The sequence below is a fragment of the Pyrgilauda ruficollis genome, unplaced genomic scaffold, assembly GCF_017590135.1.
Source record: "Pyrgilauda ruficollis isolate IOZ18807 unplaced genomic scaffold, ASM1759013v1 scaffold23, whole genome shotgun sequence".
In the NCBI taxonomy this organism is placed as follows: Eukaryota; Metazoa; Chordata; class Aves; order Passeriformes; family Passeridae; genus Pyrgilauda; species Pyrgilauda ruficollis.
Window position 1 is genome coordinate 9,755,945 of NW_024522539.1, and position 232,572 is coordinate 9,988,516.

Consider the following 232,572-nt stretch of genomic DNA (forward strand, 5'->3'; position numbering starts at 1 on the left):
ACGGCGGGGCAGGAGCTGCAGCGCAGGGATGCTCTTCGCCTCTGGGGCAGCGGCGGTGGAAGTGCAGAGAGCCGGGCACCTTACGGGGTTCATGCCGGTCTGAAAATACGTTTGGGCTTGTAGCTGTCTTGCTCTGCTTTGTGTGGAATATGCTTGAGCTTTCGCTGCAGCCAGGACTCTGCAATTATTGATGCTACAGCTGTGAATCTTCAGAGCTAGGTGGGATTTAGTGCCTGGCTTGAGGCAGCAATGAAGGCAGGTTTGGATAGTGGCTCTTCATCTTTCCTGTATGCTGCTTTTATTTCTGCTTACAAAATGCCAGATGTCCATGCAGTTTTAAGCCTTGATCTTTGAGGAAAATAAACCATTCAAGAGGGAGTCAGCAAAAATATCCAGTAGGTTTCTGTTTTGAAAATTGACTTGCTTGATTTCCATATAATTTATCTACAAGAGCTAATTTATGCAAGAATATCCAGTTACAGACCTGCCAAGGCTATGAGAGAACGCAGCCAGCAGAGCCTCGGTGGACACGTCCTGTATGTAGGGTTATTCAGACATCCAGGAATGCTGCACAGGTCTAAGTACAGCCGGTTCAGGAATGATTCCATAACCTCCCTAGATGAAGGTACACAAAATACGTCTTTAAATATCAAAGGTTCTTCCTCCTCTTCCCATTCTTCAACACCCACTTTACTGACAGAAGATGTCTCCTTGGGGCCACAGGACACCTGCACCACGCTGTGCACGCTGATCCCCCGGATGGCCAACATTAAACTTGCCAACCCGTCAAATCTGCCGGGCCTGAAAAGCTTCTGCCTGGGAACCAAAGAGGTGCCACGAATTAAACTCACGGAGTGCGTTACCATCCCGAGCAGCCCAGCCTCGCCTGAGATCAGCTGCCTGTCGGCCTCGTACCCCCAGCCCGAGCTGGACAAACTGTTCCCAGTGCCAAAGGCAGCGGGGGACTGCGCTGAGGAGGCCGCTGCTGTGGGCAGGCAGGACAGGGGCCTGGCCCAGAGCAGTGACAGCACGTACAGCCAGGAGCCAGGAACCACCTACAGCGTGCGGGTGAGTACTTCTCCATGGGCTTCCATTCTCTGACAAAGCAAACTGCTCAGCTGGCTGCTGGGTGACCTCCATTTTCCTGCCTCTAGAGTCCATGCCCCAAACCAATGAGTTCTCCCATGTATTTCCTATCTTCTGGTGTACATAGGGCTGTGGCATTGCGCTGAGGGAGCTAAAAGCACCCCAGCTGCTTCCAGAGGTAACACAACATCCAATTCCAAAGGACTGTCTGTAGACTCTCTGAGGAGTGCTGCTGAGCTGCAGCTAAAACGGGTTACTCTGCATGTTGGAGGGAAAAGGAGGCCCATGAAAGGGCCTCCCATCCCTCGCAGAGAGCGGCTCCAGGCATTAGGTGCGTTCTGGCCCATGCTGCTGACATATTTGTCAGGGAGGCTGTGGGGCAGGTGTTGCCCATGTTGTATTTCTAGTACGGTTTTCTGCTGGTCTTCCTTTTGTGGGCAATATCTCAGAAGGGGTTCACTGGCAGGAGTACCACAATGCAACAAGGAGATGTTTTTTCCCTTCATCTTCCTGGATATGTTTCTCCTATGGCTGTGGGCCTGCAGGAACCAGCCCAAGGAGAGCTGCAAGAACATTGTGGACATGTCCCAGCCAAAATCTTGGTGGTTTTTTCAACTAGCCCTTTCAATAGCAGCAGCAAATTGGTAAATAAGTAACATGGGGGTCCGGGTGTTTCAGCATCAGAGGATGTGCAAGGTGAGAGCAGGAGCCAGGTACTCATTTCCCCAGAGACCAACAGGCTTCTTCAGGATTTGGTGATGAAGCCTCAGAAGGGCTGGGAAGTGGCCAGGGCTGCAGCATGGCAGGATCACGGTGCAGAGGGATGGTCTCACCTGAAGGCAAAGCGGGGCCAAGAGACCAAGGGCTGGGCGAGCTGCTTCCAATCCTTACCCTCTAGCCCTGGCCCTTGCCCTCCCTCCTGTGTGTCTGGAGGCACTCACTCTCCCCATGCAGCTTCTTGTGCCCTGTTGGGGTATGGGATTACTGGGATCTCCACAGAGACCCTATTAGGAGGCAGGTCAGGTCTACGTTATTGGGACTGCTGCTGCCAGAGATCTTTGGCCTTAGCAGCTTAATCAGAGTATGAGGAGGATTCAGCAATTACATGGAGAGGATCTACAGTAATGAGGTGAATCAAAGAAATGTCGTAGGGCAGAAGCTGTCCCCTGCAGACTGGACTGAGGCAGGAAATTTCTTGGTGTTATTTTAAAAAGGGGCCATGCTGGGCCCATTGCATCCCCTGGGGAGGCAGCTGTGGCTGGGCTTGACTGGTGGTGGCAGGGCACCTGTGTCACAGCCACGTGTCACCCGGGCCTGCTGAGGAAGCTGAGACCCATAATAGCACCTGGTCCCCCAAAATGCTCCCAAAGGGCAAGTAACAAAGAGCCCAAATACTAATATTTTAAGAGAAGCCTGGACAACTCATGCTGTTGTGTTTCAAAACATACTTTGTATGCAGATTGCTGCAGCCTTTACAAGGTGGATATTTACCATGTCCTTGTTCTACCCGTTAAAAACCTTCTACCCATTAAAAACATTCTCCCTGTTAAAAACCTTCCCACAATGCTGCCCATCTGGAGCTGAGCTTGTCTCTGAATAGTACCCATAGTGGTCATGGCACTTATCTTTCCTGCTGGTGTTTGTTATGGCTGTGATGAGCCTGAGGAATATTCCAAGAGGCACTTGCTATCCTCTCTTGCTTGTTGGGGAGTGCCAGGGAAGTGGCTGCTGCTGAGAAGGAGGATAAGATCTGTCTCTCAGCACTGTCCTGCATCAGTGGTTTCTCTGAGAACAGCAAGGATGATGTTTACTGGATCTAACATGGAGTAAGGCTCTGTACCTGAGCTTAAATCAAAGCATGAGTCTTTGAAAGATGATTGGTTTTAAAAAAATATTTAACTAAAATATGAAAAGGAAATACTATTGCCAGATACTTTAAAATAATATGGTAAGGGTTGTTTGCAGCATCCTGTGTCTTAAAGGGCTTTTAGCAATGTACAGGTTGATCCTCTGCTACTGGTTTGACGGTTGAATGCATACAGATATGAATGATATGCCATTCATATATGTCTAAAATCAGTCACATGTCTCTAGATTAAAAGGACCCTGACCATTTCCAGCATGGTAGTTCAGAGTTACGTGAACTGCACCCTGAAAGCACACGTGGGCACCAGTGCCCTGCACAGTGTCCCTGGAGGATGTGACAGGTCAGCCCGGAGCAGTTGCTCCTTGCCTCTGTGCGGGGAAGGGGGTCCAGCACAGCCCTTTCCTGGTCCTAGGTTGCCACCAGCGGCTCTTCCATGTTCAGGGCAGGGAAATATTGTGGTATTTCAGCTGCAGCCACTTCCGTGGCGCGCAGCACCCTGCCCCTGCCCCCGGAGAGCTGCTGTGCATGGCCGTGGTGGATAAATGACTACACGCGTGTGCAGGGCCGGGCTCTCGCAGGAAGGAGACGGGCTCCGGTGATTCACGGCTTCGGAGCCGCAGCTGTGAATCATGAGCCGGGGGTGCCGGGGCGGTGCTGCCTGTGCCGGGCTCGGGTTTGGGGTTTGGGGTTTGGGGAGCCCTGAATCCTCGTCCCACGGGAATGCGGCCCGGCACCGCCTGCGGGGCACTCGCCTCTCCGGGAATCGATCCCTCAGGAACCTGCGTGTGTTCAGGCTGTTTGCTTTATCACAGCCGGAGAACAGGGACAGGGTGGGTTGGAACGATTCTGTTAGAGACCTGGCTTCAGTGCAGTGCTGCAGAAAGTGTTTTTTTCAGAAAACAAAACTAAAATATTTCTATATGTCTGTATTTATGATTTTTCCCTGGGGCTTCCCCCCCCATCCCCGGATATATTTAAAAATTGAAAACCTGTGAATGAAAGGGTCAGACTTTCCCAGAAAAATTTTCATTTATCAAAAGCTGTTCTTCACAAAAAGCCCTGGCTTGCTGCCCTCAGGGAAGAGGCTGTGCTGCGTGGGCATGAGGAGCGGAACAGACCAAGGGCCTGTCTGTCTGTCTGTCTGCCTGCACCGCTGCTGCTGCGGGGGGGAGATGAGAGCAGGGCAAGAACATGAGGAGAGTTAGGCTAGCACTGACAAACTACTGGGAGGGTGTGGGTTTGTGCTTAATGGTCTTTAATGGGCTCTCTTAATCCTTGAAGGTAGCTAGTTGTTTTCCAGCTGGTTCTGCCTGGATTTTGTGCTGTCTCACAGGTGCCCTGGGGCTACCACCCACATCTGCAGTGGTGTGCACTGCTGCTGTGGGCTGCCTTGGCCTCTCTGCTTCCTGTGCTGGGGATGGCAGAGGTTCTGCTGGCTTTGCTTTAGGGTCTGGATGGGGTTGGTGTTTGCTGGAGGAAACCAGTGTGGTTCAGGCTGAGGAATGAGCCAATTGAATGTCTGGCAGGGCGCAAACCTGGGCCAAAGATCTTCATTAGCTGCCTGACTAGTGGCTGCTTACAGAGTTACAGAGCACTCACCCCAGCCCAGTAAGCCCTGCTGTGTGAGGCAGGATGAGCAGCTGAGCTGACTGGCACAGTGCAGTCTGTGTGCTGGCAGGAGCAGTGCCACTGCCAGGGGAGCTCTGGTGGTCCCTACTTTCCAGTGGACACAGCGACTTTCTCAGCCCAAGGCTACCACAGGCAGCATCTAAGGAAGGGCTGAGAAAACTTCCCTACAAAAACTACAGCAATCATGCTTTGCTACTTCCCCACATCCCTGGCTGGCTTCTGGTGTTGTGCATGGAGGGAAGACAGCACTTTACCTTCCTGCTAGTGTGAAAGCAGAGAAATCTCACAACAGGTTCCTGAGCCTGGCACTTTGCATTGTCCTGCCATGTGCTGCTTATTCACACGGACCCTGCCTGGTGCCTTCTCATCTCCTCCCCTCATCCTGTTTGCAGTCACTTTCTGTCATCTCACATAAATAGATGTGAAAAGGTGTGTGCATCTTCAATAACTGCTGTTCTCTCCTGGTGGTGTGGGGAAACGCAAGCCAGCCCCAGATCACCCTGTGTGCTCAAACACCAAGGGACAAAGCAGTCCCAGGTGCCAGTGCTCTCACAGCCCTTTGCAGGCAGATGGGATATCTCTGCACATTTTGCCATTAGTGGGGCCGTTCCCTTTCCAGCAGGGGCCAGTGAGTATTTCCTTTCCTTCCCTTCCTAAGAGCTGCTGCTTGTCTTGGCAAGAGCTCTCCATCCTGCTGCTGACAGAACAGTGGGTTCAGCATCCTCTTTCATTAGTGATGTCAGGTCTTCAGCACTTGGCTTGTTTCACTGTTGCTGTTCTATTTTTCTATAGGTAGCTGAATTCTGCAGTTACATCTGTGCTTGTTGCCCCAGGCTGGTTAGTGCACCCTTGGGCCTGTGTCCAGCTTCCCCCAGCTTGCCTAGCAGCTCAGTGAACTGGGTCTTGCCCCTCTCTGTGGGCTTCAGAAGATGAACACCCCTCCCTGTACACCACCTTTGGACCCGGTTTTCACAAAAGCACCTGGTGAATAGCTTGCACTGGAGCAAGAGCTGTGGGCTGCTGTGGCTTCCACTCCCAGGCACCTGTGGTTGCTGCCCTGCTCATGTTTTCTTTAACCTTCCCTGCAGCAGGAAAGATGGAGCTGGCCTTGACCCTGCATCACCAGAGAAGCCCATTTATGTTTTCCTGGCATGTGCTGTTCGGGGTGGACAGGGTGGGGAGTGGGGGCATCACCTGAACTGGAGTTTGGGTGCAGAAGTCTCTGAGACAAACATTATTCTTCTCTTATGCCTTCCCCTTCCTGTCATGCGTTGGTTGTGCTGCTTTTCATATTTTGCTATGGAAGGGTTAATATTTTTGTTTATTGTTAATTTTTTTCCTCCTTGGAGAGCATCTTTTGTTTTCTTGAATAGGCTTCTGGTATCCCATTGTCCTTTTGTGTGCTCCATAAGCTTCTCCCCGGCTCTGTGACCCTGACTTGCTCTGCCCCAGCCCCACATTGTCCCCCTGCCCAAGGCTCTGCTGGTTCTCTGTGCCCTCGTACTGCGATGTGAAGGTTCAGCCATTTCCAGCTGTGCCAGTTCAGATAACCAATGACAGCTAAAATAAATGAGAGATGCAGTGAGGTGCCATGTTAATGCACTTCCCTACTCAGGCTTTTATAAGGAAAAAAAAAAAAAAGGTCTTTTGTGAATCATTGATAAGTTCAGCTTCACTCAGGGTCACTTATGCAAAAACCTAATATTGATTTTTCATCTTTGCTTAGAGTAGCTTCCCACGCATCTGTTCAGGATGCAATGGGGACTCACTTGTCAGCATATGACTCACCTACTTCTCTAAATTTTTCTTTTTTCAAGGATAGAGGAGCAGCCAACCAGCTTACAGGATGCTTGACCTTATACTGTAGGATCAGAGGTCGTTGCTGTGCTACAAGCTGGGGCTCTAGACATATTTTCCACATTTGTTTTGTTCCTGTTAAGCAGGAATATCTTTAACAAGGCAGCTAGCTCTCAAAGTCATTAAATGTTCATTAGGGAAGCAGTTCTGCCAACCTTTCAGATTCTTATTGATGTCCTTCCAGGTCTCTGACCTAATTCTGGAGTTCTCCCAAGGGTTACATTGCTATCTGTAAAAAAAGCAAAATAGGGATAATACAACAATTGTTGTGGAATCCCTGACTGCACATATAACATTCTCTTTTTCACACACTTATTTCTGAAAGTCTCCAAAGCTGAAACAGATACCTAAATCCAACCCTCTCTGAATGGCCCAGCAGAAAAATTGATTTACAGGCAAAGTGAGGCAGAGGAACTAAATATGGTACCTCTCTCTGACACAGAATGCCTCCTCCATCCATTCAGATAAGGGACAGGGTATGCCTGACCCTGCCTGGGTTTTCCAAGTTGTCTCTGTGTCCCAGAGGCTTTGACTTCCTGCAGGAGAGGTCTGCACAGGCATGCTGTGACTGCAGCCCTTGGGCACTGTGTGAGCACTGCAGGATGGTCCCAAGAGGAAAAATGAGAGAGCCAGACCTGTGCCAGCCTGTTGAAATGAAGAGATCAGACTGCTTCAACAACAGAGAGATTGACATCCATAGAAATGCTGAAGGATTAGTAAGATATGGTTGAGGATATTCCATCACATCCTTGATATTTCTGAGAATTAGTATTATACAAATCCCAAATGAGTATAGAAAAAGCCTCAGCTCTGTCCCATACAACAGAAGTGTGGCAGTCAGCCTTTAATTTAAAGCAGGTCAGTTTATAGTGTAGGCTCTTAAGGGCTGTTGCTATGAGCTGGAATTGCAACTTCACATCCTTCATCTTCTGCAGAGGTTATTTGTCATCAGACATGGAGCAGTGTGGAGCCAGTGGTTTTCCTTGTGGCCTGTAATGCCTCCTACTCTCTGAAGGGACACTCAGCTCTTCTGCATGGGGGCTCTGAGTGCATTGGTCTCGAGGGGCTTCCAGAGCCTCTCTGTTCCTGAGGACTCTGTTCTCTCCAGTATTTCCTCATGTATTCCTCCCAGCTCAGTGTCACAGGCTAATAAGTGAGAGTAAGCAGAAATGGAAAAAAAAAAGGAATAATTGGATTTTGTATTCCCAGAGTGCTTTGCCTTTTTTTTTTTTTTTTATTTTTTATTTTTTTTTTGTGCTATGGTGTTTAAGCCATTGGTATCTTTATTGCTCTTCTCTACACTTTTAGTAAAACAAGATCTATTTAGGAAGCAGCTTTAGGATGGCTGATTTGATTTTCCATTTAGACTGTGGTTCTGCATAAACTTAGTGGACAATAATCACATTTGCTTCCTCCTGTGATCCTCCTCTTACTTGTGTACCAGATATTAACAGTCCTCCCTTTTCTCTTTCTGTTTTCCATAGTACATGGGCTGTATTGAAGTGCTGCAGTCAATGAGATCTCTGGACTTTGGCACACGAACACAAGTCACCAGGTAGGTGGTGTAAAACTGAGATTCAGACCAAGAATGAAAAGCCCAAGTGCTAATTTTTGTATAAAGCTGAGGGTGCGTGCCAAGCTCTGAGACAATTCTGAATAGGAGTTTGCATGTTTTGTTTTGTCTTTTCCTAAGTGATGATTTGAATTATTTGATCATTACAATAGGCTATTTGCATTGGAAAATGAATTGTTTCAGGCACAGACGTAATTTCTCTCCCAGTGCTTGCTCAGAGAGCCTCCCCCTGCAGTGGCAGCACAGAGCAGACATCCCCAGCCAGCTGGGGACCAGCAGCAGCTGGGCTGTGCACGTGGCTCAGCGCTGCCTGCACGGCTCTCCCAGGGCACGGGGGAAATCCACTGGTGCTGCTGGGCCAGGCTGGAGAGTCAGGACCCTCATGGGTCTCTCTGTCATGCCTCTTCCCACCTGATGCAGAAAGTGCCATCAGTCCCTCAATCCAGCAAGGTCATCAAGGTCATCAGATGTATGACATCGCTTGACCCCATCTGCACCAAGACCAGCCTCAGCTGGAAGTGGAATCACAAGGAAAACATGTTGAAATACAGCTGTTTCCATCTGTACTGCAAGCCTAAGTTTTTAGGCTGCAAATCAGAAAAAGATTAATGTTTCATTCTCAGATACAGCTGGGGATGTGGTTAAAACGTGAAATATTTTGTGGTCTTTTGAGAACTTTGCAACTTCTGTTGCAGGTTATTGCCAGTTTCTGGGTGTAGATTGTTAATACTCCTGTGCCTGTGGGGTGGCTGAAATGTCCTGTCAGAAATAGAAAAGCACAATTTTCTTTTTTCATTTATTCTTGTAAGTCTGGCAGTGCGGGAGTGTTTGAATTTTCAAAACAATCACCTTCTCTCCAGCTCTGAGTGCTCATGGTCCACCAGTCAGGACAAGTGTCAGGCAGCCCCAGCAGCCACTCAACAGCTTTTTGGAGAGGTGGGTGGCTGCAGGTTGTCTTCACCTGGCCTTAGACATGTTCCCTTGTCCTCTCAGCTGCTTTTCTAGCATAGTTCGTGTTGAGGATGCCAGGAGTGTGGTTGAGGCTTTCTGTGCCTGCCCAGCTCCTTCTTCCTGCTGGAGGGAGATTTTCAGATGCTGTTTTGCTTCCTCAAATTTGTATCCAAAAATTCATGGAGAAAGGAAACCAAGGTGAAGGGATTAGTGTTACATCTATACCTGCTGGCTCTCAGACTTACCAGCTGAAAGGAACAGAAAAACATGAATCCTTCAATGCCTATAGACTTCACTTGAAAGCTGTCCTGTTTGTTTTATATTCAAAACCAGCAGTTATTGACATGTACAACTGGTATAAGCACACACCCAGTTCCTGCATGTGTGTATGAAGAAGTGCCTGAGATACCAATATACTTCCCTCAGGCAGGTCCTTCACACACCAAGAAGAGCCATGTAGTACACCCAGCCCAGGCCACTGTGTTCTTCACAGCTCAGCCAGAGGGCAAGGTTATCTCCTGTTTGCAAGAGGTGTGTGTGCTGCTGTGCTAACAGAACAAAGCTTTGGCTGGTTTGTCAGGAAAATAATGAATATGAATTACTGCGTGACAAGAGCTTGCCAACTTAAATTTGGGCTAGATAGTAAGGTTTTGTTAAGCAGAACTGTGTCAAAACTTAACAATGGAAATGTTTCCATCACCTAAAAAAAATGCCACTGCTGACCTTAACGGGCTCTTTTGTGCATGAGAAATTCAAAACTTAAACTGTTTGCAAACCAAATGCTGAAGTGCTGAGCTCACACATGCAGACTTTAAAGTTCAATCGATGACAAGCTGACTGGAGCAAAGATAACATTGATTATTCCCCTATTGTTCTCTCGGGGGAGTAAGTTTATAGACACATGCACAATGCACCAACCAAGGAGCTGCTGGAAATTACCCCATTTTAACCATGCCTGTTATTTGAATTGGGGTAAAAAATATTTTTACTTTGATGGCATTTCATTAAACAAAGAGGCATCTTCTGTTTTAAAGTGATGTAGAAAGGGTCTCTAGTTATGTCTGCATCCTGCCTTGCTTTATGTGTATGTACATGCTTAGTTACCTCATGGTATCTAAAACTGAAGATACCATGATATTATTACACTGATATTATTACCTTTCTCATGAATGTTGGAAAGATCAACAAACTCTTGTTTGCCAAAGTGCAGTGAGGAGTCCAAAGGAGTTTACATGGAGAATTTACTTTCTGTTTGCTTGCTGGACTTGCATTTTCAGTTGCTTGGCAGGCACATGGTCAGGGAAGGCAGAAAGTGGCCTCTCTGGTGCTGACCATGGGATGCAGAGGTGCTGTGTGGCCAAATGACCACAGCACAGCAGGAGAAGGGCTGGGCACTGAGGTGCTTTTACCCTCGGTGGTGGGGAGAGGAGGTTGGCAGAGGAGATTCCACTGCAAGTTTTCCAGCTCTGCTGTTGCCTGCCCTTGACCTGACTTTTCTTAGGGACATCTCTCCCATTTTGCAGAAATCTGAGATCTCAAACTCCATGTAGATGACCAAAGTAACACCAAAAAATAACAGTAAGTCTAACAGGTTCTTCTGCTTGAGGGTCTTTGTATTTTTATTTTTATTTTTGTAATGGTTAACCTAATGCTTGCTGCTCTGGACACAAGACATGTTTGGGTTGTCACCCTTGTGCTGTGGCAGGTCCTGCCTTTGCTGGACCCTAATGTGCACTTCTCTTGTCCAGCCATTCAGCTCTTTTCCTCTTACACATTTCCCACTTCTGTTAAATCAAGCTGGTTATTAGTCATCAAATTTGGGCATTTCTGGGAAAAGAGATTCTGTATCTTGGATTGGGGCATTAACTTGCAAACTCAAAAATGGTCAGGCAGTGAGGGGTGAAGGGTGTCTGAAATGTGCAGCCAGGGAGGGCTGCTGGAAGAAGGCTGACTTTGTTTGGAAGATTAATTTCAACTTTGTTGAGCCACATAATCCCTTTCTGTTACATGGTGTAGGCAGGGCCCTAGATGCTTAAAAGCAAATCCTCAACAGCATGCTTGCTTGCTTACATCAGCCCATCTTTCGTCTTTTATTCTTGTTTTGGGGGAACAATAAACAAAGTGGCTCAGTGTTCCTGCCCACAGACACCCTCCCTCAGGGGCACGCTCTGGGAGCTGCAGGAGCTGTGTCTGCCACAGGTCTCACTCCAGGCTGCGGATCCAGGGAAAACCTGTGGACTGTACTTCTGAGTGGGCCTGAAAAAAATCCCAAAAAGCTGGTTTAAAGGCTTATGGATGCCAAAAATGGGTCACTCATTTTGGTTTATCATGTGTGCATCCGGAGTTTCTTTTCTTCCTAGTGTGTGGTGCAGTTTCTAGTTTGTGGAAATGACTGCATGTAAAAAGTGTTCAGTTTTAGCAGCGAGTGTTACCAAACTCCTGCTTTTCACACCTTTCAAATAATATTTGTAAAGTTTTGTTATATCACTTAGAAAATCACCCAGGAAGAATTGTCTGTACAACTATTTCCCCTACCAAAGACAGGTAATAGAAACTATTAAGTGGAAATGGTTTGCTACTTTTTGGTTTCTTTTTACTGGACAGTTGCTTCAGAGCATGGTGAAGTGGGCAGCCACCACACTGGCTTGTACAAGGACAGGCTCTGTGATTGGCAACTCTGCCTACAACTCTTGATTTCACATGGGCTGCCTGACGTGCAATAACTCATTTGTCACCAAAAGAGACAACTTCCCTGTTTTCCCGATTTGTTCTGTATCTGGTTTTCTTTCTAGGTAAGGCTAGACTTGAAGGCTCCAAGTAGCCTTAATGTCTTGGCTCTGATTTTAATTTCCTTTAATATTGAATGAGAAGATGAGTTCTCATTTTCCAAGCTGATTATTGGAATCTGCAAGATCATCCTGCAGGATGTCTTCCTCTTTTTTTTTTTTTTTTTTTGGTCATGTTTGGCCTTCCTTCTGGTAACAGCTAAATAAAACAGGAGCTAACCAAGAAGGGTATCAGAAATTTGCTTAATAAAATATATTTTCAGTTGTGTAGGGGAAGTACTTTGCTTTTAAATGCTAAGAGGGTCAGTGTTTAAAAGGCTGGGTTTCTGATCTTGTGTAACCCACAATGAGGCCCCTTTTCTTCCCTGCTGTTTTCACTCAGAAAATATCAATTATATGTTGCTGTGGGTGAGGTCTCCATTCATTTGACAGCATCCAGGTTGAATTTCTCAGTGTGTTCCCTCAGTGTGTATCACAATCTTCAGTGCTTCCAGCACGCAGCCACTGGCGTGGCAGCTGAGGGGCACTGGGCAGTGACTCTGGGGTTCACCCGCGCTGGCTGGCTTTGCTTCCTCTCTCATCTGCAGGGTCCTGGGGACCACACTCCTCACTGAGCACTCCTTCATGGGACATACCTGGCTGGAGCCTCTTGTCATTGTGTGGTCTCCTGACACTTTTCAGCCCTTCTGGACTAAATACTTCTCAGGAGGTGAAGGCCAGTGGTGTTTTCCTCCCACACACACGCTGGGATCTGGAAACAGACAAGATTTCCCGACCAGCTTGTTTCCTAATTACCTCTTTGGATAATAATTCAATAATACAAACAAACAATTAAACAAACTCCCTTCCCCTTTGGAACCAAATAAAATCCCATCTTTGGAAGGTAAATCTGAATTCAGCCACAAGAGAGAGGCTGAGAACACTACAGTCCCTGTGGGACAGGGCCAGGGCATCTGGAGACGCCAGGGCTGCGGCTCCAACCGGGATGTCCAGGCAAGGCTATGGAAACTTGCTGAGCACACCCCAGCCCATTTTCCTGTTGGCTTCAAAGCAGTAGCTATCAGTGAGGGAAAGGCTGTAGCTGCCAGCAGAAAGGTTTTGTCCCAGCAGCTGTGCTGACCTTGACCAGGGCCATCAGTGCTGTGCTGTGTGTCCAAACCAGTCACTTGCCTGAGCAAAGGCCAGAATGTGCCTTGTTCAAGTGTGGAAAACAGGCACAGCGCAGCACTCTGTTATCCTGTGTGGATTTATCTTTCATCTAGAAATGGGCACTGTGTGTGCTTTATGCCTCACCCTTCTGCTGCCTGAACTGAGAGGAACCTGCAGAGGAGAATGGGTGGCTAGAGAGAAGGTCTAGTTTGGGAAGTTCCTACCAGAGATGGAAAGATATGGATTGATAGTTCTGAAATGGAACTGGAGAAGCTGATTTTACATCCCAACCCCTCCACTGTTGTTTGGGTTATTGTGTTTTTTTGGGTTTTTTTTTGAGAAAGGGTATTGTTTTGGGTTTTCTTCTGTTGGTTTTTTTGGGGTTTTTTTTTTTGGTTTTTTTTGTTGAAAAGAAATCCCAAGCCCCAGAAAGTCAATCAGAGAACTCAGCTGGGCTCACTCAGCATGCACCTGCTGTGCTAAATAGGAAGGATTAAGCAGGGAGAAGCCCCTCCTGCCATGCAAGGGACCTATCAACCATTCTGAACAAAAGGCTTTGAAAGTATTAGGTTGCTTGTCTTCTGGTTGAAGTTTTTTTATTAAATAAATTTTCAGAAGATGAAATGGGTGGGTGTGATAAAGAAAAAAATCCAAACCAGGCTGCTGAATCACTGTATTTTGTTAAATAGTTCTTTTGCTTGTTTTTTTTCTGGGGTTGTTTTTTTGTTTTTTTTTTTTTTTTTTTTTTTTTTGTTTTTTTTAACAGTGGGAGGATCTAGGAAGGAAAAACAGCTGTGAGAGACCTTCCAGAAGATTTAAGAGTTTATAAGTGGGCCGATAACAATAAATTGCAGAGTTGCTGGCTCTGTTACAGATGGTGCATGTGAAATGATCCAATGGTTTGTGCTGTATTTTTTATTTGCAGGGAAGCAATAAGCCGACTGTGTGAAGCTGTGTCGGGTACAAATGGAGCTATAAAAAAGCGGAAGGTAAATCCTGTTTTAGCTCAGCAATTATTTTTCTATATCTGCTTTTGATAAGCTGGATACATGATTCTCTAACAGGCTTCAGTCCATGCTGGAATTAGTGCATTTTAATCCATCTGAACTCAGCCTGGATAACATGGAAGTGCTGGTAGCAGGGTGTTTAGCCTGTTTGGTCTGGGGCTGAGGCTCTGCCCTACTTTATTTTTCTCAGGATTAATGCTTTGCCCAGAGTTCCTGCTTCTACCAGCCCTTGCAGTACATGGTGCTTATAGAAGTTTTAGGCTTTGACTGCTAAACTATTGGAATTGGGTTGTTTTTTTTTTTTGGTTTGCAAGAGGGAGCTAATTCAGCATGGTGCTTTATAAGTTTTAGGCTTTGGCTGCTAAACTATTGGAATTGGGTTGGTTTTTTTTTTTGGTTTGCAAGAGGGAGCTAATTCACTGGAAGATTATCTGCTGCTTATTTATATATACAAAAAAAAATTAAACACATTAAACTAAAATGGCAGTGTGCAATGGATTTTATTAAGTGACTGGGATGCAGTGAGGGGCAACATCAGTGGTTGCTGTTGGGTTATGTCCAGCAGAACTTACAGATTTCCTTCTGTAGCTGTGGAGCTCAAGAAGAATGAACTTGCTCCTGAAAGAGGAATACATGAGAGAATTTCTTGCTTTACTCAGAAACACTTCATCCTCTGGAAACAAAGAAGAGTTCAGAAAGAAAACTGCACATTCTGAACTACTGAGCCAGCTATAACATTTAGCTCACTGGGATTTTTTTCCCCATTATTGACATAAAACCTATTCCTACCAGTATTGCATTCAGAGCTGATGTTTGTTAGAAGATCTATTTGCATTTGATCAAGCCATTATCCTTGCTCCATTGAAAGTCTCAACAAGATACCATAAAACCTCCTTGACTTTCTTATGTTTCTGCCCCTCACAGACTGGGCTGACAGCCTCTTTCTTTTCTTTCTTTGTTCAAAGCCTCCAGTGAAGTTTCTGTCTTCTGTACTTGGCAAAAGTAACCTTCAGTTTTCTGGCATGAACATAAAGCTGACCATTTCAACAAGCAGCCTCACTTTGATTAATGCTGACACGCAGCAGGTAGGATACATGTAATCAGTGTCCTTCTGTCCATGCTACAGTTTTGTCCTCATTTGTGGCTTCTGAGGAAAGGCTGTGCCTGTCAAAGGGAATGCAGCACCCTTCAGCAGACCTGTGCATGCCTGGTGAAGCTGAATTTAAAAAACACTTTGGAGGAATTGACATACAGCACAGGTCCTTTTTGTTCATGATGGTGTGTTCCATGGGGAGGGATCCTTGAGCACTTGGCAAACTGTTTCTCTGGATGTGTTTGCCTGTAAAGTGCCTAATAAACAAGGCACTAGTCCTGACTGTGGTTTCTGACAAGTCCTAGGAGGAAAAAAAAATTGATATAGGTATTAAGTCAGAGCTTGGCTTTGGTGTCATTCAAAGCTATTTTACAGCTGGATAGTACATGTGTACAATCAATTATACTGTGTAAAGACTTTAGGCTCCATTGAGGTGTGTTCCTGAGAGCCTGGGTTTGCTTGGAACTGGGCTGTGCTCCCTTCCTTCTTGGCAGATATGATAAGGATCTTTGTCTTGCCCACCTAATTCCTCCCTCAGCTGTTGGTATCACTTCCTGAGTGATCTCATCCCGGGCCAGCAGCAGGTTTGGCTCCAAGCTGGAGCAGGGGAACATCAGGGAGGTTATTTTGGCTCACTGGCTCTGAGGAATGCTGCACTGAGCTGGTGCCATGCTGAGCATCAAGGGGCTCTTAGGGGTTTGTCTGTAGTGCAGAGGTCTCCTGTCCATTGCACATCTGTTCCAGGAGGGGATTAGGATACCAGGTTTTCCTTCCTTTTGGGTACAAGAAGTCGGTGGTTGAATTAATTCTGAAGACCCTTTAAGGAAGATTACTCAGGGATCTAGACATTGCTAAACATGAATAGGTAGTGTAAAAAATATTCCTATTTTTATCTCTTTCCTTCCTAAACGATACATGCATAAATTAATAAATGGGATTGTTATGAATTTACTTGCTTGTTCTGTGTTCTGATCTCTTCTAACGTGTGGCCCAAGAGCATGTTTAATTAGCCTGTTATGCTTTTCAGATTATTGCCAACCATCATATGCAGTCCATCTCATTTGCTTCTGGAGGTGACCCAGTAAGTATTGATTTATAAAATATACTTCTGCAGGTGTAGTAAACTCATGTAATAATTGTTACCTGCAAATGCTTTGCTTCATCCTCTCCTTCCACAAGCACTAGCAGAGTACACTGCACTTCTGGATCATGAGCAATAATACAAGAAAACTGGGGGCCTGACATTGAAAAGGAAACATGGAATAGTGATTCAGTGCTTATTTAATAGATACATAGTTAACTTTCCTATTGCCCATCAGTGAGTGTCAGTCCATTCAAAAGCCCTCTGACTTGGGGATCTGAAAATAAGAATGTGAACATAGGAACTGATCAGTTCAGTGGTCCCTGTGATCCAATTCCAATACCTGTCATAAAAGCTGTCAGCACTGGCACCTCTAAATTTTTAGATTAATTTTGACTCAAGCAAACAGCTCCTATGAGACAGATGTAGCATAACCACCTTCTTCCTGCAGATAGGGCTGTTCTTCCTAGTTTCACTGCCATGCACTCATGGATGTTTTAGAGTCAGAGGGTTTTTATTCTGTTCCAGACTCTTCACTGTAATGATTGTAAGCAGCAACCCAGATTGCATCTATCTGGATTGGATAAGTAATTCCTTGGGGCTTGTTTACCTTTTTAGTGTTTTTTATATTATTATCCTGCACTGGTCTTGCACAGTGACTTCAAATTTCAGAGGCTACACAGGGCTGGGTTTGGTCAGTGCTTAATGGCAGGGTCAGCGAGAGAGGTGTGTGCACACAGATATGCTGCAGGAAATGGGCTCGGTGGAGCAGCTGCTGACACTTCCTACTGGGAGGATAATGTAAAATAGAGGCCTTGCTCATCAGTGGTAACTATAAATCTAATGGCCCTTCACAGAAGGGGCAATTTTGTTGTTTTGTTCAGGTAATTTTTTCAAAATTCCCCTTTCATTTAAAATGGGACACAGTTTCCACAGGACCTGTCTTTCCACCTGCCCCACATTCAGGGTCTAAGTGAAGTTCAGTGTTGTTCTGGGCTGTAAAGGAGTAGCAGTATTCTGCCTGATAATTAAGCCTATTCTGGCTTTATTTTAAAGCAAAATCATCCAGGCATCTACATAAATATAAAAAGACAAAAAATAGCAGGTGCCGCTCCAGTTACTTGAGTTTCTAGTCACTCCCTAGATCTGATTTATTTTAAAAAATATCTATCCTGAAATATTTATGAACTTTAAGAAAAACTTGAAAGGAAAAGGAAGGAAATTGAGTTCACTAGACACATAAGAAATATTTAGCTTGCTTTGCTTTACTGATATTAACTTTAGAGATTAAAAAAAAAAAAAAAATCTAGGCCAAGTTCTGCTGGCCATAAGACCTGCCTCTTGTGTCATTCATTGTGAATTATTAAATGATTGTTTTTGTGCATATTGCAAATGGGGCCTTGTTTCCTGCCAGCTGATTGCATCTTCTCTCAAGAGAACCATGCCTTTAAGCTGTGAATTGCATTTTCCCTGTCCCACCTTAAAGATCCAAAATAACAAAATGCATCTTTAATAATTAAAATAATGTTATTCATTACCTCACCAATTTGACTGTAACACTGAATTATCAAACCACTCTTTGCTTTTGTGGTATCATTAGAAATGTTAATTTTTCTATTCCAGTTCCCTTTTCAATTTGACTAGAAAAAGAGGATTATTTCAGTGCTGGCTAGAAAGAGAATCAGAAACAGAAAACTGATTATACTGAGGTTGTCTGATCTCAGCAGCAGCTTTGAGATCCAGAGTAATTTAACCTGATTGTAGCTAGACTAAAATTGGGCAGGAGCAATTGAGATCAGATACCCATTTTATTCTGCGTAATTTTAAAGTTTAACTTTTCTCTAAGATGCCTTCAAAACTCAGTCATATTGCTACCAATTGGGAGCACTGGAAACTCGTCCTTTGCAGTATGCTAGCACTATTTTATCTTCCAGTGATTCTGGTAGGGACTGTCCCAGCCAAAAGCTGTGAGCAGCAGTCACACAGCCCTGATGTGTTACATGGGAAAGGCTGTGAGCTCCATGGGAGCAGTGGAAGGAGCAGCACTGCCTGCTGATGAGGCAGTTGTGTTTCTACTCCTGTTGCAGAGCTGGAATTGAATACATGGTTTTCAAGACCCAAAGAATGACAAATTGTCTAGTGCATTTTTTAGAAGAAAAAGAATATGGGACAATTGCTGTGTTGATAGCCACTAGTGTGTCATTGATATTTTCCTTGGCTTACTTTGCTTGTACCTCTGGTTGTTTTTCCCTGAAAGAAATGTGCATTTTAAAGCTAAAAATGTATCTATCTGTATGCAATTGCTGTGCTGTGGTGGTAGGATTGTTCATAATTACAATATTCAAGACATTTGTTGTCTTCTTTCCTGTAGGATACAACAGACTACGTGGCATATGTAGCAAAAGACCCTGTTAATCAGAGAGGTATTGAAACAAGCTTCCAATTGTTATACGTGTTTATATGATTGCTTTATTTGTATGTAACAAAGAATTGTTTGAGTTGCAAAATAAGGAAGCTACTGAACTCAGCTCAATGCTCTGTACAATTTCTGCCTTTGCTGTATGTATAGGGGTAATAATATGCAGGCTGTGGCTTTAAATGTCATGTTCTTTGTGCAATGAAGTGGGAATCTGCAGGTCAGACTAAAGCTGTACCAGCTGCTGCCTCCATGGAGGGGTAGGAGCCTTGCTATAAGCAATATAGCTTGAGTTTCTACTTTCTGGTATAAACTGCATTTACTTAATTAAAGTAAGGTGTTTCTTTTCAGCATGCCACATCCTGGAATGTCCCAATGGGATGGCACAGGAGGTGATCAACACCATAGGGCAGGCTTTTGAGCTGCGGTTCAGACAGTACCTGAAGAACCCATCTAGCCTGGTTACATCTAATGAAAGGTCAGCACATTCTCAGTCACTTAACTGGCAGTTTCCTCCTCTTTAGTACTTTTCAGGAAAACAGTACACTACAAAGAGTGAACCATAAGTAAGATGCTTTGAATATGCTTTCTGGACATAGGATAATTCAAATGTATGCCTGTATGTGCAGTGTATAAGACACTAAAATTAGCTTACTCCAGTGAACTCCATTGATTTTTGTGACATTTGTACAGGTGCAGAACATAGAATTAAGCTGTATTGTTCCTTAGAGAAAGCAGCCTTATTTTAAGTCATGCAAGTTGAACAAATTTTCAAATTACTCTGCCCAGGTAAGTTCAGCTCTATAAATAGCAGACACACACACACACATACAGAGACTGAGCTCAGTCCTGACCTGTGCCAAGTTTAAGCTTGCTGCAGCTCTGGAAAGTGTGTGGTGGGGAAAAAAGCCATTTTGATTCACCTTTCTGCTATTCTGCTCATGTTCTGGCAGCAGCCTCAGTTTTCACCTGGCATAACTTACATCAGCCTCATGAACTGAAATAAACACAGCCACCACCTGGCATTTTAAAGTGGGAAGCCCTGTCCTCTGCACATTGCCTGAAATACAAGGCCTAGATTAGTTTCTGGACCACAATTCCCCATTTCAATTACCCTTCTTCCATTGCACTGGGGACACAATTCTTGCTCTAATTTGTGGCTCTCCTCACAGATTAGCCATGCCTATTTTTCTCAGGCTTCTTTTTACTGTAACACCAAATTTGATTGCCTGCTACTTCGCATGAGTAGGTAAAGCTGTGGCACTGCTTACCTGCACCCTGAGCACAGGAGTCCTGAGCAGGCAGTGTCACTGGAACAGGGCCTAATGCATCACAGCAGAGCTGGTTTTATTGCATAAATGCAACTTCAGTTTATATTTATTTCAATGTATATGGTGGTTCTTGCCATTCCACGGCTAAAACTGGGCTGTTTTTCCTGGGGAAAATAACCAGAGGAAAAGCCTTTTATTCCTAAGAAATCCTGCTAGGTTATGCCACAAGCAGCATAGGAGCAGGGAGAAATGGAACAGGGTAATTAGATTTCCTCCTTGAGCATAACCCACAGCCAGCCTCTGGAATGGTCCTTGGGCAGAGGAGTCGGATATTGCTGTGTGAATGAGTCACTCCCTTCCAAACAACTATGAATCACATAATCAAATACTTGCACTGCATATCACATAATCAACTACTTGAACTTTATCTCTTTCCTGCTCATGGCCTTTTATCCAATTATACTCTTGTTAATCAGAGAAGTAAGATTTGAGATGAGTTTTTTTTTATTTTGGGACCGGAGACAGTACAGGAAGCACCTAGTTGTTTTGCAGTGTATCAGCTGTACATTTAAACTATCATTATTCTGGTTTAGCTCAAAAAAAAACATTGTGTGCTCTTCTTCATGTCATTCAGTGTTCCCTTCAAGCTGAGCCAGAATATTGATTGTGGCTATTAAAATCAGGGTAAATGTCTCTGAGGACAGCTACCTTTTGGGTTTTTTTTGGGTTTTTTTGGTAGTAATATTTGATTTTCTAGAATAGTTGCAGGCTTGTCTGACTAAATGCCATGATGTTTTAATTTTTCTCTTGAAGTCTGGCCACCCCCCAGCAATCTCTAGATTTACAGAGTTCAGTCAAGAAGCCATAAGGATTAGTTTTATGGTCAGCATTTTGATACCTTAATGAACAATGTGTTGGAATTCCTAAAGTTTCAGTAGATTCCTCTTACCTTTTCTTTGACTTGAAAATATATCTGGACTGCCTGGTGCTAATGAAATGGTTGTACCTCCCTTTATCCCAAATGGCCATAACTATTTTTAATTCAGGAAGAAGTAACTGGAAGAATAAACAGCTCTGAAAGTTCCAGCCCAAAGCCCTTTACAGCCTCCATATGGTGGATTTGTGTACCGTGTGTTGTGCAGACACTGCGGATGTTTGCCTACACTAGAAAGCAATTGATTACATCAGGAGCTTCTTTTTTTTTCTCTCCATATTTTTTTCAGTGAGGCAGCAAATGCTAATGGATCAGCTGGGAATTCACAGGAGAGGGAGGATCATCATGAATATTACAACGAAATTCCAGGGAAGGAGCCTCCCACCGGTGGAGTGTTAGACATGCGGATGAAAACGCAGACAGACCCCAGGGCTAAGTGTCCTGTCCAGTGCAAAAAGCAGTATTGCTCAGTAAGTACAGCATCTGCTGGGATAAATATTCACTGCCTATTATGGGAATGAATAATAAAATGTTTCTCTGGTGTTAAAGCATGGCATTAACATCAGAACCAGGTCCTGATTATCCTGGGAAAAGGTTTTTTTAGGCTAGATTTAATGATGCTTAGTACATAATTGAATCCCAAAGCACTTTCTGAATATTAACTGGTTTGTCCTCAGAGTACTTTCAGGAGACCAAGTAATATTCCCTTGTTCACTCATTAGCTCTGAGAAGAAAATAGATACCAATTTAAATGGCTTGTTGGAGAGAACATCTGCAAAATCTGGGACCTCCTGGCTCCCTATTCTGAGATCTAATAAATATTTCATCCTGTCCATTATGCTCTACAACTTATACATACAACGTTGACTGATTGCAATATATATGCAATATTCATTACTCTTGGATTGTTTCAAGAAACTCTGTTAAATCAGCGAAAGATATCTGTGGCTCTTGTCTGGCATAGTGGGAAATAAAAACCAATCAGGGAGTAAAACAAGCCAAGCTCAGACTGGCTGCACAGATTTCAGTCTGCTGTGTGAGGCCTTGGGAGCACCATCATTTCCTCACACAGGAAAGAAGGCACCACCACTTTGCTCAGAGGGAGCACACTCAGATGTGCCTGCTGGAATCCAGTTGGCTTTGTCTAAAAACTTGCTGCTCCCAGGTGTTAGTTGTGTCTGGTGGCAACTGCTCCTGGGCTCTGTGTTCCTGTGCTACCGCTCCATCCATTTTTTGCTGACATGAACCATACTCTGCATATCAGGTCCCCACGTCCCCAACAGTTCTCCAATTCCAAAAATGTTTTACTGTGTCCAGAGTTTGCACCTGATGCTCACCAGTGTTGATGCACGGAGTTACCCTGCATGTAAATGCCAATGCCCTTTTCCCATGAGGTGTTACTTTTTGGTTTTCCTTTCTCTCTCAGTGCTGCTCAAACAATTTAGTAACCATTTCACTTTCAAACCATAATACCTGTAGTTGATTTTATGATGAGGGACACTTATTAGAAAATCTGAGCTTTCTTACCTAGGAGTTATACTGCATATATACTAAACATTAGATACATAACTGGGCAGTTATGACACTCAGGTTGGAGTCCAGATGTGACATCTAAAGAAAGAAGATTATCAGTGTGAAATGTTATTTGAGGAGATGGGAATTTTTTGGTGAAGAACATGTTTAGTTACCTGTATGTCTATTAACTAATGCATGGATGTTTTGAAGTTACCTGAGTTTTTCTAGGGTACTGCTTTATGTGACTGATTTTAAAATTTTTATACAGACAGGCAGTCCAACCTTCATCAATATATATGAAAATTGTCCAGAAGAAAACAAAACTGTGGGTATGTACTCTCTTTTCCTTCTCATGCATATGCAGAATTAACCAGGGCAGGCTGCCTGGAAGAGCTGTCCCTTGGCTTTCAATACAATGGTGAAAAGTGTTCTACTTAGTGGGTCATTTTTAGTTTCCTAGATGGAGGGCAGACAAAAAAGCCTTACAGCTTTTCTAAAGGCCACTAATCTATCTTCATGTCTGCTGGCAGACTTACTCATTTTACTTCTCATGATACTGTACAGTAGCTCTTTGTTTTTTTAATTCTCTTTCATACTCTTTGTTGTTTTATTCCCTTTCTTCATACCATTTGAAAAAGGAAGATACTTCATTACTTATCTGTCTCTGAATATATCCCTTCTCCTACAAATGCTCAATGAGATCCAAAGTATCAGCATCGGTTTTTTCCAACAGAACCTGGCCCCTTGGTTCCAGCATCCCTGGCTTCTCAGTGGGACTGTGCCCTTCCCCTGCCTTAGGCAGCTTTGTACCCAGAATCAATTTGCCTTTAGCAAAGTCTGCTCTCAGGGACCCCAGGAGATCATCAGCCTCCGTCCCTTTCTGGACTTCCTTTGCCACAGCTGATGCCCTGAGCACATTTCCTCAGCTCCTCTCTTTCACTGCACAATGAGGTCCTTTCTGAATTCCCACCTGCACGGCTCTGAAGTGATCCATTACACTGTCTGTAGGGGATGCTTCAGTTTCTTGTGTTATTTCCAATTCAAGGAAAGGAGAATCAAATGGTTTCTACAAAGAAAGGGTGAACAAATAAAAGAATGAATGAATAGATCTATGAATAAAACGTTTGTTGAAGAGCAAAAATATGCCTACTATTTGGCTAGCTGAAGTGCTATTATTTTCATACCCTGCAGGGGATATTCTGTTATCCTGTTCCTAGGCTTGGATCCTAACCTGACAGATGTGGCTTGGGCTCTCCAGGCACAGAGCCTCAAAGCACCAATCTCCTCCATCTCTCCCTTCTCCACCAGAATAGCAAGAGAGAGAATTGCTCAGCTTCCCACAAGCTCTTTTTGTGGTGTAGAGGGGAAGGAAAAGGTTTTGAAATAAATAACATGTATGGTTGGTGTTTCTGTAGAGGCATATGTATTAATTTCTTTCCAGTCTGTGGGGGGTGCACTGCTGACATTGAAGCAGAACTGGACCAGTGCAGAACATTTCTGAAAACTTCATTCTAATTACTTTTGGACCTGGTACCTTCTAGACATATGGAAAAATAAGTTCATTTGCATTTTTATTTTCCTTCTGAATTACTTTAGTGGGCTATAAAAAAGAACATCATTCCTATTTCAACATTTACAGTTACTTAAAGCTGAGTTAAAAAAAAAAAAAAAGAAATCTGTGCATACTTGCATACTATATACTAATTACAGGTAATTGTGATGAGAGATCACAGAAGACAATAAAAGAGGCAACCTCATTGAAACCTGCCTACAAAGCAGATCTCTTTGATGATCCATGTTACATCAACACCCAGTCCCTGCATTCTGCAGCCTGTGCAGCCCGAGGTCCAGCAGCAGCACAGATCCCTGGGAGCCCTCTGTGCCAGGCCAGTAGGTTCCCTTTGCCATGCCATACCTGTCTAAGCACTGCTAGGAGGGGGGCTTCTCATTTCTCTGCATGCAGAAAGATGAGGGTTTTCCATAAGAAATATAGAAAAGATGGGGGGAAGAAATCTATCCTGGTTGTTCTTTTTCCTTGTTAGATTCAAGAGAAAAGGGATTAAAGAGCAGAAACAGTGATGGTAAAAATGCAGAGTAACCTTTCATCTTCTGTAGTTCATTGATGACAATGAAGGGAGTGCCACAGGTATTGAAAAGCAAGTCTTTAGGATGATGGGAGCTTGGGACTGCACATTGCCTCAAGGAAGAGGCTTCTCCTGTATGTTCAAGGTTTTAACCACTCTAAGGTGGAAATGACCTCAGATGCCTTTGCTTCACAGGCAGTAGCATCCAAGGCTAAAGTGGGATTATTGTGACTGTCTTTTCTCATCTCTTCCATAAGTGACCATTGAATTTCATCCAATAATTTCTAAATCAAACAGTTTGACCTGTGGTATCAATTAAATGTATGTCCAAACTTGATTTATGGACTTAAAGTGGTGGATATCCGTTAAATGATTATATAGTTGCTACTGATTGTCCTCATTATTGAATATACTTTATTAGCTTTGCCTTTTATGGTTTCCCACTCAGTGTTTTCTCTGTCAGAGTTGGCTCCACACAAGAAAGTGGAAAAAGGACTGGACAATAAAGGAAACACAATAAAGAAATCTGTGACCATTGAGACATTTCCAACTTGGGACTGCCTCATGCTCTAAAAGGAACTGCCTATATCCTGAGGAGTCTTAGGTTGCACAATTCCATTGAAGAAGTGGTATCCCCTCATATTTTCCTTAGAAGAATCCTGCCTGTGAATCATTTGCAGTCTGACTGGCTATATCCCAAACCACCCAGTTTTTTTAGTACATTTGGTAATTGTTTGTTTTTTAACAGCAAATGCATCATGCTGTAATCCTTCCCTTCTGGCTACATTGGCTATGTTGTCTTACATTCCTGCACATAGCTGGAGCCACTCAACATGACTCTCCCAATGATCTGTGACAATCTCTTCAGAGCTTGTTAAGGAAGAAGGAAAAACAAGATCTTGAGGGGGAAAAAAAAAAAAAGCGCTAAAAAGCCAACAAAAATCTTGTCATTACAGGGAAGATTTGACTTTTTCATACAAAGAAATGTAACCCCAAACTAGTACAGCATCAGAAAAATTCCTCTTTCTAATCCCTGTTGCCTAGCGACCAAAGGCTTTCCCATCTAAGGTAGGGGAAGAGGTGGTGTGATAATTTTGCCTAATGCACTGGAGGGTCATGAGCATTCATGTGTGCATATTCTTACAGTCTGTAAGGTTGGTTTGCTTCAAGACTGAATTGTTTGAATTTTTTAAAAGCTATTAAAGATATTGGCTTGCATCCTTTTAGGATGAAGTTTTAGGTGAAGTGTCCAATACATTCCCTTTCATTTAATTTTAGAGTTACCGGAACCTGTTCAGCAGAGTGCCACAAGCAACACAGCTGGTCTCTGTGTTCTGCCACAAATAAAGCAACAGCTAAAGAATGAAGATTGTTACCATGGCAAATTGAACAGGAAAGCAGCAGAGAGCCTCTTAGTCAATGATGGGGATTTTCTGGTACGAGAAAGCACAACGTCACCTGGTCAGTATGTCCTCAGTGGACTTCAGGGAGGGCAGGCAAAGCATCTACTCTTGGTGGATCCTGAGGGCAAGGTATGAATATTTCATATAATGAAATTTCAGTGCTGCTCAGATATTTCAATCAAAATGCATGGGTGCATTCCATGAAGTGAAAGTGATTTGATTCTATCCAGGTTAATTTAAATATAGCCAGTGGCTACAGTAGGTTTGAAAGTTCAAAAACTCGTAAACACTGAAGTACTGTGGAAGTAGCAGTGAGGAACTTAAATACTGTTAGTCCAGGTGCTGATAATTAGTGTATACACTTAACACATCCTGAGAACAGTTAGTGTTAGAAAAAAATAACCCTATCTTTAATTATGAATTTCTGGATACAAAAAAGGTTTGTTGTTACTTCAATTCTACTTTCTTCTTCTCAGAAGAGCAGTCTTGAGTGACATTTCTGAGGAGAGAGTAAATCAAAAAAGTAATCCTCGATGGGATTTAGGGAAAAATATCTCTTTTCTGTGGAGAAAAATAAAAGGTTATTTCTTTCCCCTGTGCATAATCAGCCCTGTTTGACATACAATCTTTTTACTTTACCACTACTTTTCTTGTGAGCTAATGGTGGGCCAAAGGATAGATCTGAATTGCTGTCTACAGCCTAATGATCCTGCTCAAGTGAGTTCAGTGGTTTAAGCTTCTTTTGATTTTAATGTGTTAGCCTCTTGTCCAGCTGGTTATAAGAACAATCTAACTTTAAATATATTCTTTTGCTCCTTCCACTAGGTGAGAACCAAAGATCATATATTTGATAGTGTGGGTCATCTTATTCAGTATCACATGGAAAATAATTTGCCAATCATCTCTTCTGGAAGTGAAGTGAGCTTGAAGCAGCCTGTAAGGAAAGAGAGTAATACGGGACATATGCAGTATCACAAATAATCACTTGGATCTCACAAATCCCAAGACAATTCATACCTGAACTATCTATTATGAAGACAAGTCAAAAAAGTATAGACTGCACTTTCTGCTGCTGTTCCAGAAGAAGCTCTTTTGTGTGTGTATGTATGAATATATGTATATGTGTATATCTATGTAGATCTATAGAGATCAACAAGCATAGTTATATAGATACATATAATCTTAATCTTAACAAAATTACACCTTCAGAGTGTGAGATTCATTTGTGAGAAGGTATTTTAGACATGCACAAATGTCACTTTCAAGGTCATACTGAATCAGTAACTATTTAAAAGCACAATTAAAACTCTAGATACAAAAGCTCACTTGAAAGAACTGCTGGAACATTAGTATGTGCCTTTTAGCATAGAATTATTGAAACCAATATTATTTATACTGAATTAGTTTTGGGTGGTTAAACAAACATGTCTATGCTTTTAACTATTTGCCAAAAACAAGTACAATTTGAATATTACTAAAATGTCATCTTCTTTCAATAGACACTAACAATTTCATTTTGCTTGTAACAGCACTTTACTAGCAAGTAATGTTTGAAATGAATGGCATTCACAATACAGAAAGGTTGTCCGGTTTCTTAATAATTTTTTGTCACTGTCTGACTACTCAGATTTGAGATTATGAACATTTACAAAGTTGAAATTAATATATGTAATATAATTTTGGAATAGAACTTGTTAAGGGACAAGCATGTTAGATCTTAATATTTTTGTCTTGCATATGATTTTACTATTATCACTTAATACTGGAAACATCTTTTTAAAGGTAGGCTGAATATATTTTCATTGATTACATAGTTGTTTACAAACTAGAAAAGCTGAACAAAACTAATGATACATTTTGGGAGAAAACTATTTAAAAGATGTTTGAACTTTGCATGTGTCCTTAGTCAGTGTTCTTTCCAAAACAAGATAGTTTTCCCCTCTTCACATAGAGTCCATTTGTTCCTAAACATGGAAAAATCTTTTAAAAGAAATCTATTAATTGTTTTGCCACAATAAATACTCTAAACATGAACAATCTTATATTCAGAGTGAACAGTGATTTATTTGGCTTCCTGCTGAAGAAACAGTGACTTAATAAGTGACTGAAGAAAGGCAGGGGAGATTTGGGGAATGAACTGGTAGTCCAGGTGATGGCCTGAGGGAAATGGTGCATTTAAGACAAGCAATGTCCTCTGGCATGAACAGACATAATTCTCTGTCTCCCAGCCCACCGGCTCAGTTCCTAAGGCAGACAATTGTTGTGGAGTTCAGCAGTTGCTGGAAATCTTCAACATAAAAGAATACATTCTGTTTGTTTGCCAGTGTTCATGGTAAATGGAACACTGTAGTATGAGCTCTTTCCTCTAGAAAACACGAGGAGAGAGGTCTTATAAAAGTACGGAAGACAAACTTCCTTGGAGGGGAAAATGTCATGTAAAGAGCCACGCTTAGAACCTACTAGAAAACACTTTTATTTTTATCCTCAGCTAATAGCCACAAAAATACATTTCATTCTTTGACAATAATATGATTAAACTATTCAATTACATATACTGAAGCAGTGAGAAGGTTTAAAACATTAGTAGTTGATTTCCTTGCTAATAGTCTGGCATTTTTGATACCCTGAGCCTTCAGGGCTAGCAGCCCAAACTCATGCCCATTCTATCCTAAGCAAGGTGCTCACCTGTGAAGGCCTCCAGCAAGAGCTCATGCTGGAGCTTTGTGCCACAGCAAGAAGCAGTAACTGGGATATCAACCCCCTGCAGAATATCCTTTCTGTTCTCACATCTTGTCCAACTTCAGAATGTGTTTGATATGACCATGGAGCAAGCAAGGAAGCAAGCCCAGCTACTTCTGTGGCATGTCAAGAGAGAAAGACCTGCTGTTTTGATTTTTGCATCAAAGCTGAGTTTTGTGATAGGTCATAGAAGGAAAATGTGCAGAACTCCACCTCTATTTTTAGTACAAATCAAAGTTACTCAGGACTTAAATAAAAGCATTTGAAGCTGTGATAGTATGAGATCAAAGTTTCTTGACTTTGCCAGTCAAGATGCTGACTCGGGGACTTTTTTCACTTCATCAGTTTTCACTTAAGCAGTGAATAAGATCAGCCAGAGCCAGTGTGTGATATATATCACAGTATAATGCAGTGTCTCTCTCTTTGAATATTACCAATGTAAAACGTTTAAAAGACCTGGATCTTTGTTCTGATGCTCCTGCATATTTTTTATGTGTCTGAAGCAGAACTGTGAAGTAAAAAGGAAGGAAAGGGAGCTAACTGTGTGCTAGAGCAATAGAAAAAGTATATCAAAATCTTTTGATGTGGGAGAAAGCAGATAATCCAACTAATTACAGATAAAAATCAAACACAACACATCCATGCATTTTCCTAGAATAAACTACATTCATTCTCAGTTTTTGGTTTCTAGCATTTACATGCCTTCATTTAAGCTATTAATGCTGCTTTGTGGCCCAGCTGTCTCACGTAAAATACACTGTCAGCTCCTCCGTGGAAATCTTAGGAATAATCATGCTAAAAAGAAAAATAGTTGTTTGAATTTTGGAAAGTTTCCTAAATATTGTTCTTGAGAAACTCCGTATGAATTGTCAGACACATTTAAACCCTTTTTGTTCTTGTTTGAATAATTTAATTCCTGTAATTATTATGAGAATTGATTAACCTCTGTTCGATGGTTACTCTGGGAAAACTGGCTGATTTTGCCTATTATGTCACGCATTTACTAGACACAGCTTGTTCGTTCCTTTTCAAACTTGTATAAATTTCACTGAAACACATGAACTGTTTGCTCCCATCAATAAAAATCCTCTAACAATGACCCAAACGTCTGTGCCCCGCGGTCCTTTCCCGCTGTCGGGGCTGAGGGCGAGGCACCAGGTGGGGGTGTTACAAACGGATCCAACTCTCCGTCAAAATTGCTTCCTGCCCACGACTCCGCGCAATCAATCTGCTCCTTCTGAGGAGGTTTTAATTTTTTTAAGAGAATGAGGTCGGGAAGCAGAGCGGATCCCGAGCAGCCAAGCGAAGGCTGCCTGGGGAAGGGCTCGGGCAGGAGCGGTGACCGCGCATGCCCTCAGCGCCATCGTGACACTGCCGCGAGGCGCGGCTCGCGGCCCCGTGACGTCACCCCGCGGCCGCGCGTTGCCAGGTGACCGCCACGTCCCGCTGCGAGATGGCGCCGCTGCCCGCCCGCGGAGACCCCGCCCCTCCACGAAACTCTCGTTGCCATTAGTGGCCAGCTCAGCCAATCAGCTCGCCAGGCACGTTCCCGCGACCATGCGCGCCTGCTTTCAAACAATCAGTGGGGGAGGGCCTGCCCTCCCGCGCTGCTGGGCGGGCCCTGGCCGCTGATTGGTGACCAGGGCTGTCAGTCAGGGTGGCTCTGGGCGGTTCTGGCCGCGGGTTGGTTCCCGGGGCTGTCAATCAGCGCGGCGGGCGCGGGCCGGCTGTGATGCGGAAGAGCGGCGGGCCCGTCCCGGTGGTGGCTGTGAGGGCGGGTGGCCAGGGCGCCTCAGGTGGGTTTCGCTGCTCGGGCCGCGCTTTGCCGCCGTCTGCGGCCCTGGGGGCCCCGCGGGAGGTGCGCTGAATAACGGCAGCATCGCCCCGCGCCGCCGTCGGAGCGGACTGAGGTGGCGGCGCCGAGCTCGCCCCGTGCCCCTGGAGCTGCCCCCGGCCCGTCCAGGTCCGGCTCCCGGGGCCGGTCGCGGCTCTGGCGGCTGCGCACTCTCCAGCGGCTGCCTTCGCTGCCGGGGCTGCGGAGGGCTCTAAGGAAGGGGGACAGGGCCGGTGGTCGTGTTCAGCCGGTGCGGTGTGGGGGAAGCGGGAGCCTCGTGTGAGAGGGGTCACGGGGGGTGCGCAGAGACAGCGGCTGCGTTGTGGGGCCTCCTGCCAGCCCTGTTAGAGCGTCCTTGAACAGCAGTGTGAAAGAGGGTCCTTTAAACGTGACGAAGTGACTTTAAACTTGGAATTAATGCTCTTGTAGTGTTACGTTATACCAAGTGAGGACTTCAGTACGTGCTACACCTGTGTGCCAACAAGTTTCCCTTCAACAGGGAGTAACTTATCTTGTAACCAAACCTGGACCAGCACTCACAAACAGCAGCTTTCTGTGAGCACACTGCTCAGTGTACACAGTTCCTTGGGAGTCAAGACTCTGTTAAGCTGTGAAATCTGCAACTCATGTGATCCTTTTCAGATTTTTGGGATACTTTTCCTATTTTTCGTTTTGGGGCTGTTATACAGCATACTTTCAGTTTTTAATACAAAATGTAATTATTCCCTAGAAGACTACCAAGCAAGATGCAAAAGTGGACATAACTATCATGTATCACATCATGTGTACACTGTACATTACTGGAACTTGCAGAAAATAATGTCTGGTTGTAAGTGAACTTCAGAAGTTATATTATGTCAGCCTATGAAAAACCCAAATACTTGTTTTAAGTGCTAAATTTTTGCAAGTGAGTAGGCTTGGATATATGAGAAACAAATACTGTGCAATGACTGTTTCAAGAATTGTATTTTCATGCTAAGTAATTCAGGTGATGAGGGTGGTGCTTTTTGATTCCTCATGTATTTTACTCAGGTGTGATGTTTTCCTGTCCTGTGGTAGGTTTTGCTGGATACGCAAAATCAATATTAGAAAACAATGTCCCTTGACTTTGATAGTGGAGCTCTACAAACTCAACATGAAGATGAAGACTATGACCAAGAAGATTATGCAAGAGAACAAGAGGTGAAAAATAATTAAGTAATTTAATCTGAAGGCTTGTGAGTTTAGCTTCTTCCTGTCTTTTAAGCACATAAAAAAAAAGAAAAAGGTTTATGTAGTCTGGTAGGAGCAAAGAGGGTGCAGACTGTGCCGCTCTTGAAAAGCATAAGAAGTGAAGTTGGGGTGGGTTTTAGTTGTTTGTTTGTGTCCAGTTGCTTGGTCCAGAGCAGAGCACTAATCATTGCAGTGATGACTTCTTGAAGGTAGTGATACTGGCTGGCAAGTTCTTAAGTGGATTTCTATCCAGGCTTCTCAGAAAGAGCAGGTTTTGAATGCCTACTGCCTCTCTAGCCTGGAGTTCAGAGAGGAGAAATTCTGGCATCATCAATTTGCAGATGATTCTTTGAAATTAGTCTGTCCTGGGACATGTCTGCTAGATGGCATTTCCCTTACCTCTTTCTGGTGCAGCTCTTCTCTTAACAAGAATTTCGCAGAAAAATGCTTTGGTTGGTAGTCTAGTCTAGTAAGCATTCTGTGGTACAAGTCTCTTTGTGAATTCCAGTGTTGTGAATTCTTCCTTGGAGGAAGAAAACCAGGATTTTGTGCAAGTGGCCTACTTTGCCAGTGGTTTTGGGCTGAACTTGTATTAATTTTCCTGAAGAGCATATAATGAATGTTGTTTGTTCTATTTCAGTTGCAACAATTGTTGACAGACCTTCCCCATGATATGCTGGAGGACAGTGGAGACCAGCTCTCCAGTTACTCAGACTGTAGCATTCAGGAGACTGAGGAGCAGTAAGGCATTTGGCAACATCTTTTTATTATTTATGTTGTGCTTTCAAGAATAAAGCAAAGTCTGAGTTGATGAGGTGTGTAAAAGTAATCCAAGTAAAAGGGGAGCTGTAGTGCAATTTGCAGTAAACTAGATATGCCTTAATTTAAAAAAAAAGGTTTGTTTTTTCCTTGAAGTTATTAGTGCATAGTTAAGCTGCTTGTGTCTCTCTAGGTCACGTGAGCCTGGGAAGCTTGATGGAAGGTGGAATGATCATCCATTGATCAGTGATCCTCCAAATGTAAGCTTGTATGAGCAGGAATGTAATTGCTGCTTGTTCATAATAACATGCTAAATACTGTTTAAATTAATTAGAGAAATCCGTGTAGGTGATGTGTTTTGGTATTCATTTGAAGTATTTCTAATTTGAGGGCTGGTAACCTCAGGAAAAAAGAGGGTGGGGTGAAATCTGAGTTTTGAGAGAGCAATTCTAAACCTCATATCCATTCATAGGGCTATGAACAAGGACAAAATCTGTACCCTGAACAATTCTTGTGTGACCAGCAAACTGATCATGTTGAAAAACATGGGAAGAATTGGAATGGCCTACATAATGATGAAGAGAAGAAACATTTATATGATGTTAAAGAAGATTACTGTGGCCAGGATGGCCAAGATGGTCACGTTGATGTGTATCTTGGTAGAGATGGGTTTAACTCTCCAAGCTGCTACCAAGAGAACAATATGTATCATCTTCCTGAAAACTTCAGGCCTTATCCAAATGGCCATAAACCAGAATTTAACAATCAGCAAAATAAAATACTAAATTTTTCAGATGATCCAAAGGAACATCTTAAGGTATTTTAGAAGCTGACACATTTTTCTGTCTCTTGGAAAATTTTCACAAGACTTGAGCTATTGATAGTAATATTTCTAAATGTCTTGAGTCTCTTCCAAACATTTGAAACAGTGATGGGAGGCTTCTGTAGCCTATTTTAAAAAATGAAACATTAGTAAGTAAATTTTCATATTTTCAGGTTATGATTTTTGTTCTTTCTCCTGTTGCCTTGGTAGAATTCCATGAGGCAGAATGAATGTGATTCAATTAATTGTGTGCTTATTCTATTTAAGTTAATACTTCACTGCTTTTCTAAGGTGGAACTTTTCATGAAGAATTCTATCATGCTTAAATGGTGTGCTGGATTGGAGCCTGAAAATGAAGAGCTACTAGAACTCTTCGTAATGTCAACCTGTAAAATGAAAGATATTTTCACTGAGCAAGAGTATAGTCGTAGTTTTAATGTATTTCTTCTTATGTGTATGTTGTCACAACAGCAGTTTGTTGCATCTGATGTTGTCAATGGCCAGTCACCAGAATCTTACAAAGTGACTTATAAACCATACCAAAATGGCATTCATCAAAATATTCCAGGAATCCAAGAAGGAAACAGAAGAAATGAAGTGTTTGAAGGTTTGCAACATGAATTCTTGGGCAATGATGAAAGTAAGTGTTTGGCGCTTAGAATTAAAATAAACTGGTGTAAAAAGTTCACTGGAAATCAGTGAACATGTTGATTTCAGTAATTTTTCAGTAAGAGGACAACTAAAAGTATGTTGAAGTACAGAATCTTTTATATCTAGAAATGATCTCTTTTTGCTGAGGCTATATGAGTTTTGGGCATTGAAAATGTAGTTTTGATTGATGAAACTGAAAAAATGTATCTGATGGCTTGATGTCAAACCTTGTTGACACTTTGTGTCCTTTCATAATATTGAAAATAATGACCCACTGTACCTTAGGAAGTGCACTCTGAGTGATGCCACATTGGGCTTTTCTGTTAGGTACACTTCAAATGACAGAACTACTTTGTTAGACTTGTTGTAAACTTGTAGTGGCCACAAGTTTGTGAGTTCACAGCAGGAAACTTTTATCTGAGCTTGCTGTAAGGTTGGAATTGTACTTTGCACACAATCCTTCAGCCATTGCTGCCAGAGCAATTTGTGTGATGCAAATCAAATGTGGATAAAAAATAGATTTTGTGCACCAGCAATGAACTTAGCACTATAAAAAAATATTTTGGAGCAGGGATTACAGTGATGACTTTCTTGGTATCTGTGCTGACTTCTCTGCATGCTGTTTGAAATTTGGCAGATTCTTCAGAAAACATGCAGATTCTTCAACTTCAAGTTCTAAATAAAGCAAGGGAAAGACAACTGGAAGAACTTAATGAAAAGCTAGAGAAGAGTGCACAGCAGATTAGGTATTTGAATCATCAGCTTTCAATGGTCAAAGGTAAAATATTTTGTGCTAATTCTTAGATTTTATTCATATCTAGCAACTTTTAAATTCTGAGATTGATTTAGAAAAGTGTCTTTGAAGGTATTTATCATAATTATAAACTTGATTTGGGACAATATGTGCCTAAACTTCTTCCCCCAAACATTGTTCTAAGTGAAAATCTCTGGATTGGTGCCTGACTGCATAACTGTCTTAACTTTTACTGCATTTTCAAGACTACTGTTGTTTCCAGAGTCCAAATGTGTCAGGCATCACAAATGTACAGAAAAGTGAGAAGTCTGCCAAAGTAGTCTTTTCAAAGCCGGGGGGAGGGGGGGAAAAAAAGTCAACACCAAAACACTCAAACCCCAATAGAAGTGGACATCTATGAAAAATATTTTTTTTTGGTGGTGTCTAGTTTAACAGGCCATTTCATAGACTGTATGTAGAGAAAATCTCTTTCAAAAATTACAAAACCTGATTGTCTTAGTTTCCCATTTCTTATAGGAACAGACAAAAAAAAATACTAAACTTAGAGAAATAAGACTATGGTTTTTGAAATGCAAAGGATAGAGAAAAGTTGAACTGTCAACCATTTGGCTGTGTCTTGGCTGTTCCTCCAGAGGACTCTCCCTTTAAAGGGTGTAAGGGAGGATGTCAGGTCCTCCTGCTGCCAGGATGGGGCTTGTACTTTCAGGACCCTCCTGGAAACAGTGTATTGGAGTGCTCCCTGCTGCCAGGAGCACACAGTGGTTGCTGGATGGAGACTGAATGGTTTTGTTCAGTCTTCTGTTGTTTTCCACAGTACAACCAGAGTGAATGTTTCTGTAGAGCAGGTAGTGAACAGTTGTGTTTCATGAAGCTCTTGGGTGGCTGGCCACGGTTCTCACACAATGATGTCTCTTTCTTCAGATGAAAAGGATGGTTTGGCTCTTAGTCTTCATGAGTCTCAGAAACTGTATCAGAATGGAAGGGAACGGGAAATGCATCTTGAAGCCCAAATCAAGGCCCTTGAAACTCAAATTCAGACTCTTACTACCAATGAGGAGCAGGTACTGTAAATATTTTTAGACTGTTTATTGTGGAAGACCTCTACAGTTCAATGTGTGGTGCATTTGCATTAAACAGAAGTGCTAGTCTCTTGAAATGCTGGTCATGATTATTACAAAAACTAAATACATGATGGATGGATAGGATTCATTGGTTGAAAATACTGTGTGTAAATATACAGGCATCATCTGAGGACTTGTGGCAACTTTTGCACAAAAGAAATACAGAATCTTGGAGCAACAGTGAAATGTATGTAACTAGGAGCTACTGTCATACTGTTCCTACAGATTCTGAAGCAATCCAAAGTGGCAGAGGTGGCCATGGAAAGCATGCAAAAGCAGCTGTTAGAACTTCAGAGATCAGATGCCCTCCAGCGAGCCAGAGAGCAACACGAGGCCATTATTTCTGCACTCAAGCAGAAGTATGAACAGCAAGTATTGTCATTAGAGCAGAAACTTGATACTACACAATCTGCACTCCGAGAGCAGGTGAGAAATTATTTTGGGATGCTGAGTACTGTACTGGAGACACTGTAGGGCTCCCCATGTTTCCCAGACTGCGTTTCTTGACCTACAATTCTAATAACTCCTTCTGGAAGCTGCTTAGAAAATGGAAAGTCTCAACATTATGAGGCCTATGTGGTATGTTTTCATAAACATCTACAGGCAGTTGTAAGTTCAAATTGTGAGTTTGTACACAGCAGATGCAGAGGAGGCAGGAATTCATTGTCTTAGTTGCTCTCCTGAGCTTTCCTTCTGTGCACTGTCTTTTTGAAGGAGTCTGCAAATAACTCTGGGAAAGAAAAGGACTAATTAAGAAATAATGTGATGTTCTTGCAAGAAAAAAACAGGAGAAAGTTTTATTGAACAGTCTGTTGCCAAGATTTGTTCTCAAAATGCTAAAGGATGACTAACCACTCAACAGTGACCTTATTTTAGAAGTAAGGATTTAGGAGTAGAGGAGGTGTAAAAGGCTGTCTTTAAGATGGAGTTTGATATAGATTGTATTACATGGTTGTAGAGCTTACTGAAATTATTCCACTTGCTATATCATCAGAATCCATTCCACTATTAGAAATATTCAAGCAGTGTATTCCAGGCAGGTCTTAATAAATTTTCCTCTTATTTCACATAAAGAAAATAAATTTCTCTTAAGTCTTGTCTCAACATATAGAAATAGGTGGGTTGTATACTTGGAAAGATAACTGGTACTTGCTTCTAAACAAAATGCACTGCTGAATTTTTGTCTGTTAGTACCACAACAAAGCTTTTACAAGTTTGTCTCTACTGTAAAATATATGGTAGCATTTTTGGGGTATTGAAAGAGGGAGATCTGTTTTTTGAGAGAAGATAGAAAAGTCAAAAGATGTAGATACAAAGCACTGTGCCTCCCAGGTCTGTGTAGGTAACTTAAGTAATGCCTTATAAATGTCTACTTTGTATATCCTGTGAAAAAGAAACTACAGTTCCTCTTTTACAGGGTATTGGCACTTGCTGGCTTGGCTTAAGTCTAGTTAAAATAAACTGACTGGCTTGATATGATGTGAAGGCTTGATTTTTTTCTGCAATAGACTAAGTGTATGTGATTAATTACAGGAGATAATCTGATGTGCTGAAAAGTAACTGCTCTAGGAAATATGAAATGATTCTCATCCATGTATGTTTATGTATGAGTACAATTACTGCCTCCCAGTGAAAACTGAACTTTGATGCTGTGGGAGGTCACTTGTCAGCCAAGGACAGTGTTTGATCTGTGATTGATTTAACTCTCCTCTACCCCTCTAGGTATCTGATTGATTATTTTTCTCTTTTATCCTGTATATATTGAATTTTTCTGTATCTGAAACAGTTCTAGATGTAAAACGAGTAAAAATACTCTCTTCCTAGAAAGAGCTTTGCAAAAATCTAGGAGAGCACGTTAAGCAACTTGAAAAAATGCTGGAAGAAACCAAATGTGAAAAAACTGAAATAATTAATCGACTGACAAGAAGCCTAGAAGAAAGCCAAAAGCAATGTGCAAATTTACTGCAAACAGGTCAGCCTTTTACTCATACTATTACCTTTCCTTGCAGAAATATCTTCATTTTTTCTAAATATGAAATTGCATATTGATGTTTCTGTGGAAGTGGAATCAATGTCAAGCTGATTGTGTTCTAGACTGTTTCCTATGCAGTGGATTAGTCAGACTGAAAGTTCATTCTAGACTAAGATGTAAAAACCAAATAGAAATAAACATCATCTCCAATCCTCAAACAACAGTGATTAAAGTGTTTTCATATGTATTTTGTGCTGCATATGTGTAAACCTTGTTGCATACTAAACAACAGGATTTGGATGCAAGTTATTTAATTTTGTATTAAGGTGCTTGACTTGAATTGCCATTCTAAATTCAAGTCCTAGTGAGAATTGTTTTAGGAGCTGGAGGCTGATTCTTAGAAACCTGTATCATAGAAATAGATTGTGAAATGTTTTGCAGTTTGTGTGTTTGACTTTTGCCTACCTTCACACGTTGAAGTCCTTTGATAGTAATGTATTTAGTAGCTGTTAGTGAGCTCAAGGAAATAGAAACAGTAATGCCTATTGCCAGAATCAACACTATTTTTAACAGAGATTTTTTTCTTCAGATTGCATAGACTTTCTTGCATATTTATCACTTGCTCTTTTTCTCCCTTTTCTTTCCTACAATAGGCTCAATGCAGGAGACAAATCAGTTACGGTTTCAGTTGCAACAAGCTCAGTCTGCACAGATTATAAGCAACAACATGAACAAGGCTTTGCAGGTTCATTTTATTGAATATTTTGTTTGAATAAAATGTTTTCATTTGATGGGTGTGGGGAGAGGCATTGTAACTAAGAAGTTTGTGGTTGAAACACTTTAAATTTTTGGAGGAAACAAGTACATAATCTTTGACTACTTCCTCTCCCAGTGTTGCATGTTGGACTTCCTCCCTCCCCTCCAATTAAAACACAGTGGGGCAATTGTATTGGCACAAATCTGATCTCATACTTCTGTCCAACCTGCTTTTGGAAAAAATTTGAATGTAAATTCTGTGTGCTTGGAGTCTTGTAATTTAATGAGGAGATACCATGTTCTGAATTTTATCTTTTGTCAGCAAAAGGGAATGCTACAAAGTTCTCTGTAAAGCATCAGTGGAAGTCTGTGTTTCCAATTCATATATTTGATTTAAATCTGTTGTCTTGGAAACTGTGAATCCTACTAAGTACTAGAGTAATAGCTGTTTCTCCAGGTATGTGCTTTTCTGTTGTCATCCATTTTGCTATACAAGGACAGCAGGAATGCAGAAGAGCAAAAGAAATAATACTTCATGGATGGACTAATGAGAACAATAAGGAATATTGCTTGTATATTTAAACAAATTTTTAGTTTTAATATATGCTTTGCTAGAGGTATCAGAAATAAAAAATTTAAGTAAGTTAATGCTAGACAATTCAACTAAATGTGGCTAAATATGACTATATTTAGAAGGAAGAGCTCCATGTGTTTATTTTCTTTGGTAGAGTTATCATGGGCCTGATATGTTGGCTTGGAGTCTCTCTGGTCAGTGTAATTTTTTTTTTCTGTTTCCTCCTTTCAGGAAGAGTTAATGGAACTGAAAGAAGAAATAGCTTTGTATGAATCTGCTGCCAAACTTGGAGTGTTTTTGAATGATGCAGGTGGAGAGCAACCTATGAGCCTGGGTGATTCCTATGTAGAACTGGGAATTAAAAAAATGACAGGGAAGAAGCCAAAATTCTGCAGGTATTGAGTAATTCTTGTTGAAAGAAAAATTCTAAATCCTTAAGAAATTATGCAAGTTATTTGTAAAAAGTGGGCTCTACTGGATCTACACATAAGTTTTTGATAGATATTTGAAATACTGCTTGTATTGGCAGGTAATCTGAGAAACAGAAACTGTACTAATACCATAAATTGGTTGCCTAATTAATAAATCTTGGTTGCTATTTAATAAGTCTTCAGATTTTGTAGGGACTATATTGCTGTTCCTTTAACTGTTGAATTATATTCATGGATACTTTTCTTGCTCAAAGCTCCACATAGTTGCTTAAAGCTAAAGCTGTCTTTTACATCAACTAGTTGAGTTACTTCAAAACTCTCCACATAGGGTGAGGATGAATCTTTTGAGGAAACAGCTGAATTAACAAGTTTTCTGTAAGTTAATTGCAACTTGATGGAAAAGCTTTGATATTCATATCCTCTTAGGGTTTTTACTATTACATCTTAGACATCCCGGTATTTCTGGTAGCATTAGTTACTCTTCTCTTTGCTACCACAGACTTTGAGCTACATGATTTTTGTCTTTTAAATACTGAATGGTTATGTCTTTCCTGATAGTGCAATACAGAACAGAGACGTGGATAAAGAACTCTCTAAAGATGAAATTATAGTAGAATTAAAAGCTGAGCTGGAACGTTTATTGAGCAGTAATAAAATGAAGAGAAACCAGATTACTCAACTACAAAATAGTCTTAAGGATTGCCAGAAGACACTAGAGGAATACAAGCAGTTGAAAGCAGAAAAAGCATCAAGAGATTCAGAGGTTTGTCCTTTTACACTTCTTTAAAAGTCGAGTATTCTGGTTTTTGGTGAAGAAAACCAAAACTTCTTATGAGAAGAGATAAAAAAATTATGCATAGTTGAGTATTCATAGCAACTCTGGTTTGGTATCTTGGTTTGAAAAGAAAACAAGTGAAGCAGAGCCTGGGCAGCCTATGCATTATTAAGTGAGTCCTAAAATGATGACTTAGATGCTTGAGAGTGCCTAGTGTCTGACCTACTTATGTTAGAAGTAAATTTAATTGGAAAAAGATGGTTTTCTTTAGCCAAAAGGACCTTGTAATTTCTGCAAGAGAGCTGATAGTACCGTTAGATTATACAATCAGAGCATTTAACAGATTGCCTTCAGAGGGCCTTGACAGGTAATTTGATCAATAAGGAATCTCCTTGATATTGCATCTCTCTTCACCCCATTATTGCCTTCCCTCTGTGGATTGATCAGACTTGCAGTATCTGTGCACGGAGACCTGGATGGGGGATAGAATACAATGTATGTGGGAAGTGTGCTCTCTGTTGGATGACTGTTGTCATTCAGCTTGCAAACAGAGCACTGAGTGTGTGCTTCTGCAAAGCTTCATGATACTGAGTTTTAAGAATTCATCTAGAATAGCATTAATTCTGTGATCTTGCAGTGCAATCATTTCCTGTGTTTTTTATTTTTTAAGTACAATTTTTATTTGACAACTCTGAATTTTTTTTAAGCATTAACTGCTAAATCATTTATGTATTGAAAGATATAGTCTTAATTTTATTTATTTTTAGCCTGTCACAAATTTGAAGGATGCTTCTGATAATCTAAAGGAAGAAGTTCTGAGACTCAAAAAGGCTAATGAAGCTTTGCTGCAGGAAGTTGAGGTAAGACAGAGATGCTGCTTACCACTACAGGAAAGAAAAAAGTCACAAAAAACCCCCACCCCATGCTAAAAATCTGTGATTAGAAAAGGTTCTTACAACCCCATATTACTTGACCCTTGTTTGTCCAGGCCCATGCTTCAACTATTGAAGAACTGAAGAAAAATGAGGAAAAACTGAAAAGCTTAAATCAAGACCTCTGTTGTCAGATGAGAAAGATGGTTCAGGAGTTTGATCATGATAAGCAAGAAGCCATTGACAGGTAAGCGTGTTAATTTAGTTTAGTTTAATTTGTGGATTTTCATCCTGCACACATAATCTCGTTCCACCTATCAGGTACAAGAGGAGGTCAATTTTAAAAGGTATTTTCTTACAGAAAACTTAAACCTAGGTAGCTGAAAACAGGTAGTTATTTTTCCTTTCTTGGAATTGTAGGTGTGAAAGAACTTATCAGCAACATCATGAGGACACCAAAGCACATTTTGAGAAGGAGCTGATGGAGAGGTTTGCTATGGAAAAGCAGCTGCTTCTTCAAACTTCTGAAGATACAATCTCACAGTTAAAGTAAGACTTAGCATTATTTTCATTCCTACTGAAACTTTCATGTTTCTTGTCTGACCTTCACTGCTAGTTACACTTATTTTAAAGCTGCTTGCTGTCCTCTGAGGCCAATTGATAATAAGTCATCTGTCCTTTGAAGGGATAACATAGAGGAGCTGAACAAAGAGATTACGGCAGTGAAGGAGTGTTACATTGGAGTTTGTCGGGAGAAGGATGCCTTGGAAACTACTTTAAGACAGAAATTTCAACAAGAGCAGCAGCTGAAGGAAGAGAAGGTACAAATGGAATTGCCTATAAACCACATAATTCCACTCTGTTTTCAAGATGTAACATTAAGAAGTGTAATTAATTTCGTACATGTTTGCGGAACCTACTTGGGAGAGATGCAGCTGAATCAGAAAGCTCATACACAGGACTTAGTGGTTTTTAAATTAAGCTGGTCTTGTGTTCTGGGCTTTGAAATACTGTACAAGTAACTCTTTCCAATAACTGTTTTCATGTAGTGAACTTCCATAAATCTGATTTCTGAGGATGCTTAGTCAGCAGTATGAGCTTTTACATTCATAAGACACTTTCAGAAACCCTGAATGATGATACAAGTTTACTTCTCCCTGTATAAAACTGATCTAAAAATGCTGTGTTTTTTTAAAGTAGTAATGAATTCAGATTGATTTGATTAAAAACTTTGCTTTTCTGAAGATATTAGTGTGCAATGACTGTAGCAGATCAATTGTCTGGGTAAGCAAGAGGTGCAGCTCAAAGTATGATGGGAGTAAAGATACTTGATACAAAAACTTACTTGACAGCAATAGCCTATAATAACCTCTGATATAATATCTTAAAACACCTTTTTTGTGAGTTAAATTTCTCGTCTAGGTGTTATCTAGAAGGTCAGTGCACAGCCTCTACAGGGTTTATAACGTGTCTCATACATTCTCATAGTTTTGTACCAGAGCAGTTGTGCCTAAGAGAATACTTCATTTATTTATTTTTGGTCTAGCTCAAGAAACAGCTACTAGAAGAAAAGGAACTCTCCCTTAAACTTCTGAGGACTGAGCTTGAAGAGGAACACATCAGGTCCATGATAGCAGCAAAGAAGCAGTGGCTGGAAGAGAAAAACCAGCAAGTTCAAGAAGAAGTTGCATTAGCCAAAGTTCACTGGGAAAAGGAAGAAAAGGAGGTGTGAAACTTAGATCAGGGAATTTCAATTTCTTGTTGTTGTTTTGCTGTTTATTTTCAGAAACAGATCTTTAGATTTGTGTGCTGTTATTCTGTCATTGGAAGTGGCTGTTAAGGATTTGTCATTTTAAAAGCCTCTGAAGAAGTCATTAGGTATTACACGTTTCATATTTTTAAAGAAACCCAAAACCTATATGTTGCAAAGTATCGAACAGAACACCCTGGATGTCACAGCTGGTAACATGCTGGAGTTTTCCACCCTGGTGCTAGAGTGAGGGTTATGCTTTCTGTTGTTTCACTTGGGTGTCATGTAGAAATCCTTTGTGTATCCTATCCCATAGGGGAAAGCTCTGATGAGTCACCCAACTCTCTCTTCTATACATGGTTTTGTTCTCCTCCTGTTAAGGAGGATCATTGATGTAAACAGTGTTTCATTTGCTAAACACCAGTGAAATCTGTTTATTTAGACACTGAGGAGATTTTCTTTAAAAATATTTTTTTTCTTAGAATAACGAACAAGTCTTTGCCAAATTAGAAAGAGAATGGCAAAGTAGGCTGGAAGAAGTGAGAAGAACTGTAGCTGAATGTAATGACTGCAGCTGCCAAACTGACCAAGTTGTGGATGAAGCTTCAGCAAAAGAATTAGAAGGGGCTGTTCAAGACCAGAGGCTGCAGATCCAGAAGTCTCTGAAAGAAAATGCAGCCTCTGAAGAGGCCTTAAAAGAATTTGAATTAGAAATGGAAAATAAATACTGTAAAAATCTTTCCAGCCAGGTAACAAATAATTGTTCTGTCTGCCTGGAGTCTGTGAAACTGCTGTGTCCACTTAAGTCACCTTAAAAAAAAAAAGAAAGTGGACTCCTTCACTAACTTCCTATTAAGTTTAGTATTGATATTTGCTATATTAGAAATAAAGTTCTTAAAGTTCTGAAAAAACTGTAGCATATGATTTGTTTTTCACACTGTTAAACAAGTTTTGCAGGAGTTTTGAACAGAACTGAGCAACACTGACTTAGATTTTATATAATTTTGTTAAAAATAAATTTAGTATTTTTAATTTTGGCATAATTTTTGCAGGAAATGCTGCTGGTCTGATTCTTTTAATTTCTGTAAACATAGGCAATCCAAACTGAAATCTGTTCTTGCACTGTTACATGAAAGTAATAATAAAAATGTATTCAGTGTACCTACCTACCTACTGAAGCAGGTTTTTTATCTGTTTAAAGGTAGATGCAGCTTTAGCCCAAGCTCGTGCCAAGTGGCTGCAAGAGTACAAACTAAATCTAAAGACAGAACAAGAAAAATGGGAAAAGGAACATCAAAAGACTACAGCAGAGCAGGTAGCCCAAAATATATGTGCTATATAGCTATATGTGTGTTGATAAACAGTGAAGTCTTCCAAATCCCATCTGTTACTGAGGAATGATTGTAGACACAGGCACAGGGAGTCACTAAGGAAAGATGTTTGTTGGGTACTCTGCTCCACACCCTTTTTTTTTTGCCTATATAGGTTTAATTTTTATTAAATAAATTGAAAATATCTCCAAAAGATTTTTAATGTTTCAGAGTTACATTTTGTGTATCTGTGAATGTGTGTATATATTTCTAATGACTATGTTGTTTATTTGCCAGTTAGCCCTGGTTCTCTCAGCTGCTGAGGAGAAATGGAAGAAAGAATATGAAAGTACAGAGACACCTGGACTAAGAGTTAAAGAACTTGAAGAAAAGATAATTTCTCTGAGGAGGGAACTGGAGCTAAAGAACGAGGAAATCCCTGCAGCTGTCAAAGCAGAACTAGCAAAAGCCCGTGTGCAGTGGAACAAAGAAAAGCAAGAAGAAATTCTGCAGATACAAGAACAAAATGAGAGAGACTACCAATCATTCTTAGATGATCACAGAAACAGAATTAAAGAGGTCCTTGCAACAGCAAAGGAGGACTTTGCAAAGCAGAAGAATGATCTCTCCATTCAGAAAGAGGCAGAAATCAAGATGTTACTAAACCAAAAGCAGCGAGAATGGGAGGCTCAGGAAGCCAAGAGACTGCAGGATGAAATGAAGCGGCATGAGGAGAAGACTCTGGTTGAGCTGGAGTATTTGTTGAGTGAAATTCATGAAGAACTGGTCAAGTGCACCCAGAGTAAACATTCTTGGAAGGACAACTGTTTTGACTCTCATGTTCAATTAACCAGTCAAGACAAAGACAAACTGAAGGCTTGTTTACAAAAGGCCTATAGAAACACGGTGTGCACAATTCTGGAAAAGAAAGAGAGAGAATGGAAAGAGGTAATATTTCTGTACGTTGAAACTGCCAATCAGAAAAAGTATTTGAGAAGTCAGTCAGGCCTGTTTTTTCCCATGAAATATCCATGTAATAGTAAAAAAATAGGAAATTGAACATTTGTGTTCATTGATAAGTGTACTCTAAAACTAAAAGGAGGCTAAATCTACCATTAACAAGTGAGAAGGAAAAGGATGTAGCTTTGACATCTTCAGTCCTTAAAGAAGAGAAGGTCAGGTTAGGAATGTCATTTGTGCAAAGACTTGTAAATTAAGGAGATGAATCCACCTGCTTGAGGTTGGGAGTCTGTTAAAGGCTCCTTGTAATCTCTTTGAGGGGCTGTAATGAGAGAACCCACCTCAGATTTTTGCGTAGCTGCAAAATCCAGTTTGCAGTGGTGGTTGGACAGTGATTATGGATCATGTTACGCTTTTTTTCCCTCCTCTTTATACAAATAAAGATGAAAACCTTGCAGAATTAAAAATCCTTTTTACAAATGGCCTGCAGTAGGTCAGTTTGTCAGTCAGCTCTGTTTTGGGAATAAGAGTCTTGCCTATTTTATTGTGCCTCGAGGAAATCTTTTTCAGTGTGCCTGCCCAAATGAGGAAAGATGTCTTACCCTCTTCTAGAGGAGTTTGGGGCTGAGTCAAATTGTGTCCCAAAGCCCTTGTTTCTGTTGTTTTAGCAGATTCCTCTTCTTGCAGTGCTTATGCTTGTAATTCTTTTTTTATTGTGGGGAGCATCCCACCGGAAATGCCATTGTTACCCAGCAGTTAGTAGCTGGGGAATTATCTGAGAATAGGACAGAGAAAATTCTTGTTTTTCAAGAGAAGATGGCATGTTACCATTTCTTTAATGTTAATGTATTTCTGTTCAGTAAGTGAGTCTTAAAGGTTTTCATGTCACAAGTCATATCCACGATGATAAAGAGAATAATTTTTTCCTGTGCCTTATGCACCTTCTGTAGTGGAAATGAAATGTCTCTTGGTAAACTGCTTAATATGCCTTTGAATCTCAAAACATTGGTTGGCTTGGACCACCTTATCTAGTGAAGTCTTTTTAATTTCCTAGTAATGTCTTTTCTCTTTAAAAAGCAAGTTATCCTCAACAGTTCAAAGACAGGGTATAGTTCTGCAATGTTAAGGGCTACTGACATTTCCAAATAATACTCAAGATATTCAGGCACTGCTGTTGCAATGATTTATGCTAAATACAACTTCTATATCATAGAATAGATGTTTTCTTCTCTATTTGACTTGTAATCTGTGGTTCTACTGCAAGTTTAAAGTACCTGTGTTAAAATTACTAAAGCTACTTGGTGACCAGGATTGGTTGTGGTGTGGAACACTTTTTGCTGTGTTGTGTTTTCAGGAAGTGTGTTTCAATTGCAGAAATATGAAGAGCTAGTGAGTAATGCAAATAAAGAATCATACCCTTACCCACAACGTGGTGCAGGAAACACTGGGGACGTGGCAAGACCCCCTGTGTGCAATGTTGGACACCAAGCAGAAGCACAAAGGAGGCTGAGAAGACAGACACCCTTGCAGGAAGCTGGAACAGACAAAGGTATTGAGTTGGATCTTAATCTGGCAGATTGAATATTAAAGACTGCTACTAACAAGCTCAATTTGATAATATACAATGTCCTATTGATGACCCCAATGCAAAGTTAGTTAATTAGTAAATATTTGGGTGATAGAGGAAGATACAGTTCTTCTGTCTGTAAGGTTGTTTAATACTGCATAAGCTAAGTTAAAGTCACAAACTGCAACAAATGGTACTGGTCTCCAGTTTACTGATTTAATGCTGGGCTTTGAGGTTTCATTTTATCAAATGCTAGTAGCTTGCTGCTTTTTATAGCCATTCTTCAGGAGGAAAGAAATAGCTGTCTCATCTGCTAGAGGTGTGTGCATTCTTTGGGAGTTGGTAGCAGCAAAACCTTTGGAGTATATAGCAGTTCACATGCAAGGCAGTGTTGGCCATGATATGCAGGGTATGGTCTAAACTGTGTTTGTAAATGGGTAACACTAGATTGGAGCTTTGAAGATTGAATTGTACTGCTTGCTCTTGGCATTACACAAGACAAGGAATTCTGCATTCATGTAAAAGATACTATTGTGTCGAGAACTTGCTTGACCTGGCATGGTAATCTTCTCTGGTTCTTTTGGTCAAGAATGTAGCTGAAAAAAGTGTGAATCCCTGGGTGGTGTTTCTCTCTCTTTTTGTTTTTCCCCTTCTTCCCTTTCCCCCCACTCCCTGTGCCTAGTATGTACTTTGGCATTGTAGCTCTTCCCAAGGCTGTCACGTGTACTATGGCAAAACTGGAGACAGTGTAGATGGGAAAAGCTTCATGGGAGGGACACATGTCCCTGGGGCTTGTGTTTAGTTTGAGTTCTTGTGCAACTGAAAAACATAAAGCACCAAAACCCAAGAGAGTTTTTGGCTCTGTGCCTGTAGTGTGGCTTGAATTCCTTCAACACCAGCATGAGGAGGTCTATTAAGACAGAACAATACCAGCACTGCAGTGCTCCTGTCTCTAGAGCGCCCTGGCCTGGCTGTGGGGAGCAGCCAGCGCTGGCCTGGAAGGAGCCCAGTCTTTGTGTATCCCTTAACCAGGCTCAGACATGTGTGAGGCTTTCCAGCTGGGACAGTTTCCTTCAGCTGACTTCAAAAGACCCTGCTTGGATGTTGTTATTTAAAAAAAAAAATACTAAAAACATTTAAAAGCATTTAACCTGCAAGTCTTTTTGCTGACTGAAGAACTCAGATCATCAGTGACGGAAGTGCATTGAGGCTGTGAGGGCTGTATGAGTTGAGAGGTGCTGCTGCACCTTCTGGAACAGGGTACCAGCCTCTTGTGGTTAGTTTAATTGGGCTAAAATATTACACACTTTCCAGTGAGAAGAGGACTAAGTAGAACATTGAAAATAGGTTGGGCTTGATTGTTTTTTTTTTTGGTCCCATGTTGATGTATAACTTTTAGCAATTACTGTTGCAAGTCAGAAATGTACAAAAAGGAACTTTGGGTCTCAGGAAGATTTGTGCTGCAAATGCTGCTGCCAGGAGCTTGAAAAAAGAGAGGCTGTGTGCCAGGACTTGAAAAGAGAGCTGGAGATGGCCCACAAACATCTTCAGCTTGCTGTGAAGGAATATGAAGCTAAGTCAGAGCAAATCCAAGGCTAGGATTGTTTGTCTCCTAAAGACAACTTTGATTCTCTCATCTGTAGGATCTTCCAATTTTCATTGAAAGATACTGGATACTGGGGTTTCAGTTATCAATCTCAAAACAAACAAAAAACCCTCACCACAATAAACCTACAAAACCTACCAAGTTTTGTCTTGTATCTTTATATCTTGAAGGCACAGTTGCTAACCCACAAATTAATAATTCTTTTTCCGTGTTTGTCAAAACCACCCTTGTTATTTTTTTATCCTGTCCTTTCTTTCCAAGTACACTTGATATTTCAGTTTAGTGTTAGTAATGGCGTATGAAGGCTTTAAACTTATTTAATTACTGTGTGAGATGATTCCTATATTCAGACTTCACTGAAGTGTGTTGGGATTGATTCCTGTCTGCTTATTACTGCAACAGCTGTACTGCAACTAATGATGCTTTGTGACATTGTCTTGTACCAGAAGCAGCAGTTATTACATAAGCATCTCTTGAACTTGAATTTAGAGAAATGCAGTGAATTATGGTTCAGCTTTTTTTTTTTCTTTTTAATAGAAAATGAGATGGTTCCAGGAGCTCTAATTGCACAAAATTCCGACATGAAGACTAAACTGAAAGACCAGGGATCACCACCAAGGTATTTACAAAACTAAACAAGATGATTTCTTATTTTGGGAATACATAAGTTGCTTTTTTTGTGCAGTGTGATGTGTATGCATTTCAGGTCATTGTCAAGGGAAGGCATCTCAGAACCTTGTGCATCCTCTGACTCTGTGAAAGGTCTGGAAGAAATGCGTGCTCACTACATCAAAGCTTTGAGCAAGATTAAGTGTAAGTACTAAAGTCTTAGTTAAAGATTTAGTGGAGGAAAATAAATTACTTTGCTTCTTCCTTCAGCCAGCTTGGACAGGAATCTGACAACCAAATCACATGAGAAATAAATTTTCCATCTTACTAGAGTGACTGTGAGAAATGGAATTGTCACCCTAAATTCAACATGCAATTGTGATGAGCAAAGCCTTGTTTTACCTTCCTTCCTTTGTTGTACTGTAGTATGTCTTTTAAAGTGGTAAAGTGTATTTTGAGAACTGATCTTGTTTCTCCAGAAAAAAAAATCTACCTAGCCTGCAGCTTGTGCTGAGAGAAAATGTGCTTTTCTCTTATGCTGTATCCTGCCTTCTGGCCTAGTCAGCAACCTTCTGTTTGAGGAGAAAGGATTAAGTGTAGCACCGGGTCTTACCTGACTGCAGCAGGTCCCCAAATTTCTGCATGGCCATTGAAAAGTTTCTAGACCATATTTTTACCAGCCAACATTCCTCCCAAATCCCTGTGCCTGCTTAAGATGCAGAATCAGACAACTGAATTCCTTTCTGATGCTTCATACTGACCTGCTGTGATTTGCCCTGGCATTCATCCAGTAGGCAACAGCTGGCACGAGGATTTGGTGGAATGTTGGCAGGTGAATCCATGTCTTTGCTGACTTGTTCCAGGTCTGCTAGACAATCCCAGTTTGTGGTGTTGGCTTCTTCCCCACTCTGGGGGAAAACTGGTACTAATGAAGTGTGTTTGTAGGTGATATGCTTTGTTATATCCGCGAAAGTAAGGAGAGAGCTGCTGAGATGATTAAAGTAGAGGTTTTAAGAGAGCGCCAAGAGACAGCACGGAAAATGCGCAAATACTACTTGACATGCCTTCAACAGCTGCTCACTGATAATGGCAAACATGAAGGGTAAGTTCAAGTATGTTTGGAAATCACTGTTGGCTGTGCAATAGGTGTGTAGATTTCAGTCTGGTGTTTGTCCACCTTGGAGCAAACAGTGCCTGGCCTGAAGTCTTGCCAGGGTGTGCGTGTTGGCACCAGGTCACTGCTGAGCTGCCTGGCACACTGTCCTGTCAGTATTCTCTGACTCTCAGTAACATTGCCTTGAAGTAAAATGTAGAGTTGAATTACCCTTAAACTTATTTTTGGTTCTGGTTTTTTTCCCCCCCATGTTCTGCAATTCTTGACAGAGCTGAAAAGAAAATAATGGATGCTGCCAGTAAACTTGCTATGATGGCTAAAGGACTGGAAACGCCTCTTCGGCACATTCCCCAGCACAAATCTGCCTGCCCAGGTGAGCTGGATTCTGTGGTCCTGCTCTTCTTGAGCATACTGATTTAATGCATGTAGTAATGAAAATGCTTTTCTTCCAGTATTAACATTCTCTTTAATTATCTATCTCTTTCCCTTCTCTCCTAGCTCTGCGTTTAAATTCTGATCCTGGAGGTGAGTGCTCCAAGAGAGATTGTGTGCTTCGGACTAGGTCACACCATATGGAAAGCAAATCATGTAGTGAAAGCAGTACTGAAAAAGCCACTGATAAAGTTGTCCAGAAGCGTGTTCCACGTGATTTGAGACAGCAGTTTGATGGAATGCAGACCAAAACTCAACATCTGCTTTGTGAAACAGTGACTTCAAATATTCAGAGCAGGAATAATTCTCAAAATCTGGATGGTGCATCTAGAGGTGTTCTACCAGAATGTTACCCAAATGAAGATGGAAGATATGGCCCCATTGCAAATATAGACAAAGGACCGTTGTGTGCTGTGAGCAATGGTGATGCTCCTCCCTCTGCTGGTCAGGGAGCACTACAAAATAGGCAAATACCCAGGGTTACAAATGGCCACAGCAGCTCTGGGCCAACTCATCATATGCTTAAGAGCAAGAATGGAAGAACAGGCTTGAAGGAGGATAAATGTATCAAATCATGTGGAAAATGGAAAACTAAGTCTAAGAGAAGTCAAGAATTTGATTTTAAAGACCCTCCAGAAAGAGATGAAGGAAGCAGTAGTGAATGGAGTTCTGGGGATGGAAGCATGTATTTGGATTGTGGTGAAATGCCTCTCTTGTATCCTCAACAAAAAGCCAATACTAATGTTCAAGCACAGACTGTGTACTGTGAAGAGTTTCTTCACATCAGGTCATTTTCTCCTGCAGATGAAAATGTTACTTCTCAGAGAGACATTTCTAGTGGCAGTGGCAAGACTCTCAGTACAAAAAGCAACACAAAAGTTTACAGTAGAGGCCAGCAGATAACAAACCCAGAGCATACTTCATTCCTCAACTCTTGACAAATCGAATTGAGCTGTCCCACAACTCAATGCAACATCAGATTCAAATGTAGGAAAATGCTGCAACAAATGCTTGGAGAATAATGGTGTGGGATACCCAGTCTCAGCAAGATAGTGTTTTTTAATTAGCCCACTCTAACTTGAACCAATACCAGCAGTCCTCTTTTGAAGGAAAAAATTAACTTGATGTTTAAATAAAGTGTGATGATTCAGGAAAATCCTTTCTACTGTGTCCATTTCGTGATCAATGTTACACGAACAAATTTTATCAAGTTACTTGAAATATTACTGCAGACTTTTCTTTAACCTTGTAATAACACTTTCATAAATGTTTATAGTGCACTAGAAATAAATTTATTAAATAGAACCTATTTTTATATTCAATTTAGCATGCAGTGTTTATCTAAAACCAAGCTACTGTAACTTGTGGTCATTTTTAAATGGTTTTCAAAATTCCTTCGGAGCGTAATGAGAGATGTTTGAAGTTAGTATTTTAATTGACTTTTCCATTTTGAAGGACCTCCTGTAACCTTCTGTTTGTGTTCCCACAACAAAAGCAAATATGCTTGCATGGTTTCATTAAATTACCATAACAAATCATGTTTCAATTATTCTTCCCTTTGATACAGCCAAAAATAGCTCATACTGGGCGTAAGTAAGGTATCTTAAGTTAGAATGACCCTATTCTCTAGGTGTTTCTTAATTACTGTGTTATCAGGGTAAACTGAAGGTGTGGTATTTTGCCCTCCTGATGCTTAGAAATCTCCTATTTTAAATGCCTGCTCACATTTTATAGAGAATTGCAAAATGTATCTTTTTTCCTGGACTTTTTCCTTTCCTTGGGGTGGCATTTCATTTCCAATGATCCTATGATGAGCAGAGGCTTTTGCTGCTGGTTATGCAGAGGGTGATTAAATCACACTTGTTGCAATTAATAGTTATGGGCCAGCAATTCATAGCCACAGTAATATGGGAGTTCTAAGCAAAAAGGTTTTGCTTGCTATTGTTGTGTGACATTTGAAGAAGAAAGCCTGACTGTTCTCTCAAGGATGTTCTGTATGCCTTTCATGTGTAACATTTAACTGCTTATTTGTGAAGGTTGCTTATTTGGTCTTTTGGAGTTGAATATCACAGTTCAGTTTGACAATCTTTTGTTTAAGAAGAAAATAGTACAGAATCTGAAGAAAAATGTGCTTAACTTCCTTTACAAAAGTGTCCTGCCTGTTTATATATCAGGACAACTGGCCAGGCAGAAGGCATTTCAGCTCTTGGTACACAGGCCTGGGTTGTGCCTTGGGACTTTCACAGGCACTTCTGAATTTCTTGGTGGCTTTCATGTTGCCCATAAATCCAACCCCACTTCCTCTTTAGTGAGGTGGGGTTTGTCATCATCAGTGGGAGCAAACTGAGGCCATGAGAGACCACTGGTGCCTAAACAAACATGGCCAGTGGTTAAGTTCAAGGGCCAAATTCCGAGCTCTTAGCTGAGGAAATAGCTGTGGCCTTGTCTGCAAAGGAAAGTTTTTACTAGTTGTCCTCTAAGCCCCAAGTGGAGGCTTTTTTCCTTTTTTTTTTTTTTTTTCCCAATGAGTGGCTGTTTCTGGTTAGCTTAAACATTTTCCCAAGTTCCACAAGGTAAAAAAGAAGCATATTTAGTCCTGTGCAAGATGTTTGAGTGTTTAAACCAATACATCAGATTGATTCAATCATTGGGCAAGTTCAGAAGCCGACCCAGCTTACAGATTTGATCTGTACAAGTAAACATCCAGCAATCCAGGACATCCCTGGCCATTCAGACAGCAGCTGAGGGCCCATCACCTCTTTGCTGTGGACCAAATGGAACTTTTCCACATATTCCATCTGAGGTGGGTTCAAAAGCTTCTCTGTAGTTGCTCCCACAAATGCCACAGTTAGTGACGATGTGCAAACTGCTTTTAAAATTCTAAGATGTAACTTTTTGTAACACATTTCTGTTGCTTTGTTCAGTGTTGTGTACATAAGTCTTACTGTGAATTTCCACAGCTTTTAACAAATTCCCTGTGTTTAAAAGCTCAGTGGTTTCAATCCAGAGTGAAGTATTTACTGATCCTACATATTAAATTTAGAAGCTGGGCCCACACTGATGAGGAGGGACCTTCTACTTGACTGACTGCTCTTGTCTTGCTGTTTCAGTTGCGTCATACTGAACAACTTCAGGGACCAAAACTGAAATGTGTGTGACAATGTGAAGGTAGGTAAAGGTTCAGTTAAATCCTTGCTCACCTAATATTTACTGTGTGTCTTGTTGCAGTGACAACTCCAGAGAGCTCCAGAGCTACCAAGGAGATTTTAAGTTATGCTTAATGAAGATCAGCAGTAGAGGCCAAGAGGGAAGATTTACCTCAAAATAGCAGCAATTATTCCCTGGTGAGTAAAGTTTAAGGTGCAAGATGATCCTTAGCCCAAGAATCAACAGCTCCTAGTCAAAAGTGTTCCTCAGCCCTCCTCCTTCCAGTGTCAGTAGGAAAGACTGAAGCAATTAACAGAGTAGCATAGGGGGTGGCAACTCCTGAAATTGGACAGCTGACACCAGTCAGCAAGGGGGATGTAATGTTGCAATATGTGTGCTTGGACTTGGATAGCTGAGCCAAGATTGTAATTGAGTCACTAAATGAATCTCTTAAAATAAGCCTGTCACATATTCTTACCCACTAGTTCATATGGCTGAAAGAACTTACCTGCTTTATTCAAGAACTGCTTACCTGCTGTTACATGTTTTTGATTCAGATGATTCCTTTTTCAACACTGTATTTATGCTGTAGGAGCCAGGTCAAGTTTTATTCTAGTAACGTTGCAGTTTGGCACTATTTATCTTAAACTTTCTTTAACAACATCCCCAGAGTAGCAGAATGCAGTAGTATTCTTCTCTTTGTTGTATTTTTGTTCCCTATATTTTCTTTGGCTGATTTATCTTGCAAATGATAAATAGAAAAAAATTGGACCCAACAGTCTTGGTCCTACCATGCTTGATAGTTTTCAGTCTGGTTCAGTCAGTTGACCATTCTGCAGAATTACTGCAATCTTTGCAAAATACTCTATCAGATGGTGAAAGCCTTTCAAGACTGCTATGATTAAATTCAAGTTCCCTAAGTATAACCTGTGGACATGCAACTAATGAGATCTCTGGCTTACCTGCATTCCCAGGTTCTACTTAACACCTTTGCAATTTCATATTTCATTTGCCCCCTACCTCTTACTTTACTTTATAGGTGGAACTTTCCTCTGAGGTTTGAAGATCTATTTACTGCTGTATCATGTCCCCTTTCCCATAAAATCTCAAGCTGGGTGCACTTCTCAGAAGTATTGAGATACCCAGTCACATATATATATATTTCAGTCATTCATCCTTAAAATTTGCTGTCAAAGCTATTCTTCTGCTGTTGGAACTCTGTTCTCATGTTTCCCTTTGTTCTGTGGGAGTTGTTAAGATTTCCCATTGAAATTTATTTTTCTCTTTTGTGCAGATTCACTGTGCAGTCCTGTCTCCCACAGTGTGGATGGCTTACAATGGAGACGATGGCAACCTGGCAGCGATACAGGAGCACATTACTTGCAGCTGTAGTGAGATTTCACCCAGCATTCTGATGCAGAGTACTTTGCACTTCCAAATTAATCATGCTCCTCTCTGTTCTTGTTGCTTGGGTAAATATTTCACTCTTGTGTAGACTTTGATAGTGATCTGTGTGAGAACCAAGGTTCTTCATTTCGTTCCTGTACATGCTTACCTACTAAGCAAGCTTTTGAGCCCAATGCCTTTTTCACACTTGGTAAAATGAGTCTGTTTCCATCATGCAGCATTGCTTCTTTGTAAATCTGAATACAAGCAAAGAAATACATGTCTATTGCCAAATGTTCTGGCTGAATGCCATCCCTGGTGTTCTGGCTTCATCCAGATGACGAATGTTCCCTGTCAGCCTGCAGCCTAGTGAGAGGGGACAATGGTACAGAAATACTGTAATTATCTAATCAACTTTGCTTAGAATGTTAAGCAAATGCAATTCTTTAATACTCTGGCTTTACTATAGCTGTTAATTACCATGTGCAAATGCAATTTGTACAGCAAAACTGAGTAGAGGAAACATTCACTTGTAAGTTACTTTACTCCCCTCTAGCGGTCTCACACTACACGTACATTTATGTAACACTTCATCACCATACGTTTAAGGACAGTGTTAGTATTCTGTTAAAACCAAAAGTCTCCTGTAACCTCTCCTCCCTTCTGCTCCTCTTCTCTTTCTATAGAGAAACCTCTTCAGGGACTGGAGTTCTTGCCAGTGAAGCTCTCTAAGTGAAATTTTCTTTATATGTTGACTTTAATTGAAGGCCAAACTGTACCCCCAGCTTTAAAATCCGTACATGCAGAAAAATCTCAAAGCTATGTAGTAAACATTTCTTTTCTGTGCCCCCAAAGGTCTTCACAGGGGGTGTTGGTGTCAATGTCATAGTGACTTAAACTGCAGCCAGGGCTGTAGAAACACCAGCAGAACCCCAGTCCTAACTGCAGTGCTCCTCTGTGTGTTCTGTGGCACATGCCAGGTTTTGGTGCATGTCTAACAGTGTTTGGGCCTGTGGAAGCTGTGGGACACAAGGAGCCTGTCAGATGACTGGGTTCCTCCTTTAAACTTGCCAGTTGGCCATTTTGTGTACTATACAGCTTTCACGAGGTGGAAAACAGGCAAGAACCTACAGGATCAGAATGGAAACTTTATTTTCCTCTTATTTCCCCAGTTCATTGCTCAAGTTACTGATGTGGTAATTCAGGTGTGCAGCACAAGCTACTTTTAGCAATGATGGTAATGGGTAAGTTCTTGTCTTTGTCTTTGCTTCTTGGAATCTGTATTTTAAACTTCCTAATGTCCTTGGAGAAGATAGGGTAACTAATAAGAGACTTATCATCTGTTTCTGCTTAGGCAGAGGGTTTAAAAAAAAAAACGTAGATAGAGGATTTACTTTTCAGAAGTTAGTTGCTCTTTTCAATCTTTCCACTAGAAACATTTCCATTTTCTTCTAGAATGCTTTGGAGTAATATTTTGAAGAGAGCAAAGGGGAATAAGGAGTATAGAGTAGAGGGTCAATAAAGAAAATGTTGACAATTTTCCATTTGAAAAAATACAGTTATTCTAAAATACTTCACAGAATTGTGTTTGTCTTCATATTTAGTTATGGGAGAAAAATGGAAACATTCCAAGAATGAAAACATTTTAACACTCTTTGACTGGAACCTTTTGTTTTAAAATGAGTCTTGGTTTGTAAACTTCTGCAGCTCTAAAAAGTCAAAATTGAAACTAAACAGTTTAGGAGATCCAAATCCGGCCTTTTTTTCCCACGTGATTTTTCTTTTGTGGAAAACTTAAGTATCTCAGTTTCCTTCCAAACTGGAAGGAAACCAAACGTGAAAAGTAAAATCCTTCATAAAACGTAACTCCTGTCTTCCTGCAGTGCTCTTACAAGAGATTATTTGCCTGTGTCAGCGATGCATGCTACAATAACCAATAGCTGGGGAAACTATTTCCTACACTTCTCAAGATTGTTCCCTTTAGGTCATTAGCAGATAGTTCTAATAAACATGAGCTGAGCCAGCAGAGGCTTTGACTCTATTTATCACTGCGGATGTCTGAGCAGTCCCTGTGGGAAGCTGTGACCAATTCATCAGCCAGGGAGTTTAACTTGTTCTTAACTCTTCTCTTGAACAGCACTGTCAGCAGTCAAACTAAATCAAAATCATCCCCATGTACACATGTAGGAAGCAGGTAAGACATGCAATGTTGAAACAAAATCATCTGTATATCTGTAAAAAGCACACAGGCTGCAGCTGGTGCAGAAGTTGCTTTACTCAATGAGCTGGCAGGCCCTGCCTTGGTGGTGTGTGGGCCTGAGCAGGGCAGGGTCTGCTGCTTGGGACCCTGTGTGGCACCTGGCAGTTCTGCAGGTGGGCCCAACCTGGCACTGCTGCTCCAGCACTGCGGAGCAGGCACTGAGCTGAGCTGACACGCGTTTCCCTACCTCCTTTGTGGTATTGCTGTTCTTTGTGGGTTCCATTTGTTGGCTCTCTGCATCCAGTCAGTGTAGTAGTCCCATAACCTTGCAATTCCAGGCATATGCTCCAGCACCTTCCTCCAAGGAACAGATGTAGTTATTTAAGAGCTTAACACAGCTTAACATGTGAGTCAAAGTAGGACTGCAGGGTTCTTGTGCTTAGGAGAACAGGGCAATTGGCCAGTATGAATTCAAACTCAGTGATTGTGGGTTTCTGAAACAGAAAATCTATTGAAACACTGTGCCCCATAGAAGTATCAGAGAGGAGTGATTGAATAGATTCCAGTGGAATCACCTAGAGCTAGGTGCTCAGGATTCGGAATATTTCCAATGATGGAGACTCCACAACTCCTGTGGCACAACCTGTTCCAGTGCTCAGTCACCTCCACAAATCTCTGAGTTTAACCGATCAATACTTGCTAAAATCCCTAATAATGAGACACGTTCTGCCATCCTTATAATTATTCTCTTTGCTTTTTTGTAGTTTGAGAAGAATGAGGCTGTTGGCAAGGAAAACAGGTCATACAATGACTGTGTAAGAGACCTTGTAGAAAACTGTTACGGCAAATGAATTTCTGGAGTAAGCCAAGAGATAGGCTACTTGCTGCACGTGTTTCTGCCTTGCTGTCCAAATGTCTTTCGAATGCTGCTGCACCTTGCCTAGCCCTGGTGTCAAAGGCAGTGGCCAGTTGTCTGGAACTTGCTTTTTGTCCTGTTCATACACTGCAATAGGCCAGTTTTCCTTGGCCTTTCTGAGAGCTCCTGGAGTATGAACAACCTCATGAATTAAATCACCACACTGTCTGCTGAATGCTTTCTTGCAGAAGTACTGGTAACTGTGGAACATATTTTGCTGATCATCTGAAGAACGGCAGCTTCTACACCTGGCAGCTGCCAGATGTTGTTCTTGATACAGCTGGCTGCTGGTAGCTCAGGAGCAGGACTGAACAGTGCAGATTCCAATGGGTTTATAGCTGGGATTTGCAGATTAACACTCTGTTGTACTCTGCAGCATCTTCCTGGGCTACATCCCACCTGCATTCTTCGTGAATAGAAGAAATTCCTCAGGTTTCCTTTCTGCTCTGGCCCTTCAATCACAGTAAACAGGATTTAGTTCCAAATGTGTTAGAAGAGCTCCCTTATCCAGCACGGCACTTGGATAAGTACAGGACTAACATTTCCCATATTGTGAGTGTAGCCAATGGCATAAATGGTAATACTCAATTTAAAATATTTAAACTTTATTCTTTCCTTATTTTTTTACTTGCAAATGGTATTACATAGTTTTTGACTGCAGGAAGGGAAACGACAGCTTGTGAAACAAGCAGGATAAGTTGCTACCAGGGTTGTCTAAGTCAACTGCCTTTAAAATGGAGTTTGTGATGGAGGAAAGGTGGAAATCAAACAAAAAGAAATAACACGGAAAATAATAGTTAGATTTCAAATGCTGAGCTCCTGAGAAGAAACAACTTTTTCAGCGTTCCATGGGGAATGACTGTTGTTGGCACATACATATCAGTGATCTGCTGAACCGATGCAATGGTACAGTTGTTTTTAGAAGACCTTTAGCTCTGAATTTGACACTCTTGAACATGATACATAGGTGAATTCTGAAGACTTATTTTTTACAAGTTTGAGTAAATTCAAAAAGCAGTTATTTCTTGGTTTAGAGAACACTTCTGGAATTTCACTTTGTATTTTCCCTGTGCAAGACTCTGAATATTTAGTCAGCAAGACTGCACAGGCTTTTTGTTGTTAGGTCATTGTTTGTGACAAAACCCCAAGTAGGTAAAGAGCCTCATGTACAGACCAGTGAATGCAGAGGATTGCATACTTTGAACAGAGGAAAGACTTTATAGCAAACCGTATGGAAGGAGTTGTTTCCAGCTCTCCATAAAGCTTTTAAATCCATGTGATAGGCTCTTCAGAAATTTCACTGCTCTAGCTTAGCTTAACTGATGGAATACCATTCACCACACTGAAATCAGGGCATGTGCTGAACTCCACTGAAATAAGTGGAGAAAAGAAAAAGTATCTTGGGCTTGGATTAGGCTTGGAGTGCCAAGGGAAGCTTCTCCAGATCATTGCAGTGCAGGGAAACTCTATTTTCCCAATAGTTTATTATAAAATGTGTCCAGACTGGAGCCTCTGAAGATTTCCTTATCTTGAAAAGGCACCATGAATCTCCTTATTGACATCATCCACTTTTCAGCCATAAAATTGCACTTCCTTCCTTTTACTGATGAACAGGAGTTGGAAAAGCCAGCCTTAATATATATCCATATATCCACAGATAGATAGATATAGATGTCCTTTTTCCCAAGCATCTCCTGTCAAGTATTTTTCCTTGGCTCTCCCTCATGTGTTTCAAGTGACATTTCCTCTGCTGACTGCCTTTTTGACCTTCATTCTTATTTGTCTGAAGTTATGTGGTATTTTTTTTGGTATTGAAAGGAGTTCATGAAGCTAGAAAAAGTATTCAACATCTTTGTTTCAAATTTGTAAAGTGTCAAAACCTGACTCTTTAAAAAAGAAATGTAGCAGCTCAGTCTCTTCTGAACTCCACCCCATTCATCACAGTAAAAGCAATTTTGGGTGGACCTGGTGTTGGTAATTTGTAAACCATTAGGGACGTTCTAGAGGCAGTAATTCTGTGTTTTAAAAAAAGCTGAAAAGATTTTTTTTTTATTGTTGGAATTTCTTCCCTCATTTAAACATAATCTGAATAATTTGTACTAGAAACTAGTAAAAGTTACTCTCATTTCAAGTGTTCTTGAATAGATTTTAACTCTATCCCTGTATCTTAATTTTCTGTTGGAGAGTAAAAAAGGTTTTCAATCTCCAAAAAGTGTACAGAGTTTTCTTCCTGTCCCTTCTCATTCCCACTTTGAGCCAAAGTATGTAGAATCTATTGCAACTTCCTCCTCAAATAGCTTCTTTTACTTAGTTTGTCTACTGGTAGAATAAATATATTATTTAATTGACTGAAATTTTTATTTCCCTTTTCCTTATAAGTAAAGGCAACCTGATTTTATCCTAAAAAATAGTTACAGAGCATCTATATACTGCAAATCAACCAGTTTGCCATGAGTTGAGCCAATGCATAAACGAGAAGGGGCTAAAAATAAAACAGAATACTCAGTTAATAGGAAGTTTCCTGTTGATGTCTGTGGGCTGAATTTATCCAAATAACTACTGCAAGTGTACAATGCAATATATGAAAGATGTATGTAATAATAAATGGATCATGTTCTATCCAGTGTGGTGTATAAAGACTTTGCATCTGATGGACATTTTGAGGCAATGAAGGCTGGCTGCTGAAACTTGTGAACCTGATAAAATAACACCCAGTGATCCTCAGTAAGTAAATTTTAATACTTTCAACAGACAAAGTGGGAGGGAAATCCCCAAATGATTTGATACCCAGTAAGAAATCACAGACTCTAGATGAGGTTGTCTCAGTTTACTGGTATCTAGAAAACCTGAGGAAATGAAGTCAGCCTTTTGAAAGTTACTGAATAAAGGAAAGTGCAGATCAGAGCTGTTCTGAACTCTTTACTGGCCAGAGACTCATCCCTGTCCTCCGTGAGTCAGCGGCGCTCTCGCAGCGGCCGTGGCCAACTGCACATGGGCTGTGCTGTGGGACTGCAGGGAAGGGATTCTGTACCTCTCAGTGCTTGAGAAACTGTGCCTGCAGTGCTGTATCCAGCTCTGGGCACCTTGGCACAGAAAAAACACTCACCCCTAAACCCAAAAGCCACTGACACCTGGAGCAAGCCTGGCAGTGGACACCAATGTGGTGAGGGGCTAAAGCAATGCTGTCTGAGCAGAGGGTTCATCCAAACTTTAGAAGCACAGGTTAAAGAGGAGATAAACACCCTGCTGTCTTCAGGATATAGAGGAGATAGAGCCTGGCTCTGGTGGGTGGTGAGAAGTGGTAGGATGAAGAGCAGGCACAAATTCTAGGGAAGGGAAATTCCTACTGTGTTAAGAAAAATTTGTCACAGCAAGGGTTGTGAAACAATGGAGTAGGTTACTCCAGAAAAGTGGGGTGTCCATCCTTGGAGATATTCAGAACTCATGTTGGACAGAGCCTGAGCAGCCCATTCTTAAGTTGGTCCTGCTCTGAACAGAGAACTGGACTAAAGGACTTTAACAAATCCCTTCCTATTTAAACTCATCATTGGTTCTATCAGAGCTGTGTGCAATGCTCTCATAGTGTTATTTCTCTAAGGAAGGGCCTTGCAAATGGAATGTGGTGGGTTCAGTGTCTAATCCCTGGTCTCCTATTACCTATTTTATTATTTTAACTGCATCATGGGGCAACTCCCTATCAACTGAGACATCACATAGCCAGAGGAACACTAGGATGGAAAACAGAGGCAGAGACACCCAATCCCTTGCTGACAGTGTTTGAAGGAATGTAGGGCCTGATTCAGCTGTCTTTGTTGGAGTCAGTAGGGAGTTCTGCATAAATCAGAGTTTAAAGAAGAGGCTCTTCGTTACTGATTTCCACCCACTTGGAATGTATTAATTTGGATAAAAAGCTATATCCATTTTGCTCAGTGTTTTAGCCTGAAAATTCACCCAACAGTTGGCATTTTGTGCTAAGCCATGAAAGCTGTTTCACTTTGCTTTTGAGTTTACAGGTGGGATTTAAGAGGTCATTGGGGATAAATGTAAGACTGAGGAAGCTTGGCTGTATTACTGTTACTGTGGCAAAATTCCCATTAAATTTGACAGGGTTATTAGCTGACAGAAAGTAGTCGTATATATATTTCTTTTTCTTGCGCTAAGGGTGGATTAAAATTCTTATTTTTGAATCAAAGAAGGAATTGCTATTGTTAAGATAGGTTTTCTAGCAGTATACATAGAATTAAATACATCACTGTATGTATATTAGATTTGAATTAAAAATAAAATTCCACTGTATTTTATTTATATTTTTATTCAACACTAGTCTTACAAAAATAGGTTGTGCTTCCCCTGCCTGGAAGATAGAATGAAAGTTTGGATTTCTTCTGGTTTAATTCTTTTCTTTAGGACCTCCTAAAGAATAACTCTGATAATGGATTTGCCTTCAGCAAATGGAGACATAGGATATGTTTCACCCTTTCTGGGTAAGGGTTGATTTAAAATGAGATCTCGCTTTAGAAATGAAACCAACTATGAATGGGGTAGAGAACATTCCTTAAAAAAATGCTGAGAAGGGAATGTCTGAATTAGGGTCTCTCTTGAGTTTCCTTGTACTTTCTTTGTCACTGATACTGAGGAATCCAGGTGCCTTGGATCAGAAAGAGCATCTGTTTCATTCAGATCTTAGTAAAGAGAAATGTATGGGTTTTGGTGGGGTGATGCAAAAATTTGACTTCTTGTAAATTAAAGATGTTAATTTTGTTTGGGACACATAAGATCTGTGTCAAACTGTTCCATAGAGGCATAAATAGGAGAGATGTGTTTTGAATGTAATAAAATGTAATAGGTTTATGCTCACTTAGGTTACAACTGAGATAAAACATTGTAATTTCTGTAGGAGCCTAATGTCTAAGCCAAGAAAGAACTTATTTTATTTCCTCTCATATTTCTTGTATTACAGAAATATTACAGCAACACTTTGCACTGTATCGCAAATTATGGAATTATATGTTAATGTAGGTTGGATTTCCTTCTCCATCACTGTAAACTCTGCTGACAGATGAAAACTTCAATTAAGCCATTTGTAAAAATGAAGTAAAAGTCTGGAGTGAAATATGTCCCCAAATCTATTAATAATGGATTCCACAGCTACTTATCACAGCTTGTCTGACCAAACAGCATTTAAGAAATTGATGTGTTTTATTTTGAGGTACCTATTTTTTTTATTTTATTTTTTTAGATTTAAACCAGTTAATTGGTTGTCTGGATTTAATTACTGTTTGTGCTTCTAATGTACTTAAAAAAATACACACACTAAAACTTTCCCACACTATTTGTTTTCATTGGCATAATAAAGGCCCTCTTAATAAAGAAATATGTAAGATGGACATACTTTTTTTGCTCACTTGGGTTAGAGTAAATTTACAGATAAAAAAAATGCAATTATTGCAAAAGTTCATACAAATTGAAATAAAGAAAAACTTTTTGAAATGAGCTCCCAACTTATCATCGTACTTCTAGTGATAAGATTTTTTAATTTGCAACAGTTCAAAACAGTTTGCCTGAAAGATGACTATTCTGCTAACCATCCTTCAGGAGGAGAGGAAGGAGTAAAATGAAGAGAACTGGCCAGGCAAAGACCAGCAAGGAGCATGACCAGTACTTTGCAACTCTGCTGCTGAGCATGAAGATCACCAGCACTGAAAATTTCAGTTCAGTGTTTTTTATGTACACCTAACAGCAGGACAAGTAAGTATGTCTCTGAGGATGAGTTACATGTGAATAATTTGGGCACTGTGTAAAAGGATTCATGTACATGATGGTGATAAGCACAGGCAGGTGCACTAAGGCATGGTTAGCAAGGAGGATGTCTTACTAGAAAAATATACGGGACTTGATTTAAAAAGTGTGTATAAAGTTATGTAAATATTTAGGGTCACTGTTTCCCAGGTAAAGTGTAAAGTGTGTTTTTTACCAGCTGCAAAGTGTGGTTTTTGTCTTTTCTATCATTCCTACTTATAATGAACCTACATGTAATTATCCTGCCTATTTGGGGCCCTGCCAACACAATCCATGCCATCTACATCCTTCAAAATACACCTGTAAGATCCTCAAAATCACCTGGAAGGATGAGCATTCAGTGGAAAAAGAGTTGCTTAAATGTTATGGAAAATTCTGCTGTGTATGTAGCAATGATGTTATATGTCTTGTTCTTGGTATCTTTTATTTTTGTGTTTGATTCCATGGTTTGACCAAGGAACTCAAATATCACTGAGTTTGTGGATCTTGGTTACTTGGTTAATCTGAGAGTTTATCTTTCTGTTGGTCACAGGAAATGGTGATCAACGGGATCATCAGAATTGCTTCTTAGTTGCCTTGGTTTTTTTCCCCTTAAGTGAAGCTTCAAGTGGCTGACAAGTGTTTTGGAGGCCATATAGAAATCTGTTTGTCTAGATGTTCTTCAGAGTCCAAATGTTTGCAGAAACTCAAGTGGCTGTGGGAAAGAGTGTGGATGACCCTTATTAGTAGGGTCTGCTCTGTTCAGCAGCAGAGAGCAGTTGTTGTTTTAAGTCTTTGGCTTGTGACAGTGTATTTTTCTAGTGGTTTGAGAACCCAGGTGTGCTCCATTTTAAAGTTGTCAACAATGTAAATACTTCTAATGTATAAGCATATTCTTTAAAATGACACACTAGAAGTTGATGATGTGCTGCATGTTTCACTAGATTAATGAACTTCCAGCCCACATATCATGTAGCATTACTTCATATAGTGTAATCCGCATTTCTGCAACCATTCAAGATACCAAAAAATACATCATAAAATGTGCTAGAAGATATGAGAGAGTCACCCCATTAGCCTGTGACACAGACTAGATATTTTTCTAGTAGCTCATGCACAAAATTAAAGTGGTTGAAACAGAAAATGTTGAAACCAAAAGAATGTTTGAGTAAATAGCAACCAAGAATTCCTTTCATAACTCACTTTTGTTTACTGGTAAATTCTATTTTCACATAATGAACAGAATTAGTAAATATCTAGGGACATTTTTGCAGGTTCAGTTTAACTTCTCTATAAAATAAGTAAATGCTTAGATTTTGCTGTATGCATAGATGATAGTGAAGGAACTGTATATCAATGTAATTCTTGTCCTGAATGTCTTAATACAAGGGATAATTACTACCCCTTTATCCTCATCTCTTTTTGGTTTTGAGCAAATTTTAATTTGACACTGCAAAAGAAATACAAAATCCTTTAGGCAATGCTATATTGTCTCTTCAACCAGCATAGCCATAAAAAAATCTTAATCTTTGTATGCTTACGTGTCAGACAAACAAAAACTATGAAAAATCAAATTCCTATTCATGCAACTAGATTGTAACAGAAAAATCAACATTTCTCATGAATCACAACCCCTGACTTCTACTTCTGTGGTGCAAACTGCAAATCAGTAATACTTTGCTTGCAGAATTGAAGTTAATTAGTTCATTTTGTACAAGTTACAAAATAGTGGTGTAAAGTGTGGGCTGCTACTGTCTTGAGCCTCGTTCAGACACACTGAGGTGGCATACTCTGTACCCCATTACTTCTTTCTTGGGCCAGTATCTCATGGTATTTCACATCAACATTTTACCTTATACCTTCTATCTGAAAGTCTTAACACTACACTGTTAAACAGTGACATTGAAATGGTCAATATCAAATGACTGTTTTGTAATTTGCAGAATCTAGCACTTGATGATAAAAATCAGCGAAAATTATTAGCAAGCTGCTATTGTGATTAGTATATAGTTTAAATAGTTCTATGTATGATTAGAACAATGCATATTTATATATGTACTATATAAACTACTGTCAACTGATTCAAACTGTATATTTCAACTAGCATCTGTCATATCTTGTGTCACCATTACAATTCAGCTGTAAACAGATTGGTACTAGGAAATCTCACACACTACTTCCTTTTTTTCTGATACTGTTTCAGTGGCAGAATACACCATGCATTTATCTTTGGGCAGGGTGGTTTGGCAGCTGCTGTGCCTGGTCAGCTGCTTGCCTATGAAATTGTGCAGCTGAGCATTTGCAACATCAATGCAATAATACAGAACCACTGACCATCAGTACCTACCTGAAACTAACAAAAAGGAAAAATACCTGAAAATTAGGAAATCCAACATTTCTGCTAAAGTATTTATATGTGAGCAGCAGCAGACTGCATAAATATAATTTACTTTCAGTCTATTTTTTTGTTTGTTTTGTTTTTGTGTTTCCTGTCTGTGTTGAAATGGGATAATCCTGGTACAGAGTTACTTGACAGGAATTTATAGAATCTGGGCTTGTACTCTGTTAACTGTGTTGTGTTAACTGTGTTGTGTTGTGTACCTTGCTCAATTATTTCAATATAAAGCCTTTCTACCTTTCAGGTTTTGGTAGTGGTTTGCTATTTTTTATTTAAACCATAAATAAAAACTGCAGGGCTTTCTTTCCTTGAGAAGGATGAGGCAGGCATTTGTTCTGGAACTGGCTGTGGAGATTTAGGAGTAGGTACTGAAGAGTTTGGTGCCTTGGTGTCTGTGCCATGTTATTTGCTAGAAAGCGCATTATTCATTCTGCAGCAGCCTCTCCGGTGGAGCCACCATCGATGCTATTTTTCCTTATAAGGGAAACAGATACCTTTATGCTATTTTTCGTAAGCTACAGATGCAAAATGCTGCACCTCGAGGAAGTAGATACCTCTACATACACATATCTATAGGCATTTAGATGGAGGCAGAGGCGTGCGTTACCTTCGGTTCCCCCCACTCCCGTCTGACACACTTGGCTCAGCATTAAGGCTGCCCCAGGCGCTGATGCCTCTGCCGTGTGAGCCGGGGACCCGCGGGGTAACCCGAGCTGGCAGCGCTGCCTGGCCGCCGCTGCCTCCGGAGCGGAGGGAGCGGCAGCGCCGCGTCCTCCCGGGCAGCACCGCAGGCTTCCCGCGGCTCCCGGGGAGCCTCTCGGGGCCGAGCATCCCGCCAGCCCCGGGCCGGCCGCAGGTGACCCGCGGCGTGGCTGGCCAGGAGGCGGCCGGGCACCGCCGGGAGCCCCCGGGTTGGCGGCTCGGGGGTGGGGGGAACATTTTTATTCCCTTCTCTCTCGCGAGAAAGAGTTGGGCGGGCGATACTTGAAGAGGAGGGAGGGGGGGAGAGGAGGGGAAAAAGGAGGAGGAGGAGGGAGGGGGCAGCTGGAACCGCAGCTGGATTAGCGGCGGGTGCAGCGGCCGCAGCTGGAACAGCAGCGGGAACGGCAGCCGGCGGCGGCGGCTCCAGCGGGTGCGCGCCCCTTGCAGCGGCTTCTCCCGGGGCGGGCGGGCTGGGCGCGGGGCTCCTGCCCGCGGCGCTCCGGCCGCTGCGGCTCTAGCGGTGCCCGGCTCGGGAGCCGGGAGGGTTCGTGCCCGGGAGACGCCTCCAGCCCCGGAGCGGCTTCGGGAGCGGTGGCGGCGGCCGTGGTCTGTCCGCGGCGGGTGCGGGAGCCCCCGCGGATGCTGCTGAAGGGGAGGCACAGCCCGCGCGGCCCCGGGCAGCCCCTCGTCGTCCCCCGCGGCCGCCGCCTCTGGCGGGCGCGATAGCGCCGGGCTGGCCGGGGGCCGACGGCGCCGGGGCGCGGGGGCAGGCGGCGGGGGGCGCGGGGTGGCCGCGGCCGCTTTTCCTCGGTCCCTAACTCCCCTTCCTCCTCATTTCTCCCCCCGCAGCTCGCATTGGAGAGGCCGGTCGGAGACAGGGCGGCGGGGACCGGCAGTCTTCGGCGGCGGAGAGGAGGCAGCGGCCGCTCGCAGCCCGGGGGCTCGGGGGACGCGATGTGGCGGGGGCGGCTGCTGGGGATCGCCCTGGGAGTTGCCGTGCTGTGGGCGTCCCAGGCTGGTGCCGCCGCCGCCGGGCACACCGAGGGGGTGAGCGCCAAGGAGAGCCGGTCCAGCCGGGCCAAGAGGCGAGGGCACGGCGGCGGGCACGACGCGCTCAAAGGGTAGGTGCGGGGCCGGCCCCGGCCCCTCCCGGGGTGCCGCGGCGCGGGCCGGGCAGCCGGCGCACATCTGCCTCTGTGTGTGTGTGTGTGTGTGTGTGTGTGTGTGTCCATAGCCAGAACCCCTTGACGGTGGGAGCTCCGGGGGTGCGAGAGCTCCCCGAGCCCCCTTGGGGCTGCCTATACGGAGGAGCGGGTTGGGCTGGGGGGCGCCGGACGCCGCCTGCAGCACCGCAGGGCAGCGCCAGGGCTCGGGGCGCGGAGCCCCGCCACCCTCCCAGCCCCCCGCCGGACAGGGTGCGGGGTCCTCTGCGACCTGCAGCCGTGCTTCACCTCTGGGCGGGCGATGCTTCGTGGGGATGAGCCGCAGCAGCGCGGAGGTTGCTAATTTATCTTCTAGGAAGGCCTTAGATAAAGGCACGCTGCGGGCTTGTGCATTCCTCCCGCATCCCGCGCTTCTGCTTTGCATAAAAGCAGAATAACGGTGATGCCTGGAGCCCACAGCAAGCCCTTTCCATCAGCTGTCCTCTCTCATCTCCACCTTGAGCCCTTTATGATATCCATCTTGCTCTCTTATAGACTAACTATCTAGTACTAGTATGGGTGAGCCCAAGCATACTAGAGTTAAAAAACATTACAAAATACAAAACATTAAGAAATGTTTTTGTACATGCCTAGCAGAGAGGTTTTTTTAAAGGCTAAATCTCTGTCAGGCAAACTTTTCCCCATTCTAATGGAACACCTTTCCAATGCAAAAATAGTTGTGAAGTCAGCTGAAAGGCATTGCATGCATGTGCAGTTGAAAATCTAGTTCACTAAAGGTGAAAAGTTTTTAATAAAATAATAAAGAAGTTTCCTTTCTCAGGTGATCTAATGTGCCTTTTCAGCACATAGCCAATTTTTTTTCTGTTGTCAGGCAGAAGAGAAATGTAACAAAAATTGTATTAAAATAGCTAGGCTTCTGTAAGGGATGCAAGCTATTGCTTATTTTGCCCCCATTTTCTCAAAAAGAAGCTGTTACAACTTTATTGTTGGAGGCCTTGATGAATGTGCTTTAATTTCTTACCAACTTCCTCTATAGTTCTATAGTACTTTTTACCTATATTTGGATTCACAATCTTGGCTTTTTTAATGCTTGCCTGATTGAAAAGGGTTTATGTTTTTAGATCTGCATGCTGCAAAAATGGATGCAAGCTGTCAGCATTATTTTTCATGGATCTGATTTTGCAGGATCAGACTCTCTTATTTAATTTCCTTATACCTTGTCACAAAAGAAATAGTTGGACAAAGCAGATCTAAAGTAGATGTGACAAAATCTAGGAGGTGAGAAGGATGTACGGTAAAGTTTGAGGGACTAATTGCAAGCAATACAAGATTATAATAAAGAACATTTATTAGAAAGTGCCTGTATTCTTTAGGGTGTTTTAATAACCTCTGTTGTTATAGAATTCTGAGATAATATCAAACTGATAAACAGAATTTTTTTGCTCAGTGGCACAGAATATGCCATCTAGCACACTGTGCTGACTTGGTGGAAGTTAGAGGCATGTTCACTGAGGATAAAATTTCTTTGGTGTGTGTAACTGTCACTCTAAACTGCTGTTTAGACATAGTGCATCCAGAGATGATATTTAATGTGTTAATTACTTCTGGAATCTAAAATGGGTTAGGGTAAGTATTTAATCTTATGAATTGATTCTTATCCTTAACAGAAGCCTGTCATCTTTTATGTCCTTTGCAATAATTCGTCCTTTTATCGTATGTTATCTATGAGTTATATATCTGCTTAGTAATCTGCAAATCTAGAGATAGTGTCAACATAGATTTTAGTTATCCTGTATCTTGGTCAGTTTTTTGAAATTTTACCAACATGAATGAGTGTCCCTGAGAAGCAGATTCTTAGCAAGGATGTAATAATTTGCCAGATGAACTGAGAAAAAGAGAAAACAAATTATTAGTTTGGTTTCTTGTTCAACCTTCTTTTGTAACCCTGATTTGAGGCTGAATATAGAGTTTCCTAATTGCTTGGAGGACAGTAATTTTGATCATTGTTGGGTGAATCCTGCTGGATATTTACAGTTCTGAAGTTGTGAGCACTTTCTTAGGTGTGGTACTGCACTGTACAATTTGAATAAAAAGAATTGTCATTCTAACAGACAAGGGTGGAACAAATTTGAAAGGACAGATGGAAAACATATTTTGAATGTATAGGAACTGTATATACTGGATTATACATTGTAATTGGAGGACTAAAGCACTAAAAATATGATTTTACAAGAAGACATAGTATTTTTTTAACTTGTTCATCAGTACAAATACATTTGGGAATCTGTTAATTGTAATACAAGTCATAACAGATGCCGGAAAACTTTATTTCCATGTTATTACAGTTGACTAAGATTTTCTTTTCATTTTGAAATGAACTTCTGCTCTTATTGTAAGGCACATGGGGGTACATTTTTAAAGAAAACCCTTTTACACTTCAGTCATTTTGTGTGTTTGATTATAATGACTATTGGAAGTCTTTTTAGCATTTGAAAGTAGTCTGTGTGTGAATACTGGTCTTGTATGTTAAAATGAAGAAGCTTAAGATCTGTTTCAGTTTCTCACGATTTTTCCTACTAAACATTTTTTACTGCAAGCTGTTGACTGCAGGAGATGTTTGCTTTCATCTGTGTGACCTCTGCCTCGTTGTTTATGGCAATGAGCTGTCCAAATGCACAATGTGATTCTAGAAACATATTTTAATTTTAATAATTATAAATGACTTAGAAGTGCCTCTTAGGTTTTCATTTTAAGACATTACATTTGCTGCTCATATAGTTTGAATCAATCTTGCTTTGGAGGCATTAAAGTCCTTTTAATGCTATCTGTGTTTGGCCTAATTCAATGTATATTTATGTGCTGGTGCCTGATGCCTCTAAGTAATCAGAATAAAGGCAGTAATTATTAAAAAATATAACTAGACTCTCTGGTCATGGAAATCTTGCTGGAATCCATTATGATTCGGGAAGTTAAAATAATAAGTGAGACATTTCTTCTCCAGATCTCCAGAATGTTATTGTATTGAGCTATAAGGTATCAAGCCATTATCTTGCTACCCCTTAAGCACCCAAGAATGTAGTGTCCACCTCTGTAAGAAATAAACCCTACAAAAGTGGCCATGAACAGAAAGCTCTTTCTAAACAATATATACTTGAAGACAACCATTCCTATGTGTTTCAAACATTTGAATATAAAGCAAAACATAATTTACTGGTGATTTGATTAGTATTTGTCTGAATACAAGAAGTATTGTACCCAAAGTCTTAGAATTAATTAGGATTTCTCATTTTCTGATGATGCTAGAAGAATTCAAACACTAATGAGTATCAGCCAGTTCTTAATATCATTTTAAGCAATGTTTGTCTTGTTTATCAGTCTCTTCTCAGTATAATGACCAAAGAAAGCAATGATTTTCTTAACAAATAGCAGAAATTTTGAAAGAACTGAAATTTCTTTAAGATAGCTGACTTCTCACGTGCTTCTAATTAGGAGACTAATTAAATGTATTTGTGCAAGAATTGTTTAATTTCTTTGTTTTTATTAAGTTGAAATGATAGTGAATATTGCAGAACAGAATAGTTGGCTCCAAAAGGATTCATAAAAGTCTTGGATTAAAGGTATTCAACAGGAGATTGAGCTTTTTGGACCAATTTCTTTTGGGTACCTCAAATGAAGACCACAGCTTTACTGACCCACTTCCCTAAGTAAACTTGGTTGGATTTGACCCTTTTTATGCATCAGTGCTCCCTGAAACGGAATAATCTTATTAATCTATAACTTAATTCTAGTGTTCAGCTATATAATTAGGGCTTCTGGTTTTCGTTTTAAACCAATCTTTACCACTAAAAGCCTGCTGAAGAAAAGCAGACTTTCTGTACTGGTAAATATTTGTTTATACTGAAAAACCTCAAGGATTTTTCTTGCCACTTGTGGCCTGCACACCTCTGGGCAGCTGCTGGTGCCACACCTTGTCAATGCCCCTCTGCAAGCGGGAGGCAGCCTGAATACTTGGAAATAAAAAACTTAATTAAAAATACATGCAGGTTGCTGTAATACCCCATGTGCTGGAGCACTCACCTGGCTTCCAGGTGGCATGGCTGGCCTCCTTCCAGTCCTCTGTGCCTGTGGGGTAAAGCTTGCATGGAGAATGAAGAACTTCTATTCCAGCATATCCTAATGTGGAAACTGAAGTCTTTGGCAACTACATGTAGTGTTAATATTTTGCACTTCTCTGAATATATTTGCCAATGGTTGTGGTACTGTTCTTTTGTTATTACATGATCCTTGCAAATCTAGTTCTGGAGTGAAGCAAGTTCATAGATATTGGCATTGTGCCTTGTATATGTGTTTCCTCTCTTTTGGTATGATGTGATTTGATGTAGGTGTGACTTTGTGGAGCAGGAGAAAAACAATAAAAAGTAAATAATCATCAGGGCTTTGTAGTCCTTGTAGTCTCCATTTAGATATCCAAATGGTGTCATTTGGATACCGTTGCTTTAGAAGGCCTTAATCCAAATTCTGATTTATCAGTTTTGGGGGGAGACGGCCTGTGTAGTTTGTAGGGAAGAATTAGGAATTTATTAGTTTTGGGCATGCCAGTGCAACCTGTGGTTAAAACTCTTGGTGAATACTGTTGTAGTCTCCCTTTCAGGGGGAGGCTCTGAGATTCTGTTTCTGACAATTTAGCCATTCTCCTTCTCTGTGATCTTTCTCATATTATATTGTAGCAGGACACAAATGGGTTTGAAGTGCCTCTCCTAAAATACATTAGATAATTACTTTCTTGCCATTTGATGGTAGTGGGTCATAAATAGAGCAAGCAGAGGAAAAAGGCTACAATCAACAGTGTAGCAGCATTCTTGATGTACTGTATGAAACAAGATTGTTTTGGAAATGTTGTAAAATCAGCCTGGGAGACTAAGATGAAGTAGGTTTCTTATGACCCAGCACCACTGTGCCAAGTTGACATGTTGAACATCAAGAAGGCAAGACTGGATGTAATTATTTTCCTTTCTTCCCCTCAATTATCTATTTGTTCATTTTTGTGTGCTTAGCTCTTGGCTGTATCAGGCTGGCCTGATACACTGCCCCAGATGCTGCAGGAGCAGTCACAGCTGGCCTGTGGTGGGCTTCATGGATTTCACATCAGGGTTGTCGCTTTGTGTCCCATTGCAGGCAGGTACATCCTGAGGGGTCCTTTAAGGCTGATTGTTGCTATGACATAATTGCTTGGCAGGTTAGAAACAGATTAATCCCATAGCCCTTACTCAGACACAAGAGATGTCATGGATAGTACTTTGTTTCTCTCTTTGTGTTCCAGATAATAATTTTCTTCTTTGGATTTGGTACGCAGTTATCTCATCTTATGTGTGATGGTGACTTTGTGGAGACTTTCTCTCAGTTTGTTAGTGTTTAATTGAACTTTGATTGACAGGGGTGTACTGTGTTTAGAAACTGGAGGCATAAAGAGTTGGGGGAAGAACAGCACCTGCAGAAAGTGTGTCTTGTTGGAGCAGGGTGCAGTAATTTGCAGTTTGCAGTGCAGGTTTCCTGAGAGAATTGCTTTGAGGAGACAGAAGAAACTCTGGCTAAGCATAGCTGCACTTTCCTCAGTCAAGAGCCTACTTAAGTTTTATAAAAGCAGATTTCTCCCCTGTTGTGAGGCAGCACAGGATACATTTTGTGTTCAGTGGTGGTTCCATAAGTTGTTCATCAGATTCTGTATCGCCTGGGTCTGTTTCCCTTGGTCACTGGATAAATTCTGCTCTATGTGCAGCTTCACACCGGTGTCAGAACCTTTGGGGCTGTGTTGGGCTCGAGGATGCAGACTTGAAGTAAGCATAGGGCTGCTCTCAGTTGATATGGGAGCAAAGGGAGGATCTCTGGGTCAGAGCTTGGCAGGAGCAGTCCATCCGTCAGCTTCACTTATAGTCGTCCTTATCAAATAAGATTACAGCTTCTGTTTCCCTGTATGTTTATTTTCCTTTCCTGTGGTGTGTTGCTCAGTATTGCTGCTCACTTAGGACAGTCTTTGTCATTCCTCTTCCATCCTGCAAACTTGAATGTTTAGTGTACGAACTTCAATGCAGTTTTTGACAAGGGTCACTTTAAATATGTTCATGGACTGAGCAACCTGTGATTGTTAGAATAGTATTACCCAAAACGAAAGACCCAAAATATTTAGCTGTATGGATCACAGGAGAATTTTCTCTTGGTAGAAATGTGGTAGACACTGGGTAACAGGAGACCATCTCTACTTAAATAAGATTTTAGGACCTTTAGATCTTTGAATGCGCACATATGAAAATAGTAAGAAATTAATCAATAACTTTTTTGTTTTGCAATGAGAATAACTCCCATCTCATTCTTCTTCTTCATCTCCCTGCTGAACCCTAAAGATGAAGAGGATATAGAGGCATGTCTGTCACTTTGGTCTTGCTCCCCAGACTCAGTAAATATTTTTGTAGAATGGAGCAATTGTGGCCTGGAGTGTTTCTGATTAACCATTGCACTGTGCTGGGAAATGTATTTGTAGCTTTTCAATCTTACATTTATCCTTTGGCTGTTTTCTCATCCATTCTGACTTTCCCACCTAGTTTTATTTGTTTTATCTTTTAAAAAAGATTTCAGACCTACTGAACAGCCTCATTCATGCTAAGGCTGGTGCGCAGATAGAGGCATGAGGACAATCATTTGGTTTTTTGTGACAGTTCAGTAAAGTCAGGCTCTTCTTTGGACGGTACATTGGGATGTAAAATATAGCCTGTTAAATTAAAATCTCTGCCTTCTGGTTTTGCTTATAGATCTTCACTGAAGTATGAAGGAGGTCTAGCTTTTATCTGGAAAAATATTTTCAATGTTGACTTGCTGGAGAATCTGTTGTTTTCCTTTCTACTTCTCATTTTGTGAAATGATTCATGACCATTATAGCCTCAGAAATACCAAATGAAAGCCACAGTTCTTTTGTCTACAGTCTTAATCATTTTCATCCTCTTTTTCAAGCTTCCCTCTCTCATATTTTGCTGGAGGACATCAGAATATCCAGTGATGTTCTGCTGAGGTTTCAAACTAAAATTTGTTTCCTTTCAGGAACATTATTTTCCTGTTTCGTTTCTTCTTTGTTTTTCCCTTTAATATTCCATCTTCTTCTCTTCCCCATGTACAGAGTAAATTACCAGTTCTGCTAGGGACAAGTTGAACTAAAACAGGGTTTTCCTATTTCCTTATGGCAGATGTGCAGGTGATTAGCCTTTTGAAAATGTGATGACACTGTCCCAGCAAGGAGAGAGACAAAGGGTAGAATATTGTGTAGTGAAGGGAGGAGAAATACTGATAACTTACCTAAAATAAATCTTCAGTAGCATAAGGGAGAGCACTTAATACACAAATTAATAGCATTGATTAACACCTAAGGGCGTTCTCTGACAGTATTGATGCAAGTGTCAAGTATAGGAGACTCCCTAAAGGATTGAGTGTCCTCCATGGAGGGGATGGTGGGTGGTACCAGCACAACCTGCAGTCCTCGGTGAAGCCTCAACAAGGGGCTGGCTGCCCTTGGGTTTGTCTGGCCGGTGTGCCCCACGCCAGCCCTTGTGCTGCTGCTCAGCTTGGGCACGGGCTGGTGGAAATCCTGAGCTCCCTGGGTGCTTTCCCTCGAGACACTGTTAGAGGTTTGCCTCCTCAGTGACCATTAGTGGGTACATGGTGAGTGTGGGGAGTAGATCTGGAGGTGTGAAATGTTCTCTTCCTGTTCCCCTCTTGGAAGTGACATCTGGACAGCTAAACATTGACTTAGCCCGCAGTTATATCCATTTCCCATGGGATGTTTTTAGTGCTACCAGATAGAAAAGACTTCTTGTCCTCTGAATATATATTTTTAGTTTGTTTTTTTTTGGTGTGTGTTTTAAGAAAGTACCTGAGGGATCCTTCCTGTTTACCTGCTCACTTGTCCACCTAGCAGGTAGTTTCTTTTGGTGATGTACTTGTACTTTCCGTGTCCTATACAGCCATGTAGATGGGTTTTGAACTGGACCCGTTGACATTCTCAAGTGGAACAATGAAGGAATACATGCCAGAAACGCGTCTGTCCCTGGCTATGAATGAGAACAATGCCTGGCTGTCAGGTTAGATGAGCGTGTCCCTGCAAAAGACAGGGCTGGATTTTCAGAGCAATTGCCGAAGAATTCTCTTAATGTCAATGCTGTTGTTGGATTGCTGTATTTAGCTGTCACACTGTGATGGAGGTTAGGGTTAGAAAAGTGTTCAGTGTTGCTGCAGGAAACTTGCATGTCATTTTGAACTTTTGGCCAGAGCCAAAGATACCCGTAGAGCTGCTCAGCGTGCTATTTTTTTAGTTGAACTGAGCCAGGATTCTGGGACAGCGGTATCCTTTCTGTCAGAGTGAGAAATAGTTATCATATTAGGCTCTCTGCATGGCACAGGCTTGCTTATTGCAGTGTAAAAATGAGTACATCAGATGCAGTCCTTTCTATGTAAAAATACATATTTTGCTTAAAAGTGCATGCTTATTCTTTATAGTGTAATAGAAGCTAAATTTTATGTTTGTTCCAGAGTATAGCATAGTTTCGTAGGGTTTCCTGTTATATGATTTAAATAAATAGCTTCAGGAACCAGATCTTCCCTTCTGAGTTCTGCTTTGCTCACTGCTCCTTGGAGGAGGGGGTAGGTGCCAGCACAGCTAAAGGAGGTGCTTTAGATACAGACCTCTAATTTATGCATACTTGGCTTGTGTCATTTAAGTGAGGAGGGATCTTGGGAGGCCATGTGGTCCAACCCCCACTCAGAGCAGGGTGAACTTAAATCAGGTTGTTCATTGCTGTGTCCACTAAAGTTTGGACTGTATCTGGTGATGGAAGTTCTTGATTCTGTGGGAAAGCTGAGTAAAACTCCAGTGGTGTCAGCAGAGCTGCTCCAGTCTGTGCATTTAATATTTATTCTGAGACACTGAGAAGTTTAGGTAGGTACATAAAGCTGACTTACAGCAAAAAGTATAGATCTGATTTTGTGTCTCTTGAAACCTACTATTAAAAGCTATTCATCATCACATTCTGGAGCCTTAACAAGCACATTTTCAAGACCAGCCTCCCATTTTTTCAGGTGCAGTTTGTCGTTCTTTTTAACTGCCCAGTGCAAGCATGGAAACATCACTCCAATTTTATGTGGAAATGATCAGCAAATAGTTCTGGGTACAGTTTTAGCAGCTACCAGAGTTACCCACATAAGAAGGAAAATAGGCAAAACTTTCTCTAAAAACAACTGCTGGATGATGATATTGCTTTAAATTGCATTTTTCTGCCAGAAAACTGGGTCATATGCTAACCACTGCAGCCAAATAGTTAATAGAAGTTGCTCATGAAACGTTCTCTTGCAAGGAAGAATCCTCGTGCATTTTCCTAGGGAGAGGAAAAAGGAGTTGAGGGAGCGATGAGAAACCCTTCCCAGTATCCCTGCATTCCAGCTCTCTAAGTGGTGGTCAGCTGTTTCTCCTGCTCTCTCAGCTGCTCTCTGCCCTCTCTGTCTGGTCTCTGTGTAATTTATTTGAGACCCGTGCTTTGGGTTTGATTCAGCGCGGATTACGCCAGCGTTGGCCGGTGCATGGCAGTGCTGCTGACAAAATTTCTGCCTGAAGCCTCGCTCACAGCAGTGCCAGAAACTCTTCCTCCCATGGGAGTTGCAGATGGGCAATGCTTTCTTCCGGAGAGGGTTGTAATTTCCTCGAGGGTCACAGGCAGGGCAGAGTGGGGATGTAGAGAATTAGCCCTTCCCCCTGGCAGGCTGCAGCGCGGGGCTCCGACGGTGCCTCTGCCGGGACCCCGGGGAGGACAGCCCCAATGCCACAGGTGTCCCTGCCACTCCCGGGCTGGGTGTTTGCTCCTGCCGGCTTCACACAGGGCTTTTGAAAGTCTCCCTCACTTCTCTGGCTGTCTAGTTATATCTGATAAGAAGGCTGCCAAGCTTAGCATGGTTTGCTTCTCATTGTTTTACATCTGTGTGCGCACTCAGCAATCCACCCGCAGTGCCTGGGTACCGGCTGCAGGTCGGGGGAGCCGGGCAGCCTCACATCCCTGCTGAGCCAGGGCTCTGGAAGCACGGGAGGGACAGCCCCAGTCTGTCCTTTCTGTGGGTGACATCAGTATTGCCCTGTGGAGAAAGGAGACCTTTTATTTGAGAGGCTGTGCCAGCTGGAGGCGGTGATGCATCTCCAGGAGCCGATGCTGCAGCTCAGCCCGGCTCATTCCCCACGAGCCGGGAAGGGACCCACATGGCTTTACTTGGGAATGGGCTGTAGGGCCCCTGTGGCTGTTTCTGCAAAGAATATCTTCTAGTTTGATGCATGCAGGTGCTGTCAATATCTATGCAAACCTATCACTCTCAAGTGTTAGTTATCAGAATTTCCAGATGAACCTTTTTCTCTCTGCTGTTCCAAGATTTTTTTAGCTGATGACTCATGTCTAATGTCTTTTGATAATTCAACTCACTTTGCTACTGAATTTCTACTTGAGTATCATTAATCAAAGACATAATATCTTGTTTAAATTGGACATCTTTGATGAAACTCTGGGCATCAGCCATCCTGTCTCTCAGCACCATACCATTAGAGAAATCCTTTTATACTTTACAAGTTCATTAAGTGTCTCTAAAATAAAACATAAGACTTTTTTTTTTTTTTTTTAAATTTCAATGGTAACAACTCTGTTCTCTGAACAGAGATTCTCTGTTCCTTCTCTGGGCTTTGGAGTGAAAGGAAGGTGCTGTAGGTAGTTTCAGGGTGTATAGGTATGTTTTTGCTTATTTTATCATTACAAATATCAGATCAGATTTTACAACTGAATTTTTTATCATAACAGATTTTATAACTGCATTCTGTTTCTGGTGCTCTTCAGGAAAACAGTTTTACAATAATATAAAGCACTTCTTTAGTATTCATAGCTTATAATATCAGCAGGAAAATATGCTCTATGCAACACACAGTGGGTAACTGTTCAAAGTAAGTGCCATGATAGAGCCTTTACAATTTGATTGATGGATTCCATGATTTTACATGAGGTAAATTATTTAGTATTGCCTTGGATACTTTATTTATGGGGATTTATTGCTATAGTGTCTGATCACCTCATAAATATCAATTAATTTAACCTTCAAAATTAATTATTTTCAAAGTCATTTTACAAATATGCACGAATTAAGAACACTCCCTCTGTCTCAAAGAAGCAACATTCAGACTTTAATATAGGTTTCTTTTATAAGCTAGACAGCAGCTTTCTGACGAAAAAGTGTTCCACTGGAAAATGCACTTGTCAGGCTCAAACTGTTCCATGGAAGTACAGTTTGATGACTTTATTTTTTTTTTTCTTTCAAAACTAAGCACACTGCACTGGAGTTGGAGGCTCCTGGTTGTATGGCTTAGCCTATCCTGTGGACAGCTTCAAGGCTCCCAGGGTCTCTGACTTCATGGTTGCTGGCACATCTAGGTTTTCCAGAGTCCCATTTTGGAAAAAGATTTTTAAAACCAGGTTTCTCTGTGACACAGAAATCTACTTCTGACTCTTAACGTGGACCAGATGGTCCCCAAAGCCACACACTTGCTGAGACTGAAATTTGGCAGAGTACATAAACATCACTTTATGGTCAGCCTTCTATAGATCCTCACCAACTGGAAGTAGAAATGGGTGGTTTATGCCCATAGGTTGTAACAGGTAGCAACAAACCCATTCTATCTGCCTTAATAAGTTCCATTATTTCTTCTGACTGGAGGTGAAAAGCAATCTCACTTGTCTGCTTGCCAGTCTTACTTGGCAGATGAATGTGGAGCAACATTTGGCATTGATGAGCAGGGAACTCTAGGAAAGTTACATGGTTATAGCCCTGCTGGGAAGTAGCTGACATTACTAAAACTGAATACATTGGAATTAAATGAGTAAGACTTTGAGTCTGTAACACCAGTTGCAGGAAGGGAAAAGGACCTGGCAACAAGTCCAGTTGTGTTGCTCACATTCACCTCCATTACTACTTTGTAATTATCCAGAACCAGTGGAAGGTAATGGTAGTGCTTGCTTTGACTTAAGTGGTTTCTGGCCATGGTTGGAAAGAATAGGTGTCCCTGAAATTGGTGTAATCAGAATACTTGAAATTGCATTAGTACTGCATATCTCTAAATAAATAAGAGTATATAACTTTTCTTAGTTAGAAAATGTGCATAAAGAAATGTTTGTATATATTGAGATTGTTTGTCTTAAGTGGCCTCACCATATGAAGTAACTATTGTTTACTTAAACATTGCAATACTAACAATGAAGAACTTTCTGAAAGACCAAGGACAAAATAATAATAGGGAACCCTTCTTAAAACAGTAAACATTTCAATCTGTCTCTAATCTGTATACAATATTTTAATATAGCAGTTCCTAGGAAGTTTCTAGCTGGTTCTAGCTGCATTAATCTATTGAGTAATTGCTCACAATATTAACAGAGGTTGTAACATTTTCCTCTGCTAAGATTATTAAGCGTAAAACAAAAGAAGGCACATGTTACCATTTTTGAAAGTATTCTTACTAACTTTATTTGCATGATAGATGCATCAAATAAATAGGACAAGATAGAATAAAAAAAAAAAAGTCTATTGTCCCTCTGTGTATGAGGGACATAGAATAATTTCCACTTTTCTCTTTTTATCAATAAAATCATGATAGAAATAGTGTCATGTCCTGTCAGCTTTCAGTTGTCATAAACTCTAGTAATAAAGTTATTTGACAGGGTAAATGTGGATGAGAGGAATGGGCTGGAAAGAAAAATTCCAGTGGATACATCACTTAAGGAGGGCAGTAGGCCCCTCAAACTCATTTCATAGGACCTTATCACTACATACACCGACATCCTTGATTAGTTTTGGTAGTAAGTAATTTTTCCTAATGAATAATTAACATATTTTGACTCATTTACTTGGCTGATGTTCTTGTTGGCAGGTTTCACTCACACATACATAGTTTTGTTCATGGACAAAACAGGGAACAGTAATAGTGCTTTAGAGTAAAGAAAAGAAAGCAACAGGAAGCTTAAAAATTCCCACTCAAAGAGCACTAGATTTAATTTGTGGTTATTAACGATGCTGGATGCTAATTTTTTACTTAAGTGTGAGTTTTGCTCAAAAAACCTGGATGGTTACTTCCTCAGATATGGAGTCTTGTGAGACAAGGTTTCCCCATTCTATTCCTGTTCAAATGTTACTGATTCGATTTTGTGCTTGTAATGTAATCTTTAATTTATAAAAGTGTATGTTACCAAAAAACCCCAACAACTACAGGCCAAAAACATACAACACTTCTAAATTTAATTATTGAAATGTATATTGCAGTGATTTACCTTTTCCATTTTATGTCTCTACTTCTAAAACATATTTCTGAGTAAAAATAAAAATTCATCCTTATCCTTTTTATTTTTTTCCAGACCAAATGTGTGTGGATCACGTTACAATGCCTACTGCTGCCCTGGATGGAAAACGTTACCTGGTGGAAACCAATGCATAGTCCGTAAGTTAATCTAGTTATGTGTTATGATTGATGTTTATCTTTGTCCTTCTATGTCTCAGGGTGGTTTTAATTGTATACCAGAACTGAAATGTGTTTCTGTACGTTTTCAACAGCAGCTGTACATGACTGCTTTACCATTTAAAATATATTAAGCTAATATACAAAGTTTCATGGGCTACAACACAGTGATGTGATACCAATATACAAAGTTTCATGGGCTACAACACAATATTTAACCAAAATATTAATATACCAATATTTAACAAAAGATTAATCTCATCCACATGTTCTGTTTAAGTCTCTAGTAAAGGGTTCCAAGGGGTGTGTGAACTCTTGGGAATGAGTAGAATATATTAATCTATTTAGGTTAATAGAAGGACACAACAGCATCAGGCCAGCAAATGCATTTTCTCCACTTCTTTGGACCATATCCCTGAAATGTATATGTAGGGATATAAATATGTGCTTACATCATAGTGCTATACGCATATTCATGTGTAGTAGAACAGTGTACCAGAAAAAAATCCTAAAGGCACTTTGCCCATTGCTGATAAGACTCTCTCCAGAGATCCTGCAGCGGTGTGCTGTCAGATGGGAATTACTGCTCTTGTCTGTGTGTGGTGCAGAAATAAAGGAAGCATTATGTTGCTGTCTCAGTGCCATCCTTCCTTCGAGAAGGTCTGGTAAAATGGACAGCAGTTTCACTTTTCCAAGGAAATCTCCCCATATCTAGTGTGGCCTGTGGCATGTTCCCAGGCTTTTCATAGCAGATGGTGAAGGTCTAGGTCTTAGCTGCCCTCTATAAAGATGTAGATGAACAGGAGGAACTGTTTTGGGATCTGTTGTATGTGGTTTAATGAGTTTGTGGGTATTTATGTTATGGTACTGAATTTTCTGTCAGGTGTTTTTTTATGTGTTTGAGGTTTTTGAGACATATTTTAAAGGCATTTTTGTTTTCCTAATAGCAATCTGCAGACATTCCTGTGGGGATGGATTTTGCTCTAGACCAAACATGTGCACATGCCCAAATGGTCAGATAGCCCCCTCCTGTGGTTCAAAATCAAGTAAGTATTTCTTCTGTGTCTCTGATATTGCTCTTTTGAGTCTTGAAGCTATTAAGGTATGTAAAATGGTTCAGTGGTCAGTATTTAAGACAAATAACCTCTGAGTCACCAGACGTACTTTTTACCACAGGAAGGAAAGTGTAGCTTTCTATGATGAAACTGAAGAATGACTCAGAGATGGGCTTTTGGAGACACTTCTTTTTTTTGCCAAATCAAACCCAAATCAGTCTTATTGGAAGCTATTTTCATTTGCCACTTTGTAACACTAATTCCAGTCCTCCTTGTTTTCTGGAAAATACCTTATTTCTGTTCACTGGCAGACATGAGCATGTATATGACAAAAGTTGTAATGATAGAGAGACAACTCTTGACAATTGGCTGATCTTGACATGCTTTGGAATTTCCTTCAGATTTCAAGGGTTATAAACCAGACACTATGTATGCTGTATGCTAATACCAAAGCCTACAAGCTTTAGAGCATTTCCTTGCCAGGCTCAGTACATATCTTCTGAATCTAATACTGCTGACTTTCATCAGGTGACAGTTCTGTAGGTACTAGAGTTACAGAGTTGCTCAAGGTTTTAAGTGGAACAGCTTTTCATCAGAAAAACAAAGATTCTTTGAATATGAAGCTTTTCAGAGAGATGACTTTTCCTAGAAATGTTTGTATTTCAAGTTTTCAAGGAAGGTTCCCCAGAGCCAGGGAAAAATAAGTAAAATTAAATTAATTCAATGAACAGAGAACTCAATGGCTAAACATGAGTTGAGTGTTTGATATAGAGTAGGATTCATATCTGAAATGCCAGCTGTAAAGTACTCTGTATTCTTGTTTGAATGTGGTTCTTTTCTCTCAGAATGTAGAAGATTTAGATTTTTTTATGACATGTGAAGTTTCTGGAAAGAATTTTGGGGGGTCCTTGTTCCCACAAATGCCTCTAACTATCTGAACATATTAACAGAAGTCAGTGGGGGATGCACTCAGCTGAGGTCTCTAATATTATGCAAAGTGGTTATCCTTTTAGTTCTGAATATCTTTTGAGACTCAGTGTGTGGTCTGCTTTGCTTCTGTATTTTTTACTTTGCCATTTTTTTGCTTTCCTGGTTGATAAGAATTTTCTCACATAACTGACTATTTCAGTTTGTGGTTTTAGCATCCTTTTCATGCAATAACAATGGAAAAACATTAACAACTGCAGAATGTAATGGAATGGCATGTACTAAAATGGTAAATATTGTTCTTTGTAGTTCAACCCATCTCATGCTCCTGTGATGTATGTTAGAGAAAGGACAGCATGAGGAAGATGTGGAGCTGTGGAGTTCCCAGAGGGTATTGGAGGGAGGGAAGGGTGCAAAATGCTGCACAAGTGTGTGTAGTGGTGTGCTTGTGCCTGGGCTTGCAGCTGCTGTTTTACCAGCTGCTTATGCCTTAGTCCTGTAAGCCTGTACAGGAAGGTATGACCTTCTCCCCATACCCTTCGGGGCACAGAAGGAGAGATACATCCCTGTATCTGTTACATGTTTTGGCACCTTTGGTGGGAACAAGTGGGTCTAACCTCATGTTTTTCTTTGGCCCCACTGAAGTCTTTTATGAGTCAAGACTCAGAAGAAAAATAGGGTAAAGTTTTTGGTTCTCCTTGTAGCTCTTCTTCTGAAATACTCTACCATTGTTGTCCACAGTTTTAGCCTTCATTGGAGTTGTTCAATTTCTGCAGTAACGTAAGATACATTTTGTGCATGTGGTTACATCCCCTTTATTTATTAAAACATACCAATTCTAAAAGCAAAAGTGTCTGGTAAGTTGTAGAAAAAAGAGACTCCACTGCTTCTGTGCACTCATGTGTAATATTTTTTATGATTTAGCACATCATTAGTACTTACAGAACATACTTTATGTAAATCATTTGTACTGTTGTCACTGTAGACAAAACCCATGAATATGTATTTACACAATAGACCACAATGAATTAGATCTGCAATTAGAAAACAAAGTAAACATAAAAAGTACTGTTTGACATCAAATGGTTACTGTCAACTACCTTTGGTAACAGTTAATATTTTGTCAGAATATGCATTCATTAAACCTTATTTTAATTTTATGTTTTTAAAATAAGAAAAACTCTAGTTAAATAATTAAAAATAAAATGTAAATGATACATGTTTGTCACATGCAAAATAAAAATAGCAAATATGAGTGAAAATGCCATGATTTCTCAGAATTGTATAGTTTCTGTTACATGAGATGTGTCTGAGATGTCCTTTGGATATTTTAAGCTATGGGTGTCTTTAGTACTTGGACAATCAGTAATGGGCATGGATTTTCTAGCAGGTACATCCATAGATAGAAACTGAATTGGTAGTGGCTCTTATATTCTGGTTGTCTGTCAAAATAAAAGATCTAATGTGGGTTGGAAAGCATGTGGATTCAAGAGCAAAACAAAGCCCCCAAGTTTGGTTCTCATGCAGGTCAGTTGCTGGGACTTTTCTGGTTAAGAGTCAGCTTTAGGAATCTGATTTGTGGTTGAAAAGATCAACTGGTGGTTTTCTCAGCAGGGATTTTAGTGACATCAGTAAACTTACTGGCTGAGTAGTGGTTATTTCTGTGTAATTAGTGAATTTTTGGGTGTGCTTACAGCAGGCTTGGAGATAAGAGCGCCAAGTGAGGAGGCCTCCCTGCCGGCTGTGGTGTGTGGGTGCTCTGGCGCTGCAGGTGCAGCTGTGTGGATGTGCAGCACTCCGTGCTGTGGGAGATATCCCGTGCTCCGTGCTCTGCCAGCTCTGCGATGGCAGCGGCTTCACTGCCGCCCCGACAGCACCCGGGCTGTGCCTGCTGCGGCCGTGTCTGTCGCTGCTGCAGCCCGGCCCTTCTCAGTGCTCCATTCATGCTCCGTGATCCTGACACGACTTAGAGCTGCTGCTCTGCCCCGATGCGAGCAGGGGACAAACAAGGAGGAGGGTGTCAGGCTGCCCCCAGGGTTGTGGCTCAGGTCTGGCTCTGAGCTGAGCCCCTGGTTTTGCTTCTGTAGTCAGAATGGTTTTGGCTGGCTGAAACAGGGAAGGCATTTGCTGCTGGGGCTGTCCCTGAAGGAAGGGAGCTGTGGCAGAAGCAGCTGTGGTGGGTGCTTGGGGTGATGGCTGTGGAGACAAGTGTCCAGAGCAGGGTCTGCTCTGCTCCCCTGCCAGCAGCGTCAAAGGCACAGCCGAGGACTGAGCTCCTCCTCAGAGACTTCCCGCCCGGGGTCTTCCTCAAGAGACCGCCCGTGGTGTGGGGCTGAGCCTGGGCCTCGCCTCAGTGCCCTGGGACCCACTCCTCGGGTGCTGTGGGAGGCGTCTGCTCAATGGCAGTAAAACCTGGAGCTCAGCCCCTGTGTCTTATGCTACTGTCAGAGGTGGGGTAAGGTCTTGAATTTGGAATGTTCCCAGAGTTTTTGAGGGTACTGCGGATTTTGTCTATGCCTTGTGCAGGGCTGTGGGGCAGCAGGCTCGTGTCACGCCTTGGCGCTAGCTGCCATCTCTCTCCTGAGTCAGTCACTCGACAGAGAAAGCACGCTGAGCATCTGGGATGCGATGCGGCCGTCATTCCTTGTTTACAGCTCCTGGCAGGCAAAGCCCTGCGTCATCCCAGGGCTGGAAGCGTTTCCTCGGCAGTGGCACAGAGGCGAGAGCCGGCCTCTCCTGCGGTGCCCGCTGGCTGCGCTGCCGCCCTCAGCCCGAGGTGCCGGGCCAGGGCTCCGCCGGTTCTCCCACCTGGGGGCTGCAGACCCTCCCACCTCACGTTTCTTAGTTTGGGATCGCAGAGTAGACAGCACGTGTGCTACCTTTCGTCTGCTTGGTGAGCTGTTTCATGAGTGGTTGTGCTTGTGGCAGTGCTCTGGGTATGATGAAGTCTTTACTCAGTTTTACTGGGTGTTTATTTAAAAAGTCAGGAATTGTTATGCTTAAGAGGGCAGCACTTTGATAAAAAACACAACTTTCGCCCACGCGCAAAGCCTTTGTGGATATGTATGGTCTTGCCGGCTCTTTTGCGGGTTTATAAAGTTGTGTTCCTGCAGTTATTCCTGTTTTGACTTCAGATATTTCCAGTGCAGACTGTTTACAAATTGGATGTGAAAAAGAACAATAATTGATTAAAAGCAACCATTTATTAATGTTAACATTTCCTGTGCGTGCCAAGATAAGGCAAAGCTATATGCACTGATTTACCAGCCTTATGGTAATTCCTGTGCTTTTTCTTTGAGTCTCTGTCAGTGTGGTATCTTGGAACAGGTTGTTTCATTTACCGGAATATCTCCACTGACATTAATGGAATTGTTGATATAGCTGAGAAAAGAGAACCTGGATCTAAATTAATATGCTAGTTTTCAAAAATGCATTTTTAAAATCATCATCTGAGCTCCAGACAGCCTTTGAATGTGTTTCTGTAAACTTTTGGAAGGATAATATTACAGAATAGTCTGTACGATTTTGGAAGTACTCTTTCCGACATTCCCACAAAAGAGGGCAGAAAATAAGTAATTAGTTTACTGACTATGTCAGTGATTCTCTTGCCTGGTACTAGGCAAGAAAGCTCACTGATTTAAATGGCTCATTTTAGTAAGGACGACTAGATATCCCAGCAGTCTCCCATAATGATTTTAGTTTTAAAAGGAGGAAGAAGTATTTTACCTTGAAAAAGTTATTCTAAGAAGCAGTAAGACAAGTTATGGAAACTTTGTGTGTGTGTCCCAAAATGAGGATATATACTTTATTTATACATGAACAGTTAATATGAAAATCATCATTTAAGCTACTGTTAACCTTTTAATCTCAAATGTAGTTCAAACTACTTAAATGGCTTTGGTCTTCATGTGGGAATGGAAATTAGCTCTTGGCATAGCTTGCTCTAATTGAAATCAGTTTGTGGTTTTTAAGTTCCTTCCCTGCTTGACAGATGATATCATTTCCTATGCTTTTTGTAATCCCCTCTGTTTTTCTAAGATTGTATAAAGCTAGTTGAACTACACATTTTAAAGTAACTGTACACCTTTTTCTGACCTACTTAGGACATTGTCCAAAAATCTTCACCAGATATTCATTCATTTGCAGACAATTTTACTTTTTATTGAGGAATGTTAGTACATTTTTGTTGCTTGAAGTATTGAAGTACTTCCAAAGCAGAACAAAGATGTATAATAACTATTAGACACCTAAGAAATGTAATACAGTTTTTGCTTTTATATTTGAAGAATTAAGGTTACTAGTGTTTAAAATGCTAGATTGCTTTAATTTCTTTCTCCAGTTTTGTGTTTTACTTCTGTTTTGTGGAATCATATTGTTATAGAAGGCAGTACAGTTAAAAGTATTACTTTTACTTGAAAATAAAAAAGAAAAATTCTGTTCACATACTTCTGAATTGTTAAAAGCCAAATGATGCCTAAGGGTTTTGTGTGAGGTGAAAAATTCAGTGTTTGGCATGGCACCTGTCAGCTGCAGGCTCTGACGGGACATGCAATTTCCATTTTTCAGTCCTGAGCATTTCAGACAGCATGGTGTAGGTATCCAGTGCTCCATCACAATCTGCTGAAACGCTGATCAGACTGTAATCCTATGTGGGGAGGAGCCTTTCATGTGGTTCCTGTTAAGAGGAAAACCATTTCCCAGCTGCTTACTGGAGTGCAGGCCCCAGTTCACAGCTGTGTTGGACAGCAGGACCTGTAAGGACTTCACTTTGTTGGGAGACCTGCCCACTTCTCTATGCCTTATGAAGAGCCTGACGTACTTTTAGTTGCTCCCTAGTTAAGAAATATATTTGCCTTTATTACTAGAAAAATTACTCAAATTACATTATGTTTTACTAGCATGGGGCTTAATCTGCCTGTTAACCATTATAAGTGGTGGGGCTGCAGCTGAGGAGAGAGTGCTGCTGCTCCCCTGCCTCTGCCCTTGGCAGGGGAAGGTTGTTGGCTCTGGGGAAGGGCTGTTTGTGAGCTCTGCAGCTCCCAAGCACGGCAGCTCTACTGGTGGGATGAGCCTACAGTTGGCATACAGGAGGATATCAGTCTGTTATTTCTCCTCTTTATGCAAGAAATCCTGCATAGCCAGGTCAGCTTCTGGTGTTGCATGTGTTAGCAGAACAGGGCTGTCTTCAGGAGCTTCCTTACATGCTCCCCTTCAATACTTCCCTCCCCCACTTTGCAGATGATAAGGCTCCCCTCTCTAATGAGGCTGTCTGCCAGAAGTTTAGTACTTTTCCCTTATTGAACGCTTTTTCTCATAATTGCAAACTAGGAAAGAAATGTTGAGGATTTATGCTCATATGAAATGCCTTTGACTTCATTTGAATGAGAGGGTGCATCAAATTCTTGCACCATGTCCTATATTCCTTAGGAATGGTGAATCTATATTGTGTTCTGTAGTGCCATTTTCCATATCTGTCCTAAAATGTGCATTCTTGACTTCTAAAACTTTCTGGTTCACAGAATCAATCCCTTAAAAAAAAAAAAAAAAAGTAAAAATAAACGTTTACCTTTAGCAAATATTAAAGTGTTTCTGGCTGGTTTGATTTAACTGAGGAAAATCTTTTTCCTTTCAAGTCCAACACTGTAACATCCGGTGCATGAATGGAGGCAGCTGCAGTGATGACCATTGCCTCTGTCAGAAGGGATATACAGGAACTCACTGTGGACAGCGTAAGTACCCTCCTAGGAATGTAGATACTGTCAAGTGATTCTGTGATGTGTGGATTGGACACTCTTCAGCACTAAACTTCAGCTGCTGTTGAGCTAGTTTTTGATCAGCTATAGTGAAATTTTACAGAAAAACACTTGACTTTGTAATGAATGCTGAGTGAATTCTTACTGATCAAGACTATTAAAATAAACATCATGTGACTTCATAATAATTGGATATAACTTGATCCTGTAGTTCTCACACTGCCATAATTCCCATTGACCTCCAGAACTTCTCACCCACTAGAGCAGTGGGTCATACATCTAAATTTTACATGGGATTCAGTTTTCATTTTATAGATAAAATTAAGATTTTTAATAAAAAGTCTTGTTTTCATTTCAGTGTTTGCATATGACTTAGATTATGCTTTAGAAATGTTGATGTTGTCTTATTAGAGTTGATTGACAGATTTTTTTTATTTCCTTGATCAGTCCTTAGTCAAAAGCAATCCTGGATGTGCTGCTTGAAATCTCTCCCAAACTGACTCTGGTGCTCTCTTGTTCTTGGCTGGAATGCTGTGAAGTAACTCAAATAAGGATGTAGATACTGCTTTTAACCAAGGCTGTCACGTTGCTATCTAGTGAAATATTGGTCTGACACAGAAAATGTGTTTAGCTCATTTAATGAAAACCTTTTGTGCTCTGTCAAAATCAATGGCACACTTTACATGAACTTCAGTGGGACTAGGAATTTACCCTAATAATCTGGAGGAGGATCACATGGTGAAAGGATTAAGAATTGTATTTCTGCCTTCACTGTGAAATATCAAGTGGATAAAAGAGGATAAATGGAAATCTTCTTTCTACTGAAGTAAATGTGAAACGGAACAAAGAATAACATTACTCAATGAACATCAAATTGTATTTAAAATCTCCTTTTTCATGTGCTTGTTGTATTTTCTGATTATTTCTGAGAAGAATTGCTTTTGGAGTTTATTATTAAAAAATTGACTTCTGAAGCTAATGACAACATGATACAGAGGAAGAGTATCTTGAATTAACATGGAATAGGTATTGATTAAATTTTGCTATCCTAGTTAATAGCATTATTTATTTAATAGCATTATTTATTTTAATACTGGATTATTACAGAAGCAACAAAACATTTGAGGATTTAGAGATGAAATATTCTTCTCCATCTTCTATCTGCAATCTCTATCAGTGTTTGTTTGTTACAAGTTTGAAAGAGATATTATTTTGAAGTTATGGGATTGTCCAGCTATCCCAAAGAGAAAGGCTCTGAGAGGTCAGAAAAGCTGTGGTTGTTCCTGTATTTGTGTTATGCTCCCCTGAAAAGATGAGCTCACGGTACTAATATGGCCAGGAAGTAGTAAAAGGTCATGAAGTAGATTCTAGGAAAAGAGTTTGGTATGTTTACCATTTTTACCAGTTTACCTAAGTTGGCCAAGTACATACCTTCATGTCTTTCTGCAAACAGCTCAGTAAAGATTACTCTTGCCTTCCCTTTGATCCAGCTGTCTGTGAAAATGGATGTCTAAACGGAGGGAGATGCGTAGCTCCGAACCGCTGTGCTTGCACGTATGGCTTTACTGGACCCCAGTGTGAGAGAGGTACGTGCCCTAAATCAGTGGGAAGAATCACGTTCCAACACCTCTAGCAGTGGGGTTGTTGGGCCATTACCTATTGTATTCTGTAGCTGAATTGATTGTGTTTGCTTTTGTTGGTCTCAAGACAGAAAATAAATTATAAGTGGCATTTTTAGAAGTATGTGAACTTCATAAGGATAGAGGCCAGGATGAAACACAGACTAACTGTTTACTTTTTTTGTGATAAAAACATTCCAGTGAAAGAGGTGGCAAATGAAAGTGTTTGTGTGCTTTTGCTCAAACTTCAGTTTCTAAGTCATCAGAAAAGGTTTTTGCATTTGATATACATGGTAAGTAGCATCTTGCCTCTGTCATTGTTATGTTCTCTTTTGTAGAGTTTATTCAATTCTCCTTTCCATTTTGTACAAATTTATTGTTTTTAATTTAGCTTTTTAGTTGCATATCCATAGGGATAATCTTCAAATGAAAACACAATGATACCAACTACCTTATATGGTATGTGAATTTTTTTTCAGGGTTATTAAACCAATTTAATATTTCATTTGTGAGCAGTACAGTGGACAATATTTAGGTATAATCCTGTTGAGTTTTATAAAAATGCAAATAAAATATTTTCATTTGTCAGAGCAATTTGTCTGTGTAGTTGGAGATTCATACATTCTATTAATAGAATAAGTTGTGTTACATCTCTATGAACCTGGGACAGAATAGAAATTAATAATCTGATTTTGGGCTTCCATGTAGAGGATGTGCTTAGCACATGAAATTTCTGTCAATGAGTGTGTCAGGTGATCTCTGCTGTCAGTGCTGCACCTGGAGGAGTAACAGTTGGCTTTTTTATGTGGCAGCATAGGTGGGTGATACAGACAACTACTCTGAGGGGACCAGAGGGTTTTTTTTCCTGTGCTTAAACTGATGAATTAGGTTTTTCCAACACTCCCTGCAGCAGATAAAATTACCATGTTGGCACTGTGTGAAGTTGTGCCAGTTGTCCACTCAGATGTTAAAAAAGTAGTTCAAAGCAATGGTGAGGTTTTTCCAAGGATTGAAAAGTAGTTCAGTTCTGAGTCGTGGGATCACACTGCTGGAGAGGAGTAAGAGGAAAGGGCAATTAGGTTAAAGTTCCTAATTTTGAAGAGAATAAATGCATATAGGTGAGAAACCATGGAATATTACTGCAAAGACTTGGAATTGCAAGCAATTACTGCTTGTTCTTCATGGTGAAGTTTTTGAGCCTTCAGTCTGGTGAGGATTGTAAAGTCTAAGTTCAGAAGACGATTGTTGAGTTCTACTTTTGTGTTGTCTGATCTGAGACCAGTTGGATTCCACATCATTAGGGCAAGTTTCTAGGCTGAATCCTGGTAACAGCTTCAGTCCTGTCCCTCAGGTGGTGGGTGGAGTGAGAAACTGGTGGCACAGTGCCATTTGAGCCAAGTCAAGCTGTCCTGAAATTACATGCATGCTATTGAGCACAATTGAGGTGGAAATCTGTAACTTACATGCCTAGTCCATAGGCAGTTTTTTACTTAAAACACATGTTTGATTTTATAGTTATCAATAAAAGAGAAAAGAGACATTAATGAGCTGTAGTATTCCTGGTTAATGCTTGCTTGCTGTGTTGAGGCCAAATGATTGTCATATCTTCCCAGAAAACCTCTGAAATTTGGCTGCTTTCACAGATTTTATGCAGCCTCTCTACCTAGCTTAGCTAATATGTTCCCCTCCTCTAAAAAGGGTGTGGTGGTTTTTGGTCTCAGAATCACATTATGCCATGAGAAAAACTTTTTCTGTAGATAACTGTTCAAGTATAAACTAATCTTGGTCTTAGAATAACTTGCCTTGTTCAGCATATGCACCTGTGTGGTCATTGGGGAGTTGTCTGGCTGCATATGATTTTACACAGCTGTCAGCTAAGTAAGAGGTCCATATTTTGAATCTAGCTTTGGAAAGTTCTGTGGATTTGACACTCCCTGGTGGGCTTCTGATGTACATGTGAATGGATGTTAGCCAGTAAATTGACAAGATTCATGCCTTGTAGAGTAAAATGGTGTGTTTATTAGAAAGAAAAGAAAGAGGGGAGGAAACAAAACAACAAAACCAAAGCATCTCTGCATGGAGCTGGGGTGGGGGTGCAGGGAAGGAAGAGAAATGGTGTCTTAAACTATGCCATTTCTGGCAGAAGCAGGAGAAGCAGATTGTTTTGAAAACACCATTTCTGGATATAAACGTAATGTGAAGTGATTCGGTTTTGTGGCATACACATTCTCCATCTGTTTGGCTGTGATTTGACTTCTAGGTTATGCCATCCCACAAACTAACAGTTATGGAAGTAATTTACTGCTCTGTATCACCCAGTGCTTTTCTCTACAAGCATCAACTAACAGTAACAGTCAAAGAGTGTTTGTGGCACATATGTCACACACCAAAGAATATTCCAGCCTTTGCTGCATATGTCATAACTTAGAACTGACTTGAATAAAACAATGTCGAGGCAACCAAACACGTGGGGTTATTCTAATAATCCGATAGGGAAAACATTTAAAATGTTGCAGGTGGTTGGAACAAAATTAGATCCAGTTTCTTAGCCATGGAGACAAGTTATGTAGTTCTGTTCTAAAACAGTGTCTACTGTTTTAAATAGTTTTTCCATACATTACCTCAGCAAATGTTGACCATGTGATTGCTAATGAAGATCTGCAAGACTTCTGTGTAGGTCAAGGGCTTTATCTAGTGAAAGACCCACTGCTTTCAAAGTGTAACAAACACCATCAAATTTGTGGCATAAGTATTTCTATGTATTTATTCAGTCATTCTTTGAGAGGGTAGCAGCTGGCCTTGGACCGTTTTGGCACACAAATCACTCTTTTGTGTGTCTTAGAAGTGTTAATCTTAGTGTAAAACACAATAAACATGAGCATAAGGAATTTTGAGATTCACTTTTATTAGTGGAGTTCCTCTTCATGTCTTGGGAGTGTATGCCATGTCACTGGTGAGACAGGCTTCACCAGAGCTGGATCGATAACTTTATCATGGTGCACATGTATCATTAATTCCTGAGCTGTTGTGTGTGGTGGTTGGCTCCTGTCCAGAGCAGGAGAAGCTGCCTGGACATACTGTCAAGTATATGCAGCTGTGTCATAAAACAACAGACCTGGCTTTTCTGTGGAATAGTGTTCAAAAAGGTGGACTTGACATAAACTCAACAGTAAAAGTGTAGTGGAGTTGGGAATGCTTCCTACAGCCATTTAAGACACATTTAAAATACATAGCCCAAGAAAGAAAATATTTCACAGATATTGCCTCAGTTAAAAATTGAACTTCAGGGACTTCTTTTAGGAAGGTGCTGAGTTCTCTGGCAGTGGTCCAGTGAGGAGCTTTGACATGCCTTTAAGTTCAAACCCAAGATGTCAATATGCTTAGAATTATGCAAGTGCTTAAGGGCCTTGCTGGATTTTGGCCCAAGCTTTCAGAGTCAGTTAAGATCTGAGAGATGCACTCAGTTTTAATTTATCAGTAATCATATTATTAATGAAGTCACAGATAGCAGAAAATGAAGATGTGGACAAAGCAAAACTTCTCCCACTGGTTAAAAACTGGATGCCATCCTTATGCCATTTTACTGTTAATGCTGAATAACTTGAGTGAGTTACAGATTCTGCAGTTTCTTTCAGAGTTGCTGAAGAGACTGAGAGCAGAGACTTAGTTTGTGTTCCCCTGAGGATGACTCAGAACACTGACAGCTCTTTCTATTGTCTGTAAAAGAGCCTAGGGGATTTAGCTGGCTGTGGGAGATGCCCACGTTTGGGTGTTTGTGAAAACATCCCTGTATCTTGCACTTCATGAAAGTCCAGAGAAAAATTGATGTTAGGAGCTCAGGAAGATCCAAAACCAGATTTGGTAGAGCTGTCTTCAGATTTGTACACAAAGGTTTTCTTGACTCTTTGAAACAGTTTCTCTTTAGACATTTGGGTGATAATACTTTAAGAGAGTGAGTTCTATATAACAGAAGGTTGTACATTGTTGTTCTCCTTGTATTGCAGAAATGCAATGAAATGTGCTTTTCTTTTTCTGTCTGGATTCATTTAGAGGAACACAGTGGAAGCTTAGAATGTGTTACAGACCTGTTTGTTTACTTGAATGCTTGTGACAACATCAGGGGCTCAATCCTGCTGCATTCTGGAGATTTGCCACTCGCTTTTCATAGGAGTAGAATTGGGCCTGATGTAGTTCAAATATTAAAAACGTACCACGTGTGTTTTGTTTTTTTATGGACTCAGAATATGAGCAAATGATTGCTTTTTCTTCAAACAGAGTCGTTTCTGTACTGCTCTCTTCATGGCAGGAATTTTTGCATAATTTTTAATTATATTTGGCCATTATTAAAAGTTCCCAGAATTAATGCCATATGTAAAAATATCTTTCCCGGAGCCTCCCTATGAAAGTGCAGCCGCTGAAAGTGGTCAAGAGTAATGTAGGGCTCTGTATATTTTTTTTTCTTTCTAAATACTACAACGGGTAGAATGTTTTTACAAAGAGGACACTGCACCCCTTAGTGTGCCCCGTCTCTGGTATTTAGTCTAAATGGAAAGTAAATAACAAAGTGTAGATAGCAGTAAAAATATGTTCCCAAAGCCTTATGTTGCATTTAAAGTAGCATTGCAGCATATGGTAGCTGGCAAACATTTGAATAAACTTGATTTCTGTTGCTTTCTTCCAAAAAACACATCTGTTGACATAGACATGTAGTTTCTGCAGCCCTGTAACATGAATGCATGCATGTACAATGTTGTAGCAGCAAACTGAAGGATGGCTAAACTTGAAGGCCTGCAATAAGGACTCTTGCAAACATTTTTCCCCCCTGAAAAGTTATGAAAAATGGCTTCAGATTGAAGAGCAATATATTTAGTCACAGAGTGATGTTTTACTGACTTTAAAATAATTTCAGTATATTGTCACCTTTGATGCCTTTCAGTTTTAGAATAAAAATTCCATTGGGTTATCTTTTCTAACAAAGAGGTTAAGATAACTGGATGAGTTTTTTAATTTTTAAAATTGAAGCTGCAGCTTTATGGTCAAGAAGTCACCCTCTACAGAATGATTGTGTGTGATTTAGGTGGTTTGTAATACTTAGCAATATAATCAATAGATCTCTGGATCAGAACTCAGGACTCAGCTCAGTCTGTTATTTGATGCCAAAAAGCATTTTTAGGGATCTTATGTATGGGAAGGCTTTCATCCATTGTTCTGTTCCTTGCATGTTCACCCCATAACTGGTCCTGTGTTGCTTGCTCTATGCTTTGTGTGTCTTAAAATATCATATAGCCAATTTTAAAGTGTTTCTTCAGATATATGCTTATAAGCTTAATCAAGATCCATAAATGATTAAGTACATATGGCTTAGGTCTCTTGTGAGATGTGAGGGCTCCAACTTTTGTACATGAAGCTGAACATTCACATTTTGTTCCAAACTGAGTTTTGATTTCAGTCAAACAAATCTAAAGTTTTCATTCAGCTATTTGGCAGACCTTTTTATATTTCCATGCTTTCTTGATTGGCTGCTAAGGACACTGACCTTTAGATGTGCAGTAAAGTATTGTTTGGACTTTGCTTTGTTTTGATTTTAGTCGTAGCAGTGGAGATGCATACAAATTTAATCACAAATTGTGGAGTCTATATTTGGTATAAATTATCACAAAGACATTTGAATGAAATAGCTGCTGTTCTAATCTGTAAGATTTGGTTCTTGTATGTAGGACATGGAAAGGACTCACAGGAGAGTCACTAGATCATTCTTCTGGTACAGTAAACAGCTTTGTTGTTGAACCTGCCTCCTGCCTCCAGCTTTGCTGGCAGCTTCTGGCTCCTGCTGCATTCTGGAGTTTTGCTGTGCAAAAAATTGGGTTCAGCTCTCACTGCGGCCAGGCTGGACCTTGTGTTGCCTTTGCCTGCATGTGGTTCTTGCTGTCTGCCTTGTAGTGTCTTGAGAAATGAAGACTGGAGGCCAGTGCAGGAGAGGCTTTGTAGAAGAAGTTACCTACATGGAGAGATTATAGGATGTTACATGCAGATCATACAGCTATAACTTCCATATACACAGTGCAGACAGTTGAAAGCTGTAGCTTCCCTGACTGGCCTTCACTGCCAGATCTGTGCTCTGCAGTGTTCCAGGGAGAACTGGAAAGAATCCCTCTCATATGTTGTATCACGAGAGTAATTTTTTTTTTTTTGGTGTTTTTGTGCTGAAAGATTGAATCAGCTTTTATTGATATTGGTTGTCATTGCAGCATGGTGTTACATTTGAGGCCTTCAGAATGTGTATCTTAGGGCTTGTACTCCCCTCTTAGTACCATTTTACCAGGCCCATTTTTCTAATTTCAGCCCAAACTTGTAAAAAATAAAATAGCTGGCCACAACTGATTTCTCATGGAACTTTCCAAAGAAAAGGTGCCTTTGAAATGGTGACTCCCAGAGTCAGACATAATATAGGGAATGAGTAAATGCAGCTGAGAACTTACCTAACAATGCCTATTTAGCTGTTAATGGGGAAAATTACTCCTTCTCTGGGCTGCAATATATTTTGCTATAGGAAAGCATCGCTACCTGAAATCCTCTGATTTGCTACAGTGAAAACAAATGTTTTCTTTGTGAATCACCCATTCATAGCTTTTTTTCTTCTTGGACTGGTAAGCTGAGAGTTTTTGTCAGAGTTGCCACAGAAGCAAGTATCAGTATGCATGATGCCTCAGTAGAGTTTGTGACTTACTTTTTTTCCTTTGTTTTTACAAGTGATCTAAAACTTTTTAGATGGCCAGTTCTAACAAAGAAAAGAAACCTCTTTTAAAACATAGATCTAACCTAACAAAAGGATAAACTGATGAAGGCATTTCCAAGTAAAACAATTCTTTTATGTAGGTCAGCTGCAAAATGCTAATGAAAATGCATCTTAAACAGAGGTGGTCAAAGTGGTCAGTGTAACTGTTTTGACACATGTAAGCTTTTTTGCTACGTATTTGTAACAGAGCTGTTGAAATCTCTGTAAAAACAAGACTTTTCTAAAGTAAACTGTTAGATTTAGAAAGAGATCTACCCTGTATCAGCATAAAAGCTGCAAAAAATTGTGGGAAACAACTACCTAAGAGCAGCTGTAAGGACAGACGCATTCTCAGTTCCAGTTGCCCTTGAGAGGTTCATGAATAATGACTGAGTAGTTTTTATATTTTTTTTTATGATAGCTTGTACAGTTTGGCACTTTAGAGAAATGCTGTAGGAAAAGAGGCCTAAATAAGGTCTGAAAAGAAAGGAGCCCTGAGAGAAATATCACTCTCCAAATTCTGCTATGCTGTAAAACAGAGCTTGGCTTTGCTCTCTTTATCCAGAAGAAACTTCTTTTGGAAAAAAAAGGTGGAATTTGCTACATAAAGAAACCAAGATTCAGTATTTTCCTTCCCTGTAGTTAGACATGCAAAGGCTTTGGATACTTAAGTTTAAAAAAGCATGGAAGTTATTAAAAGTGCATGTGTGTTTACACATATATACACGTGGGTTTATATTTTAAGAAATGTGAACCTTTTTAAGCACCTGAGTTTTGATTGTGGTCTTATACATTGACTTTGTATCCATTGCAGGCATTACCCAAGCTAAACTAGCACAGGTAGGTTAATGGAACTAAGTCTGCTGTGCCATAGCCTTCATTTCTTTCCATGGTGATGTGATTCAGATTATAGGTCTCCCATTCTGAAAGAGTGGTCTTTGCACTGTTTTACTTGTCCCTGAATGTTTAACTTAGTGTGTGCTTCAATTTTTAAAAAGCATTTGCTCGAATAAGCCTGGCTTACCAAGTGATCTCAGTCATGTTTTATAATGATCCTGTCCTCAATGTTTATGTTTTTTGCAAAGTTTACCCAGTGATTGCCAGGTGTTCAGTACTGTCCCCATTTGCTCCTTACTCCTTGGAATGAATGGTCTTCTGTGGCCCTCTAGGGCTTTTTCTTCTGACACGGAGGTGCTGACAGTCATGGGGAAGCAGGAGCTGAGGAGAAACCTGTATGTTCGCAGTTGTTGCCTCCTTGGGGAGGTGGTGGCTTTCATCCTGCACCACTGCACACAGCATGGGACAAAGCCAGAGGTGTCCTTGCTGGCATTGCAGCAGCAGTCATAAGTTCAGTGATATTTTGCAAGACTTACCATTTTCCTTATTTCTGTATGCACAGGGACCTCATAGTACTCTCTGGTCTCAAGATTAATCCCTCAGCTTTTGCTCTAGGTCCTTTTATCTTGGTCCCATTAATTACAATTGCTCCATTGAATCTATTGATAGCTGAATTTTCAGCAAGGTTTGGAAAATCAGTTTATCTCTGGCAAAAACAGGCAGCACAACAAAATGCATATTTGCTGGTTAGTGGGGTAACTCCTGCCTATCAAACGATGCATTTACATTCTTTTAAAAATAGAACTGTAAGATTTACAGGGAGAGAGGGTAATTTGTAACTGTATTTCAGCTTACAGAATTGCTTAGGGTGGAAGGGACCTCTTTAGGTCACATAGTCAACTCCCCTGCTCGAACAGGACCAGTTGGAGCAGATTGTCCAGGACTGTGGAAAATGTGCTAAAATATGTGTTAGTCTGTGATTTGTAGCACCTCCAGCTGTACCATTCAGACCTATTAGCTATTTAATGAAGGTCCACTGCTAACATTGTCCAAGTGTTCATTATTCTGGATCTTCTGTGGTTTTTTTTCTTATTTGTGTGTTCTGTTATCCAGAGAGTGTTTTTCTCCTGTGGCAGTGATTGATTGAGTGCTGTGAAATGAAAGCACATGTTATGCCTTTGACATCTAATGTACTTGCCTAATAAAATTTTAAAAATGGAACAGTTAGTTTAAAAATGAAGAATAAGTTGACAAAACTGCAGTGGTTCATGGGGTGTGGAATAGGGAATGGTTTTAAATCTGAGTAATATTAATAACTTCAGACAGACTGTCAGGAGAGTTTTCCTGTTTGCACTTGACACTAATTATAGTTACCTGCTTGTCACTTAATACAAAAAGATGGGGAGACCTATTAGGTACTTGATAATTTCACCTGATTTAGGAGGCAGCTGAGTACCTCAGTGATGGCAGGTTTTAGGACCTCAACAGCTCCTGTTTGCTTATGTTTCAGAGAACTACAGCAAGAAAAAAGTGATAAACATACAGTGGAAAAAGCATGCTGTGCACTTTCTTTAATGTGCAATTAAGGTGACTCTTAAAGTGAGACACACCTTGAACTATTTCTTCAAGGGCCATTGGACTGGTCTCTCATCTGGATTGTCCAGATGTCTTAGCTCAGTTGAGCAGTACAATGACAGAGCACTACTTGGACTTGAAACGTTTAAAAGAAGTAGTAGTAAAACCAGCAAGCAGTGAAGTATAATTGTCCTGCTGGGATATGATGAAAGCCTTTATGAGAATCTCCATGTCCTGGTGGGACAGTATGGGTGGTAACTTGGAAAGTAAAATGCAAGTATGGCAGCTTTACAGTTGGATTAATACAGACTTCAGAAGAAGCCACAGGGTCAAAAATTACTTCCAAGCCACAGGCTTCAAAGGCCAAAAGATCTGCAGTGAGAAAAGAGGTGTTACCCACCTCTGTGAAAGGAGAGTTGATGTTAAGTTACTTGGGCTCCAATGACCTTTAAGATAAGATATAGCTTGATGATGCAGGTATTATGTCTGAAATTGAATTACACCCTGTGGTGTGAACTAAATCCAGCTATTAATTGGTTCTTGAATTGAGGGGTTAAAGAGTAGTAAGAGGACGATTGGTGAACTTTTTGAGGGATTGAAGTAAGGAGATGATAATGGTTTAGTACACTAAAATTTGGTAGAGTTATAGGGTTCATAAAGCAAAAGCAAGAAATACAGGTGAGAAGGGAAGATAGGCAAGAAGATGATGACAGAGAGGATCTAGCCAGTTTTCACATATCTGGGGAAAAGAATGTTGGAGGCAATTGAGATGTTTTTAGACTGCTGCTTGAGTAGGGGAGGCTCAGTGGAGATGTGCATTCCATTCATCTGAATGGCTCTTCTAGTGAAAACATTGCTAGACACAAGCACAGGCCAGGAATGGCAAATGATGAATGACTTAGCAAGCTATCTTGCTGGGTATTTAATCTGTGTGGTTATCTAAATAATTTGAAATGCTTCTCTTGGCCTGAGGCAGGCTGGACAAAATGAAGTGCCATGCATTAAACCTTGTGCTATTTCAGTTCTCAGGTCCCAGCAGGAACCCAACAAGATATGGTTTAATGAAAGGTGATACTATATTAAAATAACAGTACAACTTGTATCAAACTTGGTTCCAAATTCAATACAAAATGTTGTGGTTTTAGAAGGCATTTTAAATCTAGCACTAACACTTCAGTCACTTGCTGATGTCAGTACAAAAAAAGTGCTTTGTACAGCTGCTGAGTGCAAGGAAGATGAGAGGTTAAATTGGGTTAGCGGAAATGAAAGACGTGCTGTGGAAGAAGTTTTGGTATCAGATTGTTTATGGAATTTGTCATTAAATAACAGAAGTGTTTAAATTGGAGGCCAAATTTAAAGCATTCCTTTTTAAAAATTGTTCCCTATTTATGTGCAATTGAAATTATTTACAGAGGTGTACAAGGAAACATTAATTTATTTCTCTCTTAGAAAGGAAAGATGATGGCAAATCCTTCTTAGTCTCTTACTGTTCAAGCCTTCTTGAGCTCAGGCCTTAGCCACCGGTGTGTAATCAAATAATTCTGCTATTCTTACTACAGTTGATTACAGTGCTCTGTTATAAAGGGTGGAGGCACTTGGTGGTTCTCCAAAGAAAGTGAGTAATAATTGACCTAATGTACAGAGCACATGAATAACATATTCTTTTGGTAAGAAATTTATGTTTTACAGGGTGTGCTAGAGTTCACATCCCTTTTTCACATCTTCCAAAAGATTTTAAAATACTCAGCTGCTCTATTAAATTTCTAATTCAACAAATACTCAAATACAAAGTATGCATTAGATAAAGCTCTTGAGTTGAATCCAAACATTGAAAAATCTTTTAATCTGCCTTGAAAACAGCTGTTTAGAATTTTGAGTAGAAATAACAACTTCCTGCAGCCTGCATTGTTGATGTCCATTTCAGTTCAAGCTGGGAGGAATTTCTCTTTGTTACTCTGCAGCAGCAGCAAGCCTTTGCATCTATGATTCGACTATCCCCCAGACATATTAGGACTGGTATCCTGGTCCTCTTTGAAATAAATGAATGAATAAATACACTTTGAATTCAGCATAATGGAGGAGAGACTTACTGAGAAGACTTAGGGTAGTTTTGACACTTCAGTGGGAGTTGTCTGGAGTGCAGCTTACAGGAGCTCCTTTTAACGTCTCCCACTACTGAGAGACTGCTTCATGTTTGTCTGCTGAAGGAATTCTTGATATGAGAATTGGGTTTTTTAGTGTCTGAAATTATTTAACCAAATTAGATGGGGTTTGTTCATATGCATATATAACTTTTATTCTTTATTCATAAATATTTAGGTAATCTTATAAGATGTTACACAGTGATTTGGCATCAAATACCACATACAAAATTTCTAGGCAACTGCCCATTGAATCCCAGGAAATACCAGAAGAGTTCAAGATGACTGGCATTTCAAGAAATATCTAAAGCAGTAATGATTTGCCACTTAGTGTAAACTATTGCCAAAAGCCTGCAGGGAATGGCTTGTGTTTATTCTACAGTCTGTTTTGCTATGTCCAGAGGGTAGATTGTACCTGCATTTCACACACACACACACACTTTTGCCTATATATTATTTTATGTTCAGACATTCAGGCAGTACTTTAAACCTAAAGGTAGAAGTCTTGACATTGTTCGGAGAGGTGAAGCCTGGATGAAACTTCACAGTCACTCTTGAAGTGATCCAAAACCTACTCACATAAAAGGATGCCGAAAGACCTAAATGGGCTTTGAATTAGGAGTCAGAAACCTGATCAAATCTTTTCAGCTGGATTTCAATAAGGTTGTTGAGAAAGCAATTAGATCTGTGCTGTGGTACCACACAATAATATCAGTCAGTACTTTTGGATAAAAGTTAAAAGTGCTTAAATGCATAAGCCACAAATAAGATTGTGGTTATAGTGGATAGAAAATACCATTATATGGAATGGTATTTATTTAACTGCAGCTAGGGATTTCAAGATGATGAGTGAGAAATACTCTAGTAGAGTAAATAGCAAAGGAAATCAGTACAGCCTCTTTCAGTTTTATAATACACTGTTCTTTTCTTTTTGGGCTTATGTGCCACATACAGAGTCTTTCATGTGATATTTTCATTTCTAAACCACTTCTAGAATGCAAATATGTTAATGAACATTGATTAGCACCTAAACAAGTTTGTATATGTGTGTTCCAGTAGCCTCTGATGAAGCATAAGTAGCTCTTTTAAATCTAAAGGAGATGTTTGCATTTTAGTAGGATTTAGGTTATGCTCAAATTTGTGCCAGTGTAGAAGAGTTTTGGACTTTCCTTTTTTGCTGAGGTGATGTCCTTGTGACTTTTTTTTTTTTTTTCTTAAATTGTTGTTTTTATTCCAGTAGTCAGTACTGTGTGTCGTTTGCAGTGGGGGATGTTGATGCAGATGCGGTACCCAAGGTGCCAGTGATTCTCCACACCTCTTTCAAAGTGGAATGAGATCACAGCAGAATTACTGCCCTGCAGAGGGGCAGCCTGATGCTCATGTGAAAAATAACCAAGATCACTTCTGTGAACAGGGCTTTTAATCAGCTGTTTAAAAGTTGCTGATCCAATTTCAAGTTGCTAATTAAATGAAATGGGAGGAAGAAAGAGATCAGCATGCTGCCAGGCAAGAGTTCCAATCCAGTGATTATGTCATTTCAAACGTGTGGGCTAAATATCTTTATAACTTAAGCTTATATTATATACACACACAAATAAAATGTTCTCATGTAAGGGTAGTTTAACCACCACAAGCTTATTTTATTTTATAAGACTAAACTATTTGATGCTCTAAAAACATTTTTCTCCTGTGAATGTTATTTATCACAAGTGTAGTTGAAACCTGAAACTTAACTATTAAAACAGATATTCAGACACTTTCCTGACAAGAATGATGTGGATAAAAGACATTATTCCTGGAGGAAGTCCTACTTGCCTTTTAGATGTAGTACAAAATATTTCTGATAATCAGGAGGAAGTTTTCTCTTCCACTGAAGTGTCTTAAATTATGAGCTTTCTACTGTTTTACAAGAATTTTTTTAAAGCCACCTAAAAGTTTTCCCACAGTGCTGGTTTACAAGCAGCTGAAACTTAGACACCCCACGGAACAGTCTGTTGTTCCACTCACGTTGCTGAAAGTGAATCACATATGTATTGATGACCACCTGGATTGTTAAATGTACCCATTCTGCTAAAAATTAAAAGAAAATATTTCCTGTATTTTTAGGTACAAATTTATACTGGCACTGCAATTGCTAAACCTTGCAGTTTAGGCAGATACCAGAGCTCCTACAGAGGACCTTTAACCTGCATTGTGCTGCACTCTGTATGCTTTCCCCTCATAACTCCTCTCTGCTCCCCAGCAGTAGAAGGGTGCTCCCTCTTCCTCCTGCTTCCCTACCCCTCCCTCCTCTTACCAGCTGTGGGAACCCCAGGGTGCTGCCTGGCATGTGCTGCTCTCTTGCACTTGGTCCCAAGCAGAATTTGACTTTTAATACCTAGGATATCATGTCTCAGCTGTGAATCTCTTTTGGTTCGAGGGTAAGGGAGTTTAATGGATCACTGGCTTCCTGATGGCTTGATACTTCATTCAAAGCCCAGTGAGGTTAAAAGAAAAAAACATACTCAGGAGTTTTGGTAGTGTGGAGCAGGTCCTATATCCAGAAAGGTAAGGTAAACACTGAGATACTGCCTCCACCTGGCAGTATTACTTCACTTCTGTTCTTTCTCTGAGTCCTGATTCCTTGACAGGATCACCCACTAATTTAAGTACCTGCTTTGTATGATGCCGATTTACACCAGGAAAACTTGTTGGGGAGAGAAAAATGAACAGGATGCACTTAACAGTCCGTTTTGACTGTGAAATGAAGCTTGTTCTCAGAAATAATTTTTATATATATATACATATATATATATATACACACACACACACACATATACACACACACGTTACTGCTCTTTTTTAAAATAAATTTTGGCTCTGAAGATAGGAACACAGACCTTGTCATAGTTTATTCCAATCCACTCAGTTGCTCAATTATTGTTCTTTTAATGTAAAAAGTTTTTCAGAAGATAGCACGAGTTTTTACTATCTGGTAGAAATCCTTTAGTAACAGCTTCCAATGTTTTTCTTATTCAGTATAGTTAATTTTATTTCTTTGAGATGGATAGATAGGAGCTGCCTAATTGAAGAGATAAGCAGTATGTTATCACTGCTAGATTAGGCCACTCTTCATGTGGTTTGTAACGCCTTTTTTATCTTGTATTCTTATTTATCACTGGCCTGGTTTTTGTTTTTCTTGATTTAGGATTATGTCATTTAACTATATAAATGATATCGGGGTACATAATTTGTACTTTGTCATCTTGAAAGTATCAAAGTAGAAAACAAATATGGATATCAGCTCTACAAATGGGAGGAAAATGCCTTTTGGGAAAAGGGATGGTTAATAGCTGCAATTTGTGTAGTCATTGTTTATTCATATTTGGCCACCCAATGATCCAACTGGATAGTATTTCAGAGTGCATAGCCAGATGTGTCAGTGAGATGTTCACTCTATCTCTGGGATGTTCTCAGGCATCTTTTAGCTTCTTGCTCGCTGCTGTTGTTGGAGCACAGGGCTGGGTGCTGCTCCTGCCCGTTCCCCTGCCACACGTGGTGCTTGCTGGGCTCACCCAGCTCCTGGGTGCAGCTCGGATTGTGCCCACCCTCCTCCATACACGGATTGCTCTCCTGGATGGCTTTGCCTGCCTGGCTGCTCTCTCTACTAGTTGGCTCTCTGGCCCTCATTTTTACCTAGGTAGTTGGCTGGCCTGTCCTGGCAAACTTCCCTCTCCTGGTCAGCTGGTGAAGCTCTTGGGCTGGCCAGCCTTTTCCTTCCCTTCCCTTTTCTCCCCTTCTCACACATGGTGTCTGCTGGCTCCCACTGTTTATCTCTCCTTGTCTCTGTGCCTCCCACTCATTTCTTAGGTTTGCTTTGATCCATCCCGTCTTTGCTGCCTTCCTGTTTTTCGTCCCTCTGCTCTTTTGCTGTTTTGCCTCTTTGTATCCTTGTTTCCTTTGCACTTGTTCCCTGAAGGCTTTTTGCTCTGGCTTTCCCCTACCTACAAGCAGTATGTATCTTTTCCAGAGCCTGCTGTCTCTCCCCTGTCTGTTCATCTGATCTAGCAGCCACATTGTTCAAAATAGTTACTAACAGAAGACTGATTTGTGTTCCAGGTTGGAGAAACTGTAATGTTTATCACTTTTTTATTTACTTTGGATATTTTTATAAGTTCTTTATAAATCTAGTCTATGCTTCCATAGAAACACCCATAGTAAAACCCCAACTGAAGCACTTCATTGTGCTTCTGTGCCTTTTTTTCCCATAATTGTGGACTATCAAGTGTCTGTGTATTCTCTATAATTCACTGTCATCTCCCTTAGGACTCTTAGAAATGTCACAACTCACTGTTTTAATCCAGACATCACAATTATAACTCTGGTCCCACAAACACTTCATTATGTTAGTGTGGAATAAGGGCTTGTGGGTGATCACAATGATGGGAAAGGAAGTGCAGAGAAAATTCATGGCAGTTGAAAATTTGCTGCTGTAAAACCCTGTGAGAGAAGGCAAAAAAGTGGCCTGGCCATTCTTCTCCTGCTTCTTTCAGTCTTTGATCTAGAGTCCTTATTCAGACATAGTGATGCTGATTGAAGTTTTGTCTGTGTTAGGACTAGAGAAACAGATACCTGTTGTTAGATGCTGTAACACATCTGATGTAATATGTGATTAAAGCCCCTGTAAATATCTACATTTTTTGTCCCTGTTTGATTCAAACCTATTTTTAAGATGTGTCTTTTTCTCTCCACGTGTTTTTGTTCTCCCTAGTTATTGGGTAACCTAATATCATAAATTAAATACTGATTAACAAGTCAGTCCCTAATGGTAACTACACAACCTTGTCAATGGGAAAATACTCTTATGCCCCCCATATATGTTTTTTCCCTTCATGACAGAAATATGAATTCCATGTGAAAGGACACTGCTCCCTTGTAGCAGCCCATTCCCTTCAAGTGAATATCATCAGTCCTTCTCCTCTCCTTTTAAATGTCTTTGGGTTGCTTTTACACATGTGTATAGATACATTTCTGAAGAAAAAAAATTCATAGCATCTATTGAGTTGGAAAATTAATTAGACGACCTAATTGATTGTGCATGAGTTCCTCCATGGAATGTGTTCTGCTGCTGTTGCACTTACCCAGTACAAAAAAAATCTCAGGAGCAAATTCCTCTTGTCTTTTACTAGAAACTGACAATTAATTGAACATTAAAAACCCTCATAAAACACCACAACCATCCCTCCTCCTAAAAAGAAGAAAATCCAAACCCAACCAAACATAAAACCTTGAAGAATCATAACTTGAAGAAGAAAAAACTTTACATGAAAGGTCTTTTCTCATTTTATTAGAATAATGCCAAGAGGCCTGAACTCAGCTTGAGGCTCCCTTTATCATTCAGAAAACACACAAGTCTGCATCCCAAAGCCTGTGTAGTCTAAATAGGAAAAAGCCCCACCAGCATCCAGAAATATTGGCAGCCCCATGTTCCATGTGGGGAGCTAATACACAGGGAGATTAAGTCACTTGTGTAAGGATGTACTGGGAGTCTGCAGCAGAGTCTGAAACTGAACCCAGGTCATCCCAGTCCCAGCCAAGTGTCTCAACCACAAGGCGCTCCCTCCTTTTGAGTATGTCAGTGTAGAAAGTAGGCCAAAAAGCAGTTTCCAACCTTTAATACACAGCATTTTGCAAGGCTGTGAAGTATTATGTATTAGACAGGCATCTGGATCAGCAGCAGTTTCTGCGGATACGTTTATCTGTAAACAGAAGCAAAGCTTGTAAGGGCTTTGTAAAATTTACATAAATTATTATTTTATCAATAAATAACAGTTAAATTTAAAGACTGTACTTAAGTTCAATGCATTTTAATGATTTTAAAGAATGGAAAATACATTTAAAGGACTTCTGTTGTCTGTGGCTCTCTGATTTTTCATGTGTTTTAGATTCTGGTGCTACTCATCCATCACGACGCATTAGCGGTGATGCGTAGCTCCGCCAGGCTGTGCAGGGCGCTGCACCACGCGGTGTAAGCTCGGAGAGGGAGCCTCGGCTCGCATGACAGGCTAACGCTCCAGTGTTATGCAAAGGTTAAGTATTCCTGTGTTGAGAGTTAGTGAGGCTTGCAGTTTGCTGACCTAAATCTGAATGATTCCTATTATGTTGAGTATTTGCTTATCTTTTGGAGCATCTCTGTGTAGCCAGAGTGTAACAAAACTTCAGCTTGAATCTGTACCCTGAATGGAGGAGGATAAAAGAAGTGCAAGTGTGAGGGAATATATGTACATATGTAACCATCCCTCTTCTTCAACTGGGATCTCCCATTTTGGGCATGAAATCAGCATTAGTGTGTAGTAGTCTACAAAGAACAGGCCAGACCTTTTTTGTCCCTTCAGTACACTACTTAGTTATTCACAGACACCTGGCTTATTTGCTGAACCCCTGATTCCCTTCTCCCACATCCCCCAAATAAAAATTACTTATCCAGTTCTTACTGGCTCTCATGTATGCTCTGGGCCACTTCAGGACCTCCATTATTTGAAACCATTAATCCCAGATATTGTGTACATTTACACATAAATTTCAATGATTGTCATGGGAAAACACCCATCAGCTTTGATGGGATTTATGCAGCATGAAGGTGAGAGAAACCTTGTTTTCTAAAATAAATGAGAAATTATTCAAAATGGTGATCAGTGTAATGGACCATTCAGCACTCACGGCAGTTTCCAGGATTCCCTTGTAAGTACATAATTAGTAAAATACAACTGGGGTGTTTCGCTTTTGGTTGAACCACTGTGGCTCAGCTATTGACAAGAGGCCTCTGAAGCTGGGTGGGTCTCTCTTCCCCAACACCCCCCAAACACTGTCTGTTTTCTATGTGAGGGAGTGTTCATGCAGCCAAAGGCAATGGCATTCCCCTACTGAACAACTGTTCTTTCATCAAAGTCAGTGAGTCTAATCTTTCCCTTGTAACTGGGACCTGGGCTTCATGCTGGATGTCATGGCTGGGCACCCACAAAACCAAGCAGTTCTATCTAACAGAGAGGAAAGAAAAAAATGCTAGGATTGTAGTCCTAGATCTTGAATGTTCCTGTTGAAGACACTCAGGCTGGTGACTGTTTCCAAGTTTTAATGATTTGTCCCACATGTGGAGGCAAATGAAAACTTAGGACCTGACATTCCCGTCAACAAGTAGAAGAGATGCCAGTTTCCAGTGCTGAGGTAAAAATAGATTTGCATTATCTGTTAGACTAAAATAGTGTATACAGAGCAAGTGTGATGTGTGAGAGAAGGCCAAAGGCATCACCACAGCTGCTATTAAAAACTCAGTGTTAAACAATATGCTAAGAATGTGGAGTTGCTTACACTTTCAGTAAATGTATGAAACCTTTCCAATATTATCTGGAGTATTCATGGTAATTCAGTCTTTTAGAAAAACTTGCAGTTCTTCTTGACTAATTACTAACTTACATTAAAGAACCAAAAAGTGCTCTTCATTACATCACTAACAGGAGTCAGGGAGTCAGTAAAGACCTTTTGCTCTTCTCTCCTGCTGCATGCAAGTAAGAAGAGAGCTCAACCCTCAGTTTGAGAATTATCTGTGGATTAATATCCCTTCCCCTTCCCATCCTTCCCATTTTAAGATATTATTATTCTGTACTTTCTCACTGCTTGGGAAAATCAGAATTTTGATGTGGTTTTACAAAGGCTTTAATTGACAATTGTCATAAATATTTTCTGTAATCTTAGATTAAAGATGTTAGGGTCCTCAGTCACTTGAGGCTGGTCCTTTACTGATGCTGGGGGACATCCACCCATTAGTGCTAAGCAAAGAGAAGGCTCCTTCAACCAAGTGGTCAATGAAGACAGGAATGACAGAAAGCCTTAAACAATAATATGAGTAATGAAGCACATGTATTAGCATCTCATGTACTTCATGTTGGTGGGTATAATATATATTTAATAAAATTACACTTGCTTACTTGAAAATTGGTAAATCAAGATTGGATAGTTTACCTTCTTGGTTTTTTACTTCTAGTAACAAAAAGTGAATACATGTGGTAATTCTAGAGTTATGGTATGTATTCTGTAACATTTCAACAGAGACACCTCAGGATTATTCAGAGTTAAATAGTGCATGTTATTGCTGTGTTTATTTTTGGACCACAGTCTTAATGCAAATCCCATATATGTGGTTATGCAAAATGATCCAGATTGTGGTCATGATTACACTGGTGTATACACAGAGTGATGCCACAGTTTCGTTGAGGAAGGAATCTGATCCTGTAACACAGAGGGTTGCATGGTATTTCAATTAGGTAGTTGATGTGTTTCACCATAGAGTTAGAGGTGAGGTATTAGTGTCTGAAGCAATTCTTGTATGCTATTGACTTACATTTTTAATGCTGAGATTTTTTTGTGGGTTATTGTGCAACCATGAAGTGAAATAATTTTTAAAATATTTCTGTAAAAACCAAATACTCTGTGTTGTCACTGTTTTCCAAATATTTTTCATGTCTTTTTAGCTGGCTGTATAAAATATAAAACTCTGTGTTACAGCCTTATGCTGGAAGAATAGTATTAGTTATTCCAAAGTCTTCAGGCTAGTAAAAAACAATAAATTATTTACATCATATCAAGTCTGTCATCACTAAGATCATATCACAAAAATACATATATATGACAATACAAAAACCTGAGTAAGTGTCTGGTTGAAGAAATTTGGCAAGGGAACTGTCTACCATGTGGAGAAGAGTCTTTACAGGGATACAATCTGTTTGCCCCATCCTTTCATTCAGTGGAAGGTTTCCATCGTTATAATTTCTCAGGAGTGCTGGTCTTTTTGGATTATGGGAAAGAGGGGGCTTGCTTCAGACAAGTTTGGTGATTCCTGTTATAAAGGAGTAAAACATACTGATTGTTCTAATCACCTTGTTAAGAAGCTGCCAGAAGTTCAGGGTTCTGTTAGGACCAAAAAAGCTATTTGTGTATGTATCATTAAGTTAACATATCATTGCAACACTCAAACCATCATTATTACACTTACTGCCTTCCTACACTGAAAGCAGGTCGACTTCTCTCCATTCCTGCTGTATGTTTACTTCTGCTGTGTTTCAGCTTGAGCACTGAAAATCAGTTCCCTCTCTTCCCCCATCTCCTCTTCTTATTTATAACCAGCCTTCAGTTCTGGACTGGGTTCCATTCCAGTGCTCTGTAATTACATTTTGTTTCATGGCACTGCAGAGGACCATTTAGATTTTAGAAAAGAAAAGGTTAGTTTTAGTGTATTGTACCACTCTATCTCCTTTGTCAATGTGAGTAGTATCTCTTTAAATTGTACATTGCATTGTCTGAAAGCATTTTCCCTCTTTTTGGATGCCGCTCTGTGTAATATTCTGTAAGTCATTAGGATCTATATTTCTTAAACTGTTTGCACTACATTTGGATAGTCTTAGTTACCCTAGTCAGTGTCTTTTGAAGCCAAAGAGAAAAAAAAATACCCAGAGATCATGTAGCTTTGTCTTTACCATGATAGTTAATGGTTAATACTTAGTGGTATGTAAAGAGACTTTCTCTAACGTGGCACTCCTAAGAACACTTTTGAAAAAAATAGTGATAAACTTCAGTCAACTTGTTCTTTTTGAGTGAAACGTGCAAAGTTCTGTAGTAGAATCCATTCTCCTTAATAATCATCTGGTCTTGACAATAAATATGTCACCAAAGCTAGTTACTTTTTAGCAGAAAGGGAGATGAAAGTAAAGTCAGAATTTTATTTAATTGTTGCTAGCCTGTGAAAGATATTGGAAAAATTAAAATCTACAAAGACATGGTTCTTTGGAGTTTATGCAGCAAAGCAGGGTAGGCTAGAGTTTGTCAGGTAAACTGACTTCAGAAATGAGAAGTTATTCTACATTTAGCTGCATTGCTTACTGTTTTCTTCATCATGGAAAAGAATAAAATGTGGTAACAATTTTCTGTATTTGGATTGCTGCTGCACATAATTGGGAACAACAGAGCTAAGGCTTTGATTTTGGTGAAATGCTTAGTCTGCATGTTGGATTAAAATGTGTGCAACAAATCACTCCAATTCTGTAATAATAATTTTTGAACACTATTTTTTTTTATTTTATTACTGTAATGTTATTACTTTTCAGCTACAGACTTTGAGAACTGGGTCAGTTGCAAGAACAAAATTGGCATAAAAATAGTTGTATATTTGTTCTGGAAAATAGATTGCCAACATAATTTATAAAATAGTCAGCCTGAATTTTTCTGTGCATCAAATGTAAGCGATAATGTTAGTCTCATATTATTAGTAAGTTATTATTTCAAAGTCCTGTTCTTTAACCAGTATCCTAGGAAGACTAGATAATATTTGCTAAATAGATGTGTTAAACACGTCTGTGCAGAAATGGATTTGTGAAGCAGCTTACAGAATGGAAAATAAATTTAAGCTGAAGTGTGCCAGCAAGTCAATATATGAGAACAATTTGCAGCAAGCAAAGGTGAGGAAGACATGAACAAATGGGGTCATCAGATTCATAAATTAAAGGGTAATATTCTTAGGGTTGGGTTATATGAGGCAGTAACTAACTTTTTGGCTGCCTAATTCAGAATAAAGAGTTATGGTACCAGTGTTAGATATGCTTCCTTGGATATTTTTTACTCTTGTGAAAATAATGAGAAGCAACTTGGAGCTGTGATCTGTCCGCAGCACAGCTGTAGTAGTTTGAGACATTTCTGCTGCCAGGTTTATATCCCTGCCAGAAACAGTGCCTGAATGGTTGCACTCTGAGTCCCTAGTTCCAGTGACATCTTAGCCAGTGTTAAATCTCAGCTATTTGAGCTCAGTGCTGTGCTGTGCACTGAAGCAGCTGGGAAATGGTCTTGCTTATATGTGAAACCATCTCTGGCACTGGAAGGGAGCAGACAGAAGTGGCATGGTGATAATTTCTTCACATACCATGTCCAAACCTACCAAACCTCATTGGTAAGAAGTGTCAGACATCATAGGAAATAAGTTTTTAAATATTTACAGAGTTTTGTTTTCTTTCCTTCTGAACACCCTCTGATATCTTTGCCATGTACTTTCCAATGATGACACATTGGGATCTGACTGGGGTGAGTAATGGTGTCTGGCTGGGGGGAGGAGAGGACAGGGAGTGCTTAACAGTGAGTAATTATTTAAGAAAATGGTCTGTGTGGAAAGAAAAGTGTGTTGTGATTGGATGCATTTATCAACTGGCCTTTCAGTGTCACCTGTGGACAGAGCATTATTGTGTCTGAGTTTTTAAATAGTTGGAAGTCAGTTTATTGAACTAACTTGGGAATGTGTCAGGGTCTGTTCTTGATTTGGTCTGTGAACTGAGATGTGAGGCTGTCCCCTATTAGAAAGAATGGAAGTAAATGATAGTTATCCCATGGTCATCCTGAGCATGGTCATTCACTTTTCTGATCAGAAGTTAAAAGTTGTAAGATCTTGTATGCAAAATATAATTTCATGATCAATATAATTTCAAGTCTACAAGTGACTGACAGGAAAATTTTGCAAGTGAAGATGGAATTACAAGCTTGTTGCTCTTCCCTATTTTCTTTGTACAGTGACACACAGAGGTTTGCATTAATTTTTTATGGGAGTCATGTATCTAGAGCCTTTTGTTTGTTCTCTCTGTCCTCTAAAATCGGGAGATTTTAGTATGTCTGCAAATACCTAGAATCACTTTGATTTTGAAATTAAGCCTGAAGTGCTAAACTTTTGTGTTCTGTACCTCTGTGCTATGGTGATGTTCACTGCTACAGTCAGCTTGGTCATGCTGTTTTCTTCTGTCAGTGCCAAGACTCTCTTATTCGAATTTTACTGCGAAAGGTCTCATTTCAGACACAGCACATCCTGCCTTCAGAAATGAGGCACATTATGGTTTTTTCCATCATCTTCAAGTGATTTCTACCTTCTCTGAAGAGAGTGAAATGACTGAAGTATGGTGAAATGTACAGTGATGGACGCTGTGTTTTTCCATGGACAGTATAGTTGTTTGTGTATTCTTTGGCTGTGTGGGATCAGGTTCCAAAGGAGCATTCTCAGGTACAAGCGACTGTGACTCCCTTTCCTGACATGTGGCTGAGCAGTAGAACAGGCTGCCAAGTGTAGTGGGTCACACCTGGGCAGTGCTGAGCTGCTGTGCAGAGATGAGATGGTGTTTCTGCCCTGTGCAGTCTCTCTCTTCCAATGTCCCTGTTTAATCCCCAGCTGGTGAAAAAACCCAAACAAGCCTTCAAACAGCAGAAACAAAAGTGCTGCTAGGCAGAAAAATAAGTTGTACTAATGATCAGCTTTAAGGTAATTCACTTGCCTTAGAGCCCTTTCTGACCTTTCTTTCATTATTTGTATGATAACGGAATATTCCTTTTTTTCCCTTTCCCTTTCTCCCTGTACTCAAGAAAGGGAAGTTGCTGGTTTGTGTTGCCAAGGGCAGTTTCAGTTGCACATCAGTCTTGGCTGCATTTGGGGGTTCGTGCTGAATTCTCCCCTGTGAGGTGCTAACAGCCCAGAGGAGCTGGGTTTGCTGCTCAGGCAGCACTGCAGCCCGAGGTACTGTGTGAATGGTGTGTGCTGTTTGTGGAGAGCTGGAAAAACACCACTCATTTTATCATTAGCCATTTTTCTGTGATGGCAAGAGGTGGCATTTTCCTGCGTTCTGTAATGAGATCTTGATCATGATCAGATAAATGCTGGCTTGCTACAGTCTCATGCTTTGGACTCATTAAATTTTCATTGATTTTAAGAGAGGTGAAGGAGTCTGTCAACCTCCCTTAACAGGTGGTTATCAGTTTGCAAAATCAGGCTGTTAACTTGAAACATCAAGAACTCTTTTTAGGATATTTATAGTAAATCCTAGAGGATAGAGGGACCAAATTTTATCCAGCCTCCTTGCACTAGCATAATTGTTTAATCCAGGTTCCTTTAGTTCGTAACATTTTTGAACTTTATTTTTACATTAAAAAATATATTGTGCTTGAAACTAAGCAGAAGTTATTGTGAACTAGGAGTTTAAAATGTGTGTTTGGTGCAGAAGTCTTGCACTATCATAGTGCTTGCAGTCACTTTGGTGCTGTCCAGAATTACTTGGAACAATTATCGTTACTTATTGCTATGCTTGGTTTTGATCAAAGCCTGACAGGACTACGTATTTCAGCAGCCTCTCTGCTGCTTTTAAGAGTATGAAGGATCTTTTGAGAAGATAACTAAAATTATGACTGAAACAGGAATGAGCTCTAGATCAAAATGCAACTTGATTCTTTCCTGTGGAATTAATAAGCTGAATTGTTGTGTGGGATAAACCAGTGTCATTCTGTTGCCCTCTTGCTCTTCTTGACAGTATTTGAACAGAAAATGGTTTTACAGTTTCTACCATCTTCTGAGCTGTCTGAAGCTCCCTGTGGAGTTATTCTTTATCAAAATAGCTAAGAAATATGTAAAGAAGCAGATAAAATTGTTATAATGGTGGCTATCGCCTTACTGAGGGCCGCTTGCACCTGCTGAAATTTTCATTAGAAGTGACTCAAAAGATTTGAATTGCCAGTTGCACATCTTAAATAATTTTACTAAAATCATTACAAGCCTCAACAATCTTCAATTAAATTGAAGTTGTCCTTGAGGAAGAAATCCCAACACATACAAATTGTGTAATAGCTTTTCTGGGCATATTTTCCTTCTTTCTCCTTTTCCAGCTCCTGACTGGTCACTGGTACCTTGTGTTTGAGCTTTACTTTTTGAAGTAGATTGAATAATCACAAATTACATGAATATATAAGGAAACTTTGATGCTACAAAATAAGGATTGGGGTTTTAAGCTCATATCCTCTTCTCATTTTGTGAGTGTTAGTAGAATCCCATTTCCTTCTTGTAGGCCTTCATCCTGTAATAAGTAAAAAAATCTTAAACTCACTATTTAAAACACTTCAATTTTAAAGCTTTTTTTTAATTTGTCCTCTGTATAAAAAAATTAATTGATATGTGGATTTCTCTGTGGCCTGAGGCTGATGTGTATATTCAAATGATCTTTTTATATTAATTTTTTAACTTTTAGAATTTTCCATTAAGAATAAAGAAAAAAATTTAGTTGTGAAAATGTCAAAGACTGTATTTGAGAAAATAGAAGGGAAGCTGTATTTAGAAGAAAACTGAGTATTAGGAATAAAATTTATCAAGGCAAAGTATTTGGTGAAAATTGAGTCTGTAATTCTCCATATGAAGTGTTATGGACTTGATTAATAACAAATAGTAGCTGGACTTGCTTGGTTTTGAGTGCATATTCGACCCACGTCTTGTTACTGAGACCTTGTGGAAAGATTTGCATGATGATGAAGTTAACTTCGTTGGGTTCACCATATTTCTAAGACATATTAGCCACTGCTAAGTCATTTATAGCTTGAAAGCAAACAATTGTAAATGCTGATCCATTCATATCCTACCATAAAACACAAGATGAATTATTCACTACTGTCTGACGCGTGCTCCCACTGCGACGGAGAACAAAATGACTCCTTTCTAACCCATCTATATATAAACGGCAGAGGGACAATCTACAATGGGGGATTTCATTCTGGGGAGGTACTTGGAAGATTTCCTGCTGCCAACACAAAACGATGGCATTTCTAAAGAAATTGTTGTCTCTTGTTTTAATATTTGGAGTTACAACATTGGGAGTTTTGCACAGAGTAAAGCGCTTATTCTTACTTTGATCAAGGATGAAAAATCAATCTGGGAAATATTTTTTTTATTTGACAGGTATAATTGTTCATGATTTATTTGTATTAACTTAGGGAAAAACTTAATAGAAGCTGTAGTGTGGAAAATTCATATGGGAAATGAAGTGACACAATAAGAAATAGCAAGCCAAAGAAAGTTAAGATGATGATAAGGAATTAATTAATCAAGGGCAAGAGAAATAGCAGAGATTCTGACTCGTTTCATGATGAGACTGAGGGAATTGCTAGAGAAGGGTGGGAGAAGTGTTTGTAAATGTAGCTGTATTGTTTGAAGGGGATAGGACAGGAATTTTATACTTGAAGTCTGATAGACTTTAAGGCTGAGATTAAATAGCAGGAATTGGATTTAAGTATTTTTATACAGCTGGTCCAGCTAACCAGAGAGCCTGAAAATAGCTAGTGGGTTCTCACAGGTTAATTCACCATAGAGCTGGAAATACAATTCTAGAGGCTGAAAGAAAATTTCTGTTGATCCAGTATTTTAGAAGGAAGAGAGATTATCTGAGTGATTATAGGTGTGTTAAACAGACAAAAGACAGAATGGCACTTATTGGAGTGATACATAGTTAATGAAGAATAAATGGTATTTAGTGTCACTTGGTATGAGTTCATCAGAGAAAAGTCCTTTGATCTAACTCAATATCCTTTCTGATACCATCATGTTAGTAGATGAAGATAACAGTAGCAATATAGCATTATTGCTTGCCTTACAGGATTTCTGTAAGCCATTTTATTAATTGTATCAGAATGGCTTGATGAATTATCAGAATTACAGCATATGGACACACCATCTCTGGTTGGCATGAAGATTTATTAAATGATAGGCTTCACGGTGCATCTCATGTGGGAGATGGAGCAGATGGGAAAGACATCCATTCTCATTTCTGCCCTATTTAACACTTTTTAACAATGGTTTAGTGAAAACATATTACTGTTAACAAAGTTTGGATGTGGCATGAAAATTGGAGGAATTTATAATGACATGACTCTGAGGCAGTGTGGATTACTTAGTGACCTTGGCTGAGGGATCTGGTAACTACTTCATTACAAAGAAACAACAGGTTCATAATTTGGTGGCTGTGCTTACAGGATGCTGGACTCTGTCCTGGTGCACCATAACAAAAAAAGCATTTTAGAGTTGCTTGCGAAAAATTAACTGGAATGTGCACCCTGGATGTCCAGGAGACAGCAGGAGCTGGCACTACCACTGTTTGGTTTTTGCCCTTGGAGGATGGAACAAAATGAAGCCTAATGTTTTTTTATTAATATCTTCGTTCGATTCTGTGTGTTGGCTGTGGCCTGTCCTACCATAAACAAATCAAAGCAGATGTGTTCCACATGCCCTCTATTCAGCTGTAGGCAAAGCTTGCCCACATATCTGGTACAGCATATGCCTGAATAGCAGTGAAAACTGTCCTCAGAAAACTTCCTGTAGTCTGTATTCGCTTCCCTTGAGCCTCATTTGAGAACAGCCATCCAACTTGTGGAAATAAACATACCCTAACTCTTTTATCAGTATTCTTTTAAATAATGCACTGAATATCTAAAAGATACTGATGAAAAGACCCTTGGAAGAATATTGTGAGTGATTAAATGAAGCAGCAAAGGGGATCTGCAGATATAACATTCCTGGTAAAATACTTAGAGTTTGTTTTCAGTGGACTTGAATTAAAGAGAGAGAAAAAATCCTCTGTAGAACACTTCTAACTCAAATTGTTTGGTTGGTGGGCAATATGTGTGAAAAAGAATTGAATTGCCTAAATGTGCAGTTGTTTTGCTTTATTAAGAGATTTGTTGTGTATTTCTATTGTGAAGCACTACTGATCAGATTTCCTGTTTTTGGCACAGATTACAGGACCGGCCCTTGCTTCACTTTGGTAACCAACCAGATGTGCCAGGGCCAGCTCAGTGGAATTGTCTGCACAAAAACCCTGTGCTGTGCGACTGTCGGGAGAGCGTGGGGCCATCCCTGTGAAATGTGTCCTGCCCAGCCGCATCCCTGCCGCCGAGGCTTCATTCCAAACATTCGAACGGGGGCCTGTCAAGGTAAGTTACCAGCAAAGCTTCCCCAAAAGCTGCTGAAATTGTTACTGGATTAATCTTAATTGAGTTACACTGCTGTGAATAACCTGTCCTAAGCCATTCTCAGCTATATGTGTGAAGAATGGAAAAACACTGTCAGATGCATTACTTCATGATTCAGTGAGTGCCTGATGTTCAAGTGAGTACATTAGTAACTCAGGTCATGTGAGAGCAGCCAGCATCTTAATGAATTTCTCACTGCCAGCAGTGCTTTCCCTTGGTTCTGTAATGGTGTTTTTCTGAGTATACCACCTGATCATTCTGTGGAGGAATTTGTTCTGTTTCAGAGAGCACTCAGAACATGCAAACACCAATCTGTGGCAATAATGCCCCAGTTACCCGGTGTGAGATTTTTTTAGCTAAAAGTTGTGTAACTTGGATTCATCTTGGGTGTCTTATCTCTTGAGCTCCACTGCTTTGACCTGGGAAAAGTGCCTGTCGTGCCATTTGTAATGCTTTATTATATGTTTTGTACAATTTTGGAAATGCATTTGCATTTGTTTCAAATCATAAAATCCACCCAGATGTTGCTTACTTCTTTCAGAGCATGCCTTACCGTAGAAAGTCCTTACACTGCTTTTGGCTTTTATTCTAATACTTCCAGCTGTATAAATTCTTTTATTGTCTGGATGTCTGACAGGAAACAGGAGAAAGTTAACAGGGGCAACTGTGTATTAAACTGATGTGGATTATACATTCCCAGTACCATATCTTTGGGGCCAGTTTATTTCAGTCTGTCTAATGTTTTCTAATAAGTTACAATATTTTTGAAAATAGGGAAGATAAAGATTATCAATCTATGAGTAATTTTATATAATCATGAAATTCCTATGAAGGGATTTCAAGGCATTCCATTGCATTAAAGATGTAGATATGCTGTGTCACAGGCCAAGTGGTGGTTGGTGCCTGCAGAGAGACATTATGAACTTCAAGACAGACAGCATGGTTGTGTGCACTGCATGATGTGCCCATATTTTGACCTCAGTGATTCTGTTCCCCCTCTCACTGTAAAGTTCAGGACTAAATTGTGCAGGAATCCGTGAACCGTGGTTCTGGACACTTTTGAAAGCTTATGTACATAAATATGTGGCCCACACCCCTGAAGTTATGCCACACCTAGTTATATCCCTCTTGTTTGTGTCATGGGAGAGCTGCAGTGAACTCTCCAATGGGTTTGTGCAGTTTGGAATAAGGATACTTCTGCTTACTGCACATTTCTTAGCAAGCAGCTACATTGATGCTGATCTGTATGTGGTGCCAACACAGTTTTGGCCTGATATGTTTGACTTGTATTTTCCAGTTTTCCCTTCTTAAGTATTGCATTTGCAATTTCAACAGATCTTTTATGGAATCACATATTAGCTTTATTTTTCATGCAATTGTACTAAATACTTTTGAAATCAGATAACATCCGTTCAGACTGAAGACATTTTAGGGATTTCACATCCATATTCAATCTAAATAAAGGAAAACAGGTTAAATAAGATCCAGGTTCTCTGGAAAAGAGAAAAAGAAATAATTATTATTGTGTGGGGAAGTAAAGAAAAGTAAAGAAACAGTGAGGGTGGGCAAGGTTATTTGCTAAAGTAAATAGAATATCACTGCCCAAATTTTGACTTTGGCTGAAAGTTAAATTAATATCACAGCTGAGATTTTTAAAGATACAAAGAAGAAAAATAAAACCAAAAGGTGGGATTTTGAAACGGACATCATGACTCAGAGGCATGACTTTAGTTTCTTTAGTTTTTGAGGTTTTTTAAGTCAGTCCTGTGCCACGAAGTCTGGCTGATTGCTGTTGCTGAAGCACAGCCCATTGCTGTAGCTCGAGTCCCAGCAGCTGTGTGGCTGGGTCGAGGCTGCTGAGGCTGTGCTCGTTCTGTGACCTCCCAGCACAGTGGTTCCCCCACACTGGATCACTTCACCCAGGGATCTCTACAGAACGCTCTGCCATGTGGTGCAGATATGCTCCTTGGCATTCCTGAGACTTACTACGTGTGCTCCCAGGAAAATTGCCTCTCAGCCTTTTGTGCAGACATAATACTTCGCTTTTCAGACTGCAAGACACACTACAGCGGTCTCTCTGGGATCTATAAAGAGAGATTTGAAGGCATCATCTCCTTCATCTTGTAGCCCTGCATTGAAACCTATGTCAGTGTGAAGCCCAAGAACTCAAGCAACCAGTTTTTAGTAGCAGCAGCTGGTTCTCCTGAGGAGATGGGAGAGTTGGAGAGTGGAGTGCTCTGTGCTCCTGAAGGAATTCCTGAGCAGCAGAGACAGGGCAGCCCCTGGGGACTGTGAGCCAGACTTCCCCAATGTCCTATTGCAATGCCACTCCTCCACCTCCTTTAGCCTCTTTTCTGTAGCTGTTATTAAACCATAGCAACACTTCTGCAGCTAAGTGACGACACACATGTTGTTGTGCTAAAATAATTGTGAGGCCACAAACTGGGGCCTCTTGAAAATGTTTGTCTTGAGCTTACTACCTAGCCTGTGATATCATCTGTGTTGCTTCATTTTCCTCGGTAAAAAAATGAAAAGCAAAGAAAGAAAAATAATAGGGAAAGACCCCTTAAATTTATCTATGTCTGAGCAGGTCATTACTAATTCCTCCTGAAACATTAATTATGGCTATAAAACCTTTTGAGTCAAATACTAACCACAGTCTAATGTCATTGGTGCTGATCTTGCTGAAGTGTCAAGTTAATAATTTCCATCAAAATGACTCTGTGCCTCTCCATGAGGCCCCCTCCATGCACACTGCAACTGCTCCTCTATGCTGGTGGCCTAAGCACTGGATGGTGTTGCCAAGATTTTCAAGGGGGCAAGTGATTTTGGGTGACCAGCTTTAGACACTTCAAAGAAACTTGAGTTCTGGCAGGCTGTGTTTTCTGCACACCATTCCCCAGATGTTTTGGAAAAACAAAGCAATAGCAGTTAGATATTTAATGTCTGTAACAATAATAACCATGTGATTTCTTGCAGAAAATATTTAGAGTACTGTACTTAATCATACTTTGCATAGAGTAATTACAAAATTAGTGTCTGTCTTCCCAAGCAGTATCATAATATTATGATGGGTGAAGAACGGATTTAGGCATATTTCATTTCTGTGTAGACAAATTATTATGGCTGTTCTTGAGAAATGAAATTAAAGTGGGTGTTTTTTCCTTTTTTATATCACAGATGTGGATGAATGCCAAGCCATCCCTGGGATCTGTCAAGGGGGAAATTGCATTAATACTGTTGGATCTTTTGAGTGCAAATGCCCAGCTGGACACAAGTTTAATGAAGTAACACAAAAATGTGATGGTAAGAACTTCTAGAACTTTCTTCTGAAAGTAGAAGGGGGAGTGTCTTCTTTTGGGCAACCAACTTTGTTTAACAGTTTGTAACAAACTTACTGTCTCTTCTGCCTTGAGCGTGCAGGTGGCATTATTCAGAGCAGATGCAAATAGGGATGCTTTCTCCCAAACCAGAGAATGTTAAATATTGGCCCTGCAACTTTTATAGTCTTTTTATTCACGTAACATTTCAAACTTGAAGGTACATCTACCATTAAACATTAAAACATTAAAATACTTTCTAACTGATATGTTGCTTTAGAAATGCTTGAGGCACATGTTTCTTTGTGGATCTTTTGACCAAAAAGTGTATATGACTGGAAGATTCAAATATTCCTACCTACTCAGGTGAACTCTATTTAACATAAGGGAGAGCTTGACACAGCTTGTGTGAAGGCTGCTGGATTGTGGTCTAAACTCAGCCTTGCAATTGCATGTTACAGGAGGACAAACGTTTTATCTTCACTTACTAGTCATCCTAACTTGGGGGTACAGCAGGTGCTAGATATTAGTGTGGAAATTTGCAGTGTGTGATTACGGAATCGTGCTATGTTTTACTGTGATTTGATAGAAATTTTTTGTCTTTCTAATATAATAATCAAGCATAGATGTCACCTTGAAAAGAATTTTGAGTAGATAAGGAACATTGTACTGAAATGTGTTAGTTGCACATTATCAATTTGTATTTACAGTGAAGTCCAGATGATGTTTAAACTCTTGCAACTGATTCTACTTTCAGTAATTAGACTAAAATTAACTTGAGTAGACAAGTTTTATAAGTGTCTAGTGATTTTGGAATGCTGACTTTCAGTACAATAAAAGTATTTGTGAGAGAAAGGTATGCATTCACCATCCTTTCTTGTGTCAAGTTCCCTTTAAGAAGCACTCAAAACTTTTTAGCTATTTTAAAAGAATTATTAATTACTCTTTCAAAAGAAAAATTGCTATTTTAAGCAAAACTTTATAATTTATTTGCAGGTTAGGGAGAGCAATTTCAGAAGAGCTTGTACACAGCATGGTTTACATATTGCCTGCCAATGATTTTGGCAGAATGTAACCTACATTTAGAATAGAACAACATTGCAAGTGTTTCCTTCTGTGGATGAAGTACCAAGAATGTGGTGAATAGGAGATACTGAACATGAACCTTTTTAAGTATTAGTACATGAAAAGCTGAGAGCTGTAGGCTGCATCTCATAAACATTTTGATGGTATTTTTCAATTGCTGAATCATTTTAAAAACAAACCCCAACCAACAACCAAATAACAAAAAGCCCCAAATAACGACCACCCTAAGAGCCTGCACTTGCTAACAGTTAAGGAAGTTGGCTCAAGAGCCTGGTGTAGGTTGCTGTGTTCCCAAATCCTGCCACAAATTTCCTCCCCCTTTTGTGAAATCCCTTTGCAGTGATCACCTGGCTGCAAAGATCAGATGAATTTTTCCTTCTTCAAATTCATACCTATTGATTTTTGAATCTCTGCAGACAGAGAGTTACTTTTAGTACATCTTCATGTTGTATGTACCAAGCAATTTTAGTTAAAACTGTGTAGGTATTAATAGAATTCAAAGAATTAAAAGCACCACCTTTATACCAGTGGCATGAAATAAGATAGAAACACAACATTTAAAAGCATGATCATGCAACAACTGCCCATCCATCCTGTTCTTTCTAAATTATCTTTTGAATTTTATAAGTCAGTATAAGATGAGTTGTTTGGTTTACAGTAATTAACTGTAGTTAATTCTGATGCATAATGAATAACATCTGATTGTTTGCTTGGTTTAGCTTCGTATTTAGCAAGTAGGACTTCTAGCAGTTGTAACATGTCCTTGGTCACTGATTTAGTTCAACTGGGAGCTACCTGCTGAATTACAGTACTGTTTTTTTCAGGGGGTCTCCATTAAAGTAAGATTATAATAGCAATCGTCAAGGGCAGGTAGAGAATCAACAAGATGGAAAAGGAGGGGGGTTGGCCAAGGTTCTCTTTGTTAGCATAGCTGGTGGAAATCTGTATTTTAACTGCTACATTATTTCTTCGTTTGATATAACCATTTCTTTTCCATTTGCACTAATGCTGAGATAAATTCTATTTTTTGTGATGAGTGGGGGAGTAGTTTTTCCTAGAGTGACATTTAAGTCTGCAAGTACATCAAATATACTTACCTTTGTAAAACTCACGTACTTAACAACGACAATGTTGCTTATATGGATGTCAACACTAATATAAATAGTGAAATACTGTTTGGGTTAGGCTCAACCCTAAAATAAAGAGTGATGATTTTGCTTTTAAAAAGGTCGGACTCTATATAAACAGTGGCAACACTGACTTTAAGATAAACATCGGTGAATTTGAGTCAGAAAATGCTTGAATCTGATCCACTTACAATTGCATTTTTCTCTGTTAATTAAGGGCTTTATTCAGAACAAAATTCAATTTCCACATTTTTTGTCACTGAGACTTGTGGGACTCCTGTGGTGTATAATCTTGGAGCAGAAGCCAGAAGTCTCTTAGCAGTGCTCCCAGGGAACTCGGACTTGAGTCTTTGGCAACATCCTCGAAGTAGCAGTGAAAAAAAGGTCACACCCCTCTCACACACCCAAGTGAGGAATGTGACCCACATCAGGACAACTAGCAAGATGCAGGGGAAGAATGTGTGCACAGGGGACCCAGGGCCCCGCTCCACTTAGGATGGCTGAGTCTGCAAACTTGGGTTATCTGTGTGCCATCCCAGTGCCTCCACTACTTTCCTGCAAAGGCAAGGGGCCACAAAAATATTACAGCATCCCACGCTTTACCTAGGAGACCAGAAGTTGTTAGTTTTTATATTACTGTCTTCACAGAAGAAGTAGGGCTGAGATCCTTTCTACTTGCTAAAATGCTCATTAACAGTCCTGTGGGACTTTGGGTGTTCCCCCATCTGTTGGGGCCAAATTCCAGTTTATGTGTTACATTAAACTCTTCCAGTCCTTTTTAATGACTACAGTATTATTCACTCCTTGCCTTGGTGTGTTGGGTGGTGTTGCAGTATTTCATCTCAGAAATTTTTGTGGTTGGTGAAATCATTATTACAGTCATGTGTCTGTTTTCGTAGATCTCTGGAGGAGAGGTTGGGTAGAGTCCTCTGATGCCATTATTTCTAGCTTGATGCTCCCTGTCAGGAGAGCAACTGGGTGATCGTAGATGGCTGTGACAAGCAGATGCCATTGATCAATCTCGAGAATAACCTCCTTTTCTGCTCTGTTTGGCTGATTCCTCTTGTAGGTACCATGGAAAAGAGTGAGCTGTTTTTAAGCCCAGCAGAACTCCAGGTTCCTAGGAGATGAGGGCAGTGCTAATTAGATACAGCTGCATTGTTAAGACAGTCACTGGAAACCAAGGGGAAAGTAACTACACATCACAGGCAGGCTACTGGCAGTAATTAAGGAACACTTGGGGCTGACATAGGTCGTTATTCACATAGCTGTAGATTATATAAACTAGCTGTGGAAGAAACCCTTCAAGTTCCCTCTGTGCAGCTATGATGAGTTGTAAGAATTTGTTAGGGCTTTTTTCTGCAGACTTTGAAAATTTTTCTACATGGTATCTATGATGATGATGATTTAATATATGGATTGAGATTTTTTAGTGGAGACAATCATGATATGGAAATTTTATTTTAAAATTACTGACAAAAGGTAGGGAGAATTATGGATGCTGTCTGGCTTCTGCAGTAGATATTTTGGTTACACTCTAGAAACCTGTTGAAACTTCTGCACATTGATTTAGTGGAGAAAGGCAGAGAAGATCATTTCTGTTGCTTGCAGTCATCCTGGTCTGAGCTGTAATCCTGTCAGATTGCATTAGTTGAACAGTACCTAGCTGCTCAGTGCTTTTATGTGGGGTATTTCCAAGACAAGCCCTAGTGCAGTAAGAAGGACAGGCAGTTCAGTAGGTGGTACGTGTCCCTGTGAGTCTGTACTGAACCAGTGCCACAGTGTGCTACCAGGAGAGTCTGTGCTGCTGGAGATAATGGTTAAGCTCCTGATCACTGTGGTCATTACACAGTTCACACTCTGGTCCCAACACAGTTTACTTCATGCCAAATTCAGACTGGATGTGTTACAGTTTTGTTAGAATTAGTAAATTTATGCAGTTTTAAGATGCTCATCCATCTGTATTAAGCAATAAAACTTTCACAGGTAACAGATACTGTATTTTGAATTTGCAGATGCAATATTTTTTTAGATTCTGTTTAATTTCTGTTTATAAGATGCCTAACGGAAGATACTAATTCAAAACTATTGATTATGCCCTGAATTTGATTATTGCTACTAATTATAAAATACCTTTTCTTGTGCCAAAACTATTTTAGCTAACCTGCCTCTGCATCTCTTTTTGTCTTAAAGATATTGATGAATGTAGCACCATTCCTGGAATTTGTGATGGAGGAGAATGTTCAAACACAGTTAGCAGTTACTTCTGCAAGTGTCCTCCAGGGTTTTATACAGCTCCTGATGGCTTAAAATGCATAGGTGAGTAGAAACCTGTGAACAATAGGAGAGTAGGTGTTACAAAAAGTCGTTAATATCAAGAATGGGTAACAGTGTATCAGAAACATATTTCAACTTGTGAACTTGAAACCCTTCTTTTATGTAGAAGTACATCACATGCCTGTATATGTATTCTGAAATGAGTTTTCCATTTGCAGGATAGTTCTTTTTTTTTTTGCTTTTCTTTGAGACCTCTTTTATTTTTCTACTTCAGCTTTTCTGTTATGTCATATTTCTTGCCTTAGTACTTGTTTAAAGGTCTCCTTGGTATTGTTGCTCTCATGCTTGTCTTTAATTTAGTCTGTTTTATATTCAGCACTCATTTAGAAAAGCAAATTTGCATTCCAACTGTTATAACCCTAATGCAGGCCTTTGTCATTAAAGGAAGTAATGTGATAAACTGAGTATGGGATATATTTATGTGCTTTTATGATGCTGATGATTTGGCAGAGCTGTTCTCTCTGGCTTCCACTGCGATAGAGCAGAACCCATCTTCCAAAGGCTGGACTGGGAACCAGAGAGCTTTGTGAAAGAAATTATTGCCACTGCAGTGCCAAAGCACTGAAGGAACAGTGTTAGCAGTTAATGCTTCTGGGAAGCATACAGCCTACTCTGAGGCAGGTCTAGTAGTTAATTAATTTATTTTTTTTCTCATTTTTGTGCAGTAATTCATTTTTTCAGTGCCAGTGCTGAATTTTGAGCAAAAATCAAATGAAAGGTTTATTTCCTCAGTTTTAGCATATTTATTTAATAGTTCTTACACAGTGCCAGCACTAGGAACCAAGACAACATCCTGTTTAGTACTTCTGGTAGGAAATCATTTTGGAAAAAAAAATGGGGAAGAATCCCAAAGTTCACAGAGATAATATTAACTTTCCCAAGAGATCTGCAAGTAGTTTGGGTTATGATTAATTTTGAATGGTGCCATTCAATTTCTGCAGGCTGTAAGAAATAAACTGCTTTTCTTCCATCATCAACAATAGCTTTCCTGTAGATTTGATCCTGTACACTTCAAATGCCAATGGGAGTTGCTTTTATTGCTTCAGATTAATAGCTTCTAAATTGCTATGGATTGTTAAATCATTGATTGCTGCCTGTACTTAATATTTGTGAGCAAGATTTTCCTTTCCATAAAAAAAAAAATTCTAGAGATGCACAACTTGCATTTGCTTTTTATTTTTATAGTCACCACTCTGTCAGGGCTGCCCAACATTCACACCCATGTCATATTTGTGCAGTTTCTCAGCATTTTTACCCCCTGTATTTGTAGGTTGAAGTAATTCAGCTAAAGAATGGGAGTTTTAAATGGTGACAAGGTATGATAAATAATATGTAAGACTGTGAGCCATCATTGACATTTTGGCTTTGTCTTCAAGGCAAAATGTGCTCACTGGGCAGCACTATCAATTGTCCGCAGATATTTTGGATTCTTGTCTAATTTGCAGACTCATTCTTGCCATATTCACAGGGACAGAGCCCAGATCTGTGTTAGTGCTGGGCAAAACATGTAATCTTGATTTAATTACAACATGCCTGTCTTAAGTGAAAAGTGTTAGCTGGACGTGTCTGTTCTGTTAGGGAGGAGGAAGCGCTTCTGAGAAATGTATCCCTTAAGGGACTCCAGCTCAGCAGCACTGGGGCCAGATATCCAAAGGATGCACCAGGAGCTCCATTATTACAAATCTTAAAAATAAGAATAGACAAAGCAGAGATATTATCTCCTAGAGCTGAAGAGCAGAAACAAGAGCAAGGCATCTCATCCCAAGTGCATGAAGAGTGCGGTGAAGAAAGTTCCTAGCCCATACTTCCAACTGGCATAAATTTGTTTGGTCTGTGTTACTTTTTGATGGCCTCTTTTTACATTTTTTCTTTTCGAGAGACATGTTTTTATTGAAAATTATTCTTGTGGTGATTTTTTGCCTTTTCAGAAGACTATAATTTTTAGTAAAAGCAATAAATACTAAAAAGTGAAACAGATAAAGCTAATTTCCTGCTGTTCTTGTCCTGGTTTGTGTGTTTTTACCATTTGGAACAGAAAAGGAAGGGTGGGGGGGAAAGTAAGAATAATACCTTCTGATTGGAAGATTAATGGAAAGCTTTCGTATTTTTCTTATAAACTTGCTGGGGTTTTTTTGTGAAAATGATGTGGTTTTGGACACACTCTTATAACTGTAGGTAGATAAAGGTGTTTGCTGTGTGCTTATCTCTTCATGGCACATTGTGTACTTGCGCAGATCCTATGTAGATTCCTTTTCCACTTTCCATTAGTGCTCTTAAATGTTTCAAAACTTGGTACTGACCAAAATGGAGAAGGATGAATTACAAAAGATGATGGCCAGATCTGTTAGATTACTTCCTTCTTCCCATCCACCCCACCATCACAGCAAACAACTGAATATCTCTCCAGGGGTACTGGAAAACAGTTTCAACTCAAAGGAGTTCTGTTTGATTTTTAAAGGGTAGATGAAGGAGTAAATATGTGTGGCAGTTTAGCTGGGCACCAGGAGAAAATAGAGAACCAGTAGTAGAACTGAAACCTGATTTTTTGTTCTCTGTTTCAGCTTTCCATCGTATGATAGTATGAGTGATCTAAATAAAGTTTGGAAATAGAGGCCAACTGACTCTTTTAGCTATATTGTCAGTAATATTCATGTTTAGGGTTCCAGCTAATAAAAGACACAACTATCACAGATTCTCACAACATATCACTATATGTCAATTTCCTCAAAATAGTAAAAAACTCCCCTGCTTTTTTTAATATCCACTTGTGTAGCTAGTGAATTCTGGAAAGCACTGGTACTAGACAGATGAATCCACCATGCCCTGGATAATTGAGGTACTGTTTCTTTAGGGAATGATGTCTGCTGTCATAAGACTGGATCTGCAACTTTTTCCACTACATTTTGACAGCAACTATTTGTATATTTTAGAAACAAACTTGGTCTGGTTTATCATGCACTGTCAAATCACATTACAGCTTATATTGAGTGTGACATGATGTGACATATTGTGAAACGATTCCTCAAAGCTTCAGATGGTATCACAAGATTATTTTTTATGATATTTTTTAAAATCCCATCCACATTTTCCTGTCCTTCTCTAAGCTGAGCTGTCTCTAACAATGTTTCACAGAGCTGAGTATATAAAATCTGGGTACAGGACATTCTTTGTACAACACATGCTGATCCTTTTCAGACAGGAAGCCAACAGATCTCCATAAACAGTGTGATAACACCAGTTAAAACTGCATTGCACTTTCTTGCCTGCAAGCCTATATCTTGTCAAATCACTACATACTTCAGCTGGGGAAGCCATGACTAATGAAAAATGAACTAAGGCTTTGTGAATTGCAGTGCTGTGAATTTATTGCTGTGTGTCAGTGCTTTCAAATCAAGACTTATTTGATCTTTAATAAAGATGAAACTGCAATTTTTCTTTAGGGCCATGGAAGCATATGTTGTTGTATGCTGAATATATGTTTTTATTGCGTTTTTGCCTCCGTTAATGCACTGCTGCTCCATATTTCACTTCAGCTTTCTCACAGGTTACGCTTGAGTCCAAAGCAGCCCAAATATTGTCTACATTGTTTTCCTGATTGTTTTAGTGTTGCAAGGGCTATGCCATTGATAATGCAAATCACTCCAGAAAAATGGGACCTTTCCCTTGTGTGAAAGGCACGTTTCTTATTGAACTGATGGTCACCCATCCATTTCCTTCTCTTGGCAGACGTGCGCCCTGGATTCTGCTACTCCACGCTGAGCAACGGGCGCTGTGGCAGCCAGCTGCCGCAGCCCCTGTCCAAGATGCAGTGCTGCTGTGACAGTGGCCGCTGCTGGTCATCTGCCCCCGCCACCGCTCCGGAAATGTGCCCCATCAGATCCACTGGTACGAACCCACCTGAGCTCTCGTCAGCATGGCTCAGCACTGAATTAGCAGTGATTTGTTTTTTATTGGTTTTTTAGCTGTAATGCTTTCATTAAAGAGCTACACAGAATGGTTGAGTCTGAGGGGCACCTTAGCAGATTGTTTTGTCCAACTCCCCTGCTCAAGCAAAGCCTCCTAAATGGAAGAGTGCTCAGGACCCCCAGGAGGGCAAGCAGACAGAAAGAATTATTTGTTGCTGATTAGTGTTTTGTAGTCAAGTTATTCTGACCTTACCTGCTTCAGATTTGTTTTCAAAATCCTCTTCAAGATGAAGTTATTTCCTCTAGACCCTTTTAATACATCCCTAATCCCTCTGCATTTTCATTCTCATTGGGAAACAGGGATTTCCTTCCTTATGACAAACTTTCTGAGGTGCCATATATTTTCTGGAATTTGACACAGAAGATGATTTCTCTCTGCTACCAAAATTCATTATTGCCTCCATGTGTGTTGAAATTCTCAGATAATGTATCACTTGAATTGAGGGAAGATGGTGATGATGAAGATTGTTAAACTAAGCGCGAGGGACTGGAGAGAAGCTGATTTTGAGATTGTTTAGGACTGGAGACCTAATAAAATAATTTAGAAGAGGAGAATATAAGAAATTTAAGAATTTATAGGAGGAGGTTAAGGGAGGTGCTGAGTTTATGGAGGAATGGGATTGTAACACTATAGCAGTGTAACTCTGAAGAAATTGTCAGAGTTCATGGTTGGGAGTTTTTATTATTCTTGTTTTTAATCCTTTGAGTGAAACTGCATAATACTGGAGCAGAAATCTACAATCAGAACTGTTGGAAGACTTTCTATCACTGTCTTAATAATATTTAAACATGTTAAAAGTTCAAAACTGGCTAGAACAATGCTAAAACATCGTGCACTGTATTGATAACCATCTGAAATAGGTATACAAGGAGAAATGTTTCAGTCTTAACACAAAGATTTTCTTCAAATACTTTCTTCAAATACTTTCTAATTGTTCATATCTAACTGGTGAGTAAACTGGGTGGAAAAGTAAAGTAATTTGGCCAAAGCTGCAGACTGAGACGTCATGGAGAAGGAGCTAGAACCCAGGACTTCCTGACTCATAAATCCATGCAAGGTCTTCCAGATCATGGTTACATGCCACTTCTTTTTTGGTTTTGCTTCTGACCTGAGATATAAATTGAGACTATAAATTACTCTTTTTAAAAGTGGTTTGAAATTCTTTGAAAAGCTTCACATGCATTTAAGGTATTGCTGTCATTATTTAATCAAGTTCAGATATTCCTTACGTAGTATATCCTGAGAAAGCAAGACAAGGAATTTAGAGCTGTCAGTGGCCCAAAGCGTCTTTAACTCTGAAATGGAAATTTGCTGCAATATAAAGGGGAGCACTAGCTGCATAATGTAACTGAGTAGTTACATTTTAAATATGGGCAGCAGACCCAGTTGCTACTACAAAATAGTAGCTACAAAATTGCTAGGAATTACACATGGAAATTGCAGTTTCAATAAAAAAGGCTTGCACTGTTATTTTTTATAATATGGTGGTAATTGTTTATGTGGAGTAACAGGGTTTACCATTGACACTATTTAAAGACTAAAAGCAACAACAGAGTGAAATGCAGTGACACATGAAACAAACTGATCACCCAACAGCATTAAATAAATGCAAACAGCATAATCAGGAAAAGCAGAACTTTAGGCAATGGTGTTTGTTTAACAAATCCTCTGAGATTCAGGAAGAACTTCTAATGTGTTTTACAGGTGGAAGCAGATACGATGAAAGTGTTGCAGGCTGAAATATCCAGCTTAGTTCTCCCAACATTTGCTTTATTTTTCTGTTCTTGTTTTTCATATTGTTTCAGGAATTCATTAATCTTTAGATTTTTTTCCCCCCATTATATAATTCCTCTTCCCTGTTGTTCCACAGACTTTAAATTTTGAAGTTCAAAGATATTGGCTGCACAAATAATTACTTGTGTGCACACAAATTGTTAACATGAATTAGGTCAGCTGGAATGTGGTCTTTAATTGTGATATTCTGTGTGCATTTTTTGGATTGCAAGTTCCAAACCCACACTTCCTGAAGACAAAAGAGTCATGGGCAAGAGGAAAAGTGGGGCAGTAGGGCAGATGCCACTAATAGAGATAAAGAATAGGAGAATGCCACACACTCACCATAGACTGTGCTTACAGCAAAATAGATCATTTTCCCATCACCTGGAAAAGGATGAATTTATGTGGATCTGACTTGGTTTCTCTTTGGCTACACTGCTTAGACTGCACCTTCTTTGGTTTCTGCTTTTATTGGCAAACTTAATTTTCCCAGGGAAATAGTGTTAGTGTATTCATTCGCTAATTGGTTTTGCTTCATTGCTTATATTTGTATTTCTTTGTTTTAGGAGGTTAACTTTTAAGAAACCCAGTTGAAACTGGGCTTTTTTCCCTGTTCAGTATTTTTCTAACTCTGTGGCAAGCTTTCTATTAAATTAACTTAGGATCAAATCCAGAAGTCCTTCTCTAGGTAAACTTCACACTGAGTTCACCAAAGATTTTTGCTTGAAAGAAGACTAAGTAGATTAGGATCAGGTCCCTGCCTCACTGTTCAATTCCATGTCCAGAATGTCAGTTCTGTTGCCTTTTTACTGGCAGTCTTCTGACAAGTAGTGTTGAGATTCTGTGGATTAATGACTCAATTCAGAGAGCAAAGCTTGTTGCTATGAAGAAAACATATAGGCTTTCCAGATTATTTAAGGTTTGTTATTGCTAATCTGAAACACTGCAAAAAGGGGGAGTGTTGGATTAAATGGAACAGGCTGCAAGAGTCTAAAACAGCACTCATGTTTTCATGTTTCAGATGAGTATCGTAAATTGTGCACAGTAGCTGCTATGCTGCCAGCAAGACCTGACCTTCCTCCGGCCCGTCCTGACATCATCCCTCCACCACTCATTCCTGATGTTTACCCTCCTCCACATCCAGAAATCATCTATCCATCTCGGGCTCCACCAGTCCATCGTAAGAGAAAGAAATGACTTCTCCTTGCACCATGTGCATTTAGCTTCTTTAAAAACATGCATTTTTCAGGAGCAGTGTGCTGCCTTCAGCTGTTGGGTGTCCTTTACTTACTTTATGTGGACACGGAGGCTTCTTTTTAATCAGAGCCTGCCTACCATGTACCTTGTGGCAAAGTACCTATCTCATTAGTAGTGTTTTCCCTGATAAGATAGATTTCAAAAATTACATTCTCGTTGTCTGTACTGTGGCTCATGTATTGTAGTAGTTACATTACTGTTATTTTAGGGCTGTTGTGAGCTTTGCTGCATATCAGCACTGCAGAATATGAATATCTCTTTGACTAGGTTGTGAAAGATATTTACATTAAAGAGCTTGTCTGAGAGGAAGCAACTTCTTTCAGGTTGTTTTCCTCACTTGCACTTGGCCAGATAGGAAATGTACTGATCAAAACTCTGCTGTATTCTGCTGGACACTGAGACTGACCCAGTGCACAGAAAGAACTATTTTAGTGATACACATGGATGGGTTAGTTTTCCCTAAAGTAAGAAGGAAGCCAGAGCAGACTACCGATATAGTGCAACATACCAATATAATATAATCCTTTTTTTATAGTCTTTGCTCAGAAAAGTTACTGCATGCCCATGTGGTCTGGAGTAGGCATGTGCCACCTGAAATCATTTGGCATGTGCCACCTGAAATCATTTGGCATAATCACATACTCTCTTGCAAGTAAACATAAGCTGATTTTGCCCATACTTTGTGCAGATGCAAGCAGTCTCTGCTTGCACTGGCACCAGCTGAAACTATTTAGTCTTGGTTCAGCACCAAGCTGAGCTAATAAGCCTAAGAGGCAAAGTATTTTAGCTTAGGCTGACACTGCACTGACGTAGTTGCACAGCTTCTGGTCAGCTGGTAGCAGGGACAGAGCCAACTCACGCCTGCCTGCCAAAGACAGTATAGGCATATTCCCAGGGTTATCCCTGCCCTCCTCACTGCTATCTGGGAAAGCGAAAATAATGAACCAGTCTGCCTGCTCTTTGCTACTCCAGGCTTTTAGTAGAGTCCGTGCAGTGCCACACATCCACTTTACCTCTAGGTATGAGCAGACATAGTCCTCCTTGATAGGACAAAAGATGAAAACACAACCAGACTTGCCTTAATGAAAATTTCTGTGGTTGCTAGCTGTTTTCAAACAAATCTCTAAGAGTCAAAGTGCCATTTTTGCTCTCCTGTTTCACTAGGTAATTCACATTACAATGGAAGGTAAATGATGATTTTTAATGGAAAATCATGCACAAGTTGTAGATTATCAGAAGCTATTATGATGAACTATTAAAATGTTTTTCCAACTGTTGTTATTTCAGCGATCTTGCCGGTGAACTTAACTGACTATTGCCAAACATTCCGACATCTCTGCCGAAATGGGCGTTGTATTCCCACTCCTGGGAGCTACCGCTGCGAGTGCAACAAAGGATTCCAACTGCATGGTAGAGAGGAATGCCTTGGTATGTGGTTTTCTGCTGTAAATCACAGAGGGGAATTTCATTTTGGAGAAAAAAACATTCTTCTGCACACAATGTAATAACTGAGTTCTTAAATAGAAGAGCTCCGCCTCCAAAAAAAAAACCCAGTAAAGAGACTTTGACAAACTGATTGATTTCAATGGCAAACTTATTTTTACAACAGTTTTGCCTTTAAAACAGTGTTTAACAAATCTTGTAACAAAATTACACAGAAGCAAGGATTTCTTATTTTACTAACCCATGACTATAATGTGTTTATTAGTTATTGAAAATGGTCTCTTTAAAATGCTACCAGCTTTTTGAGTATGCAATGACCTATTGTTAAAAAATCATAAACTTAGGCTTAGTAGGATTTACAAGTCCTTTTTAAGTTCATGAGTAGTATCTTGTTAGGCTCTTGAGACCTTTAGGCTTGGAACTCAATAAGAGCTCAACAACAGAAGCAAGGATTAACTGTTCTTATAGGCAAGATTTTGGTTCTGCAAAATCTTCAGTGGAGCAGGGAATGTGGAGATGTGGGATTAAGGCCTCAGTCTCTCACACATGCAATATTTTACTGAAAATTCATTTTCCCAGATCCTGTTTATCTTAAAACATGGGATCTTTTTGGGATCTCAGTGATGTCCCCTTTCCTTAGGGATTGAAGGGCACTATTTCTCCAAGTACAAAATGATAAACGCCTGCAGGGAAAAATAACTGTCAGCCAGTGTGGTAATAAAATTATATTGTCTGTGTTCCACAGATATTGATGAATGTGAAAGGAATCCATGCATTGGTGGAGACTGTGTGAACACACAAGGATCCTACATCTGCCAGTGTCGCGTTGGGTATCAGAGCACGGCCACCAGGACAGAGTGCCGAGGTAATGGGCATGCAGCCACATCTGCTATTGTCTGCTTATCAGGAGGGAAAACAGTTTGCAAGCAAAATTTAACAGATGGGTCAAATATGGAAGTTTGAAAAAAAATAAAATTCAGATATGGCAGTAAAAATGACTGACCTGCTGGAGCTGGCTGTTCACTGACTGGGTTATGAGAAAAGGCATTTTGTCTTGTGCTAAAAGGATCTTGGCAATATTTATGGCTTTGAAATAGAAGAGACGTATTTTCTTGGTTTTTTGGGCTTTTTTTTTTTTTAATACTAAGACATGATTTAATACTAAGACATGTGCTTGAAGATCTCAAGGACAATTAAGCATCCCTTCACTGGAGAAACACTTTATGTATAAAAGACTAAAGAAGTTGGGGAGAAAAATAAAACTTCCAGTGAGTAAATATAAGGTTACACTGCCCGTATGTTGTCTCTGCTTACTGACAGAGAAACAACTAAACATAAATTAGAGCAATGAAAACTTAGATATGGAAAAGTATTGGGGAAAAAAAAGTAGGGAAAGCCTACAGGAAAGTAGGGAAAGCTGCAGGAAAAGCAGCCTAGGGCTAGGGCTAGGGCTGGTTCCAGGGAAAAAGCTGTGAAGGAAGGCATGTTGTGGCAGTTTTGCGTTCCCCTTGGGATGCCCTTTGCAGCTGCAGTGTGCCTGGAGCCCTGATGGGGAAGCCTCAGAATCCTCATTATAGTTATTCTGAAGGTCTGACTTGACTTTAGTCCTGATGGTCTTCATCCTGTTTTCCTATGGGAGTGGGACCACATAACTCCTCAGTGGTCAGCCAACCCTCTGTCAGGGTTTTGTGACTCCCAAATTGGGGTAGGGATTCAACTGTGAAGGTAGATGGATGCAGTCCTTTATAATTAAGGCATGATGAGAGATTTCTGGCAGAAGAATAAGTTATTGCTTTTATATTCCATAAGAAATGAAGCATCTAAATGAAACAGGATGTTTGAATGCTCAGAGTCACAGCTTGTGTTCATATTTTGCTTCCTGCACTGGGTACAGGGTGCAGAGCATGCACTCAGTCTGATGCAGGAAGTTTCTAAAAAGCCAGAAGAAAGTTACCTGTATTAGTGTGCATTTCTCTCCTTCCTTTTATGAATCAGAATGTTTGTGGTACAGAAGCTTGCTCTCTGGTCCAGGAAGATATGCAGAGCCAGCAGCACTGCTGCCTGTTGCTGGGGAGTATTTGACCTAATTGCTGCCAAGCAGCCGTGTTGCGGAAGCATCTTCATAGTTCAGCTGACTGGTGGTGAGGGAGTGCTGAAGGGGAGTCTCAGCTGTGATGAATTTACTCATGAGTCATTTTTGTCACACACTTTTAATTTGACTGATTCATTACACAAACACATGGTTGTCAGAAGCCCAGTAGCTTAATGGCATTTAAGTGTGGTCACTTAGCAGTTCCTTTGCAGTCTATGGGAGCTGTGCCTGCTTGACAGCCAGAGCAGAAAATGCTTCGATGTGCAGAATCTTGGTTTTCTAAAGGAATTTTTAGGACTAGTGTGGGGAAAAGAAAAAGGCTAGTGGGGTGCATTTGGCAAAGTGCACATATAGTGTACTGGTGGCTGCCAAATCAGCATTTGTTGTAGAATTACTTTGCATGACTACTTTGGATGTAGCGATTTTATTTTTTTGCATGCACAAATGTGTCTGTGCTGATGTGCTTTTGGAAATGTGTTCCTTATGAAGTCTCTCAAGCTCTTGAAAAACGAAGTCTCTGTAATGACCAGCTGTTTATCTGTTCCTTGCTCTGAGGTTCCAGGGGAGGATTTTTTCTACATGATGACTCTGATTGGTGACTAAACATTGCAGTCATTACTGCAAGCTACTGATTATCCGTTCTTAGGAACCCTTATAATTCTAATATGAGCTTGGCTGAATTAATATCTTAACTGGAGACATAGGTGAATAAAGTCACATTGTGATTAATGATCTGAACAAAAAATGCTTCTCAATTGCAGAAGAGAGGATATAAAATGGACCTCAAAAAAAGATGAAATTTTATTATGATGAGCTATCAATGTGTGCTTTAACAGCTAAGTGCTTACTATAATCTGCTTAACATTTCTGATGAGAGGAGGTCAGATCTTATAGGGAGATGACAGCAATTTTGGATGTTTCATTGAGAGAGGGTACTTTGATGTATTCTCTGAGGAGAAAAAAAATGGTGATGTTATTTCATTTGAAAATTAGAAATATGTTGGACTAGTGGTGGGACTCTGATCAGCTGTGTGTATGTAAAGAACAATGAGGTTCAGTATTAATTTTCAACACATTTAAATGGCATCAGATGCATAAAAATACAAAACCAAATGAGCTATAAAAATCAAAAGGCCTTGAGATGCTGTAGCATTTCTGCCTGTCCTAAGGAAGAAAGCTGGTGTAGTAGCTGAAGCCAGACACGGATGCAATCAAGGGCCGGAAAAGTGGGGTGAAAAGGGACTGAACAGAGAGGAAAGTCACTTTTATGCATTGCTACTTAATGATGCTTGTTTATCAAATGAGGTTTATCAAGCCTGTACCCTTTTGGTGGAGGGCTGCAAGCTGCTGCTGCTGCAGTGATTCGTCACTGAGCAGCTTGTGCCTCTGCTGGCATGCTTGCTTACTTGCAAAACAGTCATTTTCAGGGATTTCTTAGACTCTTCACAGAACTACCATGCTGCTAAGAAGGCAAGTATAGATTCACAGTTTCAAGAGGCATCAGGTCCCCTGGCCTAAGTGTTCAGAGAGCAGGGGCATTTGGGAGGACACCCTGTGCTCCACCTCTTCCTGAAGTGCAGCAATGATTTCCACAGAGAGGGCTCGGGAAGGGCACCCCCAGGGTATTTGGGAAGCATGGGTGCATAATAGACAGGTCTGCATGGGCTGGTTCTGATCTCTGTGAGTGGAGTCCCCTGTGTGCAGGAATCTCTGGGAGGTGGTCCAGGCCTTGATGGAGAATACTGAGCAATCTGAAAAATGTCTAGACAGTCTGTCTCAGCATCTCCTCTCCCCTCCTTTGGAGGAGAGGGAGAGCTGCCAGCCTTGTGTGATATCACTCTTCAGGTCCTCCAAAGCACTTGCCAAGCACCTCCTGCAGAGAGAGGGGAAAGAGGATCTGATGTTTCAAATACAAAGTAAGCAGGAGAAATTCTTCTGAGGTGGGAAAGTCTTGAACTTTCCTGTTATCTTACAAAGCAGCAGCAAAAGACAAGCTTTCCCACATCTTTCCTTAAGTAGTTAGGTACTGTTAAATTAAAGTTCAGTAAAAATATTTTAATGATGAGCAAAAATTAAATTTAAAAAAAAGCAAAAATTGTGATTCTTGTTTGAGAAAGCTTGCAGGGTAGTGTTCACAGAAATTCTTTCACAGCAACTTGAAATTTCAAGCTGACAAACATTTTCCACCCCCATAACATTCAGTTATGGAAATCAAAATAAATAATTTTTCAGGTAATACAATTTCCATGGAGGTTTAAAAACCTGGGGGAAGGGCAAATGGGAAAAATTCCTCTTGAGTATAAAAAAGAATCTCCCAAAATGTTATTTTTCTTTCTGGTTGGCTTTCAGACATCGATGAATGCTTACAGAATGGTCGTATCTGTAATAATGGACGATGCATAAATACAGATGGCAGTTTTCACTGTGTGTGTAATGCTGGCTTTCAAGTGGCAGTTGATGGGAAAAACTGTGAAGGTAAGACTTTTCTGAAGTTATTCCATATCAGTAATTACAGTTGCAAGAGGTTATTCACAGCATATGAAAAAGAAAAGGACCCCTGGTGGGGGGAAGGGAAGGAACAAGGAGTCAGATATCCAAATATGTTTTGCTGTATCTGGGAGGGCAAGTAAAATGTCTTCTGCAGCCAGCTCTGGAGCCGTGGCTTGGCAATCCTCAATGGGATGTCTGTCCAGCAGGAGAAATAGCACATACCACTATCACAAAATGCAGTTTCTTTGATGGGAGTGGTACATTTTAAAACATAGCGCAGGTCACATGCTGCCTGATTTTACTGTGTGCTTAACAGTGTGCTTTATGGGATCTTACGGGTGACTAGCAATGTGGTTTATGTAGATGCGGGCTGGTCTGACCTATAAAAATTGTTTTAACAAAAATTTGTAAACATAATTGATGTGTTCCTACCTCCCAGACCTTTAGTAAAGGGGAAAAAAAGAAGAATGTTCTTTATCATGCTTCCCAAGGTCCTTGGGAGGGTTCCCAATGATCTATTCATACGTTAAAAGAATTTCAAGCACTGTTCTTAGAAACATTTTTGGCAGAATATTATCTCAGTGATTCAGCTCAAAGACTTAATGCCAAAATTCCTGGTTGGGATAGATACATGATTTTTTTTTTAAAAATCATAAATTATTTTTGTCTGACTTAGCCTGTAAGTAAAAAGAAAACACACTATGTCTAGAAGTGTAATTTCTGTCCAAGACAGCTGCAATATTAAGGAAAATAGCACGATTCTGAATATATTGTAATGTCATTATGATCCAGTGATTTTATGTGCTAGTAGTGATTCTGTTAATCCTTGGTAGAGACAGACATTTTAAGACTATTTTTCCTGACTCTTTTTTAGATACAGTTTAGCACTATAAGCTGCTTTTAAAATATCTTATTATGGAAGTACATTGACTAAATATATTTGGAAATTAGACTATTCAGGAAAAAACTCTCTATTCTGATTTCTTCCTTTCCCACCAAATACCATGTGCTAATAGTAATAAAAACCAGGACATCAGCAGTCTGGTAAAACATTTTTAATTCCATTGCATGTGCTGCCAGAATGTCTGTTGCATCCACTTATGAAACAGTTTCATCTCTGGCGTTGTAATGCATTGAGTTGTATGCACACAGACTAATCAGTAAAGACCATGGCATTGTGCCATACCTTAATGTAACTGTGTGTATTTCTTTAGATGAAACTGGTAAATACTACTGATTTTTTTTGGATGTAACATCCGAAACTGATTTCATCTGTGCCAGGACAAAGTAAGGACTGAGAGGATATAAAAGCTTACTCAAATCAAGAACAGAATTCTCTGTACTTGCCTTTTTTTTTTTTCCTTTCCCATTTTGTGAGTAACTGTGCAGGGTTCAGAATAATAGTGTCTGAGACCTCCACCTTTTTCTATTTGAATCCTCCATGATATCCCATTAGGTCAGAGGATGAATAATGCTTTCATGAAGCTGTAATTAGTACCCTTCTGTATGGCGTGTCATGCTGAATGCAGGAAAGGGCAGATTTTACTTTAAATGAAAGTTGAGGGTGCCCACAGAATTCATGCTTGAGCACAGTGCTGGTAATTCTCCCATACCATAAATCCTAGATTTGTCCAGAGGAGATTATAAAAGTTTTCACTCTAAACCCAAATGTTCACTCTTCTCCCTTCAGGTCTTCTTAGTAACAAAATTGTATTTACATTCCAAATAGGAGACTGCTTCTAACCTAACTTCTATTTAGATTAAGATGTCAAACCCTCTTTAATTACATCCCTTCTCACTTTTTGGTGACTTTTACCAACTGAAAGTTCTTAAGCTGTCCAGTTTCTCATCCAATTTTTGTTCTCTTTGCTTTTTTTGGATTCATTCCTTTTTATGTTAATGATTCATTATGAAAAATGGAGTCATTGCTTTGACACATCCTCTAGGACAGTGCAGTATGTCCCATCATATGTTTCTGATTATCATGATAGCTCTGACAACTAAGAAAAAGATTAAAGTTTATCTTTTGGATATAACCAGTAACAATTCTTATGCTTAAACATTATGAACATTGTATCTATTGTCTACATTTTCAGATATGGATGAGTGCAGCATCAGGAACATTTGCCTCAATGGGATGTGCATCAACGAAGATGGCAGTTTTAAATGCATTTGTAAACCAGGGTTCCAGTTAGCATCTGATGGACGCTATTGCACAGGTAAGCACAATAAATTATGGGTTCCCAAAACTTGAGTCCTGTCTCTCTGGGTAGCTTCAAGAGTAGCCTTATTTGTGATTCTTGGGAACAAGAGGTATGGGGCAGAGTTGTCAGCAGATATGCTTTTTTAATCAGCTGGAATTATTTGTCATTGTGCATGGCACAAAGTCCTTGGCATTGTACAAGCCAAATGTGCAAAGTGAATAACTTGTGTCCTACAGAAGTCTTTGAAACACTCATTGTTGACACTACATGTCCTGAATTTGTCAAGTGCATGCCTTAAAATCTTAAACAAGCTAAAACTCTGTGCAAGATAAATCCTGTTCACTTTTGGTGAGCAACAGAAAACACTCTGGGAAATGTTCAGCTAACAGTGAGGTAAAAACCAGCTTATATTACCAGAGAACAAATTGTATGGCTGGTGTGTCGTTGCCTCGTGCATGAGGCAGTGGTTGGTTGACGAGACGCATGGACACCACGGGATCAGAGAGCTTGTTCAGTGCATTTGTTATCCAGATGAAATAATTTAGCTTGTACTTGATAATGTCTCTTTTGGTATCATGGATAGGAGCTGTAATTTGTCTTTGTCTGTGTGCCAGGCTGCTGTCTCTTGGCGGAATTCAGATGTTTTTAGTGCAGTGTTGGCAGATTTTGTGACAGAAATTTTTTTTCTTTTTACCTTTGGACAAGTTGTTGCAGAGGTATTGTTTGCTTGCCTTTAACAAGAGCAAACTCTTGTGTGTTTTAGCCTTATTTTGGTGCATGTGATGTTTTTTATTGACGGATTGTACAGTGAGGGTGGTCATTGTGTGGCAAGAGGATCGTGGATGGAAGCAGGTGGGAGGAAGATCATAAACGGATATATGCAATGACTCAGGGAGGTGGTTCCACTCAACAGGGTGGACTTTGTGCAGCAGTGTTAGCTTTGGGGAGTTTTACACAAGAAGCAGTTAATATGATTAGTGATTCTGAATATGTTGTTTAGATCGTAATGTTGATACATAGAGTTTTATAAAGGGATTTAGCTGTAAGATAATTGTTAGATGTTACGTATATGCATTCCTTTGGTTGTTTGTAGGTTGTTCATATTACCATTGATTATTTAGCTACCTGTCTGCAAGAAATGTATAATCTTAAGAAACTTTCCCATCTGATATAGATAGACGTTTGCTTGAAGGATATTTTAGGGAAACCCTTCCTGTTAAGACCTAGGCTCTGGCCAGGCCCTAGTCCTGGCTGGTCGAGAAGTATGCCAACAGACCCAGGTGTTTCTGCACTAAAAATGTTATCAAGTCACTTTGATTTGCTGATATGGTCCTATAAATGCTGGAGCCCCTTTTTGAGATAAACTTGGAAGCCTTTTCTGGAAAAGGTCCTTCAGGTTCTCAGTGTGAAATGTGGCTCCCCAGTGATTGCAGACCCTGGGTGATGGTAGAGTATTTAGGCAGTTGATGATGTATTATCTTGCTTATTTTTGCTTCTTGTGTGCTTAGTGTTTTATTAGATGTATTGTTTTACTGTTCATAGTCAGAGAAGTGCATGTTATCAAAAAATAAAAAAGGGGAGTATGGCATGTGCAGTGGCAAGGCCAGCTGATTTACTAACCTAGGGGAGAGGGTATGCATGTGTTCTATCACCAGCAGGTCCAGAGTGCTCACCTGCTTGTCTGGACAAACATTGATCACATCTGAGACAAAGCCCAGTGAGAGGAAAAATGACCTAATCACCATCCAGCCCTTGTGGCCAAAGCAGGAGCAGGGTAGGGCTGCCAGGAACATGGCTGTGCCTGAAAGCTTGCAGGGGCAGCTTGCCAGTAGAGGCCTTGGGTCTCACTGCACTCACCATTATATTGTTATGTGTCTGCTGACTTTCTTCAGTTATTCCCTGCTTCATGCTTCCAGAAAGACGTTCAGTAATGTCAAAGTCAGCATTTCCAGCCAATGGACTCCCTCCTGCCTGAACAGCACAGCCCCTGAGCCCAGGCCATGTGAACTTTGGAACAGTAGCCATTTATTTCCAAATGCAGAAAAAGCAACTCTCTTCCTGGGGATATTGGACACTGTCTTTTTGTTTTCCTATGCTGTGAGTCTCTTTGTCAGTGGCATAGTTGTTTTTGATGTGTTTTTATTGATTGAACAAAGAAGGAGAAGATGTGGGAGATAAGAAATCCTGTTCACTTCTGGTGAACAACAGAAGGGCTCTGGGAAAGGTTCAGCTAAGAGCAAAGTAAAGAACAGCTCATATAACCAGAGATGGGCTTGCCTGGCTGGTGTGTGGTCGCCTTGTGCGTGAGGCGGCGGTTGGTTGGTGAGATGCGTGGGCACCACGGGATCAGAGGGCTGACTGGGCAAAAGGACACGTGAACAGCCACACCACAGTGGCAGGCAGCCAGCGTGTGCCTGTCTGGGTGAAGCGTAGAGCATAAAAAGGCTTGGTTTGTTGCAATAAGTGATCTTCTTTGGAGCAAGCAAGAAGGAGGAGGTCCGTGTATCTTTGTTCCCCATTGCTACAAAACTCGAAGGTCATGCTTGGATGTGCAGGGAGTGTTTGCACAAATGGACATTTCTGCAGCAAATTCGTTTCCTGCCTGAGCAGTTTTGATAGGGAATTGCACGTGTGTTTTTGCAGAACTAGGGGATCAAGAAAGGAATGGAAGGGTGCAACTCATTGCTTCTATAACTGTCTCGTTTGATATCCTCCAAGCTGAGTTTTCAGCTGTTAGGAAGGTCTTCTAAACCAAAGATGGGGATAGTGTAATTTACACTTAGTTCCATAAAACTGGAATTTAAGTATAAGTACAGGGCATATGCTTGGCTGTCTGGTAAAAAATTCCACTTAGACTTTCTGAAATAACATGCCAAAAAATAATGTTACACCGCAGTCTTGTATATTCCCTGAAATACAAGACATGCTAAATTTATTCACCATTAACTTCTTTCAACGATGATTTGCTTGATTTTTCAGAAACATGTATCAGGCATGCAGAAGTTTGAAGCATTATTTCTGTTCCATACATTGTTTCATCTTTAAATCAACAGGAATTCCCCAAATTAAAAGTTATTGCAAGGCAATTGAAAATGGTAGTTTAGTAGTCTGAGCAAATTTTTCCTGCTTAAAATTAGAGGACTTTTTGTACCCGCCTAGCACTACTAAGCAAGCTAAGCAGAAAAGGCAAAACTCATTGAACATGGAGAATTAATCCATTAGTTGGTTTTCCAGAGCCAGGTCAAATATATTTTAAGTTGTCCAAATGGTGACTTTTACCACAGAAGAGAGTGGAGCATTCTCAAGATTAGAATTTCGGACTTTATTTCTGTGGGTGAAGTTGATTTACTCTGTGGAATTTCAGGCCTGTTAAAAGCAGAAGCTTTTTACCCATCTTTACAGGAACCAGGTTTTCAGCTGACTTGCACCATTTTCAGTGACCCACTTTACCTTTCAAAAATTCTATAGTGGTATTTCCAACACATTCGTAAATCAGTACAAAAGAAAATAGATGACACATTTCTCCCTTTACCAGGTTACAAAATCTTTTTTTAAAAATGAACTACAGGAAATGGGAAAGAAGTAATTTTGCCTTTCTGTTTCTAGAAATAACCTTAAAAATGGAAAGCTTTTTTTCTTTCTTTTTGCTTGTAGGAGAATCTGTTATAGGAGTTCAGTGTTGTTCACCAAAATAGCTGTCTACACCATTAAAGAGCGTGGCTCATTTTGAATCCCAACTCCATTTTTACCTGCACTGAGTAAGGACTAAATTTAAAGAGGGAAAAACATCTAAGATTTGTCTGAAACAGAACAAAAGATTGTAGGATGAAGTAAAAATTATTTGAGCCCATGTACTTAAATATAGCTTTTATTTTAAAATGCAGTTTGAAGAAGGAATCTTGGATCATACAAGCCGTTTTTTATGCCAAACAACACAAACTAAGTAAAACACAGAGGTGTTTCACTCTCAATTTGCCCTTTTAAGGTCAGAAAAAAGGAAATTGTCACACACACTGTCTCTTGTATATAGTATGGAGAATTGTTATGAAGTGATTATTTTATAAAGGTTATACATATTTCCAAACAATATTTATAACACTAATTTTCTTTATAATTTCTAAAATGATAGTATGCTCTCTGCATCTAGAGAATGATCTTACTATTATCAGGATACACAGCCTATATAGGTTTTTTACTAATTTAACATCTCTGTGTGATGGTTTAATATTATAAGTTTTCATTCCTATATTTCATTGCTATGGGCCTTATTGTCCAATGTGCCATTGTTGGGCAAAGATAGTGGCTTGTGCCAGGCAATTGCTCAGGGCTCAAATCATTAATGAATTCCTTTCAAGGCTGGAGAGCACTCTGTTTGTTGAAAGTTTATAAAATGTGCTGTAATGAGCATCCGATAGGAAAATCCAATTGTCATGCAGATCACCAGAGAGACAGGGACTGCAGGCAGGGCCTGACTGGGGAGATTCAGATGTGCTGCAGGAGGAAAGGAAATTCTTTGGTGGCCCTGTGAAGGCACCTTGTTGGAGGGATGAAAGATTCAATTTGCTATTTGGACTGATTTTTTACGGCATGAACTGTTAATACGGAAAGGGAACGTCCTGTTATATACTACACAAGTCCTTTGTCTTAGCAGCCACAGTTTCCTCCTTCCTCCAATTATGATTTTGCCTGAATGACCCTTAAATCGGAACATGTACCTCTTGGGAACAAGTCAGGAAAATGTAATCCCTTTTATTCTCCAGGGAGAGCAAAATAATTTTGTTCTGTTTATTTCTCCTAAATTTGGCATTTTCCTATTCTGTTTCAAATAACGAATTCATTATTCCTAACAAAATCTTCACTTGAGCTACTTTCCATTTACCCTTGATATTTTTCTATAGGATATATTGAAAATAAGCTGCACAAACGCAAGTTTCAGCCAGGCATCAAACACTATGTAGTTTAACTCCTAATAAAGCTCATTCTGTTCTCCAACAGACATCAATGAGTGTGAGACAGATGGAATATGCATGAACGGGCGCTGTGTGAACACTGATGGCTCTTTCAGATGTGAATGCTTCCCTGGCCTTGCAGTAGGACTGGATGGACGTGTCTGTGTTGGTAAGACAAACTTCATGGAGTCACAGTTAACCAAAGTTAAGGTATTAGTGCTGATGAACACTAAAATATTAGTCTGATGAACAGATCAAGTTTGAATGTAGAATTTGCCATTTTTTCATGGAATGGTGGGTAGTAGTTATAGTGGATAATAATAGCTCTGTAATGTTTACTGTAATAGCCCATTTTGCTCTGTTTTCATTTCCTTTTTATTTAAAGAGAAAAAAAGTGTGGGTCAAATCACAAGGTCAGGTAGACTGTACAGAGTAGAGGTGACTAGTGCTGCATCAGTTCTGAGAAGGTGAGAATTTGCCCTGTTTCTGTCAATGTAAAATTCTTCATTTGTCACTAAGCTTAAAGATGTAATTACTCTGTCACGTCTTTTTAACATGGGATGGACCCCATTTTCTGCCCATTTCTGTACAAGCTCAGTGTTGTTTATAAAATACTAATAATATGCATGAAAGCTATTTATGGGCCAGTTCTTAAAGAAAGAGAAAAATCACCCCTGGACCTGAAAACATAAACATATGAAGTCTTATGTATTGGAATAGTATTAATGACTTTTGCTTGAGTTTTTACAAGCAAAGAAAGAGCAAAGACTTTGTCCATTTTCCCCACAGCTTCTCACTAGTTCAAGGTTAAGAATTGATTGTTTGCTTAGTAGTTCACTAGTGCATGTTAAGTCATTAAATACAGTGACTATTTGAATGCCTTAATTCTTGGGAGTGGAAGAAGAAAAATTTCTTCTCCCTAGTAGAGGGGTGCATACAGGTGGCTGGAAAGCAGAGGGAAATAGCGAAAGAGACTTTGTTTTGACAGCTATTTCATGGTGTTTATGGCACCTGAGCTACATTTAATACTTGTTGTAATTTATGGCAGGATAGTTGGCTATGGCAGGATTAAGAGAGATTTCTTCCCCCAGATACACATATGCGAAGCACATGCTATGGTGGCTACAAGAGAGGACAATGTGTGAGACCATTAACGGGTGCAGTTACAAAGTCAGAATGCTGCTGTGCCAGCACTGACTATGCCTTCGGAGAGCCTTGCCAGCCCTGCCCAGCACAAAACTCAGGTATGGCATGTTCACTGGTAAATCTTCTCATTTACAAGGTAGAAGAAAGTTTTATATTAACATTGCAACTTAAATCAGGAGATTACATTGTTGTATAATACGTTACGTATTTTGAGGAATCTTTTATTTTTATATGTTTTAAAACTACAGGAAATAATTTTTTTAAGCAACAGTAAATTACATTATCTGGCACAAGATTTGATATGCACATTAAAAACAAACAGGACATTTTCAGACAGCAAACCATATTTTGGTAGATGTAGATAACAAAAATTAGAAATTTTAACAAAAGTAACTGATGGAAAAAATTTGGTTAATTAATAGGTTCAAATCCATAAGGTACACCTGCCAGTCACATGTTTGCTGCTTGACTCATATTCTTCAAGTTATCTGAAGTAGCTCATTCAGTACCTTGCCTTTGGGTAGTCAATGCACAGACAAATGTCCAGTTCAGTTTCTTGCAAATACTTGAGTCTCTCACTGAAATCCCCACCAAGTGAAGTTGTCTGGGACATAACTTCTCTCTGGCAAGAAAGCAATCCTAACCATTTCAATGAGCAGAGTGTTTTAGGAAAATTCTTCCAAGAAGACTCTGCTGACACAGTCCTTGCTGTGAAGCCAGTAAATTAAAGAGACCTTGGTTTCATAGAGGTGACTGACTCCAGGGAGCTGTTTTGAAACCTCAATTTATTATGTGTTTCTTGTTATTCAGCAAATTTGTTGTTGCACATAAACAAAGTATACCATTTGATAAGATATCCTTGGTCTATATGAACTCATGAAGACCCTCTTTCTAAATAGAGTTAAATATGGGGCAGATTTATAGGAAAAAAATGTTCTGTTTCCTTGTCTCTTTGAACATGCACCCTGGGCAAGGACTTGGTCATAAAGTTCTGGTGAATCTTGCTGTGAATATGTTATGGTTCGTTTGTGTAGGAGGACCAGCATGAAGTTTATGTCTATTCTTAAATGCCACAGTTCATCATGTGAAGTTTTTACTCATCCATCTTCATAAGCAGATTCAGACCCTGAATCTGCTAAAATGCTTCACAGGTTCAGAATACTGTCAGGTTATTAATGTTTTCAGAAGAATTGGAAGGCATGTTACTTCTTTCGAATAATTAATTGCCATACTGTAAATGGTGATGCTGAAAGCAATGAGCTAAGAAAGCATATTTCAATAAGTTTTTTTATCATTTTTCCAGCTGAATATCAGGCTCTGTGTAGCAGTGGAACTGGCATGACTGCAGGAGGAAATGGTAAGATCACCTAATGTAATTCAAATTTATATATAGCACTTTTGTCTGAAAGTGTTACCTTGATATTCTTAATTTGTTAGCCGTGCTGGTGGGGATGGTAACAGAAGAGAATGGGAGAGAGGCTTAGGGTGAAGTGAATGGATCATGGAGTTTCAGGATCATGCCATTTCACCAGTGGGGCCTCTCTGGTTTACATCATGGAGTGTCTGTAACTATCATTATAAAATAATGACAAATTCATGAGAAATGTCATTACCTACATGCCTTTATTTGCATATTTCAGGTGAAATCATCCTGAAGAATAAAGCCATATTGAACATTGAGCTTACTCATGTTTTCATCTGTCAAAATAGGCCATGGTTTGTTTAACTATGAAGAAGAAAATTATTACAACGAAAGCTTTGTAGTCGTAGAACTGTGAAACTGCAACCCCAGCCAGTGCTCACTAGTAGATTTGCTGGCAGTAGATAGGGAAAAGCACTCAGAAAGGAGGGATATTAATGCTTTGGCGAGTGATGCCATCTGGAAATGCTATGAATCAGGAGATACGGGGAGTATTAGTATATGGGCCTCTCTAAATCTAATCTCTGATCCCCAGTTTAATATCCCAGTTCTTCCCTACAGTTGAAAGTTTCCTAAATGACCATGGACTAGAGATAAATCAATGATGAAGAGATGCTTTTTTCTCTTAAGTGTGAATATTTAAGTGTGAATTTCCCAATTAGAACTACATAATTAGAAATATGGAGTTGCCAACATTAAATTATATTGAAACTGTCTTTTTCTAGTTTGGAGAATTAACCACTATAAGCCCTCAACAACTGCTGCTCTGATGTTTGGGTTTTTTATACCTTTATGTAGATATTAATGAGTGCTTATTGGATCCTGATCTCTGTCCAAATGGAAGGTGTGAGAACCTGCATGGAACATACAAATGTTATTGTGACCCTGGATATGAAGTGGACTCAACTGGGAAAAACTGCATTGGTATGAAATGTCTTATCCTCAAAGTATTTATAAAGAATCATCATATCCTTTCTCAAACTCTGTCGGCTAAACTATCCAAATCTATGCTTCTATTCTTTTCACACGAATAAAGGCTGCAGCCCTCTCTTCAACATGACTGATCTGACCAGTGTACAGTATTCTGATGAAGTCTGACTGGTGCCTTGTATAGTCATGCCAGAAATTCTCCATTTCCCCATGGAATATCCTGCCTAAACTGATTCTAGTGTGCATTAGTCTTTTCTCAAATACATGTTATACTGTGGGATCAAAGTCAACCTCTAATTGAGATTTACATCCAGAGTTTGCTCACCAGCCTTCAGCTGATGAGTTCTGGTTTCTAGCATGTTATTGTTATTGGTCCCTAATTGCAAAGTTTTGAATGTTGGTGATTATATTTCATCTTATTTTTCTTTTTCATGTTGTCAAGATTAATTTAGCCTTGCCTGATTCTCTGTATTGGCAATAACTTCCAGCTTAGTGTTGGCCACAATTTTTGATTCAATTAATTTTTTACTTCTCCATTAAAATGAATATTTTATAGGATCATTCCCAAGTTTAATCCCTGAAAGCATTTCTGATATCCTCGCTTCATCATGATTATTCTACTTTTTAATGTATCCTACTGTAATCTCTCCTTTGTCCAGCTCTGGAACCACCTTAAAATTCTTAAATTCCTTTCTATTATCTCCAGCTTACATAATAATTTTGTTTGGGTTCACTATTCTCTACTTAAACCTAAATAGCTTAAGTCATGGGTGTTATCCCAGTCTAAACTATCCATTATCTTAAAAAAAAAAAAAAAAAAGAGTTGGTATTTCTTAGATAAAAATCACACTGTAATTCATCCCATTTTCCCTTTTGCTTCTTTGGCTTTAATTATCCATGTCCTATTCCAGTGTTTGCTTGCAGCTGATGGCATCTCTTCTCTTCTCCCAGTCCATCTGTGAGTTTTCCAGATGCTCTCCAGCCCACCCTGTTGTAGCCCACATCCATGCTCCATCACAGCTGTTTCCCATTCTCCCGTAATGTTCCACCTGGCCCTCTCTCAATTTTTCTGAACTCCTGTGAAGCTTCCCACATGGTCTGTTTTATTTTGCAAGTCTCCCTTCTTTTCCTAGCACTTTTGCCGTTCCCAGCTGATGCACTGACCCTCTGAGTCTTCCCAACTTCTCTCAACACTTTCTAGGCCTCTCTGACTTAGCCAATTGTTCCTGTCTGCTCTTTGGGTCTCTCCTGGTCTTCACCTGCTATTCATGGCCCATTGCCACCTTCTTGCAACTTCTCCCTAATGACTACAGTTCTTCCAAAGATTTCCTCAGGGTTCTTAAATTTAGCACTAGCAATTCTATTTAAATTTTTCATCTCTGAAGCAAGTGTAGACTTACATTTGCCTTGTTAACTATAACATCTAAGTTCAGAGCCAGCCTGGAAAAAATAGCGATTTAAAGACCAAGATGATCAGCAAACCTTTTCAAACCAGTCCTTTCCTTGTTCCTTTCATTACTGTGGGTGCTGCTGTGCAGTGACTCAGAGACTGTATAGACCTAATCCATAGTAAAGGCAGGATAAAAATGTGAATCCCACCTTTATTTTGAACTGTGGTGTGACTGTCACATATTATGAATATGTGAGGAAAGAAAGTACAAGCTCTTGTGCAAACCTGTTGTCTACAAAAAGAATCCAGTATTGATATTCCACATTCCCCTGCCATATTTGTCTCCTCTGAAAAGTTGTTGTTGGAAGTGAAATTCTGTCCTGACTTCTATTCCAGAAATGTTTTCTTTCTTTAAAAGTTCTTTATTTCCATTGTAGATATTGATGAATGTGCACTGAACATGCTGCTTTGTGACAATGGGCAATGCAGAAATACCCCTGGAAGTTTCACCTGCACCTGTCCAAAAGGATTTGTATACACTCCTGATCTAAAAACATGTGAAGGTAATTGGTAATGCACCATTTCATCCTAGTTTTATTCATATGGACTATTCTCAGATTGTGCCAGAAATACTTTCAACCTTCATGAAGGTATAATGTGTAAAAATTAAAAAAAATCACAATAAATAAATTCAGTGGGAAAGTAGGAGAATGAGGAGGGAGGGATAAGGCCAGAATGAAATTATTAGATAACCTCATGGAATAGCCTGTATTTACTCTCCCTATTTACTACTACCAGTGAGCTCACACTCTGCCAAGGGTGAGAAGAACCAAGTTTACAAATCTGTTGTGTGAGTAACAGAGCCAAAGGGCTCCTAGTTTGAACCCTTTTTGAGTCACAGACAGTTCTAATGCATTTGTGTGTCTTTAGGACACAAGCATTGGTAGTCTGTTGTGAGGGGTTCATAACAGAAAAGGGGAATATCAGCAAGATTGGGTATGAGAAAAGCTTCATCCCCTTTTTCCTAAACTGAAAAGAGCCATATGTATTTTTGTTAATATTTTCTGGCACTAATAGCAGTGTGTTTCTTTTCTAGATATTGATGAATGTGAATCTAACCCCTGTGTTAATGGAGTGTGCAAAAACACACCAGGTTCTTTTGTTTGTGAATGTTCTCCTGAAAGTACTTTGGACCCAACCAGAACCATCTGCATAGGTATTATTTCTCTGAAGAGTTTATATTTGCTGGTTAAAAATGTCTGATGACATGCAAACATTGTGCACCAGGTTAAGAAAATATTTTAAAATAAGTTATCTAGATTAATTTAGTGGGAAACAACAGAAACAATGTTAAAAAGTGCTTTTTTTCACCATTACTGTGGGGGCGTAAAGTGCACTTGGGAGCTTGGTGTGCTTCCATGTCAAATTTGAAAGAGAAGTGAAAATTTTTTTTTTTAACCAGCACAGAAATCCTATGACCCATACTTCAGGTCTGTGCTCACCTCCTTAATTTATCCTGTAATAAGATGAATGTGTTCTAATTAGGATCTGCTCTCTGGAAAAAAAATTGTATTTGAGATGGAGCATGAACAAGTTGTGCACAGTCCAAACCAGCTCAAGAGCATCCATGGACAATGCTGTGACTCAGATACTCTGTGGGCCCATAATTTCCTTTCTTGCCTGTGTTATATTGGGACAGTAATTTATAGCTCTTTTCTAGTCATTGAGGAAAACTGTAGGACAACAGCTGTCTTAGCTAACTCCTGCCACTCCCCTGTATGGGAAGATATCCAGACTGAGGGATCTAGTAAAATAATGGAAGATGGAAGGGTTCTTCTGCATGTGCTCCTAATCTGAGTCATAATCAATACAGGGACTCAGATCTTGAATGGTATTGACATATACTCTCTGTTAAGGACAGTAAGCATAAACAAGGATTTGCAAGAACCTTGTGCTGGGATGATTTCAGGCTATAGTCCAGCATAGAGAAGGTTAAATTAAGTGACTTCAAAATAAATTTAGCTCTGATGTGGTAAATTATATTGAAAAGATGATTCTTTTTCATGGTTAAATGCACATGTGTTTGTAAATACAGTAATGCATAATGCTAGATAATCTACATGAAAATATATTGTTTTTTTCCAAACAGAAACTGTCAAGGGTACCTGTTGGCAGAACATAGTCAATGGAAGGTGTGAAATAAATATCAATGGAGCAACTCTGAAGTCCCAGTGTTGTTCCTCACTAGGTGCTGCTTGGGGAAGCCCATGTACACCATGTGAACGAGGTAATGCCATTAGTTTTCCTCAGGAACCTAGGACTTTTCCTCCTGTGAGGTTGGTCGAGGTTATTGTTGTAGAAGTTGGGCACAGGCTAGACAAATAACTTTACTTGTTCTGTTATCAAGCAGTCATTCCTTATTCAGTCCCAAAAATGAGAAGTCTTAATATTTGAGAGGTAGCATGTAGCTATAGAAGGTTCTGACTGGATTTTACGGTACATATTTTACAAGTTTAAGTGCTGAAGGGAAGGGACCACACCTAGAGTCTGTAACTGGCAGCCTTACTTTAGCATGGTTTGTCATAATTAGTGATCTGGAGTTCCTAATGATGTAGCAATAAATGCATGCTCCCCAGAGATCCCAAGGAAATGTTTGCAACAAATGGATCTTTGGTGTGGTAATGAAGGGAGGAGAGGGAGTAGCCCTTGTTATTATACTCTGTAGATTAACTGATGACCTGGAGAATCATACAGTTGGTGAAAAAATGGGTTGAGGTCGCTGCATATTCATTTGACAATTTTACTGAACTGTGGGATGAGCTGGGAACCCAGGGATGAGCTGATGAATGCAGAAATGTGTGTGGGTTGTTATTTCTGCATCCTGAAAGCTGCTAGTTTGCTCAAATCTTTGGTTAATTTCATTCTGTGTATCTTAACAGAATTCATCCTCATTCATCCATGGTAAATAGGGTTGTAATGTGCTGTGATCGAGTGAAATGAATTAATTGGTTCAAATGAAACAGAAATCATAGCCACTTTTAGGCTAGCTAGCTGAGGCACATGGGAAGCAAAAGAGGATAACGGCTCGCACTCTAGATAGTTTATGTAGTTGCCTCATCTTATCTCTTTATTATTTCAGAAAATACTGGGATACTGTCTAAGCATTCAGACTTCTCATAGCCATAAACTAGATAATGTTTCACATGATCAGTTTTGCACAATAAATTAATGGTGAGTTTTGGACTGTAGTATTCTGAAACTTCACTTCTGTTTGTTTTACAGACCCAATATGTCAAAAGGGATATTCAAGAATAAGAGGAACATTGTGTGAAGGTATTTATTGTTGCCTTAACATAAATCAGCTTGAATAAAAAAATGCCAGTGTTTTGATTTAAGTGGTTAATTTATCATAGAGGAACACTATGCCAAATTCTTACCTTGTGTTGTTCCATTGACTTCATTAGAGTTATGTCGGGGATGAATTTGGTTTCAGTTTTTTTAACATTTCTGCATACTCACACTTTATCTCAAAGTACACGCTTGCAGATAGTTAACCAGTTAGAGTGTTAACCAGTATAAGGAGGTGCCTCTCTCTTCAAACACTGTTAACTGAGTAACTTGTTTTTACAGATTATGTGTCTTATATATACTACAAAACATGGCATAAGTAATACAGTGGTATGATAAGCCATTACTATGCTTTAGAAAAAGAATATTCAAGGACTATAGTTCACATTAGTTTTTTTTTCTTTTTTCCCTAATCTTGGCTTTCTCCTATATGACATTATATGACATCTTACACATTCCAAAATGTATTTTCACTGTCCTATAAAAAAAACAAACAAACAAAAAACATCAGGACACAGTTATGCTTTGGCTAAAGGAAAGGTTAATGTTTTAAATGTGTAGTTTTTTGCTTGGTATGAGATGACTCTATACTATTCTGTGAGAATTGAAGGTCCCACCCTATTTCATCTCTATTTGAATTGATTTGAACCCCTGGAAAAGTACTGCATATTTACATAATATGCAGAAGCTCAGAGAGTCTCAAACTGCTGTGGGTCATCCTGACTGACAACATCTGACATGACACTGCAGTTAAAATATTTTTTAAAAATTACTTCCATATGTAGCTTCCATAAAGAAACATTGTTTTTTTCCCTTTAAAAAAAAAAAAAAAACCAAAAAAAAAAAGAGGAACACCCTCACACATACTCTTTGCTTTCCAAATGATGACTGAATACCTTGGCACGTCTGTGCTGCAGATCCACTGTACATAACTTATCTGACCTCAGCAACACTTTGCGGAGTGTGTAAGCGAAAGAAAATAAAAAAAAAGTGGGCCCACCTATCTCTCTTCACAAGGAAAGTCTTAGAACACTTTCAGCACTGCTGGGATGGAAAGTTTATCCTTCCAAGATACAGACATAACTGTTTTCAGCATTTTCTTTACCACCACATTGGATTACATCTATTACATGCTTTAATCTTTCTTGTTTCTATGGGACCTGGATAGCCCCAGGTTTTTCAGAGTAGTTTTCCTTCCTTGTAAACTTACTGAAGCCTTACTTGGTTTTCAACCAATGTAAGCATTTTTCAAGACAGGGAAAGTCTCTAGGAAATTTACTGGCAAGTTAGAGACAGAAGTAAGTTTGGTTCCCAAAAGGTGATAGTCAGTTCTCCCATACACAGCCTATGTAAAATGAGTAATAGATCTTGTGCAGGGAAACAAGCAAACTAAATTGGCAGCATTGCTCTCGTTTACGGGTGAGCCCTGGAGTTGTCAGCTGCACTATTGCTCACAGGCTGTGAACAGTGTTTCAGTGGTTTCTAATAATCCACTGGCTTTACTTCATACCTTCCAGTCAATTTACAGTATCTGTTCAAGGGCAGAGGTCACTGGTTTTCCCCCCCAGCGTTTATCATTTATCCTCCGTCGTGCTCTTTGAGAGATGCAATCTCTGCACCAGGAGTTTTGTCTGGAGGCTTAACCAGCCCAACCTTCCCACTTCTTGGTTACACTATACATGAATATTCATCTACAGATTGCCAGTCATTCTTTTTCCATTTCTTGTTCTTATTCTCTCCTGTCCTAAAAATTGTCACGCTTCATCTTGGAGCATGTTTAATGCTGGAAGCTTTTTCCCAAAGGCAGTTGTGAAGCATATGCTTTCCACAAAGGACATGGGTGGAAGGACCTCACACTTGGATTACTAAACATTTATTTAAGCTCAAGCCAAGCTAATGCATATAATCAATTTTTCCTTACCAAAAAATGTTAAATTTGCCTTTTAAATCTAGAAATACAGTTTTTACTTAACAAAGTTAAACTCTGTGTGTAGTTGTAAGGAGGTTATTTTAATATATATAAAGTTACTAATTGCTGATAAGGCCATAGACCCAGATTTCAAATGGTGTTGTAGTTTCCAGATGTGCAGATAGAGAAAATATTAAAAAATCTTCAAAAAATACTGAATCTAGTTGGAATAATGCATAATGTCATTTTGCACTTATTTTGATCTTTCTTTGTCCATTTGCTTCAAATATCTGGCCCACAGTGAGTATGAAAATGGATATAGTTTTTAAACATCCCTCCCTTTTCTGTTACTTTTGAATTTAATTTCAGTATATATTAATTATTAATATTAATATATTGAATTTAATTTCAGTATATGTTGCTAATAGCAACATGTATTATTTCTGATCTTCAGCAGTTCTCTGTAATTAGTTGGATCTGGCTGACTTACTTTGGGAGTTGTAAATGTTTTTAATTTTTTCAGGCCATGTAGACTGCTGTAATTTTTTATTTTATCCTAAAAACACTGCAATGTTATTATTTTTTCTATTTTTGCTAATTTGTTCATATTTAGCATGCTAGTGTTTACTCTTACTCACTTCCTTTTTTTCTTTAATAGATGTTAATGAATGTGAGGTGTTTCCTGGAGTCTGTACAAATGGGCAGTGTGTCAATACCTTGGGGTCATTTGTTTGCCAGTGCCCCAATGGGATGACTTTAGACGCTTCTGGACGGACTTGTCTTGGTAGGTATTAATTCCATGTACAGGTCTACTAGTGAAAAGCAGATCTATGCAGTGACCAGTGGTTGCACTGCGTGTTTTCTAATAAGAAAGGAAATTTATTTTTGTCCATTTTTCAAATTGAATTAGTCAGGGACATGAACTTAGTTCACCTGGAATAGGAACAGGTTCCGGTGGTAGTAGCTAAAGCTCATCACCGTCTGCTAGTTGGTGAATAGCTGTGATTTACTTCCAGATTGCTCATCTGACAAATCCCTACAGATCATCCATGCTCTTAGAACTCTTCATCTGCAGCCCCACTGAAACCACTTTCCACAAAGGTTGGAGTAGTGGAGGCCACACCATTGTGGGCTGGGACTTGGCTACACCATGCACCTCGATGCAGTGTGCAACAGAATAATCCAAGTTTTGCATGCTGTCCACCCAAAGCACCTTTGTCTGTTTATGACAGTAATGCCCAAAATTTGCCTCTGAACAAGGCATAGCTTGTAGTAATTAAAAGGCCTTATGACAAGCTGGAAAGTTTAAAATCCTTTTCTGATCCAAAATTTACTTTGAGTGTTGAACACCATTTTTCAGAGTGGTGCTTTAAATTTACTTCAGCTGTTAATTTCTGAGTTTAGCATTAATATTTTCCTGTTAGGAATTATGCAGTGAGCTTGGTATGCTCCTCCGAGTCCGCAAAAACGTGGAGCGAGTTGTCCTGTGAAGGGATTTTGGAAAAAAATTCCTCTGCAGTGAAGTAAATTTTCTCTTTCTTTCTCAACATGTTGTTAAATTGCCCAACAGACATTCGCTTGGAGAGTTGCTACCTGCAGCACGAGGACGAACAGTGCACGTCCCAGATCCCCGGGCGGCACCGCATGGACGCCTGCTGCTGCTCCGTGGGGGCAGCCTGGGGCTACGAGTGCGAGGAGTGTCCTCTCAGGGGAACTCCTGAGTTTGAAGCTCTTTGCCCAAGGGGACCTGGGTTCTCTACGAAGATAGAAATAAGTGGGAAGCCTTTCTCTAAAGGTATGTGATGCATTTGTGGTTAATGTCAGCAAATCCTGATGGCTTCTGCTTTTACTCTTCCATCAGAGAGCTCCTCTGGATTTGAAAATTCCGGTGATAGGTACTTCACTCACCCTAAGGCAGGTTTTAAAATCCACTTAGATTTCATGGCAACTGAAGTCCAAATAAAATACAAGACAATTTAGTTTGTGATAGAGACCATTAAATACTGTATAATACTGCAGGCTCAAAACACAGAATTTGTGTCACTAGAGAAGTTAAATTATGCCTGACTTTGCCTCCTGGCATCTCATAGTACAAGAACTGGAACAAACTGGGCAGTCAGCTTTGGATGTATTGAAGGAGCAATCCTTACTTGTGAAGAGTGCAATAACTTTAATTCTAATGTGAAACAACAAAAAAATGGTGAATAATTTTGGAGATTTCTTGTGAAACTACTTGGAGAAGTAGAGGAAATAGCTTCCAGGGTGATGGCTCAAATCAGAAAATTTTATTTACAGTAAACCTAGTTATGTTATGACTCTTGTTGGTAAACTTCCAACGTTAAATGGGAATCACACAGTGACACCCCAGCATCATGTGCTGAAAGCTGTCTTTCCATGATTACCAGGGAGATTAAGCTGGACAGTGTCAGAAGTTAGCCAAAAACTAAACATTATGAAGTCTGAAATGAGTGGAATATATATATATGAATGACAATTGCTGTTGTTAGTTTCAGCCTTGTTTTATAAACAGTTACTAAGCCATTAATTATGCATAAAGAAAGTGACATGTGCTTTTACTTATGCTCATTATGTTTTCTGTGACTCATGGAAGTCACATTTTTTTTCTCAGAAATTAGAAGACAGAGTGCTTCTTTTGAAAGCTGTCTTTGCCTTCATCCTCTGTCCGCTGAAATCTTCCTGATTTGCATGCAGATCAGATCCTGCAGGACAAAGGGGAGACTAATACTATTCTGTAGCAGAAAGCGTTCTTGGAAATTCCAGCACAGAGTATCTGTCTACACTGTTGGTTGTGGGGAAGTCACTATCAGTTTATGTAGTGTGGTTTAATTTTCCCACAGGGAGGGGTCACTGCCATGAAAAGTGCTGAGTTCTGATGTCAGCATTGCTCTTGTGTGCACTGTTTTTGTATGCAATGGTAACATCATATGTCCACACTATCTCATTTTCAGACATCAATGAATGCAAAATGTTCCCCAGCCTTTGTACCCATGGAAAATGCAGAAATACCATTGGCAGTTTTAAGTGTAGATGTGACAGTGGATTTGCCCTTGATTCTGAAGAGAGAAACTGCACAGGTAAACTACATGGATGTCTGTCTCATAGCTGTGAATTGAAAAGGGAAAACTGAACTCCTTTGAAAACCCTGTGAATGTGTTTTGTCTTGTAGATATCGATGAATGCCGCATCTCTCCTGATCTCTGTGGCCAAGGCATCTGTGTCAATACTCCTGGAGACTTTGAGTGTGAATGTTTTGAAGGCTATGAAAGTGGATTTATGATGATGAAAAACTGCATGGGTATGTTTTTATAGACCTTAGATGTACAACAGTATGCTATGCATGGTTTCTTTGGGGTTTTTTTTTAAGGTTTGATTGTGCTTGGGTTTAAGTCTCTCTTATTTTGTGAGACTTATTAAAGCTAACTTTAAATGTGAATTTGCTGCTTCTGCAAGTTGCCAAAGCATACATAAGCAAGGGACAGGATTTTAGGACATTAAATTTATCCTCACTATCCCCATCTTGCTGAGTGGGACACCATTCTGAACTTTGAAGCTAAGGTAAATTAAAATTTAGAAGAAGCCTTTTTGAATTTATTTTCTTTTTCTAACTGCATTATGGTGCAAGGGATGACTGGCTCTAGGACAGGCTGCAGGGTCAGTCAGGGCTGTGATGGGTGAGGGGCTGTGGTGAGGGATGTGCTGGCCCTGTGCTGATGTGCCTCCTTTCTCCCCACAGACATCGATGAGTGTCAGCGCAATCCCCTTCTCTGCCGAGGTGGCACCTGCATCAACACAGAGGGAAGTTTTCGGTGTGATTGCCCTCCAGGCCACCAGATATCACCAAATATCTCTGCATGTGTAGGTGAGACATGCAGGCAGAATCAAGATTGTGCACAGCATTTTGTACCTCTATTGTGCTGTGCATTTGCAGCGTTTGCTTTAGTACCATTTTCAGGATGAGAATGTGCTCCTATTTTTCTTTTGCAACAGATATTAACGAATGTGAGCTGAGCAGCAACCTGTGCCGCAATGGCCGTTGTGTCAACCTGATTGGAAAGTATCAGTGTGCTTGCAACCCTGGATATCAGTCCACACAAGACAAGCTATACTGTATCGGTAAGGACAAAATCTGCACGGGAGCTCTAGCAAACAGGGAAGATAAAACACACAGAGTTTTTTCAGTTTAGTAGATACATAAAGTAAATTTTAACCATGAATGAAAAAATCTATTAGAGTTTGTTAAAATAGTATGCAAAGTCTCCAAAACATGCACATCTGTTTTCGAGAGAATTGAATGAAGTTATGGCAGTGCTACACTTAGCTGAGTAACAGATTATTTTCTCTAGTAAATCAATCATGATGCATAAAATCACATATTTTTAATGCCCCAAGACTTCAGACTTTGGTGATTAAGAGGGAGTAACTTGTTATATTAGTTATTTATTTAATTAAAAATCATCATTCCTGCTGGACCATGAAATAGAATCATGAGGTTCAGTTGCATACGTTCCTTCTACTGTGCCATGGAAAAATCCACTGGCTTTAATTCCATCAAGTACTTTTTTACCTTGAATCTTACAAAAACTTTGCTGCCCTCATGATCCTGTGCTAATGTAGTGCTATTTCTGTATGTGGAAGGAGAAGCACAGAAGTGTTTGTATATGCAGTCTTTCCATCCCTGGTTTGCCTGAATCCTTCCCAGTGCCTACCTTTGCAAACACTTGAATGTCAGTGTGCAAACACCAAGTATAGATTCTGGATTGATGGTGTACTGGAAAGCTGAGTCTAAGTGTGTCCTTGAAATGTGCTTTAAAGTAAATGATATTGTGGGTTTTAACTGTTATTTTCTCCTTTTTAGATATTGATGAGTGCCAAATAATGAATGGTGGCTGTGAAGACTTCTGTACAAACTCAGAGGGCAGCTATGAATGTAGCTGTAAACAAGGCTTTGCACTCATGCCAGACCACAGGACATGCACTGGTAAGAGAGATTTTGGGAACTTTCTGCTTAAAGGGCTTATTTCAATAATTTAAAAATGACCCTTCTTTTTAAGGTTAAATCTATTGTAACAAATACAGTATTAAAAAAAAAAAATAGAAAGTGAGGTTCTTCTTCTGAAGTAAATATCTCCAAAGTATCAGAATGAAAAAAGTGCTTTGAAGGGAATTGGTGGTTGATAATTTCAGAAAGTGTACAAGTTGATTTTGATTTTAATAACAAAAATCTCTAATTTTTTCAGTACGAGATAAATTTTCCCCCTTAAGGTATTGTAGTAGATCCAAATCCAAAACAGGCTGAAGATCATTAAAAAAATTATCATGAACAGAGGCCAAGATGCTGTGCATGTGTATTGTATGGTTATGCTGGAGAGAGGATGTTGGAGAGATAGACAGAGATGGTAGAAAAGAAGCTGATTGCTTTGTTCTGTTGTTTTGTGGTATCTGCTTTTAAACAAGCAAGAAAATTCCTATTTTTAATTCTTTGTTTAGTCAAGTGCAAGTATGCTGCATTAATTCTAAATGACTTGCAGAGAAATTGAAGTCTGAATAATATGAGTCATTCTTAGGAAACAGGTCTTTTGCAGTCTTAGAAGAGTTTGTGAGCAAATTTTCAGAGCTCTCTTATGGCCGGGTGCTCTCCTTTGGGAGTCTGGAAGTCATAATCCCAGGAAGTGAATTGTACTTGGTGATTACCACATAGGTTACTGGAAAGATAATTTTCTCTTCTTGCTTCACAGCCACTGGCCTGATGAGGCATGTGAATATTTGCCAGCTGTTTGCCAATTCCATCCAAGAGCTCCTTGAAGAGCATGAGAATTATAACAGGGTTAATCCCTTGGAATAGAATTGCCTTTATAGTTGAACAAATGGAGAGTTTTCTATACTGGATTATTAGAGCGCTCACATTTAGAATTTGTAAATATTTGTGGACCTTGAACCAGGGTCTCAATTACCCTGAGGCCACTCACTACTATTCCAGAAGATAAAAGAGCCGTAAAGCACAGCAAAATGTGGTTTTTCCCCCACATTGTGGCTTGCTCTGTCAGAAAGATATAAAGTAGCCAGCCTTCAGCGAGTATCAGACCCTCATTCAAAGAAAGAATTCAACTAGAAAAAGTGCAGATTTGATTGACCCTGAAAACCTAAAATATTTAGATTAGAAGTAGTTTGCTTTAGCTCAAGTTTCTAGAAAAGGCAAGCTTTTACAAAAACTTGCCCAAACGTTGGTGTTTGGGGCACTTTTTTAGTGCAAAAATAAAACTGGTTGATCGAAGTTGTGCCTCAGCCAGAATCTAAGCCCAGTGAGAGGATTACGAGTGACATGAGAAGGAAGGGAGGAGGAGGAGGTGGGGGAACAGAGTCTCTGAGCCACTTTTCTGTTTTCATCTTCTTTATTTGACTTGGACCAAATGACCCATATGTGCACTTGGACAGTCTTTGTGATCTCAAATCTGCTGGCTAGAAACAATTCTGTCTTTACTCCCCCTTATCCTTTGCCACCCAAACACATCTCTAAACCCAAAACCAGAACAGATCATTTACAGCACCTTCCTGCATATTAAACTAAAAACCTTGGAATAGGAAACTAGCACCTTTCTGTTCTCAAAGTCAAAATGCAAGCATGTGCCTTTGCTGTGGGGAGAGGATGGAGTCTCTGTAGTTTGTCCACACATCAACCTGACCCTGAACATGTCAATTGAAGTTTGTAGTCAGATCTTACTTTAGTTATGAATTTCTACATATCTATTTCTGCATACCTTGACTCCAAAAAATAGAATTTCCTTCACAGACCAGCTGTAATTCATTAGCTATTCATTTTCATACTCTCTTCTAATAAGGACTTGAGTGCAATAGCCACACATAAAAAGGTTTAAATAGCAGAAACACCAGACAACTTTGGATGTCAAGTCAAATCTAAGAAAATATCCAGAGATGTGGGGGGTCACCTTCACTACCCTATTAGTATTGAAAACGCTGCTTCCTTCTCTTGAAAGGATGTTATTTACATATGTAAACATCTGGTGAGTATTCAAAATCCACATACTAAACTTTTGCCTCTGGCCAAACTAAAAAGCAAAATAATTTGTGACTTTGCTTTCATGGCACTAAATATCTGGTTTTACACTGTTAGATTACAAGATAAAATAGGACTGTGACCTTCAATTGTGAAACACCTATTTTACATTTTCAGTTTTCTCTGTGTGTGAACATGTCTTTTATCTTTAACATCACACAAAGCTGGAAGCCATCACAGAATATATTTGCTGATAATTGACCTGGTAAGAATGCTCTGCAGTTCAGTAGTAGGTCATGTTTGAATTGGTGAGGTTATGCATAAATAATCAGCTCAATTAGGAGAAACAACAGGTTCTTTGTCAGCTGATTTTCCCCCAACTGTGAAATCGGTACAGTGGTAGGTTAGTAAATAAAGTTCTTTATTTCTGTCACTATTATTCCCATTTCTAGGGCTTAAATTTGCATGTTAATTCAAATTCCATTCCAAATTAACATTTTCAGACTTATGTCCATGTCAACATTATTTACTTGTTAAGATAAACAAGGACTGGTCAGCCTTCTTCCTTGCAGAAGTCGTGTATCCACACAAGCACTAGCTGCTAGAAATACAGCAGAATAATGAACATAATATTTTAAATTAATGTGAGTTCATTTTCTGTAGCTGCATAATTACTGCAATGCACAATAGACTGCTCTGATAATGAGTTACGCCCTTTCTCTTGGAGAAGATTCCTGAATCTTGTCCTTTTTGTGCTGATTTTTTTCCCATGGTATCACTAGGCAGAAATTCTGATTTTTGCTCTTGCTGGTCTGTGTTGGTGCTGACACAGGAAGATTCTAGGGATTTTTACAAGGAACACTAGCATAACCCCAGGGGCTCTGAAAGATTCCAGAACTTAGCATGGTTGCCTTAATATAATAAAGTATCTGTTTCTGCAGCTTGGCTCCAATCAGTGGTGGCAATTTTATCAGTTATCTATTAAGTAAACAACTTTTCATCCTAGAGGATGTAACTATATGGCTGGCCTGGCCTGTCAGCTGAAATACTAAATAAGACCATAAAAATCTTTTAGTGAAATTAATGTATGTACTGTAATTATTCCCATCATGAGTTGAACTGTTTCCAGTTTGTCACCACCCTTGAGATCTGTAAAGGTACATTGCATGTATGATGGCTTTTTCAAGATCTATAAAGTTTGATATTTTTGTCACTGAATTTGACTTCAGAGCTTCCATTGATTTCAACAATGATGGCTTGTGTCCAAGAATGCCCAATTTTATGTGGCCTTGTGGTGTGACAAAGGTTCTGTTGGAGCTCTTTTCTCTGAAGGAAAAGTTGGTTCCTGTTCCTCCCATTTGAGTCAGAAGGGAATGTTGTTTAGCCACTGACTTTAGCTGGAGACAAGGAGCTTACTCATCAGGACAATTTTGCAATGTACTGCTCAGTTATTTACAAGGATTCAATCTTCGCCATGTTTATCAGAGCATTAAAATACTTACTTGCCATGATGATGGCTCATTGCACTGGATAAAGGTAACATATTTTAATCTGATTTTCCCCTGTAGATATTGATGAGTGTGAAGACAATCCTAACATCTGTGATGGAGGCCAGTGTACAAACATCCCAGGAGAATACAGGTGTCTTTGCTATGATGGATTCATGGCATCTGAAGACATGAAGACTTGCATAGGTAAGTGAAAATACATATATTCCAATCCGCATTAAACACTGAAAAAATATTTATTTATTAAGGCACTCTTTCCAAGTAGACAGACAATGATATTTGAAGAGTATTGCTCTTATTTCCTAATTTTGGTCACCTGACCACAGAACCAGCCCTGTTGCACAACTGCAAATGTAATCTTCTGTAAATCCCTGTAGATAGGGGTGCAAACATGATCTATAGCATTGCATCTTTGGGTCCTCTTCCAGTGAAGTTTTTATGCAAATTAGATAAAAGAGTGCCTGCAGAAAGGAAGTAGATGATGCTGTGGAAAATTTCTAGCAAGATAAATCACCAGTGCTGATTTAAACTTGTCTCTGAGACAAAACTTTGTGGAAGTGTTGTACCATGGTAGAACAGAGTGTGAAACAGCATATCTCCAAAACCACATTTTCACATTTTAATTTAAAATCTTGAGTGTATTTCAAGAGAAACGTCTGACAAAACTAGACAATGCATGCATGCATATATAAATGTATACAGACACATATATATAGGAATTATCAATAATCACAGTCATTCTTTGGATAATGTACTGCACCTTAGTGTCTATTTTTATGAAAAGCTGGCATTAAAGGTATGTTAATGCAGATATGGTAATTAACACTGTTACCCCAGATCTTAAAATGTACACTTGTATGCTAGGTAAGGAATAACTACTATAAGCAGCTTTTTCTTTGCATATCTAGACCTGTGTTTGTATCAGTATTAATATCTAGAGAGATTTTTCCAGTTACTTTCTAAGACTTGTATTTAATAAATCTTAATTCATGGGGTTTTTTAGATGTTAATGAGTGTGATCTGCATCCAAACATCTGTCTGAGTGGAACTTGTGAGAATACAAAAGGCTCGTTTATCTGTCACTGTGATATGGGATATTCAGGCAAGAAAGGCACAACTGGTTGCACAGGTAAGTTTTAAAGCTTAATTATTAATTAAACTCATGAGTCTGCTTTTCTGGTGTTTAGAACCTCTTCTCACTGTGCTTCTTTTCACTTACTTGTGCTCTTATTTTACCTTTCATCCGAATTTGCTGAGCTTGTGTTCTGCTAAACTTCAGTGGTGTAGCATTCAGCCTGATGCTGCTTCTGCTGAAATGAGTGGAGCAAAGACTGGGATCAAAACTGGGTATGTCACTGCACAGCTGTTCATCTAAGAGAACAGCAAATGCCATTCTCTGTAACTTGACAAACTCCTGAGGATCTCAGTACATTTGGATTAGTTAATTGTATACTATGCAAGCAAATAACACATATTTGTTTGAAGTATTATTTGGCAAACACAGATGGCTTGAAATATGTGCTAAAATATATTTTCAATTTTTGCAACGTGTCGACAATACAGCTACACAACTACATTCTATCAGCTGAATCAGAATTTGCTTTATTTCATGTATTGCCAGCAAACAGAAATGAGATTCAAATATACAGGCTCTGAGGGCATGATATTAATAATCCAAGTGCTGGTGTCTCAAGCCAAGGTGTTGAGAGTCTTAGACTTTGCCCAAATATGAATGCAAACATATGTTTAATATAATTTTTAATGTAGACTTAGGGTAAACACATTTCTGGCAATGTCTTTGAGACACACTTTTATTCTTAGTCTGCCCTTATTGTATATAAATATGTATATATTTAATTATATATTTTTTTAAATGTCCCAAATATATGAAGCTGGTTTTTTACAGCTCTCACAGAAAAGTCTGAGAGCTGGAGTCGTATTTTGCATATTGGGCTATGGATGAATAATTGTGCATTAGTAACAGCTGACTTTGACTTACATATGAACTGATCTATATCCAAGAAATCCCTAATTGTACTCTGTAGACCAGCATTTCAGTGTTCTTTGTTTCTGTGCTAAATTATATGAAGATTTTCAGATCTCTGGACCTGAAAGCCCTCACGCTGGTCAGTTACACATGGTGCAGCTATCAGTCCCAGCCTAAGGAGCAGGCAGGGAAGATGAAGAAGTGAGTTAAAGGCAAAAGACAGAGAAGGGTCGTGGAGGCAGGGGAGGAATCTGAGGTATGGCTTCTGGAGAAGTGCCTGCAAATAGCCACCATTTTGGCATCATGTGATTCAAGGTAGTGGCAAATGTCCCAAGCAATAATTATTTTTAAAGGAGACACCAGGAAATCCCTCTGTCCTGGTCCCAGCCAAGCCCTGACCTGTGGATGGACACTGTCTGTCATGAGGGCTCTTCCCACCTCCTTACACATTTTTAACCTTTCCTGCTTTTGTCTGCATGCCAGTATTTCAGAGAGTCTGGCACTCACGAGGAAAAACAGCAGAACACCTTAATTCCAACAGATACTGTAGAGGGCCTCAGTAATTTGAAAGAGCCCTGCAGTCTAAGATGAAAAAGTGAAGTATCAGTTATGCTGATACAGCTGAGGTGGGATCATACTCAAATAATAATTTTTTTTAAAATTTAAATAAGAAAGCAGGAAGCAGAGCAGGAAATTTCTAGATTGGTTTCATAACGAAAAAACTGTGGCTACAGATCCCATAGTGATTACATTGTGCAGGTTCTCACATTCTGTTTTTTAAAATGTCTGATTTGCTGCTGGAGAGCTTTGAATTCCCCATTTCTTGTTTGCACAGTATTAGAGCAGAGTTGAAGTTCCCAGACTCAGGTACTGCAGACCATGAGAACATCCTTCAATATTTCTTCTGGAAGGACCTTGCCAACAGCACTTTGACTCCAGAATTCAGTTTTTGTCTTACAGAAAGATCAAAAGCATCCACAGTTTTTAGGAATTCCCATGGAAAAAAAAAGTTACAAAAACATGTACTTTGAATGGGAGATCCTCTGTTTCTGAGAACAACTAAATCATGTCCTTTGGATTCCATTCCAGTTTTGTCTAAATATTTCAGCTCCCTTGTCATTACTGAGTGATTTCATTTTAACAAATAAACTTGTTTTTTTCCCCCCCAATCATTTAACAGTATTCAGAATCCACCCACTGACTTACATTCCCATCCCACACAGATGTTAGTTGCCCTAGTTCTCGCCTCTCCTTGGTTCTCAGTAAGGATGTGGACAGTTTAGTAACAAAATTACTATTTTTAAAATTTTACTATGCAAAAATACAGGTTGTAGATGCAGCTTTCCAGCATCAAATACTATGAATGGTTTACTTTCCATTCACAAGGCAAACTGTGATAACACAGGCTAAGAACAGTTCATTTTAGATTTTCCTAGGCAGGCAATGGTATGCAGCCACTAGAGAGAAGATTGCTGCATTTTCCCCTATCCCAGTTCCAGATCACCCAGCTTATTACAAAAACCTTTTCTCTACTTTTTCTGTCAATAAGGTATACGTGTACTTCTGCAGAAATGAAGTCTTGCTTTGGAACTGGAGTTTGTATTTTGTAGTTCATCACCACTCTGAATTACTGCCTGTAAATCTGCAGTATTTCACTGTTGATGTAGAGACTTAAACTTGCTCTGATATTTTCACAGACAAACACATTCCTCTCTGACTCTCTGCCGTCCATCCTTGCAGTTATGGCTGTGTGCTCAGCCCCCCTGGCCGTTCCTGGTGGAGGGGGGCTTGCACATGCTTAGGGTGCTCTTCACAGAGTCAAACTGAAAGAGGTGAACTTGGGCCGTCATTTCCCAACATAGCCAACAGATCAAAAAGAAATGTGTTACAAGTCAGCTGGATTTCTCCACAGCAGGCTCAGGGAGTTGGAAGGCTGAGACCAGACTCCAATTCCACAAGGGCCGTGCTGTTGCCATGTGGAGGAAGGCTGGTGGAAGGTATTCAGCTGCAGCTTTGGTGTGGGCTGTGAGCTTGGAGAGTTTGTGTGGAACATCTTCCAGTGATGACGGCGTTAGTGGATACAGGAAGAGTGAGCACTCTGCATACCTGCATGGCTGACAGGAACTTGGTGCTAGAGGGGTCAGACATCTGAGACAGGGAAAGGAAGAGGTGAGCCTGTCATTTGCCCTCAGAAATACAGCCATAATATTTTGTGACTTGTATAATGTACTCTTCTCTCTATTATTAGTGGCTTCTGGCCATTAGTAATACATTGTGTTTCAGGCTCGATGGCACAAGAGAGTTCTGGTACCAGTGAAGCATATGTTTGCCATCATGAATCTGGGAGCTGGCTGTGTCAGGCCAAATACCAGAAGATGATAATGAAATCCTGCCCACCAAAGGGGGGTATTTCAGGAGGAGAGTACTGGCAATAGGCATCTGTCCAGCAATAACACACTGTGCCTCAGTGTGCTGATGATGTAAGGATGGATAGCAGGCAAGAGCTGAACTGTCCCATGTGAAACTCCAAGAATACAGTTTGCTAAATAAAATCTGAGAGTGATTCCAAAAGAGAAAACAATTTTACATATAGGAAGACCAGAATAGGGGATTTTCCCATATATTTTTCTACTAGTATGAGCGCCAAGTTGAAATTTACAGTCTTTTCCCTCTAAAAAACCTTCGTTTTTCCTACCTGATTACATGGGCAGCAACCCAGGAGGAGGAAATGCCTTGTGACTTCCACCAGACGACTGGCCCTTGGGGAACTGGACCCAGGCTCGAAATGCCAGTGAAACGTCAGTGCGATAAAATGCACAGATATGCAGAGACTGCCAAAAAAATGGAAAAGTCAGAAAATGCTTAAGGGATTTGCATAATTCCTGACAAACAGTACTGATTTATGGGTGGAGTCTGAATTAAATTTACAGTTTGCTAAGGATCCTTATAGACCATTGAAGCCCAATGAAACCTAACAGAAAACAGTACACAGAATACCTAGAGGATTTCATGCCCAGCGATGAACATGTGAATGTTCTTCAGTTAATGTACACTCTCATTCTGTTCAAATGCAAAGGAATGTTTCTAGAGTATAGGTGAGGAAACAGTGACTTATTCCCATGCTTCTCTCTGGCCACCTTCAGCGATCCACTTCCAGAGTGGGTAAAGATGTGCTGTGCAGATATTGGCTAGCAGTTTCTTTCCTTTGGTTGTCACATTTTGCAAGCATAGTGCCAAGAGTGACAGGTATATATGATGTGTATTTTTGCTGCACGCACTTTGAGAGCCCTAAACATTTGTGCCACTGTGATTAATGGGAGAGACACTTTATTAATTTCCAAAGGCTTGAGAGAAAAAATATTTGTCCAAAGAAGAGAACTGAAGGAGCCAACAAAATAGGGTGACTGACAGGTTTTTTTCCCCAGAGTGCTTAGGATTGTTATGATGTCAGACCTGCATATTATTTATTGTGCGTATTCTCATCTGTTGTAGGCAGACAACTCTGAGTATAAATGGGAGTTGTGCAATTGCAAAGCTGAGAACATGTGTGCAGCAGCACTGGGGCACAGTGGGACCGGCTGAGGATGCAGTGTCAGTCTCTGACTGGAATGTCTTTATTTTCCTTGGCTTGTCACGGACTCATGCTGGAGGCAGAAGGAGAAGGTTGATATAAATCAGTGACTCACTCCTTTACTCTTTAGTGAAAATCCCCATGAAGTCAGTGGGAATAGGCCATCATTGTGTGAAACCCTGACTTCAGTAGTGTCCTCGTGGGTGCTCTTTGGGTCATGATACCTTTACTCAGACCGAGTAATGCCTTTGTCTTCAGACAATTAAATGAAAATAGCTGGAGTATTTGAAGAGTATAGTACTGTTTGTACTGCCATGCAGACAGAACAGGCTGGACTCGTGCTTTTATTAAAGATATTGAGTTAATTTTTCCCTTACAGAGCTCAATTTCTCCTTTCTGTTTCATTCTGTGAAGCCATAATTCAATACTTATGGCAACATAAATCCATATTAAGCTCCAGTATAAGGAGGCATAAATTCCACTGATTTCAGTGCACTGTTTACACAGAACCATGTTTGGTCTGAGATCTCTTTTGCCTTGGAAATAATGGCAATGTAATAAATGTAGACTTACAACTCAGCTGTGCAATGAAAGGAAAGAATTGGGATTATAGCAAAACAGCATCTGAGTTAAACACAGGGGAAAAGAAGTAAAATCTGGGATGAAGCCAGTGATGGTATTTTATATGCCTCAATCAGCTTTCATTTAAGTATCTGAAAAAAACTTTCCATACATCATGGAAATAAGCCCTGCAATGTGCCTTTAAAGGTAGTTGGTATTGGAGAATACAATTTGCATTCCCTATTTGATCTTTACCCAGGCAAAAACATATTGAAATCTATTGAAAATTTTTACTGGAGAAAACCTTTTTTTAAATTCAAAGCAAGTGGAATGACATTCAGTGTCTGATGCCACTGAAATGAGAAAGTTGATCCCATTATAAATACCCGCATTTGGGTATAGTTTTGTACTTGCAGCTTTCATTCCAAAGAAGATTCTAAGCTTTTTAGAATGTGTGTCAAAGAGCTGGTGGGGAGCAAGTGTCCACTGCAAGGGCCCCAGTGTTGTGGTGCTGCTGTTCTGCTGGGAGGTGTTAGTGGGGGTTCTCAGGTACAGTGTGTCAGTGGGTCAGTGCGTGGTGGGATGGAGTCCACAGCCACTTTATGGGGAGTGGAAAATTTGGCTTGGCTTTTCTTAAATTTGAGCCTGAGCATGACTTCATTGTGTGTAGCTGTTGCATGCGAGTTTCTGTTTGTGTTTGCTGGTGGTTTAAAAAAATTCTTGGCAGAAACCCCTCTACTGGTGATGGGGTTTCTTTTGTATTTTGTTGTGCTCTGCAGGGTATAAGGAAACTTGTGATTGTATGTTTCAAAGCACCAAATAATCAAATACAGTGGAATCTTGATGTGAGCAGTGCTTTAACAGTTTGGGGTTTAAAATAATGTAAAGGTTAAAATATAGAGTGTTTGCCTCAGCTTTTTTATGTCAGTGTATACTGTAGCTGACCTCTCTAAATTCCTTCCAGTCTTTCCCCAAGCCAAAATGAGTTGCATTTTTTTCAGGCCACCCTTAAGATTTTTTGACAGACACGAGTTTCCTGTTTAGGGTGATGTTATCTTCATGAGTTTCTGCACATGCTAAAGGAAAAACTGCTCTGAGATTATTTGCTCCTGACCCTTTTTTAAGTTTTAAAAAGTAAGTGTCCATTTGCATGTTTTCAGGGCTGTTGGTGGAGTTAACATTCATTAGTGGTAGATTCCAGCTGCCAGATTTAGATTCATATCTAGATGTCAGCATTCAGATTATGGGAGTGCTCATGTCTGGGGTTTTGAGTCAAAGCAATGCCTCGCTTAGAAAGAGACTCAGAAAAGTAAGATTGGATTAAATTCCACTTCAACAGAGTAAAAAACCTCCAAAACATTGAAAGCAAACCCATCAAAAAATACCCAAACAAACAAAATAAAACAAAATAAAAAAACCCAAAAACCAATTCACAAAAAAACCCCCAAAATCTCAACAACAAAAAACCCCATCAAGCACAAAGCTCACCAAACAAACACCCTGTCCTTCCCAACCAGCAGTCATTTTGGGTGTTTTCTGGCCTTGACTGTTTAATTTTAGGATAATAGACAGATGTTGTCTGCTTTTTGAATTCATGTGAAAAGGCAAAATATGTGTACAAGGCGTAGTGAAAGGACACAGCCTTTTGTCTAGAGAAGTGTGAACAGACAAACCGAAGTGTTGTAAAGGTGATAGTTAAGGTGATACCTGGACACTTTCTGCATTAGCTCCACAACCTCACCTTCTTTAAAGAGCTAATTATTTGCAGGTAAAATCATAGGGAAATTCAAGTCTGTGATTTTGGGGCTGGAAATCCCAAAGGTTGTTACATATTTGATGGCTGATGCCTTTTCTTAATCATCTTCTTGAGAAGGGTCTGAGCTGGGTTTTTATCTGTGGAATCATGTGGGGGTGTGAGCTTGTTTTCCCTTTCCATCAGCTATTTTACAGAGGGAGATGATTTGGCTTACAGCAACATCAAAGACAACTGGGAAGGCTAAAAAATGGGTATCAGTTTTAAGTGGTTTGATGTAAACTCTAGGTAGGTTACATCCTGCATGGAGGTAAAGTGCAGTTAAATAGCTCAGTTACAGAAAATACTGTAAAATCCAAAGCTCAGCCAGGCAAGAAAATTCCTGCCAGTTTTGATTCAGTTACCAGTAGTAATTTCTGGAAACTTCACCTTTAGTTTATGCATTCTCCAACTACTTATACGGAGCATCAGTAATGTCTTGTGAGAAGAGAAGGAAGAATGGAGTTAAATTTGGGTTTTGCAGTCTATACATTTTGACATTGCCAGAGAATGCCCAAAAATGAAAATAAGGTGAAAATAGCAAGTACTGAAATAGAATGTGTTGGCATGACCATGTATGTTGAAGATTGGATGACTTGCTGCCTGGTGTCTCCAAGGATGCTGACTTCTTCCCACTGTGTTAGGTTTCCTGAGTTCCTAATAAACTGCCTGCCTGATGAGCTCCTCAGCTGTCTGGGTGAATGCAGTGGAACAGCCTGTCCCCAACCTTGCACACAGCCTCTGGCCAAGCAGAACCTGCTTCATTCCCTGCCTGGGGACAATCCTAGGGGCAGCTAGCTGGTGGTGCCTGGCTGCAGTTCATCAGCATCTGTGCAGATATGTGGGGGCTGTGTGAGTGCTGCATTCCAGGAGTCCCTGGGCAGCAGTTTCCTTTGACACTTTTTAGCAAACTCTGCAATGTGGAGCCACCAGTGTAGTCCCTCTCTGCAGACTCTGCCCACCTCTGCAGGATGGGCACTCTGGGAAGGCTGTCTTCCAAGGTACTGTTTTCCTTCTGGAATATACTTTGAAGTGAGCTGCAGCAGCACTGCTTTATGTGCCTATTAGAAGAACAGGTAGTGGGGCAGCATGTTTGAAATGTGCTACATGCTTCTTTGCTTTCCTTTGCTTTTCTTTGTTGTGATTTTGTCTTCACCTTCCTTTTTAAATGTCATGTTGTAAAAAATGCAGGCTTGCTTTCACGTTCACATTGCCTTTCTTGAGAAATTCTAGTGTCAGTTATCTGGATATGAGAAAGTGTGTTCCATGAGCTCCTCAACCATCTCTGTTTACAGATATCAATGAGTGTGAAATTGGAGCCCATAACTGCGACAGACACGCCATATGTACAAACACTGCAGGAAGCTTCAAATGTAGCTGCAGCCCTGGCTGGATTGGAGATGGTATCAAGTGCACAGGTAAGAGTTTTATGAATTTGTACTTACTTGTAAAGCCAGACCACAGTGAGGTTCTAGTAATTCTGAAAAAAAGTAATACTACACCTATAAAATGTGAAGGCAAATGGTTATTGAACTTGTTATGTTGATTTGACATGATCTGTTGGAGAACAAATTCTCCACTGTGGTATCTGTGAAATCAGCATTATCTCATGTTTGGTTTGTGAAATGATGAGAACAGACTGAACCATGGAAAGAGATGCTTTGTGGTTGAGGGCAGCTGATGGGAGGCAGTGAGGGGCCTCCTGGTGCTCCCCTTGAAAACAAGGTACAGGCCTTAGTACTGAATGCCCTGGAGCTTCCTCAGTCACAGTTATCTTGTCACACTTCCTTGATGGGCTGCAAATAAGCTGTTCCCCACTTTTTCAGTCAGATGGCCATACATATGTATGGGTTTATTATGGAACATTATTTAAAGTAGAGCTTCTGTGTGCCATACACTATTTAAACTCTGTATTAATGTATGGATTTTTTAACTAATTTTTTTCCCCTTTTTTATTACTTTTAAGATCTGGATGAGTGCTCCAATGGAACCCACATGTGCAGCCCACATGCTGACTGCAAGAATACGATGGGCTCTTACCGCTGCCTGTGTAAAGAGGGTTACACTGGGGATGGTTTCACTTGTACAGGTGAGCTGTCTGAGGAGAGCAAAGGATGAACTCCAGTGGTACCATGCAACCTAAGTTAGTCTGTGATCCAATACACAAAAACAGCTTTTAAACATTTGAAATTTTCATTAATATGTCATCATTAATTGTCTTCTCCTTCACCTAAGTTGCCATAGCTTAAAAGAAATATTATATATTACACATAGTCTAACTCAATCACTTTTTTCCCTTGATAAAATGAAATTTTTCATTGAGCTTTTCTTGTTAGTTTAAATGAGTGGCAAAATTATTAAAACAATGCTTGATTATGTAATTTGGCTAGTTAGTAAACGATTCCATTGGCTACTCACCTTAATACTTAAATAATAGGGCATATGCATCAAAATTACTTCACAAAATTGCCTAAAAATGTTTGTCCTTTCCACAAGTGAGTGTGTGATGTCTGCTTTACTCCATCATCCTGAGAGCTGGTGTCAGGATGCAGTACTGGCATGTAGAATGAAGGAAGTAGCTGCTTCTGAAACCTCATTTTATGAACTGTAAATGAGATGATAAAACTTTGCTAGAGAGATGTTTCCCACCCACACTTCAGTCTTCTGCTTTGAAGAACAGATTAGCTCATGTGTGCTTAGTCATGAGGAGCCCTGCTCTTGCTCTGAGGATTGCAGTGTGGCTGGGGATGCTCGCTGCTTGGAGCAGAGCCATGTGGCAGAGCTGGTGGGCCAGGTTGTCAGCTGGTGCAAATCAGCAGCACTCTATCAGCTGCAGCAGGTTTTTAGAGCATCTGAGAATCTGGATTATTATGTTTAAGGCTGGATTTGAATAATTCCAAATTCTAAGGAGACTTTGAAATTCTGTTTCATTCTCTCAGTGTAATTTCATCTTGAATCTGATTCAGCTGCCTCAGTGGCCTTCCTAACCCCGTGCTCTTTGTTAATTTCCTGTATGATGATTTCCAGGAGTCTGTAACCTACACCCTTCAGATGGAGTGCTTACAGAATTTCTGCATTCAGTAGAACTTTTTTCTGTTTGGATACTTTATTGTTTGTGAATTCAAGAGGTGTCTGGGACTCAAGCTAGAGCACTCAAATGTTCTGTAAGCCCTCTGCCAAGGTGTGCAGTGTGCAGCATTCTCCCTGGTAGGTGATTTTTGATTTACCAGCCATGGACTTTTCAAAACTCATGCTGCCAGCCAGACTCTGTTGCAATAAGGAGGTGTTTTGGTGATGTGTAACATTTCAGCTTGAGAGTAAGGGCCATGATCTATCCAAAGGTGAGTGGAGTCCAGTAGGAAGGCTGTTTCTCTCATCAGCTGTTAACCTGATAGTTTTGATGAAGCTCTTTTCATGCCACTTTTTGTCACTGTTTTGATGTTTGGCATGGAGAACTGCCTATTACCATATGTTTGCTCACTGCATAGTAAACCTCTTTTTTTTTTTCCAATTACTGCCTCTAGGCTTCGCTGTAATAGAAACAATAACTATAATAAGTTTCATGTGCTCATTCTGAGTCTAAATTTGACCCTGTGTCTGCCTCCAGTTGTTATTAACTGGAGCTACTATAAGAGTCCGTGCCTTTCTTTTTGATTTTCCATTTGATTAGAAGTTGTATTTGCAACATGTCAGGGGTATACAGAGCTGTTACATGTAGTAACCTCTACACATAACTAGATTGCAGTTTCTTCTGCACGTGTTCAGAGAGAATAATTAAAATGCTTGGAACACTGAACGCTTCAGCTCAAATGTTGGTGAGAAAACCATCTTTACTGCTAATTTGCAATATCTCTTCCTTTTACAGACCTCGATGAATGCTCAGAAAACTTGAATCTCTGTGAAAATGGGCAGTGCCTCAATGCCCCCGGAGGGTACCGCTGTGAATGTGATATGGGATTTTTGCCAAGTGTAGATGGGAAAGCATGTGAAGGTAATTCTTTGTAAGCTCTAAGCAACACTCAACAGATTCTGCCTTAATACTATTTTATGTTCCAATTTTTTACAATTGTTTGCTGTTGTGGTTGTATTGAGAACTGCATGAATTTTTTAAATAGTATTTGCTTTTTTGCACTTCATACATTTATTATGGACCTTTAGATGTTCATCTACCTGCTGTATATAAAGAGAACAGCTTTTCAAAGCCAATCTTATGATATATTATTTTGGGGTCTGATTGGTTATCCAAATGGCACTGATAGCTGCCATTTCTTCTTGATCATTGATGTCCAGTTCTTCATTTTATTCAAAATGATTAAACAGAAAAAGTTACTTCACATTGGTCTGTATGAAGCTGAAAAACAGGGATTTGGTAGCCAATACAATGCATATGCTTTGAGGGCTTCTGTGAGGTGCAGAATCAGAGTGTGAAGCCTTGCAGGAAGTCTGCATGACTGTACCAAAAATAAAAATCCTTTTTGTTCAGTTTCAAAAGTGAGCTGTCAGTTAACAGTTTACAACTAGTTCATAAGAGCTTTGCATATACAAAGATTCAAAACAAACAAATAATAAACATGTTACCAACATGATTAAGGTCATATATTTGATTTGAACATTTGAAATCCTCATTTGTTATAACACTAATGAGTTAAGTCAGTCAAGAAGCTGCAGCCCTATCATCTGACATAACTCATGACAGCTGGTATTTAATGGAGTTCATAAGTACCTCACTTTAAAAAGGATTTTTCCCCTTGAAAAGTGGTCTATTTTTTAGAAATCTACTAAGATAAATAATTTGAGAGTGAGTTTTTCTTTAAACGAAACCAATATTAGGTTTCATAATGTTTCATGAAACAATTTACTTTCAAACCTTTTAGCTAAGTTTAAATAGCTTTTTTAGAGGCTAGCTCCTGTTGCTAAAACAGACTTGCCTTCATGTCTCAGATGTGTACACTAAGTGCAGAATTTTAAGGTCCTTCGTAAACATGCACTTTTTTATTGTATCAAATTAGTTGTTCTTTGTGCAGTGCATGTGGCATTCAGTAAATACTGTTTCAGACTCAGTGGTTTGGAGAACAGACATAAAAGTGTCTGCTCTCCAAACTAGATCTGTCAAATGCAGAAACCCAAAGATGAATATGAAGTTCACCTTTGGGCACCGGCTTTTCTCTTGCTGGTGTCCAGCTTTCTGCAAATGACTGCTGATTTATAATAAACTTCATTTTATTAAGGCATATCTTCTGCTATGTTTAATATTGCTACTTGTCAGATTAGCCCACTAATAAGCTAGGATAGTTTCTGGCATAGCTTCCAGAGATATTGGAAGGAGCCTTTTTCTCAAAAAATCGTTATGGATTAGATTCCTTAGGCTCCAACATAAATCTTCCATGTTACTTTTTCTTGGCTTACACGATGTGCAGAAGCTCTTCCAGATCAATGCTGCTGAAAATGTTTGCAGTCCTCTAAGCCTCAAGATCAGGAAACCTCATATTTTTTTCCCCTTCTGTTCCTTAATCAGATATTGATGAGTGCTCACTTCCTAACATCTGTGTCTATGGTACTTGTCATAACCTCCCTGGACTCTTCCGATGTGAGTGTGAAGTGGGCTACGAGTTGGACAGAAGTGGTGGTAACTGCACAGGTAAAACTTTGAACAGCATGCCTTTTAATCTTCTGTCAATGCCATAGGCAGCTCCTTAGGAAATTCTGTTAAGAAGCTGTACAAATCAAACTGGATATAGGAAAATACAGACTGTATAACACAGGATTCTTCCCTACTGTATAACACAGGGTTCTCCATACCTTTTTTATGCTCCTCTTTGCTGTTCTTTGTCCACTCTGATATTCCCTTAAGAAGGGGAAAAACAGATCACAGATTTCCTCAGTACTGGATGGTAAGCTATGTCCTTGTCTTGTATTTTTCCCTTAAGTTTTTTTTAGTACTTTATGTGAATCTTGTTCATAGATTGATATTTTTCAGGAAAAAAAAAAAGTGAAAAAAAAAGTAATTTTTTCTTTTTCCTATGAAATAATTAATTCATCTCAGACTACTGTTCTTCTAGAATGCCTGTTTATTTTTCAGAGAGACCACTATCTTGTAACTAATGGATTTGTGATGGTCAGCATATGGTACCTGATGTATCAACAGTTTTTATTGTCCTTGAGTATTTGCTTACCACGTGCTGTGTTTTTCTTGCAGATGTTAATGAATGTGCAGACCCTACAACCTGCATTAGTGGCACGTGTATCAACACTGCTGGTAGTTACACCTGTGAGTGCCCTCCTGATTTCGAGCTGAATCCCACCCGCGTTGGATGCGTTGGTAAGGGACCACTCCCTGTGCTGTTTACAAAGGAAGTTACACAGTGGGGCTTCAAGCTGATTGCTTAGGAATAATGTCCTGGGTCATGGGAAAGGGCTTGATCGGGCTCTTCAATTCCCATCTTTCTGCCCCTGGCTTAGAAGCTGTAATAGGGCAGCAGGAGCATGTCCAGAGTTGATGCACCATGCCAGCAGTGCCCCGCTGCCAGAAGCAACCCCTTGGGGCTTGTTAGAGCTGTCCACAATTTACAGCAAGCAGGAGACAATTTTAAAATTCAACAAACTTAAGTTCACATCCAGCTGGCCCCAAGGTGGCAGGCAAATGAAGCTGTGGCATGAAGCCACCCGTGCTCTTGGAGCACTGAGTGCACTTGGCTAGGTGCAGCTTTATGACCAATGGAAATGCTCTTGTATTAGGCTCCAACTGCTTAGTAATCCTAATATTTCCTTGGTTTTGTTTGTTTAAGAGGGTGTAGGGATGCTTCTCAAATTTTAATGTGTTTGAAATTCCTAACATTTAGTAGATGCTTTCCTGCTTGTAAACCTTTAGTAGAGGAGAAGGCAGTGGATGTCTGGAACTGGAAAGATGTACAAATGTGAGGGAAAATGTGAGTGAAAATGAGAATAAGCCTTGCTGACGTGCCCTTGGACTTGATAAGTAAATTTCCTACTTTGTGAAAAGTCCAAAAAAGCCAACAAGTGGGGCAGCCTACCTAAGTGGAAATGCTGGGGCCCCCTGGGCAACACAACTTCCTTGCTTTTGTGTCCTGCAAGAAATGGGAGCCATCTGTAGGTGTTCTTCACCCTGGGAGGATGTGCTGTGTTTTGCTCTCTCCTAAGATGTGTTGGTCACTATGTGCATTGTGAATAGATACACGATCTGGCAACTGTTACCTGGACATCAAAACCCGGGGAGATAACGGTGGCACCTTCTGCAGCAATGAGATTGGAGTTGGCGTTTCCAAGGCCTCGTGCTGCTGCTCCCTGGGCAAAGCCTGGGGAGTTCCCTGTGAGCACTGCCCGCTGGTGAACACAAGTGAGTCTGCATTTCCTGCCTTGAACAATGTGTTTGGTGGGTTTTTTCCTAATTTAGCCAGGTAGGTCAAATACTGCTGTGCATTTGTTGTGGACATGCAAGGGACTGGCTTCCACTGGTCTTCACCAAAAACTTCACTAGTCTTTCAGAAAGATTATTTAGTCAGAATATTATTATCTCTTCTGAGAAAGTTTGCTATTGCGCTGAAAACTACTGAACTATTTGGAATAACAGATAATGTTACAAAGTAAAATCTAGTGTCTCTAGCTGGTTAGTTTGTAAATTTACATTTAAATTATCTGCAATAATCTGTTTTCAAAAACAATTGTGCTGAAAATGTTTCTACTATCATATGCTCATAAATCTGTTTTGCTTTCAGCTGAATATAAGGTTCTTTGCCCTGGAGGGGAAGGATTTAGACCAAACCCTATTACAGTTATATTAGAAGGTAATGTTTGCAATTTCTTATATTTATATGTCTGAAATTATGAAACTCTGTAGTGAGGATTTTTTTTTTCCATTGCAAACATTAATAAAATGTTTATATGTTTGTTTGGACAGATATTGATGAATGTCAAGAGCTGCCTGGACTTTGCCAAGGAGGAAAATGTATTAATACATTTGGTAGCTTCCAGTGTCAGTGTCCATCAGGGTACTACTTGAATGAAGAGACTCGAGTGTGTGATGGTATGGAGCTTTCACTTAACTAGTCTTCTGCTTTATCCTTTGAAAATAATGACAGATCAATATGCAAAGAATTAATCTTTACTTTAAAAGGAGCACAACCAGACTAAGCAGTGTAAAGCTACAGGGCGATAAAATTGAACAAGTTGAAATCTTGCATTAAGAATGTGAAAATTCCTTCCTGACCATGTTGAAATATATGCAAGGTTTTTTTTTTATTATCTTATTTTGATCAAAACATGAAAACCCAAAAATTTTTTCTACAAGTAAGACATAATTTGGTAACTGGCTATAAAAATAGCTGTTTGGTAATGGGCAATAAATAAGCAGTCAGTTAAAAGAACAAACTTTGCCCATGAATCTGGTGAACTGCTGTGTCCATGTATTTTTCCATTGCTTTTTTCACTCCTGCTGATAAGTCATCAACTGAAAATATTGGTTGTAATGCAAAACATTTTCCTTTCCACAGCACAGTCAGAAGTATGTGTCACACTATGTGCCACTCTCAAGGTGTACGGGATATAAAATCTTAGGCAGCCCATCAAGTTCTAAAATTTCCTGTTGTCCATGCTGTCTTTGGTCTTCCAGATTGTTAATAATGTTAATGTAGTGCTTATGAGATTCAAACTCACTGCAGAGATACAAAACATTCGGGCCCTAAATAAAGGCTGAACCAAAGTGCTTCATCCACATTATGCTTATGTAGCCCAACAGATGCTGAGTGGTGTGTCAAAGATACTCTAAAATTTTAAGGCTGGGGAAATATTTTTGAGCTTTTGGGAACTGAGGTGTTTTGGAGATAGTGTTTGGTTTTGGTTAGATTTTTTTAAACAAAACTTAGTCTTTTGATGTAGTAAATATGATATCTTGTGTTGGGAAAGTGGCTCACTTTCTCAGTGAGTGCTCAGTCGGAACTCCACAGGGAGCCACTTTGGTTGTTTTCCAGATCTAAGAGTCCAGAATGGAGGAGATCCTCAAATACCATTTTTGTGCAACAGATGCAAAAGCCAAATTGCTGTTTCTTAGCTATCCAGACATATCAGAGTTCCCATCTTTGCATCACAGCTGAGCTTTCCATGGCCACCTGTGCTGCTACTTCCTTTTCTGTGTGACTTCACTCCTCCATGACCTTCCTCAGAGTGCCTTCAGCTCTTCTCCACCAGTACCTTCCTACCTCAGACATTACTGAGACATTTTTGTTCTCAAAAGCACAACAAGAAAGCTTCTGTGGTCACTCACTCACTGCCTGTTTGTTCTCTTCTAGATGTGAATGAGTGTGAGACACCTGGCATTTGCGGGCCTGGCACGTGTTACAATACTGTTGGGAACTACACCTGCATCTGTCCTCCTGATTACATGCAAGTCAATGGAGGAAACAACTGCATGGGTACGTGCTGGGGTTTCTCTAAAGCTTTATCTTAGTGCATTGGGCCAGGGAGATCATCTCCCCTAAGAGTTGCCTGCTGCATTGGCCTGAGGTTTTCTTAATTTTTGCAGATATGAGAAGAAGTCTGTGTTACAGAAATTACTATGCTGACAATCAAACCTGTGATGGTGAGCTGCTCTTCAACATGACCAAGAAAATGTGCTGCTGCTCCTACAACATTGGACGTGCATGGAACAAGCCTTGTGAGCAGTGTCCTATCCCCAGCACAGGTACATTTTTGTATTGCAAAGCTATCTGAAGGCCTTGGTAACATCATCATTGCTATTAGTGAGTGTAACACCATTAGACATGCTATGTCTTTTTTTGCTCTTATGTGTCTAAAATGAAGGGATTAGTTGCCTCTCTGTCCTGGAGGTGACCAGCCCTAGTCACAATGAAGGCATATGTGGAGTGATTTGTGTCCATACTGTGTCCATTGTGCCCACCTTGTGCCAGTTTCACTGTCTCAGAGACTTCATGCTCTATATTGATTAATCCATTTATTTCTTGGATTAATTGCACCAGTTTGATGGCTTGTTGATCCACTGTTGAGGCACTGACCAAGACTTTATTGGTATTGCTCCAACAAATACAGGGTCTGGTCTGCTCTGCCTCGATTGCTGTTTGCCATGAAGGGCCTTGGTGGCAGCCAGGGGCTGGCAGAGATACCTTGGTGTGCTCTGAGAATGTTTGTGTTGAGCAGCCAAATGGAAGATGTAGGAGTGTCTCTGCTAATTGCAGGGGGCATACAGGACTCTTCCACACTGGGTAAGACTGCAGAACATCCCAATCTGGTTTGAGGTGGTTTGCTTCAAAAGCAGCTTCCTAGACACTTGATTCTTTCAACTTGTAGTTCAGGTTTTTACAAGTGAGATCTAAAATTGTATGAAACACTGTAATGCACAGGGATAGGCATAAGCAGAGCAAAATCAGCATGTGATCCCAAATGAGTAAGAACCCAAGGGAACTGACATGGTGAGTTTGGGAAAGGGGCTGCCTACCTCTGCATGCTCTGCAGGTTCTGAAGGAGTAGAAGAACTTTCTTGGCCAGAGCATATGATGACTTTTTGACTGTTGATTAATTCCAAATGCTTTAATCACTGCTTTGCTTTCCTGTTGCAGATGAATTCTCCACACTCTGTGGAAGTCAAAGGCCTGGCTTCTTCATTGACATTTATACTGGATTACCAGTTGGTGAGCTGTAATTTATGTTTTGAACTAAATTCCATGCTACCTCTGCCTGGGGAAGAGGGGAGGTTTGTTTTCCCAATTTTGGTGGTTTTTTTTTTTTTCATGTGAGGAATAACAATTAAACAGTGTAATGGAGTTCAACCCTCTGTTTAAGTCAAACTTAAGTGCAAACTGGCTACTCCTGGCTGGCAGCAGTGACAGTTGCTGCTTGTAATCAAGGCAACACAGAGCTCCAAAGAAACTGTAATCAGGGCTACATGAGCAGGGCACAAACACTGGGAATGAGAGGTCTGGGAGTAAGGCCAACCAGCATTTGGTCTGAGAGGAACTGGGAGTCTTTCCTTCAAACTAAAGCAAGATTTAGTCTGACATTTCACATCGGTCCCCCTGGGTTTTGGTTTGACACAAAAATCCTTTTTTCTGCTCAGCTGGAATATTTCTCACATATGTTATTGTGTGTTACATTTGAATCGTGAGTAACAAATTGCAAAACAAAAAAAGAGAGAGAGGAGGAATTTTAGGACAAGGAATTGAGTAAATCCCTAATGGGACTCCCTTTTGTTTTCATTTACACTAAAATGCAAATGAAAAGCAGATAATGTACCCTGTAACTAACAGAGATGGCATATAGGCAGTAATCAGATGCTTTAGCACAAAGCTGTTGCTGTGGTGCAATGTTTAGCTAGTTCGATGAAAATATTTCTAGTAAAGTGGGGAATGTAATTTTTAAAGAGGTTACAGAAATGCACAATATTTATTATTTACGAGGTCATTTCTTGGAAGCAAGTTTCCCCTTCTAGCTATTAGCTAATACCACATTAGTCCAGATTGTTGCAGAGTCTGCTCAGCTAACTGGGCCCTTCATCAGCATCAGCAGGGAGCCCTTGGATGTTGCTAACATGCACAGGTAGAAGCTGCAGCTGCAGTGTTTGACATGTGTGCAGGGGTGTTGCAGGCTGCTCTGTGCTGCCGCAGCACGGAGCTGTGCAGTGCAGGAGCCAATGGAAACAGAAGGGCTGTCCCACAGAGCCCACCAGCACAGCCAGCGAGTGCAGGCCTGTGCTGGGACTGATGCACACACAGCTTCTCACAGCTGTGCCAAGCACAGCTCTCCCTGCTGCCTTGGGGTGGAGGCTGTGGCACTCAGCCTCATGTTTGCACAGGGGTTACTCATGTCCCATACACCTGCAGGCGCAGGATCAAGGGAGAGCCCTCTGCAGGGGCAGTGCTCTGTGTACCCTCTAATATTTGCTTACAGTCCAATGATGTTACTCTCTGTTTGGATTAAAGTTCTATATAGTTACTCCAGGTGTTTGTTTCAGAACCAGTTTTGGTTTTATTCATTCTGTATATAAGAGGACTCAAAATTACAGAATCTAATGGAGAAAATTAGGGTTTGGATCCAGCAGAAAAACAAAACAAACAAACAAACAAAAAACCCACCAAAAAACCAAAACAAACAAAACCACATTATCTGATGGAAACTCCTGTCAGCTGACAATTTCCCACCATATTCTATGGCTGTGTACCTCAGTGCATATGTCGATGTTTACTGAAGGCAGAGGTTTTGGAGGAGTCTCTGAACTCTCTCATGTCAGAATATTAAGATGTGTAAGGACCCAGTAGGCAAGACATATAATTGTAATAGCAGCTGAGTTTTTTCCTGCCAAAAATCAGTTACTTAACTGGAGTGTATATAAAGCATTGGCAAGCCCTGGCTGCCTGGCTTAATCAATCAGTTAATAGCATGTTGGCAGCACTTCAGATGTTACCTGTGTCATTGGCACTTTCAAACTGTTACATAAAACTCCGAAAGTCTTTTCAGATTAACCAGGGTAAAACAGTGCAAAACTAATTCTGATGAGTGTTTGCATTCAGTCACGCTCTCCTGTGTTAAACCAAAGACAGGTCCATTGTCTCTCTGAGTGGCTCTTCCCAATGACTCCAGTGTGGCACTTGGGAAGGTGATGGGGTTCATCAGGGCTGTGGGTGGGAGACATGAGGAAGGACATGTCTTCCTCTGTATCCCTCTGTAGCAGAATATACCTTCAGTACAGAGAAGAGTCAGAACCTGAGAAAACAGGAAATACCTAAATTTCCACAGTTTGGAGTGACTCCCTCACTGTTCAGTTGGGAACATTCTGATGCTTGCATTATGTTTGATAATTATCTTAAAGGTAAATGCATAAGGACATACTTTGTAGCAGAAGCTTCCATGAAGTTCTCAGTACAAGTATTAAAAAAAAAATTATTCTTGCAGATATTGATGAATGCAGAGAGATTCCTGGAGTGTGTGAAAATGGGATCTGTATAAACATGGTTGGCAGCTTCCGGTGCGAGTGTCCTGTGGGTTTCTTCTACAATGACAAGCTCCTGATCTGTGAAGGTAGAGTGCTCCTCTCATTCAGTAGAATGGTGTTTCAGACACTGCCAAATCAGTGCCTTGAAGGCATCCTTAATGAGGAGAAAATACTGCTGTCAGTGTAATAAGTCTGTGTTAATTCAGACATTTTGAATTCTTTTGCATAGAAAATACCACATTTTCTGTCAGACATCTAAGGCTTGAAGGCACATGAGTCAGCTGTCCTGGGAAGTAATGGGTTTGGTTTTTTTTCACATTTGACAGTAAAGCCAAGAAAGAAAACAGTAGTATTGAGTCAGATCATGCGCACAATTATTTTTTAATTCCAAAATACTTTTTTTCTGATGGAACAAATATTTTTGTAAAAAATATAAACAGATGGTTGTTTATTTCTAGTGTAAACATTCCCTAACATTGTATTAGTCAGTTTAATGAAGAAACTGAAGGTAGCATATGAGTTGCTGTCATTCTCTGCTGTGTGTTATGACTGCTGATGACAATGGGTGCTGCAGGCAAGGCACTGAGAGCTTTGAGTAAATGGTTCTTCTGTATGCTGCTTCTAAGTGAAAACCAATTACATTTCTGGGAGGGTAAAATTCTCCTTTTGCAGCACCTGAAGTAAGGAAAATTGATCAAAATTTTTTTGCCCAAAGCTTTGTGACGGTGTTTACATTGAAAGCTACTAATTAATACCTGCATGCTAAAAAAGTATGCCTTTGACATCTTTCCACTGCCAGCTTACTATAAAACTCAACTTCCTCTTTGTCTGGACAGACATTGATGAATGCCAGAACGGACCAGTTTGCCAGCAGAACGCAGAGTGTGTGAACACAGCTGGGAGCTACCGCTGCGACTGCAAACCGGGCTACAGGTTCACATCCACGGGGCGCTGCACTGGTGAGTGCCTGGCAGGGCTGCAGGCTGAGGGCTGTTAAAGGCCTTGGAAAAACATCTCTCCTCTCCAGAAAGCTGGTATTTTAGATGATATGAGCTTCAGGAACTCTTCTCTTAAAGTCTTTTAGGGCATCCCATAAACACTGAGGTAATTCCAGGCCCATCCTATGGATGTGTAAGTGGGAGTTAAGAACCTAAGTAGGTGATTTCATTTTATCCCAACAAATATAAGCATTTTTCTTTAGCCCTTGAAATGTCTAGGAAGGGAAGACCATTTGATGCACTACCTTTCTGTATTTTCTGATTTTCATTATGATTTTCTATATGTGTTTTAGCAATTTATTTTCCACTTGTGTTTTTACAAATAATTCCCTGCTTGCTGCTGGAGCCTCTGTTGATAAGATAGACTTATCTGCTTGCCTGTATGCAATAACTAACTTGAAATCTTATTGTTGCATTTCCTAACTTTGATACAGATTTTAACAGGACCCGTAACATTATTTTTAAATACTCACTGAGTGGGACTGAACTTTTCTAATCTGTTTGTTTTTTCTTACAATATCTTAGTCCAGAGAGGCATTCAAGTTAGTTACTTACTTGAGGAATTGCTGAGATTTTAAAGACTGCAGTGGGACAAGCTGCTGTGCATATTATGTACTATATACATTTCTGAACAAAATAAGAATTACAACGGAAGCTAGTAACATTATCCTTGGGTTTTTGCTTCTCAGTTCTTGAGTTTTAGGAAGTGCACTTTTCCCTGCAGTGCAGTTTTTCATTGTTTCATGTGACCCTTGTGGGAAAAGGGTGTAGGGGAAATCAGAACACTACTATGAGAACTAAAACTTTGCTTTGTTAAGCTATGCAGTGGTACATGTAAATATTCAATATGTTCCTAATGTAATTGTTGTCGTTAAGGGTTCATTACAGGAGTACAGGAAGAGCAAGGGAAGGTTCTGATATGGGTTACAATTCCAAAGATGAATTGGCACAAATAGTAACACTTCCCTGTATTTTGCTCTTATTTTATATGTGGTGAAAATAAAGTTACACAATTAGAGTAAAAATAAAAGTGGTTGATAAAGTACGTGATCCAGCAAAGGAAGGAAATTCCCAACCACTCTGCTGGGAGCAGAGAGGGGTAAGCACCTTGCAGTATTGGATCAGCCATGCTACTGCATGGAAAACTGTCACACCCCTGTAGTTTTTGTGCTATTGAGTCAAACCCAGTACATAACAGCCACTAGTACTAGGAGTACTGCATTTATCTTACCTTCAAGACAGCATTCTTCTTGTGCTCTCTATTGTGGTCAACTAAATAGTTTTTCTTATAAATTAGTTTTTCACATGACTATTCATTTGCCCACAAAGCACCAGAGAGTCATAGATTTTCTTTTGTCTCTGCTCTCCTGAGCTGAAGATTAGGAGTTTTTAAGACAGCATTGGCTTTCCTTCTGCCTCCTTTAAACTGTAGTTAGCAGTGCTATCTTCAATAGCATTGGGAGAGCTTGGTCCTCAGTGCAGTCTCATCCAGAGTTCCTCACAGCCCCATGGGATGTGCAGAGGTCCTGGGGATGGGGCTGTCAGGATCGTCCATGATTGTCCCTGTGCAAGTACAGTGCAGGAAGAGGCAGGAAATTAATTTGGATACCTTAAATTCTTTGCAATTAGGAACAACTGGACTCTTACTTTTGCAACAACCTAGGGATGGTTTGCTGAGAAACTGCATCTGCTTGGCTTAGATTGCATAGAAAGGAAAATTACTGAGCACTAGAGCCTAATCAGTTTTAATACAAGCTCATGACGGCACCTCAGTTCTCATATTTTGGAGCTGCAGCATAGGAAGGAAGGAAGTATATTGAATCAAACCAGCTCTTGGTGGTGATGAGGTCAACAGAAACACCTCATTTGATTTTTCTCATTTGTCATGGAAAAAACTATGCCAGAGAGCAAACATTTTGTTTGTTAACATTTTATTTCATTTACTATTGATAGAATCCTGGGATCTGCCTGAAAGCATTTCTAAGGAGAGTAGCAGGAAGCAGTTGGCTATTGAACAAGTATAAGAGATGCCCTGCTGTTGTAAGGCAGCAGTCACATGCTGGCAGGAGAGCTCTCCTTCTTCTCTGCAGAATTATACAAAATCTCCCCTGACTCCATAGAGCAGTAACTCTTCTTGCTGTTTGAGCTCTGTCCAGTTTATAGGATCACCACATTTCATGGATGCTGCAACATGTGTATTGTGCCTGTTTTCTCTCTGCACGATGAGTTGATAAATCCAGTGCCTTTTTTCTCTCTCTAAACCTAGTGAGAAAAGTGTGGTCTTCATTCTCCTTTCTGATCTGTTGATTTCCATGAGTTGATCACTCAATTTGTGCTACAATCAAATGTGGCTAAATGCAAGTAGCTGCTTTCATGAGAATAATGCAACCTGTATTTCATATGCCTCTTTCATATCTCCTGCAGCCCTCATATAGAGGAGGCTATATAGAGCCCTCAGACTCAGACCCTTTCCAGTCTTGTGTCATTACTTCTGCTTTTCAAAGCCATGGTGATATGCTTTACCTCCAGCAAGAATTTGAGGTTGCTAAATATGATTTTTATGCTAATTTTTTCCAGGTCCACGAATACTGGAAGAGGTAATTTACATGCAAATAAGCCCATTTTCTGGGATTTACTTGGTAATGTTTTTGTCATTAATAAATTAAAAATACTGTTTTCAGTTAGGCCATGCACTGGATACTGTCTTGGCTGCTGCTAATGCATCTTTCCAGCCTTGTAGTTTAGAAGCCTTAACTTTCAGTGCTCCTCTGTGTTTTCAGATCGGAATGAATGTCAAGAAATTCCCAATATCTGCAGCCATGGGCAGTGTATTGACACTGTTGGAAGTTTCTACTGCATTTGTCACAATGGATTCAAAACCAATGATGACAGGACAATGTGTATAGGCAAGTACATCAAATTAAACTGAACTTAGGCTTTCATTAAAATAGTTACTAAGTCTGTCCCCTCTGTAATAAGGAGTTGCATTACAATATCTGAGATTGTGAGCCATTTACCATGAGAAAAAGGTGCAAAACTGGCCATTAGAGATGATAAAAAGTTGATACTGAATGAAAACCATCTCATTAAAGTAGAGTCAACCTTTAAAATTCACATCCTGACTAATGAACTGCTAATGCTTTCATTTTTGAAGAAAATAGTTCATTCTTCTTAGAATTTTCTGGAGCATCTTGTTTCATTTATTCCTTTAGGGAAGAAATTTAATAGATTAATATTGCAATGCAACAGTTATATATGGCCTACTTGTTAATAGAGTGAATGAAGGGTAGATTTATTGCCAGAAAAAATCTTTTTCGGAAATAGGTATCTTCATTAACAAGGGAATTTTGTATTTAACCCATTCACAGCTGTCAGTTGTGTGTTGTATGAACAAATTGAGATTTCTGAATACTTGCTATTAAAGATAGCTTACACTTTGGGAAGGGTGATATAGGAGCCAAAGTAAAGTAAATGACTGTTGGACCCTTGATTATTTTTGTAGCTGTTAATATCAAGTATGAAAATGTATGCAAAATCTTCTTTCTGAGAGCTTTTCCCTTCTGTTCAGTGTGGTGGCAGTGGGTTATTTCTCTCCTGTTCCTTCGTAGATATTAATGAGTGCGAGAGAGATGCCTGTGGCAACGGAACCTGCAGGAACACTATTGGCTCCTTCAACTGCCGCTGCAACCTGGGCTTCATCCTCTCACACAACAATGACTGCATAGGTGAGGAGTGCTGAGCACAGGCACATGCTCCTGAGCCTTCCTACTTCTAATAAAAGTACCATAAGTACCATTAAGTAACCCTATTTTGTCAGTCGCAAAAGGCCTCCTTGATTATGCATTGCTCACTTTTCTAGAGCCACTTGAATTCTGGCACAAGATACAGGAACATTTGGGTTCCACTCCTGTTCTGACAATTTTATAATATAGTAATTTCTTCCCACTTGCTTTTGAAACAGGATTGTGTTATCAGTTACTTTGTTGATGTGGTGGAAACAGAAATCTCGCTTACCCAGTTTCCATTGTTGCTAATGTTTCTGACATCTTTCAATGTTCTTCGTCCTAGATGTGGATGAGTGTGCAAGTGGAAATGGAATGCTCTGCAGAAATGGCCAGTGTGTGAACACCATTGGGTCCTTCCAGTGTCTCTGCAATGATGGCTATGAGGTGGCTCTGGATGGAAGGACTTGTGTTGGTGAGTGCTTTCTTTTAGGGTTGAAAAAAAGTGCAGCAAACCTTGAGCAGATATGCTTAGTGAAACAGTGGGGTCGGAGAGAACTGCCACACTGCCATCATTGTACCAAGAAGGAAACAATGACAAGAGGACAAGAAGATGACTCCTCCCACTCCTGAAAAGTTCCACCTTCAGTTTGATGGAATCAAAATTAAAGTGGCCTCAGTCAGAGATTTATTGAGTTAACAGCAATTACCTCAAATAAATTGTCTTTCTTTTCTTCTAGATATTAATGAGTGTGCACTGGAGCCTGGAAAATGCTCCCCAGGCACATGCCAGAACTTGGATGGCTCATTCAGATGTATCTGTCCTCCTGGATACATCCTGCAGAATGACAAATGTGAAGGTATGTACAGAACAATTCTTCCTCTGTCTCTTTTTTAGCTGCTCACAATTGTTACCTATTTCCTTTACATTTAAATGTGAGTAATGTTTAGTCTTTTGTGGCAGTGTACAACTCTGAACTGTAGCCACTAGTAAGTCTCTCACTTCCTAGAAAAGGTCTCCAACATTTGTTTGAACCAGAACTACTTGCTCTGAGCCCTAGAAAAATATAATCCCAGGCTGTTTCCTTGGTGGGACATTGCTGAAGTTTACCCACTACCTGAGGATTTGAAAACTAACTGTGGATTTTGCACTTGGGTTACTGCTTCCTGTTTCTGTTCTTTTTTTGGGCTTTTTTGTTCGTCAAATATGATAGACATCAGTGATGATGTAAGATTGCCCATTATGTAGTACAGCTGCCAGTGTAAATATTATTGTTTCTCATCTCTTTAATTATTTTTCTTACAGACATTGATGAGTGTGTGGAACAGCCAGAAATTTGTGCCCTGGGCACATGCAGCAACACCCCAGGCAGTTTCAAATGTCTGTGTCCAGAAGGCTTTGTATTGTCTTCCACAGGAAGGCGATGCCAAGGTAAGTTCAATCCTATTTTCTGGCATTTCAAAATTTGTTTGCTGTTTCATAAAAGCCTTTTTAGCGAGCTGTTTCTAATACAGCAAGAAAGCTCTGGACTCAGACAGTGTTTTTCATAGGGAAAACATGATAATTCTGTAGCTGGGGCCAGGTTCTGTCTTGCCCTAACATCTGTTTTTCATTAAACAGAACATTGCAATAAAAGGGGTGAAGTTAATGTTAAATGCACCAGGTTAAGCAAAGAAATTATGTTTTCCTGAAATCCTCTCTTGCACCCCTGGAAGAAATGTTGGGGCTACGTGGACTCTTGGTCGACAGCAACAAGACACAGAGATGAAGCATGAATACAGGCAGGAGACTCAAGGCGGCATTTCTGGTTTTAAGGCTCTCCTTAGCACTTACCATATTCACCATAACACTTGTTAAATGCTGATCCTCTCTGCAAACATGGGTGGAAAAAAAGATTGTTGGAAAAAATTTGCAAAAAATGTTGTGTGGCCAATTAGTACCCATCTGCTTAGGGAAATCTGAAGTGTCATTTGGCTTCCGGATTACTTCATACACAGTTCAGAGCCTAAACATGGGCACTAACAGATGAGATGCTAGAAGCTAAATATCTAGTAATTAAAAGCCACAGGTTAGTTTATTTTGTGTATAAAGAACAAGCACAACAAATTAGGAAGAGAGTTACTTTAAAGGCTTTGGAAATTATTAAATAGATACAGCATTAAATGTCTTATACACTGTGCACAGTGGGAGCCACTGATGAGTAAGACCTTTATAAGGACCTCTGTAGTTTTGCTTGGCACAGAGCAGTGATGCATGTTGACACCATAGCGAGTTCTTCCCTTCACAGTGGGCTAAATGAAATTGTGGTTTTGGTAAAAATGAATCCAACCTGCAGTAAACATTCATCCAAGTCTTCAAACCACCATGCAGTTTGGCACAGTTACTTCACTCAACATCAAGAAAGCATGTTTTAGCTGTGTTTATGTAGCTTGTATAAATGAAGTTTCTTCAGTCTGAGAGTTTTCTTTTCTTCAGGTACGAAGAAAAAAAATCACAAAAACTCACCAAGAAACAAAATCCTAAAAAGAATGCAGCCCAATCTTCTACTTTTTTAAGACAGGCCACTGTTCCACACAATGTCAGAGGAAAGTGCACACTTGTGTATGAATTTCAAAAGGGCTTCTCTCTATCCCCTAAAGGGGACTGTTCTTTTTTCAAATATCTCAGGCCAAGCAAAGTTTTGTTTAAAACTTCCCATTACCTAGGACTTTGTTAAAACCTGGACATTGCCCAGCATTGATGCTGCAGCCGGAAAACTGGATGAGCAGCTGCTTCCAGAACTGCCCTGCTGCTGTCCCCCTGCCAGCACAGAGAGCTGCCAGCTCCCTTCCTGCTGGATGCTTGTGGTCTGTGATCTCAGTCCTGTCCAGCATCCTGGTTACCCAGCTTCAGGGAATAAAATGTGGTGCCACAGGGAGAGTTTGCTTTGTTTGTGTGTACCTCCGGAAGAATGAGGAAGGAAAGGGCTGTTGAAAATTGCCTCTCATTTTAGCACTACACAATATTGTCATTGCAAGTTGATGAAAATCTCTTGACTTGAGTGATTCTTACTAGTTGAACAAAAATTCATGAGGCAATATTCCATTTTTTCAAAGAGGAGTGAGGATAAGAGGACAGTATATTTCTGCTGGACCAAAGAGGAAACCCCTTGCTTTTCCATACTGAAGTAGGAAACTGTTCCATAGCTTTTCTTTAATGAGGGAGGGGGCTTCCCTCCTTATTCAAATCTTCCACAGTCAGAGACAATGATGGTCTCTATTAACAGAGCTAGATGGAAGTTGGGTGTTTTGGTGGTGTGTATCCTGTAATTTTGCAGGTAACACCTCAAAGTGAAAATTGTACCAAGGTTACTCTAACTGCTCATAACATTTTTTTTTCTCTGTGCAGATCTGAGAGTGAGCTACTGCTTTACCAAGTTTGAAGATGGGAAGTGTTCTGTCCCAAAGTCCCGAAACCACTCCAAACAAGAGTGTTGCTGTGCCCTAAAGGGGCAGGGATGGGGAGATCCCTGTGAGCTCTGCCCAGAGGAAGCAGATGGTGAGTTATTGACTAGCTGACCACACGGCCTCTCTGAGCGGAAAGGAGATTGGGATTCTTATTAGAAGGAATTTTGAAAAATAGTTTTCTAAAAGTGTTTAACCCTAGTAATTGTCATAGATCTCTGTAAAGTAGATGCCATTGCAGTCTAAAAAACATGTCCCTTGGATAGTCAGATATCAAACATATTCCTTCTTTGCTTGTAGATTTGTTACAGTGTTTAGGTGCTGGGTATTTTGCTGTTGAGATATCACATACAGGAATTGGAAAGCAGCAAGTAGGTCCTTGATAGCCTTTGAGTAGCATTTCCTGCAAGACAAAAATGCATTTCTTCTAATTATAAATAAGTATAGGAAGAGGTGCCATAAATATGAAATCTAATTAAAATAAAACCCCACACAGTTAAACTGGATCTGCATCTGAATTTTGTTATTAAGAAAATGTAAATTTGCAATCTTATCAATGTGAATGACTTGCAAAAATAGCAGGGCATAACAAAATACAGGCCTTGAGGAAGGAAAGGACCATTGCTGAAGAAACACTTTCCTTTGTTAGTATCCTTTTTAAGACTGAGTAACTCAACATCAAGCAACTCAACAGGCCTCTGTAGCATGGTGGTGCAATTTGCTGAACGGACTGTAATTCGTGCTGACAAATGCGGTTAACAGCATTACTGGTTTCAGCAATACATGATTGCAGTTCATTTCATTCATTAGTCATGTAGATTTTTTGCAGAAAATCCTCACAAAAGCTGAGGTTAGCAGGGAGAATTATAAGTGCCAGTTGCAATATTCCTCCTAGGCCTATTGCCTGTGCATGTCTCATTCCATTGACGTGGACCATGTGAACCAAAGTCAGTTGAAAAGCACAGCTTGTGTTGCAGCATTTCCTTGAAGTGTCAGCATCTATATTTTTCACATTCCAAACTCTCCCAAAGCATATCAAAGTCCCTTTTCTCATCTTTTAAAAAAGAAATAGCTTTAAGATAGCTTTAAGAAAAGCTATCTAAATAGCTTTAAAATAGTCTGGATTAAATTATGCCTTCTTCAAAAAATATGGGAAATTTTACTTTTATAACAGAAAAAATACTACTGATACTTCTGAAATAGAAATGCTGCATTAGTTTGTTTCTTAAGGAAGTTAAATACTGCTAATTATTCACAGGATTTTGTACTTATGCATGCAGGAGATCAGATTAAATGTAAAATAAACATACAGTTTTTGCATGAATATAAGATGACAAGTTTATATATTAACATACTTTTTTTCTGGACCTGAACATGAGGAGGATGAGCTGGTAGCAGTGGTTCCAGGTACTTTGTGCAGAATGCTGACTGCCAAGATAGACTTTAACATGTGGTTTGATTTTTATGGGTTTTTTTTCAGAGGCATTCAGACAGATTTGTCCATTTGGAATTGGCATTCTTGTTGGACCTGGTGATGCAAGGCTGGGTAAGTGCCTGAACTGCATGGTGCCACTTTTACATCAGTGTCCCTTTTCCACCCATAAGCCATTCTCCATTTCAATTGAGAATAACACCCCTGCCACTATTTTCCAAAGCCATGAATTGTGGAAACTTCCATACCTTTTATCTTCCCCAATTTTTCATACTGATTTCAAATTCCAGCTTGAATATCTCAAATATAAGAAATAAAACTTCTTTTAGAGCTGGAAACTTATGTAGGATCTAGAGAATGGATCTAATGTCACATAGCATACTTGTCTTTTCTTATACAATATGTGTAGCCTGTTTACAGTAAATGGTTTTAATCCTCCAGAAGTGCAAACCACGGTTTCCTAGATCCCTTCAGTACATTCTGTTCTCTCCCAAGACAAACAGCACTTCAGCCTTATTGGCAAAAGTTTGCATTTAAGGAGCACTGGATGACTACTGCTTTTCATATCTGCTGCTTTCCCTGTATCCCCAGTTAGAGATGTTTATATCTGACATTTAGAATCAGTTTCTTTTCTGCATTCTGAAAGCTGGCCTGCAAAACAAATTCTGTGCCCTAATCCTAATATGTCAGAATTTAAATATTAGTATTTTTTGTGATCTCAGAAATATTTCTTGCCAGAACACTTGTTCTTTGAGAGAAGTCTGAAAGCACATGAAGCCAGTTGCACTTACTGTGTTGTTTGTATTTCTGGTTAAGATGTGGATGAGTGCCTTGATCCTGATAACTGTAAATTTGGGCAGTGTATCAACACAGATGGGTCTTTCCGCTGTGAATGTCCGTATGGTTACATCCTACAAGGAGCAGAATGTGTGGGTAAGTACAGCAGTTCCAGCTTCCATTTTAAAGATCTTCCTGAGTTGCTAGGTATGGCATTAAGGGGCAGTGGGGTTGTTTTAGTCTAACATTTTGGAGTCTTCATCCCTGCTAGTGCTTAAAACCTGCCAGGGCAGGGCCTGAGCAATCTGCTTCAAGTTGGCCCTGCTCTGGCTGAATGTTTAACCCAGATAGCCTCTAGCAATCCCAAATTATTTTAGGAGTCTGTGGTTCTAATTCAGTACTTTAAGTGAGTTCTTGCATTTTCTGTTTTTCTGGTTGTACATCAACAACATGGACATTTTATCATTTTGGTTGAGTATAACCATGTATTCTTGCCTTGGTCTAACTACTTGCAGATACTGATGAATGTGCTGTTGGAAACCCATGTGGAAATGGAACTTGCAGGAATGTGATAGGAGGCTTTGAATGCACCTGTGTAGAAGGATTTGAGCCTGGGCCAATGATGACCTGTGAAGGTGAGACTCCTGTGTCCTAAGGACTGTTGTAATTGTGTTCCCTGATTCTGAAAACAGCTGAGGAGGGTAAAGCAGCTTTAAAAATAAAATATGGACACTTGCAATAACATCTCTTTATCTGAAATGGGAAAATGGGCTCCTCCTTCCTGTATCCACCTTGAACTGTAGTATGTTTTTCTGACTGGAGCTGGGGTGGACAGACTTGTGGGTGATATCTACTGAGGGACTGCCCAGAGAGGAGCGTATTGGGGTGCAGTCTCTTCAGAACAGTTCCCTGAAGTGCTGCTTACTTTGTGTGTAGTTTTTGCCTATGTCCTTGGGTGAAGAGACTCACGGTGCATGATGAAGATAGGAAATGGGCTGCTTGAGTGAGTTAGGGAAGAAACAGGGAACAAACGGGAAAGTAAAAATACAGTACTCAACAATTACCATGGTACCACTAGGTTGAATATTTTTCCTGCTTTGTGTCTCATTTCAAAAATTAAGATTTGAAAATGCACAAAGAGAAGTAAGGAAGATCAGAGCTATAGAAGAAAAATAAATTAGAATTTTTCAGTGTGGAAAATGTGGTTGAAGAGATATATGATTTTATAAAGCCAAAAGTGGTAAAGGTACCAGAAACAGAGGGACCATGTTAGACAAACCAAAGCAAATATTTTTATATGCATGGTACTTATTTAAGTTGTGGAATCCTTTGCTGCAGAATATTAGCAAGGCCGCAAGTATAAATTGACCCAGAAAGAGATTATACAAATTTGTGGGGGAATCCATCAGTGGAAGTTAAGCTTGATAGTTTGGTTGTGGCTTTTGGCTGTGGAGTCCTTAAACTGAGAGGCTGTATCAGGGGAAAGATCTCTGCATACATGGTATGAGGTTTTTAATATTCATCTCCTGTTACAGCCAGGGAGAGGAGAATGTCCTAGGATGTTCTGACACTGTCCTCTGACTTGACACAGCTGTTCCTAAATTATCTGCCACAATCTATTTCTTTGCAAGCCCATACAAAAGAATGAAACTATTTTTGCATCAGATTGCATTATTTTTACATACAGTTAGAGCTTCATTTGCTTCTCTGTGGAATTTGGGTAAAAGCTCAAATTGCAGAGGAGGAGCTAGCTGAGTGCATAAACATCACCATATAGCAGTAATTATTCAAGTAGTCCAGGCATTTTGTATGTAAATGCACTTCAAAATAATGTTTCTAGTAAGGATATTGTTTTATGGAATTCAGTTTATGAAGAATCTGAATTAGTGCATGTAGAATTTAAATAACCAATCAAAAAAACTGCCAAAAAACAAACTTAGGTGTGGAAAAGATACAGTTTTAACTGAGCAAGTATTTTGGCAGCGTGGATCTGGAAATTATTTCCATTGGCTGCCTGCTGTTGAACTTATTGAAACTTCAGGTAGCTGTGCAAACATCCTGGCATGTCTGGTGCCTGCTCCTCACAGAAATCCATGAAAAGTAGAACCAAGGGTCCCCAGCTATTAAAATCCAATCCTCGGTAAACTGGGGTCTGTGGTATTGCCTGTACCTAAAGCCTGTGCACTCAAGTCTGCTGGGTTTTACACAAGTGTTTCCCTCCCCCCTTGGTCCTTGTCGTCCCAAATGCAGATGTGAATGAGTGCATTCAGAACCCTCTGCTCTGCGCTTTCCGCTGCGTGAACACCTTTGGATCCTACGAGTGCAAGTGCCCCGGGGGGTACGTTCTGCGGGAGGACCGGAGGATGTGCAGAGGTAAAGCTCCTACCAGACTCTCACAGTTCTGAGATAATGATTTCAGCTCCTGCAGGGGCAGGGCTCTGACTCACTGCACTATTGGGCCAGAGTTTTAATCCCAGGAAGTAACTGAGTCAGAAAGAATTTGGGATGAAATTCTATGGTTTGCATTATGCACTTGATTGTACTAGGCCTGTCCTGCCAGTAAATTTATACATCTGCCTAAAGTGAGGTCATATCAGATGATACAGTTTTGTCTTGCCCTAAAAGTGGGCATTTGGGAGAAACCAATTTGCTCAAGGCTAGTATATTTTATGGTTGGTTTAGAACAATAAATGTATGTGTAGGGTTTGATTATGATAGAGATTCCAAAGTCAGAATTTACTATTGGGAATTTCCAGGATCATGTCTCTATATAATAAAGTCTAAACCTTGTGTTTTAGATCAGAATGAGTGTGAAGAAGGAATTCATGACTGTGACTCAAAACAGATGGAATGCAAAAACCTAATTGGCACCTACATGTGTATCTGTGGGCCTGGTTATCAGCGCAGACCAGATGGGGAAGGCTGTATAGGTAAGTGACACTGAAGTGTTGAAGCTCTTGAAATACACAGTTCCTCAGCAGGACTAAAAATTTTGGATTTTATGAAGTGCTAAGAAACTCAAGGGCAGAATTGCACAACTACTTGTGTAATGGATCTGTTGGTGCTATACAGGCTTGGTTTTGCTGTTCAGGTGTACACATCTGTGGGTAGTAAGTAGAAAATCTGCGTGTGGGTGTCAGTTTGTACTGCTGCAGCTGAATGCTCTGAGGGAAGAAGGTGAGGATTTGGGTTGGTTGCTGTAGGTTTGTTTATCTCTGCTAGCAGGAATGAGAATAGATCTGAATTTTTTTTAAACCTTGGATGGCATTCAGAAGTGCAGCTGTAACTATGAAAAATTTTGAAAACCAGTAAGGAATTTACTGCAGATATAATATGTATAAGAATTGTGAGCAAAAATTGAACAAAAGAAACTTTAACAGATAAGAAAAAAATTGAAGTTTAAGGGTTCCATACCAACCTCTTACCTACATTAATCTAATAATGGACTTGATTTTTGTCATAAAATTTCAAAAATGCAGATGAGAATGAATGTCAGACCAAGCCTGGGCTCTGTGAGAACGGCCGTTGTGTGAACACAGTGGGGAGTTACAGGTGTGAGTGCAACGAGGGATTCACGGTCAGCGACACCCAGGACGAGTGCCTTGGTAAGTCCCAATTTACACCTGAATGAGCTGTCACTTGAATAGCTGCAATGAGAGCTGCAATTAAACTTACAAATGTATGGTGAGAAAACACACTCTTGAATTTACATGCCTTTGGGAAGGGGCCCTGTATGTAGGTGTCCTCCTGCAAGTTCCTTCTTCCTATGCTCACCATATCCCTCCCTGAGTCAGTCCAGCTGGGGTGATGTGCTATGAAAGCTGACTGTTCCATGGTTTCAGTCAGCCAGGAACTGCTCTGACATTTCTTTGATCCTGATTTTCAGCCAGTCCTTTTTCTCTAGGTTCAAACAGAAACATATATTTTTATAAGCATATGGTATTTTCTTGTCTTCCATCTTTTGCTGAATGTCTTGTCTTTGTTTCCCTTAGATGTCATTCTCTTGTTCTTACTGCTGGTAGTCTTTCACTCTCAGTTCTACAGTCTCAGGGTGAAGTATGCCCTTTCTGTTATATTTCTGACTAAATTCCAAATATCTCATGACCCTCTGGAATTCACCAGTAGGATTCTCTGTGATGCACAATTTGTCTTCCAGACAACAGGGAAGGCTACTGCTTCACTGAAGTCTTACAAAGTATGTGCCAAATCGGATCGAGCAACAGGAACGCTGTCACCAAGTCTGAATGCTGCTGTGACGGTGGCCGAGGCTGGGGGCAGAACTGTGAGGTCTGTCCCTTCCCAGGCACCGTGGCCTTCAAGAAGCTTTGCCCTCATGGCCGAGGATACACATCCAGTGGAGCAGGTACTTCTCATTAAATGATCTTTTAGACAATGCCAAATTAAGTGATAAATTACAAACTCTCTTTTTGCATATTTGAACACTGTAATGTCCTAAATGTTTTGGATATCAGCTGAAATTTTCTGAGATGTTTCGTGTTGACAGAGTATAGTCCTTTGGGAGGAGGGTGCACAGCCAAAGGCCCTGGATGATGAGGCATCATCCCACCTTGACAGATACTTGCTTTATGTCCTGGTTGACTGACCTGCACTCAAATGGGAATTTGCATCTCACATTTGGGTGTGTTGCAGGCACACGTTGAGAGGCAAAGGGATGTTTGATTTGGGAAGGCTGATACATGATCAGCTTCAGTTGTTCCCTCCCACTTACAGCTTGTTCACTGCATAAGAAAGATTAATGCTCCATTCCTTATTTTTCCACTTACTATTTCTCCTTAAATCTGTGCAATATTTCACTATTTTTTGTAGTTATTTATGTGTGGTGTAGGTTTCTCTGTGTCAAGTCACAAGAATCTCTTGAAGCTGTACAAAATCAGTTTTGTTCCATTGATAACTAACCCTTGTTTAATTGCAGATATTGATGAGTGCAAGGTTATTCATGATGTCTGCCGCAATGGGGAGTGCATCAATGAGAGGGGAACTTACCATTGTCTTTGCAATCTGGGCTATACTACAGATGTCACTGGCACTCTTTGCGTTGGTAGGTTTTACATTGTGGTGTTTCTATATAAAGTTTATTATTAAGAGAGGGCTTGAAGAAGGAAATAGGTTTTGAAAAATGAGAAAATAAAAAGTAACTTGTTATATGCTTTGGGAATTTGGATTTCCTTCTGATCTATCCTGAACATTTTGTAAAACATCACAAATCTTGATTACCAGCACTGAGGTATCTGTTTTTGCTTCTTGTAGATTTGAATGAATGCAATGAGTCTCCAAAACCTTGCAATTTCATCTGCAAAAACACAGAGGGGAGCTACCAGTGTTCATGTCCAAAAGGATACATCCTGCAAGAAGATGGGAGAAGCTGCAAAGGTAAAAATCAAGAAAAAAATTTACTGCAGAAACTGTGTTTCACAGACAAAAATAATTGCAAGGACATTTAAATGATGCAAATCTCTCTCCTTGATTCATGTGAGTATTTCCACTACAGACAGTGGAAGTGGCCTGCACAGGATGGAGCTGGTATTTCAGTTAATTCCTTGTTAATTTGGTTGAACAACAGATCGACAGGAATTTTTGCAGGTTGATGGCAGCTGATCTTAAAATATTTTGTAATTAATAATATATATGATTGTTCTTATTTTGGTAAGCTTTTTTAAGCCATATCATGGTTTAAGAAATATCATTCAATGATAAATTAATTTTATTGGATGCAAAGGTGACCGTGGTTTGCAGTGCATACCTCAGCATCAACAGAATTTTTACCTACTGCTTTTGCTGGATAAGGCACAGTAGTGCAGGAGAGATTTTGGAATTCTTTAGAATTCCGTACATTTATGTGTCTTGGTAACTAAGATTTGATTAAAACCACACAAATTAGAGCAGCGATTCCAAGTTTGGCATGGAAAACGACGGTGTACTTTGTTGTTAGCATTTCAATATTTCTTTTGGAGTAATGTGCTTCAGTGCAAGGCCATTTTCCAGTCTGCAGATCTCATGAAGATGGTGACTTCCCATTTATTGGCTGAGCAGACAGTTATTACATCACAGGAGCTTTCAGACAAATGAGAGTGGTGTCTGTAATTCACTGTTAGCATGAACACTGTGTAGCTCCACAGTCCCATTCATTAAATGTGGGGCTTCATGTAAGAGGAAATGGGAACTAGTGTGTAAAGTGAGATGTAAATTCAAAAGGCTTTATTTGCTGTTAGTTATTTGTAATCACTTATTTCTGAGTCCAGGGAATATAATTGAAAGATATTTTCTTGGTTTTTTTAGATCTTGATGAATGTGCAACAAAGCAGCACAACTGCCAGTTCCTTTGTGTCAACACTATTGGGGGATTCACTTGCAAATGTCCTCCTGGATTCACTCAGCACCATACAGCCTGCATTGGTAGGTGACATGGGGAAGTAGATAGATTTGGGATTTATTATTGACCCTTACTCCAGAAGCAAAGTAGCAAGGAGGTAAAATCATTGTCCTGAGGAATCAAATGGAAACATAAGCCAGATTCTGATCCTAATCACCCCAGAGGTGCAAAGAGGCCTCTTCCTACCTTTCTTTGCTTTCATAATGTCTTTGAATTTTGCACTTGCAAGAACCAGCCAGTACAAACACCACTTTTTAATTCTTGCCTTACTCTTTCTTAGGCATTGAGCAAAATTAGTTCTGTTTTTCTTTTTTGTAGCTCATTGAGATCATGTCAGGGCTTCTTGAAACAGCTATGAAATATACATTTCTGCACTTGTCCTCTGATCACATACCCATTGGGTCATGGAAATGTTAAACTAAACTGGTTCCTCCTGCAAAACATACTTTCTGCTCTGCAAGCAGGATCCTGTCTATGTGCCAGTTTGATGATCCCGTGGTATTGGCGTGAATTTGCAGGTGTTTGGAGACCAAAACTTCAAAGTTCATATTTTGGTGAAGAAAATGAAGTTTCCCTTCCAATTACTTTTGTGTTTCCAAATTCAAAAGAAGGCAGTGTAAACTTTCCTGTAATGCAAAGTGAGAACCTGGGAGGGCAGTGGGACACCTGTGTTACTGATGTGCCTTTACCTCCTGCCACAACCCCTTCATCATTAGCATAATAGCAAAATATCAGCTTTGAAATGACAACTACAAACTAACACCGAGCTTTGCTTTCCCTCAGACAACAACGAGTGTGCTACTGAGATCAGTCTTTGTGGGGCAAAGGGCATTTGCCAAAACACACCAGGAAGTTTTGTTTGTGAGTGTCAACGTGGCTTCTCACTTGATCAAACTGGGCAGAGCTGTGAAGGTGGGTACAACACAGTGCATTGGACTTGGCCTTCTCTTGCTTCCTTAATAATCTTTCAACCATACTGTCACCCAAAGGAGTAAGCACCAAAATCTGCAAAAGCAAGCATGTGTAGGTTGAAGTGAGGGGGGAGTACAGAAATTCAGCAACAAGGCAGTATTTCTCTTCATGGGCCAGAAAAACTGGATATATTGTGGGATTCTAAAGAGCTGGACAGATATTTTCTGAGGAGATGTAGCCTGGAATGTTTTAGTTTAAGTGTTGTAAGTTCAGTGAACCTCTTTTGAATCCTGCATGGATTTCTGAGGGATTCAAGGACAGGAAGTCTTGCATCTCCAAGGTGACCCGCTAAAGAGAGAGTTCAAGGGCTGCAGACTTATTCCTCTGGGTCCTTAGAGCCTTCTCCTGGGACAGAGCTTGGGTTGTTTTGAAAAGAAGTATCCTGGGAATTTTGGGTTGGATACCTGGGTAAAAGCAAGGGTCTGTCTGCTGTGGCTCTGGGACCCTTGGGAAGGCATTAGGGATCCCCTATACAAATGGCTTTCTCCTGTCTGCTTCACAGCAGAATGCAAAAACTGAGCATTTTTGCTGAATGTGAGAGCTTTCCATGGTTTTCAGCCCTACATTACTTGCTGTGGAGCCACAAATCCCAACCCAAAGGGGCCCATAGTGGCCAGGTTTTTGGAAGATCATGAAATATATAATATATATATATATATACACATATATAGATATGATAAATGAATATATATGATTATTTGTAACATGTTTTCCAAATACAGCATAATTTGAGCTTCTCTCCCAAAACTCAGAGTGTGTTTCACCCTTTTAGATGTCGATGAATGTGATGGTAACCACCGGTGTCAGCATGGCTGCCAAAATATAATTGGAGGATACAGGTGCAGCTGCCCACAAGGATATCTCCAGCATTACCAGTGGAACCAATGTGTTGGCAAGTCACTTTTGTAAATTCATACATTAAAATGCATGTTACTTTAGTTAGCAGCAGGAAGTGAAGGGCAATGGTGCAGTTTGCCATACTTTCTTTTCTGATTATAATTTGCTAAGCTCAGCAGAGGTTCATTTCAAGTGTGGTCTCCTGTGAAGGCAGAGTGGATATGAAGGACACAGTAATCCATGTCCTGGTTCAAGAAGTGCTTAAGCACAAAGCTCTCCTTGAGAATGCTAGAGGTTGTATTGACTTTGAGGAAACTTGTGTTGCTCATGTATTTTGTGGTCTGAACAAAGGAAATCTTTCTCAGCTCTGCAATGGTCTCTGCTTGGACAAAGGTCCTGTCCAAGAGTGGATGGTGGATTGAGCCTGGCACTCTCAGAACTACAACTTTGGATTGTTAAATCGTAAAATTCAACTTCTGGCTCCAAGAATTTCAAATTCCATTAAAATCCTACTTGATCTGTGCTTTTGTCATTCTTACAACAACTACAGGAAGGCTGCTGTGTTTAAGTCCCTCCTCTGTACAGAATTAACTATTTGTTATATTTGAGCAAACCTGCAGCTCTGTCTAAAGGTGTTTCCTTGAAGCTTTGGGATACAGTTTAGAGTGAGTGCTTACAGGACAATTCTGGATATAATTAACAAATGCTAGTGCTTGTAAGTTTATGTTCATAAGTAAATACACTGGTAAATTAAATGTCTCTTTCTTCCCTATCTAAACTTTGTAGCTGTACCAAATATCTGAGCCCTCATAGATGGGGCTGCCTGTGCAGCAATCATGGGAAAAGCCTCTGTTTCAGCAGTGTAGCATGCAGCATATTCAAACAAGAGAAACAGTAATCATTTTTCCTCCAGTGACAGTTATGTGCAGTTTCCATCACATTTAATGGGCTGCATGCAAGCTAGCCTTGTGTGGATACCCAGAGTTGTGTTTGATGACCTCTTTGAGAACAAAGAGCTTTATAACTTTTTGTTTGGCTTTCTTTGCTCTCAAAAAGATAGAAATGCCTTGTCTTGTTATCACTGTGGTGCTCCAGGGAGGTTTCTGCTTTTAATTGTGCTTACCAAACCTCCTGACATTTATATGCAGGCCTTGCTGTGACATTTGCTTTGCCCTAGCACTCTATGCCTGTAACATACAAGGAACAAGGAGGGAACACAAACATATGGGGGTTTTGAACATTAATTCAATTAGCAGAGTTTAGGGTTAAATTAGAATTTAATCTGCAGGAGGATAAAAATCCCCCAAGAAACCAGCACTGTCATGTCTGGCTGCTGGAGGACACTGCGAAATCTGAAAAAAGTGCAGTGCTGAGTTTTGTGAAACATCTTGGCTGTTTCCAGGTCTTTCTGGGTGAAAACATCTAACTAAGTGTATTTCCAAACCAGGTGTACACTGATATTCCAGCTTTTGAGGCCATTGACTACTGTTTAGATTTATACAGGGAATACCAGTTTCAAAATGCACAAGCAGTGAGTATTTGCCCCTCTGAAAGGAAGTTGCCAGCCTTCGCACCAAAAATAGTGGTCCACCAGAAAATTCAACAGGGAAAATTCTTGAGGGCCATGCCTGGGGCAAGACTCAGCCAGTACTTCCACCTTCTTGGACATGGGGCAGTCCAGGCAGAAATTCAAAGCTGCAGGAAAGGAGGTTTGGGTCCCTGTGTCCTCGTGGCATTTCTCCTTCCTGCTGAAGCTGAGCATGACAGAGCTGTGTGTTACAGAGCACAGGGGAGCAAGGCTGGTGCCTGACAGCACAGCTTGTGCAGTCTGTGGGTCCCAAAACTTTTTTTTCTTTTTCTTCATTTTTTTTTTTTTGACACTCAACCAAAACATGGGAATTAATCTCACTAGTGTCCCCTTTCTTGCCACTGTGGAGCATGGTGAAGTGAGCATATCTGCTCTTGGTGCAGTAACTTCTGTGGCCCAAACAAGCATTTATGATGTTGGTATGGTTCCTCTGAGGTGTGAGAAACACTGAAACATCTCTCTGAGTTAATGACAAACCTTACAGGTTTTGGGAACACAGGATTCAGCCCCAGGTTTTAGTACCTTGTGGTCTCCACGTTGTACTGTCTATAGCTGTATATTCTTAAGATACTTATCTGGATCTCCTGGGTGTGCCACAGGGGAAGAATCCATGTACTAGGTTTTTCCGTGACAATTCCTTCATATTCCTTGGCAATCCCAACTCTGCAAACAGTTTGTGTCTTTTTTAGCCTATTTAATGAATCGTTCAGGGATTTTTTATGTTGCTGCAACACATTTAGATAATCACTGAAGAATGCTTTGGTTCCTCCCATGTCTTGTGCTGTCTGTGACTGCATCTCCTGCCCAGGCACTTCCACAGTACACCACATCGTGAATCAGGCTGCAAGAAGCAAAGACATTGCTTTTAAACAAAGAACAAAGAGCCACATTGTTTGGAAAAAGACAATAATGCTCTGACTTACTACTTGTTCTCCTGTAACCTGGAAGTTGAGGTCAGAGATACTGCTCTGTACTTCCCAAAAGAAGTTTCTTATGTGTGCACACACATACACACTTACATTTATCACAGAAAATGGGGAACAATAATGTTCAGAACTTTTTGAAGCAATTTGCCACATCAGACATCAAAAATCAGACCAGCTTCATTTCAAAAAGTAGCCATTTTCAGTAAATAAGCCTGAACTGACCTGAAACTCCTACAGTGCCACCCTTAGGAAGTTTGGGAAAGAACTGGTTCAGAATATAGCAGTCTTTTGTATCTATAGCTGCTTTTATTTTTACTTTACCACTTCCCGTATTTTACCTATGTCTAATATTTAAAGGTAAGTGTTTAGGGAGGTATTTTCAATGCCTGGAAAAAGTGTCAGAGGTTGATTCCTTACTCTTTTTCCTTTAATGTTGAATAGCACTATGAACAAGGGATTACTTGACCAGGCTGTACAATGTTTTATTCTTCTCAGTTATTTCTGGAAAAAAAAAAAAAACTATCTTCTCTGTTTCGCTGCTCTCCAGAGCATGACCTGACATGGCATGAAATATCTTCTGTAGAGCAGCCCCAGTGTTGCTGTTGTGGGGTTGTAGTCATCTCCCAGGGAGCACTGCCCCAGCCAAGAGGAAGGACAAGCCCAGTTGTCTGTGTCCATCTGAGGTGGCAGCACATTCAGCCGAGCACAACCTGTACAAGGGGTAGGCTGGACTGTTCCTGGGTAAAAGTTAACATGGTGTATTCTGCTTCTTTTCCAGATGAAAACGAATGTCTCAGTGCACACATTTGTGGAGGAGCATCCTGCCACAATACTTTGGGAAGCTATAAATGTATGTGCCCTACTGGATTTCAGTATGAGCAGTTTAGTGGAGGTTGCCAAGATATCAATGAATGCGGTTCTGCACAAGCCCCATGCAGTTATGGTTGTTCAAACACTGAAGGTGGCTACGTCTGTGGATGCCCACCTGGTTACTTCAGAATAGGACAAGGGTAAGGGATTCTCATTTTAAACTAACAGATACCAAGGGGACATAGTCCACTCCTTTCTTAGCAGGGTGGAGCAGCAGAACAAGGGGGATTGTCAGCAAATAACGAGGGATAGGATTGGGAAGGTGCTCAAGAGTTGGATGCACCTACTGATTTTGGAGATTGGAGCAGGGAGGGGAGGATGGGGAAGGATAACCATGGAAAGGGAGGGGTTTAATGCTTGAAACTGAAATTTGGTCTGGGCTACCAGGTTGAATCCTCTGTTTTAAGCTACTGCTTTCACCTCTCCTGCACACCCCAGCAGTCTGCCAAGTCCTCTGAGCTTGGCACTTGGGAGCTTGTACTCCTTGCTGTGATTCATTTGTCTCCTTAAAGAAGAACAAAACAAACATTAATAATAAAACCCCCTACCAGCTGCAAAAAGAAATTACATTATACAAGAGGTTTCACCTACTGGTTGGAATAACAGTTCTGCATGCTCTTAGGTTCTTGTACGTTCCATATTCTTCTGTATTTCAAATTAATTTTTTTTAATAAATGTCTGCTTTATCAATAAAACAAATTTTCCCTTGCCCCAGTGGGCGTGTTAGGGCTGTACATCATATAGGACCAAGCAACCCAAATGGAAAGCAGAAAGATTGTGGTTTAAAGTTTGTAAGTGACTAAAAGCTTTGGGATGCATTATGAAAGACCTCACTCTCCAGACTTTTCAGTTGTTGAAAATTGGTCTCTTTAAATGTGTTCCAGGCTGGATAACAGAAATTGCTAACAACAACTCAGAGCTTAAGCCTGTGTTTTTAAGACTGTTAAATATTGGCAGGTCTCTCTTGGGCAAAAACCCATGAAGGCAGATTCTTGAAATAAAGAGTAGCCTCATTGTGATTCAGTGAGAATTTTGTCTGTTGACTTTAGCAGACATTTTTCCTAGGAAATGAATGCAACATGATTGCTTAATTATTTGTACTTACAGTCCCCCAAATGCAGCTTTTGATAAGATATGTCTCGCTGGAGTTAATTTTGAATTTCTTCCTTCCTCAGACACTGTGTTTCTGGAGTGGGGCTAGGCAGAGGTCAAGGACAAGAGCTTTCACTCAGTGGAGAAGTAGATGACAACTCCCTCTCTCCAGAAGCTTGTTATGAATGTAAAATCAATGGCTATCCCAAGAGAGGAAGGAAGCGCAGGAGCACTAATGAAACTGCAAGTGAAGCAGAGGTAATTGACCTTTTCTGGGGGGAAGGAGTTTGTGGCTGTCTTGTGAAAGCTGGACTCAGAAGGATGTGTGCCAAGAGAGAATCCCTCAGGAAAAATCTACACCCTAAAGTAGACTAAAGCTGGTTTTGGATGTCAGGTAGTGTTTTTTTTTCTCAGAAGTGATGTAGAGCTTCCCTTGCTTTCCAAATGAAAATGTTACAGCTTGTGCTGCTGTCTGAAATGTTACCACCCAGTCAGAGGTGAAGGGTGAGGCTGCTTTTCCAGCACTCTGCTGCACCTGCAGGCTGCCCTGGCTCCATGCTTAACCCAAATGATTTTTGCAAAGCAGAAAATCCCCATTGAAATGCTGTGGCTCCCTCACAGACCCTGCTCTCCTTCACAGCTGTTCTCTCAGCCTGTGGCTCCCCTGGCAGAGAGGAGGAGCGTGCCTTGTTTGCTGTCTTTGCAGGAGGCTGGTCACAGGCTCCCAGCATGGAGGGGCCTCACCTGTCAGGCAGCAAGGTGTGTGCACAGAAACTTCCAGTGTGTCTCGGGCTCCTCTAAGCCACACAGCAGTGGTGACAAGCCCTGTACTTCATCCTGAGGAGTCCTAGGCACATAAGAGTGGATTTCAGAGAGGATGTTACAGAACCCCCTTTTAAAAATTGTCTAATTAGTAATGAATGACCTGGGCAAGAAATACACACAGGCACGTGTGAAATGCTCTCTGACAAAGCCAACTGACATCCTTTGTTCTTGTGCAGGATCAGCAAGAGCAGGAGCTGCCAATCAGTCTCGCCAGCTGGGATATTGAGAAAGCAGCAGTGTTCTCCATCAACATCTCAGATCTCAGTAACAAAGATCGCATCCTGGAACTGCTCCCTGCCCTCACAACACTGACAAACCATAACCGATATTTAATTGACTCCGGAAATGAAGATGGTTTCTTTAGAATCAATAAGAAGGACGGGATAAGTTACCTTCATTTCACAAAGAAGAAGCCAGTGCCTGGAAATTATTCATTACAAATCAGTAGTATTCCACTCTATAAAAAGAAGGAACTTAACCAGCTTGAAGCGAAACATGACAAAGACTACCTCAGTGGTGAGCTGGGAGATAACCTGAAAATGAAAATTCAGATATTGCTTCATTAATTCATCAACCAAAGACCAAATAATTAAACCAAAGATAGATAGGTAGGACTGAATATTCCTCCCAATCAGATTCTCCATATCATAGGTACAATCTTACATGAGTACATTTGTATGAACAAGCACTATCATATTATTGCATAAACAAGGTACAGGATGAATACATGAGCTCAAAACTACCACTTTCTCAGGCTTTTATGTGTAGCTGAGCTACCTTGATATGTTGAATCTTGAAAACTGGGACTTTTATCATTGGAAGTTGGCCACTGATGCTGAGACACGTCATCATTTCAGCAGAGGTACAAGAATGTGCTTTCAACTGATGGACAGCTCTATTTTTGTAATTCTTAAACTTTGCTTCTCCAACTACAACTTACTAGGTCAGCCATTTATGATATCCATTTGGTGCTAGTAAATTCTCAACCTAGATTTATAAATGCACTGTAATATTTACACAACTTAGAAGCCAAAATTGCCATTATTCAGTCTAAATACTTCAATCAACCAAAGTTAGCTCAGTAGTTTATCTCAGTTATGCCTATAATACATTACATGTAAATTAAGTGTGTGTATACTGTAATCATGCTATTTTTATCAATGAAGCATTTGTAAACTAGATTAATAATACCCTTAATGTGAGGGTTTGTAATGGTGCTTATAAGACCAACTACTTGTTAACTGTATACACAAACCTGATGATAAAGATTCTGTGACTTGCCAAAATGCACTGAGGTCAGTAGGGCCGTTAAACATTCTCAAAAGTCAGATGACAATCAGTGCCATCCTACACCATGACATATTGTAACATGTCAAGAGTACCCATAGTCATTCATATCAACAAGGGTTCAATGTCATAAATGTCACAATAAAACAGTTTTTTTTTTTAGTTTATTCTGTGGCCTTGTGTTTTTGCTAAAAGTGTGATAAACTGCATTCTTATACTTCAGGCGTTGTCAGTAGGGTTGTCTTTGTATCTGTCTGTGTGTCCAAGTGATTCCTCCTTGAGGGAGCTGCTGTTCATTCTTCATGCAAAGAAAGAACAGAAGAAGTACAGAAACCTTCACAAATCTAAACAGCAGTGGACATCTCTCAAGTTACTGTGTGGTTCCAGAATGGAAGCGAGAACATTTCCAATGACTTGACCTGAGTAGTCTGGTCAAAAAGTAATCTGATAGCCAAAACATGCAGAAGTGGATGTTAAATCATTATACAGAAAACACAGTTAAGTGTGACAAAAACCACTATTGTTTGCTAAATCTGCCTTAAGATATTCCTTTCTTTTACCCCCACCTCAACAGTTACTGTCATATAACCCAAGATTGATAAGAGAGGAATAATCCAATGCCAGAAACCATCACAAGCTTTAGATGGGTTTTAATATCAAGTGAATTATTCAGTGATGTGGGTGTACTTGTATGTGCAAATGCCATGGCGTGTCTTTTAGCAGCAGTGGCAGAACATTGTACTGAGGTGTGATGCTATAAAATCTGGAAGAAAGAAGCACTGAAACTGCTGCTGGGACAGCACTGTAGCTGATAGAGGGAACAAATATTGAGCTATAATAGCTTTGGAAGGGAAAGGTACTCCTATAATTCACCCCAAATTGTATTATTGCTCTCTGTGATTTCTTCTGCATAACAAATATAACTATATATAAAGTAAGCTTGTGCACAGGATTACTTTGATATTTTTAATAGACCATGTCTGGATTTTATTTATTAGTGTGCCAAAATGTTGAACAATGTATTTTTTCCATATGTTGCATAACTATGGCGAGATACAATCAGAACTTTACAGTTGTAAATGGCACTCCTATATCAGCAGGTTGGGAATGATTTTTAATGCCAGTGTGTGATTGTATAGTTTATAGGTAAGTGTACCATTTAAGTATTTTTTCTCAGCCCCTGAACACTGAGAGGAGCTGAGAAGGACGATTTCAGAAAGACCTGTCAGGAGTCTGTCCAGTAGAGTTGGTTTACATTTAAACTCTATGTAACTCCTTATGATGCCAAAGGTTCTTTGACTGTGTTCCAGCAGCCCCAGTGTTGCCCACGCCTTTCTGCAAATTGCCTTTTCTATGCTTCAGAAACAAGGAATCTTGACAGTTGCTCTTTTAGTCATTTTAAAATGGAAAACCCAGACATGCTGTAACAATCTGCACATAAAAATCCACTTTTTTGGTACATTTTTCATCTGTCTCTTTACAGCAATGTCCTTTAACTGATACATATTTTTTGTTGCTTGATTTTAGTTGCTGTATGTGTGTGATCATTTCCATTAGTTTGAATATTTGCAGCTTCCTTGGCGTCTCAGTGAAGCACAAATGTTGCACAATAACATTGCATGCAACCTGCCATTAAAAAGTGGTTTCTAACTTGCAGTGTGATTTTGAAATAATCTGCTGTATTTCATTTGATAGTGGGACCCCAGAATGACTCTAAGCACTAGACAGACTGAAGTAGAGGTCTTTCTAAATATGTATCCTTTTGCAATTAAAGGATATTTTTCATATTCAAGGAAATAATAAAATGCTTAATTACTTGAAATAAGTGTGCCTTCCCTCCACTGCGATTGTGCATATGACTCTGCATACATGATTGCATGGATAATAAATCTGATTTTTGGTTAACAGATTTTAACAAAGATGGCTTGTTACTGTACACAGCAAATCATTCTCTTATTGTGTGTTGTAACAGTATCTTGTAAACTTGACAGCCCACGTGTATTTTGGCAGAACACCACTGTTTCCACAGTCTCTCTTTAAAGCTGACTTTCAAAGAACCCCAAGTATTTGCTTTCTTATGGCAGGTCTTGAAGGGTCATACTCAGGTTTTCTCTAAGATAAATATTCTGTGCTGCGATTCAAGTTCAGCTTTGTGCTTTGGAAGAGCTAATCAGGTCAAGACTGCTCAGCACAGACAGGCCTGAGCTGTTTGGAGAGCAAGATGCCACAGTTCATGTCCCGCAGCTGCCTGTACCTTCCTGGGCCCGAATTGGGCACTGGCAGTCTCTGCAGCAGCAGCACAACAGGTAAGTGCATCACAGGGCACCAAACCTGCTGCTCTAGACCAAGCTGCAGGTGGTGGCTCTGGCATTGCAAAAGCTTTCTCACCACTTTTAAAAATTGATGTTGGCTGTGAAGGAATGGCCACTTGAACCATTAAAGCCTCACAGTACTCCTGTGGACCTGATGGTCTCTGCCCAAATTAGCAAGGTTAACAGCTTACGTTGTGCGGCTACTTTCTGACTAGGCACCAGATGAAGAGGAGAGAGCTTCTCTTACTTCACTGTGATGAGAAAATCTTGTCTTTTCAGTTACAGAAGGGAAGCCAGAGTTCAGCATTGGATGAGGCTGGAGCTGCAGGAGCTGTGCACCCCTCTCATTTCCCCCCAGCTGTCCTGTGCCAGGTAGGACAGGAGCTAATGGGATACACCAGCTTCAAAAAACTGGGACATCTGAACCCAGGATCTTGTCTACTTCAGTCTCTCTCCAGAGCAAATCTTGCAGCTTTTCTGCTTGCAGGAGTGGCTGAGAGCTAAGGCCAAGATATGATGTACAGCAGATTAATCCAGTAAATCTGGGTTGGCAGCATCCTACCGGAGTAGTTGCCCAGAGTAAGCCCTCATGTTATCACAATCTTGGCAGACTAGCACTTGGCTAAAACCCTTGTGTTCAGAAAATCCCAGAGCTTCTAGTTGTTGCCTGTGGCCTGAGCATGTTGGATGCCTGCAGAGACCTGTGCAGCCCCTGTGTGAGCTCCTGTGGTTACACAGAGCTGCCTGGAGTGCTCAGTGTGCAAACCCCATTGGCACCACAGGTCTGGGATGTCACATTAACCTGCAGGAACATGCTGGTTCAGCATGCTGTGAAAACTGAAGACAGGGCAAGCAGACAGGTGTGATTTGGGGCAAAATATGCCATCATTTTCTCCAGTGAAAATGTGAATGATTGTAGAGGTTGCAGTAGGAAAAAAGAGGGAAAGAAATAGGGAGAAGGTAGAATGCTGCAGTAATTCAGTGGCCCAAAGTGCTCCAATGCATGTTCTGCTTCACTCACATGTGCTGGTCCTGCACAAGCCCTGGTGCTTTGTGCTTCTGAGTTGTCCCTTGCAGGTCCCCAGGGAGGTGCTGCAGGGACCAGCAGCTGTCCCCACAGAGCAGGACATGCCCAGGCTGCTCTCAGAGCAGGCAGAGGCACTGCTGGTGCCAGGCTGGTGGAGGTGGTCAGCAGCAGGGTTCTGTTTGCAGCCCCATTCACCAAGGCTGGTGCTGCTCTTGAGACTTTGAAATCCGATCCCCCTGCAGTGGGCTGTGTGCTCTGGTTTCCCTGAAGATAAGACCCTCTTTCCGCGCAGCAAAAATGTTGAAGATGTCAATGACTTCAGCTCTAACAAATTCCAACAATCTGCTTCTGTTCTCCTTAAAACTTGCCAAATGTTTCACACCCTTATAACAAATGCTTTTGAGGAATATCACACCCAAGCCAATTTCTCAGTTATGAGCTTCCCATTGAGTTCAGGCAGAACCTTGGGGCCAGAGAGGTCAACAAAGTGTTTATTTTTGTATTTTGGGCTCTCCTTACTATTTCTACTGTGCCATGTGACAGGAAGCATCTGTGGAGGCCCAGGCTGCCTGACCAGTGGGAGTATGCTGGCAAAGCTGGGCTGCAGCCCTGTGCTGGTGCCAGCCAGCCCCGCGTGTGCCATTGCTGCCTGTTGGTGAACAGCCCAGTCCTCAGCCTGCTTAGCCATGTGCCCCTATGTGCACATAGACGTGTAGGTGGTTTTGTCTGAATACTCAGATGCTGTATCTTGGTGCTTCCAGGCCAAAGCAAGGCTGTGATAAGTCTGTTAAGTATGAGGAAGGGCTTTTCCCCTTTCTTGGGCTGGACCTTTCCCTTGTATGTGGCAGCAGAGCAGGCCCAGCCTCTCCCTGCCTTGGCTCTCACATCTGCAGGTTTATTTGTTTATGAGCTTCTCTATGGCTCCCAGGGCTGTAGGATTTTCCTTGCTACACCCTTGTGAGGTTGGGATGTGTTTTTCATCCTTGTTTTACAGGACAGGAACTGAAAACCAGATGTTTTGGTTTGGGAGAGCTCACAGGCAATGGCCATTCTGCCAGGAGTAGCTCCAAAGTACTGAGGTGTCCCTGGAGAGGAGGACAAGAGCCACAGGGGCTCATCAGCCATGACAGCCCCAGCTGGCATAAAGCCATGGGAACTGCCCCTCTTCACTAAAATGCATCTCAGATGGACCTGCTGGAGCCCTGGCCATTCCCCAGACCCTGGAAAGTCTCTTCCCATAGGTACCCCACCCAGGATGCTGCCACTGCAGGTGCAGCTGCACCAGTTGAAAAAAAAAAAAAAGGAAAACCAGTGTCAGTTCTTGATAATTTACTGCAAAAAAAGATTTTGGGTAAGGCCAGCAGGTTGCATGGACATAACCAAAAGTGGCACTGCTAGTGAGCAGGACCTGGGCTCTGCCAGCCTGCCTGGCATAACTCTCAGGCTGCTGGATGAACCAGCCCAGAAAACAGGGCTACTGCTTAGTTTTCTTTGGAGGTTGATTCTTTATCCCTGTAATTTCTGTGTGTAGTGCTTCATGGTGATTTTTTTTTTTTTTTGGGTCTTTGACAACCAAGGAGAAATAATTTTTTTAATCAGCTCATCTGGGGCTGAGTTTGTAGCTCCAGTCTAGCATATGATTGAGCTGGTGAGCTTGGACAGGTAGGAAAACTGTCTGGACTTCTCTGTGTGTTCTTGCAGCTCTGTATAAATGTGTTGTTATTATAATCATAATAAATACTAGAGCCGTGAGAAATGTCTATAACCCAACCCAAATCAGGTGAAACTCCCCTGGTTTTTTGTTTCATTACAAGCTCTAGGCTTGGGCCAGGTTTGTGGAGGTTCATGAACCTCTCTGAAGCTGGGCTCAGTTTCAAGCAATAATAGGCCAAGTTTCAGGCAAATCTAGGCCAAGTTTTGAGTAAATTTGGAATGAACTTTAGGTGAATAAAAATTGATTTATGGTTTTAGGTTGAAACCATATCAGCTATGGACTTTTTGCTTGGTTTCAACCTGTAACCAGGAAATCTTGGCACTTTGGCTGAGTTTCACTTTGGTTTTGACTTTAGACCGTAAAAACAAAACAACCTGAGCAAAGAGGTGAATCTCAAGCCAAATCATGCAGAAACTGGTTTGTAGTGTAGGAGCCCGAAGCCCTGCACTGCACTGAGCACCAGCACTGAGATCTGTTCCCCCACTGAAAGTGATGCTGTGTATCATCTAGTTTGGGTTGTGCTGCTCCACTAAACCATCCAAATAATTAAGCCTTCCTCAGATTCTTAATTTGAAGTTGCATGTGCAATTTCCAAGCCTGCAATGTGCTGACTTCGAGTTTGGTTTATGCAACAAAGATCAAGTCCATAATCTATGTTTGCATTTTGAGGAGTAAATTCAGCTAACAAGGGAATTAACAAGTAAGTTCAGGAGGTGAGGCCAGTGGTCCTTATCCTCATATTGCATTTAAACATGGTTCTCATCCAGGCATATAGGCATATATATAGTGGGAAAATGGACTCCTACCTGAAATGCTGAGATTCACAGTAATGTGGTGCCAGTTCTCTCAGTAGAGGGGTACCCAACATGATTGTGGGTCTCAGCTTCTCAGTGCTGCCAGTTCTGCCGTAGCACAGTTACCTGAAAGATGGAAAAGGGCTAAAATCATTTGTCAATGCAGATTTCTTTAGATTCATTCAGTAATTTTAAAGGATTCTTCTGATACAAGGTTGCCTTTTTAAATTAAAAAAAATCATCATTAAACCCCTTTATCACAAGATTCGTTTTGCATCAAACATAAACTGTAGATGGAAAATATTTGAGCAGGATCTGGAGTCAACAATCAGTCAGAATATGAAATGGGAATGTAAGTGGTGGGTCCAGAGAAGAAGGTGATAGCAGAAGTTGCTGCTGCTTTGAGAAACCTGTGATAGAAGAGAGGAGGAAGGTGTCAGTGCAGAGCAGGCAAGGAATATGAAGGGACCAGTCTGTGTTCACATCAGTGCAAAGCTGAAAGGACAGGAAACTGGAAGAGAGGAGGAGGGGAATGAACAACACAGTAGCACTGGCTCTGCAGGGCAGCTGCTCAGAACTTTCTGATGTGCATCACCAGCCTTCTGCCTTTGTGCTGTTCAGCTGCACAAGGCTGCCAGCTTTAATGCAAAGCCTTCCCTGGGGCTGATGCTCCTGAGCCAGGCAGCTCTTTAGGAATGACTGCAAAGCAGCACACAGGTCTTTGGCTAGTAAGAAGTTACCAAATGAACCAAAGACAAAAACCCCAGGAACACCCATCAGGTTCAGATTATAATGAGACTTTAGCAGGTATTGTGTGCAGATTAATAAGCCCTTAAAGATAATTCCTTATTTACTGAATTGAAAACAAAAAGGTAAGTGATCAAGACAGAATTTAATAGATTCCCCACTCCACACGTTTAAATAGTATTTGCCAAAGGCATTAACCCCCTTCACAGAGAGCTTTTTTCTGTAATGTTTTTGCCTCCATTTTTCAAATATGCTTCTAGAAAGATGTCCCAGTACCTTTTCAGGATCTCAGTGTCCTCACAGCACTGGGGAGAAGCAGCCACAACAAAGGATGGAAAGCTCAGAGATCCTCTAGCTTTAGTTAGTACAATTCCTGCATCAAAGCTCCATGGAAGTGAGATGCTGCTGTGTCGTAGACCAGCAGCAGTTTCTACTGTTGGGGTACAACTCTGGCATGATACAACTGAGGCCAGTTCTGGAGAATGCCAGGTGGAGTCTCAGGCCATGAGAGCTGCTGTATGGCATGGAAACATTTCAGTGAATGATGGCTGGAGGTCTTGAAGAGACCTGGTCCTTAAATCATGTATCATCTGTGTGTTTCGTGGTTTAAGACTGAAACCAGCACCCAGAAATTGAAGGGAGGAAAAAAAGGCTGAGAAAATCCACTACACATGTGCTCAGAGCAACGGTGTAAGGAACCAAGAAGCAGAACTGTAATTTGAAAGTTCACTCTTCAACAAAGCCAGCTCTGTGTGAATTTGTCTGTTATACATTTGCCCTATAATATGATTATGTCATTTAGGAGACTGAATCTACTACAGATTGTGTTGTGACCCATACACAGGCAAACGCCACACTCCTATATCCCAAAATATCCTGGGAACAAAAGTGTTTTCTGCAGCACAGATAAAACCATGGGAGGAAATTGTGGATCCCAATGTGGCTGCCAGGCCTGGGTTGAAGGCCAAGTCCAGTGGAGTTGCACAACCCTCTGGTCAAAAAGACCAACTATTTGTGTTGGGCTCATTTGTGCTAACAAACAGCACAGTCTTGAGTTACCCACAGACCAGCCTGGAATTTATTTAAAAAATAAAAATTGGTAAAGGATTTATGCAGGGGCACCTTCCCATCAACCCCCCTAAGCATTAAATGTTAGACATCATGTCCTGCCTGATGTCTAACAAAGAGCAGTCCTCCAAGAGAAGCAGCTGAATGTTGTCTTTGAGCACCAGCTGGGAAGACGGGGTAAAAAAATAAGAAAATAATGCTGTCTTTGGTGTCAGCTGAACTCCCACCCTGCAAAATCTGCAATTAACCAAACTGCATTTGCTGCCAGTCTCCACAGTGCCACCAGCCCATTGCCACCAGACACACTCTTCAAATCTACTGCATCAATCAAGCCCTGAATGATAAATCCACTTATTGTGCCACATCTGAGCTGCTGTGATCTGTGCTAAAGCTGCCTCTTTATAGCATGTGCTGGTTCAGCACAGCCACTTGCCAATGGTACCTGTCTCTCCTTGAGAGCAGGAGCCAAGTGCCCCGAGGCTGTCACAGAGCTGCCTGGAGACAGCTCCCATGCAGAGACCTCAGCCATGGGCCTGCAACCACTCAGCTCATTAATGCAGAAAAGGCATTTTCAAGGCAGTGCAAAGGTGACTGAAGGACCTCCAGGTGCCAGAAAATACATATTAATGCATGGAATTATGTTCTATGTGAGGATGGATCCTGACACTAGCTCTTGTCCCTTTTTATTTACTTGGAAATGAGAACAAAAGTCAAATCTAGGGGTTATTTTGTGTTCCATTACCCTAGATTTGTCCAGATCTGCCCTTCTTGGGTAGATATCTTTATCAGAAAGTAGGTTTGGTGGAGGATCACTCTGCTTATGCTTCACTGCTTCAGAAATATGTCAGCAAACTGATCTCTTGTGATCCAGGGTCCTGCTCAGAATAGTTGAATTATGTTTAGAAAGTCAAACAAGAAAGATGATGTTGATCAAAGTAATATAAACTATGGCATGGAAAATGAATTTTGAATGAAATGCACAGATAAATCATTTATCCTCACCAATACCCTCTCTATGTTTCTTATCCCAGTAATTGAGACCATGTGTTGTGCTGCAAACAATAACTATGGGAAATTACTCACAATTCTTCCTTCATAAACATGGGAAATGAAAGTGATGGGAAGTATGATCATCTTAATTTTTTTTTATGTTAACAGCTCTAAATTATTAGGGTGGGAAGAAAATGTCAATAGAACATAAAAGTGCTTTGTATAGTGTTCACATTTGCTCATACTTTCAAATCCACTGTGGCTTATTAGTTCATGGGAAAAATGACAAAAAGGAATAAAACCCAGAAAATGAATCCAGTATCAACATCTTGCTTCTATAGTAACAGAAATTGTAACTTCTGGGTAAAAAGTGACAATATTAGGAAATGTTTGTTGAGCAATTATGGTAATTAACCCCCTCCTTTCCCCAGTGCACCCAGCCTCCCTTCAGTGTAACACATTCCTACACATTGAGTACCCATTGCTCTGTGCTGCTCCTTGTATTAAAAGCCTGGAGTCAGTGAGGGCCTTAACCTCTGTTTCAAGAGTTTATTGCTCAGCTGTAAAAATTCTCCCAGGGCTGAAACTTGACAGAAAAATGTCTCTGCCTGGGAGGAGTTTCTGTTCAGAGTTTGGTTTGAATTAGTTCAGCCCTTTTCCACTTGCAGTAGGACAATGGAGCAGGATTCCCTCTCTCCTTTTTTTCTTTTTTAAAAAAGTGCCCATTGTGCCAGGGCAGTACACATGGCAGGCAGCACTCAGACCACAGTCCTCTCTGCAGCTTTAGCACAGGGTCACTGCTGGCTACTGCACCATTCCTATAAGGAGCCAAGCTCCATCCCTTTGCTTGTGCAGCTTCTGGTTTAGATGGTGGCTTCAGCCAGCTTTGTGCTGAGGCTGCTGAGGGCCAGCTTGGCCATGGTGCAAACTGGCAAAGTCCACCCTTGCTGCTATTGCTTGAGGGCCCAGCCCACTGCGAGGCAGAACCACCTGGGCTACACCTCCATGGGACTTTTGGCTTTTCCCAAAGCTGGGCAGCACGTATGGTTGTGCTCCTGTGGTGGAGGCACAAGTCAGTCCCACTAAGCTGCAAACTTACAGTGCAATACTGGCTTGGTAGGTTTCCCAGATGAAGGGCTTGGCGCAGGGAAGCTGCTCTCTGCAGACCTTGGCCTGAGCCAGGGGATTCATTTCTAGAAGCAAGAGTGCAAGATCTATTACACTTCTGCATGGGCTGCCTGCAGGGCTGGTAAATCTATTAAAACAGTCAACACTTTATGAATGAAGTCCAGCCCAACCAAAGTCAATGGCAAAACTCTGGAACAAGATTTAACCCTGAATCCTCAAAGTGCCCCCGGGATCTCACCCATGTTCGACACAGCCATCCTCAGCTCCAGCAGAGGAAATGAAAACAAAGAGCAGAGAAGAGCTCTGGTGCTTCCTTAGCTGAGCCTGTGTCCTGCTTAGATGGATGTGTTCAGATAGATATGAGAATATCACTTTGGCAGTACTGAGAGGCCTGGGTGTGAGATAGGTGCTGTGCAGATACTGTGGCTCAGAAGCAGAATTTCATAGGTCACTGGAGTTTTGCTCTGACCTCCCAGGGGGTCAGAGCATAAGTAACACAAATAAAATTTATTATGTATGGAGATGTAGAGATGTCCCACCCACCCAGTAATGCCTCAAGCTGGTGCCAGTAATCCAGCCTCCAGAGTCACTTCTTTGTGTGCATTTAATTGACTGAATGGCCACTTGCTATCATCCAGAACTGCTTATAAAATTTAATGTTATTAAACATAAGGGTAGACAAGTTTGCTGATGCTTATTTCAATAATTATGCTGTGCTTGCCACTCCATAGATCTGACCTGTCACTTGAGAACTTAAATGACCCATAACTTAATATATTTTATCCAGCTATAAATTCAGGCAGTTTCATTAGCGGGACTTGGCACTGTGTCATATTTTGCACATCCCTTTTCCAACCATTTAACTGCCTCCCGCTCTTACACTTTCCTATCACCCCTGCACACGACCTCTAGTGACAATATTTTGCCATCTACCTGAGTAAATTAACAAGATCAACTAAAGAAGTTGATGGCTGTTATGCAAGAACTATTCCACTGGTTTCTGGTTTTGCCAACTCTTCCATACGTTATTATTTGCTTAACTAACTGAAAGGTTTCCCCCATTTTTTTACTTAAACAATATTCTTTTCTTTGACAGCTGCTTTAGAGTTGCCCTCCCACTGATCACAGGTGAGCTCATCTCCAAACTGTTCTGTGTGATTTCTGATATACGGAGCTCTTTCAACACTAATATTGGAGTGGCAGTTCAAATCTGTAAAGAGAGCAGTCTGGCACCCTAAAGGCAAGACTTCTGTGTCTAGGAAGAGGCAAGGTTCAGTCAAGTCTAGTCCCACAAGGACATTCAGTAGCAGCCCCTTCCTATTTGCTGCAGTCTAATACAGGTGAAGCTCATCCTGCTTGTTTTCATTTGGGTGGCAACTAATCCAGCCTCTCCTTCTCTGCCTTCTTTCCTGAAAGGCATTTATGAGCTCAGCAGCTGGTTGACATTTAGCACTTGCTTCAGTCTGGCTGATGCTGACCAGTGGCTTTGGGCTTTGCACTTTTACTAGAAGACATTTAAGTACATATACAGAGAAAGCAACAGAGAAAACAAAGTATTAAGGTTAGCTCATGGCTTATAGTCACTGTGGAAAAAGTTCCACTGAACAGGACTTGACAGAATTTCAATCTCAATGCTATATAAAATGTTCCTTTCCATTCTTCTTTTTCATTATAGAAGCTGATTAGAAAAATTGTTTCTTATTTATTTTCCCCCTCTAAAGTGCTGTAAATGTCCCTCAAAAAAACCAAAAAAAAAACCTTCAACCACTTTGTGGTGTGATACCATAGAGGTTTTTACTTAGAGCCAAATACATATCAGGTTGGATTCTGAAAATCAGTCCATTATTTTTATTTCCCCTTTTGCTCCTTTGACTGTACAGAGTTTCCTTCTGATTTTTACAGTCATTTCAGTGATTGCTGACAGTACATGGCATAAGAATCAGTGCTCTAAAGAATGAAACAGTGCCCAAAACTATGCCAAGCAGCTTATCATGTGAATTCTTTCACACTTTTTCCCAGGACCTGGTCCCTTCAGGTCAGAAGAAGCAGGTGGCATGAAGACAAATTTCTTTTCAGGAATTAGAAGAATGTAAACTTATCTATTAATTCTGTATTGCATGTTCAGGTACAAGCACAAAACAAACAGCACTTGCTTATTCTCTTTTGCAGAGCTGGCAGAAGGAGACTGTGTGTCTACAATCTGTTCTAAGACTTGGTTTAACTTTTTTGGCTCAACTTATCTTGAAGACATTAAGACAGAACAGTTAACATTGGTGGATATATACATGGGTGGAAAAAGGTGAGCTGTGCTTGTGGCACTGGGAGCTTGAGGAGCTCAAATAACTACATGGTTTATAAACATGCATATGAAATGTGTCTTGGTAGCTCAGAAGAGGTAATGGCCAACTGTAATACAGTAGAGGATTAAAAAGAAAGAAACATATTTTATGAAGTCCACAGTAAGTACATGAACCCTTTGTAGTCCTGTTGTCTCTGCCTGATTTGGAAAGCTTAATGTGTTTATTTGCTCACCTCACGCAATAAAAATCTCTCTGTCTCAGAGAGTGGCAGTCCAATGGTGTTGAATAATTGCCTCTTCCAAAATTAATTTCTTTATATATGCCACTAAGACGAGTTTTGGTTGCAGACTCAATAAATTCATTCTAGATGAAATCATAAGTATTTTCATATGAAAAAGATAAAATTATGTAGTGAATGCCACAGCTAGCTGGAGAAAAAAAGTTCTAGGACTACATTCCTCACTGATTACTATGCAAATCAAATAATCTGAATGATTGCTGGTATTGGGATAGCCAGAGAAGGATGGTCTATTGTAAAATAACTTTCTAGCTTAGATATTGTGGTTTAACACTTAGAAAACTCTTTTCAGAAAACAGTTTACTACAGAGTAGATTAGCAGCTCTAGTAGAGCACAGGCAGACTTTGAATGAACTCTCCCTACTAGTTCCTTGTCAATGAATTCAGACTATATTTTATTCTGCAGTCACTTGCAGATCATCAGCAGATACTCATGCTGCTGTATATACCACTGCCCGGAGGAGTTTTGGATGGGGCACTGAAGAGCCTGGTCTAGTGGAAGGTGTCTTTGCCCATGGTAGGGGGTTTGAACTAGGTAATATTTATGTTCTTTCTAACCCAAAGCATTCTATGATTCTGTGACGTTGGCAATTAAAGGCAAGAGAATGGCTGGTGCAAACAGCTGCAGCCAATAATTACAGACTCTTCTCATTGCCCCGCTTCCTGAGTGTTTGTAGCATTGCTGGGTTGGTGAAGAGAACATGATTAGCGTGTTCAAGATTTTAAACTACTGAAGTAGTAAGTTCTGTTTTTGTCTAATCTAACCTGTTGTTATAGATGCAGCAGTCTCTCTTTGTGGGTTATGGGCTGGTTTGGTTGCTAAAAGACTATGGGAAATAACCAAAGAGTCATGTGAAGCTTAAGTTTAAGGAGCAACTCAGAAGATCCTTCTAGCTCAGAAAAAGACTAATTTGGTTTGTTAAGATGGAAAAGATTTTTCAGGAAAGTTTTATTTTGTCAGTGAGATATGTGGGGGAAAACGAATTGCTTTTGACTGCTGTTGCTGTTTAGTTTCCATGCTGAAAACACTAAGGGAGAGGGAGTGATATCCATTGTGAGAATGATATTCCTCAGTCACAGTAAGGCAAGCAAAGCTCTCCAGTGCCAAGGCCCAGGTGCTCTCCCCACAGCTGGAGATTTTGAAAAGCCCCATTTAGGGTACCTCACTGCAAAATTAAAGGCTGTATGTAGATTCCCTTATTTTTTTTACTGTTCATGGCTGGCAGATGGGGAATTTTTCTCATTTGTGTGTTGATAAAGTGTTTGTGATACTTAAGGACAAATCACCCTCCCCTGAAATTTAAGCACTCATGCTCCAACCTCCTGATCCTTGATGACTATTGCATTAGTCAATTTGTGGCTAGCCCAGTAACTCGATAGCAGCGAATTATGTAGTTATGTGGGAACTCTGGGGTTTGGAACAGGCAGATGTTCCCAAGCTCAGGCCCAGCACTGCTAGGGTGTGTCATCTGTGTGAGACATTTAGCGGAAAGAGAGAGCTGCGAAGCCACAGTCTCTGGTGCTTTCTGGAGCACAACATATAGCAGCAATATTACATTAGGGTAAGAATGGGAACAAACAAAACTGTTTCAGCACCAAGAACTTTTCTCTGTAGTGAGTGACTGATTAGTAATAGAATGCTGTTGCATTTAGACTTCAAATTTACTCTGGAGAGTAAACTGGATTGTGATAGAGCCAAGAAATAAACTGCTAAATTCATAACAAACATTTAAAAAAGATATCAACATGGCCTTTAAAAAGAGCAACTTAAATGTTACTAAGTGCCAGATTCTGTTCTGCCTTCCATATGTGTGCAGTATGATTCTCTGAATATCAGGGATACTGGCCTGTGGTGGACCTTACAGTCAGCTTTCAATTCTGGAAGAGGTTTTTCCACAGGGCCATTCTGCAGCACAGGGAAAGGTCTGGATTTTAAGATATTTTCCTAAGTCACATTGCAGGGGTATGTTTGTCTGTATAGGTCCTCCTGAACTCCAAGAGATAGAATAGTGTTGAGGTGTTCTATTTTATACAATAGCAGAATGTTGGCTTTCATTTATTGATGTAAGTAAACACATGTGCTTTGTGCTTTGTAAGAAGTGCTTGAATTATTGTATAGTTGTGTCCAAGGCTACCATATCAAACATGTCTCTCAGAGCCAAGATTCTTGTCCAAGAACCCACCCAAAACTTTACTGTTGAGGTATGAAGCAATAATGGAACCCACTGATTCATCTTTTGATGAAACCAGGAGTGCCCAGTATTGCCCAACAGAAGGTTACATAGGGCTGTAATGAAGTGTTTCTCTTGCATAAAAGAGAACAGATGTGGCCAATCTCATGAGAAACTGAGCTGTGACCTGCTGTGAGTTCCCACTGGGTAAAGTTTCCTTCAGATTTGAGAAGTTGCTCCAGCTGAGTCAGAATATTCGTCTGGTTCCACCAGCCCTCCAAAGGCCAGATTTCTAGATTCAGATCTGGGTTGCTGCAGGCTACATGCTACCATATTTCATCTAGTTAAGGTATTGGCAAAATATCTTTCGGCTTTGCAAACCGTTAGAAATCTGACTGCTGGCTGAGGAACTCAGCTCCAACAGAAGCCGCTCACAAACTGGTTCTGCCTTAGGGGCTTCTGGTGTATCTGCTGTGGAGAAGCAAGCAACCAAGTTTTGGGTGACAAGAGAGATTGCCAATCTTCCTGCTGTACTCTGAGATAGCACTGGAACTGTGTTTTCCCCTCAAATAATTCCAGTGGCAACAGGGTAAAGTAGAAAGTCTGGTCTTTGGACTGATGAATAAACCTGACAAAGAGGCTTTTGTGAGCTTGTACCAACTTTACAAGTGGATGTGCCATAGCAAAGAGGCTTCTGGTAGGCACAGAGTAGGTGAAGAGTAGAGAAGAACTACTGAGACATTTGTTGCTGAGTGAGGATATCTAGATTCATTTCTTCATCTCCTAATGAACCAAAGTCTTGGGACCAGGTAAAACATGTGAGCTTATAAATCCAAACACTATCTTGAGTAAACAGTACAATAACTGGTTATGCACCAGGGTTTTTCTGCACTGAAGTAAGCAGCATGCTGACAACCATTGCAATTAGAATGCATTAATGCAAGTTTTTCAGGGGATCCTGGTGTTCAAGGCCAGAATAAACCCAACTAGAATACTGAGGCATGTTCCCACTGGCATTCTTTTTGCCTCCCACACCACACTAGAATCATATGCTCAGTGGTGTTAGTTGTATTTCTGAGTTTCAAACCAGATCTTTATTAAGGCTTCCAGGAAAGCAAGAGCACTGTAGATGTCCACAGGGCCTTCAGTATTGAAGCCACAGAAGAAAATTACAGATGGAAAAGACCTGTCAGGTCATCTACTCAACCTACCAGCCAACGCTGGGCTGTTCTTGGTGCTATGCTTTTTCCTTTCTTTGTCTGCATCAAGCCAGAGGGGTTTCCACAGCATCTCTAGGGAGAGTATGACATAGCTGACTAGTTCTTGCCCTTAGGAATAACTTTGAGCCTCTGAATAATAGAAGCATTCTATGTTTAATTTTGATGGAGAAAAGGAACTCTGAGAGAAGGTTCCTCAGTCTTATGACTACACTGTATCTCAGATGTAATTCTATATTCATGACTTCTTGTATGCAGATCATATGAGGCCAATGCTGTGTCCCACCCCACAGTTGTCTCTTTTGGTAATTATTCCTTAGACAGATTTTTGTCATCTCTCAGTAGTAAATAATGCAGAGACCCTGATTAATTGCCTCTCACTTGGCAAACATTCAAAATTTGCCCTTACTAGTGTTTGAAGTGTCTGTCTGACTCTCACTCCTTTTAATTGTGCCAAAGTTCTTAGGCAATTTGTGAGCTCATGTCCCAGAAACACATAAAAGCCCATAATTCCAACATATTTTCCTTAGGTGAATTAAAACCACTCAACACATGTTTACTAAAACCAACTGCATTTATAGAAAGAGGAATCTTGACAGCTATTGATTTAATACTTCCAAATGTTTTCATTCAAATCCCTTGGGCACCTACTGTTGATCAAGTATAACCTTCTGGCATCCTGATCTCATGCAAAGCAATGCTTCTAGCCAAATATATGAATGTTCTTTTTGACCTTGAGTATTGGGCATTAATAAACATGAACCCAAATATTTTTTCAGAGAGAATAAAATACTTCCATAGCTATTAAAACATGCAATCCTCTGACTCTTCTTGAAGACATCTGTGCATAGAAACTGTTTGAGTATGGAGATAGTTTTAAAGCAATGCCAATACCCTTAGTATTCTGATGAGGGCTGTATCAGTTTCACAGTTCTCAGCTGCTGAAAATTATATTTACCATGCAGGGTAACTTTAAAGATTAGTTATAGAGTTATGGAAGGCATTAATACCATTTGGTGATTGTTTGAATTGTGCTTTACACAATGAGCAAGGATTCAGAGGAAGCCTTTGTGTGACTGCTACTCTGGCTGTGGGAAAGGGTAAGTCTTTGTTAGCAGTTGGATGTCATTTTCTTTTGTTTAGCATTTGCACAGTGCTCTATGTAATGTAGGAATATAATAAAGCTTTGCCAGCAACAGCACCAGACTTTGGGAATATGCACAGACCAGTGAGACCATGGAATGCACTTTTATCAGCAGAAGAGGCACCTTTAATGGACCTATGTTGTTTAAGAAAACTTTTCCCTGGACTATTGGCATGTGCTTTATAGTGCTAAGCCAGGAGCTTTGCTCTTAGGTATAATTTTTGATTTTGGTGCCTACCTTGTTAGCATTTTTCTTTTGAACCAGTTAAATACAGCTCAGATTATTTCTCTGTTGTTCATTAGAAGTGAGCAAGTTTCACATGAATTTTCCAACCTCCTATTTAATCACTCCTACCATTGCCTGCTACCTGATAGCACATCTGGAGATGAAAGTTTGGTGATCCAGAAAGTAGAGATCAATGAGCAACAGCATGAGGAGAAAAGGATTTATCCAGGGAGATCCTAAGGCATCATAAAATATGGCTTTAGCCTTAGCTTTCTCCACATCTACTCTATTTGTGCAGTCACAATATTTGTAATAAACTCCACTTACATAATTTCTAATCTGGGTTAGTATCAACAACACTATCTTGATTAACAAACCTATCACGGTTCTGATTTTGATGCAGTGTTGTTTTTGCTGATCTGTGGCTCTAGAGGCACTTGGTGCTCTCCAATGGAGGCTGGAGGAGTAACTCATTTACTGGGCAGATGTTGTTAGCATGTAACAATGCACAATGTTGTGCACCAGCTCCACAGTGGGATAAAGCTGAGTCTTCCAGACACCCATGGCTGTGACTTTGCTTGAGTTTTATTAGCCTGAGTGCCAGCTTAAACTGATCCCATCCTTCTTGTCATCCAGCTGTTTTATTATTTTGGCAGCTACTCAAGATTTCCTGGAATAATTGCAAATGAGTAATAATTTCTCATTTAGCTTGTACGCAGCGCTGGAATCAGTGATCATTTGCATGCTGTAATAAATATCCAGCCATGCCTTGGACATTAGTTTTGTACATTTGAATAGCAAACTTCAGGAGGAGGGGGACAGACGTAGACTCCAATTTGCTATTATTGTTATTAGTTTAGGTTCTCATAGTTTTAAAATCAACTTTATTAGCACAAAATAATGATCTAAAAATAAATAGGCAGGTTCTGTTGGCAAGCAGGTGGCCAGGAGCAGACAGAATTGAAAAATTAAAAATCCTGTTGTAGGATCCAAACTACCTGGAAGTGCCTGAGTGTTTTTCTGCTCAGTCCAGGCTGTCCCATAAATGCTAAGCATCTCAAAGGTCATCCAAATAAAAAGTAAATGCAAACAGAGGCTTCTTTCTCCCACACAGCAGACCTCCAGCCTGCTCAAGATACAATAGTGAAAGCTTGCCTGTTTTGACTATTAGTCAGTCTTACTCAGCTGCCATTTGGGAAAGTTATGAACAGCAGTCTGGGGGCTCTTTGCAGGTGACCCTGGGGCAGGACACATCTGTCAGGCTTTCAGAAATATGAGGCCCTCTTTAAAGCCACTCTTATAGCCTTTCTTGGCTAGAAACTGATAACAAAGTGTACAATAAGGAATGATTGTTGACAAAAAAAAACCCAGTACCTTGCTTCCTCCCTGGTGCAGCAGTTTGGCTTTACATCTGGTGGCAGTCTTCCAGGCAGTGAGCTCTATCCAGTTTTTCCTGGAGAACTTTTAGTAACTTAATTACTATGATTAGTACTAAAACCCAACTAACCAGACAAAAAATCCCAACCCAAACAAAATAACCCTCACCAAGATGAATGGAGCTCTCAGTCACCTCCTCTTTGTGTCCAGGGAGAGCAATGAGTTCTCTGTTGCTGAATCCATGATTTCCTGTTGTTGTCACAGCTACTTTTTCAGTTTTCTTGCATTACTAAGGACTTAAATGCAAGTTGAGAAGAAAGGTAAGAACAGGACTGAGATATACTTTCTCCCCTAACAAAATACCTCCTTTTCTTTGACTGCTCTAGCCTATACAGGTTGCTAAGATGCAGCATCATTTTTAGAATGAAGAAAAATACTCTTGCAGAATTTAAATGGCTTGAATTACCTGTAATGCTGATCAGCTTGGCTTGCTGCCAGCAGTAACTCCTATGTGGAATAGTGAGACTGGTGTTTTTGTGTTTTCTGCTGTGAAAACCTGACAAGTGGGATTCCTTGATGCTCTCCTGCACCCTAAGGAAGGGTCCCTGGAATCTGGCAGTGAACAGAGTGTAAGCTAAGCAGGTGGGAAGGCTGTCATCAGGACTGAGGTGCATTAGCAAGACAGCACTGGATAACTACCGTGCTTGCCAGACACAGCACAATCAGTTTACCTGCAAAGGAAAGATGTTTCCTTCCAACGAGGACACATAGTTATTTTGTCTTGGACACTTGGAGACAACCTTTCACAGTAGGAATCCATAAACAAAAATACTCATGTTAAAAGAATCTGGCCAAGGATGCTACATTCATGTCTGTTTGTTTTTCCTTTTTCCTTTTACGAAATGAAAGCAAACAAATTCCTTTGCTACAATCAATAGTAGACAAAAGACAGCTTTCTTCAGTTCAAGGCTATGAGCAGTATTGATTGATACAAAACTCTTGTTATGAATTATACTATACAAATGTTCTCTAAAACGCAGAAGATTAATATAAAATTTTTGTGACAATTAAAAAAATCCCATTGAAATCTAAGGGGAAGCAAGTAAGTAGGCATACAGAGCTCACATGTGTTTGTTTAAACATACTTTACATTTTAAAATACAGTAGTATCTCCTGGATGAGAGCTCTCAAATTATAAAATTAATCTGTCAGGTTTTCAGACTTGGCAGGGTAAAAACCTTTCTTGCTGTGTTCTGAGTAGGGGAAAAGCATCACTTCAGTGGTAAAGAGCTAAATAACCACACAGTTAATGGAGGGAAAGTTTAGGAAAATAATTACGTAAATTCACTTCAGACCTGATCCTGCAACCTTTAACCATGCAGTGACATTCTTTGCCCAGCAGCAGACCCAAATTTACACTTTGCAGAATCACATCCTTACTGAGGTAGAGACTGCCAAATAGCTGTGAGTGAGGGAAGTGCCATGTGTGCCAATTCCAGAAACCAGGAAGGCAGTACAGTCTGCCCTATATTTTCAGGCTTTCGGTAACTTACATAACTAGGTGCAAAATACTTATTTTTATTGCTGGTTCCTTTCTTTGGAAGTGCAGTCATGTGCAATCAGGTGGAATAAGTGTGCTGATAATTTTCCTTCAGAAATTGTAATGGTTAGCCATGTGGACACTTTTCTTTTTAGGCAAAAAACCATGAGGTACTGAAGCAAGCATTTACTTTTCTTGCACTTGAGGTCACAAATTTATGCAAGTCAAAAATGTTGTGCCTGCCAAAAACATCATGCTACACTCCACCAAATAAAAGGACACTGTTTTTCTTACAAGGAAAGGTTTGACAGGACAGGAAATAGGCAGGGTCATAGAAGTTTACTTAATACCAAAACTTACTTAACCATCTTTAAGCCAAAATACAATGATAGTTATTTAACAAAAAACTACCAACTTAACAAACAAACAAAAAAATAGAAGGTTAGGAGGAAGACAAATACAAGAGCTCCAAACTGTGTTATTTCAGGAGCAGCAAACAATACAGAAACTAGGGAACCTTAATTTACATAATTCAGGTTACTATATATCACCCACCCTTACTGAGTTAACATGTATTAAGTAAGTTTTAATTTATATCCTGAACTTGCAAGCCAGAGGCATCTGATTTGGAAAATCCAATGCAGAGTTTACCAGGCTATACATTAC

The 232,572-nt window shown here is 40.2% G+C and overlaps 3 protein-coding genes across 5 annotated transcripts; all 3 read left to right on the plus strand.

Annotated features, from left to right (window-relative positions):
- Positions 1-286: 286 nt before the first annotated feature.
- SHC4 (SHC adaptor protein 4) lies at positions 287-27,665 on the plus strand. Its single transcript, XM_041469073.1, has 12 exons — positions 287-1,068; positions 7,924-7,994; positions 13,824-13,887; positions 14,871-14,990; positions 16,026-16,079; positions 18,451-18,502; positions 18,847-18,973; positions 20,990-21,170; positions 22,484-22,544; positions 23,926-24,105; positions 25,578-25,831; positions 26,528-27,665. Exons 1-12 carry the CDS (start codon positions 496-498, stop codon positions 26,681-26,683), a joined length of 1,893 nt encoding a protein of 630 aa, XP_041325007.1. The 5' UTR covers positions 287-495; the 3' UTR covers positions 26,684-27,665.
- Positions 27,666-30,176: 2,511 nt separating this feature from the next.
- Positions 30,177-51,726, plus strand: CEP152 (centrosomal protein 152). Of its 3 annotated transcripts, XM_041469317.1 has the most exons (26): positions 30,177-30,237; positions 31,335-31,457; positions 32,128-32,228; positions 32,440-32,506; positions 33,541-33,709; positions 34,358-34,498; positions 35,396-35,535; positions 35,821-36,021; positions 37,420-37,567; positions 38,221-38,312; positions 39,129-39,292; positions 39,887-40,091; positions 40,871-40,963; positions 41,092-41,222; positions 41,396-41,524; positions 41,661-41,796; positions 42,522-42,701; positions 43,208-43,474; positions 43,927-44,040; positions 44,333-44,983; positions 46,370-46,544; positions 48,706-48,787; positions 48,875-48,981; positions 49,723-49,879; positions 50,161-50,264; positions 50,390-51,726. In XM_041469317.1, the coding sequence occupies exons 2-26, from the start codon at positions 31,371-31,373 to the stop codon at positions 51,259-51,261; spliced, it is 4,713 nt and encodes a 1,570-aa protein (XP_041325251.1). In that variant the 5' UTR covers positions 30,177-30,237; positions 31,335-31,370; the 3' UTR covers positions 51,262-51,726. The 3 variants fall into 3 exon arrangements, with proteins under 3 accessions (XP_041325251.1, XP_041325252.1, XP_041325253.1); XM_041469318.1 differs by lacking the exon at positions 43,208-43,474; XM_041469319.1 differs by lacking the exons at positions 43,208-43,474; positions 43,927-44,040.
- A 15,494-nt stretch (positions 51,727-67,220) lies between these two features.
- On the plus strand, positions 67,221-212,020 carry FBN1 (fibrillin 1). The gene is made up of 66 exons (XM_041469038.1): positions 67,221-67,280; positions 67,700-67,971; positions 81,477-81,559; positions 82,525-82,623; positions 89,193-89,288; positions 90,803-90,898; positions 118,859-119,056; positions 122,276-122,401; positions 126,822-126,947; positions 130,692-130,850; positions 133,729-133,887; positions 135,252-135,392; positions 136,153-136,272; positions 139,849-139,974; positions 142,086-142,208; positions 147,189-147,311; positions 148,234-148,386; positions 149,592-149,645; positions 150,507-150,632; positions 152,466-152,591; positions 153,125-153,244; positions 154,178-154,315; positions 155,311-155,361; positions 157,944-158,069; positions 158,856-159,080; positions 160,255-160,380; positions 160,473-160,601; positions 161,040-161,165; positions 161,294-161,419; positions 162,162-162,284; positions 165,887-166,012; positions 166,830-166,955; positions 175,033-175,155; positions 175,704-175,826; positions 177,603-177,728; positions 179,253-179,375; positions 179,934-180,056; positions 180,927-181,091; positions 181,471-181,539; positions 181,653-181,778; positions 183,040-183,162; positions 183,273-183,431; positions 184,324-184,395; positions 186,653-186,778; positions 187,529-187,651; positions 190,471-190,596; positions 191,299-191,415; positions 191,759-191,887; positions 192,153-192,272; positions 192,719-192,844; positions 194,801-194,950; positions 196,337-196,402; positions 197,105-197,221; positions 197,581-197,700; positions 199,316-199,438; positions 199,864-199,995; positions 200,545-200,670; positions 201,222-201,428; positions 201,999-202,124; positions 202,334-202,456; positions 203,363-203,479; positions 204,240-204,368; positions 205,201-205,320; positions 208,558-208,789; positions 209,825-209,999; positions 210,743-212,020. The coding sequence occupies exons 2-66, from the start codon at positions 67,805-67,807 to the stop codon at positions 211,130-211,132; spliced, it is 8,595 nt and encodes a 2,864-aa protein (XP_041324972.1). The 5' UTR covers positions 67,221-67,280; positions 67,700-67,804; the 3' UTR covers positions 211,133-212,020.
- Positions 212,021-232,572: the final 20,552 nt, after the last annotated feature.

What these genes read in the sequence shown, in the direction of transcription:
- SHC4 (XM_041469073.1), top strand. Translation starts at nt 496, where the DNA reads ATGAGAGAACGCAGCCAGCAGAGCCTCGGTGGACACGTCCTGTATGTA. An exon ending in GAGCTATAAAAAAGCGGAAG is followed by an intron (nt 13,888 to 14,870) that starts GTAAATCCTGTT and finishes CTTTGTTCAAAG; the next exon opens with CCTCCAGTGAAGTTTCTGTC. An exon ending in GAGCCCTCTGTGCCAGGCCA is followed by an intron (nt 24,106 to 25,577) that starts GTAGGTTCCCTT and finishes ATTTAATTTTAG; the next exon opens with AGTTACCGGAACCTGTTCAG.
- CEP152 (XM_041469317.1), top strand. Translation starts at nt 31,371, where the DNA reads ATGTCCCTTGACTTTGATAGTGGAGCTCTACAAACTCAACATGAAGAT. An exon ending in AATCTGCACTCCGAGAGCAG is followed by an intron (nt 36,022 to 37,419) that starts GTGAGAAATTAT and finishes CTCTCTTCCTAG; the next exon opens with AAAGAGCTTTGCAAAAATCT. An exon ending in GGGAAAAGGAAGAAAAGGAG is followed by an intron (nt 42,702 to 43,207) that starts GTGTGAAACTTA and finishes TTTTTTTCTTAG; the next exon opens with AATAACGAACAAGTCTTTGC.
- FBN1 (XM_041469038.1), top strand. Translation starts at nt 67,805, where the DNA reads ATGTGGCGGGGGCGGCTGCTGGGGATCGCCCTGGGAGTTGCCGTGCTG. An exon ending in TCGGGCTCCACCAGTCCATC is followed by an intron (nt 133,888 to 135,251) that starts GTAAGAGAAAGA and finishes TTGTTATTTCAG; the next exon opens with CGATCTTGCCGGTGAACTTA. An exon ending in TGAAGAGAGAAACTGCACAG is followed by an intron (nt 160,381 to 160,472) that starts GTAAACTACATG and finishes TTTGTCTTGTAG; the next exon opens with ATATCGATGAATGCCGCATC.